Below are 288,358 nucleotides of genomic sequence, written 5' to 3' on the forward strand. Positions count from 1 at the left end.
CCTCTCTTGACATACCCTGCAAAACCTAAGATCATAATCTGTTGCATATTTCCTACTTCCTGGACTACCATATCCTACTGTCTTACCTGTCTCATACCGAATATAGGTTGTATTCGTTGGAACATTAACTCGTCTAATTGTACGTTCATTGTGCTATGTTAAATCAAACGAGTATACGTTCCGACTTAACTTTAAAACATCCAACCCGTTAAGATCTTCACCTAAACCGGGGTTACCTAGTCGATTGTTTCTTTTCGATGTTATTAAATTAGTATTGTGAATATCCCGTAGAATAGTGTGCGGCAGTAGTGTTCTACATGACCATCATATATGTTATTTATGTGCTTATTACCCTGAATCAAAGCTGATGATTCAGGGTAATAAACACAATCTTTCGTTTGTTCTTTTTGGATATCTTTAATTTTTAGATTGAAGGCTCTGAAAATTTAAGATATTCAAAAAGATAAAAGTCTCTCATACTGCACAACAAATCATCTTTAGCAACTTAATATGCTTGATATTCCATTTCCATTTCATTGCCGTTTTTAGCCACCCACGCATCGAGAAAGAGCGGATGGCTCATCCTGGTAATCCCTGGGAATTGGGAAATACTTTTTTTCCATCAGATTGTATTTATTTTTTAACTTCCTGAAGCGTATTAAATCTTCCCTTCGAAGCTTCTTCTAACATTCCACTGGAATTTTCATCCATAAGTTATTTTCCGTTTTCTCCCGGAAAGTTATTTCCACTTGGAAGCTTCTTCTGACTTCTCCTGCCAGTTTTTTCAACTTCCCTCGGAACATTGTGCTAACTTTCCAAAGAAGATTCTACAGATTTCCACCAGAAATTTAATGCGACATCCTCCAGAAACCTCCTCTCAGCTTCTCCTAGATGTTTCTATCGACTGTCCTGCAAACCATCTGGCTTCCAGTTTTCTCCAGAAATGTATTTTCATCACTGCGACCATTTTTCTGATCTATTGTGATATATTCCCCATGTTTTTCTTTAGCTATATCAAGATGCCGTATCACTATTATTAGGAGTGATCGCCATCGTTTGCCTAATAGCATTATCCCAGCACGGCATTATACTTCAAATAAAGTGCACTGCCGTACTGGGAGTTGTTCTCCAAATGTCAAAGGGTTCTATCAGCCCCTTGTCGAAGAACTTACGCCTTTTATTGAAAATTGCCGGACTGTGGCATAGCAAATGTTCCGAGTCTTCCTTTTCTATGCCACAGAAGCGACATACATCCACCCCTAATCTGTATTTCGTTTCGAACGAAATTCTCGTACAAAAAAATATTTTTTTGTATGAGAATTTCGTTCGAAACGAAATACAGAATAGGGGTGATCATTTTGAAGTTTTCCAATCAGCTTCAAGTGATAACGGCTCGGACAGTGACCTGTTATAAGACCTGCATATATACTAAGATCTTTCTTAGAAAGTTCCAGGATTTTGTGGGTCACAGAAATACTTGGATTAATGAATCGCTTTCGACTGCCTAGCAATAGAAGTGTTCATCCAGTTTTCCTCCACTTTTGAAGATTCCCACGCTTTTAGCTCCACTCTAAGAGATGCAGCCGATAAGCCACAAAAGGGCTCTGGCCCGATGAACTTATGAGAAGATCCGAGTCTTGCTAGTGCATCAGCTCTTTCATTTCCCTTAATCCCGCAATGACCAGGAACCCAATATAAGTTGACTTGATTATGACAAGACAATTTTTGAAGTGATTGAACACACTCCCAGACAAGTTTTGATGTACATGTCGCCGACTTTAAAGCATTTAGAGCAGCTTGACTGTCGGACATGACGCATATATTTGAACTCTTATAGTTTCTACGCAAACATATAATGGAACACTCTAAAATTGCTTGGATTTCAGCTTGGAACACAGTCATCTGCCCATAGGAACCGATATTTCTATCCCTGGGCCAGTTGCTCCTGCTCCCACTTGATTGTTCAATCTTGAACCATCTGTATAAAAAACAATCAATCCTGGATGAAGAACCGGGCTACCAAATTGCCATGAATTACGCCCAGGGTCAACTACTTGAAAAAGTCGATTGAAATTGTATCTTTTCTCCATCCAGTCTTCGTTGTTTCTTACTAGAGAGTTGATACTAACTGTTTTTAGAATCGTAAGATGTCCTTTAAGGTCTCCTTCAAAGAGTTTCACTGACCTTGTAATCCTTAGAGCACACTTTTCGGCTTCTAATTGTACAAATTGATGCAATGGTAGCATATAAAGCAAAGCATCCAATGCCTTCGATGGTGTACTTCTCATTGCACCTGTTATTGAGAGCGTTGCTAACCTTTGGAGTTTTTCTAACTTTCTCTGAACAACACTCTCTTTTGTTTTTGGCCACCAGACCAATGCACCATAAGTAATCCTGGGTTTCGCAATTGCCGAGTAAATCCAATGGATCATTTTCGGTTTCAGTCCCCACTGTTTACCGAATGTTCTTTTGCATATCTATAGAGCATTAGTAGCTTTGTTTATTGCCTGCTCTAGATGCATATTCCAATTAAGTTTACTATCAAGGATTACTCCAAGATATTTGACAGCATTAGAAAGATCCAAAAGTGTGCCTTTCAATCTTATGTTGTCTAATGAAAATTTCTTCCTTCGCGAAAATGGCACGATAGTAGTTTTAGAAGGATTTATGTTTAATCCTTCCCTATCACACCACGATGAGACAAAATTTAAAGCAATTTGCATTCTGTTAGCGATAATACAATCATATTTGCCACGTACAATTATGACTATATCATCTACGAAGCCAATTATTTTGAAGCCATGGGCTATTCAATTTTTGAGAAGATCATCAACCATTAAAGACCACAATAGAGGTGATAACACGCCTCCTTGCGGGCATCCTTTGGTTGCTCTTACACTGATGAGTGAGCTTCCAAGGTTTACTGATATTTCTCTTTTTGATAACATTTCATTGATCCAATTTACAATGCTTTGATCGAAACCACGTTTCATCCTAGCTGTAGTCATTGAATCGTGAGATGAATTATCGAATGCACCTTCAATGTCAAGGAATGCAGCAAGTGAAATTTCTTTTGCTTCAAAAGAGATTTTTCTAGTTTTGTAACAACCGTATGGAGTGCTGTTACTGATGACTTACCTTCCTGGTATGCAAATTGATATTTGCTCAGAGGATTTGTAACTAAATATGATGACTTTATGTGTTCATCTATTATTTTTCCATTATTTTTAGCAAAATAGACGATAAGCTTATTGGCCTGAAGGATTTTGGTGAAGTTTTATTCTTTTATTAGTCGTTTCATTCAGTATTTCATGAATATCCGTCCTGGTTTCATCGATACCAATTGCTGTTGTCGTCACGTTTTGGTCTTCGTTTGAATTAATAACAGAACATGGAAAATACGTTCTCATCATCAACTCTAACGTTTCATTTGTAGAAGTAGTAAAAGAGCCATCCTGTTTTTTCAAAGTGCCCAGACCATTGAAATGATCTTTAGCGAGTATTTTCTGCAACCTAGCAGTTGCTGGAGTATTTTCAATGTTCTCACATGTATGCCTCCAGTGTATCCTCTTTGATCTCCGTATTTCCTTATTATAGGCGGTGAGAGATTCCTTATATTGTTCCCACTGTTGTGTTCGTTTAGCCCTATTGAAAAGCTTCCGGGCTTTTTTACAAGTTTCTGTAGCCTGTTGTTCCACCAAGGTACATTCTTGTTTGTAGAGCGTTCCTTTTCGATGCAACTCTCATAAAAGGCATGTTGGATCAAATTTGAAAGTTGTTTAGAACTATTCTCAAGTTCTTCACAAGTGTTTAAGTAAATTGCTATCGTTTTTCTTCCTGCCACTAGCTCTGAATTATATAGCTCCCAGTCTGTTTTCTTAGGATCTCTAAAAGTTTGTGTGAGCTGTTGACCAGCCTCATATTCAAATAATATTTGCTTGTGATCAGACAAAGATATTTCGTCTGACACATGCCAATTTTTTATTTTGTCTGAGATTATTGGACTACACAAAGTCAAATCAAGAACTTCTTGTCTAATTGCATTTATAATTGTTGGAGCATCTCCTCTGTTACATATATCTATATCATTGTTAGAAATATAATCTAAAAGGCACTCACCTCTGGTATTGATGTCCGTGCTAGCCCATATTGTGTGATGAGCATTTGCATCACAGCCAATTATAAATGCCTTATTTTGTTTCTTGCAGTAGGAAACAAACGCGGCTACTTCTGGTGGAGGTACATCTCCCAAGTCTCCTGGAAAGTATGCTGAAGCAATATATGTTTCCGTTTTCCCGTGAGTTGTTGGAACCTCCATCAGGACCGCAACAATGTCTCTTTTTTATAAATTCTGTAATAGGAACTAAATTTACTCTTCCATTTACTAAAATTGCAGCTCTTGGAGCTAATTGCCCTTCTTCGTAAATTAACTTACAAGATTTTGTAGGAACTCCTAATATACTACTTTTATTTATCTATGGCTCCTGGATAAGGGCAATATCCAGTTTTCTCTCTGTGAACCTTTTACAAAGATCAGCAGTTGCTCCCTTTGCATGGTGAAGGTTCACTTGAACAAATTTGATTTTATTGTTGTTGAAGTTGTTGTTGTTCGCCGCTCGCATGGGGATTAAGTTCTTCCCCAACATTGGTTTTGCGGTTCCCCTTATTTGGATTCTTTTCTGCTTGGATCCTAGTAATTTTGTATCCTGGCTTCGATCCTTGTTTTTGTGGTGTATTCTTTTCTTTTCTTTTGTAATCGACTGTATTTGTATTGTAGCCAGGAGCATTACGGTTTGTTTTTTGCTCTCGACACCACTTGGTCCTGGGATTTCGTCAATTTGATCTACGATCATCTTGTCATTGCCAGTGCCTACGTGGGACTTTTGAGATTCACCATCATCCCTTTGCCCTAGTCTTTCACTACCATCATGTAGATTTCTCTTCTGGAACTTTTTTCTTATGTTGGCATTTCCAAACTCAAGGAATTTACTGTTTTTGATGGAGTTCAAGGATCCTCCGTCGACAGTGAAAACTAGTTCTACATGTTGATTTTTTACGTTGCGCTGCAGTATCCTCCATGCATCAACAGCCAATCCATCGTTTTGACTTTCTAGGAGAGTCAGAATTTCTTCATTTTTGTCCTCTGAACTCCAAGGGAAGAAACCAATGAGTATTTCAGGACGCGGGATTTCCTTTTCATCCACTGCTAACAGCTCTGCCCCTGACCAGGAAGTTACTGTAGAAATAATGCTTTTTAGCCAGTCTGCAGTTTCTTTATTTTTACAAACTATGACTAAATAGCCCGATTTGAAAACACAATCGCCAAATTTTGGTTTCAATGGTGCTTTTCGTTGTCCTGCTACTTTAGCTAAAATTGCTTTTTGCGTAGCAATTAATTGAGCTGTTGTAAGCTCCATATTCGGGTATCCTTTTGGGAGCACACCCAGCTTCACATACTTCGCTGTAGGATGGGTTGATCTTACCCTCTTTACACCTAGGAGGTTCTGAGTGTTCTGATCGAAACGCATCAATACGGTTTTGAACCGAACTATTCTTGACTGGAGGTTTACGAGTACCCCAGTTCTGCCGAGCAATTTTAGTGGGTGTTGGATTGCCACTTGTATTTGACTCATTCAGGTCCGAGTTTCGCGGTCGTTTGTATGGATCTGATGGTGTAAGTGGGTTTTTAGCCAAACTGAAAGCTTCTGCTCGACTATGCCCACTTTCCAACAGTTTTTTGTAACGTTTTTGACCAGCTCCACTTAGTTTTTTTCCCTTTTGTTCCTTCTTTCTTATGAAAAGAGGCATTGAATGTCTCCTCCGGTTTCTTGGAGAGTATTGTTGATGGTGGGGATGACAATAGGGTTACATTGATGCCATCTTCGTAGTCGTCGTCATCATCGTAGTCATCATCCTTATCAGTACCATCATTATCAGTGTTTAGGATGGACGAAGAACAGGAAAGAACATCCTCGATGGATTTGCTTTGAAGTCGCAATTCCTCTACTTCTCCTTCTCTATTATTTTCCATCTCTAATCCACTCATACTGTTGCTAAGAACACAAAAAGAAAAAGAAAAAGAAAACAAGTTTACGATGCTAAGCCATAATAATTGAAATGTTATTTAATTTTTTTCAATAAAATAGTAATTAATATTTATAAAATAATCATGACACAAAATATAAAACCAATTTATTTATTTATTTTCCCGCAAGACTCGTTTGTCCCCACTCTCCCCCATCGTTTGCATTTTTTGCCTTATGTGTGGCGCATACACACTACCGATATTGGGCCTTATTACGGGTGCCACTACACGGTGATAAGGAAGTGATACTCAGAATAAGAGCCGTGATTGCCGTACAAATCAAATGGGAATCACTTCACCGTGACGACAAGTGACAAGTTTTCACCGTGAAGTGACATCCGTAATAAGCCCCATTGTGAGTGTTTTGTTTTCACTTGTTCTATACCCCAGAGATGCCAGATCTACGGAAGTCTCCGTAGATCTACGGATTTTACAAATTTTTGCGGAAATACGGATCCGTAGGCAAAACCTACGGAATTCGATACAGTTTCTACGGATTTTTTCTTCAGTGTACGTCTCTCTTCAGAATCGAATTTTACAATCTATAGAGTATAATTTGATTCTGAAGGGAAAGAAGCATAAAGTAAAATACACCTCTGCAGCTAGTCAACCGTTTTCTTGCTCACTTATCCGCTTTTTGATAGAATAATTTGGCGTTGACGGTGACTCTGTAGCTTTTCCCTCCTATGAAATATCTCGTAAGCAAACGTCAGACTGTGCGTGAAACATGGCATCTCTTCACTCCGCCGAAAGTTCCCATAATATACTGTCAATCTTGAAGAGAAATGTTTTCGACGGTGCCGTGTGAAGGCGAGTAAAAGTCGTGTCGAGACCAGTCTTGTAAGCGGTCACCGTAGTCGACACATTTTCTGTGATAATCGACTGCCTTTGCTTCCGACACTTGCAAAACAAGCATTCAAATTACAGTACAAAACTCAAATGTCATACGACAGGTTCTGTCATACGACACTGTCGCTGAAGGCCGTCACGAATGTATGTATTTTAGTTTTTCTCATAAGAGCTGCTACTCTGTTGTGCTTGTGTGAATTCTGAAAATAGTAAGCAACGATGTTCTAGTTATTATGGTCAGATCAGAAATGGTTTAATTTACACCAAATTGAGGAATTAGAACGAAATCACATATGTCATATGATAGTTATTTGATAATTTTCTTTTTGCTCGAATGTTGTTCAACCGTTTGTGTTATGTAAGAGAGACGACGCTCTCTTCCCCGTCAGCTCGATGATGATCAGGCCTTCAACGTGTTCATCAAAAAGCACGTAATCCATAAGTCGTCGTACTTGTCCGGCTTTATAAAGGAAACTACGGTTAAAGCGTGGCTTTCTTATTAGATTGCGACACCACCGCTACGGGATCACAATTGATCAGATCGCCATGGTCTTGAAACCCCTGTAGTGGATCCTCAAATTGAGCTGGAAACCATTGCCGTGGATAATGAGACAGAATTGCTGCTTGGGCAACAGGAAACGCTCCTTTGGAATGAGGACAAATGCCTGGAGATCGCTCCCGCGCAAAACAGGGTTCCTCTGTCATTAATATATGACGAACACGGCTTTTTCTGCCATATGTTTCGGCCATCTACGGAAATTCAAGCCAGGGGTTCGGGTGACATATTTCATGATTGCATCCAGTGAAACTCATCGTCAAGACAGGCGTGTGGCCAAACCACAACATTTGTTGTATATGACAATGAAAGTTATTCGCCTTAGAGTTTCCGAAGGCTTGCAATGCATTTTTAAGTTCCCGGCGACCGTAAACACCACACGTGTCAATCTTAAGGCCCACCTTATTCATGGAGCAGTGCATTGAGCGAAATTTATCCTTCCTCAAATCAATACCGAATTTAGTACAGTATTGGCAACAAAGGAAGAGAAATTTGTTCACCATGATGCGACAATTGGGAAAGCCTACGATGTTTCTCACACTCAGTGCAAATGAGATGAAATGGCCACATCGATTGTCAGAAGGACACAATGGCAATGACTTAGCAGATCCAATCCAGGAATTGACTGCACTACAAAGAGCAACTCTGGTCAATGATGATCCAGTCACGCGCTGTGTGTAAGTACTTCATCAAGCTGGTTGACACGATTGAATTTCAGCACCGTGGACGTCCTCACGCGCACATCACGCTATGGCTTAACAAGGATCCCCGGGAAGCAATCAGTGAAAGTATTCCAAAAACTACAGGTGCATGCCTGTACTACCATCGGCCCTTTTCAGGACCACCAAGATTTTCCAAAAGAGTTAAATTTCTGAATATGTCCCAACTAAAATTCATATCAAAAGCTTCTTTTCAGGGCAATCATAGTCATACTAAAGAGTATAAACAGAGAGAACCCCGCTCAAATTCCTATTCCTACACAAAACACAAGTCATGCTGCAGTTAACAAATAACATTTATTATATAAGACCACGTAGTCCGACGCCACCATTGCGTACATCCCCAGAGGGCTGTCCCTAGCAGTTTTTCAAAAGTTCTTTCATCGATTTATCATTTAACGTAAAATAACACCTTAGAACTAAAAATAATATCACCTTCGACTAAAAAAAATCCGTAGAAATCCGTAGATTTGAATAAGTCTACGGAATTGCATAGAAAAAAATCTGGCATCTCCCCCGGCACACTCGATGGTCAATGGAAGTGAACCAGACAGTAAAATTACAAAGCGATGTCAAAAGCCGTCCAGCTGTGGGTTGTTTATTGAACGGTAACAAGTGATGAGATTGATCTACACAAAGTTGGTCGTGTCGAAAGCGACAGCCTGACAAAAACTATAAATAACTTCACTTGTGGGACTTTTATTGTATTCACCACTCAATTTTTATCACTATAAATCAATGTTGTGATTTGTTATTGTTCACCTAACCTCACTTTTTGCATAAAGGTTAGCATAACTTGTATGCAAGATGGGCTTTATTTATTCCACACACTGCACACATGTATTGTTTCTCCCGATAAACCACTGGGAGTGAATAAAAACTACTTTTTTAAGTAGATATTTTGCAAAACTCTGTCTACTCACGTACAAAATTATAATCCTTAGCACTTTCTTGATGTTTGCACTAATCACTCACAAATATAGGAGGCACTTTTACAGTGAATTTCCGAAAAATTTGAGAGCCGATGATACTGAACTTGCACAATAAGCGAACAGAGTTGTCAGAGTGGGTGTCAATTAGTTTGCCCATATTGTGCCGAATCTGTTTTCGGCACACGGTGCCGAGTGACCAACCCCTTGACGACAAACTACCTTAGAAAGTTTCTTTTAGCATCTCCAGGAAGTTCCTTTAAACTTCTACCCGAAGTATCTATTGGATTCTCCCAATTCTCTGGAAGTTTCTCCATAAGTTTCCTCAGGAGGATTATTAAGACTTCTATTGGAAAATTTTTCCGAGATACCTGTAAATGACTACTCCTAGAATTTCTTCCGATTTTCGGTGTGTTGTCATCCTCTGGAAGTGTCATCCAATGTTATCCGAAAGATTGATTAAATTTTATGCAGACGTTTCTCAATCTCTTTTCTTTGAAGTTCCCTGAATGTTTTTCAGACTTTTCATAGAACTTTCTTCAAACTTCCTCCAGAAGAGCTTATTTCTTCTTTGTCTGGAAGTTTTTCAGCTTCCTTCATAATTTTTTCCGCTTTCTGCTGGATTTAAAAGTTCTGTTATTAGTAGTAATGTTTAAATTTTCGCCTCTAAAAATGCCAAAATATAAAAGTAATTAAAATAGTAAATACCGATACATATCGTTTTTTTTTTAAACCTTTGATACCGATAAGACTTAAAACAATCAGACAACGCTGCTTGTAGTTCACTTTGTCACTCGCCTATAGAGTCGACTATCGGTGGGGTGAGTGGGGTGAGAATTGTCACCTCACCTGCGGCGCCGCGCAGAATAAGCCTCACTAGTTTGGAACCGTGGACTTCAACGGCATGCAAGTGGCGAGATAAAGAAAGGGAGGTTGCGGGCAAAACAAGCAGAAGCAAACAGAAAGTCACCTCCTGTCGACTCCGGCGGGCTGAAATCCGACACTTAAGGCACCTTGTTCTTGGGGTAAAATGCACCAGCTAAGGAAATCAAGGTGTTTTTTTCGCTAAAATTTAAAGCAACAGTGAATGTCATGAATTGCCTAAATTATCTTAAGCATGTTTCAGTTGTTTATATTCGTTAACATTTAACATTTTTTAACATTTGGGAAATGGCTCTAATGTTGGTCTATGGATCTAAGATTGGGCCCATCGCTAAAAATCTGCTATTTATCAATTTGATCTAGATGAACGCGTCATTGGGACGGTACTAATGGATATTTTTGGTCGCTTTTGAAAATTTAGTCAATTGCTGAATTTATTTATGGGCCCAAAGAAGGAGCATTTAGGTAGACTTTACATCCATTTCCCCTACATGATAACTTTGAAAACTTAGCTTGAGCTTGAGCTTGAGCTTGATTGACCGCCCACGGTTGCTACTCTGTTACTGCCAGATCAACTGTAATTACACAGAGAACCAATAGACGATGCTTGGGACTAGCAATCATCCTCAATGTGTAAAAACTGGTGATCTTAAATTAGGCAATACCAGCGCCGGCCGCGCCCGAACACAGGTCCAGAAAGGAATGGGAAGGATTGTGTTGACATGACACTCGCTTTGATGGAAGCCGAGAACACCTCTGCACTGCCACGAGGAATCACTGGGATGTTGGATAAGAGGGTTGGGTTTGCAGCAGGGTTCGTTTTGGTAAACGATAAGCTGAATTGATGTCCTAACGATCATATAACGCGAAGGAGCTTGGGACCTGAGTGGTGCGAAGACGGACCTCAAAATCGAACCACTTTCGAGCTGTCAAATCGAACCACTTTTTTTATCATTGTGGTTCGTTGAAATAGATAGAAGTATTGTTATCGTCCAAAATAAAAAAATAAATATTTTTCAGTTATGTTTTTGATCTTTTTAAAAACGTGATTCGAAACGACTCAAACAATTAAAAATAACAGTATTATTGCGTATTTTGGACCAAAGTAGACTCCTGCGCTAAAAAAAAACCCCTCCGATTTTTTTTTCGCTCAGGAACGACTGTGACTCGGAGAACGTTCTAAGGAGATTTGTGATGATAGTACAAAAGTTCCAGGAAATTTCAACAGATTTTTCCCGCGACAGAAGAGGTTTCAGTGGATATTTTAGTTGCTGCCAGCGAGGTTCTACGGGGGTTCTATAGAGTTTTCATGTTCGAGTTTCACACGATTTGGAGGGAAGTTAAATCGTTGCCATTGGAGGTCCCATCTTTATCCATCTTTATAATTGCAAAAGTGAGCAAAACACTTCATTCTGAATTTTATTCCACTCCGTAAAAACTCCAGCTATGAACAATGTCAACAAACAATCACAAAGTCACGAATCGGCTCTGCACAAAAAGCCGTTTGACACTTCTCTCTACCAACCGACGGTGATGAAACGCTTATTTCAACACTACCAACATGAAGAAAATTTCACTTCGCACCACTCAGCTTGGGACTAAACCCACGGTCTTCTGCTCAGTAAGCAAAAACGTTTGCCACTAGGCAGACGAGCACCTTTTTAATCATCGAGTTGCTGTTATTACCATGTAGTCATAAAGGGTGATACGGTCAAAATTTGGTCAAGGGAAAACGCGTGTAAATCGGTGAAATCGTTTATTTAAAAAATCAAATTAAATTTCTTTTTCAAGTTCAATTAGTATAAAATTCAGGAAAAATATTCAGTTAGGCTTCCGCTTTTCCAAATCCGAATTGCCGGGCCTTACGCTTGACCCCTGCCATCAGATTTTGTACAGCCACCTTGTCCACCTTCTTCGCCGCAGAAAGCCAGTTTGCCTTGAACTGCTGCTCGCCCTTAGCAGTTTTTTGGTCTTCTTTAGGTTCCGCTTGACAATAGCCCAGTATTTCTCAATTGGGCGGAGCTCTGGCGTGTTGGGAGGGTTCTTGTCCTTGGGAACCACCTGCACGTTGTTGGCGGCGTACCACTCCATGGCCTTTTTACCGTAATGGCAAGATGCCAAATCCGGCCAAAACAGTACGGAACAACCGTGTTTCTTCAGGAAAGGCAGCAGACGTTTATTCAAACACTCTTTCACGTAAATTTCTTGGTTGACAGTCCCGAAAGCTATGAAAATGCTGCTTTTCAAGCCACAGGTACAGATGGCTTGCCAAACCAGATATTTCTTTGCGAACTTTGACAGTTTCATGTGCTTGAAAACATCTGCTACCTTTCCCCTTCCTTTTGCCGTATAAAACTCCTGTCCCGGAAGCTGCTTGTAGTCATGTTTGACGTAGGTTTCGTCGTCCATTACCACGCAGTCAAACTTCGTCAGCATCGTCGTGTACAGCCTCCGGGATCGCGCTTTGGCCGTCGTATTTTGTTTATCATCGCGATTTGGAGTCACTACCTTCTTGTAAGTCGATAGTCCGGCTCGTTTTGTGGCTCGATGCACGGTTGTAGACGATACACCCAGCTTATTTGCGGCATCTCGGAGAGAGAGGTTAGGGTTTCGCTTGAAACTACCGGCAACTCTCTTTGTCGTCTCAGCGGCTTCCGGTTTTCGATTTCCCCCCGATCCAGACTTCCTGGCTGTCGACAAACGTTCCCCAAACACTTTAATTACATTTGTAACGGTTGATTTGGCAACTTTTAGCGATTTTGCCAACTTTGCGTGCGAGTAGCTCGGATTTTCGCGATGCGCGAGCAAAATTTTGATACGCTGCTCTTCTTGCTTGGACGGCATTTTGACAACTGAAGAGTGAATTCCAAAATCAAAATAGGAGCAACATTCTACACACACAAACCTTCAAAATGAGGGGTGTTCAGGTTTTTTAAATGCAACATTGAAAGAAATACGTCAAGTTGATATTGACCAAATTTTGACCGTATCACCCTTTATTAACAAATTAAACGATTGACGAATCTTGAATGTGGATGGGCCTGAGATTAGACTCATGATGTTCTGCTCAGTAAGCAAAAACGGTTGCTCTAAGGCCACCGAGCCCCTCATATCACATAATACCGTTGTGTATCCATTCAAACCCGGAACCAACGACAACAACGAGTTTCGCAAAATACACGATACACAAGCGATTTTACCATAAATCTTTTTGATATGTAAGGACCTGGGACAGCGTGTTTCTGCTCAGTAAGCAGGCCACTGTAACCGACGATCTTTCAAATCCAAAAACTAAAAACTACGAAAAAGTACTTAGGCCCTCATTAAGTTCCACTTTCACGCGACGTTCAATGACAGGGTCCTATCCAGGATTACATCTGAAAAATCCAAATCTGGCCAACGCCCACCTAAACCTGTTCTAATCCACCTGAAATGACTAACGAATGGAAGACTTTGACTACCCAGCCATGCAATAGTCTCATTCCGTGCCTTATGGCAACTTGATGATTCTATTGCGCTCATCTTTTGGCACCACCCAGGGAAGACTTGGTCCTGTACCCAATGCTTAACTTATCTCCATTCCACTCAGCTACTCGCAATTTCTTGTGATATAGTGGGCGGAATATTATTATATGGGACAATTCAATGCAGACGTCTTTCCAAATTTGGCACATCGACAGGTAATTGGTGAGTTACCACGATAGTTGCTATTCAACAACTCGACAACGTCCCATCGTCAACGCCTGCTATGAGAATTTCCCATTGCATACGTCATCGAGCTATCGATCAACTACCCTGGTTATCGCCTGGTACCTTATAGCACGATGCTAGGAGGCGAACCGGAAGAATCGATGAGCTACCTCTCCCCCTACATGATAACTTTGAAAACTTACCTTAAAAAGTGACTTTAGAAATTGATCAAATAATCTGCCACTAATTGGGGCTAAATTGCATTACAAAAAAGGGGCAAGCACCATAATGATGAGGCAAAATTCACCCCAACAATGGGGCAAAATGCACTACAATAATAGGACAATGGGCCTTATTACGGGTGTCACTACACGGTGATAAGCAAGTGATACTCAGAATAAGAGCCGTGATTACCGTACAAATCAAATGGGAATCACTTCACCGTGACGACAAGTGACAACTTTTCACCGTGATGTGACACCCGTAATAAGCCCCAATATGACGCTCCTTGCATTAACCAATTGAGGCAAAAGAACGTCTTCGTTTTTGGCGGCCTCCAGTTCCGATCGTAGTTGTTCTAAGGTGCATGACCGCATACTTTGGAACGTTGTGGACCAGTTCTGAAGAAAGAATAGAACGTAAACAAAGCTTGCATTTTGCCCCGAACTTTGGAGTGCATTTTGCCCCGAATGTATAATGAAAATGGTTTTGATCATAAATTAGAAATACATATTAAAACTTACCAGTATTTGATCAGAAAAAAATGTAGCTCTGATCTCAATCAAATGGGTAATATCTTTAACCGACGCTTAATAGTGTTTAAATCGCTTCAGACATTTCGGATCAAAAGATACCAACTTACAGATGTCAGTAGAACATGCCTAATATATTTCCGGTAAAATCATGTTGAACGTGTGTAGCCGGCGACCAGGTTCACCAGTAAACGAAATTTCAAACAGTTCGTGCTAACTACGTATAGCTAGATGTTCGTTAATCCGAACAACATTGTGATGTACCTAAGGCTGAAAAAAAAACAAGAGTTTGGAACACATATCTCTAGCTATAGGTACATAGCTAGTGTTCACGAACAGTACACGTAAATACCCATGAATCGAGGACACTATCATGCCTCACAACAAAAGTGTCATCCTTGTGTGCTACACTGATGATGTGTTGTAAATAAATAAATAAATAAATTTACATAAATCTTCGCAAGCACTGCTTTACTAACAATTAAACTGAGCATATAATCCGCATAGTGCTATTTTCTTTTTTGCTGTGTGTGTGTGTGTTTTAAACTATTACAATTATTACAAGCTAATAATGTGTATACTTTGGATGGCGATTCTCAATCACACTTTATAATAAATTGTTGAACAGTTTATATAGAGCAGAAGAGCGTTGTAGCGAGTTAATACATTCGCGATTTTCCCTTTCTTTTTCTTTTTTTTTTACCTAGCCTTAGAACGAGCAGATATACAGACTTGCGTTGCTTTCTGGGGTGCTTCGCTATTGTAAATAGTAAGTTTGAAAATAGAAATAAAATCTACATTAATTTCGGCTACGTATACATAAAAACTTATCTGCCCTCTTTTTTACGTATTGAACGAGCAACTCTCGTCTGGAAACGAATCGGAAACGAATAATCGACGATAGGTAGTAAGATTGTAGCTTGCAAGATTTAATTGGTTTAGGCTACCGGGGTAGATATTGATAGATATAGATTTAGCAGATTGAGTTTTAAAAACGACAAGACAAGAACACCTACGTAGCATATATGTTATGTATATATAATAATATTAATGTAAATAGCCTAACTGCAATCAATTTCCGTAAAAACCTGTTTCTATCTTGTTAGGATATATCATGCAACTTCACGTGCTGTCTCTGATTGACGAAGCGATTGATTTAGATCCTACCATTTTTTAAACCGTTACTACTGTTGAGGCCGTTTGTCTGTGGCGTTCGATAGGTGTAGAGCGATTGAAGCGGCACGTGCAGGAGTTCAACGACCTGCGTGAAATTTTTCTCTGAAAAAAAACACGAGAATTTATCAAAAGACTTCTTCAAACATCCCACAATGGTTACCATTTTCCGGAGTGATAATTCCATGGCGAATCATGAAGTCAACTACCACCGGACAACTGGTTGTCTTGAAGTCCGGTGCGTATAACCTCTCCAGGCACTCCTTGGCCGGTAGCAGCTGAAAGTCTTGCACCTCTCCGTCGCTGTTTTCAGGCACGAAGTCTTCCGGCAGCTGTAGATCGTAGACGAATTCCGTGTTCGGGAACAGACCCCGTTCGCTTTCGAAAAAGAACGATACACAACCGGCGGAGACCAGGTCCCGTAGCAGGCGCTCCGGAATGGATGCTTCCTCGGCGGCTTCCTTGACTGCCGTCTCGTGAATGCCGTAGCCCACGGACAGTCCTCCGCTGACCATGTTGTCCCACTTGCCGGGCCATGTCTGCTTGGTGTCCGCCCGTTGCTGCAGCCAAATGCACAGACCCTTGGTGGGATGCTGGATGTACCCGTTGATTGTGACGCCAAAGTTACGCACCCCGAACAGGGACGTGGCCGAGCGTTCCATTTTCATGAGCGAACCGACGGCACTCCGAACTTCGTAGCATTCGTTGCGCCATCCTTTCAGGGCCACGAATACGCCCTGGGAGCGGAACTCTTTCAGCACCCGATCGACCTGTTCCGAACGTTCGGTGTAGTCCCGGAAGGCCGGATTCAGCTCGACGATGTTCTGTGTGAAATCGAAAGGAAGTTGATAAGTGTAAGAGCGTTGTTCTGTCTGTGTGTTTTGGGGGGCCGATCCAAAGACTTATCAGCACTTGTTTAAAGTTATTTGTGACGTTCCATAGCTGTTGTGATAAGCATTGTGCGTAATTGCTGGCTATCTCGTTTAAACTTGTATTGTACCTCCGGGCTGTTGACAGTCACGGTGTTCATAGAATGAGTGCGTCACGAAATTGTTAACAATTCAATTTTTTTTTCTTCAGGGATTTATTTTAAATCTAGTACTAACTATTTAAAAGATCAAAAGGTTCGCGAAAGTAAACAGATCGGTGACTAGATAATGTTTCTGCAGATTAAATTTACTACCAACTTGTTGACTGTGTTGATACAATAGCGACTTAGGATGTATTTGAAGCACATTCAAGATTTCCAGGGCGCAGTGAGGTATCAAAATAAGGGGCAAAGATAGATAGTTATTAGAGATGGACTTACTGAGCGAACCTGACCCTTTCAGCTCACTAAGGTGAACTGGTTCTTTAGAACAGCTCTTCAGTTTATTTTGAAATAATAAAAAAATGAAAAGTAATTTTAACGCTGGATTAGCTTAATTTAAATATTCTAAACCTATAAATTCGTAGCTTACAGCGTGACTATACTTTTCTACTGCTATTACGCATGACGAAACTGAGTCATTCAACAGCCACTGCGTAAACCAAAATGCGCCTGGTGAGTAATTCAAAATGTACCTACTGATTGATAGCATGCCATGCGAGCAAACTTTCAAAGGGCATGTAAATAGAAAGCGGCTGGGAAAAACTGTACCTCGTCTAATCCAATATAGGTGTAACTTTTCTTGCTGATATTTATTATTCCAGCAGACTGGCTCTCACCATTCATCACTGGAAGGGAGGCGAAGATCCAAGCAAAATCTAAACATTAATGACCCAGTCGAACAGTGTTGGCAAAATCATCAATCAAATGATATTTTTCCACTCTCATACGCTCTCAATATCACGCGTGATATTGGAACAAAATATCATGCTTGATATTGATTTTACAAGCTCCTTTGATATTGCGAGACTATTCACAAGTGCAAAAATCAAGCTGAGAGTTGACTCGACACAAAAATGATTCCGTTGCACATCGTTTGCTTAGAAAGAGAAAGTATAGTTTGCTATCTCTTTTTACTCTTCACCGATAACAAACACGAAGTGACTGCTGGCAGCCGTTATGGAAGTTTCGGTTGCGTTCGGGTGTAAAGTAAAAATCATGAAGCTCAATCTCACCACAGTTTGTTGAGATTTTGATATTCCGAGCTGCGATATCACAGCTTGCAAAATCAATCGCAGTTGTTTGCTTGTTGATTTTTGTCTACGAAAATCAAGCGTGATCTTGGGCATTGGTGAGATTTGATTTTTTGATATTTTCCCAACACTGCAGTCGAATAATTTGTATTCTTTATCTGAAGACGCTGAGTGTTCACTCGGCTGTCGACAGAAGCAGACCACTCTCAATGTGTGTCACGCGATTGTCTGTTTACTCGGCAGCAACCATTGTCTGGTCCTCCTCATTGTTCTTCATCAGCAGTTCTTTCGGTCGATGCGTCGTCGACTTTGGAAAGCAACCGTTTCGTGATGAATGTGTGAGTGCTGACCACGTTTTGCGTTCATTGCTGCAATGGAAGCACTCTGACTCCCGTTGGGGAATCTGCCATACAATGAAGCCACTGAAAGCGGCTCCCATTCTGGTGCAGGAGGCTTATTGGATAGCGGAAGATAAAATGTTTATTGTGTTGTATCTTTTGACTATAGTTTTAAGGGGAAGCTCACCGGCCCAAAAATAAAAAAAATATTTTCGGTACGTTTTTATTTTTCTAAAAATATTGGGAAAAATTATCAAAAATCCAAGAAAATCAGTTTCTTCCTTAGATTTTTGTCAAAAATTACATGCAAAAAATTTTTTTCTATCCCATCATGAAAAAAAATTGGACTCTCAGAAAAACCGAAAAGTTGATGTTTTGTGGTTTTTTGAGTCCAACTTTATGCCATAATGACTTATAAAACATGTTTTTGCACGTGAATTTTCCTTAAAAAATTAGAAAAAATGTGATTTTTTTAGATTTTTGAAACTTTTTTTTCAATATTTTTAGAAAAATCAAAACGTAATTATTTTTTTCGAAGCGGTGAACTTCCCCTTAAGATGTATTGTACAATGAACAGTAATCCTCGACTCTGTAAAGTTAAATCGGTTGAGCCTTATCAAATAAATTAATAAACAAAACCAAATCCGGAGACGCCAACGATTTAAAAAAAAACTGACATTTGGATTTACTTGCAAACATGCAAATTTATGAACTTTTAATGATTTTTTTTTTCAATTTGCTTATTGTGTAAGACTTCACTGCTAAAAGAAAACTTTACGGAGCCGAAAGTATTTAAATCAACGGTTCCCTGCGCTTTGGTCAGAGAGCTTATAGGGTGTCTTTGTGGCACATTTCGAGTATTGCAGTTAGCTCAAAAGTGCCTTAGAAAATGCAAGTACTTTCGCGGATTACCCGAAGTTGCGATAGCAGGGCGATATGCGATATAATAGTAGTGACTTTAGTGACTAAAATTACGAAAATAGTGACCAAATAGTGACTTATGAATAATAAATATGGTAACTCAGAAATTCGAATACGGTTTGCTATTGAAATGACTTCCATTTTTTGTCATGGAACCTAAAATTACATTTAATAAATTCCTCTAATTATATCGATTTGAAAAGTTCTCTTTTGATTACATTTTACATGATGACCAGAAAATATCAATTTTAAAATTGTTCGGGGTTTCCTGGAGTTTCGTAAATTTTACTGGTTGTGCGACATACATTTAAGCTAATGTATAATCCAATGAAGCCATTAGGTTAAATAGGGTTAACTACAACTGCAGTATTATTCGTAGATTTCAAATTTGTTTCTGCGTTCGAAATCTTAAAAAAATCTATGTATCTAGATAAGTTATCCTTGATTATTAGCCAGAAATTTATCGCAATGGTCTCAGGACATTTTAACAATCATTAATTTACTTGAAGTCTCCTGAAACTTAGAAATGTCTTAAATTTCTGTTCTGAATTATTTTGGACCACGAATTCGTATTCTCTTGGAAACGTTCCATGGTATTTCTTCGGAATTCTCAACAAAAAATCCATCTCACAATTCCCTTGAAACTCTTCTCACAGTTCCATTTTGATTCTATTGGAATTTCATTCGAATTCTTGGAATCATCCTCAGAAATCGCCCCAAAATTCCTTTACTATTCGCTGAGTTTGGAGACCTTTGGAGTTCACGAGGTTTGCTTAAATAATTTATCAGAACTTATTGTAAAAACTTATAAACTTATTCTAGAATTTGGACAAAGAATCCTCGTCCAATCGTCATAGAATTCTTTTCAGATCACTCGTCTAGAGCTCGCGTCTCAATTATCTTGGAATTCTTCCAAAAATTGTTTTGAAGCTGAATTTTGCGTTTTTAATCAAGTTTTAATCAAAAGTGAACCTCGTTTGTGTCAGTCTCAGGGTCGATTTTTTCACCTCCGCTTAAGCCTTAAAACAGTTTTAAGATTTAAGCGGAGGTGAACAAACCGACCCTCAGAGCACCTAAATTTACAAGAGACTTTCGTTTTGTGTAGTTTGGCATTCTTCTCTGAAATATCTTGGTATCATCCGTAGAATTCCTTTGATATTCATTTAAAATTTCCTTTGGAATTTTCATTGATATTTCAAGATAATTCATTAAAGACTTCTGAAAATCTAGCATAGACCAATATCTTTGAAAAGTTTCCAAGGTGCAGAATTTATTTTCGAGAAAAAGAAGTTTATTTTCTCCGATTTGTCCTCGAAATTCAAAACTATTCCTAGTTTGATTCCCGGTGTTTTAAAATTCCTTGAATTTGTCCGGTTATAATTGTTGAGTTTTGACAGATATGCATATTTCGTCATAAGGAAAATAGTGACTTTTTAGTTGCTGACTTGAAAATAGTGACCAAGCCACTAAAAAGTGATCTGCTACCAGCCCTGCAATAAGGAAGATATGATCACAGACAAGTAGAGGCAACACTCTCAAAATGTTCATCGAAATAGCTTTTAACGGTAGCTTTAATTGTTCTAAGTTGATAGTACCGTCACTTGTGGCGCGCATAATCAATTTCCTTGCGTTTGGCAATTATACACTACAGTCATCTATTGAGTGTATTACCCATCACACTGTACACTGTATATGATAGATGGCGGTAGTGTTTACTATGAAAAATGTTCAATATGTTGTGTCTGTTTGTCTGTGTTATAATATTGAGGTAACGTTAGGATAAAATTAAAAGATAGTAGTAGGTTCTGCTCGAGAGTGGTTGATTTTCGATTGGCTGTCACGTTTTTGCTTCGGTTAGAATTTTCCTTTAGAGCCTTTGAATTTAAGTAAAAGTTTCCATTAATGCCGCGTGTTACCACCATATCCTGTGTTCGGTAGTTGGTTAAGTCATATACGCGAAAACGTTTTTAAATAATCGGAAGAGGAGGATCCATTGTGTGCTAAGGAGGATGTGTATGAGCAAGTGTAATCGAAATCAGACTTGTTACAGATCATTCCGGTGAATCACGAAATGAGATGCAAAGCGTAGAGAAAACTTGCACCGTTGGGTTCGTGGAGCGGAATCGACGGAACTATTGTGTCAGACGGTTTTGGACGAAAAGAACGCAGCGCGGGCGGCGATGCTGCAGCAAGGAACCCGTCATAATGTGGAGCGATATAAACAGAAGCGAAGACAGCAAACCCATCTTTTCCGGGATAAGAAGCGCCGCCTGGAAGAGCTGGAGTGCGAAGAAATGGAGCAGCTGTATCGTTCTCAAGAAACACGCAAGTTCTACAAGAAACTCAACGCATCCCGCCGAAGAAATGTGTCTGGATAAGGAAGGGGGTATCTTAACGGACGAACGTGAAGTGATTGAAAGGTGGAAGCAGCACTACGATGAACATCTGAACGACGCAGAGGCGGAGGACCAAGGCGGCAGGAGGAATGGCTTCGTCGGTACAGCGGATGAGGGGGACATCCCAAGTAGCATTTCTTGTTTTATTGCACTCTATTAGTGGTTATTGAGATCAATTTCATAAAACCGCCAATAAAATTAATAGCTCCAGCACAACCTTTTGATAACCGCTATAAGATCGTCATACAGCTTAGTGGACCACTCTTGATAAGGTTTATAAAGCATGTTTGAGAATCACAATAAAGCTGTCTTAAAACCTTTTGTCAGGAAGCCTCATACTCTGCAAAAGGTTCTCATAGCCTCTATAAGAGTAATATTGTATCCAAGCAGTTTTATTACGCTTTGGTGAAAATCAGTTATAAAGCCAATTTATTTTTTATTGGCTTCAAAGCAACCGCCATAAATTAGCTTGTTGTTGTTCTGTTCTGCTGAAACTTTTTTTCCAAATGGAAATCTTTAGCGGTAAAAATAGGTTTGAGTGTTGGTGTCAAGATCACCATGCAATCAATTTTGTTTCATGGCGACATTAGTGAAAATCTTAAAGAAAATATATTACTTTTTAGAAGTTCCAAAACATATGCGCTTGAAATGTTATCGTGTATATTGAGATAATATGAGCGTTAAATAAATGCGCCTCCAAAATAATTCAAGTTAACAAAAAAGATTGTTTCAGAAATCAAATGAATTGGATGGAATCACCTTAATTTTACAGAAAATAGATCTCAATACATAAATTCATACCAATGCACACTGGAAATCATTTCGGATCTCTTATTTAGTCATTATTTTATTGAAATTTCTTGGATTTTATTCCAAGGCTAATGTCATTTTCATAATGACAATATGGCGACAGAGGACAGCAGGCAAGAAAAACACCAAGCGCAATTTCTTAAAATGTCTAATGCTTACATTGCACACTGGGTCAGGAATGCAACCTAGCGGAGCAAAATTAATAACTCCGAAACGAAGCATTTCCGCGACTTGGTGTCTTCGGCAAAATTTCTCGTCATATAATAAGAACCATCTATTGACATAAACAAATAGTTCAAAACTCTTCCGCAATGATGGTGCCACAATCTAACTTCTTTCTCTGACGTTTTGGAGACTTGATGTCTTGGGCAAAGTTGTTTTTCTTGACAAAATGAACAGCTCTTTCAAAGACGTTAAATTTCCACTGTCTACTGGTTCCAAGTTTTATGGAGTTAAAGAAAAAAATGTCGAAAATATGGTTTTTTTGCTTACAGCTTTATAATGTTATATTTTTCTCTTATGCAAATACATTAAATAAATAGCTTTTGTGAAGAAACATACTGGATTAAGCTTCAAATTTCAAAGATATTGTTGAAAAAAAGAGAAAAAAAACACAATTTTTGAACATTAATATCTCCCAAAGCGCAAAAAATCGCAACCTGACATTAAATAAATAGCTTTTGTGAAAAAACATACTAGATTAAGCTTCAAATTTCAAAGATATTGTTGAAAAAACGAGAAAAAAAACACAATTTTTGAACATTAATATCTCCTAAAGCGCAAAAAATCGCAACCTGACATTTTCAGCAAAAATTAAGCAATACTCGATAAACAAAATATCAAAATTTGAGAGAGGTATATTTTGGTGTTTTTTTTAGATTTCTTCATTTTAGTGGAACATGATTTTTTTCTATAACTTTTTTTAATGCATTGAATTTGTGTTTCGAAGACTTCACGACTTTGTCAAAGTTTGTTATCTTGATAAAATAAACAACTTTTCTTAATACGTTAAAACTTCACAGCGTACTGTTTTCGAGTTATGTGAAATTACAGAAAAAATGTGAAAATAAGTGTTTTAATTTTAAATATATTGTTTAAATGAATATACATCGAAAACAGTAGGCTGTGAAGTTTTAACGTCTTAAGAAGAGTTGTTTATTTTATCAAGATAAACAATTTTGCCAAAGTCTTCAAGTCTTCAAAACGCCATTTCAATGCATTAAAAAAGTTATAGAAAAAAATAATGTTCCATTAAAATGAAGAAATCTACAAAACACCAAAATATACCTCTCTCAAATTTTGATATTGTGTTTATCGAGTATTGCTTAATTTTTGCTGAAAATGTCAGGTTGCGATTTTTTGCGCTTTAGGAGATATTAATGTTCAAAAATTGTGTTTTTTTTCTCGTTTTTTCAACAATATCTTTGAAATTTGAAGCTTAATCCAGCATGTTTCTTCACAAAAGCTATTTATTTAATGTATTTGCATAAGTGAAAAATATAACATTATAAAGCTGTAAGCAAAAAAACCGAAACAGAAAACAAAAACCATATTTTCGACATTTTTTTCCTTAACTCCATATAACTTGGAACCAGTAGACTGTGGAAATTTAACGTCTTTGAAAGAGCTGTTCATTTTGTCAAGAAAAACAACTTTGCCCAAGACATCAAGTCTCCAAAACGTCAGAGAAAGAAGTTAGATTGTGGCACCATCTTTGCGGAAGAGTTTTGAACTATTTGTTTATGTCAATAGATGGTCCTTATTATTTATGATAGGAAATTTTGCCGAAGACACCAAGTCGCTGAAATGCTTCGTTTCGGAGTTATTAATTTTGCTCCACTAGGTTGCATTCCTGGCCCAGTGTGCATGGGATGAAAGCAGAACAGAAAAGCATAATGCATGATTTTATTACGAGAACTATTTTCTTTTTACAAGAGCAATTCAAGCTGAACTTTGCATTAGGTCCTAAGTAACATTGATCGATTCTCTTCGTCGACTTTCTTTTTCGTTAATAACTTATTCACAGAACCGTTTCTTGATGTGTTTGTCGTATTGGATGCTAGATAAAAGCTTCTTTTATCGATTTATGTGCTGAAAATACCTGGGAATGTCTTTACATGACCGTGGGGATGCAAAGAGAAAGTTGACGAAGCGAATCTGTCAATATTACTTAGGACCTAATGCAATGTTCAGCTTGAATTCATTATTTTATTTGAGGGCAAATGTATGTTCCTATTCTACGGGTGCAACCGATGAATTTTACAAACATTTAGAAAAGTTTTGAATGGTACATTAACCTTTATGAAAAGTTATGCGTGATTTCAACCTTTTTGCCCTAGGACTGTCACCATTCCATGTATTTCGACCAAGATTCGACCGTGTCACCCCATGTATATGCGAGCGAGAACGGAAGAATCATGGAGATTACTGACGTTTTTCTTACGCACACTACGTCGCGTATACGTATACACGAAATGTTTTCATGCTCATGCTAACAATTTTGTTGATTTTCTTTGCGCTCCGCTTGGAAGTACCGGAAAGTTTTGATTCTTTTCTATGTTGTAAAAATAAACCACTTATTTACATTTCTGACAAGATGCAACTGAATGCTTATAATTGTTTTAAAATAACTGTTTCATGGCCAACTAGTTTTATTGCGCTTACTTATAAAGCAACGAAAGGATTTATTTTTTGGTTTTATAAGGGCAATTCATATTACTTTTTTGTATACTTCAAAGCAATCATAAAACCTTTCATAAGTGAAAATAGCATAAGCATCAGTTGGTGTTTAAATTAGCTTTATAGGGGTTTTGTAGATAGCTATAAGAATGTTTCATGACTTGCATTGTATATGACCGTGATAAAGCTGTAGGTAATGGTTGCAGCTGCAATAAAACCTTTATAAATTTTGAATATAGCCAAGCAGCTCTAGATTTGTTACTTGGGATGCCAGCTCCCACGATAGGTGAAGTTAAGGATGCTATCCGACAGCTTAAGAACAACAAAGCAGCTGGGAAAGATGGTATCGCAGCGGAACTGGGAAAGAACAGCTACCGGAGGAGTGGAAAAAGGGAGTAATATGCCCAGTGTATAAAAAAGGCGACAAACTAGAATGTGAGAACTATCGAGCGATCACTATTCTTTAGTGCTTTCCCAGATCATCGTTCGCCGTTTATCGCCACTAGCAAGCAGATTTGTGGGAAGCTATCAAGCCGGTTTTGTGGACGGACGATCGACAACGGACCAAATCTTTACGTTGCGGCCGATCCTCCAAAAGTGTCGTGAATTTCAAGTCCCTACGCACCATCTATTCATCGATTTCAAGGCCGCTTATGATACTATTGACCGTGAAGAGCTATGGAAGATTATGGACGAGAACGGTTTTCCCGGGAAGCTGACCAGACTGATAAGGGCTACGATGGATGGTGTACAGTGCTGCGTGAAGATATCGGGTGTGTTATCGGACTCGTTTGAAACTCGCAAAGGACTTCGACAAGGCGATGGTCTTTCCTGCCTCCTGTTCAACATTGCGCTAGAAGGTGTTATGAAACGTGCGGGGCACGATCTTCAATAAGTCCAGCCAGTTCTTCTGCTTCGCTGACGACGTGGACATTGTCGGAAGAACGTTTCAGGCCGTGGCGGAGCAGTATACCAGGCTGAAACGTGAAGCAGAGAAGGTTGGATTAAAGGTGAATACATCGAAGACAAAGCATCTGTTATCTGAAGGAACCGAGGGCGATAGGGCTCGCATAGGCAGAAGCGTGACAATCGACAGAGATGAGTTCGAGGTGGTGGATGAATTATTATTGCCGGAAGTCGTGCTTACTACGGACTCCACAAGACCCTGAGGTCGGGTAAACTTCAGCTCCGTACTAAATGTACCATGTACAAGACGCTGATAAGACCGGTAGTTCTCTGCGGGCACGAGACGTGGACGATGCTCGAGGAGGACCTGCAAGCACTGGGTGTTTTTGAACGACGAGTGCTTAGGACCATCTTTGGCGGAGTATGTAAGAACGGTGTATGGAGGCGAAGGATGAACCACGAGCTGGCCCAACTTTGTATCCAGAAAGTTGCGAAAGCTGGACGGGTACTATGGGCGGGACACGTTTTAAGAATGCCGGACAACAATCCCCCAAAAAATGGTGTTTGCCTCGAATCCGGCCTGTACAAGACGAAGAGGAGCACAGCGAGCAAGGTGGTTAGACCAAGTGTAGCAGGATCTTGGAAGTGTGGGACGGTCAAACAAATTGGAGACAAGCAGCTACGGACCGAGTGAATTGACGTAACATTGTGATGCAGGTGCAATCCTGAGCGATGTTGGACCAGGATAAGTAAGTAAGTAAGAACCTTCATAACACCAAAATTGTTACTTGGGATCATCTATAAGGGTCGAATGATACGTGCATTGACAAAAAAAAACTCCAATCAGGTCTGGGCGTTCTGTCCGAGTATTTCAAAAGCTGTAAAAGATTTGTATCAATGCAGCTAAAACACAGACCATACTATTTCTGCACTTCAATTCACCTCGGCTTGTCCCGCCTAGTAAGTTGCAAGTATACCTTGATAATACTCCCATTGAATGGTCGAGTGAAGTCGTCTACCTTGGTCTCACCCTTGATAGCCTAGTGGCTGTTCCGTTCCCATGTGGACAGAACATCCACCAAGTGCAACATCTTGATTAGGTTGCTCTACTCACTTATCAACAGAAAGTCCACCCTTTCTCTTAAAAACAAACTTGCCGTCCACAAGCAAATCATCCTCCCCGCCATTGAATACGGAAGGCAAAGCTGGGAGAGCCGTGCTAAGTGCCATCACCTCAAACTTCAGAGGATCCAGAACAATATCCGTAGGATGGTCCTCAACAGTCCCCCGCGGACTCGAAATTCTGAGATCCACCGCCTGGCTGGTCTTCAGACACTAGAAGAGCTGAGTACGCTCATCCTCGAAAGGTTTAGAGACGCCTGTCTGAGATAAAATCACCAGATCATACGCGATCTTGCTAATTAGGTTAAGTTATTCGTAGTTAGGTAGGATATCAAATTCTTTTCTTAAATTCAAGAAAAATGCACCCCAAACGTCAACACCTAAATTAGAATAACAAATTATACAAACATGAAGAGCCCTTCTGGCTAATCAATTGGAATGTATGAAGATTGTAAAACCATATTCAATGGAAAATAAAACGTAATTTTACCACTACATTCCCTGATTTAAATATTCCTAGTATAACCCTGACAATTCTAGATAGAGCTGGAATTAGAGCGCAACAGCTTTTGTGAACAATGATTTCTTTCTATGATTTCTACAAAGTCAAGACTCGCCAACGCAAATCAACATCACCATCGGGTAAGGGAAGACTTCCCCTTCCCGATGGTTATGTTGGTTTGCGTGGACGTGCCTTGAATTCATAGAAATCATCTAGAGACGTCATTGTTTACTAAAGCTGTTACGCCCTAATTCCAGCTCTATCTAGAATTCCAAGGTTGTGGTTTGGAGACTCAATATTGGACTGTAATGTATTTTGTAGAGCATGATTCATGATCGCATGCACACACTTAGATTTTTTTTGCCGAGATGGGCACCGAGCAGCTTGGCATTTTATTTTATTGGATGTCAGTGAAAAACTTGCCGAGATTCAGCTAACAAAACGGGAATTTTGCCGAGATCTCAGCTAACAAACATAAATTTGGCTGAGATCTCAGTAAAAATACATGCCGAGCCAGCTCGGTGGTGCCGGTGGTGCTCGGCAAAAAAAATCTAAGGCTGTGTTCCATTTGGTGAATTTTCACTTAATTTTGACAGATGGAAAATTTTCAAATAAACGTGCTATTGTACTAGACTTATTTCTGACAGACTAGGAATCAATTTTAACAAACACCTTTTCGAAAATCGGACAATCAACAACAGAGGGATCTTCGAAAATTATAATTTATTTTTGAAGTGCAAATTCTCCAAATGCAACACAGCCTAAGTGTGCAGGGTTGATTGTGTATGAATAATGTCCTAAATGATGGCTTACACATTGCGTTCACTCAAATTCGCAAAAACGTTGATCACTCATAGACTGAGTAATATCTTACTCAAATATGATCAAATGTCATTCACAATTAAGTGACACTTACTCATATATGCGTGACATTTACTCATATTCGAGTAAACATTTACTCAATCTATGAGTCCGACCGACGTTTTAGCGAGTTTAAGTGAACGCAACTCAAATATGAGTTACATTCAGATGTCGTGTACGAACTCTATAAAAAAAAGTGCCTCTCCTCCCTTTACAGAGCCCTGGACCGCAATTGTGTATAATTGCTTCACAAGAACCTTTACAAAAACGCTTGCCGATTCACGTCGCATCTGCTTCATTCATTATAATATCCTTGAGATCATTTTCAGTCCCCGATTGAGGTCATTCTGTTGACTCACTGTGCACTACACACAGTGACTGCCAACGACTGTGTGGAACACATGGAGACGCTTGGTTGGCAATTTCGTTCACTTTCGTCTAACACACAGCGTCTCCATGATTGATGATACAAAGGGCTGTAGCTGTTAGCTGTTCCATACCTGTTTTCCCTGCTCAGCATCCTTGATACAGAACACCTCCGGGTACTTGAACAATTGCTCCATCACATTTTGACTAATCAATCCCACCTGCTGTCCATCGATGACGAAGGGACGACACTCGCCCTTCGCTAGGCCTACAGAAATAAAGGCAAGAAAGTGAAACAAATCAGTCTCGCAAATAAATCGCCATGGGGAAATCAATTAAGACCATAAAGATACGTGGTCCTATCCTAGGACCGAGGGAAACTGTGTGGGTTGACAAACTGGTGAGAGCGAAATTCCGACCATCGACATCGGGCGAGATAAGATTGCGGTCGGTGCTGGGTAGTTGGTGTGACATTTTTCTTTTTTCTTTAAACGATTAATCCACATTCAGGTTGAGGATTTTGTTTTAAATTTGTAATGCCATTCGACATGTCTTCCGCGATCATTTAATTTCGATTTTTATCCCCCTCGTCGCCCCTATCGAGTCGCTGAACAGCGACAGGAATTTATTTACCAACAAATAGGTATGTTTTTCTCGCACACGGGGGAGACGCTATCATAAATAAACAATTTTGCTAAAAATAAATAAATCGCGAAATGGAAGGTAGAGGCGCTATGATCCGTAAGTTGTTACGCCGAGGGAGCAATAATAGTCGGCAGTACACGGTATGGCCGCAAGGAACGGTTCAAGGCCTCAACGTAGATGACTATCAAATTTGGGTGTATGATTTTTCGTCACTGTTGATGGCAAAATTCACGCCTTGCTCGAAAAACGTACACTTCACACAAGTTAAAAAGCTATGTAGAACGGTCATGCCCAACATTAAGGCATTAATGCAAAATTATCTTCAAGGCTGATCACTTTTTTTTTTCGTTTAAAGATCAAGATGGTCACCTTCAAAAAAAAAGTACGGATGCTTCCGTAGAACATATTTCTACTTCTATTTACACTGAAAACTGCACCGTGAAAGTGAAAAAACCCTTTCGAATTTCATCAGAATCCGCATCGAAAAGTGTTATTGACCCAAGGTTTCGCCTGCGGTTGTAGCAATCCTACTTCGCTATCGATTTTATGCAATCGACATTGGTCACAGGATGATATCAAGCTATGGGGTTGCAGAATTCACACAGCCAAGATTTCCGAAGCAATTTCGTACTCACCATTCAGGTAGAAACAGTTAAACTTCTGAGCTAACTTTAACAATCTAGACATCTTCGGTTCCTCGTCACTAATATTCGCACTCATCGCTTAGTTGCTGCGGCTATCAGTCGGTTCGTCAGTCAGCCAGTCAGTCAATCGGACAAACTACCTTCGCTGCTAATGTTATCGCTGCTACAGATGATGAGAACGTCACACTACCCACTCAATACCACTATACAGTTCACCACATACACCAATTATTCTCCCCGTGTGATGGCAGATAGATAGCTATAGGGTGCCGCACACTGCTGCACTGCCTTATTCCACTGGACGACTATTGTTGACGTCGTCGCCGTCGCGGTGTGCAAGTCCAACTGTGTGTTGTTGGATGGGAAATGTTTTGACTTTTCTCGATCAGTTTTATCAGCTGGTTTCTGTTGAACTGCGAAGCGAAAGCGAACAGTCAAAATAATGGGGAAAACATTCACTCGTTCGAGCGAAAGGTTTCTCAACGGTTTGGGAAACATTTCACAGTAGGAGATGCTGAGGTGATGTAACAAGTTTTCGATGTTTGTTACAAGACCCTTTTATACTTCAATTGTAAATTTGTAAAAAAATAAAAATAAAAATAAAATAAATTGTAAATAGTTTATAGAAGGATATTAATTGCAAACATCAATGATTATTTTACTTATTGAGACAGAGCATTTCCTGGCCAAATAGAAAAAAGGAGATCGAAGTAGGTCGCACTGGATAAATTACGTGTTTTGTTTTGACTGCGGCTTTATTTTCACTAATTTTATGAACTTTGTGTTTTTTTTAACTTTATTTTAAGTAAAGGTTTTATTTGTTATTTATTTGTTATTTATTTAATTACATCAACAGGCTGGATGAAGCCCCAATGATTTAAACCTTATCAACTATGGTAAAAAAAAAAAAAATACATTCAAGCATGGTCATAACATAAAAAAAACATTAAAAAACGAATATCTTATAGTCAATATCTTAACTCCTGCCGGCGAAAAACAGAAGAAAACTTTCGACGAAGCGCATCACGGGAGAGATGAAAGTCGAAAACGGATGCAACTCTGTTGAATGTTCTCTGCAGTCCGCAAATCGCACCGTACGCTCCATAATTTGTGCGACGTAGAGGCAGTCTTAGCATAAGGTTATTACGAAGCGGTCGGGGTTGAACATTCAGGTCAATTTGCCTCAGGATAGCCTCACAATCTGTCCTTCCTTGTAGAATATCGGCCACGGTAAGGGCTCTGTTTGTGTCTCTTCTAGTCCGGAGAAGTTCTAGGTCGATAAGTTGACAACGGCTTTCGTAGCTTGGTAATCGAAACGGATCGTTCCAAGGCAATCTACGCAACGCAAAACGAAGAAAGCGACGTTGAACAGATTCAATTCTCTCGGCACCGTTGTTGTAGTTTGGGTTCCAAACCGCTGAACAATACTCAAGCGTCGATCGAACAAGCGAACAATAGAGAGATTTTAGACAGTAGATATCAGTGAAGTTTTTAGCTATCCTAAAAATGAACCCTAAAGTTCTTGACGCCTTATCAACAACATATGCAATGTGTTGCTTGAAAGAAAGCTGCGAATCCAAGATCACACCCAAGTCTTTCACCTGATTCACGCGTTCGATTGTCGAGCCAAGCAGGTCATAACTAAATATTATCGGTTGTTGTTTTCGTGAGAACGTAATAGCAGAGCATTTGGCTGGGTTCACTACCATTCTGTTTAACCTGCACCAACTAGCGAATACATTCAGTTGACGTTGAAGAAAGTGACAGTCAGCAATGGAGCAGATTCGTAGGAAGATTTTGAGGTCATCTGCATATGATAACCGAGGAGCTTCGATGACCAGATGCACGTCGTTGAAGTACAGTATAAAAATTAACGGTCCCATGTGGCTTCCCTGAGGTATACCTGATGTGGCGAAGAAGCTAGCTGATCTGCAATCTCCTATGGCAACTTTTAGTTGCCGACCGGTAAGATATGATCGAAACCAACTCAGAAGATTACCGCATACACCGAGCCTGCCGAGTTTAGCAATCGCAATAGCATGGTTCAACTTGTCGAATGCTGCGGATAGGTCTGAATAAATAACGTCCGTTTGAACCCGATCCGACATGCTTTCGGTTATATACGATGTGAGACACAGCAGATTGGTAGTTGTGGAGCGGCCGACAGTAAACCCATGTTGATCAGCACTCAAAAACTGCTTGCAATGGGACAGCAACGGTTCCATAATCACTAGCTCGAATAGCTTCGAAACGGCACTTAACGATGTAATTCCTCGATAGTTATCCACAGCTCGTTTCCTTCCTTTTTTGTGGACGGGAAACATGTGCGCAAATTTCCAGCAAGATGGAAATATGCCACCTGAGAGAGACATTCGGAACAGGCGAAGAAGCGGAATTAACAAGCTAGCAATATGTCTCTTCAAAAATACAGATGGAACTCCATCAGGTCCAGGATTGAAGGATGACTTGAGCAGAGTCGCGGCCTTAGAAATCATTTCTGCATTAACATCAATTGCACCCAGCGTTTGATCGTTTACTGGAACGTTCCTGGCAGCCAGGTTAATATGGTCGTCAGTTAGTGTCTCATTAGTGAATACACTGGAAAACTTTTCGGAAAAAAGGTGGCATATATCCTGAACAGTGGCAGCAACTTCTCCGTTGAATTCCATAGACGATGGGAGGCCGGATTCCCTGCGTTGCTCGTTCACGTAGTTCCAAAAGGATTTCGGGTGTAGCTTAAGTTTGCGCTGGATGCCTCGTTGGAAATTTGAAAAGCATTCACGACTGACTCGCTGGTACATGTGATTCAGCCTCACATTATGTAGTTTCAGAGGAAGTGTGCGATACTTCGTAAATCTTCTCAATGCTGCTCTCTTGATTGACTTCAACCTACGTAGCTCTCTCGTTTGCCAGGGAGGGTGAGACCCTTTGTGGTGAGTTCTTTTCGGGACGTGTCTGTCAATGACATATGCCAAGACATGTGAAAAGGTTTGCGCTGCAGCCTCAACGTCATCTGGATCAAGGATGTTCTCCCATACCATGCTAGACAATACATCTATGATGCTTACCTTACCTTACCAATCAGGCTAAGGCCTTGTTGTCCTCTGCTGTCCGAAGAAGTCGTCTCCACTCTACTCGATCCATGGCCACAGTTCGCCAGCCTCGTAGTCTGCGAAGGGTCCGCAGGTCACCTTCTACTTGGTCGATCCACCTTGCCCGCTGCGCGCCTCTTCTTCTTGTTCCTGTTGGGTCGCTTTCTAGAACCATTTTCACTGGGTCGTCGTGCGGCATTCTTACGACGTGCCCAGCCCACCGTAGTCGCCCAATTTTTGCAATGTGGACGATGGATGGTTCTCCCAGCAGCTGGTGCAATTCGTGGTTCATTCGCCTCCTCCACGTTCCGTCATCCATCTGCACTCCACCGTAGATGGTACGCAACACCTTCCGTTCGAAAACACCAAGGGCGCGTTGGTCCTCCACGAGCATAGTCCAGGTCTCGTGGCCGTAAAGGACCACCGGTCTAATCAGCGTCTTGTAGACAGTCAACTTCGTGCGGCGGCGAATTTTATTCGACCGGAGCGTCCTCCGGAGTCCAAAGTAGGCACGATTCCCTGCCATAATGCGTCTTTGAATTTCTCTGCTGGTATCATTTTCGGCGGTCACCAGTGAGCCCAAATACACGAACTCATCGACCACCTCGATTTCGTCACCGTCAATCTGAACTCGGGGTGGGAGGCTAACATTGTCTTCCCTAGAACCTCTTGCTTTCATATATTTTGTCTTTGATGCGTTGATGGCAAGTCCAATCCGTCTAGCTTCAGCCTTCAGTCTGATGTACGTTTCCGCCATCATCTCAAAGTTCCGTGCCATAATGTCAATGTCATCGGCGAAACCAAGGAGCTGGATGGACTTCCTGAATATCGTGCCACTCGTGTCTATCCCAGCTCTTCTGATCACACCTTCTAACGCGATGTTGAACAGCAGACACGAAAGTCCATCACCCTGCCGTAACCCCCTTCGAGATTCAAAGGGACTCGAGAGTGTCCCCGATACTCGAACAACGCACGTCACTCGATCCATCGTCGCCTTGACCAATCGCGTCAGTTTATCCGGAAATCCGTACTCGTGCATAATCTGCCATAGCTGATCTCGATCGATTGTGTCGTATGCGGATTTGAAATCGATGAACAAATGATGTGTGGGCACGTTGTATTCGCGGCATTTCTGCAGAACCTGCCGAATCGCGAAAATTTGGTCCGTGGTAGCGCGGGCACCCATGAATCCCGCCTGGTATTGCCCCACGAACTCTCTTGCATATGGTGACAGACGGCGGCATAGAATTTGGGAGAGTACCTTGTAGGCGGCGCTCAGCAGTGTGATCGCGCGGTAGTTGCAGCAATCCAACTTGTCGCCCTTTTTGTAGATTGGGCATACGACACCTTCCATCCACTCCTCCGGTAATATCTCCTCCTCCCAAATCTTGGCAATTACCCAGTGCAGCGCTCTAGCCAGTGCTTCACCACCGTATTTCAATAGCTCACTTGGTAGTTGATCTACACCAGTTGCTTTGTTGTTCTTCAGCCGACCGATCTCCTCCTCAACTTCTTGAAGATCAGGGGCCGGTAGCCTGTCGTCTTCTGCGCGTGCTCCAAGGTCTGTTGCCGTGCCACCTTCGTTTTCTGCTGCTTCACCGTTGAGGTGCTCGTCATAGTACTGCTTCCACCTCTCAATCACCTCACACTCGTTCGTGAGAAGGTTACCGTCCAAGTCCTTGCACATATCGGCTTGCGGCACGTAGCCTTTGCGCGAACTATTTAGCTTCTCGTAGAACTTCCGTGTGTCGTTTACGCGGTACAGATTTTCCATCGCCTCGCGATCTCGATCTTCCTGCTGACGCTTCTTCCTTCGGAAAACCGAGTTTTGTCTATGATGCTACGGTGGTCAGCTTTACGGAAGTCATAAGAAACCGTAGCAGTATAGTCGCCAAAATCACGCACGAGTTTGTCCTCAACAGTGACAATTAGAGGAGGGTGATGTGGAACTAGCTTAGTTAGTGCACAAGGAGCCGAGGAAATTGATGGAGCCCTGTCCTGTGTGCTCACGAAGCAGAGGTCCAAACTACGACCATTTTCATTAACTACATGGTTAATTTGAGAAAGCGTCGCTGCGCTGTAGTTGTCGAGAAGGCTAATAGCTCCTGCGTGAAATGTAGATCTATCAGGATCTGGATACAGGAATCCGCTATGAGATGGACTCCACGAAACGCCTGGCAGATTGAAGTCACCAAAAATGAATATCTCATCAACTGGAGTGGAACTTTCGACAACTGTGAAAACTGACCGACAGTGAGTATCGATGAGTTCATTGTCGCGGACTCGATCAGGTGGAATGTACAGAGCGCATAGAAATAGTGTGCGATCACCCAGATTGATGGCTGTCCAAACCTGCTCCACATTGTTCCATGAATCGTTCTCGATGGCCTTTGCCTCCAACCCGCTACGGACAGCTACAAGGACACCTCCGCCAGTAGATTTACGGCTGTTGTTAGGATTCCGATCGCAACGAAAGACCTCGTAGTCAGGACCGAAGACTTGACTGGAAAGCGTTCGATAATCGAGCCACGTTTCGCACAGGACAATAATATCGTAGCAACGATCCGATACAGCTAGGCGGTATTCTTCAACATCAGAATTCATTCCACCGGCGTTTTGGTAGAATATCACGACGTCCTGCTTGCGGCAAGGAATCGAACGACTGCTCTCCCTGGAAATCACAGATACATCAGGCAATAACTGACCATCATCAAGTCTCATTGGATACTCGCCATAGTGAGTGGGTTGGAAGACCCCCTCTCCGCATCCGACAGCAGGTCCGGAACGACTATGATGAACGAAGGCTGCTGATGGCAGGACTGAGACGGAGGGATTGGGGGCTTCCATGGGGCTTTCTACGGCGCGTTCCGGATTTCCAGGATTAGGAGTTACAGAGGCATCATCACAATGACTAACATAGTTAGAATTGCTGAAAATTTGATCGGCATCAGGCAGTGAATAGTTAATATATTGATTGTACTTGCTTGTAGAGGCAAGGTGGAAGACTCCTGATTCATATCCAGCCACAGGTCCAGGACGACTATGCAGAACGCTGGCGGGAATCGGCACGACTGGGCTGGAGTAACCAGGAGCTTCCAAAGAGCGGTCTATTGTGCGTCCCGGAGATGAATTAGGATTGTTCGAACAGTAAAGCGGATGTTGTGAATGAGCAGTATCAGAAGTGCTTCTCAACTGGAAACAGCCGGCAGGTGCTTGAAGCGTTGCACTGGAACACGGAAACTGATCAGGCAAATGACTGTAACTAATGTATGCATACTTGCCTGAAGACGATGCTTGGGAGACCCCACCACCGAACTCGACCGCAGGGCCAGAACGACTCTGATGGCAGGAAATAGAACGACTTTGATGGCGGGGAACAGATAGCGCGACTGGATCGAGTGGTTCGAGGTCTCCCATAATGCGACAGGCATTGCGTTCTGGTCTACAGCGCTCCGATTCACAACGCAAAATCCAATTCTGAATCAGCAGACTGGGTCTAGTCCGGAAATGGGAGTTGAGAACTCGGAAGGTCCCGTAATAGGAGAGATCGTGATGGTAGGCGTGTTCAAACGAGGCAACCACATGTTTTTTGAACCGTCTTCAAATTCACGGAACAAAATTCCTTTCGGCCATGTATCCGATCTAAGAGCAGCTTCGCGTAGTTTGGGATCCATTCCGACTTTATACGAGATGAAACTCATACGGCTGATGTCGGATCCTTTTTTGACTAGCGGCACAACCTTAATCAGATCTTCGCACTGTACACAACCTTTCACCAGCTTCTCGATTGATTCCGATTTCACGCTAGGATGAATACGAGAAAGGTACAGCCAAAACAGCTCGGTGGGTTCAGGGACAGTAAGGACCTCGGTAAAGGCATTTTCACCTGTTACTGCTTTAGAACCACCAACAAGTGGTTTGCCTGTGAGCGAGCCTTCATCGCGGCGCCGTTTTAATGGCGGTTGACGCATGAAATCAGAGTTTGTCGGAGTTGTCAATGCGATTCGTTTTGATAGCTGAGCGATCTGCTGTTCTTGCTTAGCCATTTCCTTCCTAAGCTCAGCGTGTGCGATTTCCTGTCTCTCGGTGATAGAATTAATCACACTGCCAAACGACGAGACGGCAGTTTTGAATCGAGCACATTTCATCAGCTTCGCGCACTCGTTACACATCCAAAACAGGTTCGGGCTAGTATGGACAATGTTCAGAAAAGCCTTATTCAGCTTTGTGCCGCCACACTTTAGGTGAATCATCCTGTCGCAAAAAGCCATGCAGGAGACGGATTCTTCATCGCCTTTAACTGGCTTAGCGCATTGGTCACAGGCGGAAGTCATGCTAACTCAGTTTCCAAAAGTGATTTAGAAACAGCGGTGGAGATGCTCTAATACGCAAAGAGGAATTGGATTCTCGAGATCGCCCAATGCTAGTCGTATACAATATGTCCGATTGGATAATGTTTTCACTGTTTTCACAACACAAAATATGCTCTAATTGGCCGATTATCGTAACGAACTACACTTTCCACTAACAACCAGTACAATATTACAAGTATACCGAACGGAAAAACACGAATAACGATAGCCCGTGTGATAAAAAAAATGACAAATTTGGCAGCGCAAAATCACGACGATGTGAATAACAACAACTCTATTGTGCCAAAAAAAATTGTTTTGAATTGCACGTGAATTTTACGGACAAGTTCAGGGTGTCTACTACCTGGAAAACCGGGAATTTACAGGGAAAATTATTTTTTTCTGGAAAAAACCTGGAATATTCAGGGAATTTTGGTTCCACTCAGGGAATTCTCCAATTATCACTTCATTCGTAATTCAAAGTGTTTTTCGTTCAGTTTCTCGAAACGTTTCTTAAGGGCACTGAACTGGACCAGCATCTGGCGAAAAATACTTGAAGATAGGCAAAACGAAGCGAATGTGCTGGCGGAAAAAAAATAATTCGTTACAATTTAGAATAATTTTGTTTTCTATTTTTTACCACTTTCTCTAAATTGATCGAATCAATAGCAATAAAAACACATGTATCTCAGAGAAAATTTTTTTTGATGTGAAACCATGATTTATTCTGTCTCGATCTTCCAAACAGAGTTGGACTCAATCATATTATCAAAATGATATTTTGTTTTTGAAAGCATATTGTTATCAAATTTTGATATATCGTTTTATCGAAATAGTATATATGGGGTTTCCAAAACACAGGTTTCTTACTTGTATTTATGTTCTTGAATTAAAAAAAATGCTAAACAAATACCAAAAAAGAATGTAATGCATGCTACTGTATGAATAACTAATGTGATTGCAAAAACCAAATAAATATTACACCCATGGATATAATTTCTTTTCGCAAATTATGTGTAGGATCAATGCACCAATAGTGGAGGTACTTTAGTGCAATGTGTTCCTATGGTGGCTTATAGAGTCTCCCTAAGCCGCCATAGAAGTACATTGTACTAACGTACCTCCACTATTGGTGCATTTACTAAACATAAATTGTAGAAATTAATATTAAACAACCTATGTGCATTTGTTATGCTGTAATATCCAATAAATTTTTTGCTGTGCCGACTTATAAGTACCAACGCCCAAGTTTGAACAATCGAAAATAACATAAATCAATAAGTACATAAAAGGGATTCCAGATAGATAAATAGAAAAACAAATAATGTGTATAATTTGTATGCTCCTGGAATTTTTTTCATCCAACCTGGAAAAACCTGGAAAACTCAGGGAATTTGATTTCTTGGATTGAGTAGACACCCTGAAGTTGCATCCAACAGTCAACTAAATTGGTGAGTTCGTTCCAGTTTAATAGTTTTTTGCCATATATTCAGGTAGTGTAGGACAGAGACGTAGTTACGGTTAGCAGCGCCCCTGACAAACCATGCAAATTACGCCCCTCTTCAAAAGGATTTTTTTGGCTCACCCTAATAAAATTTGTATGGTTATTTTACTTAACGACGTGTTCAGGATATCATCCAAATCATTTGTGGAATAGTTCAATCATTTGGGTTATTGTTCGGGTATAGTATTTTTATTAGGGTAGGCATTTGCATTGCTTGTATTTTACATTTAAAATATTTGATCTATAGGTACATCAATGAATTTACATTAATACACATACAAGTTTATGATATGTTGATTCAAATAAATACATACAGCAATACAATTCGTTTTATCATTTAAGTGAAGCTTATTCATATTATTCGGGGTACTAAGTAAGAACATCTTATGACACAAACCATACAAACAATACAAACTGATTAATATCGAGCCCTGATGATGATCCCAAACTCTGGTTTCGAACCCTGGTTGGCGCAATAAAAACTGTAATCAGCGTTTTTTCTTGAAGACTGAAAAGCCGATACAAAATTATCCAATCATCACTCCAGTCGAATATCCCTAACATTACTTAAAATAAATTCAAAATTTTACTATACGTGCCTTAGCTGCAGAAAACTGATTCAAAATATCATTAAAATCAAGTTCTGAGGCGATTCCTTTTTTATTGCAAGAATAGCCACGCCGGAACGTAGTGGCTCATTCGGGAACTTTGATAATTTTTTATAAGTTTAAAATAGCTGAAGCAGCTTGCAAACGATGTCACTGTAACAGGAAGCGACAACACAAAAATCGTAGAGCCGTTTCGATACTAGGATAACTATTTTCAAGACAATTTTCAATGATGCAATTCAAAGTGTCTAAAGGAGTCGAAGTGCTCAGGTCAGGTTACAGCTCTTTCATCTGTGTTTCAAATACTTCTATCTCTGATACATGCTCCACTATATCATCACTAACCATCGCAGTATTGTCCATGTGCTGTCTAATCTAGATTGGGAGCATATTATAGATCCTTTAGACGTAAACATTGCTGCAAAAAACTTTTCTCACGTCTTGGCATATGTCATTGACAGGCACGTTTCCAAAAAGATCATCCATATCGACTTTCGCGTCCCGTACATGACGAAAGATCTTCATTCGTTGAAAAGAACTAAGAAAGCTGCTCTCAGAAGATTTACTAAATTCCGCACACTGCCGTTGAAATGCTACTATGTTACAACCACAAGTATGAGCGGTTAAAGCGTCTCTGTTTTCAACGATATCAAAGGAGGATTCAAAGGCGGCTAAAAAACACCCGAAATCCTTCTGGAACTTCGTAAATGAGCAACGCAGGGAAGTTGGTTTACCCTCTTCCATGATTTTTAATGGTGAAACTGCTGGCAATCAGCAAGATATTTGCAACCTGTTCTCAGCCAAATTTGCTAGTGTGTTTCATTACTTCCGCGGCCAGTAATGTTCCTTTGGTCAATCAAACGCTCAACGTTGTCGACGCCACTATAGATACGATTTCTAGACCCCTGCGCCGCATATTCCAACTCTTTATTTCCAGTGGCAGCTTTCCGTTTTGCTGGAAGACTGCGGATATGTTTCCTGTTTATAAAAAGGGAAGCAAACGCGACGTAAACAACTACCGGGGAATCACGTCGCTGAGTGTTGTATCAAAACTTTTTGAATTGGTTGTCATAGAGTCCCTAAATGCGCATTGCAAGCAATATATAAGTATAGATCAACACCGATTCATAACTGAGTGTCCCACAACTACGAGCCTGCTGTGCCTAACGTCTTACATCACAGCCAGTTTGATCTTACGGCAGCCTTCGATAAGCTGAACCACGAAATTGCGGTCGCTAAGCTTTCGTTCATACCTCAAGGAGCGCCAACTGACAGTAACTTTGGGTACTAGTTGCTCAGCAAGCTTCTGCGCAAAGTCCCGTATACCTCAGGGTAGCGATCTGGGACCATTGGTATTTCTCCTTTACTTCGACGACGTTCACCATACGTTGGGGGAGAGGTAGCTCATCGATTCTTCCGGTTCGCCTTCTAGCATCGTGCTATAAGGTACCAGGCGATAACCAGGGTAGTTGATCGATAGCTCGATGACGTCATTTCGTTGGCGTCTGCAATGGAAAATTCTCATAGCAGGCGTTGACGATGGGACGTTGTCGAGTTGTTGAATAGCAACTATCGTGGTAACTCACCGATTACCTGTCGATCTGCCAAATTTGGAAAGACGTCTGCATTGAATTGTCTCATATAATAATATTCCGCCCACTATATCACAAGAAATTGCGAGTAGCTGAGTGGAATGGAGATAAGTTAAGCATTGGGTACAGGACCAAGTCTTCCCTGGGTGGTGCCAAAAGATGAGCGCAATAGAATCATCAAGTTGCCATAAGGCACGGAATGAGACTATTGCATGGCTGGGTAGTCAAAGTCTTCCATTCGTTAGTCATTTCAGGTGGATTAGAACAGGTTTAGGTGGGCGTTGGCCAGATTTGGATTTTTCAGATGTAATCCTGGATAGGACCCTGTCATTGAACGTCGCGTGAAAGTGGAACTTAATGAAGGCCTAAGTAGTTTTTCGTAGTTTTTAGTTTTCGGATTTGAAAGATCGTCGGTTACAGTGGCCTGCTTACTGAGCAGAAAAACGTTGTCCCAGGTCCTTACATATCAAAGAGATTTATGGTAAAATCGCTTGTGTATCGTGTATTTTGCGAAACTCGTTGTTGTCGTTGGTTCCGGGTTTGAATGGATACACAAATTTGAGCAACGGTATTATGTGATATGAGGGGCTCGGTGGCCTTAGAGCAACCGTTTTTGCTTACTGAGCAGAACATCATGAGCCTAATCTCAGGCCCATCCACATTCAAGATTCGTCAATCGTTTTATTTGTTAATATGACTACATGGTAATAACAGCAACTCGGTGATTAAAAAGGTGCTCGTCTGCCTAGTGGCAAACGTTTTTGCTTACTGAGCAGAAGACCGTGGGTTTAGTCCCAAGCTCCTTCGCGTTATATGATCGTTAGGACATCAATTCAGCTTATCGTTTACCAAAACGAACCCTGCTGCAAACCCAACCCTCTTATCCAGCATCTCAGTGATTCCTCGTGGAAGTGCAGAGGTGTTCTCGGCTTCCATCAAAGCGAGTGTCATGTCAACACAATCCTTCCCATTCCTTTCTTGACCTGTGTTCGGGCGCGGCCGGCGCTGGTATTGCCTAATTTAAGATCACCAGTTTTTACACATTGAGGATGATTGCTAGTCCCAAGCATCGTCTATTGGTTCTCTGTGTAATTACAGCTGATCTGGCAGTAACAGAGTAGCAACCGTGGGCGGTCAATCAAGCTCAAGCAAGCTCAAGCTCAAGCTTTACTTCGACGACGTTCACCATATTATCACAGGGCTACGATTATCGTTTGCAGACGATCGGAAAGTTTTTCTGCGCATCCGCTCACTCGCTGACTGCCGTTCTCTCCAAAATCAGATTGACATCTTTGCTGACTGGTGTAATCTAAACCGACTGGTGGTCAACCCAGCTAAGTGTACAATTATTACTTTCTCCCGCAAGAAACAACCGATAATTTTCAACTACAAACTACTAGACACGACTATCAAAAACGGGTGCATTGCGTTTTTGTGAACTCAAAGCTGACATACTCACACCATATATCGTATGTCGTCGACAAAGCGTCCAGAACTCTTGGTTTTGTCTTCAAGATTACTAAGAACTTCACAGACATTTACTGCTTGAAATCGCTCTATTGCAACTGAATTCGATCAGTAGCGATGAGGCTTCTTCCTCCTTCCTCGGTGAATGGACGCTCATGTGGGCTGCAGCTCGCTGCTTGCGGGCAGCCCTTCGTTGTGCACTGGAGAATAATGTTCAACGCCACGGGCCGAAAGCACTGCTGCTGATGACAACCGAACGGACACCACCACCAGCGTTGCCAGGTCATTTTCAGAAAAATCTGGACCAGGTAAAATATAAAATCTGGAATGCTCCAAAAAATCCTTTTTTTAACATAATGCTATTGAAATCAAAGTGCCAATCTCACGTAAAAATAGGTCAGTATGATCATCTGGAATTTATTTAAAGTACTAGAATTGTTATAAATTACATGTTTAAATAAATTAATTAAAGCAAATAAATTGTTAGCATTGCTAAAATCATCCAAAAGTTCAAATATCCATTACGCAGCATTTCAAAAATTGAGTTAAATGTAGGTAAAAACAGCAGAAAATATGGTTAGAATTGTTTTTTAAACTGTAACTTTTTTTAAAAAGAATGAGAAGCAAAGAATCAAGGAAATTTGATGGGATGGATTTTTGAACTAAAAGTCTATGTAGTCCTTACTAGTTGATGCTGTACCAGAATTCAAAGACTTTATTCGTTCTAAATAATTCTAATATTACTCTGAGGTTGATCAGATTTACAGTTTAATTCTTGACATCATACAACACACAACACCTAGCAGATCAGTATGCAATTTTATTTTGAAGAAAAATTCACCGGGCTGAAGTGGGAATCAAAGCCTAACATCGTGGAACTCACACACACTTTACCTACAATACGGGTAACTCCACTATTCGCATGACCATTATGCCGAAGAATAATTTTATTTTATTACTAAAATGAAAGTCTGATAGCTTCATTTTTGAAGTCTCAGGATCTTGCAATGATTCTAAATTCCGGAATTTATATTTTTCCTGCATCCCAGATCATTATTTTTTTTTGTTATTCTGAATTTACTTACTCTTCACCTTTTTTAGTTCAATTCGAATCATCCTAGAAATCCATCATATTTCTTTTCTATATTCCCCTAAAATAATCTTGAAAACATCTTAACTTTTCCAGTAACATTCTAAGAGTTCTTAGCATTACCTCTTGAAATCTCTTATAAATCACACAATCCCACAACTCCCTCAAATTGGTAATAATTCCCAAGAATTGGCTCAATTCTGTGTCCATTTTTCTCTATGAAATTCTTAAAATGTTCTTAACAATTTCCTACAGAATGACCGTCACACTCTTCTCAGACTTATCCGATAATTCTCTTTAAACTGCTTTGTAGATAAAGTCAGAATTGTTTTTAATTCCTTTTCAGTATTACCTAAGTACTCAAGTACTTTGCCAAAATGGTTTTGAAAGTCTCCATGAAATTGCGCTTAAATTTTATTAACATTAATCTCCATAGAAACATTGTACAGAATTCAATTGAAATTATTCTCACGATTCCTATCAGTTTCATCATAAGAATTTTCTATGATTTCTCTTCCGGATTGTATTTCCTTTATTGTCAAAATCTCCATGCAATTTTCACCAGAGTTGACAAGACAATTGACACCGTCTTCAACCAGAGGTTGCACAGACTGAATATGTAACACTAGACAACGGACAACACACCACACCCATTAGACCAGTAGGGAAATTTTCAGGTTGCCAAAATTTGCACCGGCTGAAGCGGGAATCGTGGCACTCACCATCAGTGTGCAAAACAGTCAGGTTCATTGAGTCATTTTGATATGAATATGAACTGCCATCTGCCTCATCATTCACTGCACTCAGTCAGTAGCTCAGTCAACACGTTTATTCTGCCGTTATGGTACCCAATATTTGTTTTGAATGACTGAGCGTACATTTCCTATGGAAAAATCAGTGCCAACATTTCAAAGGGGCGTAATTGATTTTGTAAACAATGGCTTTAGCTGTCGATTTCTCACATCTTAAAGCTCACTCCTCCAAAATGCTAGATGGTAGAGGAAACATTCCTCTACCTATTGGTGTCATTATTTTTCATGAGTGAGCTTTTATTCGCGAGAAATCGACGGCTAAAGCCATTGTTTACAAATGCAATTACGCCCCTTTGAAATGTTGGCACTGAAATGACTCAACATGCTGTGTGAGCGAAGGCAAGCGGTGTGCGTCGCCTACTCGTGAGTGACTGAATGTTTTTGTTGGCTCTTTCATTGCCTCGTCCTTTACCGTTTGGTACAAACGGTCTGCACAGAGCAATGGATTGAATAGTGCAGTGCTTTCACACTCAGCCTAGGCAGTCAATAATGTTACGCTCTGCTCACAATACGCCTAAATGATGGGTGACGCCGCACGACTCCGAAGCCCACAAAGATGGATGTAACTCTACTCAAAAGTAGCTTGAAATTCTCTTTTGATTTCACAACGAATTCGCCTCACACTTAACTGTGAACTATGCCAAATAATGTCCAACGTTGATGGCCTTTAATAATTAAAGTAGCAAGTTTGGCTTTTTATTTTTTTATTAGAGGGTAAATCAATTGCAGTTATATTTTTAAAACAACATGCTTAAAAAATCTGGGAAACTCTGGAACATATTTAAAAAATCTGGAAATATACGTGGTCAGTCTGTGTATCTGGCAAGACGACTAAAAATCTGGAAAATCCAGATAAATCTGGAATACTGGCAACGCTGGGACACCACACACGTTGATTGAATGAGCACCGTTCTGCGAGACCGGATGGAATTCGATTCTGAAATCTGTGTTTGGGAAAGCGCTTTTTGCAGGCAATCGGTGATAATTTTAATCACCATTGCAACAATTGGATATTTATGTAATTTTCAATAGTGACCTATTAAAAATTGATAAAGTGTTTATTTTAGCAGGTTCGTAGAAAAATTTTCAATTGATTGGTTTGTTTAGAATTAAAATCCAACCGCTATTGACAGAGTTATAAATGGTTAAAACCTGACTTTTTACGCAGGATTAGGTCTTCGGCAACAGGGGGAGAGGTAGCTCATCGATTCTTCCGGTTCGCCTCCTAGCATCGTGCTATAAGGTACCAGGCGATAACCAGGGTAGTTGATCGATAGCTCGATGACGTCATTTCGTTGACGTCTGCAATGGGAAATTCTCATAGCAGGCGTTGACGATGGGACGTTGTCGAGTTGTTGAATAGCAACTATCGTGGTAACTCACCGATTACCTGTCGATCTGCCAAATTTGGAAAGACGTCTGCATTGAATTGTCTCATATAATAATATTCCGCCCACTATATCACAAGAAATTGCGAGTAGCTGAGTGGAATGGAGATAAGTAAAGCATTGGGTACAGGACCAAGTCTCCCCTGGGTGGTGCCAAAAGATGAGCGCAATAGAATCATCAAGTTGCCATAAGGCACGGAATGAGACTTGCATGGCTGGGTAGTCAAAGTCTTCTATTCGTTAGTCATTTCAGGTGGATTAGAACAGGTTTAGGTGGGCGTTGGCCAGATTTGGATTTTTCATATGTAATCCTGGATAGGACCCTGTCATTGAACGTCGCGTGAAAGTGGAACTTAATGAAGGCCTAAGTACTTTTTCGTAGTTTTTAGTTTTCGGATTTGAAAGATCGTCGGTTACAGTGGCCTGCTTACTGAGCAGAATAACGCGGTCCCAGGTCCTTACATATCAAAGAGATTTATGGTAAAATCGCTTGTGTATCGTGTATTTTGCGAAACTCGTTGTTGTCGTTGGTTCCGGGTTTGAATGGATACACAAATTTGAGCAACGGTATTATGTGATATGAGGGGCTCGGTGGCCTTAGAGCAACCGTTTTTGCTTACTGAGCAGAACATCATGAGCCTAATCTCAGGCCCATCCACATTCAAGATTCGTCAATTATGACTACATGGTAATAACAGCAACTCGGTGATTAAAAAGGTGCTCGTCTGCCTAGTGGCAAACGTTTTTGCTTACTGAGCAGAAGACCGTGGGTTTAGTCTCAAGCTCCTTTGCGTTATATGATCGTTAGGACATCAATTCAGCTTATCGTTTACCAAAACGAACCCTGCTGCAAACCCAACCCTCTTATCCAACATCCCAGTGATTCCTCGTGGAAGTGCAGAAGTGTTCTCGGCTTCCATCAAAGCGAGTGTCATGTCAACACAATCCTTCCCATTCCTTTCTTGACCTGTGTTCGGGCGCGGCTGGCGCTGGTATTGCCTGATTTAAGATCACCAGTTTTTACACATTGAGGATGATTGCTAGTCCCAAGCATCGTCTATTGGTTCTCTGTGTAATTACAGCTGATCTGGCAGTAACAGAGTAGCAACCGTGGGCGGTCAATCAAGCTCAAGCAAGCTCAAGCTCAAGGATTAGGTCTTTCGACAACATATTGGGGTGCAATTAAAAAAAACCAAAATCGACCGCGTTACGAAAGGTCGATTTGGGTTTTTTGAAATGCACCCCAATATGTTGCCGAAAGACCTAATCCTACATAAAAAGTAACAGCTATTAATGTGTCTGCACTTTTTTTCGGGGACAATCTATATCATCGTTTTTTTTTTAATTTCTTCTTCCCAAGTTCCGATCAGATGAACATATTATTTTGATCTGCAGTGTCGCCTCTCGAAACCCTGCATTCTGTTTCAAGAGCAAATTTTCATTACGTCGAATGTAACAAAGGTAAACAAAGTCGAGCTATCAGTGTCAATCGATTCTCCTGCTATTACACTATATACTGTGCGAATATAGGATCAAATACCATTTTTAAATTTATTTACCAGTCAAATTGCTTTTTGACGTAATCACCTTCCGATCAAAATAGTTTTCGATGTTACTTAAGTCACCCAATTTCTATGGAGATGCCGTTTGACTTAAGTAACAGCGCTGAGAAACCCGTGAAAAGTGTACGTTCGTCGTTTCGCTTTCTCATTATTAAAGTGAATAAATCGAACTGTTTGTTGCTAAGATGATTTCGGTGGTCCTAAAATGATGAATGGGCTGCACGTAAGGAGACGTAATTGATAATTTTCCCGAATATCCTGGTAAATACACTTTGACTTAAGTAACAATAGGGGCCACCAAACGACGTATAATAACTTTTGACTCAAAAACCAGTATTTTTTAGCATGAAAGCTAGCGATTTGCATTTGTATGATTAAAACCTTGCTAAATATGTTAAACATTGCTATCACTATGAGATTATATGTGTTTACTTGGAAATAGGAATAAATTTTCGGTCATCAAAACAAAACTTTATTTTTCTCGGATTGGTGTGAATGTTACTTACGACATAATGAAAATTTGCTCTTGGTTTGTCCTCCGATGGAAAATATCGAATACAGTACTCCCTCCATTGATGCGGTGGGTGGTACCGTCCACCCACCGATATTTGTCGGCTGTCCATCAACCAATTACGCTGATTTTTTTGTATGTGATTGGTGTTAACTATAAACTAGTTATCCACCATCCACCGCAAAAATTGAAGGAATGACTGTAGTCGAATCGTAAGCTTCCGCCCCCACGCATAAGCTACTGTGATCACATATGAGAGAAAGAAGAGAGTCGCTGCACTGGCGCTCTCACCGCAGTGCAACGGAAAAGCTCCTCGATTTTCCTCTCTTGCTTTCGGGGATCATCTTCCTTGCCACTTTGCCACCCACTCCGAAAGCTCCCACTGCAAGCAAACAACAAATAAACAAAAACATTACTGCCATCATCATCTGAACTTGATGGTGTTTTCTTTCCACCCCGTGTTGGTCGTCGTGCAGTTTGATCACACTCACCCACACCGTTGCTGTCGTTTTCGATGTGTTGTATGCTAGCCATCTCGCTCTGGCACACTGTGTTTGGGATCCGTTACCAGCTGCTTACGCTCCCTTGTTCGAAAAATAGAGCTCAGCTGAAGCCAGTGCCAAACAAAACTCATCGTTCGAGCTTCTGGTCTCAGTCTGAAAGGAAAATTCGTGTGAAAAGGATCCTCCGTCTCCTTTGTGTGCATATTTTTAGCCAGCCAGTGCAGCAGCAGCAGCAGCCAACAACCACAAGAGCTTCTCTAAGCTAGATATATAGCCAATATATAGCAAACAGAGAACTTTGTTGTTTTTTCATTCAATTGTGCAATTTTTCAGCTGATTTTCTTCGCGCTCCCTGCAAGGAAAATCATCACCACCAACCAAAATAGAAATCAGTGTGCAATTTTAACTGTACATTCGCAACTAACAGTGTGATTTCTCGATTGTTTGCAATAAACCCCGTAAGTGACGACGAGTGAGGATCGATTCCTTTCGGACCCATCGACTGAAAGTGTTTTGAGAAGAAAAAAGCAACTTCCGTTCTGTCCAAGAGTTTTTCCTTTCTGTCGAGAAAAAGGAAAACTTTTCGCTGCCATCAAGAACAGAACCAAGAGCAAAGTAACTGTTAAGTAACTACCTAGTGAGTGCAAACCGTTTTCAAGCAATCTTCAATTCTAAAGCGACTGTGAAAAATTTCCAAGTAACAAAAGAAGTGGAAAAACTCATCCCTTTGGTGTGAAAAGCAAAAGTCCTTAAGCGAAGAAAAAAGAGCAAAACCTCTCAACTTTTCCCTTCGCGTCCGCGCAAAGTTCGCTTAAATGAGTGATACAAATCAGAAATGTTTCGGCAAAACTGGTGGATTCTCTATAAATTTTAATCAAGACTATACGTAAGTAGTACCTTTTCGCTTCCCGTCATCATGACTGTAAAAAATTTAAATTCATTCTCGAATTTCCATTCGAGTTTCTTCCTTCATTGTTTCGATTCATTGTTTGATGCTAAAAAGTGACCTCATATTTATAATCACAACTACACCCATGATCGTTGGGCGAAAACAGAGTTACACATACTAGCGCAGTTCGCTGTGAAAATCATCACAACCACCACCATCATCAGCAACATGATGACCATCATCATCATCATCATCACTACCACCACCCATCAAACACAACCTGTTTGTGTGGGATACGTATCTAACATACCGTACATATGGATGATGTTATAAAGCACGGAGTGCATCATATTCCGAAAGGGGGTTGCGCGCGCGGTTCTCGATGTGCCTTGCTGAAGTTCAAGTGTTATCGCATGAACAGGCCGACCAATCCACGTGAAAGAACACGAAACAGCCAGAAGAACCGGATGACCTCATTTTGATATCATAAACCTTTGCTCCTGTCGGACTGTGTGATGATTTCCAAACGGATTACCCCGGCTTGATTCGAGACGAGACGAAAGAAATGCTGATTATTTGTTTGGTTTTGGTGGATGATGTGAGCAGTGTGACAAGCTCAACGTTTGCGGTTTTATTGTTGTGTGGATCTATTGGTGAACGTTTACTTGAAGTCAAGGTGACTTTCGGGAGGGATGATGTGATGTGAAACTTACGCTGCGTCGATGGATGTTGTGAAATCATTTGTTTTGATAAGACATTCGTTCAGAAGGCGGCATAGCAGACTGCTGAGCCAAGATCGGTCGTTGTTGTTGTTGTGCACAGTAGAATGAGTCGAAGAATTGTGAAGATTCCAACAATGTTCTGTTTGGAAAGTTGAAGGTGGTTCTAATTAAAAATAGTTAGGCCCAAGTTGTTTGTCAATTCATGAATTGAACCATTTTTTTCAGTTGTAATATTAGACGATAAATGATGCAATCCAGAAACTGTGCACTGGAGATGTGCAGTAGACTGATGCAACATTTTAAATTTTTGCTCCCAGTGCTCAAACGGTTCCAATTTTTGAAAATGATTGACTTGGCTTTTAACTTTGATAGAATATTTCAAATGTCAAATTAAAACCGATATGAATCGATTGAGGGTTTATTTGTTCTGGTAATTAATCATGCTTTGTTGTCTTTGACATCATCCACTTCCAGAGGGCCAGTCACTTTCGAATGTATGGGAATGGTAGGAAACCATTTGGAAATGCATGAAAATTTTCAGTTTTTATTCATTATCGTCTTTATGGGCAGTTTTAGATGCACAAAAATTGCACGAGTACTTTACTATGGTGATAAGGTAAACACTCGTTTATTTGTTTTCTTCTGTAAAAGCATGTTTAGTCACAAGTCGTTGATTTTCTGATATACTCCATACTGCAAAAATGATTTTCCTACCACTGAAGGGGTGACATCTCTCGGATCTTCAGTATAGTTACTACTCAAATCATATAATTAATTAATTTGGTAACGTTCAAATGTACCAAACATACCAAAAGAAATATAATGCATTTAAATTACTAACATTATTCTGATGTGCTGAATTGTTTTTTTTCCGATGGACGGGGTTGTGATGAGTATTCAGAATCTTCCTGGGAAGTGATGTTTCATGCTGTTTGTAGAATATATTTGCTCTTGGCTCTACTTGTCTTTTTGTTATGCATTCTCTCCATCCAATCAATTGTATCAAAATTTAGGTAGTTATACTCAACATTCGAATATTTTAACACAAATGGTAACTTTTTCTGGGCTTCGCATTGGGGTTTCTTTTTCATCATTGTTATTTTCGGCATCCAGAGTTTGTCACATCCTCCATTTCCGCTGGAGATTTTCTTTTATTATCGGTCAAATTGGGTCGAAGGTTCTCAGAATCTTATGAAATTGTGTCTACAGGTATGTTTATGGTTATATCAACGACCAAAACTTCAAATAATTCAGAGTGTAATTTTTTCGGAAAATTGTAGTTGAAGTTTTCGGATTTTTCCGGACATCACATAATTTGAAAACTCATAACTCATGAACCAAGCATCGCGGAAAAAAACGAGTGGTGTTTCTTACCGAAAAACTGACGATCATAAAATTCTGAGACCCTTGGCCCAAACCTGTCCGATAATTTAAAAAATCTGCTTATTATACAGTCTTCTCTCCCTTACTCGGTATCCAAGGGATCACCGACTTGGGGAGGTATCGAGTTACAGAATATCAGAACAAAATGACGATTCTTAAATTCCTTAACATACCCCAATAATGTAGTTGGCCTATTTAGCTATGATTTTAGAAATTATGTTAAATGTTTTATTCAAACATTATCCTAATATAAAATTACCATATTGGGGCTATCCATATACAGGAAACTAACCATGAATCGAAAACAACCGGGAAATAACCGGGAATTTGATTGAAACATTAAAATATTTTGAAACATTGAAACATTAAAATAATTATGTTAATCAATATTATAAGTTTGATATTTCGAATATTTCTCTTACAATGAAGTGTTTGTTTATTTCGTCAAGAAAAGTAGACTACAATCAGTGGTTACAATAGGCCGTATGAATAAAAGCGTTTTCTTTACTTTTCCCGTAAGAAAAGCACGGGAAAGTAAAGTAAACTCTTTTTATTCATACGGCCCAATGCTTTACTTAAATGCTATGCATTACTTCTACTATGTTTTAGATGGTTTTTAATTTGTTCTTTTGACATAGTGATGCTAATGATTTCACAGGGTAGATTTTACTGTCGCATAATTCGATTGATGGGACCATTATTTGCGTTATTTGTTCTGTGTGATTGTTCGAACATTTAATATTTTTTCAAGCGTGGAATTTTTATCTTTTTTATAATATGGGATACCAACAATTAAGTATGAGATCTCAAAAAATTCCAATATCTCAGAATCTGACATTTTGAATATGTTTTTTTTTTTAATCTTAGAACTTTTAAATATATCTCCATTTCTGGAATATTGAATTTACGTCCATAAAGGATTTTTCCAAGTTTAAGATTTAACACTCCTTACTGTTACACTTTTCTGAAATTTCTAGTCCGAAAATCATTAAAAGTTTTCTAAAACATGAATCTTGGAATTTGTTCTCAATCAAAGTCTCAGAATGTTGTGAATTTTTATTAGTCCTGAATATTGAAGTTCTTTGAGACTTTTTTCTCAGGATTTATTTGCGAATTTCTCAAGGATTTTCTTTTGATCATTCAGAATTACATTTAATTTTGAAATTTCCCTCAATAATGGAACAATTCTGTTCGGTATTCTCTAGAAATTTTCTTCATAACAATTTTGGAAATTTGTGAAGAAAACTCGAGGGATACTCTCCAGAAAACTCTTGAATTTTGCTTTAATTTCGCTCCAAAATCTTCTTAACAATTCGTTAAGAATATTCATCGGTATTTCGATCTTGCTATTAAGTGGAGCCGCATATAAGGCAAGATCTTCGAAGGGATGGTGGCTACCTTGCATACATACAGTACTGGACAAAATAAATCATACACCCATATAATTTTTTTTTGGAGCTCGATATATCAGGTAGATTCAAACATACAATAATGGTTTGTTCTGCAATAGGGTTAATTACCCCATTTCCGGCCTATTAAGAACAAATCGCAGTTAGTCTTTCATAATCTAGCGCAGTTTAGCACCAAGCGAAATTTTATTATTACTAATGGCTTTCAAGTTTATTTACCTTTCCGTACGTACCGTAAGATTTGATAACGAGAAACCAATAGTTGAGATATTTTCAAAAGTCTAACACTGCTTCTTGACGCCAAACTCGGCCTACGGATTCTAAACTCGGCCTAACGCATTGAAACCCCATTGAAAGGCCAATGAATTCACTTCGGCCTATCGGATGAAGATAAAACATGATTCGGTCGGAGTGCTTCTTTTATTTTTGGGAATAATGGGGCAAACCTTCATATCACGAGTTCTCATTGACTTCGTTCGGTAGCTTATTAACTAAAGTATCGTACCAAACGCATAATCGACTTGTTAACTCTGAAATCATGGATTTATTTGAAGTTTTCTGCTCGATAGGCCAAAAATGGGCGATTAGGCCGAAGTAGTTCTCTACCCTACTTCTGTATGTTTTTCGCTAAAACTGTGCAGGTATATAATATTCAATATAATTTCTCAATCATTTATATGTTGTAAAAGGAGAATTTCGAGTTAGACAAAATAAATCATACGCCTGATTTCTTATTGAAAATTCTTGTTTAATTCAACTTTCAACTTACATTTTAACACTCACAATATTTGGTAGGGTGGTCTGCTTTCAACACTGCTTCCAACCGTCTTGGCATACTTTCGACGAGGTTTTGTAGATATACTGAATTGATATTCTCCCACGCTGCTTCAAGTGCTTCAAAATAAACGTTTTTGTTGGAAACCGATGCTTTATCCACTTTGTTGTCCAAGTAAGACCACACATTCTCAATTGGGTTGAGATCGGGAGATTGGGGAGGCCATTCCAGCGTTTTGATCCGATTTGATTTGAAAAATGCCGTTGTTTTCTTCGCTGTGTGCTTTGGGTCATTATCTTGTTGGAAAATGTAATTGGATTCCAGGCCAGTTTTCAGTAGCGAAACTTCCAGATTTTCACTTAAAAAGTCAATGTACACATCTGCAGTCATTATTCCCTTTATATGAGCCGCCTCCGTGTTTAACCGTCTTTTGAATGTATGGTTCCTTAAGAGCGTCACCGGAACCTCGCCAAACCCTTGATCACCTTTTCTGTCCAAATAACTCAAATTTGCTCTCATCCGTCCACAGACCTCGTTTCCAAAAGTCCACAGTCATTCCGGCGTACTTTTTAGCAAATTCCAGTCGCTTCCGTTGGTTCCGCTTGTTGATAAAAGGACGCTTCGATGCCAAACAGCTTTTCAAACCGCTCTCATTAAGTCGCCGGCGGACTCTGCTTAGCCATTCGAACAATTCTGATGTCATCACGATTACTTGTCGCACGATGACGTCCTTCCTCACAATCCTCACAGTCCTAAATTCCTCACAATCCCTCGTGTTTCGTACTTTTTCCATATATGCTGAACAGCTCCAACTGAGATCGAGTAATTCCTTTTTCACGATCGCGAATCACCAAATTTCTAACATCGAGCAAAATCTGCTTTCCCGACATGTTTCACTTTTCAAATGACGCAAACAAAACATAATGGTTCGATGCGCACGCTACCTGGAACAAGAACTGTTAAATATTACGCCGTGATGCCAAATCTTCAGATTTTGTTTTTATTGGATGGCTAAAAAAAATAAAATTTTAGGAGTTATGATTTATTTTGTTCAAGCAAAAAAGTGAGCATATATTTATTTAAATTTGTAACAAAAATAGCAGAATATTATAACAATTTTCATTCAGTTAATTAAATGCACCATGAGAAATACTTTAACTTTTCTGAATATACTGCTGAAATTGCGTGCAAAATAGCAAAAATATGATTTTTTTTTCCTTGATTTGTTTTCCGTCGCAATGCTACCGACGCCAGGAAGGCAGCTCCCACACCTGGACCCTACCTATCGACCCATCAACTCATGAACCAGGGAACAACGGCTTTACTTCCCTTCCGAAGGAAGGCGTGATCAGAGATGTTATGCCTCAGAACATCCCGGCGGTGCCGACTGGGATTGAACCCAGGCCTGCTGGGGTGAGAGGTAATCACGCTTACCACTACACCACCGGCACCGCTAGCAAAAATATGATGTAATGTACTTTTTTAGGTGGAGCGTATGATTTATTTTGTCCAGTACTGTACATACATACATACATACATACATACATACAATTCGTTAAGAATATTCCTCGCAAAATTTTTGGTATGCGATTTAGAGTTTAGAATTGTATTCTACCAATATTTCCTTGGATATCTGAATTCAATGAGAACCATCCTATGAATTTCCTTAAATATTTCTCAAAATTCCGTCGAGAGGATCTCTTAGAATTTTCGTATAATTCTCTAGAACCTCTCCTTAGAATTCACTTTGAAATTCGAATCTTATGGAAGAGTTTCTTTGGAAATATGCTTTGAATTTTCTGCCAAACTCTCCTGGAATCTCCTTGAAATCCTTTAAAATTTCTTATGCATTCTGTTAGGAATTCTCTGGAAACTATCTTCAAACTAGCTTGAAATTCTGCCAACAATTGTTTGAGCTATATTAAGAATCAGATTCTCTTGGAACTATTATCCTATTCTTAGCAGCTCTCCTCAGAATTTTTCTTTGATTAATTGGTCGATCAACATTAAAGAGATTTTCGGCTGTAGGTGATCATCGGGAGCAGTTCCAGAATTGTAATCAGTTATATCAACCATAGAGTTAATTCACTTTGAATTCTCTTCCCAATTCTCTTACAATGCTCCCTGAAATTCCTTCCAATTTGTGTTCCCTGGAATTCTACTCACTATCCCCACAATAGTCTTTAGAACTACTTTGGAATCCATCTTTAGTTTTCTTTAAAATGTTCTAGATTTATATCTCAAAATTACTAGACATTTTTAGTACAGTTAGTTAGTACTTTAGAATTACTTTTGAACAATATCTCTAGAATTTCTCTACGTTTAAGGTTTTTAATTTTTTTTCCCTTGGTTTGTTTTCCGTCGATCTTGTTTTCCGTGCTGAGCACCAATGCTACCGACGCCAGGAAGGCAGCTCCCACACCTGGACCCTACCTATCGACCCAACAACTCATGAACCGGGGACCAACGGCTTTACTTCCCTCAGAACATCCCGGTGGCGCCGACTGGGATTGAACCCAGGCCTGCTGGGGTGATAGGTAATCACGCTTACCACTACACCACCGGTGCCGCTGACAGTTTAGTTCGGAATCCTCTTGCTGGGTGCCTCTAGTGATCTTATAAATGTCGTGTAAATACTGGACCGACATCTCGAGATAATTGCTAGATACAAATTGTGGACAGTTTGGTTCGGAATCCTCTCTCTAGATGATACTAGTGCTCTTGTAAATTTCGTATAAATGCTGGGTCGACAGTTCAAGATCTTTGCTTGATACAAAGTTGCTGTTTTCTGCAATGTTGTTCAGGAGACGAACGCCTTTTGAATTGTGGTCAGTTTAGTTCGGAATTCTCTCGCTAGGTGGTACTAGGGTTCTTATAAACTTCGTGTGCATGCCGGGTCGACATCTCGAGATCCCTGCGAGATACAAAGATGCTGTTTTCTGCAATGTTGTTAAGGAGACTAAGACCTTTTGAATTTTGGACAGTTTAACTCGCAAATAGCTCTGGTACTGGTACTTCAACCCTACATATAAAACGTTTTATTTTAGCCTAATAAAAATATTATGGTTAATTTGCTTAACAACGTATTCGGGGTATCATCCAAACCATTTGTGGAATAGTTCAATCATTTGGGTTACCATTCGTTTATGGTTATTTTTTATTAGGGTAGCTTTGAAGCTGATAGTCCTGTTGGCTGGCAAATCTATTCCTAACATTATAGCCTCCCTGCTTCTGCTGCGGCTACCCCAGCTGACTGTTCCCAGTGAGAACGTCCAATAAAATCGATAGCATACAACCAAACCTAACTAGAGGCAGCGTTTGGTTGGCGGTGCTTTGTGCATTTAGACGATACGGCCGAGCTGTTCTGTTGTGTATCGTAAGTATAGGTATAGAATGTTAAGACTGAATGCATTTGGTTTAGAAGCTAAACGGCAGTGGGCCAGGCGGAAGGCAAGACGAAGTGCACCAATTAATGCGCAGCAGAGGAGTTTAGTGAGGATGTAGAGAGGAGCTGAAACGGGGCAGGACGGGTGACGATCTGTTTTCTAAACAACCAAACAAACAAATTAGCAAAGCTGTGGAATTTATGGAAAAATATACTCAATAAAGGATGTTTTGTTTTGCTGATCTGTTTATGTTCATGCTATTTTAAACCTAGCCAAACTGAAACTACTCAAAAATGGGTTAGCTAATTTGGGAGTGACAAGTTGACAAATGGACAACATCGACCTGGATCCGATCGATGTTATCCATTTGTCAACAAGTTTACCCATTTTCGAGTAGGTTCAGTTTTGACCGATCTGAGTGGATTCTAGTAAAATTTGGGTAGTCTTCAAATAGCGTGCAGAAAATGGAACGAAGGAAAGCGGGAGATCCTTTCATGGTGGGGGGTGGTAGGTGCCCTCCAAACGCTCATTAGCTTGACTTTTTGCACCGATCACAGTGGCTGAAGGTGGTGCGTTTCAAAGAAGTAGAGGAAAAACATAAACACAAATTTCTCTTTGTTTACATTTCTATTTTTCGAGGCGAATAGCCATTGAGTGGCTCGGTCACCACCCCACTCCGTCAAACTGCCCTGCCATCATTGCGCCTTGTGTATAGATAGATAGATAGATAGATAGGTAGTGGTGTTTGTGAACCAACCAACATCGGAATAGTACTGGTAGAGGAGGATGATGATGCTATCGTTTGGCGTCATCGCCATCAGCTGAGCTCGCGGGCTCTGTTTTGTTTCTGCTTCTCCGTTTGTTGCTTCCCGTGGTTTCTGCGTCCCTAGCCTGGGTTTCGGTCCCAAACAAAGTGCATTCCACCGAGCAGCGAATTCGTCGGAACCGACGTCAACTCACTGATATGGGCACAGCGGTTGATGGACATAACTACGACTACAATGAACATAAAATTCCGCACTGTTAATGATACGCATAAATTTACGTTCGTGTTTTATGCGTCTTAAAATTATTCAAAGTCGGTCATCGGTCAGTGGTAGAGAGGGTAGCGGGTGACAGTGGAAACCAAAAAAAAAACGTTATTTTCAATTAATCAGTAGTCCAGTCAGAATAGGATGCTCACGATGAGTACTATTACAGTACGGAAAGATAATTGTGAGCTTCTCGGAAAAACGAGGTTTCCGCGGAGTCAGTGATGCTCGAAAGGTCAGTTGGTTGCACTGATTGAACATCTACTAAATAGTCGTATGTAGGGTAGGACAGCGCAAAACGCACCCCTGGGGTAAATGGCCTGCGCAGTTTTTCATAGCTTTCCCATTATCAATTATTGATACCAAAACAAAATCCCTGAATTTGGAATGGTAAAGCATTATGGACTGTTCTCCCCTATGTGCGATTACTTGGTATTCTCGCTGCAACGGATGAATGCACGCTGTGATAGCGAGCTAGTAAGGGCAGTTCAACCCGGGGTTAGGTTCTCACCATATAGCAGTATAATTTTCGATTCTAAATATAACTGTTTAAAAACAGTTAAAGTTTCCAAAGCTATTTTGTTATTATCGGTCGTCGTAAAAACGATTTTACGATATGGTTGACTTTTCATGGACATATCTCACCACGAACATTTGCTACGTACAAACATACATGGCAAGAAAACGACAACAACAAAGAGCCACTCATTAATGCTGCGTCACGTCAGGCAGTGAAGAGTGGGACATCTGGCTATGCTATTGTGACGCAAGGTTTAAGACAGGAAATTTTGCGCGTTGTTCTGGTGCTGGATGTTTGGAGGTACACACTACGGCTCATTACTTCGGAATTCTGTTTATCGAAACGAGATGCAATTAAGATTACTAGCAGGTTTTCAGCTACATGACACAGTTTTTAGCATTCAGTAAGTGTACTCTGATTGCTTACAACATTGTATCTAATGAGAAAACTACCATATCTCTTCCAGAACTTGACATGTGATTTCAATAAATCACATACTTCGAGCAGTTTAAAATGACGTTTCCTACCACTCGAACTTTGCCGTGGAACAATATTTTAAGAATTTTTCTTCTAGAAACTCGAGAAAATAGGGTCTGATTTTTTGGGTTGTTGCAGCTGGCGCGGACTTTGCGTTTGGCGCGGATTTTACGCGTTTTTGTAGCTCCGTGGCGCGGATTTTACGGAAAGCTTATCAAAGAAAATTGTTATAATTGTTTTTACAGTCACGCCAGTATTATGGGTCAGTTAGTTCTGCGTATTAATCAAATGGAAGTGGCCCACAATTGTGGGTGCCCCCTTAATACTGGGGTAACTGTATCAACTATTAATTCACTTTTTTATTCAAGTGATCATACCTGCTACTTGAAAATGTGTTGTTCAGCATCAATATTGTGAAGAATAATCCGGAGGGGAAAACTCTAAAGGGTGATACGGTCAAAATTTGGTCAAGGGAAAACGCGTGTAAATCGGTGAAATCGTTTATTTAAAAAATCAAATTAAATTTCTTTTTCAAGTTCAATTAGTATAAAATTCAGGAAAAATATTCAGTTAGGCTTCCGCTTTTCCAAATCCGAATTGCCAGGCCTTACGCTTGACCCCTGCCATCAGATTTTGTACAGCCACCTTGTCCACCTTCTTCGCCGCAGAAAGCCAGTTTGCCTTGAACTGCTGCTCGCCCTTAGCAGTTTTTTTGGTCTTCTTTAGGTTCCGCTTGACAATAGCCCAGTATTTCTCAATTGGGCGGAGCTCTGGCGTGTTGGGAGGGTTCTTGTCCTTGGGAACCACCTGCACGTTGTTGGCGGCGTACCACTCCATGGCCTTTTTACCGTAATGGCAAGATGCCAAATCCGGCCAAAACAGTACGGAACAACCGTGTTTCTTCAGGAAAGGCAGCAGACATTTATTCAAACACTCTTTCACGTAAATTTCTTGGTTGACAGTCCCGAAAGCTATGAAAATGCTGCTTTTCAAGCCACAGGTACAGATGGCTTGCCAAACCAGATATTTCTTTGCGAACTTTGACAGTTTCATGTGCTTGAAAACATCTGCTACCTTTCCCCTTCCTTTTGCCGTATAAAACTCCTGTCCCGGAAGCTGCTTGTAGTCGGCTTTGACGTAGGTTTCGTCGTCCATTACCACGCAGTCAAACTTCGACAGCATCGTCGTGTACAGCCTCCGGGATCGCGCTTTGGCCGTCGTATTTTGTTTATAATCGCGATTTGGAGTCACTACCTTCTTGTAAGTCGATAGTCCGGCTCGTTTTTTGGCTCGATGCACGGTTTTAGACGATACACCCAGCTTATTTGCGGCATCTCGGAGAGAGAGGTTAGGGTTTCGCTTGAAACTACCGGCAACTCTCTTTGTCGTCTCAGTGGCTTCCGGTTTTCGATTTCCCCTCGATCCAGACTTCCTGGCTGTCGACAAACGTTCCCCAAACACTTTAATTACATTTGTAACGGTTGATTTGGCAACTTTTAGCGATTTTGCCAACTTTGCGTGCGAGTAGCTCGGATTTTCGCGATGCGCGAGCAAAATTTTGATACGCTGCTCTTCTTGCTTGGACGGCATTTTGACAACTGAAGAGTGAATTACAAAATCAAAATAGGAGCAACATTCTACACACACACACACACCTTCAAAATGAGGGGTGTTAGGTTTTTTAAATGCAAAATTGAAAGAAATACGTCAAGTTGATATTGACCAAATTTTGACCGTATCACCCTTTATCTACGATGCAGGAAATATTGTGTTTTGGTGTGGCTAGCTGCGCGTACGCTGAGTAGATAGAAAGCAGATTTATCACGATTTTGATGCAAGTAGATGCGCGATGCAAGTAGATGCGAGCATCTAGAATTGAGATTATATGGTGTCCCAGGAAGTATAAGCACAGTTTATTATTGAAATAAAACAACGTTATGTTAATTTTTATTTCATATATACATGTTTTCTGTAGTATTCTCTTTCAATTGGATGAAAATAATCCGCAGTTCTTTTAATCGTATAATTTTAATCTGACACTGCCCACAGATTTCTTGGCGATAATTTTGACCACTTTTGTCAAGTCTTTTACAAATTCTTCGATTGATTTCGCTGCCTTAAAGTATTTCAGTCGATATCCCTCGCAAAAGGCCCAAAAGGTATCGATTGGCCGACACTCCCGAACGTAAATTTCAGTGTTGATCGTCTCCTTCGTCACAAATGGCTTTGACAACTTGCCATACTCACATATCGCAAATGGTTTGCATGGCCTTCGTACCAAAATTTTCGGTAAAAATTGACTTATCGGCATCGTCAACTTCCTGACCATCACGGACTGTGTAGTATTGGTCTCTCGGAAGCGTCTTATAGTCAAATTTGACGTATGTTTCATCGTCCATGATATCACACGCCAATTTTCCACACAGCAATAGCTTCTGTTTCGTCTTCTTCTGCTTCTTGAACGTTTTCAGCCCGTTGCTTGCCTTGGCACGTTGGACGTTACTCTTCGATGTTTTCGATATTTTGGCCAAATCTCGAACAGTGACACTTTTATTATTGAGAAAAGCTTGGGTGATCTTCTGGTCCAGTTTTTGGTCCACCGGTCCCGGTTTACGTTCAGATTTAGGTGTTTTTTTAAGGTAACTTCTTCACCGAACTTCCAGATGGCGGTTTGGACTGCCCGATACTTACTTCCTCCATTTTCGCCAACTTTATTACTGATAGGTTAGAAATAGTGCACCATTTGTGCGCGATCTGTTTGCGCTTTTTCAGGAAAAGCCCTTCCCCCTCCTTTTAATGATTTTGTAAAAAATATGCAACTTTGCGCACGCAACATGTTTGAGCAATAAGTAAACAACAACACAAATCGATGAACAGCTGATAAACTGAGTTTTCTTATTACTTTCCTGGATTGGAATTGCGAAGAATAATAATATTTAGAATATATATGAGTTTAGTTCATTTATATTTATTGCTTTTCAAAAACTCCTAAAACATTTTTCTTTTTTTTTTTTTTCAACTATCCTAAAACATTCTAAAATCCCTGGGTTATCGGAACTTCAGAAACCTAGAAGCCCTAAAAAATTAAAAATATTCCTATGTTTTATTTATTTTTTTTACGTAGAACTTCGTCTGTGATTTCTATATGGAGGTACACTTTGTGAAAACCAAAAATGGAACATGTAACAAAATTATGAAAGATTTTGAACGTTAATAACTCAGTTGCCCCTGGACCAATTTCAATAATTTTATCACCAATCGATCAGATATATTTCTACGCATCTGATAAATTTAAGACTTTATCATTTTTCAAAATGTCACTATTGAAAATTCCATGAATGTGCAACTGTTGCTTTGATAATTAAACTTATCACCAATTGCCTGCGAAAAAAAAAATGCGATTTCCCTAACACAGATTTCAAAGTTGAATTCCACCGGTCTCACCAATCGGTGTTTATTCGATCACCGCGTGGTGAGGGGTGGTGTTCTCCAGTACACTACAAATGTTGGTATAGGTACGTGGATGACATTTTTAGCATTGTCAAAAGGGAAGATTTATCAAAAACTTTGGAGGCCATAAGCAACGTTCACAAGGACATCAAATTTACTCACGAAGAAGAGAAAGACGGCAAACTCCCCTTCTTAGATCTTCTCATCATCAGGGAAACGTCTTCGTTCAATTTCGAAATCTATAGGAAACCAACAAACACAAAGAGAGTAATACCAAGCACTTCAAACCATTCCCATCAACACAAAATGGCCGCTTTTCACCACATGGTTCACAGGATGCAAACTCTTCCTCTTAGCGATACAGGCAAATCAAAGGAAATAGCTCACATTTTTGAAATCGCTAGACTTAATAGACTTAAACAACAATTCAAGCAGTAAGCGATAAAAGAACAAGGGATCATTTTAGGCGTATTTCGACAACTCTTACACCAGTAGCTGAGGGCTTAAAACGGATAGCGGTGAATTTCGACAAAAACATTACCAAACCATTAATTTCGAAGTTTAGAAGTTTTGGCCTAGATTTAGTATTCAGCAGCCGGACAAATCAGCTGAAGTCACTGTTAGGATCAACAAAAGATTCAATAAATGTCTTAGGGAAAACCGGAGTCTACAAAATCTCTTGTCCAGATTGCAATAAAATCTACATTGGTCAGATGAAAAGGACTTTGGAAACAAGGTTTAAGGAACACATCGCAGAGGTAAAAAAGACTAACAAAGATATGGCTAAAGGACTTCATTATGAATTTAAATCCAAGGTTGCAGAACATATCGTTACAAAGGGGCACAATTTGACAAAGGATAACATTAATATCCTGTGGACTGTATCTTCGCCTTGGAAACTAGACGTAGCTGAAAATTTAGAAATATTTAGAAATGCATCAACATTGCTTAATATCGATCAAGGAAACGGATACTCGAGACTCTTTAGCATGCTACCTAAAACAACACATCATATGCATCTACCTGTTGGAGACTGCATTTAGGTACCTGGTTAGGTAAATTGTGACATGGCAGTGGATACCTGCTGATTTTTAGTACCTATTGATTAGTATTTAACTCGTAGATAAAAGATGGATTCTTCAGTGGTGTTGAGTACTTGGCACTGATGAAGTCTGCAAGTAGTAGACGAAATACGCGTATCTGTCAAAAGATTAGCAATTATAACGGAATTTAAAGAAAATAAACCAACCAGAGCTTTGAGTGCTCTTCAACAAAAGGCTGCCTGCAAGCAGCGAGCTGCAGCCCACATAAGCATCCGTACAAAGAGGAAGAAACTGATGATCGGAATCAGTAGCTCTTCGTGAGTTGCTGTGGGCCATCTATGTCAAGCGCGTCATACTAAAGAGTATAAACAGACAGAACCCCGCTCAAATTCCTATTCCTACACAAAACACAAGCTCCAGTTGCTGCAGTTAATAAATAAGATTTATTATATAAGACAACGTAGTCCTAGCCACAATTCAATATATTAAGATCCCAATCCGACAGAGGCTTGAGTCTAACGAAAGGTAATTGGACATGAGTCTAGATATGACGCAGATAAAGTCATGATCGATGCCCAACCCTTTAAAACATGGTTTGTTCGACACCTGTTGGAGAATAGAATGCAGCCATCTTCCCAAATCACCATCATTCCACTTTTGTTGCCAGTTGGTTAGGACTTGCTGACGAGCAATTGCGAAACATTAATTAAAGGCGATCTGTCGCTCGAAAATATCGCCTTCCATAGCGCCCACCTTAGCCGTTACCCGTAATAGAGCAATGAAAAGGGACCCAAACCAAGGTGATAGTGTAGGAGCACTTAGATAACGCACTCAGGGTAGATCGAATTCCAAACAGGGAATACGACGAGTGCTTCATCATTCTCATTGAACGAATAGCCTGCAGTGAGCTTAGGCTGTCTGTGTAAATGAAGTAATGCTCAGGGGGAAGCTACACAATTTGCTCTAACGCGTATGATATAGCTGCTAGCTCCGCAACGTAAACTGAGCAGGGTTTCTGAGTTTGTAGGATTCGCTATGAAATTCATTGAATATTCCAAAACCAGTGGACGCATTGATGGTTGACCCATCTGTGAAAAATCTCTTCTCTTGACTGACGTGGCGGTACTTGATAGTGAAAATTAAGGAAACAACCATCGAACGATGAGGACCTGGTATTCCATGGATTTCTTGCTTCATTGTCTGATCAAAATGTACAGAGGAACTGTAGAAGTCTTGGAAGCAAGCACGATTGGAATTGACCTCCAGCGTCATGTATTGGTAGCACAAATTCATGAATAGAGTTGGGAGGTTTCGGTCGTGCAACTTCTCGAAGTTCTCTATCACGAATAGATGCATAACTTCTAAACGGATGAGAAACCGGAAGGACAACTCAACCAAACTATCTGTTAAGGGGAGTACCTCTAGACTCATCGTATGCGTCGAGTGCATTCAGCCTAACGCGATACGGAGACAACGGTACTGAAACAGTTGCAGCTTCAAAATGTGTGTATTTGCCACCGATTAAAAAAAAAAGCTACCGTACTCTAAAACAGATTGAATGGTTGTTCGGTACAACCTTATAAAGTCTTCCGGATGAATTCCACACCAAGTATCGGTGATAGTGAGGAGAATCGAACCAGACTCCTCAATATTTAAAAAAAAAACATTCTATGAGTTTTACCCTTGAGTTGAAGTCGTATTTGTGTTGGATAATGCTTCTTAGAAAAAAAACAACCACCTCAGTTTTCTCCGGAGAGAATTCGATACCCAGCAGCTTCATTGCACAAGTAGACAAATTGTCCAAGGTATCTTGCAATGGTAACCACCCCGTCATTTGCAAGCTGCCTTAGCGAGCAATATTCAACAAGACAATCATCAATGTCCTTTACATAAAAAAATATAAAGAAGGGGGCTTAAACATGAGCCCTGGGGGAGGCCCATGTAACTAATTCGTGAAGTTGTCGAGTCCATGAGAAAAGCTCATATATTTCTCTTACAACAAATTGCTAAAAAAGTTGTTCAGAATTGGTGAAAGCCCACTTGAGTGGAGTTTGTCCGAAAGGACATCTATACAAACATAGTCAAAAGCCCCTCACTGTCCAAAAATACTGAGCCCGAAATCCAAATTGCATATCTGAGAGTAAGCCATTTGACTCGACCCACTTGTCCAGACGAAGAAGAATCATTTTCTCCAACAACAGGGCTGGTAGCGTGTCACTTTTTAGCGATTTGGTCAGTTTTTTCAAGGCAGTCACTAAAAAGTCTTTTAAGGCCAAGTCATCAAAGTCACTTTTTCTTGTAATCAGTCACTATTTTCAACTTTTTTTTAGCGTGAATTTATTTCAAGATTGATCATTCTATGCTTTGTGACGTTTAATCGTCTTTCTCTGTCTACAGGGTGTCTACTCGATTTTCTAAATAAAATTAGCTGAGTTTTCCAGGTTTTTCCAGAACTTTAACGGATAAATTCCAGAAAGCTATTTTTTCGTAATTAACTTTATGAAAGAGTAGAGATCTTCATTGCAGTCCCATTAACTTCACAACAATTGTAGGAAATGCTGAGAATTTTAGTGAAACTTCATAAACAAACTACAGGATCATAAGGAAAGTTAACCCGCTGACAATATGGGGAACTTACTCAAAGCTGTTCTTTTAGCATACAAAAATTTTCAGGAAGTTTTATGAAGTTCCTAGAATGTCAAAGAACTTCACAAGTGTCAAGTGAATCTGAAAAATATAGAAAACTTGAGGGGTATTGTGCAAATTTTTAAGAAGTTCTATGCACCTAAGAAAAGCTAGATCTAGAGATCTTTGGGGAATTTCAGAACTCAAGAGCAGTTCGTCCAGACTTTTGGAGCAGTTTGAAGATTTATAATCGTAAATTTAGAAAAATTCAGGATAGTTCCATGATGTGCTGAAAAATAAATCGAGAACCCTTAAGATGTTCAGAGAATTTTCGGGAAGTACAGAGGCCTTCAGCGAATTTATGAAAACTTCAGAATATTTCACAGAAGTCCAGAGAATTTTAGGGAAATTTAAAGGTGTTTACTGGAATTCATTTTTTTTGCCGATCAGAACCGAGATCTTCAATAAAACTGAGAGCTTTAGGGGAGCTTCGATAACATCAAGAAAGATCAGAGAATCAAAAGGCAGTTCAAATAATTTCAAGGAAATTGTAAAACACTTAAAGAAGTTTCGAGAAACTCAGGGAATTTCCAGAAACTTCAGCAAAGCTCCGAGAGAATTTCTGGAACGTGATAATAATTATATGAATATCGGGAAAACTTGAGAGCATTTTAAGGGTTATATCATGGAGATTTCAAGAACTTAAAAAAATGCGAAAATTTAGCTAAGTTGATAAGAGAACATCAACAAAGTTGTATTAAGTAAAGAAAAATGTGAGAACTTTTGGCAAGCAGCGGTATGTTCTAGCGAAGTTCCGAGTACTTCGAGGACGGTCCGATAGCTTCAGAATAATCCCATTAACTTAAGAAAATTTGTAGCTACTTACAAGGAGTTCCGTGGAATTATAGGGTATTCCAAGAATTCTACGATTGATCCGAAAACGTCAGAAGCGTCAGGGAATTATGAATAGATATCAGAAAATTTGCCGGATTATTAATCAAATTTAGAGAACTTCAGGTAAGCATAGATAAGTTCAGGGAAAATTAGTGAGCGTTTATAATGGTTATAATACTTAAGAAACTTCAAGGCACATAGATTTATTTCAGTAAAGTTGCAGGTTTTTAAAAACTACAGGTACATTAAGGGCAGACTAGAGAACTTTAAAGCAATTCAGAAATTGTTTAGGCAGTTTTAATAACCCCAAGACAGTCTAGACTACTGAAGAAGCTTTAAATTATTGTCGATAATTTAAGGGCTGTTCCATGAATTCAGTGAAAGTCATAGAACTATATTAATTATTTCGTTCTAATTCCATGAAAATTTGCGGGAGCACAAAGCTCAAAAAATTTAGAAAAGCTTCGAAAACTTTACAGGAGGACAGTGGTCTTCAGAAACATTTCGAGAACTTATTAGAAATCTATGGAGCTTAAGAGGAGATCCGCGAACTTTTTTATGAACATCTCAGAATCTCTCCCCCTGAGTTCCATTAGTATCAGAAAATTAGTGGGAAATTTAAAGCAATTCCCAGATTTTCAGATAACTTCAGAGACGTTAAAAAGTTAATTGAGGCATAAGTTCAGAAGTTCACTAAAGCTTAAACATTTTTAGGACCGTTCAATTAAATTCCGCACAGTACAACAAGCTGCATGAGAACTGCAAAAACTTTAGTGAATTTTTGATAATTTCAGAAAAGAATACAGAACCTCAGAGCAGTTTCGTTAACATTAGAGAAGTCACATAAATTTGAAAGAAATTTAGAGAACTTAAGAGAACCTATAGAGGAGATCCATGATCGTTAGCAAAATTGAGGAAACTTTAGGAATTCCTATAAAATTCAGGGAAGTTTGAGAATTTGATGAGAAGTATTGTGAGCATTAGGCTAGTTTCTCAAACTATAAAAGAACTTCAAGACATCAGAATAGTCCATTGCATATTCAACGGAGATGTCCATTGAAATATTCCTCAAAATTTCGATGAAGCTATCCTCCGAATTATTTTTTAAGTTTTTCTCGTAATTACCTTGAAATTCTCCACAATATGAACCATTTGGAAAGATTCTCCGAATATTCATGAATTCATTTCCGATTTCCATTTGAATCTCACTCCTTCCCTTGGCATTCTACTCACATTGAAAGTCTCCCAATAATTCATTGGCATTTCTTCTCACAAATTATTTCGATTTCTTCTCATAATTTGTTTGGCAAACTCTCCTAAATGTATTTTCCGAATTCCTTTGAAGATGTCCTGGAGTTTTTCTTAGATATAATTGTGATCCTCCTTTTAGTATTTTAAAACAAATTCCAAGGACTTATGCTCCGGATTTGTTTTCTACCATAAACTTTATGTAATTATCCCCAGAATGCCCTTGGAATTTTCCTCTGAAGTTCACAGGAGTTGGCTTCTCAGAAATTCCTATGAGTTTTCATTAAAACTTACTTTTAATTTAATTCAGGGTATCTTGAAATTCTACTCGAAACTATCAGGCTTCACATGAAATCTAAAATTCCTTAGAAAGCAGATAGCATTTGATGCTTTTTTTTTAAAAATTTTTTTTCCAGAACTCGCTTGGAATGAGGTCCTTAGAAATAATAATAAAATTCCACGAGCCTTTAAAACTGTGCACGCAATTTGACTCCCGATTCTTGAAAATTTCTTGAAGTATTATAGCTTTTGTGTGCCATCATAACGACTACTTTTCTTCTCTTAGGTCACTTTTTAGTCACTATTTTAACAACTATAAGTCACTATTTGGTCACTTATTTCTTCTACATGGTCACCAAAATCACTATTTTTGACAGCAGTGATCGCTACCAGCCCTGAACAACTTTCGAATGCAATAACTCTCACTTGCCTCCAATCATCCGGAACAAAGTTGTGCTCCAGAAACTGATTGAACAAGTTCAACAAGCGTCTCTTCGCGATGTCTGGGAGGTTTTTGAGCTAGTTGAACTTGATTCTATCCCTTTCCGAAGCTGCCTTGTTACATGAAAGGTGAACAAGTGACAAAATTTAATCATACTCCGTCTACCATACCCACAACTTCTGAAAGTCCCGGCAGACTCTTATGAATTTAAAACATTAAATATTGCAATAATTTCTTCAATCCTTCAGAGTGTTCGAGTAGTACCCTGATCTCTGATCTTTATGTTTTGTCAGCTCCGAAGGCTCATTAGGATCCGGAAGTTTATGATGCTCTGGAACTTCATAGACATTCTACTGGGGTTTTCTGGTGTAACCGAAATTGAAGTACTCCCATGAGCTGGTCTTTTGGAAAATCTGTAAAAAGTTATGATGCTGACAGGGCTCCAAGATAGGTTCTAATACGTTTGTAGTTGTGATAAGTATTAGATTGATCCTGGAATATCCGTAGAAAACCTGAAACATCCGTACTGCATGTATGTCAGTTTTCAATTCTCGCTATGTCCTCAGCTTCAAGAGTTAAAAAATGCGCCCTTGTATCACTTTAGATAGCAAAATTCCGAAATCACAATCTTGATTATTCATCAAAACGATTTTTGCTCTGACATTTTTGTAAGCTAAAGTCTTCTTGATATGCGTGCATCTTAGTTGAGACATATTCCCCGTTTTGAAGGATTTTCGCAATGAACTTAGCTTTATTTTAAAGGTACAGACAAAGGGTTAAGATATCTTAGGCTTAGAAAAATTGTCATGGTTCAGGAGATATGCAATCATAAGATGCTATGATTACACGCTTGACTTGTATGTGATAGGCGGAGCAAAGTATTAGATTCATATATAAAACCTGTGAATTTCACTTTCAGAGAGTCATAATTAGGGTTGGCAATACCAGAGGCTTATTTATAAAACCGGTTTTCCGGTATTGAAAAACTAATTGCGGTAAAACCGGTATTAAGAGGAACTACAAAAAAACTGCCGATTTTTAAGAAAAAGTGTTTATTGGTAGGGGAAAAGTTGGCTTCGGCAATACCTTAACCTATTATCGTCAGAGAGGTAAACAAAGTCCTAGAGCACTCAAATTTGGCCAATAGTTGCTCTGAAACACAATGTATCCACATGCCAAAATTAAGCTCTCAAGGACGTTGTTTACCCCCATGACGATAATAGGTTAAGGTATTGCCGAAGCCAACTTTTCCCCTAAATGATTCAGTTAGAAATGCGCTTTTCAAAGCTAGGTTTGTTCGTTAAAGTAAATTTTATTATCGCAAAGAGAGTTTATCGTATTATCTCCCAAACGAGAACGGATCTTACTGCCGAAGTTTCCCGAAACGGAAAATGTTCTTTCGGAGTCCACTGATGTCCACAGTAGAAAGGCCATCGTAAGTCTTCCTTATATATTTGCCTTTCAAACCCTTAGCATCTTAGTAGGAAAACTCTTGTTTAATAACTTGTGTCAATCTGTTTGCTGATGTTGACGCAGAGCTAGTTCTGGAAGCTGCAAAGTTTCACTGCTGCAACCGTCTTTCAATCTTTTCCTTCACGGTCAAACCATCGTTATCTACATCAGCTGTATCATCCAGTCGATTCAGTTCCTCTCTTCGCTCGGCTTCTGCATTAATTCCGTTGTCCTCCAAATCAATCAAACGACGTAGATTTTCAAGCAAATGCTTTATCTTAGTAGTCCGCGATGTCTTGAAGAATGCTCCAAAGTCATTTGTCATTATCGCTATGGTACACATGTAAAGGACAATGGAAAATGCTTGAAAAATCCAACAAAAATACCGGAAATAGCGGTTTTTTTATGGTACAAAAACCGGTATTTCCTTATTATAAAATATCACGGTAATACCGGTAAAACCGGTTTCGACAAAATCGGTTAATCATGACTCATCGTGGGCGCTCGGCGATTAAAAAATCGTGGATTGTGACTCTATGATAGCGAAATTGACAGCTTTCATGTGTCAAGCACGTACATTGCAACCTTTTCTTGCAACAAATACAAATTAATCTTTATAATATCATATAACGTCATAATTCCAAAATATAGTATTTTATGCGCAATGAAAATCTATCGATTCCATAGCAAAAACATCCGCACCAAAATCAAAAATTCACATTAGAAATCAAGGTGTTAACGTAACTGGTAGAAATAATTTCCCCTGAAGAAGGCTGTCAAAAACGGTTACTAAGAACTTTTTGAAAAGTTACGCGAGAAATAAAAATTCAAACCTAAATGAGGCAGACTCGTTTACACCATACGCCAACTCACTACTGTGCAAAACAAAAACTGCAACCAATAAAAAAGCTACAAAATAATGTGTGTTTACCAATATTCTCACGTAGCTCTGCTCCAAGGTAACGGACGCAAGCGTAAAAAATAACCTATGGAAATAGCTATTCAGCAACCACTCGAATCTAAAATTAGCAATATTAGAGTACACCGAGCTGGAGACCGCTGAAAATCCAAATTTTCCAAGGTGTGTTGAAGGTGGTTCCGATATTTGATCTAGAATGACAGGTTCACAAACAAGCGATTTATTGCTATCGAAGCAAGGTGCTCTCCAATATGTAACCATATCACGCATTGTTCGGCAAACCCGGTTTCATGTTCTTGCTGAATCATCATCACTGGCTTTGATTTTGAACGACAAACAAAAACGTCACTCGATAAATCAAAACACTGTTCTTTTTAACATAAGAAATATCCGGATCGTTTGCTATATGGATCCGGAGAATCATTAATTAGAGGCAGTGCAACGGCAATCCACCACCAAGCGACGATATATGAAACGTAAATTGTTTTGAAAACAGAAACCAGCTGATCCTACATACATCCAACCAAACCAACTGGCGTAGTTACTAGCCTACATACAAATGAACACATATGTACACGAAGATACGACACCCGTTTTCCATTGGACGAACTGTGAATGTACATACAAACATATAAACCTACTTCAGCTCCATGTTTGTGTCGAACCGTAAATAAACGTTCGTATAGGAATGACCGTGCGCTTACCAGCCATAATTCAATGTCATCAACGTTTTCGCGGGTCATAATTATTCAAAATGCAAACAAAGTCTGTGGACGTAATGTTTACTGTCTCCGAAAAAAAAACATCCACAAATATAAATGTCACCACCAATCTGAAATATTGAACACCCCCAATATCTTTGTCGTGTTCCTCGGTGTTGTTGTTTTGGGTCGAATTCGTTATTCATAGTATATTTTTGCCAATCTCCTGTTCCGTCCTTCGTGTTCCGCCTTTTTTTTCAAAATTGTTTACGTTTCTTCCGAATGCCAATTCTTCTTTGAGATGTTTTTCTAAACTTTAAAAATGCGTGACTGGTGAGTTGTTGTGCTGTTTTGTTTTGTGCTGAATTCGCTTTGACCAATTATTAGCTTCCTTTACTTGATGGCCTTAAAAAGAGGCCCCCTTGCGGGATCGAACGGTGGTTGGACGCAGAAGATTAGAAAGAGATACACTTAATAGCAACGACGACGACGGTTTGAACACAATAATTCGGTCGACTGCGTAATGGTTATTCGGTACACAGAAAACTAAAGCTACCCAAAGTTTGCGACATCTCTCCGTTTGTTATCAAAGATTAAACGAAAAATTCGAATCATATCATTGACTTTCGTGCAAGAAGCCAAAATTGAGTAATATGAGACATTCTCAAATTTGAGTGAATGGAACTTAATTTTGGGTAGAAAGAACTTTGCGAGTGTGTGTTTTTTGTTTGCGGTGTTATTTTTTTCTTGGGTGCTTTCCATGGTTTGCCTATGAAAGCTACTATTGGACCTACATTCAGTGACCGAGATAAAATATGATGGCCATGTACAATCGTTTAGGAGGAAACACGTAACTGGTAATTTTCACTTTCCATGTTTTACTGCTTTGTGGTGTTTTTTCTTCTCCCAAACCAATAGCGTTGAAAATTTCGTTCACCTACATATTACAACATATTGATGACATTAAAAATAACACACATACTAACATTAGTTTGGCTGTGTTCCATTTGATAAATTTTCACATAAATTTGACACTTCGAAAATAAATTAAAGTGTTCGAAAACCCTTCTATTCTTGTCTGTCAGAAATAAGTCTGTTTGAATAGCGGGGTTATTGAAAATTTTAAATTTAAGGGCTATTGTCAAATTTAAGTGAAAACTCATACAAATGGAACACAGCTTTGGTATAATTTTTTGACGATTATGTCTGACTTTGACGATGTCCAATTGAGTCCAGATTTTGCACATGGTCTTTTGACGTAGACTACGTCTTACGAAAATCTAAAATTGCGACCGTCACGAAAAGGTGTAAGATTTTGAACGCTTATAACTTTGTCATTTATAGATGCAATTAAAATCCAAATACACTAATCGATAGGAAATAAATCTCACAATCTGCTACAATAAATGCTTTTCCAATTTTCTCAAAAAAATCGTTGAAAAATGTACAAATAAAAAGTAAAAAACATAATCGAGTACCATTTGGTTGCACATCGTTTTGTTTGAACCTGCAAAGTTTCGGACGGCGTGGCAAGCAAAAGCAGGAGCAAATCCGGAAAAAGTGGAATTTTTCCCTCTACCCCTGCTGAACAATACGGCATTCAGGCTAGAGTGCATCCGACGGACGGTTTAGTAAAATAACAGCTGTCAGCATGATCACCTTGTCAATGTCAACCAACGATGGGGTGTAGAGGATGTGGAATTTGTGGAGATCGAACAATTGGTCCTTTTCAGGACCACACATATTTTACAGAAAGAGTTATTGAGACTGTTTTCGGTCCCGTTCAAATAATATAAAACGCGGCAAATGTTATGTTTATATAACAACCCCTCCTCTAACGTCAACCTAAAAAGAATTGACGTTAATTTTTTCACCCGCCAAAAGAGCCAAATTCAAGTTGAGAGAAAATTTGCATGTCATGTATGCTGTACCTCTCTCAGCTAGAGGTGGGCAAAACAGCCCATCTGACTGAGCGGATCTGACCCGCCCAGCTCAATAAGGGGAGCTGATTCTTTTGAACAGCTCTTCATCGAACATAGAAATTATAAAAAAAAAATCGTAAAAGAAATAAATGGTTTTGGTGACCCTAAACCAATAGAGCTTTATCTTAAACTACATAAAATAGTAAAAGAAATCTAAACCAATAAATCCGTAGCTTACAACATTGCTCGACTTTTCAATCAAAAACGCCACTAACGCATCAACTGCACAACCACCGCGTAAACTGAAATGCACGCAAAATGGCCATATCAGTAAAAACAGAAAATGTATGCGAGAAATCTATGACTATATCACACGCGATGATAGAATTGACAACTTTTTTCATGCTATGCAATTCAGTCCACACACAGATTTTAATGCTGATGTAAATTCTCCCGCAAAATTGCTCTCACCATTCTCGGATCAGATCCGGCTCCGGAACAGAATCGTGAAGAATCGAGAGAAAAAATATCCGAAAAGCTGTCATCCTGAACAGCTCCCAGTGAATCATTCGGGTCGATGATTCAGATCCGGAGCTGAGCTGTGAAGTGGAGAGCTGCATTTCACTGATCTCGGTTATCTGCTTATGTGCGGATCTTCCGCTCCCCCAGAGAATGATGGGAAAAGAGATGAGAGCACATATGCTGCAGCAATAAGAACCGGGAACGTAAATACATTGGATAATATCAGTAGACATTTTACATAGTGTAAAGGGCGAACACGAAATTATTGCGACACCGAAAATGTCATGCCAATTTTCTTATAATGTTTAGAATCAAACCAAAATTTTAGGGTAGTTTTATACATATATTTACTTCAAAAATTAAAAGAAAAGTTAATCGATGGAGCCTTGAGTGTAAAATTGAACGCATTTTCACTTGATGCCCTCCATCAAAGTCTTTACAGTGTCATCCGGTACCAGTTTCTCAGTTTTTTTCCATTTTCTTAACATGTTCTTCTCGTCTTTGACTGTCTTCTTGCTCATGTCCTTTGGGACAAAATGGACAGAATTGGCCTCATACCCTCCAGGACACTTTTAGAATAGTGGCATGATGCCAAATCTGGCCAAAATAGCGGAGCTTCGTCGTGCTGCTGCAAGAACGGCAAAGGCGCTTCTCGAGGCACTCAGATTTGTAGATCTCGCCATTTACTGTGCCCTTTGTCACGAAAGGCTCACTCCTCAGTCCGCAAAAGCAGATGGCCTGCCAAATGAGATATTTGGAGGCGAACTTCGACATTTTCTTCTTCTTAAATTTGTCGTCCACATCGAACTTGCTCTTGCCGGTGAAAAACTCCAACCCCGGAATTTGCTTAAAATCGGCTTTTATATACGTTTCGTCGTCCATCACACAGCAGTCATATTTTGTCAGCATCTTCTCGTAGAGCTTCCGTGCCCGAGTTTTAGCCGTCGATTGTTGCCGCTCATCGCGGTTTGGGAAGTTCTGTACCTTGTATGTATGTAATCCAGCTCTCTTCTTTGCATTCTGGACGTAGCTCTGCGACATGCCGATCTTTTTAGCCAAATCACGGCTTGAGACGTTGGGATTTGCTTTAATCATCCGCTTCACCTTTCCCTCCGTCTTTTTGTTCTCCGGTCCCGGTTTTCTTCCAGCTCCTTTGCCGTGGTCCAAAGTCAACCGCTCCTGGAACCGCTTCAACACTCTGGAGACGGTTGAATGGTGAATGTTCAACATTTTTCCCAACTGCCGGTGCGACAAGTCAGGAAATTCCAGGTGTTTGGAAAGAATTTGTTCTCTCAACTCGCGTTGGTTCACCTCCATTTTCGTTGAATCGAAAAACACGACTTCGAGTTTGACAGCATGTACACAATACACATCAATGAGAAAGTGTGCAAAATTTGGTTGATTTTTACCCAATGGTAAAAAAGTTATGCCCTGTTGAATGTGTCGCAATAATTTCGTGTTCGCCCTTTAAAACATATAAATATGTTTCTCTCCCACAAAGTCGCTTGGAAGTTTGCTTTTACCGTTGATGCTATCGATCACATGTTGTATTACACGCGCATCTTGGTTTATGCGGTGGCTGTTCAATGCGTAAGTTGAAGTGTGGAGTTGTTTAAGACTTGTTATATCAGTGAGCTGATGAGCTGCGGTTCCTAAAAATTAAACAGCGGGTTATCAGCTCACTTTAGTGAATCAAGTCTTTAGAACAGCTCGGGAGTGGGTCGCACTAATTTAATTCGGATCCAGAGCTGAGCTGTGAGGTGGAGAGCTGCATTTCGCTTTTCGGTTATTTGCTGTTGTGCGGAACTTCTGCTCTTCCAGAGAATTGTGAGAGGAAAGGTGAGAGGACATATGCTGGAGAAGTAACATTAGCAATAAGAGCCGGGTACGTAAATCCTACATTGGATAATACCAGTAGATAGTTAACATCGCGTAACACATGTACATGTCTCTCCCATACAACCGCTTAGAAGTTTGCTTTTACCGTTGATTCTATCGAGCAGCAGGCGCATGTTGTATTACGCGTGCATCTTGGTTTACGCGGTGGCTGTTCAATGTGTAAGTGGAGTAATGAGTCATTTTCTGAAAACCTCCGCTATAAGTATGATGGAATGGTTTAGCCTCGTGATATCAGTGAGCTGATGAGCTGCGGTTCCTAAAAAATGAGCCTCGGGTCATCAGCTCACTTTAGTGAATCGGGTCATTAGAACAGCTCGGGAGCGGATGACCCATCTCTACTCTCAGCTACAAAATAGTGTTAAACATGTCTGGTACCAGATTAACATCTGAAGTCCATCCCCTTTCACATATTCTGCACAACAAATACTTTGTCACGCCCCATTCATAAAAAAACGGTGAAAATACTGTCAGGGGTGGGGCTTAGAAAGTAGTTATTGTGCAGAATATCTAAAAAAGGAGGGACTTCGGATGTTGCATACAAATTACAGATGCATTACTGTAAGAACTGTCATAATCCTATAAATTTATACGCTAGTGTTCGTGAGACTCTGCTTGACGAACTGAATTTTGATGATTTTGGGCCGTCCCTGTGCCGAAGTGATCCAAAGGGACGGTAAAAATTCATTTACATCTTTAAGTAGAGCTTAACATTATTGTTTGTTACAAAATTCATGCACCAAGTGCATTAACGTGTTTCTGGGTGGTGCTGTGCTTAGTTCTGTCCAACAAAAATTAAACCTCTCAAAATGGGTTGGAGCGTCATGGCGTAAATGCAAGAATGGCAAAAAGTTAAGAGATATATTTCTGAATAATTGTAGTTCTAGTTCCTCATTATGTGCTTAAGAGGCGGATAAATTCGGACGTTAAGCTATCAAATGAATATTTAGAATTATGATCCTGCTTGGATGGACAAATTTTTGATTGCTTGAAGTAGTAAATTATGATTAATATTGAACATAGACCAAACTTTCTAATTTTTTGAAAGCACAACTGAATATCTAATTTTCGATTATGCTGATGGAAAGAAGCCAAAGCCCTGTATGTCGTATGTTAGCTTTATATAACAAAATCAATCCAAATTAGCGGGCTTATTGGTTACCTTCTAAGTAACAATTTGGGTTTTATGAGCCTACTGTAGACCATGATTTAGACTTGTAGAGTGCTTTAAAACCTCAATAAAACTTCGGAGAACTTCGAGATTAGGGCGTAATTGCTTTTGTTAACAAACACGTCATTTGCCGATTTTCCGCGAATTGAAGCTCAATCTAAAAAACTAACAACACAAACAGGTAGAAGAATGATTCCACTATCATTTGGTATAGTTTGTTTGTGAGATTGTTTTTTTTATTCACGAGAAATCGGCGATTTACGTGTTTGTTTACAAAAGCAATTACGCCCAAATCTCAAAGTTCTCCGGAAATGTTCAACGGAGATGGGATGGACATTGAAGTGTGACCGGGAAATATATTTTATAACGAAGAAGGACAAGTGTTTCATATGCTGAAATATCCCTAACGGAAAGTCCAGAAAAATAACTAATAAGGGTGAGGAAATTGACATGTCCCTTGACAGATGAGGGATACAATGAGGAAATGGAGTAAATAGAGGAAATAAGTTACTTCTACTGGATTTTAAATCAATATAAAGAAAAATGCACGAGAAGTTCACTAAACATCTCAACGTAGTTAGTCTACGTCAACCATGCGTTCGTGTCTTGTACACAACCTCACCAATTTTTTTCAATGTAAAGGGTGTCCACAGTTAAATTGCATCATTTAGAAGTACTCGCCAAAAATAAGTCTCTCAACCGATTGTCATGAAATTTTCAGGGAATGTAATACAATATATAAGCTTGGTTTACTTATCTTTATTTCCCTCTATTTCTTCACCAAATCCAAATGCCCAAACTTTCTTCTTAATTCCACCCCTAAGGTTTTGTACAACGGTTGAATCGACATTTGTTTCTGCTTTCAAGCATGATTTCTACATTTCCTGCTCCGTAGTGACAACTTTAGGATGTTTACGAAGTTCGTGCTTCATTATAGCCCAGTATCCTTCGATCGGGCAACTCCGGTGTATTTGAGGGATTGAGATCCTTCGGCACGAAATTGGCCCCATTTGTTGGTACCACTCTAGACCGTTCTTTGAGTAGTGACAAGTAGAAATACTCAGAGGGAGAGATAGGCGGAGAAAACAAAATACAGCACGGATTTGTTCCTAAATTATCTTGCAACCCTTGCTAGAAGCTAGCATTTCAAATGACTTGTATTTTTGATTCGATTTAGGTGCAAAATAATAATTGATTGCATCGCAATATTTTGCACATTTCTTGGTGCCATTCATTAACCGGCGAAGATCAATTAATCAATAGAGTTAGAATATTGTTTTTTGATTCCAAAAACTAGTTGAATTTGAGAAGCACACAAAACATAAAGGTGATTGAATTTCTGTTCGATTGCAATACTCTCAAATTTATTCTAGTAAGAATAAGAAAAAATCTAATGGGAATGTTTGATTGGCTCAGATTTTGACAGTTCATTTGGCTCAAAGCATTCTCTTCGCCCATCTCTCCCTCTGAGTATTTCTAGTGACAAGAAGCTAGATACGGCCAAAAATTGTAGGAACGTTGAGTGATTTGAGAAACGTAAGCAGTCATTTCTTCAGGCACTGATTCATGTAAACTTGGCCATTTACGATTCTAGTTGTTATGAAAAGCTTGCTCCGTTTTCTGCACGAAAAAATCCTATGCATTGCGGTTTGGCGCTTTTTGAACCTTGAATTAACGTAGTCCTGCTCGTTTCTTGGCTTTCTTCACGATACTTGTTGTCAGGTTCAGTTTTTTCAACGACATTCATAACGGAATAGTTGGGTTTTGCGTTTGAAGGCAGCAACCACTCGCTTGTGATCTTCAATGCAGGTCGGAACACTTTTTCTTGCACTCACTTGCTTCCGATCGACAGTTAAACTACAGACAAACTCTTCATTGTGTATCTTCGTTCACGCATTTAACGGTTGATTTGAATATTATCAGTTCCGCGAACTACTCGCTGCAGCGCTGGCATCGGATCACGTTGACGTTTCTATACATTCTATAGAACTTTTATGCAATATTGTTTGCGAGTTAGCGAGCAAGCTTGTTTTCCGCAAGAAGCCTGAAAGATGTCGCTACTGAGGTCCTATGTTTTGAGATACTATGTTTTCAAGAAAAACTTTTTCAAAGAGTTACGTCTGTTTGTCTGTGGTTAAACGTTCTCCGTAACGTTTTATGACACGAGAAACAGTAGATTGTTGGATCCCCAACATCTTTCCGATGACTCGGTGCGAAAAATGTGGGTTGTTGAGGTGAGTGTGCAAAATTTCAAAACTGTGCATTTTCGAAACTACTAGAAATCTTACAATGAAACTCACGGAGTGTAATCAATTCACGCTGAGGCCATCTCACCCAAAGTTTCATTAAAATTAACCAAAAGGGTAAAAGGTTACAGCTTTTTTAAAGTGATGCAATTTAACTGTGGACACCCTTTACTGAACATTTTGGAAATTCGAGGGTCTCTTTTTTCTCATGAGCAGTTCCACACATATTCACAAATCGTTTCGGATCGACCTTTTACGATTATGATGAAATTTTGCACAGTTGTTTGTTATTGCCTAACATGCCATTTTACATATTTGGTTCCCTAGTTTTGCACACGACTAACACTTGAAAAGGGCTTATGCAAAAATGATACGCATCAATAGAAAAACATATATCTTGCGAACGATTTGTTTGATTGCGATGGTGTTTTCGAAGAAGTTGCGGACAAGTATTGTGCCTTTCAAGAAAAAATACACACTGTAAATAATTTTTTTTTTACAAAAAACAAAATAAAAATTATCAAAAAAACAAATAAAATTACTCAAATTGCATATATATTTTAAATTATTTTTTTATTTTATAGTTTAGATAAAGTATAACCTACTGACACTGTGCATTTGCTGCATTTGCATAAACAAAAAAGTTATGAATTATTGAAAAAATAAGTATTTTCCAAAATACTACCGATAGTTATCGAATATCTTTGAAATAGTGTTAATATTAAAACACATTAAATTTACAACAAAAAATCTTATTATGCTTAAATTGTCCAAAGTTGTTATTTTCAAGATACTTGTAGGTTAAAATTCACTTAACTCATAATTTGAGCAATTTTCGCTCTTTTGAAATGTTATTCGTGAGTGTTCAATCTTGAAAGTATTTTTAACAAAAAGCCCAATTAATTTCCTTAAACTTTACTGTTCACAGTTTTTTAATCATACGCATGAGTTAAGATATAATTAATTATGAGTAAGAGACGGTATGGGAAAAGTGTATTTTTCTGTTTGGTCCCATATACGGCTAGCTAGTTTAGCTGACCTCTCTCTCTCTCTCGGTATCAATATTTGGCGACTGTGCTAGGGAAACCACTTTTTCCAATCACGGAAACGCCATGTTTTCTGATGACAAAATGACGCGTTTTTGTGCACAAAATGCACGGAATTGTTGGTTTATTCAATAATAAAAAAGCGAACATTGATTGGAGATTGTTTTACTTTTTTTCTAGCATCGAAAAACTTACCTTAATTTGAAGTGTTTCTGGTTAATTGACAAGGTCATGTCGTATTCGGTCATTGCGAGAATTTTTATGTGCTACTTCAATACTGTTACGCATTTGACCACAAACGTTTGGTTGCTGGGTACATTATCAAAGAGCTTTGGGGCTGACAGAAAGGCGAGCGAACGTTCAATGAAAATTAACTCAACAATAATATATGGTGGTCCTGAAAAGAAACGTTTTGTCGTGATGATTGCGTAATGCTGAGCTATTAGGGTAGTCAGGCGAGTTGTATGTTGTTTGGAACGAGGGTGACGCGCTTGGCATAGATGACCCACAGCGGCTCACGACGAGCAACTGAATTCGATCAGTAGTGGTGCGGCTTCTTCCTATCTGTACTGGAGAAAAATGTACAATGCCACGCGCCGAAACCACTGCTGCTGCTCCTTCTGATGATGATGACCCGACAGCACCACTCATCACACCCGGTGATTGAATTACCGGGTTGAGACCGGATGAAATTTGATTTTGAAATCTGTGTTAGGGAAAGCACTTTTCGCAGGCAATCGGTGATAATTTTTGAGCATCATTGCAACAGTTTGACATTTGTGTTATTTTCAATAGTAACCTGATAAAAATAGATACAGTGTTCAGCTTTGTGTGTGTGTGTGTGTGTGTGTTTTTTTTTTTTTTTTTTTGGCAAGGAGGAAACCTTCAAAAAGGCCATCGTGCCACCGCATGACGACTGGGCGCACAGTCGCGGTGACACGGTGTGTGGGATTCTTACCGCACTAAAACCTCCTTAGACGCCTTGCCCTTTTCCCCCGGAACCACTTGTCGTATTACTTCGGAGGGGGCCGTGCATTACGCACCTCACTTTACCTCAGCTAATTGGCGCTTCCAGTTCGCTGATCGTCTCTCCAATTTGTGAGCCATTTATCTCCCAGCGTCACGTTCTACTCGGTTATCCCTGGTGGTGGATACAGCCTACTCTGACGGAGAGTTCTCCCGGCTTCGGCTTTCAGTTCGCACTTGTGTGAGCACATTACTACTTTCTAGTTGGTCTTCCCGCCATTTTCGCTGCAGCGCTGACATGATCTGCGTTACTGCTCTGCTGACGCCGTTAAAGGTGCCCTCCTCTCGACACATTTCTTCGACGACATTCTCCGTGCTAAGGGCGAGCATATCCTCTCGCACATCATCAAATCTAGGACATTCGAAGACCACGTGCTCTGGTGATTCTTCCACATTCCCACACTCCGGACAGAAGGGTGACGTTGTGTGTCCGAACCGATGCAGGTACTTCCTGAAGCAGCCATGACCAGACAGGAACTGCGTCAAGTGGAAGTTGACTTCTCCATGCTTCCTGTTCACCCAGGTCGAAAGAGTCGGTATTAGCCTGTGTGTCCATCTACCGTTCTCTGCTGCATCCCACTCCTGCTGCCACTTAGCCATCGACTCCGTTCTCACCATTTTTCGTACTCCTCTGGTTTCTCTCGTCATATAGCACTCGTAGTCCTCCGCCAAGGTGATGCCGATTGGGATCATACCGGCGATAACGCATACTGCCTCCATCGAAATGGTTCTGTACGCACTCACGACTCGCATGGCCATGAGCCGGAACGTACTGCTCAATTTCCTTTGGTTCTGCTTCGTTTTCAGCGCTTCAATCCAGGCTGGACCTCCGTACCTTAGTATTGATGAGGACACACTAGCCAGAAGACGTCTCTTGCTGCTGCTTGGACCAGACTTGTTCGGCATGATTCTGGCTATTGCGTTGATGACCTTCGTCGCCTTCTCGCAAGCATATTCGATGTGGCTATTAAAGTTTAGCCGGTCGTCGATCATCACTCCCAGATACTTAAGCATGCGCTTCGAAGCAATGGTGTGCTCTCCAACGGTAATCTCTGCCCGCTGCACTGCTTTGCAGTTACTGACCAACATCACTTCTGTTTTGTGGTGGGCTATCTGCAGCTTCGCTCCTTGCATCCAGTTACCAATCGTATCTATCGCCTCAGCCGCCAACATTTCCACTTCTTCCAGCGTCTCACCGGTTACCGTCAAGACGACATCGTCCGCAAAGCCAACGATCTCAACTCCTTTGGGCAGCTTGAGCGTCAGCACGCCATTGTACATTCCGTTCCACAGCGTAGGACCTAGAATGGAGCCTTGGGGAACCCCCGCCGTGATTCTAAGCGATTTCTGCCCCGTGTCTGTCACGTAGACAAGGACCCGGTTCTGGAAATAACTACTTAGAATCCTGCAGAGGTAGCCTGGAACCCTCATTCTATGGAGCGCCTTGGCGATGGCCTCCCAGCTGGCGCTATTGAATGCATTCTTGACATCGATCGTAATCACGGCGCAGTATCGATTTCCTCTCCGCTTCTGTTTGGAAGCTTTCTCGGCTCTGTCAATCACTGTCCGAATTGCATCCACCGTCGATCTCCCTTTCCGGAATCCAAACTGTCTCTCCGACAATCCGTGTTCACTCTCCGTGCATTTCGTCAGCCTGTTGAGGATGATCCTCTCTAAGAGCTTTCCTACAGTATCCAGCAAGCATATTGGCCTATACGATGCAGGATCCCCCGGCGGTTTTCCGGGCTTCTGCAACAGCACAAGCTTTTGTACCTTCCACCTATCAGGGAACTGACCATCGTCCAGACATTTCTGCAGCACCATCCTGAACATGTCCGGGAACGTCTGGATCGCCGCCTTCAACGCCACGTTGGGAATTCCATCCGGGCCGGGAGCTTTATTCGCTTTCAACCCTTTCGCTGCTGCTATGAGTTCCTCGTTGGAGACTTGTTCAACGTTGTCTTCATCTACCTCGCCATATGGTGTAGGTGGCCAGTTCGTTGGGTCATGCTGTGGGAAAAGTCCCTCCACGATGACTTTCAGCTTGTTGTGACACATTTCAACCGGCATCGTTGGGCCTCTGATCTTCGCCATCGCAACTCGGTATGCGTTGCCCCAGGGGTTGGCATCGGCATCGCGGCACAACTCCTTGAAACTATTTGACTTGCTCAGCTTTATCTTTCGTTTCAGTGCAGCCCTGGCCTCTCGGAACACCACCCTGCGCTCCTCTCTGTCTGCTTCTGTTCTTGCTCTCTGAGCACGCCTTCTGGCTAGAAGACAAGTAGCACGGAGGGTGCTAATTTCCTCGTTCCACCAGTAGGCTGGACGCCGCCTGTTCGTTGGCTCCAGTTTTCTCGGCATAGTTGTGTCACATGCCCTTGCTAATAATTCGGTCAACTCATTCGCACTTAGGCCCGGGACGCTGTTGTCTACCCTTAGAGCTTCGATGAAGAGATCCTTATTGAATGCCTTCGTCTTCCACTTCCGCTCGCTTACTTTCGTCCTCCGCATTTCCACCGGTGTTCGTTCGCCGATACTGTACCGGATCGCCTGATGGTCACTATGGGTGTACTCCTCGCACACTGTCCAGTTCATATTTGCCATTAGCGACGTACTGCAGAAAGTAACGTCGATAATGGATTCCCTACCATCTTTGCGGAAGGTGCTGATGGTTCCTTCGTTGGCCAGACTGACGTTCAACTTTGCCAGAGCTTCCAGCAGGCTATACCCTCTTGCGTTGGTACATCTGCTCCCCCAATCCACTGCCCAAGCATTGAAGTCTCCTGCGATGACGACTGGTCTCCGTCCAATGAGCTCTTCGGTGAGCCCATCTAGCATCTGGTGGAACTGCTCAATTGTCCATCTCGGGGGTGCGTAGCAACTACATACAAAGATTCCATTGATTTTGGCGATCACGAAACCTTCATATGAGCTTGCCACCACTTGTTGTATGGGATACCTGCCCATGACTTGTATGGCCGCCATTCCTGCTCTATCCGCCACCCAGTTACCATTATCGAGAGGGACTCGGTATGGCTCTGCAATGATTGCAACGTCGCACTTTGTTTCCGTTGTTGACTGCCACAACAGTTGCTGTGCTGTGTTACAATGATTGAGATTTATTTGGGTTACCTTCATTATTGCTGGCCCACCATCGCCTTCTTGAACTCAGGGCACCTGAAACTTCCCGTCACATGGCCATTTCCGTCCTCCTTTTTGCAGAGCATGCACCTCGGTTGCTTTGTACAGTCTTTTGCAACGTGCCCCTTCTCTCCGCATTTCCTGCACAGATCAGATCTGTCAGGGCCTTTGCAGTGTCTCGCCTGGTGACCGAAGCCCATGCATTTGTAGCATCTCTCCATTTTCTTAGATACCCGAGGAATAGCTTTCAACGGGCACACTGACCACCCAACCTTGATTCGGCCAGTCTTCAGCAGCTCGTTAGCTGCGTCCGAAGAAAGTCGTATCAACGCCGTCTGCGTGCCACCATACGCCTTTCTCAACCGAATTGCCATCGGTACGTCTCCCAGGTTGCATTGCACCTTCAGCGCACTTTTTAACTCGTCTTCTGTTGTGATCTCGTCCAGATCCCTGCACTCGACCACTGACTCCTGGGATAAGGCTCTTACGTTCGCCGTCTCGCCAAGAGATTTTTCGACGAGCTCCTTAAAAGCTGAGCTCTTAACCGTAGGGTCCCTTTTCAGCTCGAATAGCATCTCGCCTTTCTGGGTTCGCCTGGTTTTCACCACATTCTCGCCTAGTTGTTTCAACTCCGGATCGTCTCTCACTTTCCGGAGGAGTGCTGCGTAGGACGTTTTGTCCTTCGCCTCAACAACCAGAGCGTCACCCTTGCTTCTCTCCCTACGAGGCCTAGGCTTCTCCTTATTCTTCCTGTCTTCCTTCTTCTTCTCTTCCTTCTTCCTCGCTTCTTCTTCCTTCCTCCTCGCTTCCTCTTCCTTCTTCCTCACTTCATCTTCCTTCTGTTTTTTCTTCCTCTCCTTCTGGTTCTCGACTTTACGCCACGCACCATTTTCTCCCATCTCCTTGATGCCTTCCTCGTCGTCCCTGCGTTTTTTGGGCTCCTCCTCATCTCCTGGCGTGTCCCTATCTCTCTTTTCAGGACGTGGATTTGTGGGTCCCTTCGGAGTCTCATGTGCTTGAGCCAGTCTTATGCTCTCCTTGGCCTCCAGCAGAGCCTTTTCGGCATTTTCGGCCCTTTTTCTCCACTCTTGACATTCCCGATCTGCCACTGTTATGCCGGATTTGATACCGGTCACAAGTTGCTTGATCTCTTTGTGTACGTTGTTTTTATCCTTCACGAACACATAGAGATCATCGATCTTCCTCCTGACCTCCGTCATTTTGGTTCTCCCGAGCTGCAGTTCTTGGGATTTGCTACTACTGGATATTGGTGTGAATATCTGGCTTAGCCCAACGCCTGGCTGCTCTTCTTGAAACTTACTGCTGCTGCTGGAACTCGCAGTGACCCCCAGGTTCGACACTGGTGATCTCTGCAATATCCCACTCCTTGCGAACACGTTTGCTCCTCCGTTTTCACTGTCTGGCGTATTGCCGTCGTTCTTCATATTTTTTTTGGTTTTTTCTTTTTCTTCATTTTTATTTTTTTCTCCAATTTTATCCATTCTGATGGGTCCCCCCTTCGGGCCGCTATCTCCACTCGTTGTATGTAGTCTCCTATCGTGATCCCATGGTTATCTATGCAAGCAGGGAGGCCATGCTAGGGTTGACACGGTCCTTCATGGGGGCCGTGTTCAGAGCCAGATCGGCGTAAGTCAGGAATGTTACATCTGAGCCTACTACTCACCAATCACCAATTGGTGACGAGTTTTGAACGTATCCGGAGGCCTGCCAAGGTTTTACCGGGACGGGGGCAGCCGCACTATTAGCCCACTCGCCATTTCAAGAAGGTGTCACCCTTCTTTACTTAGGGAGCAGAATAGCACGACTGTCAGCCCTGTAGCGTGGTATCCAATCCATTGTGCCGTGTCGTGTCCATAGTTCCATGCCGTATCCAGTATGCCGTAATAAGGATCTTACTGGCGTCGATCCTAATGTGCCGGTTGGCACTCCTGCGGGTTGACGAAGCATTTCCTCTATCGCCGTGTTATGGTTACCGCGCCAGTGTTCGCGTCGCACCCCCTCACTTTGCTATTGTCAGAAGGACAACATTGCCCAGGCTACACCACGGGGAGGCGTGAGGTAGGAACTTGTGAGAACCAGAGCTAGGTTGTCAACTCACCATTTGTAGCCCTGTGTGTGTGTGTGTGTGTGTGTGTGTGTGTGTGTGTGTGTGTGTGTGTCATCCTCTATCCCTCACCCAGCCGGGGCGTTGGACAAGTAGAACTGCGAATAATTTGATCAAATCTCATGCTCCGTAATGGTGCCCTTTATGTTGGGAAGACTATTACTTCAAAAAGGGTAACTTTTGATGCAAGACAGGGTGTCCTCAACAAATTAACGGAACAGGATGCACTAGATGTCCACAACAGGTACAGCAAAACATCGCATAGACGCCCTTATTCACACTAACTACTCAGGGGGTAGAAGGTCAAGAAGAGCCACCGCCGTCAACTAAAGCTTGAACCGGGTACCTGGGACTCCCACGATATACCCGCGGCAATGGTCAGCAGACGATGCCCTGTGCGTATTTAGTATGTATTATGTTTTATTTGGATACACAAAATGTTTGAAGCCATGCGTCAACTAAACCATAATTTGCATCACCACAAATACACTTGTCAACCATCTTCAACTGGAATGTACTCACCAAATCACTTCAGCCGGGAGCGCATTCCCGATGCTTCCACGCATATTTTTCTCTCCACTCCAACCACACAACAACCAAATATCACTTTGATTCATTTTTCTTTTTCAAGTCATTTTCACAAAAGCAATGCACATCGCAAAACCCTAACAATAGATCAGCGCCGTTCTCATCACCGCGTAAATAAACAGAAATTAAAATTTTCACTCGCGATGCCACTCCGGGAGAAACAATCAAACCACGCAGCGCCAAATCTTCTGATGCTTACAATTTTGCAAACATGATGAATCATGTTTTCTTTCTCGATTCTAAAACTTCTCGGAAAGCGAGAAAACCACCACTCACACACGTATAACCGTCCGGGAGACAGAGTGCCAGCGCTAATCCGGTAAATGCAGCTGAAAACTATGAAAGCGAATGCACGCACAAAACAGAGAACTAACTTAAAAAACAACCGTGAATACAGTGTTCAGCTTTGTAGAACAATTTCCAATCGATTGGCTTGTTTAGAATTAAAATCCATCCGCTATTGACAGAGTTATAAGTGGTCAAAACCTGACCACTTATCGTAACGCGGTCGATTTTGGTTTTTTGGAATTGCACCCCCAATATGTTGCCGAAAGACGTAATCCTACCACTGACAAACCGACATGAATGACCATAGGAAAAACAATAAAATTTCTGTCCAAAGCACACTACTGGCATCTGGCTCCGTGTTCGCAGGAAATATTTAGCTAAGCCATGAACCCGCATGCAAGAGCATGTCTAATCTATTCCGGACAAATTATTTTTATCTAGATCAAAAACTCCTATGGGTTTGACAGTTTGGATGGAGAAAAAAAAGTTTGGGACGTCCTACTGTGGATCCATACAATACAATAAGAAAATCAGAGCACAACGCTTTTCGAAACAATTTTCAGTCATGTGCTAGAATTGATATTAACAGGCAACGGAATGCAGATGATTTTTCAAAAAAATTCAATAGCCGTTGCTCCGATCATAGTCAAAATTCTATTCATGAAAATGCGTTAACTGTTTTCTACTTGCCAACCAAAACAAAGTAAATTTTGATTTTGAACAAATCTAATAGAGCTGGAATTAGGGCGAAACAGCCTTTGTAATCAATGACTTCGCTTGTTGATTTCCCGGAATTCAAGGCACACCTACACAAACCAACATATCCATCGGGTAGAAGAAGTCTTCCTCTGCTCGATGGTGATGTCGATTTGCCAAGGAGAGCCATGACTTCCGAGAAATCATCGAGAGAAGTCATTGTTTACAAAAGCTGTTACGCCCTAATTTCAGCTCTATCTAGAAATATACTGCATTTGAATTTTTGGAAAATGGTTTTCATCATAAAGGAGAAATTAAAAAAAAATCCCTATTGTTTACGCCAAATTGATTAATAAACGGCAAAACATCTCGAAAGGCACCTGAACGTTCGCCCATCATCCACGTGCGAGAGGAAGCTCCGGTGTCGTGACTCGTGCGCCCTTTGATACGGCCTTGTTAGTCCTTGCCACTCGCTAACTCGCTCGCAGCTGGATGAATATAAACAACTCGTCAGATATGGCGACACCTTAACGATTTTGGCCACATGCCACCACCCAACAGTATAGTAGCTGGGTAGGTAGGTGGTTGTCGCATACGGTGAGCGCGAAAATCGAGACGATCAAATGTCAGCTTCACAATCGAACGACCAATGCACACAGTGGTTCAGGATGGGAATTTAGCAAGACAAAAGTCCTAGTGCTTTTGTCTTAGGTTTTAGAGGTGTCGTTTTTAAAATTAGGGTGGTCCTCAAATTATTGTTAATGAAAACAAACTTTTTTTATTTTTGAAAATAAAAACGCATATTCTTCAGAAAAGTTGTAGTTGAGATGATTTCAAGCTACTTTTCTGAAGACAAATTGTTTATATCTCTTACCGTTCTCATTTTGGAGCCATTTTTCTGAATTGACTTAGGGTGGTCCTGAAAAATTCAGTTTTTTAGCTGTAACTTTTTTTCTGTGCAAGTAACCTATAAATGATTCTTAGGGCTTGTTGAAAGACACATTTTGTCGAGAAAAGTAAATTGATACCCCCTATAATTTACGAGGTATTACCCCTTCACCGAAGAACAAGTTGTAAATTTAGCAAGATAAATGTCCTAGTGCGTCTATGAATCCTCAGTAGACGTGTTTTTTATCAAAGGCAAGTGTCACTCGAACCATAACAGCAATTTATAAAATAACGAACATTTTGAATGGCTCGAGTGACACTTGCCTTTGATAAAAAAACACGTCTACTGAGGATTCATATTTATGAAAAAATCATATATCAATGAAACAGTCATCGGTCGTCATTGAAAAGCAATGCAACTATGTTCTGTCAATCTAATTGACTTTTATTGGTTCTGTTGTCCCTCTTTTCTGATTTTTATCTCTCAATCCTCAAAACCTCTTTTCTGATTTTTATCTCTCAATCTATGAAATATACACGAAAACTATGTTGGAACGAAACTTCTAGAACAATATGAACAAATACTTTAAAATTCTTCACTTTTTAAGATATCTTCGAGCATGAAACTAAGTCAAACTTCAATAAAATCACTTCGAATAGTCAACCTTTGGTTACAAAGTTGATACATGACACATTAAACTTTGCTATGAAAGTTGTTACAGCAGTTTTCGTTATTTCAGTCTCGAGATACAAATATTGTAAGCCGTAAATTACCTTAAAACATAAAATTAACTTGAAGCACCTCTAAATCATCATCGATTTTGCTGAAAATTTACACAGAAGTACAAATTAACATGACGAACAGTAATCACGGTTGACCCGTTACATTCGGAACATTTCGTTTAAAATGAACAGGTCTAATCTATATCAATAATTTGGGAACCAGACTTATTTTAAAAACGGTCAAAAGAAGGAGTTTTTTAAGCTGAAAAAGTTCACACTAAACCTCTAAAACTTAAGACAAAAGCGCTAGGACTATTGTCTTGCTAAATTCCCATTCTGAACCACTGTGCAATGTGCGCACAAATTCAGTTTCATTTTTGCTAGCCAACATATACGTATGGCGGTATACATTAACGTGCAACTGACCAATGACGATGACAACGATGATGATGACGATGACGATGACGATGATGATGATGATGTGCAACGCGAGAATCGCCTCTTGCCATTGCATCATGCTGTCGCGAGAAGATTTCATCATCTTAGGCCGACAACATAGTAGAAGCGATTCGAAGCGATTCGATGCGATAGCAATTGGCAAAGCGAAATGCAGCGGCAAGCGAAGCAACCTATGACATAGTGAAAGCGTTTTTGAAAACATTACTGTCGCGCGCGCAGTGCAAAATATTTGTTCAAATTTCGGTGTCCATTTTTCCTCACTAGAATCAGTCCACTTGCGTTCGAAGGCGTCAAAACACAACACGAACAGCTCTGTCGCTTTGCTGAACGCTTTACACCTCTTCGCATCGCTTTCACTATGGCTGGTTTGGGCGATTCCCATAGAACGCTCATAGAGGGTGCTTTCACGCAAGCGCTCCGCTTATTGCCAACGAATCGAATCGCTTCGAATCGCTTCTACTATGTTGTCGGCCTTACAATAATAAAAGCGCAACCGCACCATGTCAAGACACCTGCCAGGTCTTTCGATATTGAGACTGGTTAAATCCAACAACTTCCTCGAGGAGTACGTCCTACCTACAAAGACGAAAACGTTCGATCTCTTCTACTGCTGCCGCTGCTGTTCAGTAACTACTACCAGATGTGAACAAGTACTTAGAACTCAGCACTCAGCAGGTCGTTGCGTGCATATGGCGGGTATCTAACTGTGAAGAATTCTCCTTTCGTAACACAACGATGCACTTGTGCATTCCGAACCGGAGCAGACCTTGACTCGTCTTGCTTCAGTTATTTACAGTTTCACATTTACATAACCTAGCCAGCTACAATTATCACCCGCACAGTACACAATGGCGTAGAGGAATCAGCTGATTTTTGCGATTCTGGCTGCGATGATAAAAGCGCAGTGAAACGTAGATTTCATTTGAATATCTAATCCGCGCTCGGTGTGACTACGTAGAGCAGTGCTTGTAGCCAAAGCTGCCGCAACCTGCCAATTTAAGCGGGTATAATGACCGCACAATCAACGGTTATACGGTTGCGGTGGGCTCGTGTCTGGGTAACGATTTTTCCATATACCCCCTCCATCGTAGGTACTCAACTCGAGAGTCACGCGTGCCTCCCGTATATGTCAGCAGGAGCAGCAGCAGCAGCATATTGCTGTCAGCCCAAAGACGAGACGCGTCACACGATTCGTGATCAAAGTCATTATGGCCAATCTACATAATTTCTCCTGAAATGCACACACTGCCGCAGTAACCCAACATAGGAAGGTATGTAGGTACCTCTACTTACATTTGAAGCGCCGCGGGAGGTTATTAGAACAGTTCAAGGGGTCTCTCGGTTTCTTCTTACTCTTCTAACAGAGAAGAGTATACATATCGCTTTGCAAACTGGCTTTCTCGATCTAAAACCTGGAAGGTCGAATGTCATATACCATTCGGCTCAGCTCGATGAGTGTAAAATGACTGTGTTTGTATGGACGAATAACACCCATGATTTGACACATTAAATCACAGTTCAATGGTAGTCATTGAAGTGCCCAGGGCCACTTTCTGACTAGGGTCAAAATCCATCATGCGATGCCTCAGATCACATGAGAATTAATCCATAATCTCACATCATATGAGCACTTTCGTCGCAATTTCTATCAGTAAGATAGGGGTCAGATCTCTCCATAGGTGGATAAATCCAGGTTTTTTTTCAGTAGCAGCATAGGATGGTGAAAAGGGAAAAGCCCTGACGAGTTTCACTGATTTGAGTATCAAGCAAATATGTCGCAATGTGCACTTTTCATTTGCAATGGAAGGTAACATGTAGTCACGTTCGTCCATTTCTCTTCCAATGATGTCCGCGGTGGGTTGGAGATGGTAATTATTGAAACCCAGTGGAAATGAGACAATGGTGCCACCGGATGGTTTACACATGAAGAGTGTTTTGCTTTGTGATTCTAATTGGGAAATAAATTGTTAGGATGTCGTCGACTACCTCTGGGAAACTCCCTTTAAAATCAGGGAAATATTTCCTTCCTCTTCTTTGGATTATTACGTCCCCAAAGGGACTTAACGCAGGCTCTCAACGGTACTATTTTGCATTAGAATTATTGTACGACAAGTACCTCAGGGAAGTCGAGAAATATTTCAGGCCGAAAAATTCTTAGACCGGAACTGCAACCGAACCCAGCCGCCGGTCTTTCTTGATAGCTGCGCCTTTACTGCCTATAATCGCATATCAGTCCCATGTGGATTTTCGTCAATTTTGAGATAACAGCGCTATCCACTATCAATTGGCATCTATTTTCATATTATGTGATAAAACAATGGACTTTGATACAACATCAAGTCAGTCTGTCTCATCAAGCAAAGTAATCGCATATCAGTCCCATCCTGAAATTCAATCGTCCACAGTTCAAGTTAAAGTTCTGCTTTTCGAATTGCCATATTTTTCGCTGATATAACAGAACATGCAAGCTTCATTGCGACAGATTTTAACTTGAAAAAATATCAATAAATTTACTATGATTTTTCAAATATTTACACGAGAATTGCACTTCGTAACTTCGACTGTCATTTTCTCAATACCTACTTTTGGGACTACAGGATCTGTAGTATGTAATATGCGATTATAGGCAGTTTACCGACTGAGCCAATGGGATGTTTACACTTGTGCTGGTGTGCTAGAACTAGTGTACTAAAACTGTTCTAAAATGTTCTCAGCATAATGTAAATAGGGTGTCAGCATCTACTATCATAAAATTTCACGAGCAACTGAAATTCGTGCTAGTTGGTTGGGCTAGTATACTAAGGACTGTTCATTAATGAAAATAGACACCTGTTTCTCAAAGAAAAATATTCATTTCCGAACAAATTCATGGGTGAAAATAAACATACATATGACCGATTTCACGTGAGTTTGAATGTTTACTTCTCATTTCTGAAGAACGCTCGGACTTTTCTCATGATACCACCCATTAGATTCTTGCACAACTTTCTTCTTAACTTTTCGTTGTGCTGCAGACCAAATTTTCTTGAAGCAGTCAACAGATTTTGCTTCTCTTCCATCTTTCTTAAGATACCGTTTAATTATTCCCCAGTATCTTTCGATAGGACGCAGTTTTTAGATGCATTATTTTCTGTAATTTTTAACCATTGATTTTGCCCGTTGTGAAATACGAAGAACTCTTCAAGCCACAACACAAAACCTTTTTTCCAAATTTTTCGGTTCGGATGTATCGCACATCATCAGGCACATCTGTCTTCTGCTCAGTGTTGAAAAATTGCGGCCCGGAAAGTGTACTGGTATCCAACTTGACGTACGTGTCGTCGTCCATCAAAATGCACCGGTTCGGCTTTTGAAGAAGAACGTTATACAAGTTCGGTGACCGTATTTTCGAAGAAGCTTTCTGTGAATCCGTCCTTTTGGGTGATTTTTGATTCTTGTAGGTTCTGATATTGTTACGTTTTTTGATATTCTGCACAGTTCCGACGCCAATGTCCAATTTTTTGACAATTTCACGAACGGAACACGGTTTATGCGATTTCAAAAGGCGTACTGCTGCCAGCTCCTTTTTTTGGTCCGATGCCCCCTTTTTGCGCCAAGAGTTCGGTAAATCTTCAAGAGAACACGTTTCTCCAAACTTCTTAACAATCTTGAACAATGTAGATTTACTACACTTCACTCTTATTGCCAATTCTCGAAACGACAACTTTTCGGAAAACCATTTGCGCAGAATTAATCTGCGAGTTGGTAAGCTGATCTGATCCATCATTCGAAATTTCTCAATTTTTTGTTTATTTTTCAGGTGTGTTGTCAAAATAAACAATGTTTAACACACTGAGCGAAAATTCACAACTTTTCGTTACGATGTAACCTAAACCATTGATAAACAGGTTTCCACTTTCTTTAATGAACAGTCCTTAGTATAAGTATAAACATTCCATAATGGGTGCAGGTGTCTTGGTGCTATTGTACTAAAACTGTTCTAAAAAGTAGTCACCATATTGTAAACAGGGCGTCAGCATCTACCAGCATGAGATTTTATAAGCAACTGAAATTCGTGCTAGTAGGTGATCGAAGTAGGCCGCACTGCAAAAATGACGTGTTTTTGTTTTGCTGCATTGTTTTCGCTCTTGCAAAAGTTAAAATTCCACGTGTCTCTAGTGTTTGTCGCAGTGATCAGTGATATGAGTTGAATTTAGAATCAAATTCTTCCTGTTCCATGACATGAGGTGTCATTTGTTCTAACTAAAGCTTTGGAACGCTCAGCTAAGTTTATTTACCATCCATATAACCATTTCTGTTCTGTCTGTTCAACTATAGCTTTTTTACTAAATACGTGTCAGTATCAGTTGAGTTGGGCCTCCCTTAGCTCAGTCGGTAAAGGCGCAGCTACAAAGCAAGGCCATGCTGGAGGTGGCTGGGTTCGATTCCCGGTCCAGTCTACGAACGTTTCAGGTTGGAAAATTTCTCGACTTCCCTGGGCATAGAAGTATGATTGGACTTGCCATATACCAATGCAAAAATGGTAAAGGCATCGAAAGCTCTCAATTAATAACTGTGGAAGTGCATCTAGAACACTAAGTTGAGAGCACGCAATAAGCTAATATGCGATATGCAATAAGCTTGAAATGCGAAGAAGAAGAAGAATAATCAGTTGATTCTGGAAATGTGGATACACTTCAGATATTCATTTGATATATGAATGTGTTCATGCGGGGCTTATTGTGTATGAAGATGACCTCTGAATGTAGGTGTATAAATAGGCATTCTTGAAATGGGTCATTGGATTTACAGTAGAGCTATGACCTTTCATCTCTAGGGCTAAAAAATGTTTGCATCTATGGGTAAAAACAGTTTTATCAACAAATAGGTGCAGGCAGGTTTCTTCCATATAAGCACTGCCGGTAAGTTTAACGTCACACTCCGTCAACCATTTAAACAGCGGGAGAACGATGATCGTCCATTTTACGTAATGACAGTCTGAGCCAGTTTGCCTGACAGCATTTGATATTGTTGCTTCTCACAGTCGTTAGATTACTGCCTACTGTCAAAATTCATGTATGAACTGAAAAATCAGCTGATCAAAAACCTCGCGCAATACGAGAAAAGAGCCTATCATTGTTGATCGATTCTCTTCATCGATTTTCTCTTTCGTGAATAACTAAACTGCAAATGAATTTCCCATTAAGTGTGTTGTGTCAGGCGCAAGCTAACATCATCTTCTGTCGAACTGTGCTGCGAACTTAGCGAGAAATTCATTTATGTTGCCGTGGTAAACCAAAGAGAAAGTCGATGAAGAGAATCGATCAACGAGGATAGGTCCTTTGCAAATGCTACGCGAGAAACGTCCCATAAAATGCTCTATCGGTTTGAGTCAACGAAGGACCAACACAAGATAAAAAGAAGAAGTCCCTGTTTTCTTTCGCAAGCAATATTTATTTTGTTTGCTGCGCTTTGAATGATCCCTAATAAAAAAAAAAAAAACGATAACCCAAATTATAGAAATGTTCCACAAATGGTTTGGATGATATTAACTTTTCATTCTCTGTACGAGTTCTCTGTCTTATCCTTTTTTCTTCCAGTGTTTATAATTTCCTTTTCCTCGATCTTCTTCCTCTGTCAATACACCATCTGAAATTTCGCTATCCTCATTATTATAAATTTCTTCCACTTTCTTTTTTATTTTTTCTTTGTCCTTAGCTAGTTCTTCCCATTCTTCTATATCAAGTTCTTCATATCTATCAAAGTCCTGATTTAATGATTTCCTCCAAGTAAGGCTTGGTCTACCCTCTTTTTTCTTGTTGAATTTGAATCTATACGCTAATTGCAGTGGATGATTCATCGCTATTCGTCTGATATGTCCAAAATAACTTATTCTGCCTACTCTAACTCGTCTATTTATTGTTTTTTCCTGCTAAAATTCTTCTTGCATTAAATTTCATATTACTTGGTTTTTTACAGCTATTAAAAATGTTCCTTAGAATATTTTTTTCGTAGTTTGCTAGTGCCACCCTGTTTTTCTTTGTTAAGACCGCTACCTTAGTTCCGTATAATAACGCTGGCGCCAAAACTGTATTATATATAAGCTTTCCCAATTCCCAGCTCGGAGGAAATCTTGTACAAAAATCTACTACTAATCTCGAAGTTTTCAAAGCGTTTATAGATCTATGCCTATTGGTTAATTTCCTGTTTAGGGTTGCTGTCAGACAAACTCCTAAATACTTAATATATTCACTAGTTTTAAAGGCCCAATAGAGTTAGAGGTTAGAGTTAGAGGTTAGAATAAACCAATAGAGTTAAAGGTTAAAACTACACAACTAAAGTTCTCTATTGTTCCTCTGCTGTTTATATGGTTGGCGTCAACCTCCGTCATCCGTTTAAACAGCGGAGGAACAAAAGAGACGACAAATTCTCAAATCTCTCCTGTTTACATCTTATTGGGTTTGATTGGATTGTACGAGTAGAAATGTAACATCTTGTGACGTATGTACAGTGTATCTCAAAATTGAGTGTACAGCTGTCCGTACATTTGAGAAAAAACAATTGTACGTGTATACAATTTAAAAAGATAGATTTCAAAATTTTTGGCTGCTGGCTCATCAACCATTTATTGGTTATCGGTATAGTATTGGGCTTATTTGGATGAGTTTGTAAGAAGTTAGAACTATTTTCGAAAAACTAGTTTTGCTGAACAAAAAAAAAACGTTTTCTTAAAATACAATGAGCCAAACATATTGAAATTTTGCTAATCTGTAGTCATAATAAAAATCTTTAGAATGCCGTTAATTTTACTAAAATCCACCTAATATGAAAAAAGTTGAAAATCGACCGTTTTACTGAAATTACTCAAACTTCATACATACTTTGCCAATAAAGTCCAAAGCTATACTGATAAATCAATAAATAATTGTTCAACCACTAGCAAAGATTTCAAAAATCTATCTACTCACAGTCTTTCAGGTGTACGCTCAATTTTGAGATACACTGTATGTCTCTCCCCCATACAGTTTTTCTCAGCCGCTCTTAGTTTACATGCCATTTGGAAGCAGTGATGCCACATTTTATTAATTTTCAATCTGTATTTTCATCGCAAAAAATCTTTTCAATCAATATCTGGCTGACAAAAATGTGTAAAGAAATCTGTATTTTAGCAACAAGCCCGAAAATTTGGTGTTGCCAAAATCGAACGGTTTTATTTTTAAATTTAATTTATGATTTCGATGATTATTAACCACCGCGAGTCATCTTTATTTCATAGACGTTATTAATAATTATTATTTTATTAAAAATTGTAATCACGTGGATCAAAAGTGCGTTATTTTCAAAATCCGTTCGATGTTGGCATGGTGCTAAAATCGAACCGCGCCAAAATCGAACGGGTGATGTAATTTATTTATTAAGATCTCAGTGTGGATTTACCTAAATCTTCATTGAGTTTTTTCATAGTTCAATGTTTAGACTCTTGAAAAATAACTAAAGTTTCCGTTCTAAAGAATTTGAATTGTTTTTCGAGGGACTGTTAATTAGAGTATATTCGATTTATCTACCCGAGTTGAAAAGGTGTACTTTGTATTTTTCTGAATTTATGTATTTTTAAGTGTTGTGTATTTTTGTATGAAAGTGAACTTTATTCATTATGTACACAGCAAAAAAATAATTTTGATATCACATCAAAGTGGATGCACTACAATCATGTCGAAAATTTCATGTAATTTTTATGACCACATAAATAAACAAATGCAGTAAAAGCAGCGTAATGTCAGTTCATGCATTGTATTAATGATAATTTTGTCCTTTTTAGCAAGTAATATTACACCATATTTTCGACATGATCGTAGTGCATCCACTTTGACGTGATATCAAAATTATTTTTTTGCTGTGTAATGAATTTTTCGTGTAGAATGTACACACTTAATCTAGCTCGGTAAAATCTCCAACAGCCGATTACTTCGGCATTCACTTTTGCTGATATTTCTGCAAAATATCTGTTCGTTAGCTGATATCTCAGCAAAATGTTATTTGTTAGCTGAGTCTCGACAATTGTTTGACTGAATCTCAGCAAAGTAAATTGCAGAATCACTCGGCTGTTGGAATCTCGGCGAAAAAATTTAAGTGTGTATTTTCGATGTATTTTTGTGTATTTTATTTATGGTATTTTAGTTTTAACGGGCACACATTTACGTATTTTTATGGATTTTTTGGAGTATTTTTCGAAGTGTATATTTAGAATTCAGCTGATTTATGAAGTTTATCACCCCTCGGTTTTTTAAATCATGAAATCCTGTAATCTTGATTTTTTAAGTGATTTGCATCTTTTTTCACAATTCAGAAAATATAAAACATTAAGTTCCAGTAGTAGTGAAAAACAAATCTGTTTCCATCGGAAAATTTTCTGGGTTTACTAAAATGACTTGCTTACCGATTTGACTTGCAAATATAGTTAATTAAATGTTGTATCTGTCACCATGTTACATGGTTATTTGAACAAAAAGACAGGGAAACTAGTATCCCTTCCAACGAGAAACCAGAACATCTGAACATCAAAAGTCCATTGAAAAGATTCCAAGCCCATTCGAAGATAAAACAATCACATTTTATTTAGTGTAAAATACGTTTTGGGTTTGATGCTCACAGATTGAATTCAAGCTGCTCAAAAGTAAAAAACGATTATATAGGGTAGAGCGCTACTTCGTCGTAATCGCCCATTTCCGTTCTATCGATCAGAAAAGATCAATAATATCAATGATTTCACCGTGCACAAATCAATAATAGGTTTGTTCCAATGCGTTAGTTCATTAGCTACAACATAAATCCTATTAGAGCGCATTGCATGAATATTTACGCTCTTTGTTCTCAAAACAAAAGAAGCGCTCAAAGTGAATCCCCTTTTTCTACGTTTATCCGTAGGACGAAGAAAATCTAATGGCGTTTCAATGCGTTTGGACGGAATTGAAACTCGCAGGACGGATTTAGAATCAAGAAACAGTATTAGATTTTAATCAATATCTCAACATCTTGTGACTCTTTATCAAATCCAACGGTACGTATGGAAAGGTGAATAAATTTAAAAGTCATCTTTGACAGAAATATTCAATTTTTTGTTCAAATCCGTTCATAAAAGATAGGTAAAACACAGGTTGTGCTTAGTAGGACGGAAATAAGATCAAAAACCCTATCAGAATTCATAAATATAAAAAATAATATAAAATATGTTCTCTAAAAAATCTGTATATTTTTCAAAAATCTGTAATCTGTATATACAGATATCTGTATCAAAATATTGAAAAAAAAATCTGTATGGTTACAGATAAATCTGTACATGTGACATCACTGTTTGGAAGTTACAGCTTCTACAGGGTGATTCGGAATAACCGTCACTTTTTAAAATGGCCATAACAATTGAACGCTTGCATGAATTTTTGATATCAGTATATTCCAGATATACTACATACAAAACCTTCAACGTAGCATACTTTAAATGCTTCAAATCTCTCTCCCTTTACCTTAATAAGCAGCCATATTTTTTGTCATGAAAATTACCCACAGCTGGTACGCACGGTTTAGATCCAGCAGTTTTGGAGTCCTGGTCATACGTCTAAGCTCTGATATTGAACGGATATTCCAAGCATGGTTCCTTTGTGCCTCTATAATGATGCGAAAAATAAATGATTCATTCTTTCGAAGAGATTTCAATTTCTAAAAGATAGCACACGATTTTACAGATTTATGACATGTTCCACTTTCACGTCCATGGCTGCTTGAAATCGCAAACGAATGAAATTTCAAATCCTACTATCAGTACAAGCTGATATTTGTACACACTTTAAAACAAAAATACTTGAACATATACACCCAACCGGTGGATGTAAGATTCGCTTACAATTATGTGGGATTCATCATCAGAGGATGTAAGTGGAGACCGCATGAACCGAGGATGCGATATACCTAGCTGCGGTCCGATGTAAGAAAATTGGAGACCGAAAAATGTGGAGTTGTATTAGTGAGTGAAATTAATTATGTCGAAAAAAATAGAAAAAAGGTTGGCGACTGGACTCGAACCACGGACGTTGCGACTATCAGACCTGTGCTTTCTCCACTGCTCTCTCCATGCTTCTGAATAATGGGCAGCCTAAAAGCAAACATCAAGCGCTCATTTTCTCGCATGCTCGACTTCGTATGCTTTTTCTGCTGGAGATATTCGAGTTAAGTGTGTGCGTCGTTCTACAATGTTCTAGAATGTGCGTCGTTCTACAAGCTTACTGGTATCTATAGTCGAAAGCGTAGATGCAACACGAAATAAAATAGCTCGACTTCGTATGCTTTTCTGCTGGAGAGATTCGAGACAAGTGTGTGCGTCGTTCTACAATGTTCTACAATGTACGTCGTTCTACAAGCTTACTGGTATAGTCGAAACCGTAGATGGAACACGAAATAAAAAAAGACAAAAAACCATTACATCGCCTGCATGGTCAATTTCTAACATTCGTTGCGATGTTCATGAACAGAGGATGATAGGAAACGGAACTAACATTCATTGTAATAGATTTTTGGTTTGCGTGTACCCATTTTACCCATTGAGAATTGGATATTTGTGAAATCGGTTACAGTTATTCGGAATCACCCTGTACTAATGCATGCCGTCTATAGCGAATTCCACAAATATCAATATATTGATGCGAAAGGGAATTATTGGCAATAATATTGATGATAGCGGCGCCGGTGGTGTAGTGGTAAGCGTGATTATCCCTCACCCCATCTCTAATCACGCCTTCCTTCGGAAGGAAAGTAAAGCCGTTGGTTCCCGGTTCATGAGTTGATTAGTCGATAGGTAGGGTCCAGGTGTGGGAGCTGCCTCCCTGGCGTCGGTAGCATTGGTGCTCTGCACGGAAAACAAGATCGACGGAAAACAAATCAAGGAAAAAAATATTGATGATGTGAATACAGATATGTTATCGATACCGATGTATTGACGTCAATATAGAATATATTGGCAATAAGATTATTTTCAATAAGAGTAATCGTGTAGGGTTCACTTATCAGTAGGAAATTTTGTATTACGCGCGCATTTTGGTATACGCGGTGGCTGTTCAAAATGCGTCATCGGCATCGGCGACATAAGTTTTTCTTTAAAAAGTGGAGTCATGCTGTAAGCTACGGAATTCCATATACTAAATACATATAGCCATAACTGGTACATCTACCCTAATTCTAGTTTTTTTTTCCTTTCGAGTTCTAGTTTCTGCTTACTGAATTTGGTTGAAAGTTGTTTCAACATTAACTGTTTTAGATAAGCTTAATTTGTTTAGATCGAAATAATTCGCACCAATTTTTCTAGAGGCCTTCCAAACCAAATAGGGGAATTTACGTATTCTCGGCAACCTAAGCAGTGACCTTCTTTCTATAGCATTTTTCTCTATGGAACGCACACATATGCAGTATTGGTTTGTTTACAATCTTTTGCTGCCAGCTGCTCTAACAATTTCAGTCGAAAGAATTGTCAAAAACTGTTTTGAAACGCTTTTACAAAGCTTCAATCTTCTCTAGTGAGAGCGAGTATTGTCGGCAACCAATTTTTCTTCGGCAACCGTTCCATTTGAACTGCATGTAAATCTGCTGTTCTATTATCGGCAACTCGAAATCAGCTACAATTTGTAGTGCGTGTGTTTCATTTCAAGAAAACCCTGCTAGATTGCTTTTTCTCAGTGGTAAATATAGTCAAATTGAAGCTGAAATCATAAAGAATCGTTTGCATGCATTCAGCGAAGTGTTTTCGTAAGAAAATCCAGTGAAAATAGTGTTTCAATTTGGGTTGCCGAAGCCGTCATTTCCCCTAATAAAAAAATATCGGAAAGACTGTGCCATAATTCGGTTAAAGCAAATACAGAATTATTTGCAACCATACCAACCGTGCGTCTTCATTTAAGTCCCAACAAGACGCATGGTTGGTGGAAAATACGTCAAATATATTATATTAGTCATAACTGTTGCATTTACAAAATTTCCACTTAGTTTCACTAGTTAAGTATCACCATTCATTATGAATCACAATGCAATTCTCCGGGGCTCCTCGAATCCCGTCCTAGACCGTATGGCCACCACACAGCATGCCAACCGCTAGGCTGCCTGCTGACGTCTGACGTGATTGTTTGGTCAATATCTTATCACGCCTGCCAGCCTACTGCTTCTGCTGCGTCAAGCTATCGATTTTCGACAACAAGTCCGCCTACCGCCTATTCTACCGATATACCTATAGATATACCAGTACACGATCGGTGCAACAAAGAAGCAATGTTTGCAATATTCGCACCCAGTTTGTGTTATTGTTTTTCGTCGTCTTGTTCTTCTTCATTATCGAGCAAATTTATTTACACCCGACTGACACTGCACTTGGGTGCTGTTGTTCGTGGTGTTGTTGCTCTATATTTATACGAAGCTTGACTTGCATGGGTCATTGCACTTCAAACCACCGATAATCGTTTAAATCAGGTGGGATGATAAGATAGGCGAAGCGAGAGAACGTGATAAAAATGTGCCGTCTCGTATGGTGACATTTTCATGTTCAAGGTTACGGACGGAATAAATCGGAGGAAAACAAAGTTTGACAAGTCCGTGTTATGCACCAATAAATCGATTTTATGACGTCCATGTCGTGCATCAACTGATAACGGCATCAAATTATGCCAGGTCAGTACGTCAACAAATTCGAACGAAACATACAAAATCTGAAAAGCAAAACAAGACAGAACAATCTACAAGACAAAAAAAAACAAAACAAGGCACAGCCAGAGACGTCGTAAATATTTACTAGAACTAATTCCTCGTGAGTCAACAGAAAATTGAATGCGCGATAGGTGGAGTGAAGTAGTATTTGGTAGGGTTAAGATCTAATTTCCGTTATACAAAGCACAACCAAATGTTTGAGCGGATTTTATTTCAATAAATTGACTGTTTCTATCAAGCGAACCCCACACGGTAAGAAATATTGTCAATACTTACAAGTATTGACAATAATATTGATGATGTGAATACAGAAATATTGTCAATACCGATGTATTGACGTCAATATAAAATGTATTGACAATACGATTATTGTCAATAAAAGCAATCGTGTACGGTCCACATCAAATATGACTCTTACATTTATATACCTTTCCATACGTACTATTGGATTTGATAAAAAAAAAGTCACAATTCGTTGAGATATTGCTAAAAATCTAACACTGCTTCTTGATTCCAATTCCGTCCAATCACATTGAAACGTCATTAGGTTCACTTTGGCATACGGATGATGACTGCTTAAAATGATTCGCTAGGAGCGCTTCTTTTGTACTTAAGAATAATTGATGTAAATATTCCATATTATGCGTTCTTAAAAATTGTGTTTTGTAGCTGTTGAACTAAACTATCTTACCAAACGATTGATTCGTTCGCGTCGAAATCATTGCTATATTACGGAAATACGCGCTTATGTCAAAGTAGCCCTCCACCCTACCTCTAGTTCGCGTGCGCACTCGTTGTCTCATGTTGGTCGCGTGATTTGGACTGGCTGACTGACTGACTGCCAGACAAAAGCGGGGGGATCTTTGAGAAGGCTCAAATAATCAACTACCTACATATAGGCAGAAGCAGGGCCATAGTCCGGCCAAACTGGAACTGATTTCAGAGAACAGGAAGTAGCAAATCACACGTTCACAGCTGATCAGATACGTAACGTCCCCCCATGGCTTGGTGTAGGGCTGGTCACGTGAACATAATTGAACTTTTATGTACTTCACGGTTCGTGAGCATTATTTGAACGATGGGTGGGCCCTGTAGTCTATAATGGGCGACACTCCAACTGCCAGACGGTAAATACGAAGGAAAAACACCGTTATCAGCGTCGAAGTGCAGGAGACTGCCCATCATCGGTGCTCGTACAACAATTGCAATCAACAGAAAAGGAATTCACAGGGAAAATAGGTCAGTTCAATCAATTTCTTTGTCCTTAATCAGGTGATTCCGTTCCGGACTGTTTTAAGGAGGGATGAACGGCCGTTTGATGGGATTGTTTTTTTAACGACCGTGGAGATAATCCGCAATCTTCTCCACTGATCCAAGGTGTAATCTCGGGTGATTGCGAATTTCCATCTGGGAGATTGACACAAGCATACAAAGGCTTATTGAGTGGACAGTGCGTCTTTATGTTTGTTTGTTTGGCTTTCACAGGTGCGGAAGGATGCAGTGACGGGGTGTTAACAAAGAATCTCAACCATTATTGACGGAGTTTCCTATTTTATTGAAAGGCTTTTCTTCAGTGCATTACGATAATTTTCATGAATCATGGAAAGCTTTCTTGCAGTTCTTTGCCAGGGGCCTTAAAACATGTAATTGACTGAATTATCTGCAGCCATTCATCAGTTATTGATGTCCCACAATGATCTTAATTTATGGAGGCGAACCAGCCCAAGGCTGAAAGCCTCCCTAATAAAGATAAATAATAATGATCTTAATTTTAAATTAATCAATTGTCGAAAGATCTTTTACCTTAACTCTACAATTGGTGACCAGCGCTCATGCTTAACATTATGATTGAACGTACAATGAAAATAATTGACTGATAAATTATAAAATACAACAAATATTTGCTCTGCCTCTATGACCGAGGGGCCCCTAGCCATAATTCCTGGCGCAATTTCCCCTTTGTACCCCTCAAATCCGGCCCTGGATGTAATTCTTCTCGTGTTAGCAAATTTTTGCCTGGGAGTGCTCTTCTAACGTTTTATCATGGTTGTATACACTCTCATTTGCAATACCTAATCATTGTTTGGGGACATACTTGCATGCAGCTAAGATGAAAAAGCTTCAAGTATTGCAAAATCGATGTTTAAAAATCGTTTTTCGCCTACCGCAACTGTATTCTACTTTCCAACTTTACACCAACATATCGCACAGTATTCTCCCATTACGTGGCTTGTGTAAATTGTAGTCTTGCTGGTTTATATACGATACGCTAAAAAACCCGATCATGCATCGTAACCTCATCTTACCGATCGCAAATCATGAGCACAACACTCGGTATGCAAATAATTTAATTCGTTCGAAGGCATTTACATGCCTTGGTCAAATACGAATCTCCTTTTATGGTCCATCTATATATAACGTACTTCCGGAACGCTTGAAATATTTGAACAAACGATTGTTATTTAAAACCAGTTTAAAACAACATTACAAATCAAAAATCAATGAACCCTTGATATGAATTCGTAAACTATATTATAAGTATTGCACTGTTTATTATCACTGTAATACACTCACTATGAAGGGTATATAGCAATATTTTGAATCATTTATATTTATAGGTAAGGGATCCCTTTAAAGAAACTTAGTTCCACTGGGAGCATCCCAACATTATTAACTTTGTTTGTTTTATACATAGCTCTTCACACACACACCTCCAAATTATCAGCATATGTTAAAATTCCTTCTACTTCTTATATTTATTTTTATATTAAAACCTTAACAAAGAGTCCATTCCCAGGGGCTCTTGGTGAGAGCTCTTTGGTTTGGTTCAATTCTTCAGTTGGGTATACTTTTGGCGGACAAGCTTGTTGGTGGTGGCAGTGTGTACTCCTTTCGTCGACGGGCACTGCATGGAATCACCAAAACCCTGTAAGCTTATTGCAGCACGCCAAAATTCAAACAGTTGGACTACGGTGAGCAACACGGACAATATATGATATTAAAATATTTGTTATGTATTTTAAATTCACATGCGAATACCTATCTGAAGAACGTCATTTGATTTTTTGTTTTAGTTAGGTACCTGATCTACCTAATAATTAAAAAAAATCAAATAACGCACATCTTGCCTGTAGACTTGGAGACATACTTCAAGTATCCGCGTACATCGTACGAGTTAGGCAAAAGATGTGCGTCGAACTTTAAAAACTGTCGCATTAATGGCCCTTCGCTCATTTTCAACTTCTATTCAATTTTCATACTGCCGTACTCTAACGAAACTATCCACCTACTCTCTTCTAAAGATCATTCTCTAGCTAATAAATTATCACACTAAAGCTTCATGTTAGCATTTCCTGAACTCTGAAAATCGCTAACTTCACGTATGAAGTAACATAAAAACAGATGAAAAACATGTCTACGCTTTATTTAGTACATTGTGGTAAATGTTTTAGTCTCCCAGAATCTCCGGTATCGTCATGAAATTTTTCCCTACTGAATGAAAGTCTTCCGATGCTAACGCAAAAAATCTGGTTGCCGTTTACTCTGACGAAAAATAGTTCACAAACAGTGCTGCTTGTTCGCAATATTTTCTCTTGGCGGGACTGTTAATATAACATTGACTCTGCCTCTGAGTATTTGAATTCGAGAGTCATCTCTTGCACTTTCAATCAGTTGGAGATCTTCAAACTCAAACAAGCTAATCGTCAGCTAATTCAACTGACGTAGTGAAGAAATATTCGAGGGACTATCTGATTGAATAGTTAATGAGTAGAAGGTCTTCTGAATAATAAATCAATCTGAATCCTTGTAAAAATATCCAAGGGGCTTTGAAATTTTCCGAAGTTCAGTGACCGTCTCTCAATTTGTATTAACTTCAAAGTGATTTCGAACACTTTGAAGAAGTACCATGAATCGTGGGAAATATCGAGAGTTTCGGAGAAAAGTTATGGATATCGGGAAAACTGTGGAAACTTAAGGAAAGTTCCGTCAATTTTAGGGAAGTCCATAGACTTCTGGGGAGTAAAGATATCTTTAGAGAAGTCTCGACTATCGGAAAAGTTTAAATATCTTCAAGAGAATATTCAGACAACTTCGTACATTTCAGGAAAATGTTGAAAACTTCATCGAATATCTAGAGTAATTTTTAGGAGAACTTCAGAGTAGTTCTAACGAGAACTTAGTTCTGAAGAGAACATCAGAGTAGTTCTGATGGGAACTTCAGAGTAATTCTGAGGAGAATTTCAGATTAGTTCTGAGGAGAATTTCACAGTAGTTCTGAGGTTAACTTCAGAGTATTTCTGTGGAGAGTTTAAGAGTAAGTCTGAGGAGAATTTCAGATTAGTTCTGAGGAAATTTCAGAGTAGTTCTGAGGAGAAGTTCAAAGTAGTTCTGAGGGGAACTTCAGAGTAATTCTGTGGAGAAGTTCAAAGTAGTTCTGAGGGGGACTTCAGAGTAATTCTGTGGAGAATTTCAGATTAGTTCTGAGGAGAATTTCACAGTAGTTCTGAGGTTAACTTCAGAGTATTTCTGAGGAGAGCCTCAGACTAGTTCTGAGGAGAAGTGCAAAGTAATTCTGAGGAGAACATCAGAGTAGTTCTGAGGAGAAGTTCAAAGTAGTTCTGAGGGGAACTTCAGCGTAATTCTTATGAGAATTTCAGATTCGTTCTGAGGAGAATTTCAGAGTAGTTCTGAGGAGAATTTCAGAGTATTTCTGTGGAGAAGTTCAAAGTAGTTCTGAGGGGAACTTTAGAGTAATTCTGAGGAGAATATCAGATTAGTTCTGAGGTTAACTTCAGAGTATTTCTGAGGAGAGCCTTAGAATAGTTCTGAGGAGAAGTGCAAAGTAATTCTGAGGAGAATTTCACAGTAGTTCTGAGGTTATCTTCAGAGTATTTCTGTGGAGAGTTTAAGAGTAAGTCTGAGGAGATCTTCAGAGTAGTTCTGAGGAGATCTTCAGAGTAGTTCTGAGGAGAAGTTCAAAGTAGTTCTGAGGGGAACTTCAGAGTAATTCTGAGGAGAATTTCAGATTAGTTCTGAGGAGAATTTCACAGTAGTTCTGAGGTTAATTTCAGAGTATTTCTGAGGAGAGCCTTAGAATAGTTCTGAGGAGAAGTGCAAAGTAATTCTGAGGAGATCATCAGAGTAGTTCTGAGGAGAAGTTCAAAGTAGTTCTGAGGGGAACTTCAGAGTAATTCTGAGGAGAATTTCATATTAGTTCTGAGGAGAATTTCAGAGTAGTTCTGAGGAGAATTTCAGAGTATTTCTGTGGAGAAGTTCAAAGTAGTTCTGAGGGGAACTTCAGAGTAATTCTGAGGAGGATATCAGATTAGTTCTGAGGTTAACTTCAGAGTATTTCTGAGAAGAGCCTTAGAATAGTTCTGAGAATAAGTGCAAAGTAATTCTGAGGAGAATTTCACAGTAGTTCTGAGGTTATCTTCAGCGTATTTCTGTGGAGAGTTTAAGAGTAAGTCTGAGGAGATCTTCAGAGTAGTTCTGAGGAGATCTTCAGAGTAGTTCTGAGGAGAAGTTCAAAGTAGTTCTGAGGGGAACTTCAGAGTAATTCTGAGGAGAATTTCAGATTAGTTCTGAGGAGAATTTCACAGTAGTTCTGAGGTTAATTTCAGAGTATTTCTGAGGAGAGCCTTAGAATAGTTCTGAGGAGAAGTGCAAAGTAATTCTGAGGAGATCATCAGAGTAGTTCTGAGGAGAAGTTCAAAGTAGTTCTGAGGGGAACTTCAGAGTAATTCTGAGGAGAATTTCATATTAGCTCTGAGGAGAATTTCAGAGTAGTTCTGAGGAGAATTTCAGAGTATTTCTGTGGAGAAGTTCAAAGTAGTTCTGAGGGGAACTTCAGAGTAATTCTGAGGAGAATATCAGATTAGTTCTGAGGTTAACTTCAGAGTATTTCTGAGGAGAGCCTTAAAATAGTTCTGAGGAGAAGTGCAAAGTAATTCTGAGGAGAACATCATAGTAGTTCTGAGGAGAATTTCAGATTAGTTCTGAGGAGAATTTCAGATTAGTTCTGAGGATAATTTCACAGTAGTTCTGAGGTTAATTTCAGAGTATTTCTGAGGAGAGCCTTAGAATAGTTCTGAGGAGAAGTGCAAAGTAATTCTGAGGAGATCATCAGAGTAGTTCTGAGGAGAAGTTCAAAGTAGTTCTGAGGGGAACTTCAGAGTAATTCTGAGGAGAATTTCATATTAGCTCTGAGGAGAATTTCAGAGTAGTTCTGAGGAGAATTTCAGAGTATTTCTGTGGAGAAGTTCAAAGTAGTTCTGAGGGGAACTTCAGAGTAATTCTGAGGAGAATATCAGATTAGTTCTGAGGTTAACTTCAGAGTATTTCTGAGGAGAGCCTTAGAATAGTTCTGAGGAGAAGTGCAAAGTAATTCTGAGGAGAACATCATAGTAGTTCTGAGGAGAAGTTCAAAGTAGTTCTGAGGGGAACTTCAGAGTAATTCTGAGGAGAATTTCAGATTAGTTCTGAGGAGAATTTCAGATTAGTTCTGAGGATAATTTCACAGTAGTTCTGAGGTTAACTTCAGAGTATTTCTGTGGAGAGTTTAAGAGTAAGTCTGAGGAGATCTTCAGAGTAGTTCTGAGGAGAAGTTCACAGTAGTTCTGAGGATAATTTCAGAGTATTTCTGAGGAGAGCCTTGGAATAGTTCTGAGGAGAAGTGCAAAGTAATTCTGAGGAGATCATCAGAGTAGTTCTGAGGAGAAGTTCAAAGTAGTTCTGAGGGGAACTTCAGAGTAATTCTGAGGAGAATTTCATATTAGTTCTGAGGAGAATTTCAGATTAGTTCTGAGGATAATTTCACAGTATTTCTGAGGTTAACTTCAGAGTATTTCTGTGGAGAGTTTAAGAGTAAGTCTGAGGAGATCTTCAGAGTAGTTCTGAGGAGAACTTCAGAGTAGTTCTGAGGAGAATTTTAGAGTAGTTTTGTGGAGAGTTTCAGTGTAGTTCTGAGGAGATCTTCAGAGTAGTTCTGTATAAAATGCCAGGGAAGTTCCGAGAACTGCAGGGAAGTTCAACTGGCCTCATTTTTGTTTTGTTTTAGGACTTTATTAGCGAGATGTTTATCTCTTTGGCTAGTTCATCTCGTACCATTGCACAGTGGTCCAGAATGCAGATTTAGGTGGAATGATATGTGTTGAGCCTGAATTGAAACTCTAGACTAAAAGTCTCTTCTGCAAAGTTGTTCCTTATAGTTAGGCCCTCATTTTTATGACAATGAATTCTAGAGTGGTTCTTATTATCATTAAAATCAAAAATCTAACTTTTTTGTTTGAATAAATTAAGGTACTCATTCCTGGGCAAAGTTATAGCTGAGCTAATTTTAAGTAACTTTGTATGAGGAAACTTTTTAATATCTCTTAAATTGACCGATTTAGAGCTATTTTCTTGAATTGAGTTAGGGTGTCTCTAAAAAACAGTTGTTTTGCTCTAGTTTTCTCATTTCACATTTCTCAGCGAAGGTGTCTTGAAATAACTTTTAGATCTTTAGAAGGCGCAAATTTTTGCTGAACAAAGCTTGTCAATATCTTTCGCCGATCAAGAGTTATTGATATTTTTCTACTTAAAATATGCCCTTTTTAAATGTTAATATCTCTGGTTGGGGCAAACAAAAAAAAGGTTTTTTCACGGCATTTGAAAGAGCGTATGTTATTCTCAATAATGTGAAAAAATTGGAGGTGTTATTTTTTATTCTCTTAAAAAAAACAATTAATTTTATACTATATTTAGGAATACCTTTTTTATTAGAAGAGATGCAGGCAACAAATTGCGGTATAAAACATTTGTCTTAAAGAGTTTTAAGAGTTTTAAAAGTCTCTAGAAGAAGACTTTAAGATATAAACAAAGTTTTCTTATACAAAGTTACTTGAAATTAGCTCAGCTATAACTTTGCCGAAGAATGAATACCTTAATTTATTCAAACAAAAAAGTTAGATTTTTTATTTTAATGATAATAAGAACCACCCTAGAATTCAATGTCATAAACATGAGGGCCTAACTATAAGGAACAGCTTTGTAGAAGAGACTTTTAGTCTAAAGTTTCAATTTCAGGCTCAAAACATATCATTCCACCTAAATCTGCATTCTGGACCACTGTGCATTGGTCTCAGAAAAATTTCGGGAAATTTATTAATCTTTCCGGGAGCACCCAGAACATGTCTAGCCAGTGTGGTGCTGAGTACTTAATATGGCCATCTCATGTGGTTTGATGTGTCACATGACGATGTAGGTTCAAGTTTTACTTCTCCAGGGGTATCCGGAACATGTCCGGATCTGGCCTACATGGCACTGAGTACTTAATATAGCCACTTGGATGATCTATGTGTCGCATGAGGGTGTAGGTTCGTGAAGTATGTAGTCACTTCCTCAGGGATACCCGCAACATGCCCGGATCTGGCTAACGTGATCTTCAGTACTTAATATGGCCATCAATGATCTTATGTTTGAATTCTGATGTAGTTTGATGCGTCGCATGAGAGCGTAGGTTCAAGAATTCCACCAGGGTTCGGATTTGGCTAACGTGCACACTAAGACTTTTTTGCCGAGATTTTGCTGGATCTAAGTAAAAAACAAAAAATCACCAACGCCCAAGATCACGCTTGATTTTCGTAGACAAAAATCAATAAGCAAACAACTGCGGTTGATTTTGCAAGCTGTGATATTGCAGCTCGGAATATCAAGCTAACAAAACTCACCAACTGCAAATCTCACCAAACTGTGGTGAGATTGTACTTAAGGATTTTTGCTTTACACTCGAATGCAACCGAAACTTCCATAACGGCTTGCAGCAGTCCCTTTGCGTCTGCCATCGGTAAAGATTAAAAAGAGATAGCAAACTATGCTTTCTCTTTCTAAGCAAACGATGTGCAATGGAATCATTTTTGTGTCGAGTCAACTGTCAGCTTGATTTTTGCACGTTGTGAATGGTCTCGTAATATCAAAGGAGCTTGAAAAATCAATATCAAGCATGATATTTTGTTCCAATATCACGCGTGATATTGCGAGCGCATGAGAGCGGAAAAATATCAATTGATTTCTGATTTTGCCAACACTGCCACCAATGATCTTATTTTTGAAGTCTGATGTAGTTTTATGTGTCGCATGAGAGTGTTGGTTGAAGAAGAATGTGGCCACTTAAGCGCCCTAACCTCAATCTACCTGTTCAACCACTCTCAAAATGTATACAAACAAAACAATATTTGTTCCAATGGATTTGTTCCAACTGATTTGAATGTAAACATGACCCCAAATAAATATAGCTGGCACCGGTGGTGTAGTGGTAAGCGTGACTGCTTTCTAACACCCCAGTGGGTCTGGGTTCAATCCCAGCCGAGGTCGGTGGGATTTTTCTGAGGCATAAAAATCTCTGGTCACGTCTTCCTTCGGAAGGGAAGTAAAGCCGTTGGTCCCGGCCCATGTGTGTTGTGAATGGTTGCGATATCCTACGTAGGTGTGGAAGCTGCCTTCCTGCACATTCGGTTGCCGTCAATGGATGGCAATCGATGTCCGTCGGTGATTGGCACTAGATTGCGGAACAGAGACCGACGTTAAATAAAGCAAAACTTTTGATGACCCCAAATAACGTTTTCAAAGTTGTTGAACAGGTAAAAAGTGAGGTTACGCGACGCCACTGGGCCACTTCCCCAGGGGTACCTGGAACATGCCCGGAGGCGGCCAACATGGTTCTGGTTCTGACTACTTACTACTTAATAATTATCGACAAGAAAAATTCCATCAAGATAGCCGTATAACATATCCAAATCGATGCGATTGCTTGGAAATAACTCGAACAACCAGTGATCTACTTCTTCATCCGGGCGAACCTGTTCCGATCAGCTGTTAATCCAACGCACGGCTTGAATAGGGCGATATTTTTAAATTAGCAAAATGAGCAGCTGCTACACATCTTCATACATACATATGAATGCATTTCGAGTTAATGCAGATTATCGCATTACGGTGGGGTACAGTTTGCTCTCATTCGCGAGCACCTGTTTCGAATGTCATGCCCACAACCGTTCTAACAATTGTATACCTACGTAAGGGGCTGTTCATAAACTACGTAGGTCTATTTTGAGAGGTTTTAGACTCGCCCCAAGGCAATTTTTTTGAAATGTATATAGACCGTAGACCCTTGTCAAAACCACCCAAAAAGTGTCTACGTAGTTCATGAACAGTCCCTAACTATATGGATATTATTTGTTTGTCGGTTCTCGTCGAATGAGTGGAAATGTTACATCCTCTGACGTCTTCCTCTTTCGTAAACGCTTAAAGTACCAAAAGACTATAGCATCACACTAAAATCGATTTCCGATCTGTGGTTTGGAGAACAGATGTACCCCCATTGAATGTTATTCGAATTGAACCTTTAGTTTCGCATCACCGATAGGTGGATTGATCAAGATTTTGTTTGTTCTATTTGCAGAAGAAATGTTTATACAACTCTCACGATCCACAGGTGACGAAAGCCAGTGGAACAAAAGTGATGAAACAATTCCGTGTTATGAACCATTATTGACGATGATATAGGTAGAGCTTAGTTAGTTCTACATGTACGTTACATCGGTCATCCGAGCTCCATATTTGTACAAAGCGTTCCACAAACGGAGGGATGTACAGCTCTCTACATAAGCAGCAAATAACAATTGCATTCTCACGTTCAGATCCCGCAGTTGCTAGTTGCTGTAGCTAAATCATTTAGTACGAGAATAACCTTGGTAATGAACCTTCCTGAAATGCATGTACGAGAGCTCTCACACCGGGTAACAAGTGTGTACAAAGTGTGTAATTATCTGATAGAACACAACACATGCACACACACATGTGGTTCCACACCATTATTGTTGTTGCTGAACGTTCACACAGGATAAGAACAGCACTTCGGTTGCTCGTAGAACAAATGAAAAAAAAAAACAAGTTCTCATTGTTTAAAAGGCATCTAAACTGGTTTCGCGAGCAGCTGCTGTCGATGACCTTGACAGTGCACTGCGGTGTGGTTGTTTAATCGAAACCATTCACCGCCCTCGTTGGATCCGAAAAGTCGTTTTTTCTAAATCTGAGAAGACAAAAAGGACACAGAATTGGACCCGTTGATGAACGAGCACGGATTTGCATGCGAAGATGCCGTTTGGCACTTCACCGCAATCGAGAATGAGCTACCCCTCATTTTCGACTCGCTCGTCTCGGACAATAATTCTTGCAGCGACCGAATCAATGCCAAAGTCATCGCATAGGGGAACGATAAATCATTATTCGGATCGACTGCTAATTGCTGATGTGCTCGCGTTGTTATCGGCAATAGATAAATAAGCTGCAGACTGCGTTTTATGAATTCATTGCCAATGACTTCACTGGGCACCACGAAAGCTCAATACATAAAATCAAACATTGTAAAAAAAGACCGACAATTAACTGATTGTGTGGAGTGTGACTTTAATTGAGTCACCCCCACCCCTGCATTGCTCTGCACCAAACACACACAGGACAGTACAAATTTAGACTTTGTCAAAATGCTGCACAACGTTGCAAACCTGCGTGTGAGCGCAGTTCTACGAACGAAGTGCCAGGTGGATTTCTTTGTCTTCGGTTTTGGCCGGTTTTGAGTGACGTGATTGGTGCGAAGAATTGCGATTAGAGTGGAAATTGTTGGTGACTAGTCATTCGAAAGAGCTCTTGATCAGTCGATCTGTTCCATCATACGTCAATCTCCCGCAATACTGTTTCTCTTTTTCCCCCTGAAAGGCCTTAATTTGTTTGGAATTTGTTCTTTGTTGAATTATCGGTACTGTTGACAAAATTTCCTAGTAATTTCACAATGTTACGTTTTGTGGGAAATCTCCAAAGGCCTTGGTGAGATAAATTCGGAGTAGACAAATATAGACATCCTTAGTTAGGACAAATGACATGGTCTTGGAGATCATATCAAGAGTTATGTTGTGATATTTATCAGAAAACCTTTTGTGATTAGTTCAGAAGCCCTATGGGACATGATGATACAAACAATTCCTGCCGTTTTAGGTACAAGCTAACCAGAATGTTTTTTGTTTTCATGATGCCGTAGTACACCAAAGAGAAGTCGATGAAAAGAATCGATCAACAAAGATAGGCCCATGTGACATGTTTTTTTTCCACTGTACATAAATCCACTGCGACCAGTAATTCGATCTATTGTAGTACTGGTCGGACTACCAAAAAAATCCACTTCGGATAATCGAATCACCAATCGAGCCATTTTTTTTTTCTCGTTGCCGCTTAGGACAGTTTAATAGATTATGACAATTTATTTGCACTGGGTTTATGTGCCCAAATTGAACGTTTTAAAATTATGTTATTCCATTTTCCATATGATGGTCATTTATAGCAATAAATGCAAAACAACTTTCAATCTGATTTTTGGTGGCCAATTTGCATGTCACTTTCCTATACAAAGGCTGAAGCCACCCACCATTTTGAGTGAATCCATGAGCACTACCCGAACAAAGTCGGTTAACAAAATGAAAGCAAATCGGTAGTAAAGTTTGCAGTTTCTATCATAATGAAAAAAAAAGTAAGAGGTTGTATCCAAGACTCGACCGTAGATTTGACGTGCTCGGTATCAATATTTGGCGACTATGCTAGGGAAACCACTATTTGCAGGCAATCGGTGATAATTATGATCACCATTGCAACAGTTGAACATTTTTGTGTGATTTTCAATAGTATTAATTTTAAAAGCTTCGTAGTAAAATTACCAATCAATTGGCTTGTTTAGAATTAAAATCCATCCGCTATTGACAGAGTTATAAGTGGTCAAAACCTGACAATTTTTCGTAACGCGGTCGATTTTGGTTTTTTTAAATTGCACCCCCAATATGTTGCCCAAAGGCGTAATCCTACGTCAAAAATCATTTTGATTTCAATTGTCGTGTTATAAGTCTAATATCATATTGTGCTTTTATTATACAGGCAACAGTTTTCAAATGAAAGCAACTTAAAGTTTTGCTGTTAACGTCTTGTTGAAAATTTAATTTCACTTCCTTTGTCATTGAACTAACGATTATTGTTTATCTGATTTGTTTACCAAATATTAAATCATTCGTGACTTGTGTGGGTGACATTTAATCTCCATGGACGCTAACCATAATTTATGCCAGGCCCGTATTCAGTTAAATATTATGAATGCAGAATAAAAAATGTTGCTCTTATTTTTGCTGTGTTAACCGGTAAGTCGACCAAATGAAAGCAACTTAAAGTTTTGCTGTTAACGTCTTGTAGAATAATTTCCGTTCCTCTGTCATTGAACTAACGATTATTGTTTATCTGATTTGTTTACCAAATATTAAGTCATTCGTGGGGTGACATTTAATCTCCATGGACGCTAACCATAATTTATGCCAGGCCCGTATTCAGTTAAATATTATGAATGCAGAAGCAGTAATCAAATTGATTTCATTGAAAGCGGGATTAGTTTTCCGTTTGATTCAACAGAGTAAAATGTTGCTCTCATTTTTGCTGTGTTAACCGGTAAGTCGACCAAAATGAGATCAACTTGAGTATTCAAATTAAGGTACATCACAATAGCAAATTTTGATTTCAATTTGATCTCCAGCTTTGCTCGGGTAGGGTGGGTGAATTTAACAATCCACTGTCTCCCACAGCTGGGAAAAATTGGATCGATTTTTTTAAGATCGGATTTGTGTTAGCGCTCTGTAGTTTGTATGGGAAATATACCCAAACTGTTCTGATACCTGTCAAAAATTGGAAATTTGCTCGAATTAGCTCAAGAAGACCGCACAATACTTGTTCATGGCTTCAGTTTGATCAGGTATTCTGAAGATCTTCAACTGCACAACAATTCAAATCATATCTCCCAGATCTAATGATACTAGGTTGCTCAGAAATTATTCCAAAGATCTCCAGGTGATCATAAATCTCCAAAACCTCCTTCAGCTTGATCAGGTATCATTCTGAAGCCCTTTAACTGCCCAACAATTCAACTTACATCTCCCAGATATTTTGTTGCTTAGAAATTATTCAAAAGACCTCCATGTGATCATAGATCTCAAAAAATCCTCAAGATATTTGTTTGCTACTTTAACTAGACAAAAGATCACCAACTGCCCAACAATTCAAATAAAATCTCCCAGTTATTCTCTCAAATACCAAATTACTCAGAAATTAATCCAAAAGTCTCCACGTGATCATAGATCTCCAAAAAGTCCGCAAAATATTAGCTCAAGACTTCAGCTTGATCAGGTATCATTTTAAAGATCTTCATCCCCCAGCAAATAAAATCATATCTCCCAGATGTCCTCTCAAGATACCAGGTTACCCAGAAATTATTCAAAAGACCTCCATGTTATCATAGATTTCCAAAAAATCTTCAAGATATCTATTAAATACTTCAGTGTGATCAGGTATCATTCTAAAAATCTTCATCACCACATCTCCCAGATATTCCCTCATCATACCAGCTGGCTCAGAAATTATTGCAAGACCTCCAGATGATTTTTTTTTTCCTTTGGTTTGTTTTTTTCCGTCGATCTTGTTTTCCGTGCTGAGCACCAATGCTACCGACGTGCCAGGAAGGCAGCTCCCACACCTGGACCCTACCTATCGACCCATCAACTCATGAACGGCTTTACTTCCCATCCGAAGGAAGGCGTGATCAGAGATGTTATGCCTCAGAACATCCCGGCGGCGCCGACTGGGATTGAACCCAGGCCTGCTGGGGTGACCTCCAGATGATGAAAGATCTCCAAAATTCAACTGCCCAACAATTCAAATCATATCTCCCATGCATTTTTCAAGATACCAGATTGCTCAGAAATTGTTCGAAAGACCTCAAAGTGCCATTTATTTTAGACTTCAGCTTGATCCGGCATCATTCTGAAGACGTTCTACTGCCCAACAATTCAAATAACATCTCCAAGATATTCTCAAAGATTCCAAGTTGCTCATAAATAATTAAAAATTTAAAATTGATCAGGTATCATTCTAAAAATGTGATGTGATGTGATGTGAATGGAACCCACCGTCAGTGCAAGGATTACCAATGTCTGCAAATACTTTACCGGTTGTAAAGTTCTGCCTGATGGTTTGTTGCAGCAGGGTGAATCAGCTTCATTGAAGACCTTTGGACAAAACGACCAGGTGGCCATCTGTTATCACATGACAAGGGACTGGCAAATCCACGAACCCAAGAATCAAGTAAATTTAGTTAAAAATGATAAAATCAGATACGATCTCATCAAGTTAGTTCAAATGAATCCACAGGAAGCATCCGTGCTATTGTTGCATTGTAGTTGCCATCAAAGACGATTCGCTTGATGGGGATCAACATAAACTAGTCCCGTCCTATGTAGAACCAATTAGAAGTGTCCAAATGTAGTGATCCTCCGGCTTGGGATAAAAGATAATCGGCTGTAGTCGAGTGAAGGTAGCCAAGTATCAGGTCCAGCAACTTGTAATTTCTTGACGCGAATACGACGAACAATCGAAAATCTTCGTTTTCGAAGCCGTATGTCAGCGATAAATCACAGTCAGTACAGCCAGTATTCCGTCGGGATGGGACGCAGTTCTCGCAGGGCTTCCTCTGCATAGATGGCTTGATTCATTTTGAAACGGATAATCGCCTTCTTGTCCATCTTCGAAAATGTTAAATGTTAAGAAAAAAAAAAACGAACGTCATGTTCATTCGCACGCGCAGTCTACTATGATCAAGTATCATTCTAAAAATATCCAAATATTCCATAATTCATACCGCATCGCTCAGATTTTCTCTCATATCAAACACGGCAACTTAGAAACTATTTCAAAGTCCTTCATTTGCTTTGAGATCTCCATAAAGTATTCTGGATATTTGTTATAAGACTTTAGGTTGATTAGAAGATCTCAAACTGTTCACCAATTCAAATTAAATCTCTCGGATATTCTCTCGTGATGAAATGTGGCTCCGAAAATATTCCAAAGACCATCAGGTGATCAAAAATCTTTGTTCTCTAGGCTTCTGGTTGATCAAGTTTTGTTCTGAAAATCTTCAACTATGCAACAATTCAAATCAAATTTTAAACTATGCAATGAGTCACCTGGTATGGTCCCAAACAGCTCAGGATGGTATGGTATGGTCACCTCAGCATGCCTTCATCATCTTACCTTTCTACATATATCACTTTGTTTATCTCCACCAAGCACAAATTGGCTCAAAATGTTTAAAGTGCATCACTGGTTGTTGCATTCACCCTTGCTTCTTGATTTTACGTACTCGAATCCATTACTATAGAAAACAAATTATGGCTCTGGATAATCGAGCCCCGGGTAATCAAACACTTGAATAATTGAATCCGACCTGTAAATGTAGTTTATCTAAATGGATTTCCTTAGGATTGCAGTAGGCTCAGCCCACGGACGGTTGGGTTTTCATGAGCTGTCACGAATTTATCTGTTTTTCCGCGGAGTGATTTTTCAAGTACTAATTAGTGTTTTTTTTTTTTTCAATATGTGTGATAAGTATTTACACGATTGATTGATATTGTAGTGAATCTTATACGCGTGTGTTTTAATTAAGAAAATATCGTACTTGGTGTTATATCGATTAGGGAAAGGACCGATTGAGAGGGTCTGCCGGGTGGCGAAGCGCTACCAATATAACTGTGAAAGATTGGGCTAGAAAAGAAATTGTGATCGTTGCCAAGTTGAAAGGTGTCTTGAATAGAAGCAGGAAGAATCATCATCAAGGAAGTGAGCGGCTGATAGAAAAAAGAGAGTAGATGAAAAAGTTTGTGAAGATTGATCAGTCATGTAAACCATCCGTTTTGGTGAGACCGTTTCATTTTATATAATTTTGCTCCGCGTTTGTTTTTTCATCGATAGAATAAAGTGCTGATGTTTCCGTTAGTTAAAGTTAAATTCTGGAAAAAGTTTGAAAAATTATTGTTACTTCAGATATTCCCATTAGGGTTCGCATGGCCCATCAAGTGGTAGTTACGAAAAAAGAAAGAAGCGACCGAATGAGGTCTCCATTTGTGACATTTCATAGCAGTTTTTATGAGCTCGGAAAAGTCGAACAGTTTTGGTGCGATCATTCTATTTTTATCTATAAATTAGGAATTTGGCTAACATTGGAGGCAGTTGGTGAGATCTTTCCATTACACTTTATTATATAAATAAGTCATTACATCACATATTATTGTTACATTAACTCTTAGATAACTCGGAGCGTCTGGTACGGTATATCCACGCATCCTTCCACCCCTGTAGATTCGTGAAATGAATCGCTGCTTAAATCACTGTCCAGCACGTAAGGGCACACGTTGACAGCTATAGACACAATTTAATATAACACAGCAACACTGCTGCGAATCATTGTTGTGGTTACTACTTTGTTCACGCCAAAGAGAAAACTGCAACAGTGAAAAAAGATCCTTTGCGAAGTGGACTCCCGATAGGACCCAACGGATTAATGTTTCCCGGCTATGTTACCTATAACATAGCTGGTTTCGTAGCAGGGAGTACTTATTCAGCATAGTTGCTTACTCGGTTGTTCAAGTATAAAATCTGATAAGGTAGGTACAAAAATCGTAGCAACAGCAAGAGGAACAAAATATAAATAAGGTGACACCAATCGGCAAGATTCATCGTACTTTCCCAAAGCACTGAAAAACAAAGGACTAATCCTCAAATAAAAGTTTTGCTTTGTTGCTCCAATGCCGAACACTTGTCGATCTCAGCCCGGAACATATCCAATGGTTGGTTCCACGCTTGGCATCCTGAATGAACTGGACAGCTCCCGTTCCGACCTTCTCAGCTGCTTATGTGAAATTGTCATGACATGACTCTTTCCTCCAGTTGTATAGAGACAAAATGCATTGCTTCAATTGAGTTCTGAATTTATAAAGAATAATACTTACACCAACATTTTTAAACTCCTCCAACCAGAAAACCAATATATAAACACAAACAATCAAAAAAATCATTACAAATTCAGAGTTGCCAAACTCATGACTTACTTGGGTACGTGCGACACAGCGCTAGGCATAGCTTTTGGCACAGCTAAAATTCTCGGCACAAGTAATGGTGTGCAGAGTTGAATACCCCTAGGTTAACATAGATTTTATTTGAACTCGAATCATTTCACAGAATCATCTCTGCGGCAAATGCAACGCAGTAGGCCTGGCCGTTTTAATGTTTGTGTCAACAACAATGTTGACAAGAAAAATTATTAAGCGTTATCTAACCTAATTATTTTCCAGGATGCTATCTCGTACTGGCTGCGTTTGTATTAGATTAGATTAGATTAAATTAGATTAGATTTATCTAAATGGATTTCCTTGGCTACAAAGTCAAGCAATCATACCGATATTGACCATGCATCAGAACCAGTCTTGCCACATATATGTATATATTTTTTCTGGGTACAGATTTCTAGAAAATTTCCAATATAGAATTTTGTGTTGAGCAGATCCAACGTCAAATGACGAATTGGAAAAATCCGAACTTCTTCGATTTGCATGAAACATTGCATAAGAAAGAAAACTTCTATCTTGTTGCGATCTGAAGTTATCACTTGCATGACATTTTTCGCTCTCTGGTGCTGCCTAATGAGTAAATTCTGAACCAAACTGTTTACTACTAACCGAATTTATCCTATTTTATAAACTTTACTGAAGAAAGGAATCTTCTATTCACTTCTTCACAAGTTATCACTATAAGAACATTTTGTGTACTAAGTAGTCAATTCCAAACAAAACTGATCACTACCGAACGGATCTCGTTCATTTGAATAACTTTCAATGACAGAAAACGTCTATCGGGTACCGGTTCTGAGTTAGCACTAAAAGAATTACTCTGGCGTCACCTAACAAGTTAATTCACATCTAAACTGTTAAAATCAATCTTAAAAAACGCTCCTGATTTACCATCAAAAGAAAAATTCTACTCAACTCTCTCTATCCCTCTCTCACCAGTCAATTCCCAAAAAAAAAAAACTGTTCTCTGCTGAATGGATCTCGTCCATTCGTTAACTTTATTTCTACTCTGGTGCCACCTAGTGAGCCAATTTCCAACTAAACTGTTTACTACTGAACGGTTCTCATCCATCTTAACAACTTTGCAGAAGACAGGAAACTTCTATTTGGTCTTGATCCTGAGTTATCAATAGAAGAACTTTATTTGTACTCTTGTGCCACCTTGTGAGTTAATTCCCAACTAAAGTGTTCACCATTGAACGGGTTTCGGACATTTGAACGACTTTGCTGAAGACCGGAAACCTTTGAGAAACATAGAAATTAAATTTAACCTATGCTCGGAAAAATATAACGTCCGTTTCAAATGTGCAGCGATCTGATACATCAACAAAACCATAGGATTTTTTATCTTGATAAACATTATGCGAACCAACATCTCGCGCAACACGAGAAAATGTCCTATCATTGTTGAGCGATTCTCTTCATCGATTTTTCTCTTTCGCCAATAACCCGACTGCAAATGAATTTCCCATTCAGTGTGTTGTTTCAGGCGCAAGCTAACATCATCTTCTGCCGAACTGTGCTGCGAGTTTAGCGAGAAATTCGTGGTAAGCGTTGCATGGTAGCGAGAAAGTCAATTAAGAGAATCGATCAACGAGGATAGGCCTTTTTCAAATGTTACGCGAGATCTCATAAATTTTGCACAAGTGTTAGTGGCTTTGCTAAAAGTTTTCTCGAACATGAAGACAGATGTCAGAAGTGTAGTGTAGGATGGTGCAAAACGCACCGTTTAAGCAAAATCGTCGATAGCTGGCGAATGGAAGCTAACATCAAGAAGAAAGTGATGGTGTAAGGTTCATTATCATGTTTTCTACGAAGATCGAGTGATTTCGAACTACAAATCGATGATTTATCATGATTTTTAAGGTATTTTATAAATTGGTTCCAAAATGATAGCGGGGCAAAACGCTTGATTCATGATGCAATATGCACCACAACATTGGGGCAAGACGCACGACAACAATGGCCAAAACGCACCACAACTTGGGATAAAATACATCGCATGATAGACAAAACATAGCCCCTGCAAGTAGATAATGCAAAGACATGAGGTATTTCAAATGATTATTACTTTATGTTACATCAGAAAAAAAGGTCTAAAAATATATGAAAAATTAATACGTTCAATTTTTTTGAGATATATGCTGTTAAAAGATTAATTTGCAGTCGATGATTTTAACAACTACATCATGTTTTGCACAAAATGCTATTTTTAAAGGAATCAGTTAGTCAATATGTGATTTTATGATCAAGAATTATTTGTGAAACCTCCAGTTGAAAACAAACACAATCCGTTACCCAGTAAATGCATCTGAGGAAAAGTTATCGTTGTTTTTCTATAAGTGGGCATTTTACCTCAGAGGTGCATTATGGGCTGTTCTCCCTTACTTTGAGCAGAAATTTCGTGGTAACTTCTTTGGTCATTCATGGTTTGTCGGTGAAGAATCTTCTATCTTGTCTATATCGTGAGTTATTACTAAAAACCCTTTTCCGAAGACAACATATCAAGAAGACTGGCAACTCTTCCATTTTCTCATACGAACGCTATGAGACAGGTATAATCGCGTCATCTGCCGCTCAAAGGTAAATGCTTCGAACGAATTTGATAGCAAAGATAACATCCTCAGAAGAAAGGTTTGTGTATTTGCTCATTTTTCTATGCGTTGCTTCCACCTTCACTCAAGCGCAGCGCTACTGTATCTGTCGCTTGGATTCTGGCAAAGTTGCCAGTTTTCTTGATATGAAGTCTTGTTCATTTGAACAACTTTGCTGAAGAAATTAATCTTCTATCTGGTCTCGAAACTGAGATATCACTAAAAGAACTTGATTTGTACTCTAGCGCCACCTAGTGAGTAAATTTACAGCAATTACCGAAACGAAGAACACCGTCACTCGAGAGCTTACCAACGTGAAGGCACAGATCCAATCGCTGGAACTATTGGTCTGGTCACTACTGAACGGGTGTCGTACATTTGAACAACTTTGTTGAATATAGGAAACTTCTTTTGTACTCTGTTGCCATCTAGCGAATCAATACTGAACTAAACTATCCACTGCCAGACGGATATTGTCCAGCTGAAACACTTTGCTGAAGTCTGTACTCAGTACGCGAAGCGACTGGTCGTGTATTTTTGTGTGTTGTGTTGTTTGTTTGTAAACAAACATCAACATTATGGTCGAACCACAGTTCGATGAACCAATTTCCCGAAATTATTACAATACAGAGAATTGATACTCACAGTTCGGCCCTTATTACTATATTCTGAAATGAGGATGTCAATAAGGGTTATAATTATCGATTTAAATCAAACTGCAGTTCAAATTGACCTATTAATGATGCCTGAGTTGAAAAAAGCTTCTCCTGGACAATGTTTTATTTTGGCGCTTACGTCACATTGCTGTCACCTGTAGTACAGGTATACCTCATCAATTTCTCGCAAATGACATCTTTCAATCACGCAAACCATCAACACCATCGGACAGAAGAAACATTCCCCTATCTATTGGTAATGTTGATTTGTGTGATTGACCTGTCGTTTCTGTGAAATTGATGATGGAAGTGCAAAGTGTCGTGTGTTTAAAATCAAGATTACCTATATTGTGGCCCCGTAACGTGGGTAGATCACCTTTTCGTGGTACGTTACGGGATGTAAGATCTACCACCGATTCCTAGTCTTGACTACTTCAAACTAGGGGCCCAGAATTTTTCAATAATCAAAGGAACAAATCTTAGTCCTTGTTACTTTTTATGCCTTGTTGATAGTGATAAGTCCTCGGGTTGCCTGGACCGAGGATGATCTTGAAACAAGGAAAAATGAGTTAGTTAGTCTTCATCTATGTGATGAAGGGGCGCGCCTTTGGAGGGTATTCCAAAACCCCAAAGGGTATAAATAGCGGGACCTTTCATTTAGAATCGATTCCTTGCGATGAAGGCAAGAATGACAACTGCATCAAAACCGAATACTTCATCATTTCTCAATAGTGGTGGAGTAATACGACAATCCATCTAAATGGATTTCCTTGGCTACAAAGTCAAGCAATCATACCGATATTGACCATGCGTCAGAACCAGTATTGCCACATATATGCATATATTTTTCTGGGTACAGATTTCTGGAAAATTTCCGATATAGAATTTTGTGTTGAGCAGATCCAACGTCAAATGACGAATCGGAAAAATCCGAACTTCTTCGATTTGCATGAAACATTGCATAAGATAGAAAACTTCTCTCTTGTTGCGATCTGAAGTTATCACTTGCATAACATTTTTCGCTCTCTGGTGCTACCTAATGAGTAAATTCTGAACCAAACTGTTTACTACTAACCGTATTTATCCTATTTTATAAACTTTACTGAAGAAAGGAATCTTCTATTCACTTCTTCACAAGTTATCACTATAAGAACATTTTGTGTACTAAGTAGTCAATTCCAAACAAAACTGATCACTACCGAACGGATCTCGTTCATTTGAATAACTTTCAATGACAGAAAACGTCTATCGGGTACCGGTTCTGAGTTAGCACTAAAAGAATTACTCTGGCGTCACCTAACAAGTTAATTCACATCTAAACTGTTAAAATCAATCTTAAAAAACGCTCCTGATTTACCATCAAAAGAAAAATTCTACTCAACTCTCTCTATCCCTCTCTCACCAGTCAATTCCCAAAAAAAAAAAACTGTTCTCTGCTGAATGGATCTCGTCCATTCGTTAACTTTATTTCTACTCTGGTGCCACCTAGTGAGCCAATTTCCAACTAAACTGTTTACTACTGAACGGTTCTCATCCATCTTAACAACTTTGCAGAAGACAGGAAACTTCTATTTGGTCTTGATCCTGAGTTATCAATAGAAGAACTTTATTTGTACTCTTGTGCCACCTTGTGAGTTAATTCCCAACTAAAGTGTTCACCATTGAACGGGTTTCGGACATTTGAACGACTTTGCTGAAGACCGGAAACCTTTGAGAAACATAGAAATTAAATTTAACCTATGCTCGGAAAAATATAACGTCCGTTTCAAATGTGCAGCGATCTGATACATCAACAAAACCATAGGATTTTTTATCTTGATAAACATTATGCGAACCAACATCTCGCGCAACACGAGAAAATGTCCTATCATTGTTGAGCGATTCTCTTCATCGATTTTTCTCTTTCGCCAATAACCCGACTGCAAATGAATTTCCCATTCAGTGTGTTGTTTCAGGCGCAAGCTAACATCATCTTCTGCCGAACTGTGCTGCGAGTTTAGCGAGAAATTCGTGGTAAGCGTTGCATGGTAGCGAGAAAGTCAATTAAGAGAATCGATCAACGAGGATAGGCCTTTTTCAAATGTTACGCGAGATCTCATAAATTTTGCACAAGTGTTAGTGGCTTTGCTAAAAGTTTTCTCGAACATGAAGACAGATGTCAGAAGTGTAGTGTAGGATGGTGCAAAACGCACCGTTTAAGCAAAATCGTCGATAGCTGGCGAATGGAAGCTAACATCAAGAAGAAAGTGATGGTGTAAGGTTCATTATCATGTTTTCTACGAAGATCGAGTGATTTCGAACTACAAATCGATGATTTATCATGATTTTTAAGGTATTTTATAAATTGGTTCCAAAATGATAGCGGGGCAAAACGCTTGATTCATGATGCAATATGCACCACAACATTGGGGCAAGACGCACGACAACAATGGCCAAAACGCACCACAACTTGGGATAAAATACATCGCATGATAGACAAAACATAGCCCCTGCAAGTAGATAATGCAAAGACATGAGGTATTTCAAATGATTATTACTTTATGTTACATCAGAAAAAAAGGTCTAAAAATATATGAAAAATTAATACGTTCAATTTTTTTGAGATATATGCTGTTAAAAGATTAATTTGCAGTCGATGATTTTAACAACTACATCATGTTTTGCACAAAATGCTATTTTTAAAGGAATCAGTTAGTCAATATGTGATTTTATGATCAAGAATTATTTGTGAAACCTCCAGTTGAAAACAAACACAATCCGTTACCCAGTAAATGCATCTGAGGAAAAGTTATCGTTGTTTTTCTATAAGTGGGCATTTTACCTCAGAGGTGCATTATGGGCTGTTCTCCCTTACTTTGAGCAGAAATTTCGTGGTAACTTCTTTGGTCATTCATGGTTTGTCGGTGAAGAATCTTCTATCTTGTCTATATCGTGAGTTATTACTAAAAACCCTTTTCCGAAGACAACATATCAAGAAGACTGGCAACTCTTCCATTTTCTCATACGAACGCTATGAGACAGGTATAATCGCGTCATCTGCCGCTCAAAGGTAAATGCTTCGAACGAATTTGATAGCAAAGATAACATCCTCAGAAGAAAGGTTTGTGTATTTGCTCATTTTTCTATGCGTTGCTTCCACCTTCACTCAAGCGCAGCGCTACTGTATCTGTCGCTTGGATTCTGGCAAAGTTGCCAGTTTTCTTGATATGAAGTCTTGTTCATTTGAACAACTTTGCTGAAGAAATTAATCTTCTATCTGGTCTCGAAACTGAGATATCACTAAAAGAACTTGATTTGTACTCTAGCGCCACCTAGTGAGTAAATTTACAGCAATTACCGAAACGAAGAACACCGTCACTCGAGAGCTTACCAACGTGAAGGCACAGATCCAATCGCTGGAACTATTGGTCTGGTCACTACTGAACGGGTGTCGTACATTTGAACAACTTTGTTGAATATAGGAAACTTCTTTTGTACTCTGTTGCCATCTAGCGAATCAATACTGAACTAAACTATCCACTGCCAGACGGATATTGTCCAGCTGAAACACTTTGCTGAAGTCTGTACTCAGTACGCGAAGCGACTGGTCGTGTATTTTTGTGTGTTGTGTTGTTTGTTTGTAAACAAACATCAACATTATGGTCGAACCACAGTTCGATGAACCAATTTCCCGAAATTATTACAATACAGAGAATTGATACTCACAGTTCGGCCCTTATTACTATATTCTGAAATGAGGATGTCAATAAGGGTTATAATTATCGATTTAAATCAAACTGCAGTTCAAATTGACCTATTAATGATGCCTGAGTTGAAAAAAGCTTCTCCTGGACAATGTTTTATTTTGGCGCTTACGTCACATTGCTGTCACCTGTAGTACAGGTATACCTCATCAATTTCTCGCAAATGACATCTTTCAATCACGCAAACCATCAACACCATCGGACAGAAGAAACATTCCCCTATCTATTGGTAATGTTGATTTGTGTGATTGACCTGTCGTTTCTGTGAAATTGATGATGGAAGTGCAAAGTGTCGTGTGTTTAAAATCAAGATTACCTATATTGTGGCCCCGTAACGTGGGTAGATCACCTTTTCGTGGTACGTTACGGGATGTAAGATCTACCACCGATTCCTAGTCTTGACTACTTCAAACTAGGGGCCCAGAATTTTTCAATAATCAAAGGAACAAATCTTAGTCCTTGTTACTTTTTATGCCTTGTTGATAGTGATAAGTCCTCGGGTTGCCTGGACCGAGGATGATCTTGAAACAAGGAAAAATGAGTTAGTTAGTCTTCATCTATGTGATGAAGGGGCGCGCCTTTGGAGGGTATTCCAAAACCCCAAAGGGTATAAATAGCGGGACCTTTCATTTAGAATCGATTCCTTGCGATGAAGGCAAGAATGACAACTGCATCAAAACCGAATACTTCATCATTTCTCAATAGTGGTGGAGTAATACGACATGCACTAAACTAGGGACACAGGCTATACTACAATAGATCAAATGACTGGTCGCAGTGGTGTTATGTCCCGAACAAAGGAAAAAAATAGCTATATTGTGACTTTCTTCACTTCTATTTTTTATAAACAAAATTAACGTCAACGTAATTGAACATTAAAAATAGTCTACATAAAAGCTCGTCAATAACGCTCATGTTTTAAGAACAATTTACATTACATTTTCTATGTGCAGTTCAAGTTGTTCAAGTTCTGATAACTATTATTCGCGAACTTTTCTCTTCGTGAAATATCGTGAACTTTTCTCTTCGTGAAATATCGTGAACTTTTCCAGTCGACTCTCCATAGCTCGGTATTGGGTAACTCAGGACTGTAACTTGGTCATTTATGGATGGATTTACATTGTTATTGTACCATTTGCATCAGATTTTATGTTAGATTTGTTTGTTATTAAAACTATAATTAATTATCAATAGTAACTGAAAATTGATCAAACTTGCTTGCTTGCCATATTTTTTTAATGTAAGCAGATAGCCTCAGACAGCCGATAGTGAATCCCTAACACGGACGTCATGTTCAGATACCAAATCACAAACACGAACTTATATTCAACCATGATTGAATGAACTTTAAATGTGTAAGCAATTGCGTAATGGTAGGTGATCATCATCATCATGCACTAGTTTCAACTTATAAATAGTACGGTTCGGGTGAATTTCACTAATACAGTAATGGCCCGATTTAGTCAGCCCCCTTTTTTGCAATTATTTTCTAATGTTCTACGAAACCCATGAGCATTTTCAGTGGTCTATTGCAGTGGTCTATTCATCTTCAAGATAAATGAGATAGATTGGAAATTACGGTAATGTGAGATGATTGAAAAATAAACGTCTAATGCGCGGAAGGGGCTGACAAAATCGAGTCAGGAAATGGAATAATAGGTTAATATTTAATTCAGTGATGGGTAATTTATTCGAGGGGCAAATCAGTAAAAAATAACTGAAATCCAAATGCGTATTGTCAACAATGCATTGAAAAATGCACCGATAAAAGTGCGCAAAAGAATCATGACAGTGTATCAAGAATACACTCAAAACATTTCAATGCTCACATAAATGCGTTAAATATGCCAATGCGCTGATTAGTGCGTGTTCAAATTTGACGTTGAAAAGTGTTCAATGCGCTTCTTAGTTCGTAAAGCTGATTGACTCATCCGCCCCTCGCATTTATTAAAAGAACAACTTGAATTTTTACACTAGTCTTATATGTCTCTCTCCACCTTGAATTTCCTTACAAGTAATTTGTCTTCCAACAGCTGACGCTAGTCGCTTGGCAATCCGTTTCAGTAGGCTTAAGCAGAATACAGACACAGTTCCTTATTTTGCATTCATGGATGCAACTGAATAGCTCTGTGGGGGGAACCGTCCCATTTATCCCGACTGACACACTGTCTTTACATACGAAGGACGTACACATCTTTGCAGCAGCGCGTCCGTGTCTGTTGTGTCGACAATCAATTTGCATAATTGAAAGTGACGTTGAATTGGCGGTCTTTCAGTGAGCTAGGGTACAAGGCCAATGAGAACTATCCAAATTTGAGTTTAGTTTACTCATAATCGCCAAAAGTGCCTCTTGTTTTTCTGTGGAAAACCTAATAAATCTGCCGGAAAATGAGGAAAATAGATGAACATTTTACTTAGTCTAGGAGTCATACCAATAGAATAAGGGAATCCAATCTTTACTATTTTCATATTCGGCAATTTTTTCCTGGACAAACCTGGAAAAACTTGAGGTAAATTTACTCCTCGCTGAGTTCCTGCACTTTATGTGATTTATGATTAAACTTAACTCAAATTTGGGTCGTTCTCATTGGCCGTGTACGTAACCTTCTGAAAGTTACACAATTGAAAATGCTCAATCGAAAATTAAGTTAAATCTCGTCACTGGCAGTTTCACTGCAGCACAAAATCGTTTAATATCCCTTTCACACTACAACCTATATTATGTGATATCAGAATCCATGCATCAAGCTTTCACTGGAAATCGTATTAGTTGACATTTGATATCAAGATACTCTATACCACACGTAATATAGACTGGTAGTGTGAACATGGTATAAGCCATATTCCAGGCTATATTCAGCACTCGTTGAGCTTGCCCATTTGCACACGCATCAGCCAACTTCGTTTCGATAATAAAGTTATCGCAGTCCGTCTTCTACTACCTGGTCTAGTACGCCATGGAATGCGTCCAGCTAGCGCAAAATTTGTTTTCAATTCAATTAGGGCCAGGTGGGGCAAGAGCGTCAACCCTCTCATAATTTTGAAATAAACACATTTTCAATGCTAGCTCACCTATGAAATTGTGAATGGTGTTCCTTGTGCCTAGAAAGTTCTGTTTAAAATAGAGTATTACAAAAAAATGCAAAAAATCATTTTGGAATGTGTCAAAAATCATGTGCCTAGAATCGAAATTATTAATTAAATCAAGAGGTACTCAACTCTTCCCATCTCAATCTGTGCCGCAAGCTGAGCCCAGCGTTGTGCCGAATGTGCCGGAGTGTGGCAATCAAGCTGTCGGGCTCAGTACCTCATGAGTTTGGCAACCCTGCAGTTATGAGTTTTGAGATTATTTGTTTACCTTTTCAAGTTCTCACGGATGATTAAAAGAGCTATTTGTGTGCATATTGCACTGTGCCTTTCCTGTTTAGAGTAAAACGAGCTTCAAATAACACGCATGTGAATCTTGTTTTGTAGAACATTCATTCCTCTTGTTTCAACGATGCCAAACGAATGAGAATATTGACAAGCGCTAGATCATCGACCACTGCTGGAACTGTTAACCACTGATCGTTGCCAACCTCGAAGTTCTGCCCCTCCACGAGAAGGAGAAGGGTGACTGATGGCAGAAGTTGTCCACCCATGATAAGAAAGTTGTGTACCGGGTGTCATTCTGGTAGACGTTCACCGAATCCTGTATCATAAGTACTCAACCCGCAAGTGGAAGATGTGCCTCAACATTATCATCATGCTACTCGGGAAATCCTATAACCTAGAAATCAGGAAGGATTCTACCGCAAATTCCCACCGGCGATAGAAGAAGCAGGAATAGACCTAGCTTCCTAATGTCAGCAGTCGCTGTTGGGTACTGAATTCGTCTTACTGAGCTATACATTTTTTTGGTGAGATAGTCAAACGACTGCAATTTTCCATGGCTTTGAGCTTTTGAACACCCTAATAAATAAACAGAAGGCACAAACCGCTGAGAACAATCTAAAATTTGCTAGTGTTGCTCTTCTTCGTCTTTCTCATGGCTCTCAACTTATCCAACAGCATCCAAATGCTGGTTCAGGATCTTGATACCTGTTGCCATCGTGTTATCCTCTTTGTTTCTACTTGTTATTCATTCATATTTTTCATCCTTGCTTGGTCTTGCCGGAGTTGCATATTCATCGCCCTGAAACTGCTGGCGGCTCCGATTGCGTTTATTAATACCGTGGTTCAGATTGGCTTCGTTACCTTTACAATTCTGCAAGCAGAATCCTTCTTAACGATACTAATCCGGGATCCACTAGCTCCACCAACTTCCACAGTCAATCGAAACTCCGAGATCGTTCAGTTCATAGATTGAGCAATACGGCTGACTGATTGGTGGGGCATCAATCGTACCGAGTGGTTCTCCGGGAGAAACTGCTGCGGTTGCAGATGCATCTACAGAATGGCAGAAACGTTCTGCACAGGGTTCTTGTTGGCACCATACATCAATGCTGCAATTGGAACTGGATTCTTCAATTCTCTTTACCTATACAATTTGCATTCGGTCCGGATCCTATGGCCATCTGGGATAAGCAGGCCTATTCTACGCAGCATGGGGACATCGATTCATTTGTTTTGGTTTTCCCCAAAACATAAATCGTTTCTAAACTATGGACATCCGTCAAATACCCTGTAGACTTTCTTTAGAGGGTCACCCCAAGCACGCAGAGGCTCGTCAATTGTGCAAAATTTTGTTATTATTTGAGACAACCTCGCTGCAAAATCGACACAAACGATTAAACTGAAAAAGAAAACTTCCCCCTTACTTTAAAGTAAACAATGTAGTAAACCTTAGCAACGGTTTGCAAAATGTCAACACAAAGCAGTGATGCTGTTTTATATTATATTCTGTGTCATACTGGTCATCATGTGCCCTAACATGCTGATCAGTGTGCTACGATGTGCTTCGGCACAGTGTGTAGAGTTGATTACCCCTTGAATTGATTAGGATTCGATTATCAATTGAATTTCCAAATATTTGTCCCTACAATGTGTGCTTTTTTTTTTGGCATCACCCAAAATAAATGATTAATTGAAACGTGAATAACAAAGAATAGGTAACGATTTTTTTAGTTTGTCGAAAACGAGGGGCAAGACGGCTGCAGTCAGAGTTAATATTTTAACAGCGAGAAAATTTGAGTAACTCATAATTACTCAAAAGCGATCGAAGTAGCCTCACATTCGACATCAAACTTAAATGAAATCAGTATAAACGATCATATGAGTACTAATTTATTTTAGTTTTGTATTCTTGAAAAATCCATGTGTATTTCTTTTATGCGTGATCTCAGAAAAATGGTAGGGCAATAAAGTTGAAAATCAGGAAAAGATAGTTCGGGATTAAATAGGGAGAAGGCCTGCTATGGAAAACAAACCCGTATTTGGTGTGCTTTATGGCGGGTTGGTTTTCGGCAAAGGGTGAGTTCTTTCAATTATAAATTTCAGCATCTTAACACTTTGACTCTCGGAATAACCCCCTTTGACACAACATGACGTGAAACTTTTTAGGGGCGCTGGAACATCTATAATCTTTTTCAAGTGTATGCACTATGTTCAATAACCGTTTGCATCATCACTATGATAAATTGTGTCACTACTCAATGTTGACTAGAAAATCCTACTATTATCACCGTCAACCAATGATAAGCGGATGGTGATCCTGTATGCAATGTAGTTGGTTGATTGGCGATTTGCTTGCCAATTGTGTAATGCACACAAAACAAACAGGTTTGCTATGTCACCTTGACATTGAATATTGAGCAACTCGAATTGCTCAGAGTTACCAAAATTTACTCCAATTTTACTCATTTTCAAAAATGAACCTCTCACGGTGTAGAGCGAGGGACTCTATCGAAAATGCAAGGAAAATTTTGTTCTCCTCCTTTTTGTAAGAAGATTGCAAGCGTAACTATTCAAATCGACGTATCTGCTTTTGTAAACAATCACTTCAATCGACAATTTGTCTTAACTGCTAACTCACCCACGCAAACAAACGCCATCATCAGGTAGCTGGTGCTGGTGTTGTTAGTTTCTGTGAGTGAGCTAGCAGTTTCCATAAATCGTCGATTGAAGTGATTGTTTACAAAATCAGATACGTCGATTTAAATAGTTACGCTTGATTGGTGAAGATTCTGTAGATTTCCTGCAAAACAAATGGAACGCGATGCGAGACGATGGATTAAGATGTGTTAAATCAAAATAAAGTTTTTCATATTTTGATTCGCTAGCATCAGATTTTCTAGCATCTTAAGGATTGACATTAAGATGTGTCGTCCCCCTCGGAGTAGAGTTCCACAAAATTATTCAAGAATGTCAAAGAAATTGCTTAGAAGGGTATTATAGTCTTTGGTAAGCTTGTTTTATGGAAAACATGGTTTATTTGTATTGATTTTGAATAATATTGTAAAATTCATTAGTTAAATTGAGTGAACAATAACAGCTGTTTCTAGTATGATTAATAATCAAAAAGCTATGTTTATAAACAAGAATTCATCAATTCCACTCCATTCATGCATGCCCCTTTTACTCCATAGGGGCATTGGCAGTTTCCAAAATTGATTTGGGATGACATTTAGAAAAAAATCGTAATCAACTTTTGACGAGATATAATTTGCTTTACATTGCTAATTTCTGATGGCAATGTTACGAACTTTCAATAAGGTGTACAAACTCGTATAAATTTCCTTTATTTGACGTATATTGAACGTACAATTGTTAAAATGCACTCAAAAAATTCCACACGTTTGATCGAAGTGTTTAAACACTTGATTTTTTAAATGCACAATCACATTTACTGTATGTGTATTTCACCTTGGTTCAATGTGTTATACACGTTAATTTCTAGTGTTTCAAACTTTGAAATGTTGACAAATTTTCACTATCTATTCGAGTATATTACATATTAAATCACACTACTGTTTAAAACAGATGGATTTAAAGTGTTTTGCATTTCAATACGATGTGAATTGCTTGCTCAGAAAGGTAAACATCGAAAACAAGAGTTGTGACTTTATCCTATCAACACGCCTCATATATGAGAACAACCGTGGCACAGAGAGATCGAACGAAGACTCCGGCAGCAGCACATCCCAACAGTCCATGATCGAATCCCAAATCAGACCCATTAAAGAGATATGTGAAAGCTCTGGCTCTGAGTCGATAAAGTAGAAGTCTATAAAGTAGAATATTGAACTATGATGTGCAAAGCTACTGTTATCACCATTATGAGGCACATAGAATTCAAGTGTGTCACTATTCAAATGCATAGTGTTCAGGCATGGTTCATAGCATAAGATTCACACATGAAATGGATGTGTTTCACTATAAGCGCAAAATTAAGTGTGAGACACATGATGATGACGTGTGGAATTTTTTTAGTGTGGCACTCTTGCCCCACCAGACCCTACCTATCTGACTTGACTGAAAGTCTTGCTCTCGCACGGTGGCAATCTTCAAGATTCTACCACACCCAACACGTTCCACGTTAAAAATCCTTTGCACGAATGATCTGTCAACGCTGCATTCAGTCAGCGTCTTTGGGTTAAACTTATAGCGGATTATGCAGTGCCAACCTGGAACGGGTATTATGACTGGGTCTGCTTGTTTTCTAACAAACGTTCTGGTTTGCTTTTAAAAACCTACCTCAGTTTGAGGTTCGCACTGATCAAAAGTTCGGTTTCGCACTGGGTTCCAACCCCGATAAAAGTCGAATTCTCCATTTATACCTATACCCACACTTAGGATACGAACCAAAACAGAAAAGCGGAATAAACATAGCATTTACCTTGAAAAATAGCTCAACGACGTGGATGAGCTACTACTCGTGAGTAGGGGGAAATGGTGTAAAACTCGCCGGCTGGGCAATACGCACCATCTTGATATTTCTCATAAAAATACATTTTGATCAACTTGTTGCTGTATCAACAGATAGGTTTTGATACGTTTCTATGTTAAAAATTTACCAGTTTTTCTCTCAAAAAGAATATCAATAAAAGTTTATTTATTTCAGGGCATTTTGATGTTAGACTTATTCGATTGATTGGAAGTGTTTGGGCTAAAATAAGTAAAAAAAATCCCACTTAATTATATACGAATCAACTTGCTGCGTTGCCAGCTTCATGATCTGTGAAAAACAGAATGATTTTCGTCCAAAAAAGTACAGTTTTTGATTGAATGAAATTCGTTTGGTAACACCTCATTATAAGCTAGGGGAAATGACGGCTTCGGCATGACAGACTATTTTCGGCAACCCAAATTGAAACACTATTTTCACTGGATTTTCTTACGAAAACACTTCGCACTTGCATACAAACGATTCTTTATGCTTTCAGCTTCAATTTGACTATATTTTTACCACTAAGAAAAAGTAATCTAGCAAGGTTTTCTTGAAATGCAACACACGCACTACAAATTGTAGTTGATTTCGAGTTGCCGATAATAGAACAGCAGATTTACATGCAGTTTAAATGGAACGGTTGCCGAAGAAAAACTGGTTGCCGACAATACTCGCTCTCACTAGAGAAGATTGGAGCTTTGTAAAAGCGTTTCAAAACAGTTTTTGACAATTCTTTCGACTGAAATTGTTAGAGCAGCTGGCAGCAAAAGATTGTAAACAAACCAATACTGCATATGTGTGCGTTCCTTAGAGAAAAAGGCTATAGAAAGAACGTCGCTGCTTAGGTTGCCGAGAATAAGTAAATCAAGAGCAAATTTTCATTATGTCGTAAGTAACATCCGCACCAATCCGAGAAAAATAAAGTTTTGTTTTGATGACCGAAAAGTTATTCCTATTTTCAAGTAAACACATATAATCTCATAGTGATAGCAATGTTTAATATATTTAGCAGGGTTTTAATCATACAAATGCAAATCGCTAGCTTTCATGCTAAAAAATACTGGTTTTTGAGTCAAAAGTTATTATACGTCGTTTGGTGCCCCTGTTGTTACTTAAGTCAAAGTGTATTTACCAGGATATTCGGGAGAATTATCAATTACGTCTCCTTACGTGCAGCCCATTCATCATTTTAGGACTAGCGAAATCATCTTAGCAACAAACAGTTCGATTTATTCACTTTAATAATGAGAAAGCGAAACGACGAACGTACACTTTTCACGGGTTTCTCAGCGCTGTTACTTAAGTCAAACGGCATCTCCATAGAAATTGGGTGACTTAAGTAACATCGAAAACTATTTTGATCGGAAGGTGATTACGTCAAAAAGCAATTTGACTGGCAAATATATTTAAAAATGGGATTTGATCCTATATTTGGACAGTATATAGTGTAATAGCAGGATAATCGATTGACACTGATAGCTCGACTTTGTTTACCTTTGTTACATTCGACGTAATGAAAATTTGCTCTTGAATTCCCCTACGTAAAACAGGAGCTATGAAAAGTGGAACCACATAAATGTGAGTTAAATACAACCTAAATGTAAACTGCCACCATACACAAAATTCGGATCACTCCATCATGTATGCAACCTACATAACATACAAATCGTAACATCTAAGTGGGTGGGTGCATAATACACTCAGCACTGACTGGCGCTAGATTACTCCGTTAAAAATAAAAATGCTATATTTTTAATCAATAAGCAGTGAAAATCAATCATTTCCTTAGGCAGCGCTTATTACCCCGCGTTCCCCTATGCTCTACGCCAAACAGTTATCAAAGCACCACCACCGTCGAGCATCGAATATGAACGATCCTAAATAAACAACAACACCGATCCCGACTAGAACGTTGCGTAAATTTAGAACAGTGGGTTTTCAGCACAGACTTCAAACCGCTTTCAAACCCCTGCTCTCCTAAGTATGTATGTATGTACGTACTCGTTTGTACGTCGCGGACAGCGCTTGGGACGGGAACGGAACGGGACGGGCAAGAGATCAAGAGTCACGACCTTGAGCACGTTTACAAGCTTGGCGCGTGTAACCAAGCCACTTCCACCCACGGAGTCTCGCCCGATGTGGGTAAATTCCATCACAAATCGCACACACCAATCATAGTTCTTTTTTTTTTAATACCATCAAAAATAAGCGACGGCAACGACGACGGCGACGACGACGACGACGACAACGACGCCACCTCGCGTCCCCGGAAGTCAAATGGAGATGAAAAGGCAGTGGATGGGGCGATGTTTCTTTGTAAACGATTGGGTTTTCCGGGGGTGTGGAAAGGGCATCCGTCGATTTGAAATTAGTTTAGTTCGAGGGGAATGTTGATTTGGAAAGCGAAATATTATTTATGTTTAGGGTTGAATGTGCAGCCGCACTTGAATGTGCAGGTAGTCACTTGCAGTTTGTTTAAACTGATTGTCCAAGCGTTTATTTTATTAAGTTCAGTGCTGTCAATGTTTGCCTGTGTATTGTAGCTAATATATGTAACTTCACTAAATAGCATGGCGTCTGCTTGATATTTTTTTTGCATTATAGCCCACAATAATAAAATATTTGCCAACTACTTAATAATTAAATATTTTCTTTAAAAAAAATCCCAAGCATATATCAAACAGAAATAATTGAATGTCAATATGCATACCTCACAGTCAGCCGAGCGACGACGCAGAAGTCGACGGAGACCGTTTATTGTGCAATATAAGATGTTGACCCCGAAAAACAAGAACCAAGCCTTTTGCATGCGTTTTCTTGTTTCCTGCGCTTAGGGATGTCGGTTAATCGTTTGGTTGGTTCAAATAATCGAATAACTCTGATTGAATCGAATAATGCTAAATCAAAAAATTAATACATGGAATAATTAGGAACGGATTAATTCGATTGATAATAAAATCATAATGCCCTCAAATTCAATGCTTTTGAGACTGTTGGATCATTTCGACAGTGAGCATTATAGTGATGCAAAATTTGAAATTTTCGCTCCACTATACTTAAACGATTCCAAATCGGATACTGACTAACCTCTCAAAATTTGATCCCATTTGGTGAGAAACTGAGATGGCACAAACCATTTGAAGTTTGTATGGGAATTACTATGGTAAAACCAAGATTTTTGTTCATGTCTATCTAATAATTCACCATATCGGTTTGCTTCAAAAGTTTTCAACTGTACTTGTAGGAAATTTTTGGACCACTTTTTGATTAAGGACCACTTTTTGATTAAGGACCACTTTTTGATTAAATGCAAGGATCGAAAGTTATCAATGGTTCAATGCGCTGATGTCTTATGATCATGTTCAATCAACTGGACACACAAATCATGGCTACTATGTCACACTGCAAAATACAGTGTTGCCTACAGAGCAGCTGCTTGATCATGTCATAAGTTTACCAATCTCTTAAATAATTAATAACTTTTTCCTGTCTCATTTTACATAGAAACAATCTTCAGCAAAGTTATAGCTGAGAAAATTTTGGCTATCGGACTGTTTTGCAGCTCAATATGGAAAAAGACTAGAAGGCAATGAACAAAAAGTTGAGATTTCCCAAAGTAATTTACATGCAAACTTAAAATGGCTTGTGCGAAGTCTGTTTCTAACCAAATGAGTTGTAACTTTGAGAGGCTAATCAGGACCCGATTTGAAACCATTTAAGCACTGTAGAGCGAAAAAGTCAAATTTTGCATCAGTCTAGTGAGCATTCATAAGCGCGTATACGCGATGATCGATTCTCTTCATCGATTTTTTCTTTGCATTGCTACAGCTAAGCGAAACAATTTTCTAGAATTTATTCAATGCTGTAACAGGTTAATTTGGCTATCAAAAGCAACAGCAAACGCACCGAGAAACGTTAATTCTAGCGAGTTATTAACAAAAGAGAAAATCGACGAAGAGAATCAAACATCGCGTTTACACCCTTATGCATGCTCACTGTCTCTTCGCATTACTACAGTGAAGTGCACACATTTTTCGAAATTATTACAATACAGTGAAGTGAAAGGTTGTATTGGCTAGCAAAAGCAGCATCAAACGCACCGAGAACTGTTACTTCAGCCGAGTTATTAATAAAAGAGAAAATCGAGCATCGCAGTTAGACCCTATGGTTCTGAACGACCGATCATCGCAGTTAGGCCCTTATGATTCTGAACGATTCTAAAAATGATCAATTCTGGGGTGAAGTTTATCAAGTTTATCATGTAGGTTTGCAATGTAATACAGTCAACTCTCTCTTACTCGATATTGAAAGGACCATCGAGTTAACGAAGATATCGAGTTATGGAGGTACATTTGTATGGGAGAAGTGGTCGAAGTAGCCTGGATCAGTGATGCAAAATATCATGACACTCACGTGACATTCGTCTTCGCATCAACCGACTATCGCTGACAGATAGTTTTGTCACGCAGTGAGAGTTAGAGCCATGGCAAACAACAATCACCAGTAATGGTCGCTGCTCACAAGCAAAACGTTACACTCGCTGCTGATGATGAAAAGCACAACGGAAACAGTGAAGACTTCTACAGTACGATCATGAGAAAAAGCGAAACGACAGAAGAAAATGAAAACAATGCCGTCGCATTCCAAGTTCGTCTCGGTAGGCGCGACTGTGTGAGTTACAAACAAAGCAGGCAACATGAAACGGAAGCTGTTGGGCTCACTCTCCAACACACTCACATAAGCAAGCAAAGCAGCAACTGCTTCAAAACGAGCACAGATGAGTGTCGTGATTGTCGGGAATGACCAGATCGCTGATGGATCACAACAGAAGACGACATTAACCAGTTGCTTTTTACTTCTTTCGTCAACTTGATGGATGGTCATGGAGAGAGCTTCGACGAGCACATTGATAGGAATATACAAAGCGTTACTACCATCAGCTGTTTGGCGATCGTGATTGTGATAGGTTGCAACTCTGGCCTGGATTTTCAACGAGTTAGAGAGAATATCAAGTTAGGCACACATCGAGTAAGATAGAGTTGCCCCTGACTGTATTCACAGAGTATCTACTACCTTGAAAAACCTGAAAAACCGGGAATCCTTGGGGAACTTTATTTTACCTGAAAAAAAACCAAGAATTCTCAAGCAATTTTTGTAATTCTCGTATCATTGCGTCATGCAATTCTTAAAAATAAGTTTGGAATATATGGTGGATGTCCCTAATGTTGACCTAAGTGTCATTGTTTGACAATTTTTCTCTAGAAATCAAAACTCCTCATTTGTTTTGTCCAGCTGACGCATTGTTCTAACTAAAATTCTCAACAGGAAATGTTTTTCGATGGGCTAATATTAGTGCCATTTTGCCTATTAAAGTTGGCCAAATAATTTCAAAACATTGTAGAATACAACCAACTTTAACTTCCTCTTTATTCACTTTCATTCATTGAACATAATAATTCTGGAGTGGATTAACCTTCAGTAACAACATACATTCTGAAACTTGACATTTTTTTGGGATTCTGAGAATTAAAATAGAAAAAAACATAGACATTGTTTTAGAACCCCGGACCTAATAAAATCAGGCTTGGAGAAATTTTCCAAGAATCTGAAACAAAAATAAATATTCAAAACGTCGAACATTGAATATTTTCAAAGAACCCACTGAGCCACAAGATGTATGCTGGATCCGTTATGGCCCTGCAACATACTTCTTTTGCACTCACACCGGCTAAAAAAGGGTACAGTCAGCCGGCGAAGGTCTCGCCATCGTGTACGCAGTTGCCAAATGCCACAAGATTATGTATGGTCACAGCTTTCTCCAGTTCGAAAACACGGACGTTCTTTCCCGACCCATCGCTTGCCATGCAAGACCATATGAAGATTTTGTAATGGCCAGTGTCATTCTAGAAGAAGATTTGAGGTCAATAGTATCCAGAACTATCAAATTCGTTCCTCCCAGATTTAGGACAGTACAGCAAGTCACCCATACAGATCCGGTGCTTGTCAAGGTCTATCGGTACATCTACACGCAAACCAAAAATCTATTACAATGAATGTTAGTTCCATTTCCTATCATCCTCTGTTCATGAACATCGCAGCGAATGTTAGAAGTTGACCTTGCAGGCGATGTAATGGTTTTTTGCCTTTTTTTATTTCGTGTTCTGTCTGTGCTTTCACCTACACAAGCAAGCATTTGCCTTGATTTTTATGTATAACATGGTAGAACGACGCACACCCTTGCCTCGAATCTCTCCAGCAGAAAAAGCATACGAAGTCGAGTGTGAGAGGAAATGAGCGCTTCTTGTTTGCTTTTAGGCTTTTCTTATTCAGATGCATGGAGATAGCAGTGGAGAAAGCACAGGTCTGATAATCGCAACGTTCGTTGTTCGAGTCCAGTCAGCAACCTTTTTCCTATTTTTTTTCGACATAATTAATTTACCTCACTATTACACTCTACATTTTTCGGTCTCCAATTTTCTTGCATTGGACCGCAGCTAGGTATACGCATCCTCGGTTCATGTGGTCTCCACTTACATCCTCTGATGATGAATCTCACATAATTGTAAGCGAATCTTACATCCACCGGTTGGGTGTAGCAGGGTTGGCTGAAGTCTAGGTCGGTCATTGTCAATCGAGAAGTCCAGAAGTTCTACGAACGTCAAGACCCCTTTGTTGGTTGTCCAAAATTACACAATGTTTGCTAAGCATCTTGCCATTCCGGCACAATTTCAAGTCTGCTCCCTCCACTAATTGAATTGAGTCAAGTCGAGAATTGAATCGCCGCGGAGTTCAACGTATGAAGGCAGTAGCTCGTAGTTATGGGCCTTCAATCAACGCCAACATAGCAGCATTTGTCAAGACCAATCGCCAGAGCGCATCCGTTGCGAAAACTACTCCAAGTGTACCACCACTACCATGGGCCATGTTAACCCAACCGTAACAAACGCACACAGTGACTACGCTGGGCCACTTGAAGGTCATCAGTCGTCAACTCCTTCTCGAAGTGCGTCGAAATCGTGAAGACCAGAACCTACAGCCACGATTGCCATTCTCCGGAGTGTTTCCGAACATTTCGGAATGCCTTTAGCACCCCAGCTACCCTCAACAATGCTATCGACCATGTCACCACGGCGTCTTATCATCCACAATCCAACGGGCTGGCCTCCAGCTGTTCGAGTACAGCAAAATGACGATCGAAATCCACTCCAAGAACACCTGGAGATGGGCTTCTGCTGTGGTGTTAGAATGGATGTGAAGCTGTATGTACAACGTTTGAGTTGAAGGCAGACGACTATTGTGGTTCCATATCAACCAGCTACGAAACCGATCAACATCAACCAGCACCGCTAGTCAGTCTAGTGTGCATCCAACCAAGTCTGTCCAGCTTCACCATATGTCAGTCCTGAACCTGCTACACACTCTAGGGAACCTTCATCATCACAGAGCAAGTCTACGCTTGGTGAACTACCAACACAATCAACACCACTGATTGACCCTACCGGTGATACGAGACGAAAAGCCGATCGCCATGAGACTTCCACAATTCTATCGCCTACAAATCCATCTGCGTTCTGCACCACCAGCTCTAGGATAACGTCGTCGGAGTTCCAGCATTTCACACTTCACACAGACTTCAGACTCGATACTAACATTCGAGCTTCAAAGTAGTGATTACTTTAGGAAATAACGAATTCGCTTTACAAGACCCCTGAACCTCGTAATATAGCCCTTTGAAGTTCTGTTTCCTATGTTATTTCTACAATATGCATCCTTTAAATTTGTCGAACCTCTTAACGGAATCCTTTTATGAAGAGCTTTGAGTGTGTTGGTTTATTTTCTTTAAATTCCGTTATAATTGCTTATCTTTTGACAGATACGCGTATTTCGTCTACTACTTGCAGACTTCATCAGTGCCAAGTACTCAACACCACTCTGTGGTGAGAGTACTGAGTGGTGAGTGGTGTTGAGTACTTGGCACTGATGAAGCCTGCAAGTAGTAGACAAAATACGCGTATCTGTCAAAATATAAGCAATTATAACGGAATTTAAAGGAAATAAACCAACACACTCAAATCTCTTCATATACAATATTGCTGAACTTATCCTCAAATTGTTTAAACCTTTTTTTTTGTGATGTCAAAAACGAAACACTGATATTTGCACGATAAATCGAATATTTCAAGACAATTATTCAGATGAATCGATTATCAAAAAAATATCCCAACAATAAATCGATAATCGATTGAAAGGAAATTTTAGACATCCCTATATTGCTTGTTAAGTACCACTACTGTGATTGGTTTGAACGTTCGTAGAGGGCTGTCCTTAACCAACGTTTTGGAGAGGCATTTCCGACCGTTCTTACCATAAAATTAAAAATTGTAGAGACTGTAAACAATCGGCATGCATCCCCTCCTCATAAACTGCCTACGTAGTTTATGGACAGCCCACTATATATTTTTACCAGTGCAATGTTGACAATTAGGTACATATCTGTGTGACACGCGAAATTTATTGCCATGTCATTTCGCAGCGTGTATGCAAGATGCGATCATCTGCTGTAACTGGTATGGTGATCATCGAATTTTTGCTATGAATGGCAAAATTTAGGTCACTGTTTTTTACTGGTCATCAGCACACGGTACACGCAAACGAACTACAAATGTAAACATAGGTAGGTTTCTTAAAGTCACTAGCGTCATTTAGTCGGATTTAAGTCAGACTAAGCGACAGTTTTTTTTTTTTAATTTCGAGAAAAAACGAATTTTAAATTTGCTTAGTAACATTTTTTGTTATGTTTGACTGTTTTCTCATTTCCCAAATCTGACAAAAGTGAAAAATAGCTGATTAAACTCCTGATCAAATTCTATCACTATCTCGTTTATTTTAAATGTCGCTACTTAGTCCCCTCTGACTTTACGGCGACTATTATTCACCTTAACGCATGGATGCCAGATTTGAAGACATTTGAAATTCTGCGAAGACATGTGCATCCCGCAGACATTTGGAAGATATTTAATATTTTATGAAGTGTTTGAAGACATGTTGATGTTGAAGAATTAAGGCTGACGGCTTTTTTTATTTCAAGTAGTCATGTGATGATTTTTTGGAACAATTTTCTCTCATTCAAAAACATTTTTCAATTCACCTCAACATTTTTGACGTACAATTACGTCTTTCGGCATATTGGGGGTGTAATTTCAAAAAACCAAAATTGAGCGCATTACGAAAAGTGGTCAGGTTTTGACCACATATAACTCTGTCAATAGCGGATGGATTTTAATTCTAAACAAGCCAATCGATTAGAAATTTTGCTACGAATCTTCTAAATTGAACACTTTATTATTTTTCAATAGATCACTATTGGAAATGACACAAATGACCAACTGTTGAAATAGTGATCAAAATTATCACCGATTGCCTGCAAACAGCGCTTTCCCTAACTCAGATTTAAAAATCGAATTCCATCCGGTCTCACTGCTTATTCAATCACCGTGTGTGGTGGTGTCCGGTCACTCGTCAGCAGCAGCAGCAGCAGCATCAGCAGTGCTTTCGGCGCAAGGCGTTGAACATTGTACACAGCGAAAGGCTGCCCGCAAGCAGCGAGTTGCAACCCACATGAGCGTCCATTCACCGAAGAAGGAGGAAGAAGCCTCACCGCTATTGATCGGGATCCATCTTAGTGAATCGCTGTGGGCCATCTATGCCAAGCGCTTCACCCTCGTTCCAAACAACATACAAGCTCACCAGCCTCATCTGTGTTGAACAATTTCAGAATCATAAGGCGGTCGTGGCATAAAAGGGTCTGATTTTGGTCCAGAGATCATGGATTTTAATTCTGAATACGTAAATCGATAGGATATTTTTCTACGAATTTGTTAAAATGAAGGATTTATCATTTTTCAAAATGTGACTATTTAAAATTGTACGAATGTGCAACTGTTGCTATGATAGTTAAAATTGTCACCGATTATATGCGAAAAGCGCTTTCCCTAACACAGATTTCAAAATTGAATTCCATCCGGTCTCACGAAACGCTGTTCATTCAATCACCGCGTGTGGTGTGTGGCGGTGTTCTACACGGTTAGAAAAAAGTACCCAAAATTAAGTTCTTTTCACTCATCTCGGCACTATAGTGCAGGAACCCAAAAGTAGGTAAAGCGGGTCAAAGTAATTTTCATTTACTTGTGTGCAGTTCGTATGGAATTTTCCACTGGCCTTTTAACCAAAACTAAGTTAGTTGTACCCAACAGTAGGTAAATATGATTATACTCAACGTTGAGTTCCCACACTTTACTACCCCTGTTGGGTGCTTTTGCTCCTCCGTTTTTGACAACATTAGAAGAGAAAAGGAGACAAACTAGTCAAAAGTACCGTGTACAGTACACAACGAAAGGCTCACCGCAAGCAGCTAGCTATCAAGACTACTCTCAACCGCTGATCGGATTCTTTTAATTGATCATTTTGTCAAGCTTCTGCATTCATGTTCCATCAGATGTCACAGCTGTTGTTTGCGGTGACAACTATCGGAAACTAGGCACAATCTGCAAACCATGTCTGGTACCTCTATATTTGCATTTAGATTATTATTTAAAGTCCCTCCTTTTTTACACATTCTGCACACAAAATAGCTCACCCCTCACAGAATTTCCCGCCGATTTTTATGTATGGGGCGGGGCATAAAGTATCTTTTGCGCAGAATATGTAAAAAAGGAGGGACTTCAAATGTTAAAGCAAATGCATATATAGAGGTACCAGACATGTTTTGTAGTGTCAGGTACTCTATTTTGTAATCTGTGAAAGGGCAATCACAAATCGAGTGTCAACAAAATACATGGCATGTTGAGATATTGAGGTCGTGAGAGCAAATTTTCGCTCTCAAATTTGAATTTTTTGGCTCTCTGGGAACTGGTAGTAAAACAGGTAAAACTGTATCGGGAAAAATCATTTTTAGTTAATTGTAGCTTGTTTAACAATAATTTCCGGGAAAAACTGAACGACGAAGTCCCTGATTAATTTTTTTAGGTTGTCGTTCACTTTTTTTGACCTGAATATGCACCGAACGCGAATTATTCCCACTTATCTCAATTTCTATATGGGGATTTTTATCACTTCCTACCAGCGAAACAGCGCCATATCTGTGGAAAATGGTCGAACAAAATGATTAATTGAAGGGGCTTAAAATTTGCATCAAAAAGCATAAAAGTAGGCACCATCCGGTAAGCTCAGATTCTGTGATTGATGTGTTTTCCCTAATACATTTTTCATTTCCGCACCGCTATAATCTCCAAGAACATCGAGGAAAAATTTTCACAACATTGTTCTAAACTGTCTTCGAAGCTTCCAACCCATCGGTCCTTTTCAGGACCACAAATGACTGATAAAAGTGTTAACTAAAGAGTAAGAGCTTGCATCCAATACGTATCGCCCAGGATTGGCTTGTACTACATAAACATCGACAGAGCACCTCAAAAACAGAACTCTCAAATTATTTCCGAATTTCACACCCATATTATTGTTTTCGTTCGAACCGTATTTTCCATACAAAACAAAAGTTTTTGGTATGGAAAATACGGTTCGAACGAAAACAAGAATATGGGTGTCAACCTATCGAACTCTTTCACTGATAATGAGTTAAGAAATCAATTTAATATTTACTATACTTTTACTCTGACACCAAAACTACCTTTCGTAATCCTACGTCAAATCTACGGTCGTGTCTTGGATACAACCTCTTACTTTTTGTTCTATCAATCTCACGATCTGAACCTAAACTCAACTCGAGGTTGAAAAATAAGTGCAAATTGAAAAAAAAAATGCAGGTTAGAATGGAACCGTGATCTTACTTGTTCAATTCAATTTTTCGAAGCATGAAAAATGTTCATTACAGGGCTGGAAAGCGCCTCAGAACGAGAATCTTTTTACATGCATAGCACAGCACTGGACAAACGGAGTGTCGTTCTCCCATTTTGCACACTGTTTTCCAACTTATCTTCGAGCAAGCAATCCGCACAAAGAGCAGTAGAAAAATCACACTCTGTGCGGTGGAGAGAGCTAATGAAATACAAAAGGCAACTAATGTCTTCTTTGTCGTATTTGATTACTACAATAGCATGTAAAGGGTGATACGGTCAAAATTTGGTCAAGGGAAAACGCGTGTAAATCGGTGAAATCGTTTATTTAAAAAATCAAATTAAATTTCTTTTTCAAGTTCAATTAGTATAAAATTCAGGAAAAATATTCAGTTAGGCTTCCGCTTTTCCAAATCCGAATTGCCGGGCCTTACGCTTGACCCCTGCCATCAGATTTTGTACAGCCACCTTGTCCACCTTCTTCGCCGCAGAAAGCCAGTTTGCCTTGAACTGCTGCTCGCCCTTAGCAGTTTTTTTTGGTCTTCTTTAGGTTCCGCTTGACAATAGCCCAGTATTTCTCAATTGGGCGGAGCTCTGGCGTGTTGGGAGGGTTCTTGTCCTTGGGAACCACCTGCACGTTGTTGGCGGCGTACCACTCCATGGCCTTTTTACCGTAATGGCAAGATGCCAAATCCGGCCAAAACAGTACGGAACAACCGTGTTTCTTCAGGAAAGGCAGCAGACGTTTATTCAAACACTCTTTCACGTAAATTTCTTGGTTGACAGTCCCAGAAGCTATGAAAATGCTGCTTTTCAAGCCACAGGTACAGATGGCTTGCCAAACCAGATATTTCTTTGCGAACTTTGACAGTTTCATGTGCTTGAAAACATCTGCTACCTTTCCCCTTCCTTTTGCCGTATAAAACTCCTGTCCCGGAAGCTGCTTGTAGTCGGCTTTGACGTAGGTTTCGTCGTCCATTACCACGCAGTCAAACTTCGTCAGCATCGTCGTGTACAGCCTCCGGGATCGCGCTTTGGCCGTCGTATTTTGTTTATCATCGCGATTTGGAGTCACTACCTTCTTGTAAGTCGATAGTCCGGCTCGTTTTTTGGCTCGATGCACGGTTGTAGACGATACACCCAGCTTATTTGCGGCATCTCGGAGAGAGAGGTTAGGGTTTCGCTTGAAACTACCGGCAACTCTTTTTGTCGTCTCAGCGGCTTCCGGTTTTCGATTTCCCCCCGATCCAGACTTCCTGGCTGTCGACAAACGTTCCCCAAACACTTTAATTACATTTGTAACGGCTTTTAGCGATTTTGCCAACTTTGCGTGCGAGTAGCTCGGATTTTCGCGATGCGCGAGCAAAATTTTGATACGCTGCTCTTCTTGCTTGGACGGCATTTTGACAACTGAAGAGTGAATTCCAAAATCAAAATAGGAGCAACATTCTACACACACACACCTTCAAAATGAGGGGTGTTCAGGTTTTTTAAATGCAAAATTGAAAGAAATACGTCAAGTTGATATTGACCAAATTTTGACCGTATCACCCTTTATAGGAGGAGATCAGTGTTGGCATAATCATCAATCAAATGATATTTTTTCGCTCTCATACGCTCTTAATATCACGAGGGATGTTGGAACAAAATATCATGCTTGATATTGATTTTACAAGCTCCTTTGATATTGCGAGACTATTCACAACTTGCAAAAATCAAGCGGAGAGTTGACTTTAAGTGGACCCTACACGTTTGCTTTTATGTATTGACAATGGTATTGTCAATACATTCTATATTGACGTCATTGACAATAATTCTGTATTCCCATCATCAATATTATTGTCAATAATTCCCCTTCGCATCAATATACTGATACGTGTGGGGTTCGCTTTAGACACACAAATCATTCCGTTGCATATCGTTTTCTTAGAAAGAGAAAGTATAGTTTGCTATCTCTTTTTACTGTTCACCGACGGCAGACACGAAGTGACTGCTGCCAGCCGTTATAGAAGTTTCGGTTGCTTTCGGGTGTAAAGCAACTCAATCTCACCACAGTTTGTTGAGATTTGCAGCTGGTGAGTTTCGTTAGCTTGATATTCCGAGCTACGATATCACAGCTTGCAAAATCAACCGCAGCTGTATGCTTGTTGATTTTTGTCTACGAAAATCTAGCGTGGTCTTGGGCATTGGTGAGATTTGATTTTTTGATATTTTCCCAACACTGCAGGAGACAAAGAAGCGGATGACCATGAAGAACTTTGACTTTCTGCAGGGTTTCTCATTTGTAATCCTACACTTGCGCTCTTTGTTCCGATGCGGTGGCTTCACTTTGAGCGTTTTCGTTATTTGTCTTGGGGTGTCTTTCTTCTCTTCTCCGCTGATACGCACTTACGCAGTGAGTAAGCTCCTCGAGATCGTCAAGTTGACGATGACAGGAGCACATACAGCGGTAGAGGTAACAACAGCTGCAATTTTAAATCCCCATTAGACTAGATGCTTACGTCACATGATGACTTGAGTGTGAAACAATCGATAGAACTGTTTCCGCACATCGAAGGTACGTGAGCAAATCGGCGATCATCTCTTTTGCCAGTGGTGGCGGGGAAAGATACCCCTCACCATACCTCGCCAATAGGGGAGTTTGGTAAAGGACATGATTAACTCGATTCGTGCCTTCCTCAAAATTGACCTTTGCTCGCTTTCACTTATACTTATTCACTTTCGCTATATACAATTTTCACACTGCCGTACTCTAACTGAACTATCAACTCTATACTTTCATCTCCTCATCTATCGTATAAAATAAACACTTTAAGTCGGATATTTGTCGTTAAGCATCTTCAACTAAGCATATTTAGTTTACACACATTATAATTTAGAAACCCCCAAGTTATGTACCAATTGATACCATTGAATTGAAGTTTTGAGTATTCTGAGCAATAAGTCGATGTGAAATAAGATAGTACCAGTTTTGGCATAAGTTGTTCATTTATTGGCCGTAGGTGTGCTCTAGTTTTTGGCCGCAGTAATTTTTTTCAACGGAGCATTCTTCCATTGCTAATATATGCAATGAAATAATGCTCACGTGGGCCAGTATTTGGAGCTAGTTTTAAAAACTAGCTCATCTACCCAACAATATTTCGAAAAAAACGGCCGAATTTTAGCAAAAATGTGAATGATTGTCCATAACAAACAATTATGCATAGTTTCCTACAAATCAGAGAAGGTCTAGTTTTTTTTCGATTCGTCATTTGGCGTGGAACTGCTCATATGCGATTACTTTGCTTGATGGGACAAACTAAAGAGGATCTAGTATAAGAGAGGAGGGGATTCAAAACAAACTGCCTCGGCAACCTATGCCTGGAAGGTTTCTAGCAACACTGCCAATGCAATCAAGATAGGGCCTGCTCGATTGGCTTTGGCTTTGACAGTTCTTTGGCTAAAAACCAATTGGTCCGCTTTTCTCTTACTAGACCCTCTCTAGGACAATCTAACTTCATGTTGTTTTCGAATTTTTCATGATTAAAATCCGTAGTTTTATCATATGATATGAACCCAAGTTACAATTATGGCTTTATGAGAGCTCTGTAGACTATGGTTTAGACTTGTAGAATACTTTTAAACCTCGATAAAACTAACAATGTTACTTGGGAAAGCAGATGCCAATATATAGTGGATAATGGAAAATCCAGATGCGATTATAGGCAGTACCGTACTCCCCTAATTTATCATAACCAGGGTCATATAGAGCAACTCAACGAGAAAACTAATGGGAGTCGGCATTTCCATCAAATGGATGTGCTTGTGGAAAAAAAACATGATAATAATATTGTCGTATTAGAATATTGAGGTCCGTTATAAATTGCATAAAACAAAATTCATTCCTACATTCCCAAAAATACCTTCGCCAAGATATCATATTAATCATTATATTTCCTTCTCTTGACCCTCTTGCAGATCGCTCTCCGTGGTATCCGAGCAAGGATATCGATTGTTTTCACTGTCATCCGTCGATCGTGTGGACGAAATCTTCTGTAGCCATGACGAGGATACACGAATCGCTGAGCGGTTGTTCAGCAGCAGCCTGGTCGCGGTCGTTACCGCAAGTGAGCCGCACAAACTTAAGGTATTATTTGTGGGTGTGTGTGTGTGTTCCCAATTCCGATTCTACTACTTCCCTATCCCCCGTTCCCATTCCAGGTGTGTCACTTTAAGAAAGGGACGGAGATCTGCAACTACAGCTACCCGAAGGATATCATGTCGGTGAAACTGAACCGATCGAGGCTAGTAGTATGCCTGGAGGACAGTATTTATATTCATAACATCCGTGATATGAGACTGCTACATTCCATCAAGAACATGTCGAACAACCCGGTCGGCCTGTGTACGCTGTCGCTCTCGTCGCACCTGGCGTACCCGATCTCGTCGGCGACCGGCGAGCTGCAGATCTTCGACGCCGGCAATCTGACGTCCCGGCTGAAGATCAAGGCGCACGATTCGCAACTGTCGGCGATGAACTTCTCCTTCAACGGGACGCTGCTGGCTACGGCGTCCGAGAAGGGCACCGTGATTCGCGTGTTCTGCGTGAAGAACGGCCAGAAAGTGCACGAGTTCCGACGAGGTCTCAAGCGCCACGTTAGCATCGGATCGCTGAATTTCAGCATCTGTGCGAGCTACGTTGTCGCTAGTTCGAACACGGAAACCGTACATATCTTCAGAATCGATCCGAAGTCAATCGAACAGGCGGAACGTCGCAACTGTATCGACAACGGATCTTCGACTACTACCAACACTAGTAGCAGCAGCAATAATAATAACGACGGAGAGTCGCAGAATGGAAGCGACGGGGAGAAGGCGGTGGCGGATGACGCTTCGAACGGTGGATGGGGCATGGGCTTCATCGCTAAAGCCGTCACGGCGTACTTCCCGACCAATGTGGTGGCGGATGTGTTTTCGCAGGATCGAGCCTATGCTACAGTTCAGCTGGCCGAAGCGGGACTCCGCTACGAGTGTGTCATCGCCAAGGTGGAGAAGGAGACGCGCCTGCTGTTGGCGTGCGAGGACGGGTTCCTCTACTTGTACGATTTTGACGATTCGAAGGGCGGAGAGTGCAAGCTGATCCGGGCGCACGATCTGCGTATGCCACTGCATGGAATTACAGGTTAGTACATCTCAAAAGCAGCAGAAATTCTGCTCAGTGCAACTCATCTATTTTTTTTTAAATCTCTCGATTTTCCTCATTCGAAAAGAAAGTCCTAGATAATCAATTGAAATATTATTCAGTACTTAGTAACTTATATTTTTGCGAATTTGAGTGAACGAATTTCCAATTTGAGTTGGTGCAATCGGCCGTGCATTCCACTCAAAGTTCTTTTGAAATTATTGCGATTTTTCCCATTATAATTTCCGTCCTACTTAGCACAACCCGCGCTTTACCTCTCTTTTCTGAACGAGTTAAACAAAAAATGTAATGTGTCTGTCAAAGATGACTTCTAAATTTATTCTCCTTTTCATACGTACCTTTGGATTTGATAAAGAGTCACAAATTGTAGAGAGATTGTTTAAAATCTAATAGTGCTTCTTGATTCTAAATTCGTTCTACGAGCTTCAATTCCGCATTGAAACACCATTAGATTTTCTTCGTCCTGCGGAAAACGTAGAAAAAGGGAATTCGCTACCCAAATAACATTGCAAGTTTTATCACGGTTTTAAAGCATGCTACAAGTCTAATTCATAGTCTACAGAACCTCCCTAAAACCCTAATTGTTACTTGGGTAGGAGCGCTTCTTTTGTTTTGAAAACAATGAGCGTAAATATTCATACAATGCGCTCTAACAGGATTTATGTTGTAGCTAATGAACTAACGGATCGGAACAAACATGTTATTGATCACGTTGTACATCAGACATGTTACATTGGACGATTTTTCTCAATGAAATAATCAATTAGTGTTTTGTTCTACATGATACTACATTCCCTTTCACAGATTTCAGAGTAGAGTACCTAACTTTAGATTGGGCCCGCTTTTAGAAAATGAGCACCAATCATGTTAGGCAGTCCAAATGACCGAAGTAAAAATCATGTACCCATCATCAAACTTTACATTGGACAATTTTTGACCAATGATTATCTTAAATAAATGAAAGTAAATTTGGATGGGTGTTTTTGTATCACATACAATGATAGAAGAGCAAAATAGTTTGTATCGGTTAACTCGATTTGTTTACATTTTTTTTACTTACCACCTTCTGAAAAGTGACGCGAAACTTGTTCTGGTGTTTACTTTTGGCATCTTTGTTCTACACTGAACGAAAACATCCGCAATACTTGATTATTGCATTGCTCGAACTCTTTAACAATACGCTTTCAAATTTCGGATGATTGCCTTATGGTTAAATTCATCATCATATGATGATATTTATTTGAAAATTGGCTGTGAATCATATAGCGTTCAGAGGACAATAATTTAAGAATAGGATGACTTGCAAATGGTTTAAATAAGATTTATAATCCGATTGCTTACATTTCCATATTGAATAGCCATGAACAGTTATTGGTTTGTTTTGTTAGAGGAGACTTCCTCCACCATGAATAGACAATATTGGGTCACCACGCTTTACCAATGTTCATATCACCTCGGTTGTCAGCTCAGACCAGCAAATGACGTTCGAGCGAATTAATTACATCAAAATTTTGAATTATTTGCGTTATGGGGTTGAACCAATACCATATGGATTTCAATTTGGGATGACAATCATTCTACAGAAAGCATTACGTATTTCCTGTATTCGAGAGGAGCATCATCTGATTTCAAAACAACCTTCATCTGGTTGCTGCTATCATTCAAAAAAGCGATTTCTTTGTTTCGAGTTGAGTTGTCTGAGGTTTCATTAGAACAGTGGATGATGTTTTGGTACAGTGTATTGCTTCCAGCATGTTCACATTAAAGCCCTCTAGTTAAAGTATGGACGACTGTCACCACAAAACTGAAAAAAAGCTGTTCAATCGAGTAAAGCGGTGCATTTTGACAGTTCGATTACAACAACTTTTAACAGACGTCCATACTTTTACCAACAATCAATACGAAACTAATGATGCCTATTGGTCCCAAGCAAATCGATTAACGTACCTCATTCTAGTATAAATTCCAGTACTACACTATGTTTGTTTTGATTCGATATGAAAGTTTGACAGATAAAATAAGGGGTTCGTGGATTTTCATATGTTTCGAGGGGTGCATCGATTTGCTTGGGACCGAAGATAGTACCAGAGCTGAGCCAAAAAGTTGAGCTCGTTTCTTCGGGACCTTCTGGTCTTAGAGTTACCTCTGTGGTACCATTGTGCTTGCCACTGCCACATAATATACAAATTCATGCGTTTGGTATTGGCATCGAAAGCTCTCAATTAATAACCGTGGAAGTGCATTTAGAACACTAAGTTGAGAGCAGGCAATAAGCATGAAATGCAAATAAGAAGAAGAAGAATTAGCTAGGATTCCAATCGCCCTTGAAAGGGTAAATTTGTATTTTTAAACCTTATCCATGCCCTCTCAGATCTGGTGTTTCTCGGTTATTTTGTAAATTTCGAGGTAAATTGCATTTCTTCTACTCGGATCTGAAGAGGCTTACAAGATAAGAATGACGAGCATTTGTAACATTTAATTATGAAATCATATCCCTCCTTAAGCGAACCCCACACGTATCAATTTATTGACGCGAAGGCGAATTATTGACAATAATATTGATGGTGTGAACTCGGGTGTGAATAGAAATATCACAGACAAACAGACATAACACATTGAATATTTCTCACTGTAAAACATCGTCGCTGAAACATTACCGCCATCTGTTGAGTACACTGTGGTGGGCACTACGATGAACAGATGGCGATAGTGTGTAAACGTCAAAAGCAAGGGAATTGACTATGTGCGCCACAGGTGGTGGTACCATAGAGGTAACTCTAAGACCACTGGGTCCCGAAGAAAATCATTATTATTTTTGGCTCACTCAGTACCAGAACAACGGTCCCAAGCAGTCCCAAGCTATTTCACTCACCCCTGCATGTTCTGCATGAATCCACACACCCCTGATGTTATCTGTCAAACTTTCATAGCGAATCAAAACAAATATAGTGTAGTAATAGAATTTCAACTAGAATAGGGTACGTTAATCGTTTGCTTGGGACCAATAGGCTACTAAAGTGGTGAGCCAATTTAAAATCGTTAGTTTCGTATTGATTGTTGGTTGTACTGCGTTGAGCGAAGGTGGAAGCAAAGCATAGAAAAATTAGCAAATACACACACCTTTCTTCTGGGGTTGGAACCTTTTCTATCAAATTCGTTCGGAGTAGATGAGCAGCAGATGTCGCAATTCTGCCTGTCTCATAGCCGGCGTATTAGAAAACGGGAGGGTTGCCAGTCTTCTTGATATGTTGTGTTCGATATAATCCTAGTATAAGCAACAATCAATACGAAACTAACGATTTTAAATTGGCTCACTACTTGACTAGCCTATTGGTCCCAAGCAAACGATTAACGTACCCCATTCTTCTTCTTCTTCTTCGTTCCTTTATTTAACGTCGGTCTCTGTTCCGCAATCTAGTGCCAATCACCGACGGACATCGATTGCCATCCATTGTGCAGGAAGGCAGCTTCCACACCTGCGTAGGATATCGCACCCATTCAAACACACATGGGCCGGGACCAACGGCTTTACTTCCCTTTCCGAAGGAAGACGTGACCAAAGATTTTTATGCCTCAGAAAAATCCCACCGACCTCGGCTGGGATTGAACCCAGACCCATTGGGGTGTTAGAAAGCAGTCACGCTTACCACTACACCACCGGCGCCGGCTACCCCATTCTAGTCGAAATTCTAGTACTACGCAATGTTTGTTTTGATTCGCTATGAAAGTTTGACAGATAAAATGAGGGGTTATTGGTTTTTCCTATGTTTCGAGGGGTGAATCGATTGGCTTGGGACCGAAGAGAGTACCAGAGCTGAGCCAAAAAGTTGAGCACGTTATTTCGGGACCTTCTTGTCCTAGAGTTACCTCTATATGGTATAAGCACCGACAAACCGACATGAAGGACCATAGCAAAAACAATAAAATTTCTGACCAAAGCACACTACTGACATCTGGCTCCGTGTTCGCGGGAAATATTTAGCTAAGCCATGAACCAGCATGCAAAAGTTATGAATTGGTTCGTGTCTGATCCATTCTTGATAAATTATTTTTATCTAGATCAAAAAATCCTATGGTTTTGACAGTTCGGATCACTGCACGTTTAAATCGGCTGTTTACGATTTTCGGGCATAAGTCAGAATTAAGTGTCATGTCGGTTTGTCGGTGGTATAAGTATCAGTTGAATATGTAAATTTGACGTTACATTCTGTTTTTCCTTCTCCACAGAAGTTGACATCGGTGGCAACGAGAACGACACCTCCGTCCTGAATGTGACGATGACTAACTCGATGATACCGGCGCCGGGCACCTACGCCGGGGTCCTCAAGGGACGCCCCGGAGACCGAATGTCAGGTGAGCTCACCCACAGAAATATACTTTTAAACACACTAACCCCCCTCCAGCAAACTAGCCAATGGAACTAATCTAAGCCTCTCGTCCTATCGTCTCGTTCTTGCTATATTTCTCTATCGTCCACGTCGTGTTGTGTCGTCCTCGTCCCGTCGCGTCGTGTTGTGTCCACATGCTATTACCCGCCTCCTTCCTTGGTCATATTCCAGCAGATTCGGATCGCTGCCGTGATTTGCGCGAAGCAGTCGAGTACCCGATCAAGAACACCATCCCGCTGTTCGACGACATGCAGTTCCCGCCGGTTACCCCCATCACCGTCGAATGACTATCCGGCGACGTCCGGACGCCGAAGATCAGCTCCATTGGTGGCGGTGGCAAGAAGCGTCACGCCAAGTAGGTGGGCTGAGTGGGCGGAGCAGTACCCAATATAACACATACATACGAGGAACAACCACACAGCTTCGTGTTTCGAGTTTTTTCATTTCTACGTTTCTGAATGTACAGCTCTGAAGATGTGTATCTCTCTGTTATTGCTTTTAAATATGATCATAAAGGTTTTTTTTTCGTCTGTTAAGGTAATGTTTATGTCTAGTAACTGTAAGTCCCATATTTTCTGACTATTTTGATAAGCAAGAATTCTATTGGCATTTGAGTAATAATGTGAGTGTGACTTGCCTATATGATTTAAGCAGTCATTCGTTGTTTTCGAAATTTGTAAGAAAAAAATATTTACAAAAATTGTGACAAAAAATCTCATGTCTCTGTTGCTAAAACTATGAAACAGGTCGTAGCGTTAAAACAAGCAATAGTATTGACGGCAAGTCAGGTAAAATTAATTTAGAGTGTAAACGCCATCACCCTTCATACAGTTTTATGACATTTTCCATAGAATTTCATCGAAGCTTCTTATCCTTATTTTCTAAATACAAAAAAAAAACAAACTTATAACTACTTATTAACATCATCGGAATGGCAGAAAAGCGAACATGAAGTGAGTAAAGAACCGAGAAAAAACGCTTTCAGCTACTGCCATAAGACGATAAGTACTAGTACTAGTAGTGAATTGCGAAAAACCTGAAAAAATGATACCAAAAACAGTATAAAAAATCGTCGTGTAAAAATCTACAAAAAATACTCAAGCTGTTAAGTTAATTTTAAGTTTCCCACAACAACGTTGTAAAGTATACAGAGAGATGATAAAAAAATATATTTTCTTATTTATTATTTTAGAGCAAGTTGTAAATATCTGGAAAACAAACAGTTTCCCTTCGTTCTTCATTTTCTGCTTCGACTTTTTTTTTCGACACCAATTATACACATACTGATCAAAGCACAAGTGTATTCTTTTTTTTTATTGAGCGGTAAAAACTTGAACTAAACGAGTCAAAAAACGTAAAAATATTTGAGAAAAAAAAAGTACCTAAAAATGAGCATGAACAAGAACGCAAATATGGTTAACGACTCCCCCTGCTGATGAAAGAATACATATACAAAAAATAGACTACTAACGAAGGCAACACATCACAAAGACTGTCAACTTTCCTAAAGGGTGACGTCATCGACCGCTCGAAGGTAAATGCTCGGGTAAATGCACCGATCGAATTTGATAGCAAAGATTATAAGCATTGCAGGTAATGTTGCCAGTCTGCTTGATATGACGTCTTCGCTGCTAATCAAATGCGTGTTTTTCTGCACACTACCGTACTATTCAATGGAACAAGTTAAATGATCAAGATACAGATGCACTTAAACGCGCAAAACCTTATACCGAACCACCTGCCATCTGTGTGTCATAACTGCAACCAATCGTGACTATTTGAATGTGAAACACATAGATGGCAGCACCTAATTGGTACGATATTGGATTTGCGTTGCGATTAAGTGCAATTTACCATCACACTGCGCTGGTGTTAGTAGTTGGGAGAAAACTTATTTTAACCCACGCACACACACACACACCGACAAGAAAATAGTAGAATTTGAAATAGAACGATATCAGTAGCTCCAATCATTGTTCTCTTTCTTCTGCCATGCAATTAATAATGCTGCTAACTAACCATAACAAAGTGACACTACTTAAACTCTGCGAGAATACAAAAAAACAACAACAAACAAACGGAAAAGAAAGCCCACAAACTGCAAAAGAAACAATGTTAAACTTCTTCAGAAAATAAAACCACACACCTACACAGACAGACACACACAATCAATCAGCTAACGCGCTATGTGAGCCTCAGAAAAAGCAGTACCCGCGCGAGCACGATGAACCAAACAACTCTTTTTTTTCTTCTTCTTTCTAATTAAGCAGTCGCGATAATATTAGTTCGCAATCAAGCAAAAGCAGCAAAACCCTTAAACTGGTTATCGATGTTATCGCCTCGCCTCGTGGTACATTTGTGATACGCTCGGATCAGTTTTCCGAGGACTATGGAGAGAGGAAAATCGGCGATTGTGATGGAAGTTCCCATTCTTCTCATCCTCCTCCCCTCCCCCTCCCACCCAAAAAAAAAACAGCCGGACGAGTTTGGACGAACGACGTTTGTAGCTTAGTACTGAATAATGGGACAGGATCATTTGAACGGAAATAAAAGAAAACAAAAAATATTACCTAGATCTATAATAAACGAAACAAACAAGCAAAACGTTTCAACGTGTAGCAAATGATGAATATGTATTTTTCAGAGTTTCCATATGAGAAAAAAAAACTATTGATTGAAAAAAGGTAAAAATAAAATTCGTATACCTGATGACCAGCAACAAAAAAAAAACCGTAACTTCTGCTGTGTCTGATTTGTTCGGCGGCGCAAAGCTGACGATCTTGATCCGAAAATCCTTCTATGAGTAAACACTTTCCCAGATATTATCGGTTGCTCGCGTGGTTCAACCCAACCATAGAGGTAACTCTAAGACTAGTAGCAACAATCAATATGAAACTAACGATTTTAAATTGGCTCACCACTTTAGTAGCCTATTGGTCCCAAGCAAACGATTAACGTACCCTATTCTAGTCGAAATTCTAGTACTACGCAATGTTTGTTTTTACATTCGCTATGAAAGTTTGACAGATAAAATGAGGGGTTATTGGTTTTTCCTATGTTTCGTGAGGTGATTCGACAAGCTTGGGACCGAAGATAGTACCAGAGGTGAGCCAAAAAGTTGAGCACGTTTCTTCGGGACCTACTTGTCTTAGAGTTACCTCTATGCTAGTAGGTCCCGAAGAAACGAGCTCAACTTTTTGGCTCAGCTCTGGTACTATCTTCGGTCCCAAGCTAATCGATGCACCCCTCGAAACTTAGGAAAATCCATGAACCCCTCATTTTGTCTGTCAAACTTTCAAAGCGAATCAAAACAAACATGGTGTAGTACTAGAATTTCGACTAGAATGGGATAAGTTAATCGATTTGCTTGGGACCAATAGGCTAGTCAAGTAGTGAGCCAATTTCAAATCGATAATTTCGTATTGATTGTTGGTTCAACTGCAGTACTGAATTCTGCTTTTTACGCTAGCCTACTTTAAATATTGAATCACCCCCATTTGACATTAGACGCTTGCCGTTATTGGCGTTGACGGCACCGTCGATAAATTTGCTCTTCCAGCAAATATAGACAGTTTCTTATGGGAATTTTCGGTGGAGTGAAAGGATAGTACAAAGTCCGCCATGTTTCACGCACAGTCTGACGTTTGCTTATGGATTTTCTCATTGGAGTAAAGAGCTACAGAGTCGCCGTCAACGCCAATAGCACCTTTATTAAAGCCCTACAGTAAAAGCAACAATCAATACGAAACTAACGATTTTAAATTGACTCACTACTTGACTAGCCTATTGGTCTCAAGCAAATCGATTAACGTACCCCATTCTAGTCAAAAATCTAGTACTACACAATGTTTGTTTTGATTCGCTATGAAAGTTTGACAGATAACTTGAGGGGTTAGTAAATTTTCCTATGTTTCGAGGGGTGAATCGATTGGCTTGGGACCGAAGATTGTACCAGAGCTGAGCCAAAAAGTTGAGAACGTTATTTCGGGACCTTCTAGTCTTAGAGTTACCGCTATGGTGTAAGTGACTTTGATCGATTCTCTTCATCGACTTTCTCTTTCGTTAATAATTCAGCTGTAAACACATTCCTTGATTCTTGTACCATTCTGGATGCTAGATGAGAACCTCCTTTATCAAACTATGTGGCAGAAATAGCGCAAAATCTGTTTATAAAGCTGTAGCTATCAAAAGAGAAAGTCGATGAAGAGAATCGATCAAAGTCACTTACACCAACAATCAATACGAAACTAACGATTTTAAATTGGCTCACCACTTTAGTAGCCTATTGGTCCCAAGCAAACGATTAACGTACCCTATTCTAGTTGAAATTCTATTACTACACTATGTTTGTTTTGATTCGCTATGAAAGTTTGACAGATAACATAAGGGGTGTGTCGATTCATGCAGAACATGCAGGGGTGAGTGAAATAGCTTGGGACTGCTTGGGACCGTTGTTCTGGTACTGAGTGAGCCAAAAATAATAATGATTTTCTTCGGGACCCAGTGGTCTTAGAGTTACCTCTATGCTTACACCCCTTTCCTTCTAAGGCTCTCTGAAAATAATTATGTCTTCTCTTCGAGCAAATCCCCTTCATCATCAACAGAAACACGTTCGATTAGTTTGCATGCTGTTTGTCTTGGCTTGTGAAACTAATGTTCTACCCGACAACAACTCAGCAGCACGAGACTCCTTGAACTGTGTCTCAGCGTCGGCGCACTACTGGGCAAACTTGAGGGGCTACGCGGACGAAAAGGCACTCAAGCTTTCAAATGAACTGAAACACAGCGCGGATCAACTTAAATACGGTATTTATTTTTCTCCAATTAACGATAGTGTGGATTGTGAGGTGTGCCCACCGACAAACCGACATGAAACTTAAACTTAACTCTTGATCGAGAATCCATTACGGCGGATTCAAATGTGCAGCGATCCCATCTGTCAAAACCATAGAAATTTGTTATCTAGATAAAAATAATTTTCCCGGAATAGATTAGACTAAAGAGCCTAAATTTATAAAGAGGTGGCATGTCAAAATTGGAACAATCGATTGTCTGTCAAAGTCATACACGGATAGAAATCTCCTTATACCTTTTGGCAAATTTCTATTGCTGATTATTCATAAAATGTATAAGTCAACTAATAAGCAGACGCCTTGCAAAAAGTTAATGAAGCTCATGTGTCAAATGAAATGTATAAGCGGTCACACATACCTTTTATGCATTCTTGTAGGACCTGTGGTTTGTCTTATGGAATATATAAGGCTGATGCTTTGGCAAAAATGTATAAGTGAAACACATGAATAAAATAATTGATTTTCGTTTCGTGTAGGAAAAGTCATTCCAATCGAGCAGAAGACCTGTAAAATGGATAAGATGTCGTCTCTTTATAAATTCAGGCTCTTTAGATTAGACACGAACCAACTCATACATTTTGTATGCGTGTTCGTGGCTACACACCAAATTTAAATCGCTGAAAATCAGCAAAATTTTGCTGATTTTAGACTTGATGAAAGATTAGCAAACGTTTCAGCAAAATAATGCTGGTGAATTTTTCAGCAATAAGGCTGTCCACGAGACAGTTGCGATCAGCTGACTTTTTTGTTTACCAAGAACTTTTGACGGATCACAGTAGAACTGACAGTTCACTCTCATATGAATTTCTGCTCTGTTTATGTTTACATTCAGCACCATTAACACCAGATCACTCACACACTCTTGATTTCTAGCTGTCAGTTCCACTGAGAAACACTCCACTCCACTCTTGGATCACCTTATCCCAGCCGAGGTCGGTGGGATTTTCTGAGGCATAGAAATCTCTGGTCACGTCTTCCTTCGGAAGGGAAGTAAAGCCGTTGGTCCCGGCCTATGTGTGTTTGAATGAGTGCGATATCCTACGCAGGTGTGGAAGCTGCCTTCCTGCACATTCGATTATCGTCAATGGATGGCAATCGATGTCCGTCGATGATTGGCACTAGATTGTGGAACAGAGACCGATGTTAAATAAAGGAAATAAGAAGAAGATTGTGAGGTGTTGTGATCGATTTTCTGGCACATACCCTTGACGATGATGGTGACTACGACGACTGCAGTCCAGCGAGCGTTCGCTGCGGTTCCAGAATGATTCTCTCGATGGCGGATGATGAAAGACCGATCTTGTCGGCAAGATGGCGGTACCACCGCTCGGTGAAATTCCGGTACAATTCAGGCAATGGCGGATGAAGCAAGGCTGACCGAACGTCGACTGTAGTGCGATGGCGATTTGGTTTTACCGGGGCTGGTATAGCGGTTTGTGGAGATGGTTCCGATGCACAGGCGCTTTTTTCTGACGAAGCCAGTCGACGACGGCAAGGCCGCCCTCTGTCGAACCGGGAATGGATATTGGGCTGGGGTGGGACGTGCTGTCAAATCAGCCTACTGATAATTCTTGTATGAAATTGGTTTCAAACGTCAACAAACCCTGTAGCACAGACAAACAGACATATTACTCACAAGTTGTTCATCGACCAAGCATTTAACGGTCAATTTAAAAGTATCTCACTTGGTAGTACTGCCACCTGTGGCGCGCATAGTCAATTCCCTTGTGTTTGACGTTTACACACTACCGCCATCTGCTCAGCGTACTACCCACCACAGTGTACTTAACAGATGGCGGTAATGTTTTATCGACGATGTTTTACAATAAGAAATATTCAATGTGTTATGTCTGTTTGTCTGTGCCTGTAGGTTTCTTATGGCTTGTTTAAGTTTGGAACCAGTTATGCGAGGTAGGAGACGATTGTTCGTGTTTGACAGCCACCTCCCCCCCCTTGGTATTGGGTCGTTTAACTTCGAAAAATATACCAATTTGTATACATCATCTGATGGAGCTTCGTTTTCTGAGCACATCGATATTTTTATCGATTCCGTAGACATTCATCTCGATTTTTAAATCAAGATTTAAATGTTTGATCCTTGACACTAAATCTATTCCTTGACACAAAGATGAATACTAAGATGAAACTGTCGGAAGAAAAACTTTCTATTTTAGTGTCCTCTTTCACGGTCCCTTTCATCCAATGAATACCCCCCGTATTCAAGGTAATTTTGTGGTTTTGCTGCCCCTTTGGTAGAGATGAAATTTTGCGCTCATTTTTATCAAAACAAACACACCAAAATCAGAGATGTCCCATTTTTTAATTACTCGATTAACAACTAATCGATTATTTTTTGTTCGCTGTGCTGCCATTTTTCAACCAATAAGAGTGCAGCACATGTTTGAAACGATCGGTGGTGATGATCCTATGGAGATGTTAATGCTTATATCGGCACGATATAACCGATTACATATATTTTACTTTTCGGTTCGTTAATCGATTTATCAATTATTCGAATGAAAATCGGCCATCCCTTGATGAATGTGAAACGTCATTTCAAATATAAGGACCGTACATAAATAATGATACAATTTGAAAGGGACCGGGACTAATCATAAATTACGTCCCCATGGTAACTGAAATAAACACGAGTGTTCACCGGTTGGAGACCCTTTTGACTCAAGGGTAATTTTTGAAAAGGGCCTATGTGTTTTTGCACACATACTTTTAAAAAAAATGTAGTTCGAAAACAGTTGTTTGTAGAAAAAAATTTACTAAGAAGGAGTTGTAGGAAACTAATAAAGCTTTATAAAAAAATATACACGGAATTTTTTTTTTCGTTTTTTTACAAAAAAAATTTAAAATAAACTTCAAACTTCAAATAACAAAAAAAAACGTATTTTTGATTTTTTTATATTTTTTTAATAAAAACTTAAATAGAAAGCAGAAGTTTTGAAAACAACTCCAGGATGGACAAACTTTTAATAAAAAAGTTTTTCTAAGAGCAACTTTTAAGGCATTTTTGAAACTTTCATTATTTACGGCAAAATGCTCAGTTTGATGTCAGTATATAATTATAAAAATCATTTCAAACGATAATGCTCATATCGATAAACTTCCTACACACAAAAAATTATCGTTAATTAAATTGAAAAAACCATTGGTAGAATTAAAAGTTTGCGTTGGTTCTTTTTGGTAGAAAGTCTTTAGCATTCAAAACAAAAGTCAGCCAACTGTCAATTCAAAAACAACTCAATTTTTACTTTTAAAAGTAGAAACTTTCAAATCAAATTGTAGAACTGTCAATATAAAAACCCATGTTTTAAATAGACTCACGAAAGCATTTAATTTAAAAGATGGGCATTTTTAACGCAACGATGTATGTTTTCATTTCAAACATGAATTATTTTTTAATTCGACTGCTATATGCTTTGAAGAAAATAAAAATAGAATTTTTTTATTTAATATATATTCGTTTATTTATATTTTTGATGATGACTGAAAGGGCACTGCATTGTGGAATCTTCCATGAGAAGCATTTTACGCAAATGATACAGTTGGTGATGGTGATGGTGGGAGTAGCCTTTCTTTCCGGCAAGACTGACGAGGCTGCTCAAAACACATAAATTAGTAAAATCGGAAGCATGATCGAAAGTTTTCGAAAATTTCATCAACCTACCTCCAAATCCCGTAACTGGAATATCCTTCCGATCCTTCCACTTGATAGCGTCAGAAGAGAAACAAGCGCGCCGGCTTATGAAAATGTGGGAAACTGCTGCTGCTCATGCATGTTAGCTGCTGGTTTACTTTCTTTTTCACATGTCTAATTTGGCGGGAAACGGTGGTCCAGTACTGTCAACAACTTTGCAATGAAGAGGTTTTTGACAGTTTTTCGACTTTTATTCTAAAAAATACACTTTTAAAATTACAAGCCGAAAGTGAAAGCAACACTTTTAAACCAAAAAAATATGTTTTATTTTGAAAATTTTCATAGTTAAAACGACGAAATTTGGCAAACTTTTAATTTGATCATGCAATATTTTTATAGCAACAATTTTTGTTCTTTGTGTGTATATGTAACAGTTTTCGAGATATTTCAAATTTACTTTCATCATAATAAATTTTTTGTAGAAAATATGCCCTTTTCATAAGTTATACGTGGTTGTCCATCAAATATGATAAGTTTTGCAAGATATGCATGTACTTACTTCAACTTACCCTTGCACCAATAGACTATTGGAAAATTGATTTTAAACTTGTAAGATAAATAAGATAAATAAATGAAATACCTATGCGTTTTTATTTGCATCTTACATTTATTACTTTCGATCGCCTTTAATAATAATAATTTGTACATAAACCTTTTCGTTGGATATATTTTTATTTGATGAACTTTTGATTGGCATGTTTTTAAATGTTATGAATGGTGCGTTCTTCTTCATTCGAAAATAGTTTCGCTGATATTTTATTTTCGGAAATCGGAACAATACAGTGATATTTTCTCATTGATGTGTATTGTGTACATGCTGTCAAACTCGAAGTCGTGTTTTTCGATTCAACGAAAATGGAGGTGAACCAACGCGAGTTGAGAGAACAAATTCTTTCCAAACACCTGGAATTTCCTGACCTGTCGCACCGGCAGTTGGGAAAAATGTTGAACATTCACCATTCAACCGTCTCCAGAGTGTTGAAGCGGTTCCAGGAGCGGTTGACGTTGGACCACGGCAAAGGAGCTGGAAGAAAACCGGGACCGGAGAACAAAAAGACGGAGGGAAAGGTGAAGCGGATGATTAAAGCAAATCCCAACGTCTCAAGCCGTGATTTGGCTAAAAAGATCGGCATGTCGCAGAGCTACGTCCAGAATGCAAAGAAGAGAGCTGGACTACATACATACAAGGTACAGACAGAACTTCCCAAACCGCGGTGAGCGGCAACAATCGACGGCTAAAACTCAGGCACGGAAGCTCTACGAGAAGATTCTGACAAAATATGGCTGCTGTGTGATGGACGACGAAACGTATATAAAAGCCGATTTTAAGCAAATTCCGGGGTTGGAGTTTTTCACCGGCAAGAGCAAGTTCGATGTGGACGACAAATTTAAGAAGAAGAAAATGTCGAAGTTCGCCTCCAAATATCTCATTTGGCAGGCCATCTGCTCTTGCGGACTGAGGAGTGAGCCTTTCGTGACAAAGGGCACAGTAAATGGCGAGATCTACAAATCTGAGTGCCTCGAGAAGCGCCTTTTGCCGTTCTTGCAGCAGCACGACGAAGCTCCGCTATTTTGGCCAGATTTTGCATCATGCCACTATTCTAAAAGTGTCCTGAAGTGGTATGAGGCCAATTCTGTCCATTTTGTTCCAAAGGACATGAATCCGCCAAACTGTCCGGAGCTGCGCCCGGTGGAGCAGTACTGGGCAATAATGAAGCGGGAACTTCGGAAGAGCAAGAAGACAGTCAAAGACGAGAAGGACATGTTAAGAAAATGGAAAAAAAAAAACTGAGAAACTGGTACCGGATGACACTGTAAAGACTTTGATGGAGGGCATCAAGCGAAAATGCGTTCAATTTTACACTCAAGGCTCCATCGATTAACTTTTCTTTTGATTTTTGAAGTAAATATATGTATAAAACTACCCTAAAATGTTGGTTTGATTCTAAACATTATAAGAAAATTGGCATGACATTTTCGGTGTCGCAATAATTTCGTGTTCGCCCTTTATATGTTTTTTTTATAATAAATGATCAAAATCACTGCTAATTTGGCTCCTTCACGCAGAGAAATATATTTTAATTTAAACAATATTCTGTATTGAGTTCAATAAAAAAAAATCGTTGTCTCCCGGCTAAAAATAAATATTGTTGACACCAACATTTTTTTTTTCTATTGAAAGTCAAAGAAAATATTTTTTATTATTTTTAAATCATTGATCAAAAATAATTTTCTTTGAAATGGCGAAACAATTTATGAAATAACAATTTTTGTTTGTTGAATCAAGATTTTTTTATTCTTTGAATCAAAAATATCAGCCCATTGTTGAAATCTCGGTTGAAATTGAATAAAAAATATCAATCTCTGATCTGATCTGATTTTTGTTGAATAAACAATATTTTTTAAATTAAAAAATTTGTTGTTTTGAACATAAAATAAAATATTGTTGATTCAACCATAACCATTTTTTAAAACAAAAATATCGAATTGTTGAGTTTAAAAAAGATTTTCTTTTGTTTCAACTAGGTACATACATTCAATTACTCCCTGCGCTTTGGTCGTTGTGCCAATTTGGTCGTGGCCCATTTCGAGTATGAGAGAGTGATTGCAGTTTGCTCAAAAGTGCCTGAGTAAATTGCAAATACTGTCGATGATTACCCGTAGTTGTTACAGTGAAGATATACACCCATAGGTATTCTCGTTTATGTCTGGACCGAGGGGGGCGACTCTATCTACGATGCATTAAAAATTGTGTTTTAATGTGGTTAGCTGCGCGCACGCTGAGTAGATAGAAAGAAGATTCATGACGATTCTGAAGATTTTCTTCAAAAATATGATGCCGATCCAAGTAGATTCGAGAAATGAAAGAAGATTTTTCGAAGATTGATTCGCTAATGTGAGATTTGTTGAGCATCTAGCATTGGGATTTAGATGTGTCGCCCCCTCGTGTCTGGACCGTGTTTGCCATACAGAAACATTTTTATTTGATTTTGAGTGGTGGATGGGTTTCGGGCGTGGACGGGCATATGGGTGATAATATTAAGTTTACGTTAGTATAACGTTGAAAAATTGAGAAATGTATCGCTTTAGTTTGAGAAGCACTTCACTTCGCAACCGATGAACCATTCTGACGGCCCACATTACCGTGCAGGCGCCGTGTGTTGGCAGGGTCCAATATTGGACAGTTTAATGTTTATAAAGTATCATCAGTTAAAATTGTATTTTTGAGCTTTATCTCTATACATTAGACTAATACAAAATTTTAAATTTTCGCTGCACAGTGCTCAAACGGTTCCAAATTGGGCCCTGATTAGCCTCCCAAAATTTGAACTCATTTAGTGAGAAACTGACTTGGCACAAACCATTTGAAGTTTATATGGGAATTACTATGGAGAAACCATAATTTCGATTCATATGTATCTCAAAATTCACCAGTTCACTCTACTTTAAAAAATGATAGCTGAACTTCTTGAAAATTTTCACAGCTTTCGAAGACCAGCTTTCGATCAAATGTAAGGAACAAAAGTTATTAATGATTCAAGTCACTGATGTCTTATGATTATGCTCAATCATCTGTTCAGCAGGCAACATTGGTGTTTATGGCGCGTAGAATAGAGGACAAAAACCATGGCTACTATTGACGAGTGCACGGATAGATTTGAGTTCACTCACTCGACAAAAAGTGACACAACAGCGGGGCCCTGTTTACTAAAAATGAACATATATGTGTTCATTTTTAGTAAACAGGGCCCCGCTGTTGTGTCACTTTTTGTCGAGTGAGTGAACTCAAATCCATCCGTGCACTCGTCAATGTCACACTGCAGAATACAGTGTTGCTCACAATATAGCTGCTTAATCTTGCCATAAGATTATCAATCTCTTAAACAATTAATAACTATTTAATTTGACGTTTGGCTGAAAAACGATTTTCTTCATAGTTGTAGCTGATGAAAATTCCCATAAGAATAGCAATAGAATTTGTTAACAGTACAATATGTAAAAAGGTTAAAAGACAATGAACAAAAAGTTTTGTTTTCCCATAGTAATCTCCATATAAACATCAAATGGTTTGTGCCAAGTCAGTTTCTTATCAGATGAGTTTAAACTTTCGGAGGCTAATCAGGACCCGATTTGATACCGTTTGAACACTGTGGAGCGTAAATTTCAAATTTTGCATCAGTCTACTATACATTCTTAGGTGTTTCTTAGTAGATTATCATATTGGTGTACGCTGATTCAAAGAGTAAATAGAATTAACATTGAGCTGTCCATAGTTGGTCGTTGTTGAACTTGTGGTACTTGCACAACATTTCATGTGAGTACCAAAGTAACCATATAATCACAAAATAACTTTAAATGTAGGTTCAGAGTGAGACAATGTCTCTTAAATATAGTTAGTTGGGTATTTAGATGAAACTATTACTTTAAAAAACTAATCCTTGCTGTATCTCTTTTTCGTTTGCATGTAACACTATTTGATATTACTAACCACACTGAACGTTCATTCCGAGTGGTGAGCGAACCTGAAGAAGAAGAAGATGACTATTAGACTGATGCAAAATTTGACTTTTTCGCTCCACAGTGCTTAAATGGTTTCATATCGGGTCCTGATTAGCCTCCCAAAGTTACAACTCATTTGGTTAGAAACAGACTTTGCACAAGCCATTTGAAGTTTACATGTAAATTACTATGGAAAATCTCAACTTTTTGTTCATTGCCTTCTAGTCTTTTTCCATATTGAGCTGCGAAACAGTTCGATAGCCATTCTTATATAGAATTTTCTCAGCTACAACATTGCTTAAGATCGTTTCTATGTAAAACGAGACAGGAAAAAGTTATTAATTATTTAAGAGATTGGTAAACTTATGACATGATCAAGCAGCTGCTCTGTAGGCAACACTGTATTTTGCAGTGTGACATAGTAGCCATGATTTTTGTGTCCTATTCAACGCCCCTGAAACACCAATGTTGCCTGCTGAACAGTTGATTGAGCATGATCATAAGACATCAGTGCATTGAACCATTGATAACTTTCGATTCTTGCATTTAATCAAAAAGTGGTCTTCAGCAAAGTTGTAGCTGGGAAAATTTCCTACAAGTAGGGTCAGGTGGGGCAAGTGTGCCACGTTAAGAAAATCTTTCAATAAACATAGGTTAATCTAACTTTTTTTTAAACAAATGATGTACATAGAATCTTAAACATCCTCTACTTAAACCTGTTGTATCTGAAACTGAATATGTAAACGTTAAATATTTTTTCTTAATTGTTTTCATATGCCTTATCAACAAAGGCTAAAAAACAGTGTGGGGCAAAAGTGCCACCCCCATGGGGCAAGACGGCCATATAACTCAATAACAAGAAAATCATCCAAATTTCGCAATCAAACGGTTTATATTCTTCTTAAACTACTTTTTAATTAGTCAACAAGGTGAAAGATTTAACCAACAGTGTCAAGTACTCCTTTAAACATGTATTAAAAAAAATTAAGCCTTAAAAAAGCATTGTGCAATTTTATTGTTCGTTGTAATAAAAATTCCAGTTCCAGTTCCAGTTTGATAACATGCTCAACTAGTTCCTGTTCCTGTTGCACAGAAAAAACTTGCTCGAAGCGCCCCAAATGTTGCGATCCAGGTTCCAACGCCAGCAGCACATATTTCGATAGCGTTTTGCGAGAGACACCGTGTTCCACTGCTGCTCTTCGCACAGAAATCCCATATTTAGTCACGGATCGTATGGCCGCAACCATATTCTGTTCCGACCACGATTTACGCAACGATTTTCGCTTGTAGACACGCACCATCACTTCGAAACTTCACTCTGAGGCGACAACTTTTTGAGGTTATATGTCTTGTTTACTATGGCTCTTTTGCCCCAGGCAAGTATGGCGCTCTTGCCCCCGTGGAGAAGACGAATTTCAAATACGTTTTTTGAGGATCTACATGCAACAATAAGTATTTATATATTGAGGGTCGCAAAATGTATTACCGTACAATAAAATCTACATCGTATTATTAAATTTTCTTAGAAAAATCATGAGAAAAAGCTTATTTTATGTCATCGATTTCTTATAACATTTTGAAGTTTTCGACAACGTGTAAGTTTTTTAGATTTTTTGATAATATTTACATCATAATGTATAACCAAATTTGATGCAGTATATCTGAAGGGCTTTTTATAGCATCCCATTAATAAGAAATATAAAAAATGTATTTCAGGCTTCGATACAAGCAGGTGGCACTTTTGCCCCATATGGCACTCTTGCCCCACCTGACCCTACTGTTGAAAGCTTTTGAAGCAGACCGATATGGTGAATTATTAGATAGACATGAACAAAAATCTTGGTTTTACCATAGTAATTCCCATACAAACTTCAAATGGTTTGTGCCATCTCAGTTTCTCACCAAATGGGTTCAAATTTTGAGAGGTTAGTCAGGATCCGATTTGTAATCGTTTTAGTATTGTGGAGCGAAAATTTCAAATTTTGCATCACTCTACTGACTATACAGGATGACCCCCTTCTTGGAACGAGTGTATTGTTAATGGACCTGGTCTACAATTCAAAGTTGGATTCTGTGATTATAAGTATCACATATAAGGTAAAATAGGTAGTATCATCTTTATCGAAATGTAAGTATTATTGACAATAACCATAACTAGATGATATGCAAATTTATACGATAGGTAACTGGATCAACGTTGTTTAAACATGCGCATTCAATCGTGACGGCATCTAATTCTGCATTTTAAACCTACCCGACCGTTTTCCTTTCTACAATCCCTGAGCCGCTGGTTCGCCATAAGTGTACCTCGCAGAACTTTTTTAATGCCCATGGGTAAAGATGCTGTGTTGCTCACTCCTCTCCCCTTCCCTGGTGTATTATGGATGGTGTGAATATTCACATCGGTGACATGGCCCCTGACCCCCTTGTACATCATAAATTGAAAATGAAAAAATGAACAACATACATTAAATTTATCTGCGTGTTGTTATTAAAAATATAGAAGTTTGAAAATGGGCGTTAAAAGATTCCTTAAACTTCCAACAGACTCAATCAATCAAGCCCAAAACTATACCGATAAACTTTGAATGTGTGATTAATCAGCAGGCAAGATTTCAGCCCACGCCAAGAAAAATCACACCCCTTTGAACTTATTTAGAGAAAACCAAAAATTTTGTCATACAAATTTATTAAAATATTTTTCAAAAATAAAATTGTATTTCTTCATTACACCATCTGAACCTTATCTTTTATTGTAGTACGAGTCGATTTCATACTTGGTTTCCTCGGCCTTATAAAGAATCAACGACATTTTCATTTGAAAAAAATTGATGTAATTTTTCCGACCTCGCTGCTATTTTTTTTTTTTTTTTTTGGTAGAGTACAGCAGCTGAAGATTGTAATATCTCACGTTAAATCAAAAACAGCTTCTCATATTATAACACTATTTATTGACAACATGCACGTGCATCTTTCATCGGTTACAGACCTCCAATTGTATGACATTCGAGAACGTAGTGCGGTACTCGTTAATATTCATTTTACAAATAATGTACAATTTTTCTAATTCTAAAATGTGACGATTCATGATTCATTCGAGATTCCCGTCCGTACGCTGTTCGTGGTATATCGTCGGTGCGCTTCTTCGTAATAGTAAGTAGTTTAACGAGCACAGGCAAGACCGGTAGCCTTTCTTATTCATCGATAAGCGTAATTCAAAATAGTGTGCATTTACTGCTCGCACGATAGCCGAGCTGGCACGGAGCGTGTTAGGTTAGGAATCTCCCCCAGCGCGGCTAAAACTTACCCGAGGAGAATGGGAAGGACAGTTAATCCTCAAGGTGCAAGTTCAAACTTACTGACCGGTAGCTTTCTTTGCGTGCCAGCTGAGATAGTTTGCCTGAGTAGCAGCTTCGTATTCCTGTACCAACGCATCGACAACGTCCCGGCTCTCGTCGAATTCGCTGAGGTCGTCTTTGAATTTGTCCTCCCGCTTGAATTGGTCCAGGAAAGCTCCTCGTTTGCAAAGTTTGTCATACTGATTGAGAGCGCGTTCGAACAACGAGCAGATGCTGGTATGATTGGCAAGCATCAGTCCCGACACTCGATGGGTACTTTGAACGTAGGGACTGCTGCGTGACAAGGCTACCTGTATGCTCGCCGGTCCCCAGTTGATGAACTGAGCCAGCTTGCGTTCGCGGATACGTTGAATCGATTTGTGCACTTGTGTTGGATTGACCTCGCCCTGAATGATGTTCAGGATCGAAATATAGCGGTGGTGGTTTGCCTTGTCCGGACCGGTGGATACCATCATATTCTTTGGCTGCAGTAAACGACGCATCACATCAAGGACGGTAGTTTTCTGTACGCTGACAGTGTCCGTATCGGTGGCCAGTGGAGTATAGCCAGTCATGAGGAAATGCAGCTGAGATGTCGGAATCAATGGAGCGATCAACTCAATCAGATTGTTATTCATATAGGAAGGATACCGGAGGGTTGTAGTGCTAACAGACATAATCGTCGAAACGAGAGTATTAATCTGGGTGAAGCTAGGGTTCTCCAAATGTAATCTATCGGCGGCAATCCTGTTCAGGGCAGTATTATCCAAAACGACCACACAGTCTGCGCAACTCGTGAGTCTTTTCAAAGTTAACAAGCTGTTGTACGGTTGAACCACAACATCACTAATCTCATCCTGGTTTGGGAATACACTGTAGGTCTGCACCAGCTTCTTTGGGAAATGATCCGACAATCGCTCCATTATGTACGATCCCATGCCGGAGCCAGTTCCTCCGGCAATGGAATGACAAAGTACAAATCCCTCCAAACTATCACTCCCGTCAGCCTCTCGGTCGATTATATCGAAAACTTCTTCATGCAGCTTCTCCCCCTGACTGAACCCGGAAGCCCAATTGTTTCCGGCACCACCTCCGTCCTTTGACAAGTACACATTCTCCGGATTGTACAGCTAAAACCAACCAAAAATATGAAATTCACCTAGAATCCGAAAACCCGAAGCTCCCTTTACCTTGGCATAAGGCGAAGTCATGATGGAGTGAATGACGCGCGGTTCCAGATCCAGCAAGACTGCCCGGGGAATGTAGTGATCGTCGTCTGCCTGATAGAAGAACACATCCTTTCGATCGATGCCATCTGTGGCAAAATCTTGCAGCACTCCGGACGGGGAAATGCCATGTTCCAGGCACAGCCGCTTCCAAAACTCAAAACCAACTAACGAAAACACAACGAATCAAATCGGGGGATTATTGTTCCAAAACAAAAGAGGAAACAGTAAAATAGATTCGCAACACAACACTCACTCTGATTGCCGCACTGGCCCAGCTGTAGAGTGATGATTTCGCTAGGCATTTTCAAATGTACGATGCACTGTAGATGAGCTAATTTACTAAGTCGATGCCAAGAACTCTTGATAAACAGCTAAAATATTTCCGAAAGAAGCGGAAAACATGAAATTTTTTAACTAATGTTCAAGTCTTTCTAAAACTTGCGCTAAAAGTGCGTGAACTTGATTTTTTTGAATTTATGTCGTTACTGTATTTACGTTATGATTTTGACAGCAGCAGGGTGAGGGTTTTATTGGGTCTTTTACTAGTAGTAACGTACACGGTAACAGCAAAATACTCAATAATTCTTCACGGTGTTTGACGATTACCCATTAATGGGTAACAAAATTATCAATACGAAACTAACGATTTTAAATTGGCTCACTACTTGACTAGCCTATTGGTCCCAAGCAAACGATTAACGTATCCCATTCTAGTCGAAATTCTAGTACTACGCAATGTTTGTTTCGATTCGCTATGAAAGTTTGACCGATAAAATGAGGGGTTATTGGTTTTTCACTTGGTTTTTCATATGTTTCGAGGGGTGAATCGATTAGCTTGGGACCGAAGAGAGTACCAGAGCTGAGCCAAAAAGTTGAGCACGTTATTTCGGGACCTTCTAGTCTTAGAGTTACCTCTATGGTACAATTTTGCATGCCGAAGGATTGACGTGGAAGGTATTAGAACGCAGAGCCATCCAAATTTTAAAGATGAACTAGCCTAAGGCTAAAAATCTCTTAAATAAAGAATTAAAAAAAAAAAAAAGAGCCATCCAAATCAAAGAGATTGAAATTCTTCGTTTATGTTCGGAAATGAGTTCTTTTGATTGGGACACGTATCATTTAGTATTTCTAGACGAAGTGTCCTTGGATAACAGAAACATCTCGAGGAATCTTGGCTATGGGATAAAAGGGAAACGATTAGTATTCAGGGTGAATTTGTGCGTCGTCCAAGGGCTTAATATTTATGCTTTTAGGTTTACAGGGCGTATTGGATTGTTTTGAAACAGAGGGAACTTTTACATAAAAAATATTTTTTGATTGTTGCCATGAATTCGCTCTGAAAAACGAAAAAGTATTTCAATATCAAGGGAAAAACTCTGATTGGATAATGGATGGGGCTCGCATCCATTGTGATGCCAACATCATTTTGTATCTCCGTTCCATACACACACAAAACAAAAATTGTTTTAATAAAAATAATGCCATTTCAAATTAAAATTTTCCTAAATTTCGTAATTTTAACAACGAAAATATTCAAAATAAAAGTTATATTTTTGGTTTGAAAGTTTTTCTTTCAGGTTCGACTTGTAATTTTAAAGTGCATTTTTTTAAATGAAAGTTGTTCAACTGTCAAAAATACATTTTCTAGGCAATGTTTTTGGCAGTACTGGACCTCGTTTTGCCGCTTAATTTGGCTTGACGTCAGATGTGTCACGAAGAGCGAGGAAAAGTTGGGAAGGACAATAATTTTCCTCCGTGGAAAATAATAATCGCATCAGGTAAGCGATCAAATTTAAGAACAAAAGTAGAGTTTATTTAGAGATTTTTATAAATTTCAGATAAACCGAAACAATAGTCATCTGCGAGCGGACGAGATGGCTAGGAATGAAAGTGAGTGTTCGACGACTACTACAACAGTAGATGTTAAAGGTATATAACAATATTTAATTAATATTCCACAGAAACCCTCACCGAAAACGGTCTAATTTGACACCTTCCTTCCGCTATCTGCTGCCGTAAAATCTCCACCGGTAAACAATCACGCTGCTGACAATGCTGGAGGTTGTCTTCTGTCCTTAACCCTGCATCTGTGACATCACCATGTACCTGTTCCTGTAGCAGGTTTACTCAAAGCGAGAATAGCTCCAAGACGCAATAACGTAAACATCAACAAAGATAACAATAACAATGTAAAAAAACAATTTGGATCTTATCCTATTGAAAAATAATAATAAAGAAGATTGAATATTTATCCACTAAAATTAAAACCAAAATATTTTTTTTTGTCTAATAAATATTTTTTGAAAATATTTTAGTTAATTCAAAATGCCCATTTAATTTTAACTTTGCCACATTTTCAAGTCAAAAATAATCCACTATTAATTTAAACACTAATACATTTTTCATTTGACAGTTCTACAATTCATTTTGAAAATATGAACTTTTAAAAGTATCGAGCGGACAACTTTTGAATTGACGGTTGGTTGACTTTTATTTTGAAAGCTAACCGCTGCCTACCAAAAAGAACCAATGCAAACTTTTAAATCTACCTATGGATTTTTTAATTTTATAAACGACTTTTCTTTGTGTGTACCCGAAAAAAAAATTACAGTGAAATTTTCAGTGGAAACAATGCTCTAACCTTGGCTCTAACATTAATATTTATTGTCGACAATAAAAATGATTGTTATAATGTTGTACCCTTCCGAAAACGGCAAAACTGCTACCTAGCTGTACAATGAATGTACACAATAAAATGTTTTTTTTTTTTATCTAGTTCGTTTATTTGGGAGGCTCAATCGCGTTAGCTTTACGGAGCCGATAATTCATTGTTCACTGTGTGTAACAAAATTCACTTAATTCTATGTCTAGTAGGAGTTGGGCCGATTACTCGCGGCTTACTCGAGGTTAGAAGGGTACATTTTCGAAGGATAGGATCAGGGGAGGAGCTTGGGGTAGGGTTTCGTTGTCTCATCAGAGCGTTGTCGCCAGTATGAACGGTAGTGCTGTTCTAGCTTCGTCCGGAGTTCGACCGGCTATGGTGGGTGACCAGTGGGCGACGATGAGACTCATCGAGACGGGGGGACAAGACAAACAAAAACTAATAAAGAGAGACAATCCCAATAAAATGTTGTCACAATGATTTTTATTGTATTTCTCATTTATTTTATTGTTAACATGATTCGAACATGAACAATAATGAACAACTCTATTACAATAAAAATTGTTGTTACATTAAATATTGATGTGTTTTCATTGTGGGTTACTTCACGAACAATAAAAATAAATCTGATTGAAGCATGCAGACTACACACGGTAACCAGCGTAAACACATTAATGTGTAAAATTTCACACATTTTGTGAAAAAAGGGGCCTACTCATAAAATGTGTAAACTGCGTTTACACATTTATGTGTAAACCCAGCAAACGTCAATAGAAGAGTATTTTTTACACATTTTTCAATAACGGTTTTTACAGCAAAATGTGTAAAAAGTAATCATTTCTAGAAATTGAATACGATGGGAAAGCATGCTTTTTTCTATTTATTTCGGAGTTTTCTTATTTGTGTCACTGATAATATAAAGAATTCTCGGATACAATAATAATTTATTATATCTTTTATCTTTATCACATTTATCTCTTTATATGAGTTTTAACCTTAACGAGATTGCCACGGAACTCATCGCAGCCAGACACCGGACAATGAAAACCTTGATTATGAAAAAAATTCTTCTTAAACTTAGCTATGAAAATAATATAAATCACTTACCCTAGCTTGTCCATCTGCACTGTCCAGTTTGGACCTTAGTTCCTTAATTTCACTGTTGTTAATCACTGCTTAGCGGCCGAAGGCCGGTCAACGAAACAGGATGCAGCATAGTTTGAAGTTTATTTTTACCCATTAATGAGTATAAAAATACACATTTTTTGATTGGTACTACATTCTTAAAATGTGTATTTTTTTACACATTTTAAGATTTCCAAATTTACACATTTTTTGACAGCTGCATATAAATATAAAAAATGTGTATTTTTTTACTAATGTTTATTTTTATACTGTAAAAAACTCTTAGTGTGTATGTCTGTCAATGGTATAATATTCAATAACTTTTTTTTCTGTGTACACACTAAGAGTTTTTTACAGTATACTGTAATTTTTTACCGAATATGGAACAGCAGAACATTCGGTAATCGATTCGGTAATTTTTTAGTTTTACAGTACGTTCAGTAAATTCAACTTCACTCTTGAGCTGTCAAAGTTTACTGATCCGCACTGTAAATATTGCTGAATAATTGGTAAAGTTTACCGAACGTTTTGTTGTAGCTTTTGATGAGTTTTTTTTTCAATATTTGATGGAAACAACAACAAATAATTTATTTGAAAGGTTAAAAACTTTTATTTTTTCCTTTGTTGACATGAGATGGTGATTGAGAAAGTTTTATGCTAGTGATTCCTCGAGAAACATAGAAACTTGACTCTACGTAGACCGGAAAAGGCTGACGATAGTAAAAGCCGGTGATTGCTGAAAAAAATGTATATTAATTTAAACATAGACCGTTCGGTACTTAAGGGCTGTACTTACCGAAAAGATCTCGAACTCTTTTCTTACAGTTGTCATATATTGAAGTATTTCCATGATTTTTCGGACATTGGCATTTGAATAAATACTTTTTTACACCAGAGATCCAAAGAACAACTTCAAAATGGCAGCCAAAGGTTGAGTATAACAGTAGGGAATTCGCAAATCTGCTCGGTATTTTTTGCAAAAATCCAGCACTTCACTACCGTTTGTTTTCGTTAAAATCAACAGTGAGCATGCATAAGGGCGTATACGCGAAGATCGATTCTCTTCATCGTTTTTCTCTTTGCATTGCTACAGCTAAGCGAAACAATTTTGTAGAATTTGTTCAATGTAGAGTTGTAATAGGTTGTATTGGCTTTCAAAAGCAACAACAAACACACCGACAAACGTTAAATCTAGCGAGTTATTAAGAAAAGAGAAAATCGATGAAGAGAATCGATCATCGCGTATACGCCCTTATGAATGCTCACTGTCGAAATATTTTTTTTACAGAACATTCGTCATACTTTTTTACAGTATTGCGGAATTCCAGCAATTTACAGTTTTGTTCAGTATTTTTTCTACAGTATTTGGTGATTTTCTGTAGCTTACGGAAGTTCAGCAATTTGGATTGCTGTAAATTGGTAAAAAAAAAAAAAATACAAAACCTTCGGTAAACATTATGTTTTACGGAACGAATTCAGCAGAAAAGTACCGAATATAATTTAAGGAATTTGGTGTGTAGTCAAGTAGTGAGCCAATTTAAAATCGTTAGTTTCGTATTGATTGTTGGTAGAAGTGTGTTTCTTAGGGTGTAAGCAAAATGTGGCAGAATGATAGCTACACTTTTGACCGATATGAGTAGATTCTGCTCAAATTTGGGTAGTTAGAAATAGTGAAAGTATCCGCGACAGCCCCTTGCACGGTGTTTCGCGAAAACCCATTAATGGGTATAAAAACACCCATTTCCGCTTAAAGTGCCCCTCCTCATTTAATGGGTAAACTATGGTTTACTCATTAATGGGTAAATGGGGGATCTGTCAATAAATGGGTGTTTTTTTACCCATCTTCTTGAATTGTGTTTTTCGTAAAATGGGTAAAAAAATACCCATTTCTTCAAATGGAGGATGCTGGTCTTCGTTGATATAAAATTTTTTTTCTAATATTTACATTGAGAATAAATGCATTTGTAGCGAAAAAAAAAATATAACACGAGATATTATAATATCACATTGGATACAACTGTATAGACTTATCCGTAAGTCTCTCCAACGTTTCGGAATCTAACCTTTTCCAGAGATCGTCCATTTTTGCTAAAAAAAAAGCGGACAGAAACTTTTTGCATTCCCAATGGTCGGTGACGGAATGAGACGATAAAATTTCCAAGTGTTTTTTCACCCATTAGTGGGTAGAAAATATACCCATTATGCAATCGTGAACTGATTCTTTAAATGGGTATTTTTTCACCCATTTTATGATTTACAAATTCCCCCATTTTTTGACAGCTTCATACATGGTTTGAAAATGGGTATTTTTTACCCATAAATGGGTTTTCACGAAACACCGTGTGGGGAAAAAAGGCAAGATAAATCTCTGATCCCCACTGATTTGTTTACCTTGCTTTACCTCGCCGTTTCATCCGCCATGTTGAAATGCTGATTTTGACAGATCCCCAGCGGCTTCTTCTTGTGTGCGTGCAGTTGCAGTTTTTCAAGTTTCATTTTTCCATCCAAGAAAATCGTGTTTATTTTCAGTGCGAAGTGAATTATTCTGCTGTGGAAAGAAAATTTACCGAAAATTCGCCGGATTAACGTTACTTTTTCTTGTGTGTCACCGTTTGCAAGGTACCTAAGGAGCCGAAGACGTATTAAGGTTTGGAGTAAAGTGGCAGAAGAAAGCGAAAAAAGCAGATTGAAAAGTTGATGCAGCAAGTGCAGAATTTTCACCTTTGAGTCCTATAGGAAGCGGCTGTCATGATTCTTTCTCCGAGCGGCACGTCGCCCCCGATGCCCTGATGTTTCTGTGCGAGTGACGAAATAAAACGATTCAAAATAAGAATGTTTGTTTAGACAGTGTTGGTTGTTGCAGTGCGGCGAAAATGTATTCACAATATCGGGACAGTATCTGGAATAAAATCCGGATGCAGAACAGTGATATGAACAGTGGTCGAGTGGACAGCAGTGCAGATACGGAGTGGGATTTGAGTCAAATCGAGCTTCAAGAGGAACGAAGCCCTCAGAGCATTCCGACGATTGAGTTGGTAGATGAAGATGAAGTCGATGCGGGAAGTGTCCATGTAGTACACAATATTCCGATAAATGTTCAAAGATCGACTCCGATGGCGCCGGCAGTCGATCCGGATATTCGCCTGGCCCGGCGTTCGATTCACGAGTATCGTGGAATTTTTCCCGGCACCGCTAGGTCTGTGGTTCAAGAGGGAGCAACCGTTTCTCCGACCCCTTCTGGGATAATCCTAAATCGGGTGTATCACAAAAATCCAACCCCGTTGAAGGATAACTATTTCAGTATCATGGATACGCCTCCGTCGCCGGGTACCCTTCCGGCTGCGGTAATCTTCGGCGACCGGCCAGTCAGTACGGAACCAAAGATAGGTGGGTGGTTTGTGCAATGAGGCTCGTTGATTTTTGCGATAGTTAATTTATTTCTTATTTTTCAGTGATGACCGCCAACCATTACGAAAAGAGAATTCGTCGTTCTTTCGATAAATCGGGAACGATTACATCCGGGAAGGCTAGTCGCCAAGAGAAGAATAATCGTCCGTACAAGCTGCTGGGTGTGATCGATTTGGAGCCTGATACCGAGTCGGATACCACTTTGTCTTGTACGCAATCAGTCGCTGGTGATGAACCGAAATTAAAGGATCAGCTTGCTTGCCGAGATCTTGGGACTCCTACGAATTCAGCACTTTTAGGTAGTTCGAGTACATCTCGGTCGATCAAAGATGGTGGAAATAAACTGCTAACAATAGAGATCGATGAGGATGAAATTCAGGAGGAAGATACTCGTATGGAATTGTCAGAGGAAGAAGATAAAGAACCTGCTTTCATTCAGGATACAGGTGATCAACCGATGCCGGGAACTTCGAAGGAAAACGCTGGTGTCAAACTACAGATGGACCAATGTACGTTGACGGGCTCGGACACCAGTTCGACGGCACAGATGAATCCGTCATCTATGGCAAATTCCTTCTGGGATGTGTCCAGTTCCGGTTGTATGAAGAAAAACAACGACCATGCCAGCACATCCTCCAACCGAGGGAACAAGTACACGGAATTCGACCTTATGCTGGATAAGATCAATCAACAAGTGCCAGCCATGTCGCAGCAGGATCGCGTGGAACACTGGCGCGTTACCAAGGAAGATCTCCTATGTTCAATCCCAACAGTGGCGGAGATCGAAAGCGGAACGTCGGTTAAACGTCCCATGGACGAACCGATTCACATTTCGAGTAGTGATAGCAGCTCCGACTCGGAGACCAGTGATAGTCCAAGTTTGTTACGAGAGCGCCAGCTAAGGGAAAAGTACAAGAAACGACGAATGGCCGTCGATGCTTCGGGAGCTGCTGTGGGGGATCGTTCTTCTCCGTCCTTGCTTCTGAGCGAGGAATTGGATTTTCGGAGGAGCCAACTGAACCCTGAAATCGATAAAGGGCCCAAAAGTATGATCCAAGTGCGAAAACACTACTACAAATTCCCCACTCGATTCGATCCGACAGCTGAGGAGAAAGAACCAAGCGGAAAAACTTCCGCCGATCCATACGCTACCTTCCTAAAAGACGAAAAAGAAAAGGAGAAATTCACCGGCTACTTACGTCGCAATCCGGCGTATCGTCCGGATCTCCTATCACCAATGCGCCACCTTCCGGTCGGTGAAGGAAACAAAGTAGCCGTCGTTGTTCTGTCACCGCTCAAACTGCAAAACGTTGAGGTTAACTCGAACCTGAACAATAGCACGACGAACCGATCGACTGCCGAATCCGAACGTCCGAAATCAGCTGATCGGATTTCGCATTACGGTAAAAGTCGAACAAAAGCAAAGTCAGTAGCTCCCGTTAGCAGGAAGCTTCGCTACAAAGTACGCAAATCGCAGCTGAAAAAGAAGAAATCGATCATGGTGGTTTCGGCCAATTTGCGCAGCTATCGGCGGCTAGTCATGAAGGCCGGTTATTCTCTTCGCAGCGGAAAGATTCGCAAGAAACCTTCATTTGTCAATCTCATCAGCAGTTCCAATCGGCAACAGAAAATAGCAAAGGTTGTTCCTCAAACGGAGCGGGAACCCAAACCGGTGCAACCAATCCGTCGTGTCAAGCCGGTTCCAGTTGAACCGAGTAGTAGAGTTTCGGTGGATAGCGCTGTAAGCAGTTCGACATCTGCCGAACAGAACAAACGGCGCGACGCTCCGGAAGTTGTTGACCTGCCGCCATGTCCGGCGCCGAGCGAATTAAGGACGATGAAAAATCCGTTGTCCCGTGTGAATGGCGAAGTGCAGATGATTTTCTATGCCGTCAACGTGCTCATCGTCGTGCAGCAGGAGCTGATTAGCTTCTGGGAGTGCTCGAAGCTGGCCTCGCTGCTCGGACTGAACCAGGAGCTGCAACTGTTGGGCCAGTTGAAGCGTGCACAAAGCGGTACGTGGGACTTCTGTAATTCTCATTATTGGCTTACATAATATTATGTATACAGTGGCGCGTTTTCCCTGACTACGCTTTTGGGGTGGGGAAGCAGTCGCTTAAGTCGGAATATTACCTCAATGTTTAACGATCGAATAGAGTTAACATCACCTTTGGTTGAAGTTTTTAGACATACTCTGGTTCAATTTGTCTTAAGCCAATGAAAATCCAGAGAGTGATTTGAGATTAGGGTAGAACTGCTTTTGAAAACAATGAATTCAATCGTTGAATCAAAGCCCACCATAGTAACAAACTATACCAACAACTGATCTGGTAGAAGAATCATTTTCATGCCTAATGTGAGAAATCAAATACTTAGCTTACTAATTTACACACAAACAGATGAACAAGATTTTATTGATTCATAATATTCGAGATTGATTATAATGTCTGTCAGGGATGTTGAACATATTTTCTGATCAACGAGCTATTCAGATAAAAGGGTACTTAATTGGTTCTAGATAGAGCTGGAATTAGGGCGTAACAGCTTTTGTAAACAATGACTTCTATCGTTGATTTCTAGCAACTCAAGGCACGCCTACACAAACCAACATATCCAACGGGTAGGGGAAGCCTTCCCCTATTCGATGGTAATGTTGATTTGCCAGGGAGGGTCATGTCATCGAAAGAAGTCATTGTTTACAAAAGTTGTTACGCCCTAATTCCAGCTCTATCTAGGGTTGTTGTATCAATTTTCGAGGCTAATGCATTTGGACATTTAATGACATTCGAAGTCAAGGGACATTCAGAGTTCGGGTGACGTTCGGGAAATGTAGCAAGCATATTCGTGATGGGCTATCTTTTTTTTTTGCTATTGTACAGATTCGTTGGTTGATCCAACCAACTTAAACCGACTCGGTTTCAACGAGGATGAGGCATTCTACTTGGAACCCCGTGCCCGTAATCTGGATGAAGACGAAGCTCGCTTGTGTCCCCTGGCGTCGATCTACGTCAATTGCTACTTTGTGGGCAGCGAAGAGAACAAGGATACGCAGTGTCTTCGGATGAAATCTTTGCAGCTGGACAGTGTCCGAAGGTATTCCTTACACTTAAATTCGTTATCTATATTTAACTCAGCATTTTTTTTAATTTCAGTGAAATAAGTGAAATTCTATTCACTACGTTGCCACGGTCCCGCTATTTCATCATTTGCTGGCACGAGCTGCTGGCGGAAAACGAACATCGGACCGGACTGTGCAAGTACAGCCTGACGCCGGATTTGGAAACGCTGGCTAGCATCCGGGAGTTTCCAACCGTGTCGCAGAAGATTGTCAGTTTGAAATGTTTGGACGACGAACGGCTTATTGGACTGGGCAGTAGCACAGTCACAATCTGGAACTACGATAACGGGTGCCTGGAGTTTACGGTTGATTTGAAGATGGAAATCCAAACGCCGTTGGCTTCATTCGTTCACAGTGAGCAGGTAAGTGATAAAGATAAATTCTTCAGCATCGTCTCTTTCAAATGTATGCATTTGTATTTTCAGGGTGACAGTGCACTGTTTCTGATACAAATGTGTCCGTCCTCAGGAGGAAATCCGGCTAGGAAAACTATAAAAATTTTGGCCATTAATATGAACAAACGATCCTGGCACGTGGTCCAAAGCTATGACGTTTCACTGGAATCAAGCTGGTTAGTATTACTCTGTAGCCTTCTTGTATTACTCTTCATTACATGTTTGTTGCTTCTTCTCAATAATAGTATCCTCAGCGAGTCGTCCACCCTGAACGGACCCGGACTCCACTGTACCACGTTCCAGAGCGGAGAATTGCTGGCAATTAGCCTGGATGATCTCACTACCTGTTTCACGAATCACAAGCGATTGCAAGGGCCGGATGGCCGCCGAATCACCCGGGACAACGTGGCCACTCGGGAGAAGATTTTTCTCAACTCGGCCAACGGACGCCAGCTGGTGCTGGTCAGTGATAAGTCTATTAAGCTAAGGACGATCGATGAGTATGCGCTAGAGTGTAGATAGGTGCGTGAGGCGAACGGTTCGCCAGTCAGTCATTGTCATTGTAGAGAGATCCTTTGCTTCACTTCTAAATCCTTCTATTTTATGATGTAAGTTTACTTTCAGCAACGGGAAACTTTATTTTGTGTTGTTGTTAACGATTTTAGATTTTTGGCAGTACATTCGTTTTACGAACCTAGGAAGCAAACAAAATAAATAGTGAGACAATGCTTTGTTTCGGTTATAGTTTCATGAGAATATGTAAAACGATTTAAAGGGACAAAAATATACTCTTTCCTGTGTTCAATTCTCGAAGTTCTTGTTTCGTTTCTTTTTTTCTCCTGCGCAGATTAATATATTTCAAAATGTTTTCCCGACTTGGACGTGCGAATAAGGGGAAAAGAAAAAGTACATTTTAATATTTACTAGTAGGTATTTGAAGCTGAAGCACTGAATAGCTTATTATCCCATATGGAAGGAATAAGAGTTGCAAACTAGTACTACTTAGTTGTTGCTGTAAACAAATGTATTGTGAGATAAATTAGAGATGTGAAATAAAATCGATTTATTTTTGAACTGGAAGCACGTTTTGTCTAGTCACTGTGAATTCCAAAATAAATGCTAATAATTCTAGCAACATTTTTATTTTACGTGTAGGTATATTTGAAAACTACTGCGTCCATTAATTCGATACCCTGGGCATTGACATAACCTTGAGGATTGCTTAACTGCAACCATGTCCCAGGGCTTGCCTGTATCTTTACATTTTGAAAGATGCACACTAGTGGACCAAAAGTTTGTTGTAATTAGTCAAAATTAAATAGGGTCTAATGGCTGCATTTTTTTTTATTAGTTTCAAAACTTTTGAAATACGACATCACACGGATACCATAGAGGTAACTGTTGCTGATACTATCTTTCATCGGGTGGGGATTTTCTTTTCTTTAGATCAAGACGATGGAGTTTTGAAGAAGACAACGATATTAACTATGTGCACTGTAACCGTTTGTTACAAAACATATTAGATTTTTAATTTGTGCATAGTTGTTAAATGTACCGTCACGTCTCTTAAGGTTATTTGGTGTTGGATTAGTAGGGTTAGTAGTCGTTGTATAAAATTGTTAATTTGTTAGTAGGATTCATTGCTTTTAAATTTGAAAATTGTATAAAACCGTACAACAGTACTACAGTGGGTATGAGTATTCTAACAGTGGGTACAACAACATTCGGGCGAAATTGTGATTTCAAAATGGGTGGAAAATAACGTCTCACGAGAAGAGCAATGGGATGGGAAAAGCGCGAAGGAAAACCGCCATTCCTCAATCAGTATCTGGCGTTCGTGTGCTTCGGATCGTTAAAACTAAGTGTCCTTAAAGTAATATAAGGTGAGTGGTGAATCACGGGAATATCTATCTGTTCAATCAGGACCTTTTTTGTGGTACCATTCGGTACAGCGCCATTTTGTGAACCAACCGACTAAGTCGGTTAGGAAGCACATGAGTCGGGTTATAGGTCCTTAGTGGCTATTAATCCTAACAGTAAAGGACAGCATTTCGCTTTGGCCTTGCAAGGCCAAAATTGCCGCATTCCTTGGGCCAAGACGGCTCTAAACGCAAAAGAGGACCCCTCTCAGCAGAGTCACTCCGGCCTTGCCTGGACTCTGGTGATTCTTGCCAACGAGGGGAGACGCCAGGAGACCGCAGATCGCCATCAAGTCAAGTCGACGTGTTGACCGATCCACTAGCAAGTAAACTCAAACATCACCACCCTGTCAGGCTTGATTCGCCTGACGTCAAGCTCGTCGTACCTAGTATCATCATAGAGGTAACTCTAAGACCAGAAGGTCCCGAAGAAACGAGCTCAACTTGTTGGCTCAGCTCTGGTACTATCTTCGGTCCCAAGCTAATCGATTCACCCCTCGAAACATAGGAAAATCCACTAACCCCTCATTTTATCTGCCAAACTTTCATAGCGAATCAAATCAAATATAGTGTAGTACTGGAATTTTTACTATAATGGGGTACGTTAGTCGATTTGCTTGGGAGAAATAGGCTAGTCAAGTAGTGAGCCAATTTAAAATCGTTAATTTCGTATTGATTGTTAGTATCATCGGCGAGCGCTCGCACATCGGCAGAGTAGTCTTCGGCGGAGCAGAATCAACGGCAGCAGTTCAGTAACGGTACGTCAAACCCCATAGTACAAACCCACTGTACACCCATAAAATTCAATAGAACTACTATTAGAAATCCAATCCACACCTGCTATAGCTTTTATTAATAAATAATTAGTATACACCCTTCACCCTTTGATTACTGTGTCACTTAAAATTTTCATAACTTTTAGTCAGGTGACAGTACTGCGTATGAGGATCGCGAAGCCCCTCCAGATTACCCAGTAGTAAGCCGACCATGAGACACAGCTCGAGAGGTTTCTTGCTACTGAGCATTTTTACCGGGATACAGACAGTAGAGTTACAGCACGCTAGATCAACATAAAGCCATGATAGAGGGATAGAACATCATTTTATTTTCATAAAAACAGAACCATCATTAATTTTCTTCTTCTCCGGGATCCCAAAAGAACTTTCCTGATGATCTGGAAAGTCTTTTAGTATGGGATCCCGGAGAAAAGGAAAATTGGAAGACCAGCGCAGGCACGATGGCACGATGGAAGCGGTCGATCGGCGGATTATTGGCAAGAGGTGGCTAATAACTGAAGCGACTAAGCGAGTGTAAAACAGCCACGACAAGATTGTTCACTGAAATGGTGGAATCAGAATACGAAGACCCCGAAGAATATCCCAGATTTCAGAGGTTTCTCTAACGACGAGGATGATGCTTTCCCAGGATTCGTCTAATCAGCATCATAATAATATACCTATTGTTAAACTCTTTGATGGTAAAATCAACTAACAACTTCCCTTACATTTCACCAATCTCGATCATTATTAACAGGTAAAGATTGATTTTATTCAATTAGTATATTATACTGCCATTACTGTCCATACTATCATTGCAACTAATTAATTAAGGCATAGGGCATAAGGTGCATGCAATGATATGGGAAAAGGATTGACTCATACGATTCAGCATGGAGAGCGAGATGGAAGAGTGTATGGGAGCCGTTCTAGGGTTTGTTTGGCCCACATGCCCAAACAACCCTTAGAACGGCTCCACATGTTGCGGAAAATGTCCGGGATGGCCAACATGGTTCTGGTTACTCATCATGATAGATGCATTCGATGACATTGCATGTTTATTTTCAAAATTATCCCTCCAAAATAAGTGTAAAATGAGAAAACTTGTGAAATCTTTGAACGCCGTTTTGGATGGCACCGGTGTTGTAGTGGTAAGCGTGACTGCTTTCTCACCCCAATGAGTCTGGGTTAAATCCCAGCCGAGGTCGGTGGGATTTTTCTGTGGCATACAAATCTCTGGTCACGTCTTCCTTCGGAATGGAAGTAAAGCCGTTGGTCCCGGCCCATGTGTGTTGAATGGGTGCGATATCCTACACACTTAGATTTTATTGCCGAGATGGGCACCACCGAGTAGCTCGGCAATCTATTTTGCTGGATCTCAGTGAACAATTTGCCGAGATTCAGTTAACAAACGGGAATTCTCGGCTAACAAACATAAATTTGGCTGAGATCTCAGTAAAAATAAATGACGAGCCTGCTCGGTGGTGCCAATCTCGGCAAACAAATCTAAGTGTGTACGAAGGTGTGGAAGCTGCGATCCCATCTGTCAAAACTAGAAATACTCAGAGGGAGAGATAGGCGGAGAAAACAAATTACAATTCGGCAGCAGGGATTTGTTCCTAAATTATCTTGCAACCCTTGCTACACGGATAGAAATCTCCTTATACCTTTTGGCAAATTTCCATTACTGATTATTCATAAATTGTATAAGTCGATTAATAGGCAGACGCCTTGCAAAAGTTAATAAAAATCATGTGTCAAATGAAATGTATAAGCGGTTACACATAGCTTTTATGCATTCTAATAGGACCTATGTGGTTTGTCTTATGGAATGTATAAGGCTGATGCTTTGGCAAAAATGTATAAGTGAAACACATGAATTAAATAATTGATTTTCGTTTCGTGTAGAAGCTAAAATTTCAAATGACTTGTATTTTTTATTCGATTTATAGGTGCAAAATAATAATTGATTGCATCGCAATATTTTGCACATTTCTTGGTGCCATTCGTTAACCGGCGAAGATCAATTAATCAATAGAGTTAGAATCACAAACGAAGTGACAGACGACTAACTGGCGAAGAAATCCATTAAAATAATGTGGTTCACTGTAATAGAATTTTCTTGGAAGCTTGTGCCATCATCCACCAGATGGGTTAGTTTTTTTGTTTTGATTTGAACAAAGTTGATTTAGTGTATAATGATTCTTTGACAGTGTGCAAAGAGTGTATCATTTTGTCATTTTTTTTATGCATTTCAGTTTTGAGTAGAGTGAAAGAGATAGAACCAAAATATTCTAATACATTTGGTGAAATTGCTAGTACAATCCAGTAGTAGTGTTGCCATGTAGTACACTGAAAAATTGAAATAGCAGGTTAGTCACCAAAGTTTTCGAGCCGCTCCATCTGTCACTTCGTTTGTGGTTTTACAGCTTTTACTCTGCTCTTTTATAACTAGTCGAGAAAAGTGATTCATGTGCACTATTATAAAGCCTCTACTCAGCGATGTTGTTGTAGAAGGGAATGTTGATTTGTTTACATAAGTTCAAAGTGCTGGCGTAGCACAGTTGGTAGTGTCAAGGTTTGCCAATGAGGTCGTCTCGAGTTCGATTCCAAGTTCTCCGGTGCTGGGTAAATAATTAGGCGATGATTTGTAACTAATTTCGATTAATTTGATTCACAGCCAAATAAACTCAATAAATTCCTTCATAAAAAAGCGTAAACAGTATTTAACCCGGCTTCAAGAGAAAGCTGTGTAGTGATTATTGGATAACCGGGAAAAGGTTGAATAAGCGCCTTTCAAGTTCACACACAACTAAACAGCAGGATAAAAGCTGTATAGAAGCGTTAATGGATATGCAATAAGAGCTTCTCCCGACCGTTCCAACAGCCATAAGTAGCTGACTAAGTTCGCCAGATTTGCTTGTATAGAGGTTGAGTAAAGGTTTCCTCATATCGTATAACGTTTGAATACAGCTTGAGGCTGTATAAATGAAATGAGCAAAGCGTTTACATTGTGAAAATTGTTAGTTGGGAATTCGGCAGCAGGGATTTGTTTCTAAATTATCTTGCAACCCTTGCTAGAAGCGAAAATTTCAAAGGAGTTGTATTTTTTATTCGATTTATAGGTGCAAAATAATAATTGATTGCATCGCAATATTTTGCACATTTCTTGGTGCCATTCGTTAACCGGCGAAGATCAATTAATCAATAGAGTTAGAATATTGTGTTTGATTCCAAAAACTAGTTGAATTTGAGAAGCACACAAAACATAAAGGTGATTGGATTTCTGTTCGATTGCAATACTCTCAAATTTATTCTAGTAAGAATAAGAAAAAAAAAATCTTATTTGAATGTTCAGGGGAATTGTCATTTTCAGCGTTATGTTATGCAAGGTGACTGTGTCATATAGGTGTTATAATGTGTCAAATTCATGATTCAACCATGTTGGATTTTTGTATGGGACAGCGACCGAGTTTGCTTACAATTTGCTGTAAAACCGCACTTTTCCCCCCGCGATCTCCTCGCCCATACACTGATAAAAATAGTATGGTATCGCGTACCATTGAAATGTGTTTAATAATACTATGACAGCTCATAGTAAAATCAACCGATATTTCTTTCCATTCTATTATGTTTTTAACTTATTTACTATGCTCCCCATAGAATTTGATGTAGTATTATTAATAACATTCTTGGTTAAACAATACTTCAAATTTACCATGTTACCTTGAGAATATGGCAGCAGCAACAGAAATGATGTTTGGTTGGAAAACAAAATGATTACTATTTCACTGCTAACCGTGGTGATCACAGATTATTGCATGATTGCATGATTTTGTAAAAACTCATTCGACAAGTGCGCATCCAGCGGGTATTTTTTATGTTGCAGATAAAAGTGGCGGCTAAAGTTGAACTATTGAAACATTCCTGGAATCATTGCTGTTGGAGAGGTAAAACTCATTAACGGTAAACAATTTTAATTTAATTAAGGTTTATTTGTGTGGAAGCAGACGAAATACCGGAACAGCAGAATTTTCACGATCAGGAGCTACACAGAAAAAAAAGTTGTTGAATATTACATCCAAACTGCTGCAACCAGGTCAATCCATCGGTTGTGTAATATAACGTTGTACGATGTACATCGATTTTGCGAACAAAATTACATCCATTGATGTAATATTGTATCTGCTTTTTGCTATTACATCATTATTTCATACATCAGCTTGAATTACATTGATCGATATTACATTTTTTTTGCTGTGTAGATCCATATGTTTATGCCAATTGGTAATCAGTAACAATTATTAAATATACAATTTTTAACATTATATTTTTGACAGGCTTTGAACCATATGGACTAACGGACACAAACATGCACTATGATAAAAGTTTCGTGATCTGACCGACACCGCCTTCCTGCAATCCTGCTAAATTTCTGCCGGGGTCTCGGGATCAATCCACCACCATTGCTCAACCAAGACCATTCAGTGTGTGTGTGTGTGTGTTGTGCAGAGTATTTCAAAATAAATAAATTATGACTATATTCTAAATTGCTTCTCAGAACAACTTTTTTCTTTTCATAAATGATGAAATTTTATATTTGATTGGAATCTACAAAGAGGTCGAAAGTCACAAAGCAATGCAATTTTATTTTCGCAGTAGAAATTACTACATAAATATGGTTAACAATACTATTCTCAATAGTAGTAGAATTAACTGAAATTTCGTTTACTACAACAATAATTTACGTTGTAGTTGATGCAATCACTTTTGTTTTTGTTTATACTAGTAGAATGGTTCACCGTACTACGCCAACGTTTTTGACGCAGCATGGTAACATCAGCAACAGTTGTATTCATTTCAAATACAATATTCGTTCTACCGAAATTTAGTGGTATTTTGTTTTCATTTTTAACCTACGCAATTGCTGCAATTGATTGATAATAGCGCTATGTTTGATACCCACTTTTGATGATTGAATGCAGTGATGTACAACAAAAAACATAATTTTAGAGAATTTGAAAAATTGTTATTAACAAATTGGACACAGGACATGCCGTAGCAATTTTTTCTCTTATAGTTTTGAACCTTGGAAATCTGCGAAAAATATAAAAGGGTGAGATTTCACTGAAATTTAAAGAACTACAAATATTTAATGGATAATAGCTATGAAAAAATGGACTTTTTTCAAAAATCTCGTCGGGCGACCTCTAAACAACATTTCCCAGAGTTGCCGCCATACAAAATTTTGTTTGTAGCACCCTTAGCTATCATTTGAAGGGTGAGCCCCCAGATTTCCAGACATAGTGCAATTTTGGGACACCCTAGTATACCCTACTATACGTACACTGAGGAAACTAGAATTTTCATAATATTTTTCGAATGAACAAGCATTTTGAGCTCTGGAAATAGTTTCATACGACACGCATGGTATTCATAGCATGGTTATGAAAATTACATGACTCAAAAATGATTCCCATACGAAATGATTATTATTATTATTTAGCTTTATTTAGCACCCATACGAAATGAGTCTAAGGGGCTTATTACGGATGTCACTTCACGGTGAAAACTTGTCACTTGTCGTCACGGTGAAGTGATTCCCATTTGATTTGTACGGAAATCACGGCTCTTTTTATGAGTATTGTAGAATCACCCGATGCCTCTTGGTTTGTTCTGTTTCAACCAGCTACTGTCGTCCACCTCCAGTGATATTCGTATCGCAACTAACTCGATATCGCTTGTGATCATCCTCTCGTTCCTATAGTTCGCCAATACTACTAGACGAATACAGGGATGTATTCTAGCCCAACCATACAGAGGCGTACCTCTGCATAACGTATAATATTACTGAACTCTACATCCCTTCTCTTGGGCTACAAAATGGTGAGTTGACAACCTGGAAGGAGCGGAATACCTAGCCCTGGTCCTCACAAGTTCCTACTTCACGCCTCCTCGAGTCATATGATAACAAAAGACTACCAGCTGAAACATGGACACAGCTGGTTGGCGTAGCCTGGGCAATGTTGCCAGTCCGGCAATAGCAAAGTGAAGAGGTGCGACGCGAACACTGGCGCGGTAATCATAGTACGGTGATAGAGGAAATGCTTCACCAAACCTGAGCGTCTGCTCACCATGGAGGTGCGGCTCAAAACGGCGTCTGTTCTCCATGTTAGGAGCGGCTGATCACCGTCCTAGTGCCAGCGTGGGACTCTAAACAGAGCTGTGCACGATGGTCCCCCGGCGAGACAGAGGGTTGGGGCAGGCCCAACAAGCCGCCCTGGAAAAAAAACAAAGTTACAAATACCGAAGAAAGAAATACGGATCGGAACAATCGGCACAGACCTACGCGACGAAATAAGGACTACGATTGGAAACTCGGAACATGGAACTGCAAATCGCTCGGCTTCCCGGGTTGCGATAGGTTAATCTATGATGAACTTCAACCACGCAACTTCGAAGTCGTAGCACTGCAGGAACTTTGCTGGACGGGACAAAAGGTGTGGAAAAGCGGGCATCGAGCGGCTACTTTCTACCAGAGCTGTGGCACCACCAACGAGCTGGGAACCGGCTTTGTAGTGCTGGGTAAGATGCGCCAACGCGTGATTGGTTGGCAGCCGATCAACGCGAGGGTGTGCAAGTTGAGGATTAAGGGCCGTTTCTTCAACTACAGCATAATCAACGTGCACTGCCCACACGAAGGGAGACCCGATGACGAGAAAGAAGCGTTCTATGCGCAGCTGGAGCAGGTGTACGACGGCTGTTCGCAACGGGACGTCAAAATCGTCATCGGTGACATGAACGCTCAGGTAGGACGGGAGGCAATGTATAGACCGGCAATCGGGCCAAACAGCCTGCATGCCGTATCGAACGACAACGGCCAACGATGCGTGAACTTTGCAGCCTCCCGGGGTATGGTAGTTCGAAGTACCTTTTTTCCCCGCAAGGATATCCACAAAGCCACCTGGAGATCACCTGACCAACACACAGAAAACCAAATCGATCACGTTCTAATCGACGGGAAATTCTTCTCCGACATTATCAACGTCCGCACGTACCGCAGTGCGAACATAGATTCGGACCACTACCTAGTTGCAGTATGCATGCGCTCAAAACTCTCGACGGTGCATAACACTCGTCGAAGTCGAACGCCACGACCCAACATTGAGCAACTACGGGACACCGGAGTTGCCCAGGACTACGCGCAGCAGCTGGAAGTTGCACTACCCACGGAAGAGCAGCTTGGCGCAGCTTCTCTTGAAGATGGCTGGAGGGACATCCGTTCAGCCATAGGTAGTACTGCTGTAGCGGCACTAGGTACTGCAATCCCGGACCGAAGAAATGACTGGTTTGACGGCGAATGCAAACTGTTAGTAGAGGAGAAGAATGCAGCACGGGCGAGCATGCTGCAACACCGCACGAGATTGAATGTGGAGCGATACAGACAAGCGCGGAACAGACAAAACTCGGTTTTCCGAAGGAAGAAGCGTCAGCAGGAAGATCGAGATCGCGAGGCGATGGAAAATCTGTACCGCGTAAACGACACACGGAAGTTCTACGAGAAGCTAAATAGTTCGCGCAAAGGCTACGTGCCGCAAGCCGATATGTGCAAGGACTTGGACGGTAACCTTCTCACGAACGAGTGTGAGGTGATTGAGAGGTGGAAGCAGTACTATGACGAGCACCTCAACGGTGAAGCAGCAGAAAACGAAGGTGGCACGGCAACAGACCTTGGAGCACGCGCAGAAGACGACAGGCTACCGGCCCCTGATCTTCAAGAAGTTGAGGAGGAGATCGGTCGGCTGAAGAACAACAAAGCAACTGGTGTAGATCAACTACCAAGTGAGCTATTGAAATACGGTGGTGAAGCACTGGCTAGAGCGCTGCACTGGGTAATTGCCAAGATTTGGGAGGAGGAGATATTACCGGAGGAGTGGATGGAAGGTGTCGTATGCCCAATCTACAAAAAGGGCGACAAGTTGGATTGCTGCAACTACCGCGCGATCACACTGCTGAGCGCCGCCTACAAGGTACTCTCCCAAATTCTATGCCGCCGTCTGTCACCATATGCAAGAGAGTTCGTGGGGCAATACCAGGCGGGATTCATGGGTGCCCGCGCTACCACGGACCAAATTTTCGCGATTCGGCAGGTTCTGCAGAAATGCCGCGAATACAACGTGCCCACACATCATTTGTTCATCGATTTCAAATCCGCATACGACACAATCGATCGAGATCAGCTATGGCAGATTATGCACGAGTACGGATTTCCGGATAAACTGACGCGATTGGTCAAGGCGACGATGGATCGAGTGACGTGCGTTGTTCGAGTATCGGGGACACTCTCGAGTCCCTTTGAATCTCGAAGGGGGTTACGGCAGGGTGATGGACTTTCGTGTCTGCTGTTCAACATCGCGTTAGAAGGTGTGATCAGAAGAGCTGGGATAGACACGAGTGGCACGATATTCAGGAAGTCCATCCAGCTCCTTGGTTTCGCCGATGACATTGACATTATGGCACGGAACCTTGAGATGATGGCGGAAACGTACATCAGACTGAAGGCTGAAGCTAGACGGATTGGACTTGCCATCAACGCATCAAAGACAAAATATATGAAAGCAAGAGGTTCTAGGGAAGACAATGTTAGCCTCCCACCCCGAGTTCAGATTGACGGTGACGAAATCGAGGTGGTCGATGAGTTCGTGTATTTGGGCTCACTGGTGACCGCCGAAAATGATACCAGCAGAGAAATTCAAAGACGCATTATGGCAGGGAATCGTGCCTACTTTGGACTCCGGAGGACGCTTCGGTCGAATAAAATTCGCCGCCGCACGAAGTTGACTGTCTACAAGACGCTGATTAGACCGGTGGTCCTTTACGGCCACGAGACCTGGACTATGCTCGTGGAGGACCAACGCGCCCTTGGTGTTTTCGAACGGAAGGTGTTGCGTACCATCTACGGTGGAGTGCAGATGGATGACGGAACGTGGAGGAGGCGAATGAACCACGAATTGCACCAGCTGCTGGGAGAACCATCCATCGTCCACATTGCAAAAATTGGGCGACTACGGTGGGCTGGGCACGTCGTAAGAATGCCGCATGACGACCCAGTGAAAATGGTTCTAGAAAGCGACCCAACAGGAACAAGAAGAAGAGGCGCGCAGCGGGCAAGGTGGATCGACCAAGTAGAAGGTGACCTGCGGACCCTTCGCAGACTACGAGGCTGGCGAACTGTGGCCATGGATCGAGTAGAGTGGAGACGACTTCTTCGGACAGCAGAGGACAACAAGGCCTTAGCCTGATTGATAGCTAGTATAGATAGCTATACATCCCTTCTCCACTCCAACCAAACAAAGCAAGCTCCGAAATACTCCAACAATCAAGACCATAACATTCTAGATCAATTCTACCAGGTGATTTTGTTTTTTTAGGAGAAGATAAAACCTACTTATGTTTTATTTTGTATGAGCTTCTCATCATTCAGGAGTGTTGTATTATTGATGGGATTAACAACCTCATAAATAATTTTTGTTAATAGATTGAACACATTAAAATAATGGACGGTTTCTATTCGATATGATGGAAATGGGCACTGATACCGTAGTTGTGCTCTTCCCTATTAAGACTGTTAATCGACTTTTACCGCATTATTTCTTACGTTGGAAAAATTAAGTCACTTTTCCAATACGAAGAGCACCCCAAGGAGCACACGTGCACCGTAACAAGTTTCATATAAGTAACCGCAACTGTTCAGCGACAAGTGTGCTGCTCGGGATACTTCTTTCTGCTCTCCCTGGCTTTCACGCTCTCACACAAGTTTACTCCTGCAATCAAGTACGTGTTCTATGGAGCCCTTCCTTAGCTATTTATGCCAACCAAAGATCAGCAACACTAATGTCATCCAGACATTTATAAAATGTGCAAGATCACATCCTAAATTGAACTTATTGCTAAGAGTTAGACCATAGAGCCTTATTCCTATGTCATACCAAAAAGATTAAGAATCAGGTCTTGTAATTGGGTTGTTTAACTTCGAAAAATATATCGATTTTTATACATCATCTGATAGAGCTTTGTTTTCTGAGACAACGATATTTTTATCGATCCCGTAGACATTCATCTCGATTTTTAAATCAATATTTAAATTTTTTTGATCGTTGACACTAAATCTATTCGTTGACAGCTCGCTCCTATACAAAGTTCCACCAAGGGGCGCTAAGATGGTGATTTTTGCTAATGTAATCGTACTTATTTAAAATAGTTCCAGTGTACCAAAAGTGATGAAATTTTGGATTTCGATTCCATTTTTTTTTTATTGACGTTGGCCTCAGCTCCGCAATCAAGTGCCGCCGACGGGCATCGATTGAATTCCCTTGACGACCATTGAATTCCATGGGGCTGTTTCACACCTGGGTAGATATCGCACCCGTCACTATATGGACCAGGACCAACGACTTTACTTCTCTGTCAAAGGAAGACGTTATCAGACACATCACACAAAAACCCAAAGATTTCGAAAGACATTGAAAGCATTCACACTGGGATAAGAAGCAGTCACGTTTATCACTACACCACGGACGCCGTTTTCATACTGTCTCAGAAAGTTTCTCATTGTGTTATGGTTCATCATTTAGATTAGTGTTCGATTATCAGTCCATCCAACAACAACGGCATCTGTGTGCGTGCTTGGAAATATTATCCGTGCAGCGTTGCCAATATTTTTTTTTTAAAAACTGGAAGAATGCTAAAAAAAAACTGGAAAAAACTGGATTCTAATAGCGAATTCGTTTATTATTCAGTTCCAACCTGGATCGGGTATCAAGATTGGGCCTGCTTGTTTTCTGACTAACGTCAGTTCGATCGTTTGTTTTTAAAACCTAGCTCAGGTTGAGGTTCGCACTGACAAAAAGTTCGGTTTCGCACTGGGTTGGAACTGGTTCCAACCCCGATAATAAACGAATTCGCTATAAAAATAACTAAAAAACAGCAGTATGAATCTTATCCTTTTGTAATAAATCTGAAATTAGATGTATTAATTTGAGTAAATGATGTCTCTTCCTCATACCCCCGTAAAATTTATCATTTCTTGATGAACATTTCAATAGGTCCTATCTGATTTGATCGACTTGCTCTATTGATAATAATTCAGTTGCAAGAATATTCCCAGCTGTGTTTGTCGTTTTGGGCGCTTTGAAATAACCTCATGCAAACACAAAGTATGTGGCGAAAATAACACTAAATGTGCTTGCATAGCCGTGGTTATCAAAAGAGAAACTCGATAAAGAGAATCAATCAATTCAGATAGGACCAATTGAAATTTTCATCTAGATTTCATGGAATAATGCTAATTTATTGACACTAAATGTAATTTAATTCGTCAGCAAAAACGTTATTTTCTGATTCATTGGAAACAAATCGCGCCGAAAACGTCACAGAAATCGTTTAATTGCTGGGACGGTTTTGACGCGTTTTGTCTTCAATTAAACAGACAATCTGATCGTGTAAATTCGCTGAAGTGTTCTGTTTTTATTGTTTTAACGCATACGATGGAAATTGGGGCCATATGACGAATACTGAATACTGTAAATGAGCAAATGTTGATGTACTCAGAAAAGATAAAAATTGAGGCAGTTTTGACTTGATAGCCAACAAAATGGAAAAATGAGTGTTTAGTATACTAAAGTAGCAGAAAGTTTTACTTCTTTCGTTGGCGAATCATACGTATGTAAAATGAAAACTTCTTTTGTAAACAAAAATATTTATTTGTAACAATTAAACAAAACTTAACAGTTAAAAGTCATTAATTCTCTTTGTTTTCTTTCTCCCTGCCGTCCTTTCTGGTTGCTTCATACATATTATAATTGTATTTGGCCCTCACATTCTGTTTAATATTAACAGACCCCGATTTGTCACTATTGAAACTAACGTAGTTTTTTGTAGCCAAAATACCTTTCATTGTGCTTGTACCCAGCCTGTTCCGAATTTTGGTTTTATTTATATTGTAAGTTGAAAAAACTCTTTCAACCGTGGCTGATGAATGGGGCAATATCAATAATCTGGGGATTAATTCTCGTAAATTTGGGAATGCATATGAATCATCATATGTTTTTAAAGACAAAATCTTGCCCCAGAATAATATAGCATCCTTCTCCTGACCTAAATCTTCAAAATCTATGTTCCTCAGTTCCCGGAACTCATCATCCGTATCTTGATATTTGGAAGGATGTACAATATTTGGAATGCTGCGAATCAAGGGCAAAATGGTGGAATGTTTTCCATCCAGCACATTTTTTGGATCAAGAATTGACATATTGCTGATCAACGGATGATTGAAATCAAATCTTTTTAAAATCTGATGAGACAAGGTAATATAGAACCGTATAATATTTGTTCTGAACTCATTCAAATCATTGCTATTGATTTTGTTCTCTTTTACATATTCTTCAATCAAAAATGCTGCTGCAGCTCCTACATAAACCTGATTTAAATCAACATAGTTTTTTTGATCGAACTCCACATCATTCAAATTTTGAAGCGATTTCATATAATCTGATCGAAAGTAATTATCCAAAACCGTTTTAAAAAGCCGCGTAATAGTCGAATGTAAAACATGCAATTCGGACGTTTCACTTTGAAACAGTTTGTTAATTTTGTTCACTAGATTCAAAGCATACGTTAAGAAAGTAAGATAAAGATTCGTGCAAGGATTGTTTAGTCCATCAAAAATGGTCTTAACACGGTTTTTTTCTACTTGATCCACATTCTGTACAAACCCGAAGTAAATCCTTAATGCTTCGTAGCGCTCCAACACCCGTTTCACCACGCTTTCAAGGGAAAGCCAACGAGTTGCGGACGGGTGGAGCATCTTAAGGGGCTTTAACTCCAGCAGCGTCTGTATGTCTTTAAATTTACTGTTTCGTAGTGGACTGCAACTTAGGTACGAATAAATATCCTTACAGAGTTGTTCAACTTCGTCAGGGATGTGTTTGCATGAATAAGCAGCGCACAGTGCCATACTATGACAAACACATTTAAGGATAAATAAAGAAGGACAGTCTTTATTAAGCAGTGCTCCAAGAGACTTCACTGGTCCGGTCATGTTTAACGCACCGTCCGCAGCGTAACCTAACAAGTTCTGGCGATATGGTATCCCTGCTCTTTCAAAAGAGGAAACAACTTCCTCGTACAGGGTTCGCGAGTCAGTCTCTGTCACTTCGATCACATCGTAAAAGCAATCTCGAACTTGTAGGGCGTCTTGTTTCCAAAAGAAAGTCCGTGCAACTAGAACCAATGATTTTTTTGTCGACACGTCGGTAGACTCGTCCGCAATAAGGCTAAATGGATGATGTTTCAAGTGCTCGCTCAGATCTTCTAGTTGACCCTCTCCCAGCACATTTGTAATTATAGATGTTGCTTTTGTGCGGCCTAATCGTATAGTTCTAGCGATTTCGGAATCTGGACAAATTATAGGCAAGCATGCAGCAAATGCCTTAATATCCGACGCAGATTTATTGTTTGCTGCAGCCCAAGCGCATAGTTGTAGCTCTGAGTTGCGAGCTTTGCTATTTAACTCACCGCCCGTGTAATGCTTCATGCTTTTGGATACAATTTTTACTTCCTTTGCTTTCTGTAGATGCTTTTTGCGCTCGCTATGCTTATGAAAATCAATTATTCCTGCCCAGCACTTAATATCAACGTCGCAGATAGTGCAATGACCAGCATGATTGTCCGAGGATGATGCAATCAGCCATGGAAGTTTAAATTCCCATTCCTTGGAGTATTTTTGACCAGCTTTCTTTGGATTTTTCGACGATTTCACGACAGTCACCTACGATAATTAAATAAATGGCTTGTTATAAAATAAAGTAAAAATTGCAGGATTATTTTACCAGTTCTGACTCATCGTTGCAGTCGCTATCATCAGCGCTAATATAATCGACCGTCTCCTTTTGATCGTGCTGAAAATCCTTTGTGATATCTATCGAAATTTTGTTAACTGATTGATTCGTCAGTAACGCCTCAGTTCTAGTTAGCGATCGAGAGCAACCAGCTATATTTTTAAAGTCATCACGAGACCTGAATGCATCCTGAGAACCATTTTCATCCCCTATTAAAAAGTGCGCAAACATTAGCTGTTGAATTATTTGACCAAAAAATGTTAAGTATACCATTTCTGCTGGTACCGTTATTTAGTTCGTCGAATTTCCATGCACAACCCTCTTCTGTGAACTGTGAAGGCTGGTCAGTTGATTGTTTCTCTGGTAGAAAATTGCTTGGGTGTTGATTACCAGTGGTTGGAACCCTTCGAGAAAATCCAGAGTGTTTTTCATCGTCATCATGTTGTCGAGATGTTATGTCATTATTACGAGACTCATTATTAGCTTCTTCAGCTTTTTTCACATCATCATCACGTTCACGAGAGCTTGTATGGTTGTCCTGAGACTCGGCTCCTAAAAATATAATAAACACGCAAAAATGATTAGAAATCGATGCTTTTTGAACAGGCATTTTCTTTTTTGAAGAATGACTACAAATGCGGAGTTAATGAGAACTAAGCCAGGCAGAGCACAAGATAGACTAAGAGCTCTTTTACCAGCTGATGTTCTAATTCATAATAATTGCAGTTGCAATTATTGTTTGCAAAGAGCAAATTGCCTATCATCATATTACTACTCAATTATGCATTAGGGAAAGCTGATAACATACCGAAGATTTTGAAGTATTTAAGTAAATTTCCTGCATTCGGAACTGCTTTTCGTTTCGGCATTTTTCACAAAATACCGCCAAATTTGACAAACAGGATAGGTTCACAAAAAGCCAATGTAGACGTCCTTGAAAATGAAATTCGTGGAATTCACATTCAGTACTGAAATGATTATAAAAAGAGATTAATGATATAATGGACATTTTTTGTAGCCTAAATCAACAACAATGGTGACAAAGGAGGGAAATATTCAAAACATGGGTTGGCTTAAAAAAAGGCCAGACATGAATCGGATCGTTAAAGCGGGATTAGTTTGAATCAAATATTTTTATAAACTCGTATTGCACAACACCATTGCATAAATTCATAAGTTATTTGACTCAAAAATTGGAAAATGATACATTACTTCAGTTATGTTCGGATTTACTTCGGCAAATGCCGGAAACATTCCAACACTCCAGAAATTACGATTCATGGGAATGCAAAACCACTTAAACAAGCACGGATTCAGAAGAAACATATTGATAAACCTTAGATAAATCACTTCAAAATGCTTTGGAATAGCTGTCGAATCGCTTAATAAATATCAGAAAATCGACACATCAAATGCAAATAGAGAATGGCACCTTGCATAGAGCTTTTTGACGTTTAATCGGCGCACACTACTGCACCATTTAAATCGAACGAGTGCGAGCAAGAGGGAAACAGATTAGTGGGAAAACAAACCGCCGATTCATCCATGCGTGCTAGATAGAGAAAGACGATTTAACGTCAAAAAGGTCTATAGCACAGCATAAGCCACCGAACAAAGAAAAACCTCGAGAAAAACTGCATCTCTTTCTATGCAAAACGCGGGTCACATGACAAAAAGAGATAGCCATACAGCCACCATCTTCACCACTCACTGTCATTATCAAGATAAATATAAGCGAAGGGAAGTTAAGGAGGCTTAGAGGGGATAGGAATCATGCTTTTGCATTCTAAAAGGAAATACATCAATCAATGGGTAAAACAACCAGTTCTATACACGGGGCTATGTAAAAACTGGATAAAACTGGACAATAATTGAAAAAACTGGAAGATTTTAAGATTTAACTGTTTGACTGGATGTTGTAAAAAAAACTGGAAGAATCCAGTTTAAACTGGAATATTGACATCACTGTCCGTAGGTCTGCAGTTGTACCATAGAGGTAACTCTAAGACTACTGGGTCCCGAAGAAAATCATTATTATTTTTGGCTCACTCAGTACCAGAACAACGGTCCCAAGCAGTCCCAAGCTATTTCACTCACCCCTGCATGTTCTGCATGAATCCACACACCCCTGATGTTATCTGTCAAACTTTCATAGCGAATCAAAACAAACATAGTGTAGTAATAGAATTTCAACTAGAATAGGGTACGTTAATCGTTTGCTTGGGACCAATAGGCTACTAAAGTGGTGAGCCAATTTAAAATCGTTAGTTTCGTATTGATTGTTGGTTGCACTCGGTGTTTTAAATCAGTACTTGATCTCAAATAAAAATCTACAAACACACGTGTTGAATAGTTTTCTTCAGAAAACTGACTTGCAGCCATGTTTTTTTATGCTATCATCTGCCCTGTCCTTTTGCTTCAAACATGATTTTCCATCCTTTTCCACCATCATGCGGGCAGAATTTAAATAAGGCCCGCGATGTTTCCTACGATCAATCGTATAGGATTGATATAGGGATGCTAGTCCCCTGGTTTCCTGTTCTATGCTTCATATTTCTCTGGACCAGAATTATCTGTGTTTATAGCATGCATCGAAATTTTGTTAAACGTCGCTTCACTCACATATTCTAGCTCTAAAGCTTAAAAGCTACTGAATTCTTCTAAATCCTGGTCTCACAAATCATAATCTTTCTATCCGGAGATGAACCATCTTACGGCTGAAAATCTCTTAAATAAAGGAAATCGATCAATCAATCAATTGATCATACTATTTCCTCTAACTTCGTTTGTTTTCTTTTTTTGTCTATTAAAATCCAATTTCCTAAAATCAGTTGCTTTCTGGTCTATCAGATAGTCCCCAATAATTTGCACTATGATCTGCAACAACTGATCTGGCTTATTCACTAATTTCACTACGAATCAACAATAATGCACTTCAGCATTTTACTGTGCCTTATTTTTATCAAGCGATTTATTTCATTGCGCTCGCTCTCGCACTTCAACCCTTCGACTCGCCTTGCGGTCATCTGTACTTTCAGCTTTCCAATCGACCGTTCAGTGGTCTAGCCTTGAGTGTAGTATCAAATATGACTTCCATGTGTGCTACGAAGTTATGGTCTCACACTCCCCCTCGTTTTTCAATCTACGACTGAGCTAACAATATTCATGCGACTCACACTCCCACGCTATCTCTCTGATTCTTCAGTAGTGATGTCCTATTACTTCTCGATTAATAAATAATCATTTAATTGAGAAAATCGGACATCACTATACTCTTCAGCCACATTTGCTGGTCAATTCCTTCTAGATTAGTCATGTGCTACAGTCTGAAACAACTGGTCTCACTCACTCACTTATCAAACAGCGCTAAGGTAGATCACCTGTCTCGCTCTTGCTCTTCAGCCTATAGGCTGGCGTAGCAATGTAGTAGTAGTAGTGCGCTTCAGTGTTACACTGGACTCGCTTTTTCCTGTAGCGCTTCGGTTTACAACCGGACTCGCTTGTGCTCTGCAGCTCATCAGCTGGCCTAGCAATGTTGTTCCTAATGCGCTTCAGTATTTCACTGGACTCGCTTTTTTTTTCTCTAGCGCTTCGGTTGATAACCGGACTCGCTTGTGCTCTACAGCTCATCAACTGGCCTAGCAATGTGATAGTGCGCTTCAGTGTTTCACTGGACTCGCTTTTTCCTCTAGCGCTTCGGTTGAAAACCGGACTCGCGTAGCACTGCAGCTTCTTAGCTGGACTTGCTTCATCATAATTTGTTTCCACAGGTGCATCTTTAAACACAATTCATGAAATTACATCTACGTACCGTATCCAAGTAAAATTATCCTCCATCTCTCCAGTCACCGATCTCTATAAAAAAATCGTACCGGCTGCGCCAAATTGTAGAATCACCCGATGCCTCTTGGTTTGTTCTGTTTCAACCAGCTACTGTCGTCCACCTCCAGTGATATTCGTATCGCAACTAACTCGATATCGCTTGTGATCATCCTCTCGTTCCTATAGTTCGCCAATACTACTAGACGAATACAGGGATGTATTCTAGCCCAACCATACAGAGGCGTACCTCTGTATAACGTATAATATTACTGAACTCTACAAGTATCACTTCCTTATCACCGTGTGGTGACACCCGTAATAAGGCCCTAAAATTCATAACTCATGAACTTTATGAGTTGATCTTGTGTGAAAAAAAAAATCATACGTCGTTCGTATGAAACGCTCGTATGATTTGTTCAAAACAAAACAATTTGGCGTACGAGCCTAAAATACTAGCGTACGTTAAAGTTCCGGCGGAAACTTGGGCTGTATTGAGAGGCTGAATTCTAAATAATATTCCGGATTCTACCTGCATATTTAAAATTATAGAGTGCATGGCTTTAATGACGACCATTATATCGTACTGCCAGATCCAGAAGAGCGATTTGATTTGGATGTGAATTGCAGAATGGCTAGAAAAAAAAAACGTAAGAAGGTAATATAAAGATTATTTCAAATATTTACTATCAATTTCTCCACAGAATCTGTCTAATATCAAAATACTGCGGTTACTGTAATCCTGTTGCGATAACGAACGTAACTGAGTTAAAGTTGGAACCAGTGGCGTCAATAGCCAGGCAGATTGTAGTCCCGGCGCTTAAAATTTTAAACTTAATTTTTGAGTGATGTTGATTATAATACAAAAACTCAAATACAACACTTCAACGTTTAATTTTTCGTTGTTTATAAAATAAATATGAATTTATAATTAAATGTATATAATTAAGTTGCAAGAAAAAAAAAAAAAAACAAATAGCTACAATGAATTTCATAGTTGATTCGATTGCTTTTCGTATTCCTCTGGTTTCTTATTCATATACGAATGAAACGTAAATTTCATACTCATAACGTATCATTTTCATATGACACATTTATTAAATCCTTATATGTCTATTGCAAAAAAACATAAATGATAACAGAGGTGCGCTTAAATTTATTAACGTCTCTTTAAACTGTTCCCCTGGTAGAGGAGAATTAAGTTCATTCGACACGGCACAGAGGTGCGCGTTCATATTTCTATCGTATGAAATTCAAAATAAATTCTTTTGGTTAAATTCCATAAACGTTTCGTATGAAATCGATCGAATTATTTCCTCAGTTTCCGTTTTCGATCAAATTTGATTTTCCATACAAAAGTTTTGGTCTTCGTTGGCGGGCATCTACGGGGAATGGAATTTCTCAAATCAGTGTTAAAAAGCTTCTCCCTTTGTTTCTTTTTGTCTTTATTTGAAATCAATTTTTATTTCTGATATTCCACTTGCTAATCTGTTTTGTATTTTACACTAAACTGATCTTGCTCGCTTTTGGTTTGTTCTTCCCTTCGCTCGATCTCCTCTTTCCTTTGTTGTATTTTACTCGGTATGTTTTGTGTGGTTTCAGCTAGATGTTTCTTCATTTTTTGTTTGTTTGTTTCCTCAATCATTAGTATGCATTGTTTTCGTCGCCGTCTTTTGATGTTCTGCTGCACCTTAAGCATCATTTAGCAGGTTGGTTTGTTTTGATCTTACTTGATTTTGCTGCTTGATTGTTTTTCTTTTTTAATAATATGAATGAAACCCATCACAGAAGCTTGCTTGTGCTATATATAGATTTAATAATATATTAATCATGATAATTGTATAATGCGATTTTAGTTAAGATTAGATTTGATACACTTTTGTTGTTGTTGTTGTTTTTACTTTGTTCGAAGAGATTTAGTTAACCGATTCCAATTGTATTTTTTTTTTGTCATATATTTTGCCTATCAAGTGGAAGAAGGATTTCCGCTTCTAATGTGCCTTCTTCTGGTGAAAGGGATCATTTGAGGAACGAAGAAAGGTTTTCATCGTCACTTAATATATAGTTTTTTTTTTAATTTTTGTGTGTTAATTTTTACAACGCATTGTTGATAAATTTGGTATTTTCTTTCCATAAGCAACGGAAGGGAAAAAAGCAGTTACCAAAATAATGTCCTTTAAGCACTTTACTAGTTTATTTTTTATTCAAGTTGTTTTTTACTACATTTTACCACCATTTTTTTTCTTTAGTAAACCAGTCTCTGTTCCGTCTGTGTCTTTGTCACATTCCTTTTTTGTTTTGTTTTTGCGAACATCGATTCTTAACACCGTTAGTTTGAGCTAGTATAAACACAGTTTCCGCTATTTGGGAGAGTTTGTTTTACTGTCCATATCAAGCACAACGCACAATTCACGTTTCATTCATAGTGTGTTTTGTTTTGTTTGTTTGCTTTTTTGTGATGTGTGATTTCAAATAAAGCATCTTATTGTCCGAACTGGGACTTATCGTGTCTGTTTTATTTTCGCTACTTGGTACGGTTGTTTTCCTTCTTAATAGGTAGACAGCTACGGTACGATTTTTCTTCTGTTATTTAATGTTAGTTCTGCCAAGCGGATTCTCTAAGACTTAAGAGCAAATTTAGAAATTAGGAATGAAATAAGCTCTCGGAACAGGAGTTTCGACTCAATACTGAATAAGCAAGCTTCGTTATGTTACACAAGGCGGGTTTGTCACGTTAAAACAAAAAATACAAGCACTTAAAAGTATCGAACGCTTCTTCGGTTTTCGATCCGAGCAGTTCCACGTTCGTTCCTTCAATTCTATCAATTATCTGGCAGCACTGCCACATTTTCCTTACACCAATGCCAATAAGCACAACTTAAAACAGACGCTTCCGACGTAAACCTATAAGGTTGTCCTGTTCCATTCCGAAGGCGGAGATGGAGGGACCTAAAATGCTTCCCTTTTCCTCGCCATCCACAGGCCGCGATTAAGGTATAAATATATAATTATCATTTCGTTTTCGCTTTTTTTTTCGTCAATCAATTGGTATTAGAGAATCAAAATGTAAAAAGGCGGCACAGAGGCGATGTAATATGAATGTAAGTATATAGTATTTTTTGTGTGAGTTTTGTTTCTTGTCTTGATTCTTTGTTAATATGTGTTTTTTTTTCTGTTATCAGTATCAATAATGTAATGATAATAATAATAATCAATAGAGCTTAGCTTACAATTAGGGGGATTTCCATTTTTTTTTTCATAGAATTAAATTTTAACATAAACTAGCTTCCATTTTGACCTTGCCCTCCCTCGTTCTACCGCTCGCTGGTGTGTGTTTATTCCTTTTCGGGTTCAATCCTAGGATGGTTTTCAAAACTATCTACAACTTTTTTTTTCAGCTTAGGGGAATCGTTGGAAAGTATCGTGAAATGTAGTCAAACAGGCCTATTCTGCGCGGCGTGTGGGGTGAGGTGACAGTGAAGTGATGGTTAAGTGACAGTTGTCCCCTCGGGTGAGGTGACTCTCCATTTGATTTGCACGGAGAGTCACCTCACCCGAGGTGACAATTGTCAATTTACTAGTGACAGCGAGTCACCTTACCTCACACGCCGCGCAGAATAGGCCTAAAAGTATCTGATAGGAGATTTTGGAAATTGTTCGCAAAGACAGATTGCGTTTTTATTTCAGTTTACAATCAGGGCCAGTTTTCTCCCGTTGCAAATCGTGCGATTTTATGCTGCTAGAACATGAATAAAAAGCAGTCAGGAGCTCCCTGGTAGTTCGTTGAGGTCGTTGAATTATTCGAGTCACATTGAAGTTAGCTCGCGATTCACTACATTTAGCCTGAGGAAGACAAAGCAGGACGAACTTCAGATCGAGTCTTACTTCTCTGCCATCATCATTAAATGGGTTTCTCACAAAAAAGCCTGTCTCACGTTTATAGGTAACTGTCAAGAATCATAAGAAGAGCAGAACCGCACGGAACAAAATTATAAAATGTGACTCTCTGAGAGTCAAATTTACAGGTTTTATGTGTCAATCACATACTTTTCAACCTGGTTCATGTAACTAACAGGAACAACACATCAATATAGCATCCAATGAGCCAACAATAAAAAAATGTTAATAACTAAGTGAGTGGATGCAACCCTGTACAGAGGACTTAACTGAAATCGTTGATTATCTGGAGATCTTTTCAGTTCTCCCTGATCAACCTGCCGTGTTGAATGAATATCTAAGGGATGACAACACAAAATTTGTTGAGCTTAAATTGAGCTCCGTAAACTCAAACAAAGATCCATGAACTTCATTCCGATTCATTGAGCTTATCAGATAGGACTATTCTACGCGGCGCGTGTGAGGTGAGGTGACAGTGAAGTGATGGTGAAGTGACAATTGTCACCTCGGGTGAGGTGAGTCTCCATGCAAATCAAATGGAGAGTCACCTCACCGGAGGTGACAATTGTCACTTCACTAGTGACAGCGAGTCATCTCACCTCACACGCCGCGTAGAATAGACCTAAGAAGTTTCAAGTGCCTCTATGAAGTTCCCTGTATTTGCGGGGGATTCCACAAACTTCTAACAAATTCCCTGAACTTCTATAATTTTCTCATAGCTTATAAAAAATTTCCTAAACTTCTACGAAATTCACTGAATCCCCTTTATTCTGCGCCGCGAGTCACTAGTGAGGTGACACAAGTCATCGCGAGTGAGGTGACTCTCCGTACAAATCAAATGGAGAGTCACCTCACTCGCGGTGACTTGTATCACCTCACTAGTGACAGCGAGTCACCTCACCTCACTCGCGGCGCAGAATAAGGGGGAATATCTTATGAACTTGTACGGATTTCTCCATCCAGACCCTGTACGCTCAGAACTTTATACCGGATCAGTAAGCCTTTTCGATGAGAATAGGGCAGCAACGCTACCGTAGCTTGGATCTCTGTCTCGTAAGCGCTCAGGACACGGCATCTTATCGCCATTAGTAAAGCAAGTTTCTCATCATCATCATCCTTCTTTGGTTGTCCATGCCATCGCGATTGTCAAGTTGCAGTTGACTCTCCGTTTGATTTGCATGGAGAGTCACCTCACCCGAGGTGACAATTGTCACTTCCCTGTCACCTCACCTCACACGCCGCGCAGAATAGGCCTAATACACTTGCGAAGGTTTCGCTCATATCTCACTGATTGAGAGCTGATGGTTGCCATAGGATGTTTATGCAGCCAAGCCAGGAATACCCCCAGGAAGTCACCCGGGACCGTTGATTTTTTACTTTACTTCAATAAGGTGAATTTCATCATCAAAGGCTTCCTACTATCGTGTGCAGATGATCTTAAAATGTTGTCCTGTTGTTCTGTGCGAGGTGACAATTGTCACTGCAGAAGTGACAGCGTGTCACCTCACCTCACACGCCGCGCAGAATAGGCCTAAATTACTTTTGGATACGCTCGATTGATGACTGTCACTTTCTTCCAACGTCAGTTCGAAGCCTGGTGTAATTTGAACCGAATGATGTTCAACCCTGCGAATTTTTCAGTAATCACTTTTACTCGGAACAAAGAACCGTTAGTAATTGACTCCTGGGCACAACAATCGAACGTGTGAACCTCGTAAAAGATGTGGGAGTGATTATGGATTCGCATCTAACATACAAGCAACACATCTCGTACGTAAGTTGTCGACAAAGCGTCAAGGATATTGGGCTTCAAGCTTCAGGATAGCTAGGAGTTCATCCAACATCTACTGTCTCAAATCAGTGTACTGTTTCCTGGTGCGCTCCATTTTGAAATACTGTTCTTCGGTCTGGAATCCGAACTAGGAACAGCAATTGAGCTGAAAGAGTTCAGTCCGTTCAGCGCCGTTTTACTCGATTCGCTCTGAGGAAGCTGCTTTGGAGAGACCCGTTTCACCTGCCCAGCTATGAAACTCGTTGACAGTTGATCGATCTGGAGCCTTTTCAAACACTAATGGCGGTAAGCTCCAACCCGGATTAACTTTTAATACCGTCCCTGTTTGCATATTCTGCTAAGTGTTTGCTTAGGGCGGTGTTGATGAACTCTGATGTCGACATCTAGGCAGCCGGACATACTTGATAGGGATTTAATCGGAGGATAATATCGGTTGGAGCTAACCACCATAAAAAGGCACTTCAAGGGATCTGCTCATCGTGGACACCTTACAGGGTAGAATATATTACAGCACAATCTTGGAGCAAGTCAATTTGACCGTCCAACCCCGAGCCTGTGGCGAATGTTTGATCAAGTAGAAGCCATCCGAAGCAATAGTGAAAACATATCTATAGGCAGGAGTTCTCATGGGTATAAGTCTGAGAACTCTAGAGATTCGCCTGCTTCAGAGACCCTGGAACACAATTTAAGGACCTCTGCAGGTATTTTACAGGCCTTATTTGGAGATTTTCGATAGACTTTAAAAATATTAACTCATGTCGTGTTTGACTCGATTTTTGGAAAGCTTATGGGGTTTCTTCTATAGACCTTCCTAAGGTTTCCATTGGAGACAGATGCTGGTCTAGAATGAGATTTTCACCGGAGCTTTTCGTTTCGGCTAATAAACGGCTGGACTATAGGACTTATAAGCGTACCTACAGGTACGAGAAATACCCCAGTAAGTGGTCTTTAGCTTGTCCAGTTACTCCTTCCTATCCCTACTTTCCCCCGGTGCCGGCTAGGGTACGATTAACGATAGAAAAGATCAGATAATCCACCCCCGAGAGAACATACAAGACCAACAATTGAAAAGGCCTCAACTCCATTTTGTAAACAAACCTTGTAAGGCCATTTTCTCGCGAACCGAAACCTACATTAGCAAAGCTAAGACACAATCGGGTAGAGGAGAATTTCCCCCACCTGTTCATTTTGTTGGTTTGCGTTGGCGGACTTCAGTTCGCGACAAAATGGCCTTACAAGGTTTGTTTACTAAATGGAGCTGAGGCCTTTTCAATTGTTGACACTTCTTCGGAGGGCGCAGCATATCCGAGCGTCTGTTTTCCATGTTAGGGGCGACTCAAAAGTTAAAACAGCGTCTTCTCTCTTTGTTAGGGGCGGCTGATCATCGTCCTCGTCCTGTGCACGATGGTCCTTTGGTAAAACAGTCCCACAAGAAGACCCGTTGTAAATACTACAGATTGTGGATCGAGTGGAATAGAGACGACTTCAGGCTGAGACGCCCAGGCATTTTAGCCTGAAAGGTAAGCTAAGTAAGTCATTCTTCGAATCGTAATCCGTTTGTGTACCTTATTTCCATTACTGGTCTCAATGCAAATTGCGTCTGAGATCGTTTGATAAATGTGTATGCCTTTTTTGAAGGTATTCTGACCTTAAACGTGTTTTTGCCAACGGTGTTTCATGAGCTCAGGCATTCGATGGACCTCCTTCAAATGACATACTTAATTACTTATGGCCTGCCTACCCCTAGTGGTGCATAGCGCCAACGTAAAAGATTTCCATCTTGGGTGACTGCTCGGTTTTGCCTTGACCTGGACACAGGTCAGGTTTCAAAGGACGCTTGTATATTTTTTTCCAAAATTCACTGAAACCTTTTGAAACCCTATAGACCTCTTATATCTATCTTTTAGTATTTTGTCGTCATCTTTGAAGTTATTCTGTAACCCATTTTTGTGTGGGTTCTTCTGTGAGTTTATGCATTCTGACGAGATCCTACAATATCTCGTAGAAAAAAGTATGTTCGGACACCTTTTTCAAGATTACCCTGAGAGCTTTTGAGAACAATTTTGTAAGTTATTAGGGGATTTTATTGGTGACCTGTGCAGATTTTTATCAGGTGTTTTCATAACTCCTTAAGGGTTTTTTTGCACGTCATTTACATAACTTTTTTGCAAATTTGTTGAAGTATATAAAACACTTGTGGTCAGTTACCTTTTGTAATAACCCTCCATTCATTCTAAAGAAATCTGCTTCGAACAAAACTTGCCAGTAAAATCAAGCACAAGCATGCCGAATAGCTGCCGGAAGTAGATGCTCGAGGTGTAAAGAGACGCAAGATCTATTTGGTTAACGATTAAGGAAACCCGATTGTGGTTGGAGGTCTTCAGAAACCAGAGCTGGACAAAGCGCACAACTTGAAGTCCCGGATGCTGCAAGCTCATCTCCATGAAGCCTTCGCTAAGGTAATTGAGCCAACAGCAGATCAAATGAAGAGTATTGATACAATGCAGTTTGTCACCTCCAATATCAGAGAGAGCTAACGGACAAGGTAGTGTCAAGGATAAGGTCGATGATGACTCAGCTGTGAAGATTGGTGCAAAAGAGTACACTTCAAAAGCATTGTGTGAGTTGTTCACAAATGTAGCAAACTTGTACTCTGAGCGAGGCGATGTACATGAACAAGAAGTACAAAATAAGCGAGCAAGATGGAGCAGAGAAAGCTGTTCTGATGAGACAGTTATGGGGCCAACTGCACACCAAGTGTGCAGACAGCACTCTTGCAACTACTTTTTAAGAGATAAACTAGCCTCAGGCTAAAAATCTCTAAAATAAAGAAAAAAAAAAAAAAAAAAATCTTGCAACTACTCTTCTTGTTGGTCTCTTGAGGTAAACAGACAAGAAGTATCAAGAAAGCATGATAAGAGCTTTGGTAGGGCAAATGGGAGGGATTGTTGGAGTGCAAGATATCGCCGAAACAATTGCTGGAGGCAGAGTTGCGACCTATCACAACCACTATCATCAAACAGCTGATGGTAGTAACGCTTTGCACATTCCTATCAATGTGCTCGTCGAAGCTCTCTCCATGACCATCCATCAAGTTGACGAAAGAAGTAAAAAGCAACTGGTGAATGTCGTCTTCTATTGTGATCCATCACCGATCTGGTCATTCCTGACAATCACGACACTCATCTGTGCTCGTTTTGAAGCAGTTGCTGCTTTGCTTGCTTATGTGAGTGTGTTGGAGAGTGAGCCCAACAGCTTCCGTTTAATGTTGCGTGCTTTGTTTGTAACTCACACACTCGCGCTTGCCGAGACGAACTTGGAATGCGTAGACATTGTTTTCATTTTCTTCTGTCGTTTCGCTTTATCTCATGATCGTACTGCAGAAGTCTTCACTGTTTTCGTTGTGCTTTTCATTATCAGCAGCGAGTGTAACGTTTTGCTTGTGAGCAGCGAACATTACTGGTGATTGTTGTTTGCCATGGCTCTAACTCTCACTGCGTGACAAAATGATCTGTCAGCGTTAGTCGGTTGATGCGAAGACGAGTGTCACGTGAGTGTCATGATATTTTGCATCACTGGCAGGAGGTGGTGCGAAATGCAGGGACGTTAGAGAAGATCCTCGACGTTTGTGCAGTGGGTGTTGCTAAGACATCATGCCCTATGTTGTGCAAGTTGGGCTATGTTGAAAACGCCCTTGGAGAAATTTGATGCTTTCCGTGCATGGGCAGGGAAGTTGGTATAGGTAGAAGCTGTTGCTGACACCTCAAAAGCTTTTTTGGTTCGGTATAGGTGTGAAGCTCACCTACAAGATCTACTCAGAAAAGGGTTTTTGGAATTACTTCCACGAGTTGCAGAATTGAGAATTCAGCAACATAGCATTGGAAGGCTTCAATGCGGAAGTGAATTTCCAATTAGTGACCTTTGCTATAACAGGACTGTATTATGAGGATTTTGCCACCATCAGACACATGTTTGCGAAGGATGCACTTCCGCGTAAGGAGATTGGTGATGCTTTCCGCAAAGTGAAGACTAAGGGGAAAGAAGCGGCGGTTGCTCTCTGGAAAACTGTCTACGTAAGCAAGATGGCAACAGCACTATTCCTGCATATCGCAAGTCTGGACGTGGCAATCGGAGAATGGAAGAAAACTCGACCATAATTAAGGCACTGGGAAAGCGAGGTGCTGGTGGCAGAGTTACGATCTATCACAATCACGATCGTTAAACAGCTGATGGTAGTAACGCTTGGTGCATTCCTAGCAATGTGCTTGTGGAAGCTCTCTCCATGACCATCCATCAAGTTGACGAAATAAGTAAATAGCAACTGGTGAAAGTCGGCTTCGGTGGTGATCCATCACCCATCTGGTTATTCCCGACAATCACAACACTCATCTGTACTCGTTTTGAAGCAGTTGCTGCTTTGCTTGCTTATGTGAGTGTGTTGGTGAGTGAGCTCAACAGCTTCCGTTTCATTTTACCAGCTTTGTTAGTCAGGGTTATTCTGCGTGGCGAATGAGGTGAGACGACTCGAGTCACTCGTGTCACCCGATTCCAGCTGGCGAGTGAGGTGAGAAGAGTCACTTGGGATGAACCCGATGAACTCTCACCTTATTCTCACAGTCGTATTTGGGTGACAAAAGTCGTACTGAAGTGACGATTTTAGGTGACAAGAGTCGTAACCTCCGCTGCAGTCGACTGGAAGGAAAACCTTAGAGTTCTATAAGCGATGGTTGCGGTTTTCGCTAATTTATTACTTCTAAATTTGTTTCAATCAATTTTTTTTTTGTTTCTTCGGCTTCCTCAATATGGGTATTTTTGGAATAGGAGTGACGTGTAGGAATCGGAAACCCATGTCTGAGGCCATTTTAAAATTCAATATGGCGGCTTCCGGTTTGAGAAAAATTTGGAAATTCTGCCAAATACCCCACAAAACTGGTATTTTTGGAGTCGGGATGACGTGTAGGGACCGGAAATCGATGTCTGAGGTCAATCTGAAATTCAAGATGGTGGCTTCCGGTTGGAGAAAAACTTAAAAATTCTGTCAAATACCCCTCAATATAGGTATTTTTAGAATTGGGGTGACGTATAGGGTCCGGAAATAGATGTCTGACGCCATTTTGAATTCAAGATGGCGGCTTCCGGTGGGAGAAAAACTGGGAATTATTGCCAAATTACCCACAGTAGGAGTATTTTTGGAATCTTGGTGACGTGTAGGGTTCGGAAATCGATGTCTGAGGCCATTTTTAAATTCAAGATGGCGGCTTCCGGTGGGAGAAAAACTGGGAATTATTGCCAAATTACCCACAGTATGAGTATTTTTGGAGTCTTGGTAACGTGTAGGGTCCAGAAGTCGATGTCTGAGGCCGTTTTGAAATTCAAGATGGTGGCTTCCGGTTGGAGAAAAACTTGAAAATTATGTCTAATACCCCTCAATATGGGTATTTTTAGAATTGGGGTGACGTATAGGGTCCGGAAATAGATGTCTGACGCCATTTTGAATTCAAGATGGCGGCTTCCGGTCGGAGAAAAACTGGGAATTATTGCCAAATTACCCACAGTAGGAGTATTTTTGGAATCTTGGTGACGTGTAGGGTTCGGAAATCGATGTCTGAGGCCATTTTTAAATTCAAGATGGCGGCTTCCGGTGGGATAAAAACTGGGAATTATTGCCAAATTACCCACAGTATGAGTATTTTTGGAGTCGGGATGACGTGTAGGGACCGGAAATCGATGTCTGAGGTCAATCTGAAATTCAAGATGGTGGCTTCCGGTTGGAGAAAAACTTGAAAATTCTGTCAATACCCCTCAATATGGGTATTTTTAGAATTGGGGTGACGTATAGGGTCCGGAAATAGATGTCTGACGCCATTTTGAATTCAAGATGGCGGCTTCCGGTCGGAGAAAAACTGGGAATTATTGCCAAATTACCCACAGTAGGAGTATTTTTGGAATCTTGGTGACGTTTAGGGTTCGGAAATCGATGTCTGAGGCCATTTTTAAATTCAAGATGGCGGCTTCCGGTGGGAGAAAAACTGGGAATTATTGCCAAATTACCCACAGTAGGAGTATTTTTGGAATCTTGGTGACGTGTAGGGTTCGGAAATCGATGTCTGAGGCCATTTTGAATTCAAGATGGCGGCTTCCGGTTGGAGAAAAACTTGAAAATTATGTCTAATACCCCTCAATATGGGTATTTTTAGAATTGGGGTAACGTATAGGGTCCGGAAATAGATGTCTGACGCAATTTTGAATTCAAGATGGCGGCTTCCGGTGGGAGAAAAACTGGGAATTATTGCCAAATTACCCACAGTAGGAGTATTTTTGGAATCTTGGTGACGTATAGGGTTCGGAAATCGATGTCTGAGGCCATTTTGAATTCAAGATGGCGGCTTCCGGTGGGAGAAAAACTGGGAATTATTGCCAAATTACCCACAGTATGAGTATTTTTGGAGTCGGGATGACGTGTAGGGACCGGAAATCGATGTCTGAGGTCAATCTGAAATTCAAGATGGTGGCTTCCGGTTGGAGAAAAACTTGAAAATTCTGTCAATACCCCTCAATATGGGTATTTTTAGAATTGGGGTGACGTATAGGGTCCGGAAATAGATGTCTGACGCCATTTTGAATTCAAGATGGCGGCTTCCGGTCGGAGAAAAACTGGGAATTATTGCCAAATTACCCACAGTAGGAGTATTTTTGGAATCTTGGTGACGTTTAGGGTTCGGAAATCGATGTCTGAGGCCATTTTTAAATTCAAGATGGCGGCTTCCGGTGGGAGAAAAACTGGGAATTATTGCCAAATTACCCACAGTAGGAGTATTTTTGGAATCTTGGTGACGTGTAGGGTTCGGAAATCGATGTCTGAGGCCATTTTGAATTCAAGATGGCGGCTTCCGGTTGGAGAAAAACTTGAAAATTATGTCTAATACCCCTCAATATGGGTATTTTTAGAATTGGGGTAACGTATAGGGTCCGGAAATAGATGTCTGACGCAATTTTGAATTCAAGATGGCGGCTTCCGGTGGGAGAAAAACTGGGAATTATTGCCAAATTACCCACAGTAGGAGTATTTTTGGAATCTTGGTGACGTATAGGGTTCGGAAATCGATGTCTGAGGCCATTTTGAATTCAAGATGGCGGCTTCCGGTGGGAGAAAAACTGGGAATTATTGCCAAATTACCCACAGTATGAGTATTTTTGGAGTCGGGATGACGTGTAGGGACCGGAAATCGATGTCTGAGGTCAATCTGAAATTCAAGATGGTGGCTTCCGGTTGGAGAAAAACTTGAAAATTCTGTCAAATACCCCTCAATATGGGTATTTTTAGAATTGGGGTGACGTATAGGGTCCGGGAATAGATGTCTGACGCCATTTTTAATTCAAGATGGCGGCTTCCGGTCGGAGAAAAACTGGGAATTATTGCCAAATTACCCACAGTATGAGTATTTTTGGAGTCTTGGTGACGTGTAGGGACCGGAAATTGATGTCTGAGGTCAATTTGAAATTCAAGATGATGGCTTCCGGTTGGAGAAAAACTTGAAAATTCTGTCAAATACCTCTCAATATGAATATTTTTAGAATTGGGGTGACGTGTAGGGACTGGAAATCGATGTCTGACGCTATTTTGACTTCAATATGGCTGCTTCCGGTTGTAGTAAAATTGGGAATTACTGCCAAATTACGCACAGTATGAGTATTTTTGGAGTCTTGGTGACGTGTAGGGTCCAGAAATCGATGCCTGAGGCCGTTTTGAAATTCAAGATGGTGGCTTCCGGTTGGAGAAAAACTTGAAAATTCTGTCAAATATCCCTTAATATGGGTATTTTTGGAATTGGGGTGACGTGTAGGGACCGGAAATCGATGTCTGACGCCATTTTGAATTCAATATGGCGGCTTCCGGTGCGAGAAAAACTGGGAATTACTGCCAAATTACCCAAAGTGTGAGTATTTTTGGAATCTTGGTGACGTGTAGGGTCCAGAATCGATGTCTGAGGCCATTTCGAAATTCAAGCTGGTGGCTTCCGGTTCGAAAAAAACTTGGAAATTCTGTCAAATATCTCAATATGGGTACTTTCAAAATTGGGGTGACGTGTAGGGACCTGAAATCGATGTCTGACGCCATTTTGAATTCAATATGGCGGCTTCCGTTGCGAGAAAAACTGGGAATTACTACCAAATTACCCAAAGTATGAGTATTTTTGGAATCTTGGTGACGTGTAGGGTCCGGAAATCGATGTCTGTAGATATTTTGAAATTCAATATGGCGGCTTCCGGTTGGAGAAAAACTGGGAAATTCTGAGTTGGTTGGAAATGCTAACATGAAGCTTTAGTGTGATGATTTATTAGCTAGAGAATGATCTTTAGAAGAGGGTAGGTGGATAGTTCCGTTAGAGTACGGCAGTATGAAAATTGAATAGAAGTTGAAAATGAGCGAAGGGCCATTAAAGCGACAGTTTTTCAAGATAGACGAACATTTTTGCCTAACCCGTACGATGTACGCGGGGACTTGAAGTATGTCTCCAAGTCCACAGGCAAAAATGTGCGTCCCTCTTGTTGCTCATAAACTGACTGCGGCTGTGGAATAGTTCTAGCGACGTTTTCATCACTACCTAAAGCCCCACGTGGCGAGAGCATTTCCAGTCGATGGTGTGTTATAATGCAGTTCTTCTTTACCCAACTATTGTGTTGCTCCTCTCGTCATGACCAACGTGATCATCTCAGAGAGAAAGCAGTAGGGTGGTTGTTGCGTGCTGTACCATCATCAGCATTGTTGACGGCTACTCCCGCATTGAGTTGTTACATTCAAAGTGTTTTTTATGTTACTTCATACGCGAAGCTAACGATTTTCAGAGTTGGTTGGAAATGCTAACATGAAGCTTTAATGGCCCTTCGCTCATTTTCAACTTCTATTCAATTTTCATACTGCCGTACTCTAACGGAACTATCCACCTACCCTCTTCTAAAGATCATTCTCTAGCTAATAAATCATCACACTAAAGCTTCATGTTAGCATTTCCAACCAACTCTGAAAATCGTTAACTTCGCGTATGAAGTAACATAAAAAACACTTTGAATGGGAAATTCTGCCAATACCCCACAAAACTGGTATTTTTGCAGTCGGGATGACGTGTAGGGACAGGAAATCGATGTCTGAGGCCATTTTCAAATTCAATATGGCGGCTTCCGGTTAGAGAAAAAACTTGGAAATTTTGTCAAATACCCCTCAATATGGGTATTTTTAGAATTGAGGTGACATGTAGGGACCAGAAATCGATGTCTGAGGCTATCTTTAATTCACACAGTATAGTATTTTTGGAATCTTGGTGACTTGTAGGGTTCGGAAAAAGATGGCTGGGGCCATTTTGAAATTCAAGATGGTGGTTTCCAGTTGGAGAAAAACTTGAAAATTCTGTCAAATACCCCTCAATATGGGTATTTTAAGAATTGGGGTGATGTGTATCGACCGTAAATCGATGTCTGAGGCCATTTTGAATTCAATCTGGTGGCTTCCGATAGAAGACAAACTTGGAAACACTGTCAAATACACCACAATATGAATATTTTTGGAATCGGGTGACATGTAGGGTCCAGAAATCCATGTCTGATGCTATTTTGAAATTCAATATGGTGGCTTCCGGTTACAGAAAAATAGAAAAATACAGGTGGGTTTTCCGTCCATACACGTCACTCCAATTCCAAAAAATACCCATATTGGACATAATTTCCAAGTTTTTTGCTAACGGAAAGCCACCATATTGAATTCAAAATGTCGTCAGCCATGCATTTACGGCCTCTACACATCACCACGATTGCAAAAATACCCATATTGAGGGGTATTTCATAGTATTTTTCAATTTTCCTGTAACTGGAAGCCACCATCTTGAATATAAAAACCCGAATTTATCCACCTATGGTGTGATCAGACCCTTCTTACTTATTCAAGTTTATTTATTTTATTGTCATTATCAGTGACCAAGCCCCCCACCCCGTGTCATCCAGTGACGCTACGCCACTGCCTGGGGGTACCCGGAATATATCCGGGTGTAGTCTATTTGGTGAGGCTACCAATCACCTTATCATCGTATTTTAATGTGATTTAATGGGTTTTAATTCAATTCATATTCAAGCAACTCCCCCGGGGTACCCGGAACATGTCCAAGTGTGTCCAATGTGGTCTGGAACACTTAACACGACTTGCATTGATCTTATTTTTGAATTCTGTAGTAATTTGATGTGTCGCATGATGGTTTTGATACGTTTTCCGTTAAATCCAGCGTGAAGGCCCATATTCACCGGATATTATTCCGGCCATATCTCCGGAACCGGTTCACCGATTCCAAAACCGTTCAATAGCGTTCAATGGGACCCCAAGACCTATCATTTGGCGCCGAGTTTGTCCAAATTGGTTGAGCGGTTGCTTAGAAACGTGAGCGCATTCATTTCGTTACATACACACACACACATACACACATACACACACACACAGACATGTTCCGATCTCGTCGAGCTGAGTCGAATGGTATATGACACTCGGCCCTCCGGGCCTCGGATCGATAGTCGGTTTTTCAAGTGATATCTATACCCTTCTTTGTAAGAAGGGTAAAAAGGCATTAGTTTACGGTTCCTACACGTCACCAAGATTCCTAAAATACTCATAATGTGGTGTATTTGACAATATCCCAGTTTTATTTAAACGGAAGCCGTTATCTTGGATATCAAAATGGCGCCAGGCATGGATTTCTGGTCGTCACCCCGATTCCAAAAATACCCCTAGATAAGGGGTATTTGACAAAATTTCCAATTTTTTATCTAACTGGAAGCCGCCATCTTTAATTTTAAAATGGCCGCAGACATCGATTTTAGGTCCTTACACGTCAATCCGACTCTAAAAATACAAATATTGTGTAGTTTTTGAGAGAATTTACAAGTTTTTCTCTTGCCGTAAGCAGCCATCTTGAATTTCAAAACGCCAGACATCGATGTTCGGTCCCTACACGTCATCAAGACTCCAAAAATACCCATAATGTGGATAATTTGGCAGTAGTTCCCAGCTTTTCTCTAACCGAAAGCTGGCATATGGAATTCAAAATGGTATCAGACATGGGTTTCCAGTCCTTACACTTCACTAAGATTCCAAAAATACACACATTGAAAGGAATTTAACTTAATTTTCAAGTTTTTCTCCAACCGGAATCCGCCATGTTTAATTTCACAATGGCCGCAGACATCGATTTCCGGCCCTTACACGTAACCCCAACTCCAAAAATACCCATATGGTGCAATATTTGAGAAAATTTCTAAGTTTTTCTCTAACCGGAAGCCACCATCTTAAATTCAAAATGGCTTTAGACATCGATTTCCGGTCCCTACACGTCATTCCGATTCCAAAAATACCCATATTGTGGGTAATTTGGTAGTATTTCTAAGTTTTTCTCTAACCGGAAGCCGCCATCTTTAATTTCAAAAAGGCGTCAGACATGGTTTTTCGGTCCCTACACATCACCAAGATTTCAAAAATACCCATATTGTGGGTAATTTTGCAGTATTGCCCAGTTTTTCTCTAACCGGAAGCCACCATATTGGTTTTCAAAAAAGCGTTAGACATCAATTTCCAGTTCCTAACCGTCACCCCGATTCCAAAAATACCCATATTGTGGGTAATTTCGCAGTATTGCCCAGTTTTTCTCTAACCGGAAGCCGCCATATTGGATTTCAAAAAAGTGTTAGACATCGATTTCCGGTCCCTACACGTCACCCCGATTCCAAAAATACTCCTACTGTGGGTAATTTGGCAATAATTCCCAGTTTTTCTCCCACCAGAAGCCGCCATCTTGAATTCAAAATGGCGTCAGACATCTATTTCCGGACCCTATACGTCACCCCAATTCTAAAAATACCCATATTGAGGGGTATTAGACATAATTTTCAAGTTTTTCTCCAACCGGAAGCCGCCATCTTGAATTCAAAATGGCCTCAGACATCGATTTCCGAACCCTACACGTCACCAAGATTCCAAAAATACTCATACTGTGGGTAATTTGGCAATAATTCCCAGTTTTTCTCCCACCGGAAGCCGCCATCTTGAATTCAAAATGGCGTCAGACATCGATTTTCGAACCCTACACGTACCAAGATTCCAAAAATACTCCTACTGTGGGTAATTTGGCAATAATTCCCAGTTTTTCTCCCACCGGAAGCCGCCATTTTGAATTCAAAATGGCCTCAGACATCGATTTCCGAACCCTAAACGTCACCAAGATTCCAAAAATACTCCTACTGTGGGTAATTTGGCAATAATTCTCAGTTTTTCTCCCACCGGAAGCCGCCATCTTGAATTCAAAATGGCCTCAGACATCTATTTCCGGACTCTATACGTCACCCCAATTCTAAAAATACCCATATTGAGGGGTATTAGACATAATTTTCAAGTTTTTCTCCAACCGGAAGCCGCCATCTTGAATTCAAAATGGCCTCAGACATCGATTTCCGAACCCTACACGTCACCAAGATTCCAAAAATACTCCTACTGTGGGTAATTTGGCAATAATTCCCAGTTTTTCTCCCACCGGAAGCCGCCATCTTGAATTCAAAATGGCGTCAGACATCTATTTCCGGACCCTATACGTCACCCCAATTCTAAAAATACCCATATTGAGGGGTATTAGACATAATTTTCAAGTTTTTCTCCAACCGGAAACCGCCATCTTGAATTCAAAATGGCCTCAGACATCGATTTCCGAACCCTACACGTCACCAAGATTCCAAAAATACTCCTACTGTGGGTAATTTGGCAATAATTCCCAGTTTTTCTCCCACCGGAAGCCACCATCTTGAATTCAAAATGGCGTCAGACATCTATTTCCGGACCCTATACGTCACCCCAATTCTAAAAATACCCATATTGAGGGGTATTAGACATAAATTTCAAGTTTTTCTCCAACCGGAAGCCGCCATCTTGAATTCAAAATGGCCTCAGACATCGATTTCCGAACCCTACACGTCACCAAGATTCCAAAAATACTCCTACTGTGGGTAATTTGGCAATAATTCCCAGTTTTTCTCCCACCGGAAGCCGCCATCTTGAATTCAAAATGGCGTCAGACATCTATTTCCGGACCCTATACGTCACCCCAATTCTAAAAATACCCATATTGAGGGGTATTAGACATAATTTTCAAGTTTTTCTCCAACCGGAAGCCGCCATCTTGAATTCAAAATGGCCTCAGACATCGATTTCCGAACCCTACACGTCACCAAGATTCCAAAAATACTCCTACTGTGGGTAATTTGGCAATAATTCTCAGTTTTTCTCCCACCGGAAGCCGCCATCTTGAATTCAAAATGGCGTCAGACATCTATTTCCGGACCCTATACGTCACCCCAATTCTAAAAATACCCATATTGAGGGGTATTAGACATAATTTTCAAGTTTTTCTCCCACCGGAAGCCGCCATCTTGAATTCAAAATGGCGTCAGACATCTATTTCCGGACCCTATACGTCACCCCAATTCTAAAAATACCCATATTGAGGGGTATTAGACATAATTTTCAAGTTTTTCTCCAACCGGAAACCGCCATCTTGAATTCAAAATGGCCTCAGACATCGATTTCCGAACCCTACACGTCACCAAGATTCCAAAAATACTCCTACTGTGGGTAATTTGGCAATAATTCCCAGTTTTTCTCCCACCGGAAGCCACCATCTTGAATTCAAAATGGCGTCAGACATCTATTTCCGGACCCTATACGTCACCCCAATTCTAAAAATACCCATATTGAGGGGTATTAGACATAACTTTCAAGTTTTTCTCCAACCGGAAGCCGCCATCTTGAATTCAAAATGGCCTCAGACATCGATTTCCGAACCCTACACGTCACCAAGATTCCAAAAATACTCCTACTGTGGGTAATTTGGCAATAATTCCCAGTTTTTCTCCCACCGGAAGCCGCCATCTTGAATTCAAAATGGCGTCAGACATCTATTTCCGGACCCTATACGTCACCCCAATTCTAAAAATACCCATATTGAGGGGTATTAGACATAATTTTCAAGTTTTTCTCCAACCGGAAGCCGCCATCTTGAATTCAAAATGGCCTCAGACATCGATTTCCGAACCCTACACGTCACCAAGATTCCAAAAATACTCCTACTGTGGGTAATTTGGCAATAATTCTCAGTTTTTCTCCCACCGGAAGCCGCCATCTTGAATTCAAAATGGCGTCAGACATCTATTTCCGGACCCTATACGTCACCCCAATTCTAAAAATACCCATATTGAGGGGTATTAGACATAATTTTCAAGTTTTTCTCCAACCGGAAGCCGCCATCTTGAATTCAAAATGGCGTCAGACATCTATTTCCGGACCCTATACGTCACCCCAATTCTAAAAATACCCATATTGAGGGGTATTAGACATAATTTTCAAGCTTTTCTCCAACCGGAAGCCGCCATCTTGAATTCAAAATGGCCTCAGACATCGATTTCCGAACCCTACACGTCACCAAGATTCCAAAAATACTCCTACTGTGGGTAATTTGGCAATAATTCCCAGTTTTTCTAACACCGGAAGCCGCCATCTTGAATTCCAAATGGCGTCAGACATCTATTTCCGGACCCTATACGTCACCCCAATTCTAAAAATACCCATATTGAGGGGTATTAGACATAATTTTCAAGTTTTTCTCCAACCGGAAGCCGCCATCTTGAATTCAAAATGGCCTCAGACATCGATTTCCGAACCCTACACGTCACCAAGATTCCAAAAATACTCCTACTGTGGGTAATTTGGCAATAATTCCCAGTTTTTCTCCCACCGGAAGCAGCCATCTTGAATTCAAAATGGCGTCAGACATCGATTAAGGGTCCTTACACAGCACCCCGTCTACAAAAATACCAATATTGTGGGTAATTTGGCATTATTTCCCAGTTTTTCAATAACCGGAAGCCGTCATATTGAGTTTCAGAAGGACGTCAGACATGGTTTTCCGGTCTCTACACGTCACCCGGATTCCAAAAATATCCATATTGAGGGGTACTTGACCGAATTTCCAAGTTTTTCTTTAACCAGAAGCCGCCATCTTGAATGTCAAAATGCCGTCAGACATCGATTTCCGGTCCTCAAACGTCACTCTGACTCCAAAAATACCCATATTGTGGAGTATTTGACAGAATGTACAAGTTTTTCTCGCACCGGAAGCAGCCATATTGAATTTCAAAAAGGCTTCAGACATCGATTTTCAGTCCCTACACGTCACCAAGATTCCAAAAATACCCATGTTGTTGGTTATTTTGCAGTACTTCCCAGCTTTTCTCTAACCGGAAGCCGCCATATTGAAATAAAAATAACGTCAGGCGTTGATTTCCGGTCCACGTACGTCACCCAGATACCAAAAAATACCCATTTTGTGCGGTATTCGACAAAATTTTCCAAAAACTTTTTAGGAAATAAATCGCAAATAATGTTTTTTGCGTCTATTTCGATTTACGAACCGCCGGTGTGGTTCGTAAATGGAGGAATACACTGGAACCTGGACCCTAATTATAAAAAAACCACGATTGGAAAAAAAAAATCTTCGTCCGCAACCGAAAACAACAAACAGCCAAAACTGAAAGCCGACCATTTTCAATCCATTTAAATGATGTTTTTATGCATGATTTCGAACATGTGAACGCGGATTATGTTTAAGAAAATAATAAAATATTTAATCTATCTTGTTTGACATGAAATACGACTCGAACGCATGTTCATAGTAAAAAATAAGAAACTGCGATTAAACTGACAAATGAACCTACAAAAACTGCATGGGCCTTCTTCGGAAAACAAAGCAAACTGACATTTCGGTGAATGAACACCGAGTCGCTTTGCAACTCACCTAAGAATGAACCTCTCACCTCACCCGAGTCGACTGTCGGAATAGAGTGAGAAGAGTCATGTGACTGCGAGGTGACAATTGTCGTCTCACCTCATACGCCACGCAGAATAACCCTGAGTAACTCACACAGTCGCGCGTGCCTAGACGAATGTGTAGGCATTGTTTACATTTTCTTCTGTCGTTTCGCTTTTCTCATCATCGTACTGCAGAAGTCTTCACTGTTTTCGTTGTGCTTTACGTTTTGCCTGTGAGCAGCGACCATTACTGGTGATGGTTGTTTGCCATGGCTCTACCGCTTACTGCGTGACAAAGCGTTCTGTCAGCGATAGTCAGTTGATGCGTTGACGAGTGTCGAGTGAGTGTCATGATATTTTGCATCACTGGCCTGGTGGCGATCGTTTCCATGGGGGTTCCACTGCTATGTTCGTAGATCTGAAGATCCAGGTAGCAGAAAATCGCCTAGGAATGCTGAAGGACGGAGTCTTGGACATGGGAACGACATCCTAGTTCTAGGTAGAAAATAACAATGAAAAGAGCTATGACACAGAGGTTGATATCATTGTCCAACGTATGGGGATAATGATGTTCTCAAACTCTCGAGTCCCTCAGAAGTGTAAGCTCATGGGTTTTTCTTGTTTGAAATCATTTACGTGTGTTTTGTTCGTCAATTTTATTATGTTTTCGAAAGATTTTTGTTTAAGTTAAAAAAAAACACCTGTTAACGTCGTCTCTTCCGCAATGGCATCCTTTCCTTGTTTAGGTCCTTTCAAGTTGTCTTTAGAAATTCACGAATTGTCACAAATTAATAGACATTAACAATCTCAAGCTTCTGTTCAGACTTTCCGGAGAATTCGTACTGTACGTAACAGGGCTAGTAAGTTTTTTAATTTTTTTAAAGATCTTTATGGAAAGTTTCTCTAAGTTCATTATTAGATGGCTGCCGAAACATCTTTAGAGATGGAATGTATTGCATAATCCTTTTACTTGGATTTCCTGTAACTAGATTTCTTCAAATACCTTTTTCGAAACCCTTCTGGAACATTAGGGAGCCATCTGAACAGCAATTTTATAGATCAGTAACTGCTTTTTTCAAGAATTCGTTAAAACAGAAAGCTGAGAAAAACGATGTTGAAGATTTTTTTCTTCATGGGCTCATAGTTTTGTATTTTAGGCAACATTTTCTGAACAAAGCAGGAAACTTTTCGTGTACATTGTAAAGTGATGGTGCTTGACAATCGATTCCAATGTTTAACTCATTTTCGCTAAAAATGCTAGTGGGACTGTTATGCCGCACAGGATAGAGTACCCCCTGCCATCACTTGGAACGTTTTCACGACCTCAATGCAATTTAGAGATCTCGACTGATTCGATCGCACCATTCTTGAGAAACTCACTGAATCCTCCCTGAGAACACGTCCCAAGATCTCCCATAAAACCAACACCTTTTCAACGAAAACGATTCCCCTTTCAAACCGTTTGCTCACCTGTTTCACTAGCCACTTTACAGCAAGGTGCGCGTGCAATTGATAAATCTCTTTCCTGCGTCGTCGATGCAACGAAAAATTTAAACAGAACCAATTCGGCACTTATCAACATCTGCTTTTCCATTCCAAGTCCGATCGAGCTCCGTTCTGCTCCCGCGATGTTGCCTGTCTGCCTACTGTCTAAATGCAAATCTTCTGCTTCCACTCTCTTCTAAAATTCTATCTCAAAAAGCCTGTGTTATTGAAAAAAAAATCAATTGTTTTATCTCTTCCCATTTCTGATTGGTTAGATTTTTTGTTTGTTTTCTTCGTGATTGGGCAGTTTTGAATTTCCACACACTCTGCTACTTTGTTTTGAATTTATACGTTTTTGTTTGGACTGAGACGATCACTTTGTCGGTTTTTGTTGTTTTTTGTTTGCTTAAGTTTTTACTTCTTGGTTCTGAGAGCTATCTATCTACTATCTGTCTGTTGCGCGATAGGCTTTGTGTGTGTTCGCCGCTTACAAAAATCCTATTGTCGCTTTCGAACTAAAAAAATCAACACCATCTGGAGGAAAAAAAAAACAAGAGTTCCGGTACTAAAACACTTCGTTAGAAACACGGTTACACAATTTAACGAGAGAATTTGATCTTAGTTTCAATTTTGTTTTTTTTTTTTGTTTTTCGTTATTCATTATGTAAGAGAATTGCCAGGTTATATGGAGATACATGGGTTTTACACTTATTTAAGTTTAGTTTTTCTTTCATTTACGCAAATCCTATTGATCGTTCAATGCATTTTTCTTTATTATCGGATTTTCAAGAGAACTAAAGTTGCATCTTATTCAATTTCTTCTTCTTCTTCTATTGTTGCCTTTTCTGTGATAGTAGTGTTAAGAAAAATGTGGTTCTCGTTCACTGTTATTTATTATCTGTAGCGTGTAAGTGTGAATGTTATTGTTTGTTTGTGTTTGTGTGACCTACTTTTCCTCTTTGTTTGTTCGCTTGTAACAGTGGCCTAATTAGCGGTCCTTCTTTTTAATACAAAAAAGTAGCAGTTTTTATATATTTTCTTTAAATTCAATTAGCGATTATAATCTTCTTTTCAAGAAGTTTTATTTGTTGTTGTATGTTTGTTTGTATCTATCTATCTTCTTTTGGTTGCACACGGTACTTCAAATGGCTAGATCATCAATCAATAAACAGTTTTGATGTTAACGCGTTCGGCTTTGCTTTGCGTTTTCTTTGCTGTTTGCTGGCTTGCTCTTGCACGCTACTACTGATATCAATTCTCTTTTTTTTTTGCTTCTGGCAATTAATACTTTTTTTTTCGTTATTATTTGCATGTAACGTTCTTTTTATTTATTTAACTCGGTGTGATTGAACTCTTAGTTGTTCTACTTTGTGTTTTGCACGTTCCATTTTCCGTGAGCCATTTCGTATTCCGGAGGATGTTTTCCTGCTCAGAATCAGTGTTTGCCGATTTAGGGAGGAGGAGGAGCGGTGTTTTTTTTCTTCAATAATGGTATGTCAAAGAGAGAGAGGATAAAGAAGGAAGCTCGTACGATGGCGCTAGTGGATCCTTAACCGGACGATGCAGTAACGCTGGTGTCGTCGTTCTTCTGGGTGGATAGGGCGGCCTTGTTCTGGCGCACGATTTCCGCGCGTCGCTCCTGGAAAGGAAGGGAGATATGCGTTAGGACGTCTGTTGTAGTAAATCGTTGTGGTACATTTGGTCTTGCATGCAATTATGCCCCAAACTTGCAATACATAGGGGCGATCCATTAAGTACGTTAAGTTGGAAGGGGGCGGGAAAGTTACGTTCAAATGATTAGCAGACAATCGTGCGTTGAATCCCAAGCTGCTCACTTAAAAAATGTGTAACCAAATATTTGCCAATAACGTAACAAAACCCTGATTACGTTCCAAAAATACTGACACTTCCCAAGTAACCACCAAGCCTGTTAATAGTCCGATAAGGCTCTTTTTGCAATATAAGACTATTATACGGCTTTAAATTATATTACCGTAATTGACGCAAGGCCGAATTTGACGTACTTTTGTACTATTCCCGTACTCAGATAAGTATTTCACGAAATAGCTCCAAATGATCACCTACTTCCAACTGCCTATAACTACATATCAGTCCCATATGGAAAAAGTAGGCATTGCGAAAATAGCCATCGAAGTTACGAAGTGCACTTCCCATGTACCTACATACCTACTTGAAAAATCATAGTAAATTTATTGATAATTTTTTTCAGGGTTCAGGGTGGCCAGTGAATTTTCATTTTGAAATTCGCGGTTTTTTCCCGGTTTTCCTGGATCGAATCTTAAAAAATTTCCCGGTTGTTAATATTTAACAAAAAACGAAATTGTACACATTTTTAAAACGCGGCCAACTGTAAATTTTCGGAGGTTATTTGTGGGAAAAATAAAAAGAAAATTACAGAAAGTATTTTTTTTAGTGAAAGTATAAAAAAAAAACGTCACTTAAGTCACTTAACGTATAGAGATCAGTGATGCAAAATATCATGACACTCACGTGACACTCGTCTTCACATCAACCGACTATCGTTGACAGATCGTTTTGTCACGCAGTGAGAGTTAGAGCCATGGCAAACAACAATCACCAGTAATGGTCGCTGCTCACAAGCAAAACGTTACACTCGCTGCTGATAATGAAAAGCACAACGAAAGCAGTGAAGACTTCTGCAGTACGATCATGAGATAAAGCGAAACGACAGAAGAAAATGAAAACAATGCCTACGCATTCCAAGTTCGTCTCGGCAGGCACGAGTGTGTGAGTTACAAACAAAGCAGGCAACATGAAACGGAAGCTGTTGGGGTCACTCTCCAACACACTCACATAAGCAAGCAAAGCAGCAACTGCTTCAAAACGAGCACAGATGAGTGTCGTGATTGTCAGGAATGACCAGATCGGTGATGGATCACAATAGAAGACGACATTCACCAGTTGCTTTTTACTTCTTTCGTCAACTTGATGGATAATTATGGAGAGAGCTTCGACGAGCACATTGATAGGAATGTACAAAGCGTTACTACCATCAGCTGTTTGATGATGGTGATTGTGATAGGTCGCAACTCTGAGCATGTTTACCGTCGATCCCGTATCAAATTCTAGAACCGATATATTAGTTCTCTTCCGGTAAAAGACGTGACCGACAAGCACAAGAACGTGTATCTGACCAAGCATCCTGCTAGCGTTATGTTGTTAGAGTGGTGGCTTCCGATGGCAAAAAATGGACCCGGTGTTCATTCCAGAAGGCGACAAGGTCAACACGGAGCTCTACATCGTGATTTTAAGTAAGTATGTTCTTCCGTGGATCAAATAACAGTACGGTTCGAAGCTAAATGTTGTATTTCAACAAGATGGGGCTCCGTGTCACACCTCGAACCGACCTCAGAAGTGGTTGCAGGAACATCTTCCGTTCTGGGCGAAGGATATGTGGAGGCCATCCAGCCCGATCTTAATCCGCTGGATTACTCAATATGGCGCGTCATGAAGGCCAAGGCCTGTTCTAAACGCCACCCGAGTACAGCAAGCCTCAGACAAACATTGACCCGTACCTGGAGAGAAATGGATCCAGACTGTATTATTAGATCCTGCCGTTCATTCTGGAAGCGTGTGGAGGCCCTAATTGCAGCAAGTGGAAACTCGATCGATGATTAACATAGTTTAAGACTCTAAGAAACATCCCCCCTTTGAATAAATAAAAAACTCGAAAACGAAATTTTTGAGATTTTTTTTAATTTTGGCGTTGTTCAATGGTGCAAACATTATCACGCATACGGTATAGAATCCTACCCTGGATTTTTTAGTAAAATTTAAAAGTATTCAAAGTGTTGATTTCAAATAATTATTGAGGAGGATTCCCACATAACTTTCGAAGGAGAATCTGAGAAGAATTCCAGAATTATTCTGACGTGTAGTCCTTAGAAATTGTGGGGTGCATGTGGAGGGATTTTTGTGGAGGTATTAGAAGATTTCAAAAGGAGTTGTGAAAAAAAAACTTTTCGAAAATTTCCTACCTTTTTCTGAGGACAGTGAAGAAAATGACAGTTGAGTTTTAAGAAGAATTCCAAGAGAATTGTTATGAGAATTCAACAAGAAACAGAGTTCTAAGAGTGTTCTGGCGATAATTACAACCCTAGTGCGAAAGATTCATCACAGAAGGGGTTTCAAGGAAATTCCAAAAAGAATTCAACGGTAATTATTACGCGGAGCGTTTTCTTATTAATTTCAGAAGAATTCCAAGATAATTCAGAGCAAAATTCCTAGTTAATTCTGGAATACAGAATTTTGAATTCGAATTGAAAACGAAAAATTAAAACCCCGGAACATTATAGGGGAATTTACGTATTCTCGGCAACCTAAGCAGCGACCTTCTTTCTATAGCCTTTTTCTCTATGGAACGCACACATATGCAATATTGGTTTGTTTACAATCTTTTGCTGCCAGCTGCTCTTACAATTTCAGTCGAAAGAATTGTCAAAAACTGTTTTGAAACGCTTTTACAAAGCTCCAATCTTCTCTAGTGAGAGCGAGTATTGTCGGCAACCAGTTTTTCTTCGGCAGCCGTTCCATTTGAACTGCATGTATATCTGCTGTTCTATTATCGGCAACTCGAAATCAGCTACAATTTGTAGTGCGTGTGTTTCATTTCAAGAAAACCCTGCTAGATTGCTTTTTCTCAGTGGTAAAAATATAGTCAAATTGAAGCTGAAAGCATAAAGAATCGTTTGCATGCATTCAGCGAAGTGTTTGCGTAAGAAAATCCAGTGAAAATAGTGTTTCAATTTGGGTTGCCGAAAATAGTCTGTCATGCCGAAGCCGTCATTTCCCCTAGTTCAGATTAGATTTTTTATAAATATTTGTTTCCAAACTCCAGCAACTTCAATATTTTATTTGAAGGCCCATTCACTTTACATCTGAAATTGAAAAGACAAAAATCAATTTGAAATATTGCTGAGTGATTGAATTCTAAAAACTCAATAAAACTGGAAACTGAAGAAAATTATGCATTTGGAAAGAATCACTCTGTTTTAATGGTTTAATCTAAAATTCTGGTGTTAAAATTTGTTCCAATGGTGTGATTAATTTATTTTTCCCGGTTCTCTCGTAAAATTCCCGGGTTGTTCCCGTTTGTCCCAGTTGCTTTTAAAATTCCTGGAAATTTCCCGGTTCGCTGGCCACCCTGCAAGTTAGAATCAGTTGCAATGAAGCATGCATGTTTTGTTATATCAGCGAAAAATATGACATTTCGAAAAGCAGATCTTTAACTTGAACTACGGACGGTTGAATTTCAGGATGTGCCTGATATGCAATTATTTTGTTTGATATTTCACATCAACTGACTTGATGTTGTTTTCCCATTTTTCATGATCAAAGTCCGTAGTTTTATCAAGTAATATGAAAGTAGATGCCAACTGATAGTGGATAACGATGTTGACGAAAATCCATATGGGACTGATATGCGATTATAGGCAGTAAACCACATGAAAAATGCATCTGTCAAACGCATCAAAATTCGTCTGTCTTAACAAAGAAGCTGGCTGGTCAGTTCTTTTCGGTTTTCGTGTTGAAAATCAATTTTTATAATAACGATGTTCCGGTACTATTTATGCAATTTTGTCATACTTTTGCAAAGTTGCATTAGATATGATGTTTGCGTCAAATTAGGCTCATAGAGTTCCTAATTATTTTCAGAGCAACATATAGAATTCGAAAGGAAGAAACTCAATTCGTTTTGGTTCTGTTCGTTCTGGTCCATCAGGCATAAGAGATACAGATTTGAATTATTCACAACTATTGTAGCTAATTATAAAACCTACAAAAGCTTAGTAGGGGAAATGGATGTAATGTCGGCCTAAATGTCCTTAATTTGGGCCCATACATAAATTCAGCAATCCTAAATTTTCAATAGCGACCAAAAATATCCATCAGTGCCATCCTAATGACGCGTTTATCTAGATAAAATTGATAAATAGCAGATTTTTAGCGATGGGCCCAATCCTTGATCCATAGGCCAACATTAAAGCCATTTCCCCAACATATTTTACGGAATTCTGTTGATAAAATGAATGCACGAAATGAATGTAAATGTTTGTCCATAAAAATTTTTAACTTTAAAGCAGCACTCAAATAGCGATTTAATCGATATAATCGCGATCTAAGATTTGATTTCGAAACACAAAACACTCCTCAAATCGCGATTTAGGCCTTTATTAGGGACATAAAGATGATTAAAAATTTCTAACCCCAAAAGACCCCTCAAATCGCGATTTAGGCCTTAATTAAGGCGATAAACGCGATTTAGAATTTCGATCACCGAAACATCCCTCAAATCACGGTTTATGGATTAATTAAGGAGATAAAGGTAATGTCGAACCCATACAGACCCCTCAACTCGCTATGTAGGCCTTAATTATGGATATAAATGCTATTAAAGATTTCAAACCCTAAAAAACCCCTTAAATTGTGATTTACGCCTCAATTAAGGAGATAAAAGCTATTTAATATTTCGAACCCCAAAGCACCCCTCAAATCACGGCCACAATCAAAGGCCTCAATTATGGATATAAAGCCGATTAAAGATTTCGAACCCAAAAACACCCCTCAAATCGCGATTTTGGTCTTAATCAAGGAGACAAAGGCGATTAAAGATTTCGAACCCCAAAAAATCATGATTTAGGCCTCAATTAAGGAGATGAATGCGATTAAAGATTTCGAACTCCAAAACACCCCTCAAATCGCGATTTAGGCATCAATTAAGGAGATAACCGCAATTTAATATTTCGAACCCCAAACAAGCGGTAACCGTAGACGACCCATTTTCTGTGATAATCGACTGCCTTTGCTTCCGACACTTGCAAAATAAGCTGCCAAAGTACAGCACCAAACTAAAATGTCATATGACAGGCTCTGTCATACGACACTGTCGCCGAAGGTTGTCACGAATGTCTGTATTTTAGTTTTTCGAAACAACGATATCCTAGTAATAACATTTCTGATCAGAAATGGTTTAATTTACACCAAATTGAGGAATTAGAACGAAATCACAGATGTCATACACTGAGGCAGAATAACGTAAGAATTCCATAAGAACGACTTATGAATTTTAGCCACAAGAAATCGATATGAATTTAATTGATTTGCCTTATGAAACATTATGTTGACAAACAAATAATAAAACGGAGCAGACTGAAACAGAACCATGAACGCTGAGATACCGGGGCCTGTAGGTTGCTCACTCGTCTTTCAACGCTAGGGTTAATGTAATGGTTAAATGCGTTAGACGAAAATCATTCATAAGTTACGATTATGAAATTCAAATGTGTCATTCATAAGTCGAGCCTTATGAAATTCTTAAGATTATTTGCCTCAGTGTATGATAGTTATTTAATAATTTTCTTTTGTGTTTGTGTTGTGTAAGAGAGACGACGGCAGAGCATCAGAGTACAAATTCAAACAGACTCGCGCACGATAACGAAGCGAGTGGAGTAAAGAAAAAACGTCAACCGTTTAGACCCCTGACCCCAAAACACCCCTCAAATCGCGATGTAGATCTTAATTAAGGAGATAGAGACGATTCAAGATTTCGAACCTCAGAACACCCTTCAAATCACAATTTAGGCCTTAATTCAGGGTATAATCGAACCATAAAACACCACTCAAATCGCGATTTAGGCCTTAATTGAGGAGATAAAGACGATTAAATATTTTGAGCCCCAAAACACCCCTCAAATTGTGATTTATGCCTTAATTAAGGAGATAAATGCGATTAGAGATTTCCAATCCACAACAGACCCCACATATCGCGATTTAGGCTTTAATTAAAGGGTGATACGGTCAAAATTTGGTCAAGGGAAAACGCGTGTACAGCCACCTTGTCCACCTTCTTCGCCGCAGAAAGCCAGTTTGCCTTGAACTGCTGCTCGCCCTTAGCAGTTTTTTTGGTCTTCTTTAGGTTCCGCTTGACAATAGCCCAGTATTTCTCAATTGGGCGGAGCTCTGGCGTGTTGGGAGGGTTCTTGTCCTTGGGAACAACCTGCACGTTGTTGGCGGCGTACCACTCCATGGCCTTTTTACCGTAATGGCAAGATGCCAAATCCGGCCAAAACAGTACGGAACAACCGTGTTTCTTCAGGAAAGGCAGCAGACGTTTATTCAAACACTCTTTCACGTAAATTTCTTGGTTGACAGTCCCGGAAGCTATGAAAATGCTGCTTTTCAAGCCACAGGTACAGATGGCTTGCCAAACCAAATATTTCTTTGCGAACTTTGACAGTTTCATGTGCTTAAAAACATCTGCTACCTTTCCCCTTCCTTTTGCCGTATAAAACTCCTGTCCCGGAAGCTGCTTGTAGTCGGCTTTGACGTAGGTTCCGTCGTCCATTACCACGCAGTCAAACTTCGTCAGCATCGTCGTGTACAGCCTCCGGGATCGCGCTTTGGCCGTCGTATTTTGTTTATCATCGCGATTTGGAGTCACTACCTTCTTGTAAGTCGATAGTCCGGCTCGTTTTTTGGCTCGATGCACGGTTGTAGACGATACACCCAGCTTATTTGCGGCATCTCGGAGAGAGAGGTTAGGGTTTCGCTTGAAACTACCGGCAACTCTCTTTGTCGTCTCAGCGGCTTCCGGTTTTCGATTTCCCCCCGATCCAGACTTCCTGGCTGTCGACCAAACGTTCCCCAAACACTTTAATTACATTTGTAACGGTTGATTTGGCAACTTTTAGCGATTTTGCCAACTTTGCGTGCGAGTAGCTCGGATTTTCGCGATGCGCGAGCAAAATTTTGATACGCTGCTCTTCTTGCTTGGACGGCATTTTAACAACTGAAGAGTGAATTCCAAAATCAAAATAGGAGCAACATTCTACACACACACACCTTCAAAATGAGGGGTGTTCAGGTTTTTTAAGTGCAAAATTGAAAGAAATACGTCAAGTTGATATTGACCAAATTTTGACCGTATCACCCTTTATATACCTATATAAAGGCGATTAAAGATTTCGAATCCTAAAATTCAACGCAAATCGTTATTCAGGCCTTAATTAACATTCCGAATACGATGCTTCCGAAAAACGTGTAACGGCATGTTTGTGTTACTTTTAGAATTCCTAGGGTCTGTAGATTATTTTAATTGCAGAAATATTGAAAATAGGGTCGTCTACTTTATTCAAAAGCGAAAAGAGTCGTTACACTTTTTTTTAAAGGAGTGTATGGGTTTTGCAAGTGGCTTAAGATCCATAAATTAGATTAATGGGCACAAATGTTTATAATTAGCCAGAATACAGTCGTTCCTATATATGGATCCTGGAGACCACGGAACGGTCCTCCGGAAGATTCGGAACATCCATAAAATAGGTCAATCCACGAAACTGATCCTAGAGCTCCGCGGTTTTTTCGAAAACATTAGGAACTGTGATATAAGAAAGAATTTGGGTTCATGACATAAACACGGACCCGGATGGCCATGGGAGCATGCTCAGGAAGATCCGGAACATCTGTAAAAGTGGTCAATCTATGAAACTGATCCTAGAGCTCCGCGGTTTTTTCGAAAACACTTGATATAAGAAAGAATTTGGAGTCGTGACATAAACATGGTCCCAGGTGGCTATGGGGCCGTCCTCCGGAAAATTTAAAACATCCGTAAAAGTGGTCCATTCATGAAACTGATCCTAGAGCTCCGTGATTTTTTTTTTTCGAAAACACGTGGAACTGCGATATAAGAAAGAATTTTGGGTCGTGAAATAAAAATGGAGCCGGATGACCATGGGAATCATCCTCCGAAAGATCTGACACATTCGTAAGAGTGATTCATCCAAGAAACTGATTCTAGAGTTCCGCGGTTTTTTTCGAAAACACTAGTAACTTTTATATAAGAAATAATTTAGGGTCGTGAAATAAACTTGGTTTGATGACCATGAGACCGTCCTCCGGAAGATCCGAAAGATCCTTAAAAGTGATTCATCCATGAAACTGATCCTAGAGCTCCGCGATTTTTTTCAAAAATATTAGGAACTGTGATATAAGATAGTGTTTGGGATCATGGCATAAACCTGGACTTGGATGGCCATAGGACTATCCTCCAGAAAATCCGAAACATCCATAAAAGTGGTCCATGCATGAAACTGATCCTAGAGCTCCGCAGTTTTTTTTTGGGGTCGTGACTTAAACTGGGTCCCGGATGGCTATGGAACCGTCCTCCGGACGATTCGGAGCATCGGTAAAATTGGTTTATCCATGAAACTGATTCTAGAGCTCAGCAGTTTTTTTTAATCATTTGGAACTGTGATATAAGAAAAAAAAATAAGTCGGGGCGTAAATATGGACCTGGATGGGCATGAGACCGTCCTCTGGAAGATCTGGAACATCTTTTTTTTTTGTTTATTAATTTATTTGATAAGGCTCAACCGAATTAACTTTACAGAGCCGAGGATTCTTGGTCACTATACAATACATTTTAAAACTATAGTCAAAAGGTACAACACAATAGACACTTTATCTTCCGCTATCCAAAAAGCCTCCTCCATCAGAACTGGAGCCGCTTCCAGTAGTTTCATTGTATGGCAAATTGTTGTACGCCAACGAGGGTCAAAGCGCGTCCATTGCAGCAATGGACGCAAAACGTGGTCAGCACTCACACACTCATCACAAAACGGTTGCTTTCCAAAGTCGACGACGCATCGACCGAAAGAACTGCTGATGAAGAACAATGAGAAGGACCACACAATGGTTGCTGCCGAGAAAACAGACGATCGCGTAGCACACATCGAGAGTGGCCTGCTTTTGACGACAGCCGAGTGAACACTGGGAACATCCTTGAAAGTGGTAAATCCATAAAACTGATCCTAGGGCTCCACAGTTTATTTTAAAAAATATTAGGAACTGCGTTATAAGAATGAATTTGACGCTCTTATGGCCATACAGGTCCATGTTTATGTCATGACCCCAATTTCATTCTTACATCACAGTTCCTAATGTTTTCGAAAAAAAAGCTGAGTTTTAGGATCAGTTTCATGGATTGACAATTTTTACGGATGTTCCAGATCTTCCGGAGGACGGTCCCATGACCTTCTAGGTACATGTTTATGTCATGACCTCTAATTAATTCCAAGCGTTTTCGAAAAAAAAACCGTGGAGATCCAAGATCAATTTCATATATTGAACACTTTTATGGATGTTCCGGATCTTCCGGAGGACGGTCCGAAGGCCATCCGGGTTCATGTTTATGTCATGAACCCAAATTCTTTCTTACATCATAGTTCCTAATGTTTTCGAAAAAAAAAAAAAATCGCGGAGTTCTAGGATCATAGGTTTATGGATATACCACTTTTACGTATGTTCTGGATCTTTCGAGGACCGTTCCGTTATCTCCAGGTTCCATATATAGGAACCATGACTGTATTCTGACTAATTATGAACATTTGTGCCCATTAATCTAAATTATGGATCTTAAGCCACTTGCAAAACCCATAAACACACCTTAAAAGAACGTGTAACGACTCTTTTCGCTTTTGAAAAAAGTAGACGTCCCTATTTTCAAAATTCACGTTTTTCGGAGTGTTAAGGAGATAAAGGCGAACAAGATTTTGAGCCTTAAAACACCCCTCAAACCGTGATTAAGGGGAAGTTTATCGCCCCGAGAATAAAAAAAAAAACAATTTCGTTGCGTTTGCATTTCTCTTAAAATATTGGAAAAAATATGAAAAATTTACGAAAATCAGTTTCTTCCTTAGATTCTTGAGAAAATTTACATGTAAACATATTTTTTTCTATCTCATCATGACAAAAAATGGACTATTAGCAAAACTAAAAGGTCGATGTTTTGTGGTTTTTTGAGTCCAATTTATGGCAAAATAACTTACAAACAACGTTTTTGCACGTGAATTTTCTTTAGAAAATTAGGAAATAAAAATATATTTTTTTTTAGATTTTTGATATCTTTTTCCAATACATATTGTTACAAAAATCAAAACGTAATTATTTTTTTTTGGAGCGGCAAACTTCCCCTTAAGGCCTTAATTATGGATATAAAGAAGATTAAAGATTTCGAAACTCAAAACACCCCTCAAATCGCGAGTTAGGCCATAATTAAGGAGATAAACGCGATTAAAGATTTCGAACCTCAAAACACCCGAGTTAAAAAAAATAAAGTGTGAATCCTGAATGTGGCATGAGATACTCATGATGGTCTGCTCAGTAAGTAAAAATGGTCGCTCTCAAACCACCGAGCCCCTCATTACGTCACAACACTCATGGATCGAGTTGTTGTAGATTGTAGCCATTCAAACCCAACACCGACGAAAACGACAACAATTTTCACTTCAATAAACTAAATTGAAAAAATAATAATAATGGTATTTAAATCAGTAGCTATGAGGGCTCTATCGTCCTGTATAATTTTTATAATATTGGATGTTTTGTGAATTTTTATGATTTTTTTAAAATTTAAAATTTGGCTTCCCAGTGCATTTCTAGTAATTCAAGACCAACAATTGAAATCGCCTCAACTCCATTTTGTAAACAAACGTTGTAAGGCCATTTTCTCGCGAACCGAAACCTTCATTTGTAAACCTAAACCACAATCGGGTAGAGGAGAATTTCCCCTACCTGTTCATTATGTTGGTTTACCTTTGCGGACTTCGGTTCGCGAGAAAATGGCCTTACAAGGTTTGTTTACAAAATGGAGTTAAGGCCATTTCAATTGTTGGTCTTGAATTGTTCTTATTAAATGTTGATTCCCTGAATCATTTTCAGATGCTAAAACCCTTGTGTGAGAAGATTTTTTAGCAGAATCGCAGAAAAAAGATGTCTTAAATGCTCAGTTGCGCCTAAATGTATGCAATTTCATTAAAAATCACTGGTAATTTACGAAAAACCCTGCATTTCTTAATATTTGAAACATTCTACCGTAATTTATTACTATAATTCGGATTCATTGATGCTTAGTTTAGTAAAAAAAGGCAGTGTTATACGTGACAATTAAAAATGCAACGCATAATGATCAATTTCACCCGGGTGACCAATTTGCCCCCGGATTACGGTATATGGGAATCAACCAAATCATCGAGATAGGAAAAATGTTGAAGTACAGAATAACGAGAAATGGTGAAGAATTGATTGTATGTACACTGGAGTTGGATATTATGCGGTTCTTTCACGTTTTTTTAGAAAGACCGTGGATATTGCAGTTGATCAGAACAAGTGGTGCAATTCCTCATAGATGGCGATTTAGGCATAGGCATAGTGACAAATATTAAGACGGGGACGGGCCTGATTTTTTGGGAGCACTACGAAAGACCGAATTAGCAGCGATATTGCTGTTGGTCCGTTTTGCTAAACGTTCTAGTTACACACATTCAACTGCCTGCGCAACTCGCCACCCAATCAGAATGTTGCGTACATTAACATTAACATATTGCTTGGATGCGGTTTTCAACAAATTCAGTTTTTGATAAATTTACGACCTTTTTGGTTTTTGGACTTCTCGATTTTTGGTCTTTTGTGGTACCTTAGAATATGTTCGACCTTTTGTGGTTCGTTTAAGTATGCCATGACTCAAAAGAGGTAATGTGATTGGAATTAGTTCGATAAGTTGTATCGTTTTCGAGAAATCGTCCCAAAACGTACCGTGTAAATTGCGAAGTAAAAAATCGTTTAAAAAAGACTTGAGTGTACACTTCAGCTCTATTTCTTACCGTGTGGTTTAAAATTGCAACCAAGTTTAATGCAACTTGTTTCAAACAATCACAAACAAAATCAAAGAAAAATATGGTTGTGCATGAAGGGAAAACAAAAATCGCGTAAAACAGAATTGAGGCATCTTAAATGAGTAAATTAATCGGTTTAATTTTTTTTAGAATTCATTTCGCAAACTTTCAGAAAATTTAGGAAAAAAGCACAGTGAACGAGCACAAAACACGGTATGGTACATTTACACATTTTTAAACACTCGCCAAACATCCCCTCCTCCTCCCTCTCAAGGACACGATTGACGGAATCCTTTTTCCATACAATATTTGCTTTACCACTTCGCATTTTCACGGGCCCACATTTGACGATCTACTTTACGTACAAAGTTCAAAATGTTTGCTACAGAGAAACAAGCATCGCGTTTAATGTTCAGATCTGCATGATTTGTGGACGCCGAGATTAGTGCCAGTGAAAACGCGAACCGGAGGAATTCCGTGAACCTTGTCCAGAAGTATGACAGGCCTTAACCCTTTCAGACTTTTCAGCCTAAATCTCTAACCCCGCTTTTGTGACAATGACCACGTGTCCGGTAAAAGAAATCAATACATCCAACCAGGTAGCATAGCACACATAAAACTCAGGGAGATTCAAAATCCATTGCGGGGAAATCAGGACGCAAGCAAAATATCATAACGGAAAAAAGAATGCAATAAACCTACGTGTTTGCGAATGGTTTCCAGCTTCTTCTGGAGTTCCTTCTCGCGGTTCTGCTCGGCGGTGGACAATTTGTTCTCGATAATGCGGGTCTTCTCCTCCGATTTCTGTGACTCGAGCAGATCCACGGTGGCTCGCACTTCGTTCAGCTTGTCAGTGTTCTGGTGGTTGGTTGGTTGGTGTTTGGTGAGCAATTCAGTGATTGATGATTGCGGTTAGGGTGATGATGATGATGATGATGATTGTGGTCGGTGTTTATGGTACGGCAACCGAAAAAATCGATGCCCAAGCCGGCCGGGTAGCAATGAAGGATGTTACAGTCGCAAGTTCAGCAGATCGAACGATGGCGATGGTGTGCCAATTAGGGTAGCGAAGATGAGATGATGATGATTTTTGGCGCAAGCATCACCACAGAAAATGACACACGATTGCACCAGCACATTGTATGCGGCAATGGATCGAAATCCCCGATGGAATGGATGATGTTGGTCATGTTGGTCGTGATGATTGATGTTGTGGTGGTTCAGAATAAATGCACGTGTCATGTATTTCGTTGTTTCGGTGTAACGGTAGACAACAGTCGTGATTTTTACGTGATGAAATATACATGGAAAGAAAGAAACACAAACGGAAAGGAAAAACGAAGAGAAAAATTATCAACAGGGTGTCTTTTTACATAAAATCAATCTAATAATAAAATGATAATAAACTCGCATACAATCTGATACAGCAAAGGAGCGCGCCGTGATAGTAATAGGTATTTTATTTTTATTCTAGTAGCATCGCCGTCATCACGAAAGAAGCAAACGAAATGAGCAAATAAATACTGGACGAACATAAAGACGCAGTTCCAATGGCTTTCAGTAGCAGCAGGATAAAAGCACCCATAGCCATAACAACGGAATAAAATGTCGACGGAATTGCCTTTTCGTGACAACAATCAGTGCGCGGCGCGGTTGGTGAAGGCAATTGAGAAGAGTCCAAAACTAAGCTAACTTACGTGTTCCTTTAGCCGGTCCAGAATTTTCTTGATCTTATCGTCACGCAACGAGGCCGCAGTTCGCAGTTTGTCCTCCAGCTGAACCTTCAGCTCTTCCGATTTCGTGTGTTCCAAGCTGTGTCGCGTCTTCTCGATTTCGGCTGCATGCATCTGAGATTCGGAAGAAAACAGAACTTAAATACCATGCGTCTTCAAATGGTACACACCCCAACCACACTCACCTTCAACTTCTCCTTAATTTCCAGAATTTGCTGTTCCCGTTTTCCTTCGTACTGTTCCATCTTGGAATCCAGCACTTCCTTCGCGTGCGTCTTGAATTCCTTGTCCAATTCATCCTTCTTGCGGGTGGCTTCCTCAATCTTGGCCATCTTCGCGGTCCAGTCGGCCATTTTCTTGGCCTCCAGCGACAGACGTCGCTCCTCGGCGGCTTTCAATTTTTCCTCGATCTCTTCGGCAGACGCAGCCTTACCGGGCGTCACTGGAAGCTTCGGTAGCGTCACGTTGACGGCGGGCTCGGCGAGAATCACCTCGTAGCACAGGCCACCCTTCGATTTTTCTTGGCATCGGATTTCGGTTGCTAAAATTGAATTGGAAAAGAAGAGGGTAACGTGTTAGCACCGGTCTGACCTTGAATTAGCGGGTTGGGGTTTATTTGTTTTTCCTAAAAGCAAATTCACATTCAAGGGTGGGAAAAAGGATAACATGGATCGTGGCCTATTGATTTGGCGTATTTTTGTATTTGCCCTCATTATTTATTCACATGAAAATAAATTAGCTTTTGGTCGTCAAATCGTGATGGTGCAAGGTAAACAACAACGTAGGGAACCATGGCACGCGCTTTGGGAGTTGGAAGCCAAGAGAATTTAGTAGAACTATGGGTAAGGTAAAACTTATGGAACGGTTAAACAATCGATAATATCAATCAATACAGACTAGGCCCCACTTTATGTCTTTGAATGGTTTTTCAATGTTTGAAAAGTCATTTGCTTCGAAACCACACTAAAACTTACAATGTTACTAGGGCATTGTAGTTAGAAAAACAAGTCAAAATAATGCAATTATAACTAAAGTGACTAGGTATGTATATAATTCTCGATAGTTTGGTTGATAGCTTCTATAAATTAGTGCAGAAGCAACCAATATTGCTCCCTCGAGAACGTTTATCGCAGTTCATGGCAATAACCACTGTCACATGTAGCTCGTTCATCGTTTTGCTATCCACAAGTCCGAAAGGTGATGCTACTGTTACTGTCTACTAGGTTCCTTCGTTTGCGTTGAAAATTTGCCTCTTAAAACACCACAAGCAATTAGAAGATCATAAAGCAATTTTCCGGCCATGTCTTGCTGGTCAGAACAGGGCTGGGAAAGGTAATTTTCAATGAAAAATTCCACGTGATTTATATGGAGGGAATATGTTGCTGTCATCGTACAAGTTGACGCTGAAGTAGATTTTTGTGCAAACGTCATGATAAATCCGTGACCGAGGTGTGAAAATCTTTACTTTGATATTATTGATAATTAGACGGTGGAAATCTTAGAGGTATTTAAATTCAACTAATCGATTACATTCTGTTGCTTATGTTAATACATGTAGATTTGCTAGGAATTTGGTAGTGCATCCTTGGCAAGTTTTGAAAAGGTGACCATTTCCTACACGATCGATCAGACTGACTCAAAATTTAGACGAGTCGACTCAATTCTGTCAAAAGTGGATTGACTCAAAAGTGAGTTATATTTTCCCATCCCTTCCCTTGCACTTATGCATGCTCACTGTCGAATTGTTTAAATACATTCAGCGAAGTGTTTTGTTGAGAAAATGCAGCGAAATTTTGGTTGCCAAAAACAGTCAATGGGTGCCGAAGTCATCATTTATCCTATATTAATTTAGACCTATTGCTCCGCGCATACCAACAGGCGTATATATGAGATTACAGGTACGCGAGGAACACTTGATCTTAACTGAAAGATTTTTGTTCAAAGATCAAATCTATTTGCAGTCTTCGACAAAGTTGTTTTTATAGTTATCTCAATCTAAGTCCGATATTTAGTGAACTTTGAACAATATATGGATTTTTGGTAAGCAAATGAATAGGACCGTTCCATTTTCCATACATTTTCCCATGCAAAAATTAAAAATCTCCAGCAAATCGAGATTATAACCAAATCTGTTCAAATTTTACACAGTTGTTGGAAGAGATGAACTAGCCTACGAATACTCTCTATAATAAAGATAAAAAACACAGTTGTTGGGGACCTTAATACGCATTGAAAGAGCAGTGGGAACAGGGCGTTGTAAGGTTGATCTTATTGAACATATTTTTTTTTTAAACAATAAGATTCACGGCATACAATTTGAATCGTCGGACTAAGAATTTGTATAAAGATAAAATGTATTTTTTTTTTAAATAGTTTGAGGCTCTGCCACATTTTCACATTCTTGAACTCTTCGAGAATTCTGACTGCAAATATGGCGTATTTTATTTACCTAAGCCTAAAAATATAATAAATTTTGATCCAATCGCGTAAGTCGACCGAAATTTGACTTGCGCCCAGGTTCAGACGAAAACAAGAAATAACCTAAGATATAGGATTTCAGGAGGACAACAAATAAAGTAAAGGAGACTTCTGGCAGGGCTACAAAATGGTGAGTGACAATCTGGAAGGAGCGATATACCTAGCTCCGGTCCTCACAAGTTCCTACCTCACGCCTCCACGAGTCATATGATCACAAAAGACTGCCAGCTGAAACATGGACACAGCAGGTTGGCGTAGCATACTTCAATGCGAAGATCGGCTTCGACAACACGGACTATGAGCGAGTCATGGGACGCCATGGTCTCGGCGAAATGAGCGAGAACGGTGAGCTGTTTGCAGAATTTTGTGGCAATAACGACATGGTGATCGGGGGCTCGCTCTTCCCCCATCGGCCAGTGCACAAAGTCACGTGGGTTTCCCGTGATGGACATACCGAGAATCAGATCGACCACATCTGCATCAGCCGAAAATGGAGACGGAGCCTTCTTGATGTCCGGAATAAACGCAGCGCCGACATCGCGTCTGACCATCACCTTCTAATCGGTGAAATCCGCCTACGCATGGCGCGGATCCAGTGACGGGAGGAGAGACTCGGGCGGCGGTTCAACACACGCCGACTTGAAGATCCAGCGGTAAAAAGGTCTTTTGTTCATGAACTTGAGACTCGAGCTGCGGACGTTCCAGAAGGTGGCAGCGTAGAAGAACAATGGACGGCCATCAAGAATGCCTTTATAGAAACAAGCAAGAACAACTTGGGTGAGCTGCGCACCCAGAGGAAAGAGTGGATCACAGATGAAACCTGGCGGAAAATTGAGGAGCGTAGAGAAGCAAAAGCCGCGATAGAGCGGGCGAGAACCAGAGGAGCCAAGAACGAAGCCCGTCAACGGTACTCGGCTCTAGAGAAGGAAGTCAAGCGCTCTTGCAGACGGGACAAGCGAGCGTGGGTGAACTTCCTGGCCGACGAAGGGGAGAAAGCCGCAAACACTGGCGATATACGGCTCCTCTACGATATTTCACGACGCCTGAGTGGAGCAAGGATGAACCCGAGGATGCCAGTCAAGGACACGACTGGACAATTGCTTACCGACCCCACTGACCAGCTGAAACGCTGGTTTGAGCACTTCGAACAACTTCTTCAAGTTTCGACGGCCAACCAGCCATCAACATCTCGGCATGATCCGCCTAGGGTGCGGCGCATCACTCGCGTCAATTCCGAGGCCCCATCACTGCAGGAGATTGAAGCAGCTATCCGAAGCATGAAATCCAACAAGGCTCCAGGGGTCGATCGCATATCAGCAGAGATGCTCAAAGCTGACCCCATGCTATCCGCACAAATGTTGCATCAACTATTCTGTAATATCTGGGACACCGCGACTTTTCCGGCCGACTGGATGCAGGGCATCTTAGTGAAGGTCCCAAAGAAGGGGTATCTGACTATGTGCGACAATTGGCGAGGCATCATGTTACTGTGTATTGTTCTCAAAGTTCTGTGCAAAGTTATCCTGAATCGGATACAGGAGAAGATCGACGCGACTCTCCGACGGCAGCAGGCAGGATTCCGTGCCGGAAGATCTTGTGTGGACCATATTGTCACGCTCCGCATTATCCTGGAGCAGGTCAATGAATTCCAAGAGTCCCTTTATTTGGTATTCATTGACAACGAAAAAGCTTTCGACCGTCTCAATCACGAGAATCTGTGGGGCGCCCTGAGACGCAAGGGAGTCCCGGATAAAATCGTCCACCTCATCGAAGCGCAGTATGAGGCTTTCACGTGCAGAGTTCTGCATAACGGAGCCTTGTCCGACCCTATCCGGGTAGTCGCTGGTGTGAGACAAGGATGTATACTATCACCGCTACTGTTTCTCATCGTAATCGACGAGATCATGGTAGGTGCAATTGACCGTGTACCGGCAGCCTATCACCATGGAGCATCTCAACGACTTCGATTTGGCTGATGATGTTGCTCTACTAGCACAACGGCGCTCTGATATGCAGAGTAAGCTCAATGACCTAGCCGAACGCTCCTCTGCGGCGGGTCTCACCATCAACGTCAACAAGACCAAATCGTTGGATATCAACACGGGCAACCCTTCCAACTTTACGGTAGCGGGGCAAGCAGTGGAGAAGGTCGAAAGTTTCCAATATCTTGGCAGCCAAATAGCGTCGGACGGCGGGACCAAGAGCGACATAGGTGCACGAATCAAGAAGGCTAGGGCTGCCTTTGCGAGTTTACGAAACGTATGGAGATCCAATCGATGTCATCAGAAGCCGATAGCAACAGAAATTCGAGAGCGAAAGTGGAGGTGGGTCGGCCACACACTTCGACGGGGCGGAAACAAAATCTGCAAGCAAGCGCTGGATTGGAATCCAGCAGGACATCGCAGCAGAGGCAGACCCAGGGGCTCATGGCGGCGGAGCCTCAATAAGGAAATTAAGCAAGTCGATAGAAATCTGACCTGGGCCCAGGTCAAGGCAAAAGCGAGCAGCCGCCCAGGATGGAAGTCTTTCACGTTGGCCCTTTGCACCGCTGGTGGTGCACAGGACCCTTAAGTAAGTAAGTAAGACTTCTGGCAGCGATAGACGTTAATATTTTGTCAATGATATAACAAGCACACCTGGAAGGATCGACCAAACCTACGAGAACAGCGAGTGGTGTCAAGGCTGCGCACCGGGCACAGTAGAGTCTCCCACAACTTCGCAGGAACACTGTTCCAGAGGACCTGCGAAACCTGCGGAGTGGCAGCCACCGTGGAGCACATCCTCGTGAACTGCGCGGAGTTGGAAGACCTTCGGGCTGCCTTCGGCTTGGAGTCAATCAGCATTCGGAACCTGTTGGGCGACGAGTCCCCGGCAGGGCGGCTTCCTAAAGGAAGCGAAACTTTACCACAATATCTGAGTGTTCCTTGTTTGTATTTCCGTTTTGTTGGCCCTTTTGGCAGTTTTCTACACCTTTTCATTATAGCAAGATAAATGTACCACAGCCAAGGTTGGGAATCTCCTTCTGAGAACCCATTTTTTTTTCTCCATTTTTTTAATTTTAAGAGATGGCTAAAAATCTCAATAATAAAGAAAAACAACAACAACAACTTGAAGAGCTTTGAGTGGGGTGGTTTATTTCCTTTAAATTCCGTTATAATTGCTTATCTTTTGACAGATACGCGTATTTCGTCTACTACTTGCAGACTTCATCAGTGCCAAGTACTCAACACCACTTGGCACTGATGAAGTCTGCAAGTAGTAGACGAAATACGCGTATCTGTCAAAAGATAAGCAATTATAACGGAATTTAAAGGAAATAAACCACCCCACTCAAAGTTCTTCATAAAGGGATTCCGTTAAGAGGTTCGACAAATTTAAAGGATTAACAACAACTTATTTTATTGAATTTATGCATCAAAAACACTAATAATCTCCATTAGCATTCAATTTAGTTAATTTTTCCTTTTCTGATTTGTCCTCCTGCTCAATGTTATCTTTTTGCTTCAAAAGAAGTTTTAGGAATGATGTTTCTGGATTATTGGATGTCATTGTTCTAATTTCTTTTTCCATCAAAATAAAAATATCTTCTTTTGCCTTTCTTTTCTTTCCGATAACTTCTTCTTGCCTTTTAATGTGGTGTCTGACTAACTTCCTTTCTTCTTCCTTCTTTTTCTGAGCTTCCATTAATTCACCTTCTTCTTTTTGTTCCTGCTTAGTTTCGTAAGATTTCCTCACGAACTTGGCATTCAAAATTAAGTCCTTCGAAACAACAAATTTGGACACATCATTATCAAAAAAAAAATGCATGCCACTCAAAGTATTTTTACGGTTATTGAAATGCTGTTCACTAAGCATAGTTCGGTTCTCTGGCATCAAATGCTTGGATGGTGAAAACTTCCTTTCTACTTCTGCATTGGAATATGCTAGTTATAGTTCTGAGAAACTTCCATCTCGAAATAGAGGATTCAGAATTTTCAAATCACAATCGAAACGTTTTACTTGCCAATTTCACACTTGCAAGTACGAGTTCTTCGTGTATCTTAGATTTGTCTAATTTGAAATCAATTATTTCGACTAAACGGACGATTTCCTTGATAGAGTCCTTATTAATGATCCTGCGAACCTTGAAGTTACTTACAAATCGAACAAATTCATTGGGAACATCTAGGGCAAACAAATACGACACAAAAGATTTCGTGTGTTCTTTGACATTCTTATTGAATTGAGATGATTTGAATTGATGTCCAGCAGCATCAAGTATGGATTTGAAAACAATAACTTCTGAATCCATATGAAAATTTTCTTCTTTTAGTTTTTTTTAGCTTCTGTTATTTTTCCTGGAATGTAAACTCTTGACATCATAGTGACAAAAATTTATGAATTCTATCATATATGTCGAAAAGAATAAACTTATTCGTCTCAAGAAACTTCAGCAACTTTTCCGTCTCTTCTGCTGATCCTATCACAAAAAGAACCTGCTCTTTGATATCCGGTAGCAGTAAGATCAACTTGATGTAGTAAGTTTCCAACTCAACATCAGTCAGAGCTTAAACAGTATGCTGTTTGTCGCTTTTGGTGGTGGAACTATTTAACCGCTCTGGCGCTGAGAATAAATTACTCTGACACTGAAAATAAACAGGCTCATGGTAGTTTACTCATTCTTTGCATATGTTTTATGTTCAACTAATTGTTGGTATATTAGTATGTTAATCAAATGGAGACTTATAAATAAAAAAATATAATACAAAATTCAAACTTCATTGAACAAATCCGCGCCATAACAAGCAAATCCACGCCAGAACAAACTTATAAGCAAATCCGCGCCAAATTCGCGAAAATCGCGAAACCTGCGAAAATCGCGAAATCCGCGTTGTCGTAACAACCCTGTTGATCGCTCAATTAATCAAATAAAAATTCTGAAGAGAGCTGTAACGAAATATTGAAAATAATTCCATGCAGAATTTATAGTCAGTTCGAAGATAGTTTAAAGAGAATTCCTAAAAGAATGTATAAGAATTTTAAAGAAATTTCAAAAAGTTTCGGAGGATTTGGCTGGAAATGTTGGGCATATTTTCAAAGAAACTGAGTAGTTGTTGTTTATTATTTTATTTGATAAGGCTCAAACGAATTAACTTTACAGAGCCGAGGATTCTTGGTCACTTTACAATACATCTTAAAACTACAGTAAAAAGGTTATCTTCCGCTATCCAAAAAGCCTCCTCCATCAGAACTGGAGTCGCTTCCAGTGGTTTCATTGTATGGCAGTTACGCCATCGTGGGGCAAAGCGCTTCCATTGTAGCAATGGACGCAAAACGTGGTCAACACTCATCACGAAACGGTTGCTTTCCAAAGTCGACGACGCATCGACCGAAAGAACTGCTGATGCAGAACAATGAGGAGGACCACACAATGGTTGCTGCCGAGAAAACTGACGATCGTGTGGCACACATCGAGAGTGGCCTGCTTTTGTCGACAGCCGAGTGAACACTGAAGCTGAGTAGTGTTCCAGGACATTCTGAAGATGTTTCCAAGAGAATTCTAATGAGAGTCTCAAGAGAAATCAAAGAGATCCTCCTGAAGAACATTTTGAGAAGCATTTCAATGAAATTCTGAGAAAAATTTCTATGATATTCTGACTTGAAATCCAACGATAATAATTTACTAGATTCTAAATGACATTCCACGAGATTTTCAAGAATATTCCTCGCAAATTGTAAAGTCATGTAAGTCAATGTAAGTCATAAAGTCAATTGAGATAAATTAAAGAAATTTCTCGTGAGATTTTTTAAGAATACAAAACAAAAATATACAGTAAATTGTAAGAGTTTTCTCGAGGACATTTCTGAAGTGTTCTGCACAAAAATGGACTGTTATGGAAAAACTTTCTGTGGATTGCTGGACAGAATCATAAGTGCATTGAAAGGAATCCTGAAAGTAAAAGTAATTTTAAGTAAGACATTTTGAAAGTCTTGAGAAATGCGCATCTCTAAGATAGGGCTTTTGATCTAATTTCCATCATACTAAGCACAACCGGCGTTTTACCTCTCTTTTTAGAACGGGTTTGAACAAAAAATTGAATATTTCTGTTAAATATGACTTCTGAATTTATTCACTTTTCTATACGTACCGTTGGATTTGGTTAAAAAGCAACAATTTGTTGAGATATTGTTTAAAATCTAATACTGCTTCTTGATTCTAAATTCGTCCTACGAGTTTCAACTCCGTCCTAACGCATTGAAACGCCATTAGATTTTCTTCGTCCAACGGATAAACGTAGAAAAAGGGGATTCGCTAGGAGCGCTTCTTTTGTTTTGAGAACAATGAGCGTAAATATTCATACAATGCGCTCTAAAAGGATTTGTTTTAGCTAATGAACTAACGCATCGGAACAATCCTATTATTGAATTGTGCACGGTGAAATCATTGATATTATTGATCATTTCTGATCGATAGAACGGAAATGGGCGATTACGACAAAATAGCGCTCTACCCTAAGTTTCAATAAATAATTTAGTAATATTTTAGATTCCTTCCATACACACCAATTTAAGAGATCTAGGATTAACAAAAACTGTCAAAATTCTGAGACTTCAGTAGAGAACTAATGTCAAGATCATGGGGATACATTCAATATTCTAAGAGAAATATTCGAGAAATCGGGCTTTAACAGAAAGTATGTAGGGGAAATGGCTCTAATGTCAGCCTATGGATCTAAGATTGGGCCCATCGCTAAAAATCTGCTATTTATCAATTTTATTCAGATGAATGCGTCATTGGGACGGTATTAATGGATATTTTTTGTCGCTATTGAAAATTTAGTCGATTGCTGAATTTATGTATGGGCCCAAATTAGGAGCATTTAGGCCGACATTACATCCATTTCCTCTATATGTTGAAGTTTCAACCAAATTCCCGGTTATTTCCCATTTTTCCCGATTATAATCGATTCCAGGTTCAGTGGCCACTGTGTACCCAGGACAACATTGGTCAAACACGGGCATGTTCCGGGTACCCCACCCCATGCGACACCCCAAATGATATGCGCATTCAAAAATTCATTGGACCAGCGAGCGAACGGAAATAATTACTTGAAAATTGGTCCAAATTTCACTCGCTCCTAAAAACAGACAAGATGGGTCGTCAGCCGGAAATTTTCCAGGACATTCGTGTCTTAATAATTTTGCACAAAATGTAATTTGCCCTTGATCCGATAAAAAGCTGTTAACCTATTACGGTAAACTGAAGGTTCGGACAAAACAACAAACAACTCACCCATCCCAAGAGTTGAAATATAATTTTGTGCGTTATTCGGACATGCCTTTGGTCGGTTTGTTGCCATTCCCTGGTGAATCGTTCCGCCGTCGTCATCGTCTTCGTCGGAGGGCAACAGTGGTAGTAAATCGAATTTAATTTTCGGTTGGGATCCAGGTGAGCTAAGCGAAAATTTAACAGCCGGAGACGGCAGGCAAAATCCGACCATAAACATTATTTGACAGCATCAGCAGTGGCAAAGTGTTTCTGTGTGGAGCATCTTAAACAACCAACGTGTGCGAGGATATTTTTGCGAGCCTCGCTGTGTTGGCTCGGTCGCAGTCGCCAGGTCGCGATGGATGGAATGGATGCAGCCGTAAGCTTTCAGACAAGATACAAATTACATTTTCCGTCGTCCTTATTCTTTGTGATAGTGCAATTGGCTGGTGGAGTGCCTAAAGTGGAGGCTTATTATTCTTCGATGCTTAGCAGCTTTGGATTTCAGAACTAAGAAAAATACGATTGTCTGTTGGCTGCAGGTGGACAATGTCGGTGGTACTTTAGAACAAATCTGAAGAAATATTAAAGTGCTGTTAAGATTCTGATGCTCCCGGGCCCAAGTAAAATTTTTGGTTTAATGAGGGTTCTATAGACCATGATTTAGACTTGTAGAATGCTTTAAAACCACGAATAAATTTGCAATGTTACTTGGGGGTTAAATTAGGAACAGTAGAATTAACGCAAGAAAATGTAATTACCATAGTATACCCACTAAATAGATTTAATTAAACTGACAAAGTAATGAATGTCAATGGACTCCAAAGTTCAAAACAAGCTTGCGAACACTTTTGACCGATTTCATATCATCCCATTTACTTTATTGCAACAGCTGAGTTATAAGGTCTCTTCGATAAATCTGCTTGTTTTGCAGCACAAAAATGCATGAAAGCTCTAAGGCTGAAACAAAGAATTTCTTAAAATTTGTCAATAAGCCATACATCTTGGTGGGTCTCAGTAGCTGACACATAACTCTGTCAGAGTTCATCATAGGCCTTCCTCTGGTATCCCCATATAATTTGCTTCGTAATACATTTGAAAATCTTTTGCAGAATACTATTTGAATTCACTTTACAATGCTCATCAAATTATTAATAATTCTTGCAATAGTGATTCTCCGGAGATTTCTCCAGAAAATTCCCTTTGAGTTCTCCTCAGCACTCACTATGTATTCTACTGAATTGCCATGGAATTGTTCTAGGAATTCCTTTTTAGTTCCACTCAGGCAGGACTACCATAAATTCTTTGAAATGCTCCTCCCTTTAAACTCTCCTTTGAATTCACTAAAAATTGTAGGCGGAATATAATTGGAACACTCTTCGGAATTCCCTTGAAATGTTCCTTAATAAATCGTTGGAACTGTTATCGGAATTCAATTCCCTTTAAATTTTCCTCGGAATTTCCTTGAAATTCATCTCAATAACAATTTCTCTAGAATTATTCACAGAATATGAATTGAATTCATTTCAAAATTCCCGTTTAGTTTTACTTCTTTCACCTGAATCCTACTCACTTTGAAAGTCTCCTAAGAATTCACTCGCATTTATCCTCACCAATTCTTTAGATTTCTTCTCAAAATTTGTGTGGCATGCAAGTAAGAACTCTCCTAAAATTCTTCTCCGATTTTTTCTCAAGTTCTCAGGAATTATTCTCAGCTTTAATTGCTATCGTCATTTTGACATCCCCCAAGTATTATCCGAAAATGTTCATTGAATTATGCTCCGGATTATCCAAGAAACATCAAAAAATTATCCTTAGAATTCTCCTGTATTTCTTGCCGAGGAGTTCCCCTCAGAATTTTCATGGAATATTCCTCAGAATTCCGTAGGAATCCACTTCAGCAATTCCGATAAATTTTCATTAAATACTATTCAGGGTTTACTAGGAATTCTACTACGAGCTACCTTGGTATTCTCCTCAGGTTTCACATGGAATCTGGAGTTCCTCAGAACTACCTTCGAATGAGTTCTTTAGAAATTACCATAATATTCCATGCGCCATTAAAATTTTGCAATGTCCTTAATCATGATTTGTTTTTCAAATTTGTAATCTTGGAAAATGTTCAACTTTGAATATGTATCTTCAATCCAGATTCTTTAAAATTTCTCCAAGTGTAATTATTAAAAAAAAAAAGCTTATTTATTTTTAGTTACTTAGTGTACAGGCTCAATCGAATTAAGATTGCAGAGCCAAACTGTCATTTCCGTTATACATTACCAATGTCTTAAATCTAAAGTTAAAGGAATTCTCTTTTTCTAAAACATGCACTTAATCCTATTCAACGTTATATTAGCACCGAAAAAAAAAAACCGAAAATTCCGTGTTTTCCGCGTGCTGTTTGGCTTGTACCAAGGAAAAAAGTAATTCGTTTTCATTATTATCATGTGAATATAGATTCATCATGATTAATTTATCGGTGTTTTAATATTGTAAATTATTGTGAAAATTCCCGGGTTAGATTTTTTTTTTTTTTTGAATAGTTGTGTTGCTGTAGCGTTGTGCTAGTGTGTTTCGGTGCTACGCCTCCACTCCCGGAAGCAACGTTTGCCGTGTCTTTTTACGTATTTGGTATTGGCGTTCTGCCCCCTGGACAATAACCGGGAAAGATGATTTTGCAGATTAGACTACGATCCTTCCACGTCGAGGACACAATACATAAGCGGTGAGATCTAACTGATTACAACTAGATATAAAAATATGAAATGCATCCTACTAAATACGTGCCATCTACAAAGCAGGAATTGCTTTGATGATGGAAGTGTACACGCAGTACTAATATACATTTTATATCGGTACTACGTGTATGCGGGGCTTGTTGTAAGTGAAAGTAACCTCGGAATGGACGTGAGTGACCAGGCATTCTGAAATGGGTTACTGAATCTCAACAGAGCTATCGCCTTTCAACTTCCGGGCTAAAATTGTTTGCAATGAGGTCAGTATAATAATAATAGATTATATTGCAAACATTTTTCTTCCATAAAAACACTGCCGGACAGTGGAAGTTGGATTGTATATACATACATACATACATATTAGCACCGAAAAAAAAACCGACATGAAACTTAAACTTAACTCTTGATCGAGAATCCATAACGGTGGACTCAAATGTGCAGCGATCCCATCTGTCAAAACCATAGAAATTTGTTATCTAGATAAAAATAATTTGCCCGGAATAGATTAGACACGAACCAATTTATACATTTTGTATGTGTGTTCATGGCTGGCATACATATTTTTAGCGAACACGGCGGCAGATGTCAGTTTTGTGCCTTGATCAGAAATTTGATGATACTTTGTATGTTCATTCATGTCGGTTTGTCGGTGATATTAGCTCTGTGATTATACAATTATTCAGTGGCGTTTCCTTAACCTCAATCTACCTGTGCACCAACTCTCAAAACATAAAAAAATTATCAAAATATTGTTGTTATCGAGTAAACTAGAAGATTAAGTGTATTTTTCAACCGATTCGAGTATGAATATGGCATTACATCAGGTTTTGAAAGTTGGTGCACAGGTAAAAAGTGAGGTTACGGGACGCCACTGCAATTACTACAGAAACAAATGAACACAAATCAAACAAAAAACTCACACATACAAAATACAAACTAAACACAAATTATCAAGTTTAAAATTTGTGCAGAATACCTTTATCCAAGAACTTTAAATAGAAAACAATTATGGGCCCTGATTTTTTTAAATTTATTTTGTTACTAACGATAATTCAGCTCCAGATCTATTAAGTTCAGTGAGTAAAAGAAAATCACGAAGATAATTAAATGCATTTTTTCCCATAAGAAGTCCTTAGTAAGAGAATTTAGAAAATTCCCTGAGTAATGATAAAATTCCCTGAAAATTCCAGGTTTCTTCAGGAAAAATAAAATTCCCTGAGGATATGAGAACACTTTGTTTTTTAAAATGATTTACTCTACTATTCCTTATGCATGAAATTGGGTTGTTAGCGGAATGCTTAAATAAAACAGCAAAAAAGGTTATCTTCCATTTAATTCCACTTAATAAATTTTGGTATCCATGACAGATACGTATTTCGACTACAATGTTCAGTCTTCATCAGTGTCATTCCCACTAAAGAACTTATCAAAATCTAACCCCCTTAAGTACTCATCTCCTAGGTAAGTTTTACCTTATACATTGGTTTTATAAAAAAAAACGATGAAACGTGCCGACAACGACGTCTACAAGGTCCGGAAGGCACCGAACTGGAACGACAAACAAAACACGGTGGCCCAAACCCGCGCCAGGAAGCTGTACCGGGAGTGGCTGACGAAGCCGAGGTGCGTCGTGATGGACGACGAGACTTACATCATGCGATATAATAGTAGTGACTTTGATGACTAAAATTACGGAAATAGTTACCAAATAGTGACTTTTAAATAATAAATATAGTTACATTTGTATGATGACTCAGAAACTCAGATAAGGTTTAATATTGAAATAAACTGTTTTTGTCATGGAACTTAAAATCACATTTCATGAATTCCTCTAATTATATATGGAAACTCTCAACGGAATCTCCTATTAAGAGCATTTGAAGTGATTTGAATACTTTCCTTTTGATTAAGTTATTTATGATGGCCAGCAAATAGCAATTTCTGTAATTCCCAACGATTTTTAAAAAATGTTACTGGTTGAGCTATACACGTTAAAATTAATGTACAAAACAATAAACCAGAATAAACAAGCTTAAATAGGGTTAAATAGATCATTACATCGACAGTATTTTTTATGAAGATCTTGAATTTGATTCTGTTTTTGAAATCTTTAAAATTTTGATATAACTTTGATAATTCGCTAAGAATATTTCATATATTTTTGCAGAATAATCTCAAGAACTTTTTTTAGAATTATTGCGCTCCTCTTAAAGAGGAGATGCTGAACGTCAAATATCAGACTGTGGACATTTCAATAAAGTATAGAGTTGATAGTTCCGTTGTACTACGGCAGTGTGAAAATTGTATATAGAAAGTAAAAAGCGAGCTTAAACCAATTTTGAGGAAGGTAAAAATCGGCTAGAGGATCCCTTTTACCAAACTCATCCGTTGATGAGGGATAGTGAGGGGTGTTTCACCCCGCCACACTGGCAAAAAGGATGATCGCCGATTTGCTCATGTACCTCCGATGTGCGGAAACAGTTCTATCAATTGTTTCACACTCAAATCGCCATCTGACGTAAGCATCTACTTGATTGCTCTACCTGATTCGTACCTTCCTAAAAAAGGCCCTTTGCTCGCTATCTACTTTTACTTTCTATATACAATTTTCACACTACCGTACTACAACGGAACTATCCTCATCTATCGCATAAAATGTTCAATTTAAGTCTGATATTTGACGTTAAGAGTCTTCAACTATGAAAATCGATAACTTCACGCATGAATTAATAAAACATAATTAGTTAATGTAGATTATATTAAATGTTTTAATTAATGCTCCAGGATTTCCATGAAGGTTCTTCCCATAAATCCATTTTAAATTTACTTGAATTCTCCATAGAATTTCCATGTAATTAACCTCAGAAATATCATGAATTTATGCTTAGAATAATCTTGGACTTCACCACTTGGTATTGGAAATTCAATTCGTATTCTCATCAGAATTCCCATGGCATTTTCTCAGAATTCTCAAAATAAAAATCCATTTCAGAATACCCTTGAACTCTCAAAAGCCAATTCCATTGGAATTCTTCTCGGAATTTATTTCGAGCTCTTAAGAGTTCTCTTGAAAGTATCCTCAGAATTCATCCCAGAATTCTTTTATAACTTCCTTAGTGCCAAGTACTCAATTCAAAAATGTTGGTAATATTTGTCCATTTCACTCTATTTTAGTTTTAGTTGTGAAAAAGTAACTTTAGTGACTATTTTTAGGGAAATAGGGACTTTAGTGACTTTTTGGTGTCAAAAGTGATTTTTTAGTAACTGACTTCAAAATAGTGATAAAGTCACCAAAAAGTGACCTGCTAGCAGCCCTGCAAGGCGGACACAAAGCAGTTGCCGGGGCAGGAGTTTTACTTCACCACATTACCGTTGGCCGTTCCTGAGGAGGTAAGAAAGAAGATGGTGGACAAATTCGCCAAAAAGTTCTTGGTTTGGCAGGCTATCTGTGGGTGCGGCAAGATAAGCCAGCCGTACATCACGACGGGTACCATAAACGGGAAAATCAACTGGGACGAGTGCCTCCAGAAGCACCTCCTACTCTTCCTGCGGTCTTACGGAGGCGAGACGCTCTTTTGGCCGGATTTAGAATCCTGCCGCTGGTGTTAGAGACTACAATGTTGTTTTTGCACCAAAAGTCGTCAACTCACTGAACAACTCACCGTAACTTTGCCCGATTGAGAAGTTTTGGGCCATTATGAATGCCAGACGTCGTAAAACACCTTAGGTGTTGGAGAAGGAGCTGACTTTGAAGTGGGTGAAAGTATCAAAAGAAGTCGGCCAGCATTGCCCAAAACCTTATGAGTGGTGTCAATGCTAAGTTAAGACACCATGGAGGCGAACCAGCCCAAGGCTGAAAGCCTCCCTAATAAAGTTAAATAATAATAATAAGTTAAGACACTAACAACCGTTAACCCAAATTTGGGTAATTGATTTACCCAGATTTGAGTTCAAGAGAACGTTCTCGAGCAACATGTGAAAAAGGCATACAAGTCAAACGTCAACAATACATTTAAAAGCCGATTGTTTACGAATTATAACATGCCCACACAAACTAACTCTATCATCTGATAGAGCAAACTTTCTCTCAGATGCTGGTGTCGGTATGCTCTAATGAGCCTATATGCACGAGAAATCGACGTTTCAAGTCATTATTTACATTTGGCACATAGGTCCTTTTCGCATGTTGCTCTAGTTGCTATCTTCCTCCATCATACTGCCGTTATACGCATAACTGTCCCATGTTCTATGCAATCCTTATGCACCGTGGGACTCTTATGCGTAGAACGGCAACATACGTCTAAACAAAAAAAAAATTCTTCGATTTAGCGTGACATAATTAATGCATTCTTTTAAAGCTGGAACATCCAGAAACTGCGCAAAACGATCGACGGATAAGGGTTTTTTTTTCAATAAATTTAATCATTAAATAAAACGGTCCAAATAGTTTAGATGATGAGTAAACAAAGGAATTGACAGATGTTGGCGGTACAAGGTCCATGAAAACAACTCAATATTGAGTAGGATTTACTTTTTCTAGGCTTTAAACGCTTTGTAGTGAGCATTTTGCCGGCTCTCAACTTAAAACAAACATCTAAGATTAAATATTATTCGATTTAGACTATTTTTTTCTATATCATATTATATTCTGTTTTGCCACAACTTCCAGTTGGAATAAAATTGTGATTTAATTTAAAACAGGTAATTTTCCACAATTCTGCGAACAAATTTACTCAACGGTGAGTTGTTTTCGATAGCATTGTTGATATTAAGCTGTCAACTGCTAAGCGCTCAATGTGCAGTGTACTAGTCACCTTTCGTGTCACTAGTGGCGCTAGTGTCGATAAAAATGGTGTCTTTGGAATAATAGAAGAGTGGACCATAGCCGGAATTTCTAAAAATTCTACTCCGCTCCCGAATTTAAACACAAACAAAATCTCATTCAATTACAGTACCAATAAAGCTTTGCACCATCACGCGAGTACACTTTAGGCATCACTAGCTATATGTTACTAAACTCCGTTCTGAGCAGTGGCCTATAAATCTTTTGTTTTCGTCGAGGCGGGAAAATTCAGGAAAATATAAAACCACACCGTAAATAGCCGATGTGGTAGATATCTCCTATGTCTCGGCTCGGTTCGACCGTCCGCTGCTCGTCGTGGAGATCACTATTGGTAGGTACACAACCACCACCACCGGTCACTGCCGCCAGGAGAATACGGGAAGCATGTTTCATGATTAAAATATAAAATAATTTTACGACTAGCATGTTTTTACCGTAACCTCACAGGGGCGATGTCCTTTTATGCTGTGTGCTTAGAGGAAAGACTGCGTTAGAAAGCTTCCATTTTCATTTCGGTTTAAATGCCAACAACAAAATCGAGCTTAGCAACTAATTTAGCGAGGTTTCACTAAAACTCCTTCGTCAATGCGGTAGACCGATAGACGCGGTTTTAATAAAATTTAACATTTCAAGAGCAAGAGTGAGAAGCCAAAGTCTTTCAACTTGGTAGTGAACAACAATCAAACAACAACCCTTTCCGTTCGCCAAGCTATCAAACCACTATGTACTCCAATAATGGTTTACCAACATTCTAGCTGGCTGGGGTTGAAGCACAAGTAGTGGCAGCTGTCACATGTCATCCTGTGTAACGACATGAGCTTTCGTTGTTCTTGCTCGTCGTATCACTTGTAGCTACCAACACCAACGACAAGGATTGCGCGATGGTTGGTCCTTCTTGTTGCGTCTCAAAATTACTAGGCAGGATACCATCACATTCTCTACCTACACCCTTTTCATATTATGCAAATTCTAAATTCACTGATTCTGGATCCGAACAACACTGCAAAGGGGTTTGGTCGCAGAGTGTCGGGTGTGTTATTTGGTCACAGGTCGAAAGTTCGAGCTGTGTCGGAGAAAGCCATGTTTCGAACTCCCATCTGCTACCAATTTCCGACACGCGTACGCTCTATATTTGTGCAACCGGATCGTGAAAACGGAAACACAAATTTATGACTGACATATTTTTGGCACGACTTTCCCACGTCCCAAGTGAATCGAATTCGATGCTTTAATCTGTCGAACATGTTTAAATATGACGCACTTTCAGCCTATCTCATCCGGAAAGCATCCCAAGTTTTTGGGCAATTTTTCAACGAAATGAACAAAATTATCCAAGTCTATTTTAGCGACATGCCTGGAATAATTTTAGCTCGTTCATTCGAAGGTCACACACGTGGAAGAGTTTCCACTGGAGACAAGACAAAAGTTCGCAATGCCATTAGCTCACTCCGTTGTCATCCGAAATTCGCTGTTTGTTGTTGATTGAACTTTCCGGACTCGTTTGGTCCCACGTAATGTTGTATTTTGTCATCAGCACCCCGGGTGGTGGATGCCGTGCTCTGTGACGGTTCCGAGCAAAAGAAGCTGTTCGCAGACCCTTTTACGATCCATTTAGCTTTTTCGTCGTTGGCATCCATCGCCCGAGAGAACTCTGTCTGGGTCTACCGGGTGAAAAAAAAGCTGTGGAAAACCAATTGTCAGAGCGTCATTTATTTAAGCTGTTGAATTCTCACCATTCAATCTATTTGCCACGGTATTAATAACTCGTGTATGTTAGATACATAACTCAACTTGAAATCATGTCCTCGAAATTGTATGTCCCTCTGGGTAAACAGGTTTAAAAGGCGATTGAGCCATGTTTGGCTAATAAGTTAACATATTAGCAAATATATTGACTCACAAAATCGAGACAAGTAAAACTCAAAAGATTCAGAATGTTATGCATTACGCCAAACGACCATTATGTAAATGGAGAATTATGCCAAACGACTTTAGGCCAAATGACCTTCAACCTAATACGCCCCTTAAGCAAAAGCGTCTATATTTTTACCGTTTTCTCTTTTTCTCTTTTTTCATAAATTTCATGGCTACTGCGATGATGATTTCGCATGGGATTGATGTTCTATAACTCAATGGTCCCTTCAATAGCGAGTTGCAGAGAGTTCACAGTATATCCGTTGCTTTGGGAGTTAGAAATAAGCTATAATCATTTTTTCGTCAGAGACAGTTAAAACAAAAAGTTAGGAAACATGCCCCTGCAAAAAAGTGACAGTATGCGCTCAATACTAAAAGGATAGTATGCCTCACCATAAAGGTGTGACAAGCCCTAGTGCACCAATATTAGATAGCTCAAGCTGCACAATGCTTGAATACCAATTTTAACATGACTCCAAATATATCATATTAACAATATGATCCATTCATGCCTTTTCTAAATGTTGCAATGGCGACCCGCAAAATATTGCTTCACGCACCATCTAGCGTTGAAAAAGGTCAGCAACAATCATTCAATTACAATCGAGGGGTGCGAATACAGCACTTATTACAAAAGTAAGAGTCAAATTATTTTCATTAATTACATTGTGTATACTACTTTTAAATTGATCTGACATGTCACTGTTGTCATCAAATAAAGTAAAATGCTGAAATACATTCATTTGAAATATTAAACAAATTTTCATTTGGTTTACCCCTCGTGACGATAAACAAATACATTGGTAGCCTTTTTGGCCACAGAGGTGCTTTCATCGCTAGAAATTCGGTTCGCCAGCTAAGCGAAAGAGTGGATCATATTGTTAATATAATATATTTGATGACTCCCAAAATTGCATACACAATTATATCGAAAGGATGCTTTTCAGGATTTTCTATTTATTATTGTATTGCGGCACTTGATAGCTGTCATAGTTGCATAGTAGAGTGGTCTCATCCAATACTTGGATTGCTCACCAGTTTTGCATTTATATAAATCCTGGATTCGAAGAAATACAAAGGGGACATTTTACCCTGGCGAGGCGTTTTATGCACTCCTACATTACATTTAACAACCTACTGACACATAATCGCTGCCCGACTAGTCCACACTAATACTTCAACTTTGAGTGAGGTTCTTCCGGTTTCCAATTACACGGAAGCTTACACTTAGACAGTCGGACAAAATAAAACGGCCCGAACCAGACAGGTGCTACCGCCCAAGTGTGATGTGGGTTTAGTTGCTTCCCAATTTGGGTTCTTCATTTTCTTACGCAGGATGGGGTTATCCATATAAATATGAGAAGTGTCATTCTGGCAGGATGATGATAGGCTTGACATATGAAGAAATTTTATAGTGAATTGAAGGTTGAATAAAGGGTGATACGGTCAAAATTTGGTCAAGGGTAAATCGGTGAAATCGTTTATTTAAAAAATCAAATTAAATTTCTTTTTCAAGTTCAATTAGTATAAAATTCAGGAAAAATATTCAGTTAGGCTTCCGCTTTTCCAAATCCGAATTGCCGGGCCTAACGCTTGACCCCTGCCATCAGATTTTGTACAGCCACCTTGTCCACCTTCTTCGCCGCAGAAAGCCAGTTTGCCTTGAACTGCTGCTCGCCCTTAGCAGTTTTTTTTGGTCTTCTTTAGGTTCCGCTTGACAATAGCCCAGTATTTCTCAATTGGGCGGAGCTCTGGCGTGTTGGGAAGGTTCTTGTCCTTGGGAACCACCTGCACGTTGTTGGCGGCGTACCACTCCATGGCCTTTTTACCGTAATGGCAAGATGCCAAATCCGGCCAAAACAGTACGGAACAACCATGTTTCTTCAGGAAAGGCAGCAGACGTTTATTCAAACACTCTTTCACGTAAATTTCTTGGTTGACAGTCCCGGAAGCTATGAAAATGCTGCTTTTCAAGCCACAGGTACAGATGGCTTGCCAAACCAGATATTTCTTTGCGAACTTTGACAGTTTCATGTGCTTGAAAACATCTGCTACCTTTCCCCTTCCTTTTGCCGTATAAAACTCCTGTCCCGGAAGCTGCTTGTAGTCGGCTTTGACGTAGGTTTCGTCGTCCATTACCACGCAGTCAAACTTCGTCAGCATCGTCGTGTACAGCCTCCGGGATCGCGCTTTGGCCGTCGTATTTTGTTTATCATCGCGATTTGGAGTCACTACCTTCTTGTAAGTCGATAGTCCGGCTCATTTTTTTGGCTCGATGCACGGTTGTAGACGATACACCCAGCTTATTTGCGGCATCTCGGAGAGAGAGGTTAGGGTTTCGCTTGAAACTACCGGCAACTCTCTTTGTCGTCTCAGCGGCTTCCGGTTTTCGATTTCCCCCCGATCCAGACTTCCTGGCTGTCGACAAACGTTCCCCAAACACTTTAATTACATTTGTAACGGTTGATTTGGCAACTTTTAGCGATTTTGCCAACTTTGCGTGCGAGTAGCTCGGATTTTCGCGATGCGCGAGCAAAATTTTGATACGCTGCTCTTCTTGCTTGGACGGCATTTTGACAACTGAAGAGTGAATTCCAAAATCAAAATAGGAGCAACATTCTACACACACACACCTTCAAAATGAGGGGTGTTCAGGTTTTTTAAATGCAAAATTGAAAGAAATACGTCAAGTTGATATTGACCAAATTTTGACCGTATCACCCTTTAGGTTAGAGCTACTGTATCTGTCGCTTGGATTCTGGTAAGTTGCCAGTCATCTTTATATGATGTCTTCGCTATTATCGTCAGAGCATATGCAATCTTGATTCTTGAAGATCTTGAGCGCTCTTTTTTCGGCTAAACTGGATGTATCCTCACGAAAAATATGAGCAAGTATTTCAATTGCCCTCTGACGATAATAGGTAAAGCTATTGTCACCATTTACACTAGATGAGAAGCATCATTTTGCACTTTTCGTTTTTTTTTAATTAACCTCTTCAAGAATCAAATCTAAATCAAGCTTTTCACTAAAAAAAAAGTGCTCGAAGAATCCTCGCTCACATAAGGGTTAAATGAGTAAGTACGTGTGTAATATATGGCCCGATTTTGGCAACCCGTTTTCAATGTCGTTAATTTATTTGTGCTCTACTCTTTAAAATCTTAAACCTAATTTAATGTATGTCTTAAATTTTTCGGATAATAGCTAAGCTTTGGACGCGATCGGATAATCAAGTGTGCAATTCTTAAAATGTATAGTAACTTAAAAGTCAAAACATTTGTGTAGCCAAAATCCGATTCTTACTATATTACGTTTGTGGTCATCATTATCAAAATCGATAAGTGCAGATTTACTCTATCATTATCAAATCAAAATGTTAGACCACCCTCAAAATAAAATGTTATACCCTCAAAATAAAGTAAATACAGGTTAATTTTTTTATAGGAATAGATAATTATTATCCACTAAGTGGATTTAAGGGATCCATGTGACAAGGCTCGGTAGCTTAATGGTTACCGTTTTTGCTTACTGAGTCTAAAAATAACCCGATGCACAATTATGTACAACTACCTCTCTCGTGGCAATTGTGGAGATGATGAGGTAAACTTGGTCTCCAGTAACGACTATCGACTGAAGGATGAAATTTGAAAAGGACATATTAGTTTTGAGAAGAATTCTAGGGATAATTCTAACGGAATTCTGAGAAGAATTCCACTAGAAGTTCCAGGTAATTCTAAGAAGTTTTTCAAGAACTAAAGGTAAATTTTAAGGTATTTGTGGAGTGACTATTATCGAAGACAACATATCAAGAAGACTGGCAACTCTTCCATTTTCTCATACGACGGCTATGAGACCGACACAATCGCGTCATCTGCCGCTCAAAGGTAAATGTTTCGAACAATTTGATAGAAAAGATTACAACCTCAGAAGAAAGGTTTGTGTATTTGCTCATTTTACTATGCAGTACTTCCACCTTTGCTCGAGTGCAGTGCTACTGTATCTGTCGCTTGGATTCTAGCAGAGTTGCCAGTCTTCTTGATTTGATGTTAAATCGAAATACCTTTGCTTCATGCTCGAGAAAATCTCTTTCCAAGCCATTTTGAACCAGAAAAACGAACGAATTTTAGGTTCTGAAAAATATGCCGCACCCTACTGTCCAGTGTTGCCGTTCCTCAGCCTATCCGAACTTCTTCTTCTTCTTCTTTGCATTTTAAGCTCACAATTAAGTGCTGCATCTACCACAGTTATTAATTGAGAGCGTTCGATGTCTGTACCATTTTTGCATTAGTATAATTGTGTGACAAGAACAATAATACTCTATGTCCAGGGAAGTCGAGAAACTTTCCAACCCGAAAAATTCCTAGACTGGACCGGGAATCGAACCCAGCCGCCTCCAGCATGGTCTTTCTTTGTAGCTGCGACTTCACTGACTGAGCTAAGGCTAATCATCCCAATAAATGACGGGCTCACGGCACCAAGCCAGACAACAATGCTGGAATGTGCGAGAACAGACTCAATCGCTCAATTTTAAGTTACTCTCATCGACCGTGAATCAATCAATAAGAGTTGCAATGCAATATAATTCTGACGAAAGCTGTTAAAAAAATATTTGCTGAATTTATAACTAGTTTGAAGATCACATAGTTCCAAGGGAATTCCTAGGAGATTCCAAAGAGGTTTGAAGGAACCTAACAAGGAGAATTCAAATGAAATTTTGATCATATTTCCAACGATTTCTGAGTAGAGTTCCAGGGAGATTTGGAAGAAAGTCCCAAGAAGAATTCTAAGAAAATTGTAAGAAAAGTTTCAAAAGAATTCCTATACAAATCTGATGTGAATGTCAAGGTAATTTTTGGATAATATATTGGGAAACCTGGCCGAATTCCAAGAGCAGAAGAATCCTGAGGATAATTCCTTGATAATTATTCTAAAAATTTCAAGAAAGCTCGGAAGCTAACGTTAAGGGAAATTCACGGCTCCGTAAAAATAAGTACGTTTTGATTTTTATAAAAATATTGGAAAAAGATATCAAAATTCCAAAAAAATCTAATTTTTTCACGTTTCAAAACATTTTTTGTAAGTCGTCATGGCACAAAGTTGGACTCATAAAACCAAAACACATCGACCTTTCGGTTTTGCTGAGGGTAATTTTTTTTTTCATTTTCAACAAAACCGAAGGATTGATCTTTTGTGGTGTTTTGAGTCGAACTTTATGCCATAATGACTTACAAAAAATGCTTTTGAAAGCGAATTAGAGAAAAAGTGATTTGTTCAGGTTTTGATATCTTTTTCAAATATTTTTATAAAAATCAAAACGTAATTAATGTTTTAGAGTGATGGACTTCCCCTTAAGGGAATTCGGAGGATAATTTTACAGAAAGGGGCTGTTCATAAACTACGTAGACTGTTTTTTTATTCTTGACTCCACTCCTCCCCCTACGTAGACAATTGTCCATACAAAAATTTTAAAATTTGTATGGGCCGTGGATAATTGCCAACCCCTCCCCCCCCTCCAAACTGTTTACGTAGTTTATAAACAACCCCATTGTGACATAAAAAGTCACAAGAATCTTGAAATTCATCTAAAAACTTCCAATGGTCCTCCCAGGAATTCGTCAAAATTTCCTTTCATGATTATATATTAAGTCCACTCAAATTTTCCTTAGAACTCCCATGGAATTTATCTCAGAATTGTCTTAATATTTAGCTCAACATTATCTTGGAGTTCTTTTCTGAATTCTTCTGAAAATGTACTAGTAATTCTCTAGACATTTTAGAAGAATAGTCCTAGGAATTACCCTCAGAATTCCCTTTAAACTATTCTCAGAATCTCTTGGGAATTGCATCATCAAAATTCGATTTTCTTGGTATTCTTCTCGGAATACTATTCACTTGGAATAATCCTCAAGAATTTCTCGGAATTTGCCCCAGAATTATTTGGGAACGATTCTCATAATTCAATAACCTTGAAGATCTTCGCGGAATTTCCATTGAACTCTCACCAGAACGCTTTAGAAAGAATTCTTCTCAGAACTTAGACCTGGAATCTTCCTCACAATCGTTATGTAATTCCCTCAGAAACGCCTTAAAATTCTAATAAGAATTCTCCACCTGGAGCTCTTCAAAGGGTGGCCACTGAATTAAAAAATAAAAATCTCGGTTTTTTTTCCCGGCTACCCAACATATTATTCTTTTACATAAACAGCTAAATAAGGCAAGAAAACGAATACCACCATGATTGTTTATTCTTAATTAAAGTGATTTTTAGCTTGATTTGATCGCCAGGCATGATTGATTTTAGCAATTTATGTTACTGTAAAAAGACCGGAATTTTACCATTAATGCAGAAAACTGGAGAAACTCTCCCACTCTATTGAAAAAGATATGAGATCTACGGAATAAGATTTGAATTTTCGGACTAAAATTTGTTTGACATTACATGAGAAATATTACAAGATTTTGAGGCTAGGCTAGTTTTTCACATTTTTTGAACTGCCAAATAAATTGAGATGAATTGTAGAAGAAGTCTAGGGATAATTCTAAAGGAAATTGGGGAGAATGAAATCACTAGAAATCTGCTATTTATCAATTTTATCTAGATGAACGCGTCATTGGGACGGTACTAATAGATATTTTTGGTCGCTATTGAAAATTTATTCGATTGCTGAATTTGAATATGTGCCCAAGTTAGGGGCATTTAGGCCGACAATACGTCCCTTTCCCATTAGAGGTGGGCAAAACAGCTCATCTGACTGAGCGGATCAGACCCGCCCAGCTCAATAAGGGGAGCTGATTCTTTTGAACAGCTCTTCATCGGAAATTATAGAAATTTTGACACAAATTCAAAATCGTAAACGAAATAAATGGTTTTGGTGACCCTAAACCAATAGAACTTTATCTTAAAACTACATAAAATAGTAAAAGTAATCTAAACCAATAAATCCGTAGCTTACAACATTGCTCTACTGCTCAACTGCACAACCACCGCGTAAACTAAAATGCACTCAAAATTGCCATATCAGTAAAAACAGAAAATGTATGCGAGAAATGCGTAAGTGGAGTGTGGAGTTTTTTTTTTATTATTATAGTCACTTTAACGCTCTTGGGTCATTCGTGACTTGTCCGGGGGTGAGATTTGAACTCGTGACTTTGGCGTGAGAGGTATGGATGCTAACCATTACGCCGGGGTCACCCCCTGGAGTGTGGAGTTGTTTAAGACTTGTTATATCAGTGAGCTGATGAGCTGCGGTTCCTAAAAATTAAACTTTCAGTGGGTTATCAGCTCACTTTAGTGAATCAAGTCGGGAGCGGACCGCACTACTCTACACACTTTATTCAGATCACCGATGTCGGTAGGAATTTACCGGGTTTTTGAACAGCAGAACAAGTCGGTAAAATTTTCAAATGACCGTTACACGTGAGAAATCAAGAAAATTTATTAATTTTATTTGTCATCAATAAATGGGGTAAACCGAACAAATTCTGTACAAGTTCAGAATAAATTTTCTAATAATTGGATTTTTCACTGATTTTTAAACTTTTACCGAACAGTTCTGTAGTTCAAAATTTACCGAACGGTGGAGGCCTGGATTAGTGGATCCAGAGCTGAGCTGTGAGGTGGAGAGCTGCATTTCGTTTTTCGGTTATTTGCTGTTGAGCGGATCTTTTGCTCTTCCAGAGAATTATGAGAGGAAAGGTGAGAGCACATATGCTGGAGAAGTAACATTAGCAATAAGAGCCGGGTACGTAAATCCTACATTGGATAATACCAGTAGAAATTTAACATCGCGTAGCACATGTACATGTCTCTCCCATACAACCGCTTGGAAGTTTGCTTTTACCGTTGATGCTATCGATCAGCAGGCACATGTTGTATTACGCGTGCATCTTGGTTTACGCGGTGGCTGTTCAATGTGTAAGTGGAGTAATGAGTCATTTTCTGAAAACTTCCGCTATAAGTATGATGGAATGGTTTAGCCTCGTGATATCAGTGAGCTGATGAGCTGCGGTTCCTAAAAAATGAACCTCGAGTCATCAGCTCACTTTAGTGAATCGGGTCATTAGAACAGCTCGGGAGCTGATGACCCATCTCTATTTCCCATATAGAGTAAAAGAAATTCAAAATATATTTAGAGAAATTTGCAAACATTTCCTGATAGTTCCAAAGAAATAATTCAATGAACTATCAATCAAGCCTGTTCGAGATTATGGGGCTAGAAATTTCAGAAAGTGTAACAGTGAATGTGAGATCTCAAATTAAAGAAAATCCTCTTTGGACGTGCATTCATTCAATATCCCAGAAAATAGAGAAATTTTTTAGAAACAGTTTTTCTAAAATTAACAAAAATATTCAAAATGACAGACTCTGAGACAGTGCTGATTATTTTAGATTTCAGACTTAGTATTTGGTATCGTATACTATGGAAAGGTAAAAATAACGACCTTGGAAAATGATTCTAGATTCTAAAAAGAAATTGGACTTCTAAAAAACAGAACACATTCGATGGTTCCAATCAAACTCCCGGTTATTTCCCGGATTTATCCGGTTTTTGTTTTCAATTATTGTTAAATTTCCTGTTAATTCCCGGTTTGGCCGGTTCAGTGACCATCCTCTGTCTTCTTCTTCTAGGCTTTTGCGCTTCTGTAGTGAGTGTTTTGCCGGCACTCAACTTTGTGTTCTATATATGCTTTCACAGTTATTGAGAGCTTTTTATACCAATCAATGCATGAATTTGCATATTGTGTGGCAAGCACAATCATACTCTATGTCGAGGGAAGTCGAGAAAATTTCCAACCCGAAATATTTCTTCGACCGGACCGGGAATCGAACCCGCCATCTCCGGTTAGGTATTACCGTGCCTTTACTGACTCTGTTTGTCTCACAATTATAAAATCTAACACCAATGAATGTTATAGCTAGAATTCCTTCTAAATGCTTCAATTGTTCAAAGTGACAAAACCTTGAAAATTCAGTCCATTCCTATGCCTTTCAAAACGTTCCAAAGACCAGGATCTTATTCGAGAGGGGACGAAGTTTTTTTTTTTCATTTGTCATCGAAATTCATGGGCTTTCGCCGATTTTTTTTCCAGGTGATTTCGAATTGCTCGAATCGACTCTGAAAATTGAGTAAACTTCTAACATGGATTATTCTGGGTTGTAAGCGTTCAATTAGTAGTATGATGTCAATAAAGATAAACGATGCCAATGGTCAGGATTTTAAATTTTCGAATTGGTTAAATATGTTTTGTTTTTCAACCTACTACCTACTGGACATCTTTGGTCGGTAGTTTCAACATTTTACCAGATGTTGATGTTTTACAATTTTTATCAATTTTAAAGTGCCTCGGTGATCCCGGATATCCGTTTTCTGGCCACCCGGTAGCAGAATTGATATGGCAATGACATATTTCCTTTATGCTCATGATTGTATGCAATTGAAAAAACATTGCGGATCTCTAGGTCTACTTTCAGGAGTGGACCATTTTTCCGGAGATTCCGAGTTTCCGCAGAGTCACCTCTTACGAGTTTTCCTGTTCTAACTGGCCAACCACAAGTCCAATCGGTTCCTTGTCTCTATTTTGTTCGAAAGTAGATAGTGCCCTTTCAAATAGTGGCTCAATCTGAAAATTTGGTAATCAAATTTCCGAGAACCAGTCATGAGAACCAGACACGCATTTTGCTCGGGACTCTTTCGGGTTGTTCGTACCGGCTGGCCAGCTACAGGTCCAATCGGGATTCTATCTGTTCCACATGACAGTAGATAGCCATACCTTTCGAATGGTGGCTGTATCATAACGATTGATTATCGCGTTGTCGAGAACCAGCCATGACAACCATGAATCGACACGCTGTTTGCAGCCTTGGTACTTTGAGGAAGTTTTGAAGGTTTGGGGTTTTGTTAGGTATTAAGGGCGCAGTCTCTGATACATAACGAAGAAATTTTACATTTAAGGTGAAAGTAATCTATATTTTTTCTTTTATTATTTCGCACAAAGCGACGAGAGCTTTTTTTCAATCTGAAGTGATGTCTCAGAGATTACCAATTTTCAAATTTTTATTTTCTCACTAGGTCACTTTCACTTTAATTGAAAGTAATTCTACATGGAGCTCATGAATAGTTCTACATAGGTAGGGGAGAATGGTACAAAACGCACCCCGGGATAGCACGAACGTTTTCATTTTATTTTGAGTTTCTCTTGGCACTTTTAATCCAATTCTAGGACTTATCATACAGCATTTCGAGTTCAGATGCTATGTTAGAAAGAAGTGCTGCTTGATAAGACATTGCAAAAGTTAACTGAAAGTCAGCTAGTGCGTTCTATACCATTATCCCCTACTTCTCGACCATATTGTTTCACAGCTATTTCTACCCTCAATAAGATTGATCGCTCGCCAGCTAGGTCCAAACATCGATCGTCACTCCTTAAAGGTATCAGTTGAACAAACTACATAGGCTCGAGACCCACCGTAGACCCTATCTCGCTTCTTGTCTTTAAGCCGCTTCTGGAGTTGCACGTTCAGGGAATTGAACTTTGCAAATCGAAAGCCGCTATGAACAGGAAAAGCAGCGTAACAAGGAGCACAATGAAACTTCATTTCCAGCCTGAAGACATTACCACCCGCCTAAGCGCAAGGAGAGGGGACAGACAGACGGAAAGTGCAATTTCAAATCACGAGTACGATGCCGTCGTCTTTTGCACAACCCGTGGCTGCCTGATGGCGTTTCAGATCGGCGCTTCTGGTAGGTACAGACGACATATATGGAGCAGACAAGTTTTCACTCTCGACAAGACTCCTACAACCTACGAGTTGCAGAGTGGTGGCGAATGGCATTAGTTGGACTTGAGGGATGGCATGGTTGTCGTCGTCGTTGTCGGGGATTGTCTCTACTAGAGAGATGGTACCAGCTCCGAGATCTTTCGTATTTTGTGCCGCAGGGGGGAGAGGATCGCTGCTGCAGTGTAATTTAATTTAATATATACGAACATCTTATTCAGGCATCTTTTACATAAAGCTGAGGGAGACTGGCACATGCGTGTATATGTAGAAAAGGCATGGTAACATTTCAACTAAGCGTGGTATCCCCATCTGGATTAAATAAAACAAACCGTATTGCATAGTGAACCTCGAGAACTTCAATTGGAACATAAGAAATAAGCACAAGTCCCTCCGGGGACGCAACTTCTCAGCAGTCTAGCTGTCGGATTCATCTAGTATATATATTCGCTCTGTCGGAACTTTCAGACAGATGGAACCCATGTTAACCTTCTTCTTCCAGTCAGTAGGTGAAGTTATTAAATTTTCACGTAGAATCGCTCTCTATGGTCGACAGCACTTTCCTCACGCTTTTACGCAATGAGATGTACCTGGCCGTATATTAATGGGAATGCTCTTCGGCAGGGTGGTGATGAAACCGGTGAGGTGTCAAAAGTTAAATGTTTCCTGATAAGGCGCGAAACGTTTAACACCGACCGTCTTCGCCTTTGTGTTTTGACAGTCTTGACAGTAGGCTGACCGTCTTCCCACGAGAGGTAGCTTTTGAATGCTAATCAAACCAGTAATAATTGATGTTGCAGGGTAATTGAACAAGACAATGCTATTAGTCGAATTCATTGAAGATCTAAAATCAGTGACATACGTCATGCCTTTTTTACCAAGTGCTTCAAAAGCGAACTATTAGGTATTCCAAGTTTAAAGCTCAGAAACTTTTCTAAAAGAATGTGCTATCCTATTACTCAGAATTACCAACGACGTGTCAACACGCTGCAGGAACGACCAATATCGCACACCATCTGGTCGCTGTTTACGACGGTCTGGTGGAAATTTTAAACCGATTAAATTTCACACTTCAAATCAACCGCCCATAAACCCCTTTTCAAAATTGTGCGCTTCGAACACCCCTTCACCAAAAAAATCATAAGCAAAACATGAATATCAATTAGACTGACATTAATTCCCATCCCCATTTCCGTTCCCGGTTCGGTTCGGTTGGCAAATTCATGATACTGAAACCAAACCTCAAAAGTCGCGCCAATTCGAACACTGAAACGAGGGGGACTTTTTTTTTTGTTTGCACATTGCGCTACCAACAACCGGGATCCATAATGCGATTGCGCGCTTACAATGGAACCAGACAGTAAACCAGGAATCAACGGAACTGAATGGCCAACGGCAGCCGGCAGAGGCAATGCGAAATGCGATTTGAACGATGTAATTAAAGCCCAAATTAAAACACAAAGGATGCGGCCACGGCTATGCGAGTGCACCATTTTTGGGTGATTTCAGAGTTCCGAGCCCTCCGGCTTGGAACAAGACTATCAACTTTTGATAATGGGGGAACACGTGTGCGTAGAGTTGGGGGGTTTTGCATTAGGTAAATTCACACTGATTTTAACCAATTGGAGTAGAAACTGACTAAAAATGGACTATTAGATTTTAAAATTACTGTGCGTTTCATATTTAACGACTGCTACGTTCAGTAGGTATTTTAGAATTTCTTGTTTCGGTAATACCACAAAATTATTCAGTGGTGTACATTTAGGTCAGCACCTATAAAAAAAAACACTCAACACCTCCATTCGATAAAGTGTAATGGCTAATTAACTAAAATTACCACCATTCCCAATTAGCTCGAGCAATCTAATCCAGACTCTGCCCACACACAGGATAAAAAAAAACTATCCTCGAAGCTCATAATTAGCTCCATCTGCAGGCTCGCTCCCGGTGGGACTGTTCTTCGTTCGACCTACATTCTTGGTTGCTTTTTTCTCAACCTACATGATGATAAACCGGCGATGATCGGTAGAAGGACGATACGGTACCGCCAACAGGGAGGGTACCTAGTGCCGTACCGAATAACAAAGAAGCCGGTCGTTAATAAAACAATTACAGAAGCAAATAAATTGCCATATAACTGTCAACGGCAATTTAGCGAGAACATGAAAATCCGGAAACGAACCCTATAATAACGACCTCGACAATATCAAGTACCTGGGGACGTCGTCGTCGCTGGCCTGCCCGCCTGTTGTAGCACGGAATACTGGGAACCAGCTCGATTCCGGCTGCCAATATACAGCGATGAAGCCCGCACTTGAGATTTTTTGCCCCCACTTTGCGAACACGCCGGGCAACGTTTTCATTGCCAAAATCAACGCAACGAATTATTTACACGTTCACGTGTTCTGTTCTGGTGGTAATGGTGATGTAGACACAAACACTAACGACAAGTTGGCAAAGTGTCAGCAAATTAGAACATACATGTATGAAAACATTAAATAAGATTGATGCGTGTGGTCCGATACCCGCATACATGCAAAATTTAACCTCAATCAAAACTGCAACCCAAAAACTATAATAAACCCTGACCCGTTTCTAATGGATGCTTTGTTGAGTCTTTTCATGTGGACAAGAAAACTGGCAGCACTTGGACTGAGATGACCCGAAGCTGAAAATTATCATGCTGCTCTGCTTTGAGTTAGGAATTATGTTATTATATAAAAAAATAAAAATTGGGTATCCTACTTAAGTTACAGATTTTATTACAACACACTTAACTTTTGAAGTAATTTTGGCGTCATTTTAAAACATTATTTCACTTGTATACGATTTTCCTTATTACTACATTAGCAGGGTAGCCAGCGAATTTTCATTTTGAAATTCCCGGTTTTCCCGGTTTAGAACTCGAAAAATTCCCAGCGCAGTAAAAAACGAAGGTATTAAATGATTTTTTTTTTTTTTCAATTGTAGCCAACTGCAAATTCGAAATTATATGTATGGGTAAGTTATTTTCAGAAATCGAAGTACAATTAAACAATCCGGCTTGCTTAATATCTTAAAAAAATATAACATTGACTTTAACGATGGTCCCATTTATGACACATCCATTTTACAGTCATCCCACCATTATTGGTCAGATAATAATAGTTATGAATATGTCGGTTCAGCGTGTCAGTTAACTGAAAGTGGTCCTCAAATGTGGAATAATTGTATGGAGCATATCAAGTAACACGTTGAAGATTTCTTGAAAAATTAATTAATTCAATCTCTCACTCTTTACACATAACCAATTCAGTCCATTAGCGTTCGGTCTAGTGACCATAAAAATGTTCCATGCATCAAATGCTCAGTAAATTCTAGCGCTTTGCAAACGTAAGAGATCTCAAGCTTAGGAAAGTGATGGAAATTGGTTATTCTTATGTTGCTTTATTACACGGCGGTGTAACACCGGTGTAGCTACACCGTAAAAACGACATTACTACCTATATCGATAGTATCATTTACTTTTGGTTAACCAATATTTGTATGGTGCCGGCGCCGGTGGTGTAGAGGTAAGCGTGACTGCTTTCTAACACCCCGATGGGTCTGGGTTCAATCCCAGCCGAGGTCGGTGGGATTTTTCTGAGGCATAAAAATCTCTTGAACGGCGCCGGTGGTATAGTGGTAAGCGTGATTACCTCTCACCCCAGCAGGCCTGGGTTCAATCCCAGTCGGCGCCGCCGGGATGTTCTGAGGCATAACATCTCTGATCACGCCTTCCTTCGGATGGGAAGTAAAGCCGTTGGTCCCCGGTTCATGAGTTGATGGGTCGATAGGTAGGGTCCAGGTGTGGGAGCTGCCTTCCTGGCCCGTCGGTAGCATTGGTGCTCAGCACGGAAAACAAGATCGACGGAAAAAACAAACCAAAGGAAAAAAAAATATTTGTATGGTCGCTAGGCCGAAGGCTATTGAGCTGAATTAATCATGTTACGATGCTTCGTAGCACAGCAAACAAGGAGTAGCAATTTCAAATTTGTATGTTTTGTGGAAGCTGACATTTGTGCCTTTAAAGTTTCACGCTGAGGCTTCCTTAGAGTATCACCTTAATTGTTAACGGTCAAAACATGTATGGTACCTCTATATATGCAGTTAGATTAACATTCGGAGTCCCTCCTTTCTTATATATTCATTTTTCATTTTCATTTTGCAGCGTTTGGTGGGGCAATGGGAGCGCAAGTCAATCCAAAGCCGAGGATAAAGGACGGGTAATGACTGAATAGTCTATGCGGACCACTTGAACGCCATGGGAAAAGGAAGGGATTGAAGAGGCCGGTTATTGGGGGGTTTTGAGGAAATGACACATAGTGATGCTAAATGTAAAGAAACCGAAAATCCATCTCCCACTGATTCATCCTTTCACATATATATCAAATTGATATTTTAAAGCAATAATCAAAATAAACAGACAATACATGAAACGGCTAGTTGCCAGTTGCTTTAAAGGCTAGTTGCCTCCCTAAACGGACCCTCCGCATCCTAACTCTTCTGTTAATCCACTTAATGCTACTAGGCTGTCTAAATTTTCTTATTTAAGTTCGTTTGATGATTATGGTATCTCTAGTCTAATTTAATAAATTGGAGACGAACCAGCCTAAGGCTGAAAGCCTCCTAAATAAAGCTAAATAATAATAATAATAATTTAATAAATAGTTGAAATCTCTAATCTACCTACCATGCTTTATTAAGTACCTGCACTTGTGAATGTAATCTAAAATTTAACGTGTTTCAAGTTGTTTTTGACTTTGACCTATATTTAATATATATTAGTTCGTCCCAGGTGAAACCTTCAAGTGACTAAAATGCTTCATTTTGAAGTTAGTTTCCTAGCTGATTTTTAAATTACATAGGGTATATGCTTCAACTATGTTCACACGCTTCCACTATGTCGCACCACAAAAATATGTATGAGTATGTCACAATAGACGCACGCCACAGTGGAAATCTCGAGCCATAGTTCAAACACTTATCCCAAATCAAAATGAAGCACATATAAGATTAGTTGCAATACCATGTACAAAAATGGTGTTTAACATTGTTCCCTGAGTAATACCTCAATGAAAACAACAACGAAAGCTTGTCACGCAAGTAGAAGGAGCACTGTTGGGCACTTTCTGAAATATTTCAATAGTATAATTCCCTTGCAAACCCAAATAAATCTATCTGCGTAAAAATAAATAAAATAAGAGTGATTTGCGGCAAAACCCGCCAGTATCGCACCCAACGTCAGTGCCTATACGTAAGCGTACTACAACGCGGCTTTCAACTAAAGGAGTAACAAGTGTGATACTATCACTTCAGGCTAGAACTTTGGTTCTCTTATGCAATGGTTCATCAGATAGGGGAAGCTCAGTAATCCTCATCGCATGCTCATGACGCTATTTTGTCACGGCATGAGCCAACGATGCCGGACCTAAACCAACCGTCTCCAACGCTCCACTATGAAACATAAGATTAGGCCCGCCCACCAACGTCCAGGTTAAAAAACTAGCCAAGGGGAGGGAGTCCCTCCTTTCTTATATATTCTACAACAAAAATGCTTCCAAGCCCCGCCCCTGCATGGCAAATCGAATTGCATACAGAGTGCGTAACGAATTTTTGCAGTAAATTTCAAATAGTAATTTCTCATGTTTGTGCATCATGATTTAGATATATTTGGCAGCACTGGATAGCTTATACTGTTAGGTGTAAGATTTAAACAAACAATGTTGAGTAAACGTAAAGATGTCGAAACAAGAGAGCAATCTGTCAGCCGTTGTCGCTTTGTTGCGCGCCGGAGTATGCATGAAAGAAATAATTCGGTCGGTAAATGTGTCTGAAAGAACAGTGTATAATATTAAAAAAGGCTTGGGAAAGTGATAATACTGCTAATAAAGCACAGAAATGGCTTACGGAAAATATTTCGTAAATTTGGGAGGAAGAAATTTGGCCCCCAAACAGTCCCGATATCAATCCGTTGGATTATTTTGTATAGGGCGTCGTTCAACGGGATACCAATAGAACCCCTCACACCACACTTAAGTCGCTAAAAGCTAAAATCAAGGCAGTGATGACATCTATGGATCGAAACATTTTAAAACGTGCATACTGCAGTTTCCGGAAGCGTCTAACTACAGTCGTCGAAAGGGAAGGCAATTTTTTTGAATAAATTTACTTACAACTTCCATATGTTGCGAAAGAAAATAAATCGCACAAAATTCATTGCTAGAATAACTAACTGGTGTATTTTTTCTCAAATATGCCATTTACTGCAAAAATTCGTCACGCACCCTGTACATTCGGTAGGGTTCCAACATTTTTTCAGGGCTAGGTACTTTATTTTGTAGTCTGCGAAAGGGAAATCACATATCGTGTGGCATCAATATACGTGGCATGTTGATTGAGCTCGTGAGAGAAAATTATTACTCTTGAATTTGAATCGTTTGGCTCTCTTGGGATTGTTAGTAAAGCGGGTCAAAATGTATATGAACATATTGTTTTTATTGTAACTTGTTTAACAATAATATTCGGCAAAAAAATTGAACGACAAACTCCCTGACTGATTTCTTTAGGTTGTCGTACATTTTTTTGACCTGAATATGCATCGAAAGCGAATTATTCCCACTTCTCTTAATTTCTATATGGGTAATTCCAGTTCAAGTGGGTACACCACCTGTGGTCGATGTCACCGATTTGAGCCAAACTTAGCCAAAACGATTATTTTGGCATTCTGAACAAAGGCCTTTTTTTATTTTGCTCTGAAGTGCCTAGATTCCTCTCGGCTACAACCCTGTATTTTCAAGATTAAAAAAAATATTAAACTTTCAGAAGAGATTACTCCACAACCAAATAAGCTATTCGTGATCTTAGAACGTCAATCTGAAGGTGTTTTAGACAGGTCGACAGATTTTTTTTTTCACATCATTGCGCTTATATACACGTACAATTCTCGCATTAGATATATTTCGAGACCTGCTAAACTGTCATCGGCAAATTTGTTCAGGAGATCAAAACTTTTTCGTTGGTCAACAGTACAGAATTTTCTCACTACGCGGCACAAGGATATACGTGAAATCTTCGCATATATAATATCTCGAGATCCTGAACAGCTAGAAATGTCTTGTATTTGGCAAAGCTGTTAAGGAGATAAAGATCTTTTGGCTGATGAAGTAGTTCAGAAATTTTTCAAAACTTGGCGGGCAAGTGGGATAAGACAAATGTATTCTGGATTTCTTTTACTGATGACAATTTTCATGCAGATTTGTGGATACATAAATTGGTGTGAGTCTTCCACTTGTATATCTCTGATCAATTAGTGGTAACACGTATCTCAGATGGAAAACATTATCTTAAAAGATCGATATCGCTGAAACTTCCACCAAATGAATGTTTAGAGTCTCCCTTTCATTTAAGGCTAATTTCAAAATGTCTTATCGAGGGGTCTAGAATAAAAAAAAAAATCCGTGTATTTACGTGTGCACGGACATCGAGACTAACTCAGAGAGTGAGGCACTTTTGCTCAGTTGAATGGAAAAAAAATATGAAACCGTACACTCTCGATCATAAGTTTAAGGACACCCCCTAAAAAACACCCAAAGTTAAACTATTTTTCAAAATTTACTCTGAATAATCATGATTGATTTTCTCAGAATTGACTTGAAAAAAAAAAAATTGGAAATTAATATTTGCATGTTCACCATACGGAAGAACTTTGTCGCATGTACAACTTTGACGATGACAGTTACTTCCTGACTTTAAGCTATAGCATATACAAATATTTTACATGCACACTAGCGCCGTATACCGAAAATATTCTGAACTATTTACAATTCACCAGCAAAAATGCTTTGATCTCCTAAACAACTTTGCCGAAGACAGTAATTTTCTAGCTGTTCGGGATCTCGAGCTGTAGCATATATGAGGATTGCACGTGTATACTAGCGCAGCGCAGTGAGAAAATTCTGAACTACTGTTCACCAGCCAAAAGACCTTGACCTTCTGAACCACTTTGCCGAAGACAGTAACTTTCTATTTGGTGAGGATCTCGAGATATAGCATATGCGAGAAGTGTACATGTATACTAACGCCAAGGGGTGAGAAAATTCTTAAATAATGCTTACCAGCCAAAAAATCTTGAACCACTTAACAACTTTGCCGAAGACAGTAACTTTCTAGCTGATCAAGATCTCGAGCTATTGAATATGCGAGAAAAGCACGTATTTCAGCGCCGCATAGTGAGAAAATTCTGAACTATTGTCACCTAACAAAAAGATCTTGACTTCCTGAAAAACTTTGTCGAGTACATTTACTTTCTATCTGGTCAAGATCTAGAGATATTTTATATGCAAGAGTTTCACATGTATAGTAGCGCCGCTAAGTGAGAAAACTCTGAACTACTATCCACCTGCGAAAAAGCCTTGACCTCCTGAACAACTATGCCGAAGACAGTACCTTTCTATCTGGTTGGGAACTCGAGATATTTTATATGAGTATTTCACATGTATACTAGCTTCGCGTAGTGAGCAAATTCTGAACTATTGAGCACCAAGCAATAGACTTTGACCTCCTGAAAAACTTTGTGAAAGACAGTAACTTTCTATCTGGTCAGGATCTCGAGATATATCACATACGAGAATTTCACATTTATTCTAGCGCTGCGTAGTGAGAAAATTCTGAACTACTCTCTACCAGCGAAAAGGTTATAGTCTCTAGAAAAACTTTGCCCAAGACAGTAACTTTCTATCTGGTCAGAATCTCGAGATTTTCTATGTTGTAACCAATTAAGTCAAATCCCACGTAGTACGGACACCATTTACGCGGTTTCCATTCACATTTTCTCTATTATCCGCATTTTGTTGGGGTTAACTGTGATAAAAGTTTAGCTTGTTTAGTTAAAAACAAGTTTTTTGAGGAATACTCGTTGGTTTCAGATCGATTGGTAACTTAGCAACAAAATGGCAATGGAAAACTCATGTGTGTTGTACAAAGTACAACAGCGCGAGTAACGGAGGGTTAATATTTTGGGCTCAAATTTTCACCACGCTTTGGATAACTCTTCTACTAGATGTGTTATCAATGATTTGGACAAATAGTTGCTTATATATGACCAGATGAGTAAGTGGTAGTTTTGAGCTTTTCTGGTGGAAAATCAATGCTATTTAATAGCTCGTTAAAGTGTTCAAAAGCTGGTTAGCATGGTAGCTGATTTACTTACGAAAAAAATACCTACTCAAAAAGAAGAATATAAGAAAATTTACTAGATCACAAATTAAACAAAACCAAATCAATATGTTGGTTCTGGAAAGTTTTCAAAGATCTGCAGCTAACTCTAATGGAGTTCTGACTAGGATTCCAAGATAGTTTTGAGATAATGTCCATGAAATTCTGAGATGATTTCCAAGGAATTTACGAGGAAAAAAGGATAGTTCCGAATTAAATTCCTATGTAATTCTTAGAATAATTCCATGGGAGTTGACTCAGTGAATTTTCGTTTTGATATTTTTCGGACGGTTATATTCAGCAAGAAACGAAAATGACCAATGATTCCTTTTTTTAAAACGTGATCAAATACAAATTTTCTAAGTTATTTGTTCGGAAAATTATATTTAGAAGCAAAATTAGAGGAAGCAGTATTTAAAGCAGGAAGTTTAATACAAATGGGTCGCATGCTATTTTAATGAGAAGTATGAGAAATTTTAACGAACATTCAAAAAGAATTAATATTTAATTTAAGGGAACAGGGAATTCCAAAGGAATCGTATTCTGACATAAACTAAAAAAAAAAACAAAATGAAAATAAAAGAGAAATTCTTAGGAAACTCTCAAGAAAAATCTAAAGGAGGAGAATTTAAATGAATTTTTGAAGAGACTTCCAAAGGAATTGTGAGGAGAGTTTTGACTTGAGTCCAACGAAAAATGTGAGAATAATTTCAAAAGGATCGAATACTCAGGATAGTTTAATGAGGCTTACAAAGCGAATTCCAAGGTATTGCAAGAAAAGCTTTCTGTTAGTTTTAACAAGAATATCATGAAAATTCTGAGCAGAACTGCTCGCTAATTATTTGCATATTGTTGAGTAATTAAAATAAAACGAATAACTGATGGCAATTGTGCAGCAAAAGAGAAATTCTTTCTTTTGGTGAAGACTTGCTCTGCTTCAGAAGTGATTCTGAAAATCTGGCGTAAAAATTTGACCGTATGTTAAGGTTTATTGGATCATCTCAACCATTCATAGGACCAGCACCATTTTGAGGAGTTTCTACTTGTTCTCTTAAAATGGAGATCAAGAAATGGGAAAAAAATGAAAGTGAAGACCAACTGGAACAACACTTCCATTGCTAGGCAGTCGAAACGGTACATAATTCCGAACGTTTCAAAGACTAGAAGAATTCTTGAATTATCAAAGAAAGATCTCAGTGTCAATACTGGTTTGATAACAGCATATGTCCATGTAAATATCGCTTGAATTCTGTGGCACAGAAAAGCAAGACTTTGAAAACCTGCTTTGTTGTACAAGATTTTTGATAAAAGGCGTATTTTTCTGGATAAGGTGCTGACAGAACCCTTTGATATTTTGAATGCAGGTCCCCATTCAACTAGTACCTTTTATTCGAAATGTAATACCTGGCTGGGAAAATGCTGATAAAGCTATGCCGACATACTGATAAAACAATATAAAACGGGAAATATATCACGGTTCTCCCATTGAATTTCCGGGTTTTCCCTTTCATTTTTCATTTTCATTTTGCAGCGTTTGGTGGGGCAATGGGAGCGCAAGTCAATCCAAAGCCGAGGATAAAGGACGGGTAATGGCTGAATAGTCTATGCGGACCACTTGAACGCCATGGGAAAAGGAAGGGATTGAAGAGGCCGGTTATTGGGGGGTTTTGAGGAAATGACACATAGTGATGCTAAATGTAAAGAAACCAAAAATCCTTCTCCCACTGATTCATCCTTTCACATATATACCAAATTGATATTTTAAAGCAATAATCAAAATAAACAGAAATACATGAAAAGGCTAGTTGCCAGTGGCTTTAAAGGCTAGTTGCCTCCCTAAGCGGACCCTCCGCATCCTAACTCTTCTGTTAATCCACTTAATGCTACTAGACTGTCTAAATTTTCTTATTTAAGTTCGTTTGATGATTATGATATCTCTAGTCTAATTTAATAAATAATTGAAATCTCCAATCTACCTACCATGCTTTATTAAGTACCTGCACTTGTGAATGTAATCTAAAATTTAACGTGTTTCAAGTTGTTTTTGGCTTTGACCTATATTTAATAGTTATTAGTTCGTCCCAGGTGACACCTACAAGTGACTAAAATGCTTCACTTTGAAGTTAGTTTCCTAGCTGATTTTCAAATTACATAGGGTATATGCTTCAACTACGCTCACACGTTTCCACTATGTCGCACCACAAAAATACGTATGGTTATGTCACAATAGAAGCACGCCACAGTGGAAATCCCGAGTCACAGTTCAAACACTTATCCCAAATCAAAATGAAGCACATATAAGATTAGTTGCAATACCATGTACAAAAATGGTGTTTAACATTGTTCCCTGAGTAATACCTCAATGAAAACAACAACGAAAGCTTGTCACGCAAGTAGAAGGAGCACTGTTGGGCACTTTCTGAAATATTTCAATAGTATAATTCCCTTGCAAACCCAAATAAATCTATCTGCGTAAAAATAAATAAAATAAGAGTGATTTGCGGCAAAACCCGCCAGTATCGCACCCAACGTCAGTGCCTATACGTAAGCGTACTACAACGCGGCTTTCAAATAAAGGAGTAACAAGTGTGATACTATCACATGCTCATGACGCTATTCTGTCACGGCATGAGCCAACGATGCCAAACCTAAACCAACCGTCTCCAACGCTCCACTATGAAGCATGAGATTAGGCCCGCCCACCAACGTCCAGGTTAAAAAACTAGCCAAGGGGAGGGAGCATTGAATTTCCGGGTTTTCCCGGATACTTTTCTATTCCCTGTAAATTACCGTTTTTCACGGTTCGCTGGCCACTCTGCATTAGGTTTTAACCTCTGTGTGTTCTATGTAATTACACAGGGAACCAATAGACGTTGCTTGGGATTAGCAATCATCCTCAATGTGTAAATACTGGTGATGTTGAATAAAAGGGTATGGATTGTAGCAGGATTAGTTGGCAAAATCATCAATCATATGATATTTTTCCGCTCACATACGCTCTAAATATCACGCGTGACATTGGAACAAAATATCATGCTTGATATTGATTTTACAAGCTCTTTTAATATTGCGAGACTATTCACAACGCGCAAAAATCAAGCGGAGAGTTGACACAAAGATCATTCTGTTGCACATCGTTTTCTTAGAAAGAGAAAGTATAGTTTGCTATTTCTTTATACTGTTCACCGATGGCAGACATGAAGTGACTGCTGCCAGCCGTTATGGAAGTTTCGGTTGCGTTCGGGTGTAAAGCAAAAATCATGAAACTCAATCTCACCACAGTTTGTTGAGATTTGCAGCTGGTGAGTTTTGTTAGCTTGATATTCCGAGCTGCGATATCACAACTTGCAAAATCAACCGCAGCTTGTTGATTTTTGTCTACGAAAATCAAGCGTGATCTTGTGCATTGGTGAGATTTGATTTTTTGATATTTTTTCAACACTGGTCTTGGTAAACGATATGCTGAACTGATATCCTACAGATTCAATAGCGCGAAGGAGCTTGGGTTTCGACCAACGGCCACGGAGTTCCATATGTCACAAAAGAATTACGATCAAGCTCCCAACTTGTTGTTACTAGAATCAACCAAGTCAACTTGTTGCTACTAGATTTCGGTGGCGACCGAAGACGATAACAACTAATCATGACAAGGATTTGTTATAGATTTCCAATCAACACGTCTTTCCTAAGACTCGGTTATTATTTCTTTTATGTACTTGTTCTTCCAACCGAATTTCAATACGCTTTATCTCATATTAAGGAAAAACCGATTTACACCATAACTCTGTAATGTGAAGGAGCTTGAGATTGAACCCATGATTTTCTGCTTAGTAAGCAAAATCGGTCGCCACTAGACCATCGAGCTCCTTATATCACAAAACAATAACGTTTTTAACAACTGCTCTTGAGAAGGATTTGATATGGATTTCCGATCAACACATCTTTCGTAAAATTCGAATATTGTTTCTTTTGCGTACTCATTCCTTCGACCGAATTTCAATACGCTTTATCTCATATTAAAGATAAATTCCAATTTCCGAAAATAATAATTACA

General features: G+C 39.6%; 5 protein-coding genes across 7 annotated transcripts in view; 2 read left to right on the forward strand and 3 right to left on the reverse strand.

The window, feature by feature from the left end:
- Positions 1-14,577: 14,577 nt before the first annotated feature.
- Positions 14,578-30,201, reverse strand: LOC135702968 (uncharacterized). Its single transcript, XM_065224046.1, has 4 exons — positions 29,938-30,201; positions 28,792-28,925; positions 15,799-16,459; positions 14,578-15,740 (listed from the first exon to the last, which is right to left on the reverse strand). The coding sequence occupies exons 1-4, from the start codon at positions 30,020-30,022 to the stop codon at positions 15,619-15,621; spliced, it is 1,002 nt and encodes a 333-aa protein (XP_065080118.1). The 5' UTR covers positions 30,023-30,201; the 3' UTR covers positions 14,578-15,618.
- An 18,346-nt stretch (positions 30,202-48,547) lies between these two features.
- LOC135703000 (WD repeat domain phosphoinositide-interacting protein 2-like) lies at positions 48,548-159,019 on the forward strand. Of its 2 annotated transcripts, none has more exons than XM_065224090.1 (5): positions 48,548-49,313; positions 152,216-152,384; positions 152,459-153,419; positions 157,668-157,793; positions 158,000-159,019. In XM_065224090.1, the coding sequence occupies exons 1-5, from the start codon at positions 49,243-49,245 to the stop codon at positions 158,113-158,115; spliced, it is 1,443 nt and encodes a 480-aa protein (XP_065080162.1). In that variant the 5' UTR covers positions 48,548-49,242; the 3' UTR covers positions 158,116-159,019. The 2 variants fall into 2 exon arrangements, with proteins under 2 accessions (XP_065080162.1, XP_065080163.1); XM_065224091.1 differs by having other exon boundaries at positions 48,549-49,313; positions 158,003-159,019.
- A 14,799-nt stretch (positions 159,020-173,818) lies between these two features.
- On the reverse strand, positions 173,819-175,929 carry LOC135702969 (tubulin gamma-1 chain). Its single transcript, XM_065224047.1, has 3 exons — positions 175,711-175,929; positions 175,419-175,621; positions 173,819-175,358 (listed from the first exon to the last, which is right to left on the reverse strand). Exons 1-3 carry the CDS (start codon positions 175,757-175,759, stop codon positions 174,246-174,248), a joined length of 1,365 nt encoding a protein of 454 aa, XP_065080119.1. The 5' UTR covers positions 175,760-175,929; the 3' UTR covers positions 173,819-174,245.
- A 5,825-nt stretch (positions 175,930-181,754) lies between these two features.
- LOC135702988 (uncharacterized) lies at positions 181,755-187,239 on the forward strand. Its single transcript, XM_065224069.1, has 6 exons — positions 181,755-182,631; positions 182,697-184,667; positions 185,532-185,745; positions 185,805-186,132; positions 186,196-186,341; positions 186,411-187,239. Exons 1-6 carry the CDS (start codon positions 182,118-182,120, stop codon positions 186,685-186,687), a joined length of 3,450 nt encoding a protein of 1,149 aa, XP_065080141.1. The 5' UTR covers positions 181,755-182,117; the 3' UTR covers positions 186,688-187,239.
- A 43,477-nt stretch (positions 187,240-230,716) lies between these two features.
- stai (stathmin) overlaps positions 230,717-288,358 on the reverse strand; it is a 151,653-nt gene continuing 94,011 nt past the window's right edge. For both annotated transcript variants that reach the window (XM_065224096.1, XM_065224095.1), the window contains exons 3-6: positions 245,265-245,620; positions 245,044-245,193; positions 244,049-244,204; positions 230,717-231,276 (exon numbers count right to left, since the gene is read on the reverse strand). In XM_065224096.1, coding sequence (XP_065080168.1) covers positions 231,187-231,276; positions 244,049-244,204; positions 245,044-245,193; positions 245,265-245,620 — 752 coding nt within the window. In that variant the 3' untranslated portion in view covers positions 230,717-231,186. The remainder of the gene's footprint in view (positions 231,277-244,048; positions 244,205-245,043; positions 245,194-245,264; positions 245,621-288,358) is intronic.

The sequence above is a fragment of the Ochlerotatus camptorhynchus genome, unplaced genomic scaffold (assembly GCF_037179485.1).
Source record: "Ochlerotatus camptorhynchus isolate MF236.1 unplaced genomic scaffold, CSIRO-AGI_Acam_v1.1 ptg000204l, whole genome shotgun sequence".
NCBI lineage: Eukaryota > Metazoa > Arthropoda > Insecta > Diptera > Culicidae > Ochlerotatus > Ochlerotatus camptorhynchus.

Coding starts and splice junctions, on each gene's coding strand:
- LOC135702969 (XM_065224047.1), bottom strand. CDS start 175,759: ATGCCTAGCGAAATCATCACTCTACAGCTGGGCCAGTGCGGCAATCAG. Junction 175,622..175,710: donor GGGCCAGTGCGGCAATCAGA/GTGAGTGTTGTG, acceptor TGTTTTCGTTAG/TTGGTTTTGAGTTTTGGAAG. Junction 175,359..175,418: donor TGACTTCGCCTTATGCCAAG/GTAAAGGGAGCT, acceptor GGTTGGTTTTAG/CTGTACAATCCGGAGAATGT.
- LOC135702988 (XM_065224069.1), top strand. CDS start 182,118: ATGTATTCACAATATCGGGACAGTATCTGGAATAAAATCCGGATGCAG. Junction 185,746..185,804: donor CAGCTGGACAGTGTCCGAAG/GTATTCCTTACA, acceptor TTTTAATTTCAG/TGAAATAAGTGAAATTCTAT. Junction 186,342..186,410: donor GTTTCACTGGAATCAAGCTG/GTTAGTATTACT, acceptor TCTCAATAATAG/TATCCTCAGCGAGTCGTCCA.
- LOC135702968 (XM_065224046.1), bottom strand. CDS start 30,022: ATGAGTGCGAATATTAGTGACGAGGAACCGAAGATGTCTAGATTGTTA. Junction 16,460..28,791: donor ATGCTGAGCAGGGAAAACAG/GTATGGAACAGC, acceptor GATTTCACACAG/AACATCGTCGAGCTGAATCC. Junction 15,741..15,798: donor AATTATCACTCCGGAAAATG/GTAACCATTGTG, acceptor GTTTTTTTTCAG/AGAAAAATTTCACGCAGGTC.
- LOC135703000 (XM_065224090.1), top strand. CDS start 49,243: ATGAGTGATACAAATCAGAAATGTTTCGGCAAAACTGGTGGATTCTCT. Junction 49,314..152,215: donor AATTTTAATCAAGACTATAC/GTAAGTAGTACC, acceptor ACCCTCTTGCAG/ATCGCTCTCCGTGGTATCCG. Junction 157,794..157,999: donor CCCCGGAGACCGAATGTCAG/GTGAGCTCACCC, acceptor GTCATATTCCAG/CAGATTCGGATCGCTGCCGT.